Source organism: Thermobia domestica, chromosome 5 (assembly GCF_964235325.1).
Source record: "Thermobia domestica chromosome 5, izTheDome1.hap1.1, whole genome shotgun sequence".
In the NCBI taxonomy this organism is placed as follows: Eukaryota; Metazoa; Arthropoda; class Insecta; order Zygentoma; family Lepismatidae; genus Thermobia; species Thermobia domestica.
In genome coordinates, this window is record NC_137458.1 from 59,834,021 (window position 1) to 60,122,378 (window position 288,358).

General features: G+C 36.8%; 2 protein-coding genes across 2 annotated transcripts; one reads left to right on the forward strand and one right to left on the reverse strand.

The window, feature by feature from the left end:
• Positions 1 to 2,875: 2,875 nt before the first annotated feature.
• On the reverse strand, positions 2,876 to 142,809 carry LOC145685928 (acetylcholine receptor subunit alpha-type acr-16-like). Its single transcript, XM_081758702.1, has 9 exons — positions 142,689 to 142,809; positions 92,629 to 92,774; positions 77,702 to 77,746; positions 66,199 to 66,308; positions 51,945 to 52,161; positions 44,151 to 44,322; positions 17,538 to 17,690; positions 13,532 to 13,701; positions 2,876 to 8,602 (listed from the first exon to the last, which is right to left on the reverse strand). Exons 1-9 carry the CDS (start codon positions 142,747 to 142,749, stop codon positions 8,402 to 8,404), a joined length of 1,275 nt encoding a protein of 424 aa, XP_081614828.1. The 5' UTR covers positions 142,750 to 142,809; the 3' UTR covers positions 2,876 to 8,401.
• Positions 142,810 to 243,704: 100,895 nt separating this feature from the next.
• On the forward strand, positions 243,705 to 244,052 carry LOC145685103 (protein GVQW3-like). Its single transcript, XM_081757449.1, has one exon. It carries the CDS (start codon positions 243,705 to 243,707, stop codon positions 244,050 to 244,052), a length of 348 nt encoding a protein of 115 aa, XP_081613575.1.
• Positions 244,053 to 288,358: the final 44,306 nt, after the last annotated feature.

Genomic DNA, 288,358 nt, shown 5'->3' on the forward strand with positions numbered 1-288,358 from the left:
GGGAAAAGAACTGAAGAATACGTTGTGGACTTATATGAGAGTAGGAATAGACCGTGTGCTCTAGATGATGAAGTATGCGAGGATGATAGAGGGTTTAGTATTATATGGGATGAATTTGAAAAACGGTATTCCGAGATTAGGAATGGGAAAGTAACTGGTGTAGACAATATACGTATCGAATTCGTTAAAAATATGGGAGACAAGGGCAAAAAAGAATTATTGCTACTCTGCACTGAAATATATGAAACAGGAGAGTGGCCAAAGGCGCCGAAATAAAGCACCGAAATGTTTCCAGTATTTTGTAGGATGATAGGATCGATAGGTTATTGTAGATTTTGTAGCATGTTCTATAGGTTATTATAGGTTTTAACCCTACACTGGAGTTTATACACTTAGATGTTGTTGCACACTCCTCGTTGCTATTGCTGATGACGCAAGGCTTCAGTGTTTCTGGAGCGAAGGCAATCTGTGAAGACATGATGCGAGCAGGATATCAGTCAGAAATTGTGGTGGTAGGCACGGTTGGCATATTTTCGTTTATATTTATTTATTTATTTATTTATTTAATCGGGCTATGACTCCAATGATAAAGTGACCATATCACCTTTTTTCTCTTATATTCTTAGCAGGTGTTTAAATACTTGTATATGTCATGAAAAGAAATCCGGCGAGATTTTTTCTGTTCCTTCTCAGAGTGAATTGGTTCCTTCTCCGTATCTATACCCATTTGTGTTATTAATGCTGTTATTTATGTAAGGAGTGTCATCAAGAAAGTAGCATGAAATGCTTTTAGTAACGTATTCTTTATATTGAATTAATTAATACATACAATTTACATTGTTCATTAAAAATGCCTTCAGTGTGTCTTATGACAATGATAGATGGTCACAAATCAGCGTATACCCTCTGAACATTTTAGGACTACAGCACTGTTGTAATCAATGAAGCTAATGGGTAATTCTTTAGGGGGCCTTTGTTGCTGATGTTGAAGTACGTGATGAGAAGAATATTCGGACCCAAGAGGAACGAGAATGGGGAATGGCGGAAGCTTCATAACGAGGAACTACATAGTTTATACGGTTTACCCAACATTGTTAGGGTCGTCAAGTCTAGGAGGCTTAGGTGGGCAGGTCATGTAGCTAGAATGGAAGAAAGTAGAAACGCTGTCAAAGTCTTGACTGGTAGACCCATAGAAAAACGACCATTAGGAAGACCTAGGCGCAGATGGGAGGATAATATTAAGATGGATCTCGCACAGATAGGAATACAAAGTAGAAACTGGATCCAATTAGCTAAGGATAGAAGTCAGTGGAGAGCTTTTGTGAACGCGGCACTGAACCTCCGGGTTCCATAGGCCATAGAGTTAGTTAGTTTAGTTGTTGCTGATGTGGCTGATGACTGATACGCTTGAGCTCCGTCTCGCCAACATCCACTAATGTACCAACACTTGTTGCATTTTAGGCAGGCTGTTCATTTTACACCACCTCACGACAACTCACTAACATCCAACAAGATCTTCACGATTGTTACGTGTTGAAGTACAAGAGTGTTTGAATAACTTTCCGCTACAAGCTTCGGTTTCACTATTGGACATATTTGTTTTCAAACAAGTCTTTCATAGGAGGCCATACGATCACTTAACATCTAAAGAAAAATCATTTTTCTCGCAAGAACAAATTACCCGTTTGTCCTCAACTCTTCTGTGAAAGAACTGTTATACAGGGTGTTTGAAAACAACACCGACAACCTTTGGGAGGTAATTCTTCACACAAAAATAAGATTAAAAGTAAAGACCAACTTAGGTGCATAAATGCTTCCATTCGGAGATATAGGCTGCCGAAAACATGAAAAACTGAAGTTTAAATAAAGACCCATAGCGCCAAAACTATTCGACTTACCGTAGTCGGATCAAGACTTCGCTTAGGAACTAGTAAGTGTCCTATCCAAATATTCGAGCTTCAGAATCTTGCGGTACATCCGCAACAATTTTTATAGAGGTAGTTGGTGAGTACTTCAAATTAAATACCCATAGCCAAATTCCCTATATAAAAATTCTTGCGTTAGTACCGCAGGATTCTGAAACATGTATTTTTGGATAAGGCACATACTAGTTTGTAAGTGAAATGTTGACCCGACTACGGTAGGTCCCATAGTTTAGGAGCTATGGACTTTTAATGTTCAGTTTTTCGTTCTTTCGGCAGTCTATAACTCCGAAAGGAAGCATTTGTGCACCCAGGTTGGTCTATACTTTTTGTCTTATCTTGGTGTCAGGAATTACCTCCCAAATGTTTTCAATGTTGTTTTGAAATACCCTGTATATTAATATTACACTTTCTAAGTTGTTCTACATTTCAAACTTTAAAAAAAAATCCTTTCGGTCGTGGAGAAGCGGGTTCGATTCTGATGTGGGAGCTCATGTGGTTCGGATCTCATGTTTAGCTATAGGCCCATGTCTCATATAGCCTCAATACTGAGAGACACAAAATTCTAATCCACTCAAACAACCAATCTTTCCTAAGTTCTGTTTCGAGTAAACTTTCATGTTTTTTTTTTTCTTTTTTGTATCTGGCAAATCTGGAAATAAGAATATCAATAACATTATTCATCGGCAATAATTCGCAACTGCCTCGTATCTCAAGGAGTTTCATTTTCACTTATTAAAAAATTATAAAATAGAATTTAAAAAGGTATGCCTACATTAAACCTTCAGTTGTTTCTCAATAACTAATAGCGAGAGAGATAGAGAGGAAAAAAATAATTTGTAACTTAAAATTAATCAATGTTGCAGCTAATTATTTCCAATTACGTTTAAACTGGTATATAGATTTCTATCATGTTATGAAGGGGAGATTATACGTATAAAAACATTTTAAAGTTCGTTTATACTTATAGTTATTTATTATCTAAAATATCAATTATGTTGTAATAAACGTTACAGGTTTACGTTGAATAGTAACAAAAAATTTGCTTTAAATTATTTCTGGGTGTAGTTCATGTCATTATACACCTCTGTTAAAAAATGTCATAGTATAGTACGGTATTGATTTACAAAATTGGATGTATACCTAAGGACATTTTATTTACATCGTGCACATTTTTGACAATATAAAAATAAGAGATAAGAATGCATCTATGAACAAAACTTTACAAAATATAAACTATAGAGTAAAAATAGACAACTGTTCTTTTTCAAAAATTTATTTTGAATTCATTGTCCAATGATCTTTCTCCAAGGAATTTGTGTTCGTGTGTAAGTTACACAACACTACGGGATAGGTAAATTAATTCTTTAACAGTGTTCAGTTCTTAGTCCTTATGACGTGTTTGTTTTATCTCATTCAGTTATAAGGGAAACTAATTTTTCTGGTTTCTTGGAAATCGAACACAAATTTTAATAATTTCTTCTTCAATTTTAGTTAAATATCCTGTGCATTTTATATAAATTTGATATCACTTAAATTAAATTAAATTTTTAGTATTAAAATGAAATATAACGAAATACAGTATGCAGCTAAGCAAACAATATTGAAATCACATCGTTGACATTTATTTATTTATTTATTTGTTGTACACATAATAATACCTAAGAAATGTGTCAAAGGGCTGCCAATTAAATGTTACTCAATACATATTGTAAATTTAAGTGGAATCTCGCCTGTACATCATGTGTTCAAAATAACCATTACGCCGCACACATTCTTAATAGCAGTCTTGTAGGCCGATAAACATGTTAGTGAGCATAGGTTGGTGGAACGACAAAACAAATGACCGAATCTTCTCTCTATTAACTCCGGTATGGTGGTAGGTTATTATCTATTCGGATAATTGTTTCCTTCAGTACAGCCCATATGTAGGCATCTGAAACCGTGAAGGCAAGGGAGTACCCTAACAGCACAATTACATAGTAGGCATATGCCTATCATGTTCCCTCAGATACATGGTAATATGCACAGTATGTGCCTTATGTAAATATGAGAGAGAAATCACATGGATGGCAAGTGATAGTCACAGTCTATGTCCACCCCTAGGCACATGCCTGACATGTACCTGGGGAACTTACCTAGTGTGTTCTAGGTATGTTCTTCCCTATACCGTAAGCGTCGGCGTACCTACGATATGCAACTAGAGACCATCTCGCCGAAAATTAGCAGCCCCTCAGCGACGATCCTCGGTGGCCCCACTTCTGTTTTGAAAATTATACCACCAGCGGCAGGGACGCGACGAAATGCCAATGAACTACAAAATTGCTCCCCCAAAATATATTAAATCGCCTTTATGCGTAATTTGTTTACATTAAGGTAAGTCTAAAAAAACACTAAAAGTTTTAAAAATAGTACCCATATGGGGCTCAGACCACGAACCCTTTGATTACTAGGCGCATACACTTGGCCACGGAGGCGATGAAGAAAGCGTCGTCTATAGAGGGATAAATCCTTGGGATCTTTTTAATTTGGCTAATCAGAGTGCTTTTGTAACCGTGTATATTCGATTATAACCGTTTGGGATCAGATAAAATCCGCTCGCTATGTAATTTTATAACAAAATGACCCGCGTCTATTTACTTTATTTCATGGTTCTCCCATATTCACTTTCAAATGATCGGCGACAGTTGGCATCTAAAAAATTACAATTATACGCTCATCTAAAGATTTTTCACTTCATGATTAAGAGGTAGGGGTCACTCTTGACCCCTGGAGCTCACTTTAGGAACAATTTGTCAGGAAGATATATATACGACGCGACTAATAGAAGGAGCGCGCTCCAAAATGAAGATCTCACTGCTAGGCGGAGGTAACTTCAACACCTCAACTCTAGATATCTCTTTCGACTCGACGAAGAACTGCCGCCAGTGGCACACTAGCGGCAATCCTTCGACGCGTCGCTATAGCGACGATCGACATTTACCGGCAAGTGGGCCACTAGGTGTTGGCGACGTTTATGGCATGGGATTGGCAGAAGCGAATATCGTCCACGATACATTAGATACATTTCAGTCACGTACAGAGCATATGTTTGGGCTACTTAGTACATGCTGTGCATGTGCCTGGGATGTACCTTATGTACCTCAAGTATCTCAAAGGGATTTGCCTGGCACTTGTCCAATGTATTCCTGCATATGGTACCCCCTCAAATGAGCAGTGCTCTTGCTGTACTTGATAATTTTGAGTACGTTCTTATTCTTTATCCCTAACTACATAAATAATTAACTGTTCACATATGTATGAAAGATTCATTTCAATTTTTATTCATCAGTTACGTCATCTGTTCTAAATTCATCTCCAAAATTTGATGCATTTGATGCTTCTTTTTTCTAAGGAATTGTAGATTAGAAAGACAGGAAGTGGAGCAGAAAGCGCGAGAAACCGTTGCATGTTACTGCGCATGAGCAAATGCAAACAGCTGACTATCATTCGTGCGTCGCTGGAGATATCAATTATGTGTTATAAGTATCTGAAAAAGTATGCATTTAAAGAATGTAACTCGAACATGAAAGATATATGTCCCAAGTGACGACATAAAAACAAATTACTATCACAGTGCGAAACTGAGCCTGATATATAAATGTTACATTTGTGGTACATAGTCTCAAATATCAATTAGGTGCAACAATCACCTAAAACTTAAGTAGCTGAAGTACATACTTAGCACATGAATAGTCGGGTACCTATGTGCCTAGTGTCGGGTACCTAAAAAGTAGCTGGGACACCTGAATTTCACATGCCTAGCACATATTGTGCTGTTAGGGTGGGAAGGATATGGAAAATCCATTTTACGGGAAAACAACCTATGACCAAACTCTCGTGAGCAGAAGCACAAGTGACTCCCTTGCAGTGTGGGCAATAGCTCCATTATGCTACATCCATTGTTGTTTTAATGATAGATTTTTGGGGCGGCAAAAACTGGCAAATCATGGAAGAATGGGTCAATAATCAACTGTCGGTTGATGTAGCGATGGAGGTACACATGGCTTTCATCACTTAATCAAATGTTGCTGATGAAATCTTAATCTTCATATGCCACAGCTGCAGAGCAATAAAGTAGTCGTGCACGTTCATCTCCTGTAGTGAGATGCTGTCCTACACCATCTGAGCAGAAATAGTGCTCGACAATATACACTTTTTCCTCTGTTGTGAGTAATAATATATTTGCGCCAACTGCGCACTACGATGGTCCATACACAACTAAGCACACATGTGGCGCTCACAGCTCATCCATATTGCACCTGCGCGCAATTCGTACGCGAATTTCAGTGTCGTTTGTTTTTCCGCACACTGTATTATTTTCACGAGGAAAGTTATATTTAAAAAAGATTTGAAAATGAATTCTAAAAAGTAAACCAATTAAAATCTTTAATTTAAGAGAAAACAAAAATAATTCACCACCGGTTAAAAAGAATGATAGCCGAGAAATTCAACACGCATAATTTATAGTAATTGAGACACGATGTTGTTTTGTAGGAAGACTAACAGACTAACTAATTATGCAAGAAAATTGATAGGAACATAAATACGTGGATACTAAGTAAGCACTTGCAATTGGAATTCTTTAGCATTGCGGAAGGCTTTCGACAGAAACCAAAATATTTGTTTTGAGTAAATCTGTACATAGAACGTGCTTCTAATTAAATTTATACAAGTTATACAAATTGAAGAAAGCGTGCCCTTATTCTTAATCTACGATAACGGATATGATGTAAGATTTGGCTAATTATTATTTGCTATACCAACTATGCATTATTAAAGTCCATTGTTTGAAGTACTTCCAGCATCTTGCACTGCATCTTAACAGAAATGTTTTATTAATCAAACAGAATACTTCTTTCTTCTAACATTTCTGGATCAGGAGTCATATCCAATAAATGTTTCAAAGCCATGCATTTCACAATAATATCATCTCCAAGTTTCTATATAGTATTTTCATATTATTAGTGATGATAGGTAATACAAATATCGATTATTTTAACAATTTCTTTTTTGATTAAATAGAATTTTGGCTATCAGTGCTAAAATGTGGTGGAAGGACAGGATGGTAAGAAATGTCGGATATTCCTGAGTTTTATAATAAGTGACTTCCTGCCCCACTCATAACATTAAAATCACATTTTTGATACCAAAACCCACTGTTATTCACATATTTCCACCCATCAGTAACTATAAATGTTTCTTATGTAATGTACTGCACTTTTCTAAAAAGTTTTATTGCAGAAGAAAAAAACAAATTCAAGAACAAATATATTGTGTACATTTTAAGATAAATTTTATAGTGTCTAACTAAACGGCAGGAAACATAAAATGGTGTACACTGTACCTCCATACAATTTTATGTAAATATTTAAATAGTTTCTAATCACAAAAAACTAAGTCTTTTACTTTCGGCGCATTACTTTATATTTAATGACATCCAAAATATAAAAAATTAAATATGATGAAATGATTATGCACATAACATGATATTTACAATAGCAGGAAAGTTTGGTTTTCACATTCTAACTGCATTTTTTCTTTGGTCATAGCTGAGGCACAATAGAGGCAAGTACTTGAAGCAGAGACGGAGTACCCTCATTGTTACAAGGTTTTCATCTCAGATATGGGAGATCCGAGTCAGGTTCGGGTAGAGGTATATGTAGTTCGTATCTCGTGTTACATTATTGCTCTAGTATTTCATATAACTTTGGTTCAAAAAAGGGATGTGAAACACAAACAAACCAAGGTCGAAGTGGAATTCTAAGACCAGCGTATGGTATGCACGAAGTTGAGCAAATTCACATCAAGCGTACCCTTTTCGTTTAACATAATAAAATATTACGTACATTATTAAATAGACAGTAGTATTAGTATATTACCTGCCTTAACTTGAAGAATATTTCTTCCCAAAATTATCTATTTCGAACAGTGACTGAGGATTATAAATTAACAGGGCATGGTGGGACAATATTTCTGTTATTAAAGTACTAGTTTGTACGAGCGTTATCTCTTCAACAGATGCCTGGAAATAAAATAGTTAACTATTTGTGATGATGGAGAACTTACAACCATCACCACTAAAGTTTTGTCTTAAAGTTATTTCTTCTTTAAAATTACAGTTACTGGAATTACGATTGCTGCTTGTTCAATGCTATTGTCTTAAGCTAAGGATTTCTTCTCAAAATAACCACTTCGAGCAATGATCGAGAAGGATTATACAATTATATGGCATAGTTGCACAAAATTTACACAATTAAAATACTTGTTTGAAAGAGTGGGACTTATTTAACACACACACATTTCAGAATAAAGCGGTTTATGGTAAACTAATGGTTTATGAAAGACTTGTAACTTGCAGCACTAAGATTCTTGTCTTAAAATTATTTCTTCTTTGGAAACAAAAATAAAAGATATTGCTGCTCCTCCATTTATCTCCTTCATATATACACTGCTGCTAAGATTATGAACACGAAGCAGTACACAAGAAATATTATTCTATCAACTGCTGCAGCAAACAACACCCATTCATATTGACTTGCAGCGTTATTTTCACTAATCATCCTTTGGTCATCATTGTTTATGTTGTCATCCATTTCATCTTTTAGCTCAACTCCTCCGGAAGAATTTTTTGATGTTGCCTGTGGAGCAAACAAATATACGATACAACATTTTACTTTTAAAAAATGTACAGTTTGAAGAATAACATGCACATTTACGTAAATTGAGTTTAATTTTTATGTGCGTACAAGCTTGTAGTTTCTAAGATTCTACAATAGCATTATCATATGTCAACTATTTGGACCGAAATCCAGACGCTGACATACATGCTTTTAGTTATACGTAGCTCAGGAAATAATAAACATATCTAGTATAGGGGCTAATAGCCACATTTATAACAATCTCAATCATTAAACTCAGATTATTACAGACAAATGACTCAGTTGGAATTGACTTAATTTATTAAATAAAACTCGAGACATCAGGTTTTTGTTACTTACCCAAAACTGGTGCTTTGGCCTTTTGCTACTTAATGGATAATGACTAATAATACTCCAATTAAGAAATAAATTTTGACGAAAGAAAAGATTGGCAATTTTGAGTCAAATATAAGCAATGTGTTATTATGTTATGAGCCAGCTCTGTACACACCAGCGCTCTTTCGACAAGGATGATGGAGTAGCTCTTTCCTCTTCTATGGACAAAAGAACACTCTTTCGAGTTCTCTAACAAAATAGTCCACCTACCTTCTATCCCTAGATTTTCGGCGGCGTCATTACTCTTTCGCTTACATTAACATTGCAAGAATTTCCTGATTGCTCGAAGTAGGAAGTGTTATCGATTTAAAACCAAATATTGCTACTACACAACCATCGGTTTCGTTTCTTATAGAAGAAATGTTCTGTCTACACATAAGATTGCTACATGACTTGCTTAATTGTTCTAAAGATGTGAACGACCGATCAGCACCAGGCTGGGAGATGATTTTTTTTTATTTAAAATATGAGTAGTTTACAAAGTATTGAGATAATAGTTAATTAAATGTATTTTCCTTTTTACCAATTGATTTCTGTCATATTACAGTACTATCTGAATATACCAATTCTTCGCATGGGGTCTGTATTTGGAAGTCAACGCCTGCGGGAGCATCACTATTCATTTCAGCTTCCGCGAAAATTATGGATTTGACACTAATATCGGTCATTCTGGGCTATGTTTACATGTCTCGGTATCTTAAACCCGGATGACCCCCGGCCCGCATTCAATGATAGCTGAATTTGGAAGTCATCACTAAGAGAAGTGTCACAATAATTATTGATCTATGCGACCGCGAAAACTATGTATTCGACACTAATATCGATCATTTTCTACTACATTTACATGTCCCGGTAAACGCCCCCCTGGGACGCCCTGGTTCGAATTTTGACAAAAACGCTTCTCTTGGTCTGGGGCCTGGACCAAGGTATCCGTGACCGAAATTTGGTAACTCTCGATCAAATTGTCTCGTCCCCAGGCCGGTCCCGGAAAATGCTTCCCCTGAGACCCCCCTCTGGTTCGATATTTGAAAAAAAATGCTTCATCTTGATCTGGGGCCTGGACCAAGGTACCTGTGACCAATTTTGGTAACTCTCGGTGCATTCGTCTGGTCCCCAGGCCGCACACAAGCCGACAAACACACAAACAAACTCTTTATTTGATTATATTAGATTATACCACTAGATCTGATTGAGATGATCAAAATGAATGATGCGCTTTTGGCTAAGGGAGATGAATGATGAAGGTAACTGAATGGTGATGGAAGAATCAATGAATGATGCGCTTTTGGCTAAGGGAGATGAATGATGAAAGTAAGTGAATGGTGATGGAAGAATCAATGAATGATGCGCTTTTGGCTAAGGGAGATGAATGATGAAGGTAACTGAATGGTGATAAAAGAATCAATGAATGATGTGCTTTCGGCTAAGTGAGATAATGATGAAGGTAAGTGAATGGTGATGGAAGAATCCATGAATAATGCGCTTTGGGCTAAGGGAGATGAATAATGAAGGTAAGTGAATGGTGACGGAAGAATCAATGAATGATGCGCTTTTGGCTAAGGGAGATGAATGATGAAGGTAAGTGAATGGTGATGGAAGAATCAATGAATGATGCGCTTTTGGCTAAGGGAGATGAATGATGAAGGTAAGTGAATGGTGATGGAAGGATCAATGAATGATGCGCTTTTGGCTAAGGGAGATGAATGACGAAGGTAAGTGAATGGTGACGGAAGAATCAATGAATGATGCGCTTTCGGCTAAGTTACATAATGATGAAGGAAAGTGAATGGTGATGGAAGAATCAATGAATGATGCGCTTTCGGCTAAGTGACATAATGATGAAGGAAAGTGAATGGTGATGGAAGAATCAATGAATGATGCGCTTTCGGCTAAGTGACATAATGATGAAGGAAAGTGAATGGTGATGGAAGAATCAATGAATGATGCGCTTTCGGCTAAGTGACATAATGATGAAGGAAATTGAATGGTGATGGAAGAATCAATGAATGATGCGCTTTTGGCTAAGGGAGATGAATGATGAAGGAAAGTGAATGGTGATAGAAGAATCAATGAATGATGCGCTTTTGGCTAAGGGAGATGAATGATGAAGGTAACTGAATGGTGACGGAAGAATCAATGAATGATGCGCTTTTGGCTAAGGGAGATGAATGATGAAGGTAACTGAATGGTGACGGAAGAATCAATGAATGATGCGCTTTTGGCTAAGGGAGATGAATGATGAAGGTAACTGAATGGTGATGGAAGAATCAATGAATGATGCGCTTTTGGCTAAGGGAGATGAATGATGAAGGTAAGTGAATGGTGATGGAAAAATCAATGAATGATGCGCTTTTGGCTAAGGGAGATGAATGATGAAGGTAAGTGAATGGTGATGGAAGAATCAATGAATGATGCGCTTTTGGCTAAGGGAGATGAATGATGAAAGTAAGTGAATGGTGATGGAAGAATCAATGAATGATGCGCTTTTGGCTAAGGGAGATGAATGATGAAGGTAAGTGAATGGTGACGGAAGAATCAATGAATGATGCGCTTTTGGCTAAGGGAGATGAATGATGAAAGTAAGTGAATGGTGATGGAAGGATCAATGAATGATGCGCTTTTGGCTAAGGGAGATGAATGATGAAGGTAAGTGAATGGTGATGGAAGAATCAATGAATGATGCGCTTTTGGCTAAGGGAAATGAGTGATGAAGGTAAGTGAATGGTGACGGAAGAATCAATGAATGATGTGCTTTCGGCTAAGTGACATAATGATGAAGGAAAGTGAATGGTGATGGAAGAATCAATGAATGATGCGCTTTCGGCTAAGTGACATAATGATGAAGGAAAGTGAATGGTGATGGAAGAATCAGTAGAATAAAAATGTGGTAGGAAATGGGAGAACTCCGCGAAAAGCCACAGACACGATGTTGTGCACCCCTAACTTACTCGGAGTAGGATCAATCCAGGGATCCAATCCACCAAACGTAAGCGCTCTGCCACTGAGCCAAGTGTATTTAGCCTATCAATATTGAAAAATACGCCAATCACTACACAATATCCCCAATAATAAATATAGTTTAATTGTCGTTACATAACATCCGTGGACTACTTGTGACATGGAAGGGTTCTTATAATTTCTAAATGAAATTAAGAAAAACTTCATAGCATAAAGTTGCTTTGCTGTGCTTAGCTGTGTTGTGACGACTGATGTTAGTGTCCAATCCATGAATTGAATAGTGACACTGCCGATGCAGTTTGAATCCAAATCCTTTCTCAGGCGGAGGAATGGAGTCAAACACCTTACCTAAGGCTATTCTTCCCATGTGAAGAACGGGCATTTCAGATAGTTTTTAGAATGGAAACAAATTCTGATACTGGTCATCTATATCTTGGATCCAGGTAAAGGAACAGTTAGCATAGATAATGTAAATGTTTGGCTCTCTTTACTTATGTCGAGCTCCTCCGTGGCTAAGCGGTTAGCGTACGCGCCTTTGGCGTGGGAGACCCGGGTTCGATTCTCGGCGGGAGCTCATGTGGTTCGGATTCCACGTTAATCAGTAGGTCCACGTCTCATATAGCCTCGCTGCTAAAAGGGACGCTAAAACTAAAATCAAAATCAACTCTTTACTTATGTCATATATTCTCCAGGTAACAAAGCAAGATTAAGAGAAAGAATTTGGGCTCCCTATCTTAAATAAGGACACATATATATCAGCGTTTTTTAAGTGGTTTTCCATCGCACTTTGCGATGCAAAAACATGGAAATGTGATACAAATTGAAAAATGTATTCCAATTTGCGATGCAAGTTAAAATAAGGATCAAGCTGAAATAATATTATTATTATTTCAAGAAACCTTTTTGAAGGGTTCTTTGCTGCAAGAAAAAATGCCTCTACTTTGGGTTAGAAAACAGTTTTTCTCTCTGTCTTTCCTTCCCTTTGTCGTTTGTTCCTAGTGGGTCATCCTATATATATCTATCCATAATTGTGAAGTACTTTCGTATTTATTGGACTTCTTTTATGAATCAATAATTACTCATTATAGTACAGAAAATGCGATCCAAAATTTACAAATTGTGACACAAATTGAAATTCGCAAAATGTAAATTGTGAGAAAACGCATATATATATATATATATATATATATATATATATATATATATATATATATATATATATATATATATATATATATATATATATATATATATATATATATACTGTCTACATGCTCACTATTTCATGAGCCAAAAGCTAGCATTATCAATTACCATTCTTTTAAACATTTGAACTTTTAAAATTAACAGAGAATTAGGATTACGTAATTATACGACGTACACAAATATTCAAATATACTTTTCAATATTTCTCTGATATATAAGTTTGTGACTTCATTTATTGAAAGTAACTCCTTGTCAATAAGATTTTACTTTGTTGTCATTCTAACAGTTTTTAAGAACTATTGGATTTGAATTACATGAGCAACAAGTGGAAGTTAACTCTGGCAAGGAAACAAAGAACTGATTACCTACCAACGATATAAGATGACCAAGCCCCAGAAGACGCCCAGGGCAACCAATGAGAAGATTAAGAATTGGCCATGGAACATGTGTTGGTCTCCGAGTTGATGAGAGGTTTATAACAATTACAGAGATGATAATACTGACAGCCACCAATATCAGACTGCTACTGTAGAACACAGCTACAAAGAAAAATCGGTAATCATCATTAAATATGTTGCTCTCACTATCAGGTCACTTCTGTAAATATAAATGCGTACATGTACAGTAAGAGACACTTCTGGATGATACATTTTTGCCGCAAGTTTCCATTTGGGTGTACCATCCAGAAGTGTCCCTTACTACACAACAGTTCTCTAATAATAACCTTCCTTTTGTAAGAATCTCTCTATTTAATCTATTCATCAACTGTAATATCCTTGTCCTCTCTTCACAATCTATCAATCTTAATATAACAGTTCTTTTCGACCTAACCTCTTTCATCACTTTTCATTATGTTCTCTATTGTTACTCTGTCTCCTGCTTTGATTGCTACTCGACATTAAATCTATCCGCTGGTCTAGTACTAGCCAACGCACCTTTTGTGCTCAAATTCTTCCTGGTGGGAGAGCATTGAACAGATTATACACATATGCAGACATATTTCTTAATTTAATGGAAGCAAGTAAGTTGAAACATATCAGATGTGGCAACTTCCACTTGGCGACCGCAGAGATGTACAATTGATGATGGAGTTTTAGAGTAAACTCCTTACTATGCACGGGCGTTTCTGGCGGGGGAACAAGGGGAAACGCGTCCCCCAATATTTTGAAGTACAAAATATTGAATAGTTTATTCTAATTTAATTTATATACTAACGACAGAATAGCATATAAATAATAATTATATTTATTTGGAATATAATATTCAGGCTGTGAAACGATTATAACAGAGTTGTTGATATACCTCAGGAGGTTCGTGAAAGTAAGCAGAAAGGTAACAAATAGAATCGAAGATAATAAACTGGTTATGCAAGGTAGTACCATTTAAATCACTTCTTTGATGTCCCCTCCAAATTTTACATGCTAGAGACGCCAGTGGTACTATGTAAGAAGCAGCAAAACGACAGTGTACAGTGAACTAAGCAGGCGATAACAGTGTGCAATGGTCGACCTGATTTTAATTTTTTTCTGATTTTCAGACTGTTGGTGCTCACTTATGTGGTGCGAAAGTGACAAAAGTAGCAAATGTGTTGAGTGTGTCGTGACGGACAGTGTCCGAGATGATTATGTCCTGCAAAACTCACGGCAAAACCACATCGCCAAATAGGAATAGTAATAGAAAGTAAATACTCAGTGACAGGTCCCGACAAGCATTAAAGCGAAGTCATTCAGAACTGTCGTCCGACCGCGGTGCAGGTGACGGAGGAAATCAAGCAGCACCATTTACAAACTGTGTTAACAATTACAGAAAGCCACGAGTTATTTGAAATGGATATATGGGGGTCAGGTTACACGGGTGGAACGGCTGACAGAGGACCATAACACTTCAGCATGCCTTCAATGGTTCTACGTACATGCATCATGGACCACTGATGACAAAACATGTGATATATTCGGATCAGTCATCGTTCATCTTCTTGCAGACAACGGGCCATGCTATATATGATGGACGTCCAAAGAAGGGTATAATTTATAGTATCTCCGCTTAAACGTGAAACATTGCGGCATTTGTAATGCTGTAGGCCGCAATATCCTTGTTTTCGTTGAGTCCTGTATTCATGCTTATCGCTCACGTCACTGCCCTCGATTATGTCGCCATTTTAGGGGACATGTGCATCCTATGATTCAGGTATTGTTTTCGGGTAATGACGCCATATACCAATATGATAATCAGCCGATTCACACTCACACAGCTGAAGCTGTTGCAGCTCAGTTGAGGGATATCAGGATGAAGTTGAACATCTCTGCCCTCCCCAATCCCCGAATATGAACATAACTGAACATTTGTAGTCCATTTTGGAGACACAAACATCGTGTATATTACCCTCTCCATCCTTTCTCACGGAACTGAGTGATACACTGCATACGGAACAGTGTATCCTTACAACCTACCACCCACGACCTTTATGATGCATTCCATATATTTTACGTCCAAACGTGCGAGCAAGAAAAGAAGAAATACCTGTCGTTCCGGAAAACACGTGGCTAGAAATTGTCCTGCTGAGATATGATAAATGAAGTTATCTGAACGAAAGATATAACATTATTTTCTGGAAATTCCGTCGTATAGCGGTCGCTGATTGTCCTCAATGCATATCAGCCAAGATTGTGTATTCTATCCAATGGCCTCACACAAAACCACAGTTGTCATTCAGACACTATTGGCTTTGACAATACATACTTTAGGCACGTTAATGAGACAAGAGTTGAATCTATCTCGTTTCTGAAAGGATGGTCGTCAAAATGATGTCTTGTCTCAGAAAGTGTGTGTGTTTCTATTGAAAGAGATCTCTCTCGTCTCGGGAAGTGTGTTTCTATTGAAACATATCTGTCTCGTCTTGGAAAGTGTGAGTGTGTGTCTGTGTGTGTTCCTATTGAAACAGATTCCTCTCGTCTTGGAAACTGTGTGTTTCTATTGAAACAGTTCTGTCTCGTCTAGTATCTCGTCATGAAAATCCTGTCTCATCTCGTCTTGTTGGGAACTCTAGTATATTGGTACATTTCGTTCACTATGACATTTAGTAAGACTTGTAGTCACAATAGTGGGACTTGCAATACTATAATGCTAGTACGTCCATACGTCCGTCCGAAAGAACGTATGTCCGTTAGTCCACACGAGATTTTGAATGAAAGTAAAGTTTTGAATTTCATTTATCTTAACTTTCCTTCTTTTCTTTCTTTTCAGTAATAGATAGCTAGAAAGATTATCTTGTCTGAGTTCATTAAGAGAGTCAATTCGCTAACATCTTCAGTGTTAAAGATGAGTTTAACGGTTTCTATCCATGTACCATTTTATCCTATGGAAACAAAATTGAATAATTCGAAAATGATAGCAATTATAGACTGGGCCGTTAGATGGCAGCAAACATTCTGCAGCGGTTGCCATCTGCCGGACGAAATTGAAACTTCCAACCATGATCCTCTATACTGCCTTCAACAGAATTTATTGATCTTCTAACCAATTTTCAGCAGTGAGCGATTATAATACCCGAATAGCGCACCAAACACAGATAGCATGAACAATAGTATATAACCTTAAATTGATGCAGTGGAGCTTTTACTTGTTTGAGAATGGGTTTGTATATTATTAACATATAATAATGGTGCAGTGCAATATCGTGAAGAACTCGTTTCCCATCACAAGTTGACATTCTTGAGAAACCATTCCTTTTTTAGACATAGACATATAATCATATTGCTTTTTGCGCAACACTTAATTCATATGCGTCCCTAGTGCCAATTTATACCGCTTTTTAAGCTGTTATAGGTATTGGCAAATTGTTCCTGCGCTCCAATCGAATGCTCCTCCGAATGCCATCAAAGCAAATTTACGATTATCGATTACAAAGCTATCTTCAAAGACACGTTTTCTGTGGCCTGAACAAGCCCTGTAAGTGATGGGTCGTGGAAAGAGAGATTCGTCCTCGTCCTTAGGTAGTTAAATAACCGTTGCAATGCCTGATGCTTCTTTACCACACATTATTGTATTCCTGTAATAGTTTCCTTTCCGTTTCACTAGTTCCTTCCTATTTTGAATTTTTAAACCATAGGCCGATATTACACTATTGAAGATTTCCACACTACTTTCTTTCTTTCACGTCCCAATTTAAGTGTGGTTGCTGCAATCAGCAACCTACAAGGGGATATAATTATTAAACACGTCACTTTGTTTTCGATTAGAAATTTGTAGAGATCAACTGCAGCGTTACCACGTAGAAATCCGACAAAACATCTTGGGTACCTGAAAATTATACCTATATTAATATATACTGTTGTATATTTATGTAAAGCAGAGAAAGTGAACATACTGTACTTACCTACAAGAGGTACACTGCTTGCAAGTGCTGGCAACCTGGATCCGAAAAATATAAGGAAGATACATATGATTATTGCCGTGCATCCACCTAATATTATCTTTTCCTTGGCTTGAGGAGGTAGCCAGAATATTAACAAAATCATCACCACAATAACTGAAACGAAACGATCAAGGATTAGTTTTAAATGGAAAACCAGTCTTGTAGGGATAGAGAAATATCAATTAGTGTCGTAGAGGGAATAACAATGTTACAAGATTCTTGGAAAAGAAAAAAATATGGATGGCATAATGAAAACTATCAACTGGATTTTTGTTTTGAGTTGGAGCGTCGCTTCTCGTTCTTAATCTGCTTTTCCCCTAAAATAAATAAATAAATAAATAAAAATAAAAAAATCAAGGACACTTCGTATACATCGTATGCATTCAGCCGAATTTATTAAAATCTGGATCAAACTTGACACGATGATAAAACTGGACCTGTTAAAATATTATGTGCAATATTATGTTGTGCAGGCTGTCGGATCCCGAGTTGTGAGCGGCCAAATTTTGAGTTGTATTTTCGAAAATATGAACTCATACGCTGCATTCATCCTATTAGAATCAAACTTGATATTACTTATTTATTTAATTATTTAACAATCACCAGATACAGCTCAGATTTTATACTGGATATCTAACAACACAACAATGGAAAGGATTAGGGAAGGTATCGGCCAAGCCCTGTTTAGTAGGTACCATCCCGGCACTTGCCTGGTAGGACTGGGGGATTGCATGGGATGGACAACACGTAGAACATGTGTTGTAGCATTCAGTATCAAGGTAATTTCCCACCTTTGAACATTAATAACTTCTAAACTGTACAAGATAGAAAAAAACAAATTACACCACTAAATTCCTTAGCTCAAGCTAGTGTTAATTAATGTGCCATGCACCTCCCTTCCCATTTAAAAAAATTGACTTGAATCCAAAATTGCGGATTTCAAGATGGCGGCCATGAACGGCATACATTCCAAAAGTTGCAGCCCCCCATCAAACCTCTGTTCCCATCAACACGTTTTACTTTTCCCGTCGATTTTCAAACTTATGCAGGTGTCCAAGGACTTTTGACTCACCCTGTACATACTGTTACTGGTGATAAAGAACCCGTTAAGAGTACAGTGCCCTGCGTACAGAGCGCCCTGTGAAACATCACATAGATAAGTAGTTTTAGTTGTTCCGTATTAGTGATGGGCAAAATGGTTCATTTCGGAGAATTGATTCATTTAGTCTGATTCACTGAAATGATTCGATCATTTAATTCGTTCATATGAATTGGTTGTCAGTAGAGATGCAAGGGCTCGGAAAAAAACCGGCTTTTTTGGAAAAAAACTCGGTTTTTCTGCTTTGCTTTTTTGCTTCGGAAATTTTGGGCTTTTTTCAAAATACTGCTTTAAATTGATAAAACAGACTTTGTATCGCTTCTCTATAACACAAAAAATCATTTAATTAGTGGTTGATACTGATAATAATATAAAACATCGAAAATAAAATATGAATTTCGAAAAAATATTTCAAACAATTTTTCTTCAACATATTTACATTATGAATTCCACAGGATTAACCAATGTATATAATAAGAATTTTTTAACCTCCTATATACAAAAGTAAGCAGAGTTGGCAAGAACCGTGGCTGTTTTTGAAAATGCCAAAAACCCGTTTTTGGGGGGATGTTTAAACCAGGCTTTTTTGGTTTAAACCAGGCTTTTTTTGGTTTAAACCAGGCTTTTTTGACTTAGATTTTTTGCTTTATGTATTTATATTACATATTCACAGAAATAGCCTAAGTTTGTTTCGCCTTGATGTTATTTTGCAACAGCGGGGTTATGCCGGAAGAACTCCCATAAGCTTAAAGAAGCGCGGTCAGTAAATTTCTTAAGTTGAGAATCTCCCGCCCTAGCCATTGGGAAAATCCCGTCATTACTTGAAATGTAAGACAATAACGGGAAAATCCTGTTATTGCTTTGCATGTAAAATTTAAAGGTCAACGTACCATAATCAGTACGCTAAAACTGAGGTATTAAATTACAAGTTTAGTACCGGTACGTAGATATCATTGAAAGTTCAATCCAAGCTATTGTTGGAAGCTACGTAGGTAATCGATAAATTTTGCCAATTTCTATCAATATATTTAAGCAATATTGGCTTCTTTATAAAACAACACGCATTTAGGCATGTAGAAATATACAATTTGGTTTGTTTCGTATATTTAGGCTTAACATCCTTACCGAGGTTATCAAGAAGAAGACTTTCGCTTAAACTGACATCCGAACCGCTACTTGCGTTACGCATGAAAGAAGGATTTTGGTTCGACCGAGAATTGAACATGGGACACCTTGATTAAAAGGTGAAAGGGAAATAAAACTATTGCAGGTAGTTTGATATCTGGAAACGTTACCATGAAGTTCACACGATTCGCATTTTTCATTCTTTTTATTTTTGTGGTTTAAACCAGTTATTAAAAAAAAAAAAGTTGGTGTAAATCAGCCAGCCCTAAAAGTAAACACTTCTTTTTAAAGAATACACAAATAACTAGCAAAATAGTATGTAGTATTTTTACTTCAAAATATTCCATACCCTCTTTTTGAAACAAAATAAAATTAAAATAAAACATAAGAGAAATACTTAGATTTATATGATACACTTAAAGGCTGCACATCTAGAGCTTTTGGTTCTGTATATTCTTGAAATTCTACAGTTAAGTTTTATAGAACCACCATCACAGTTTACCCAATCCTCAAGTTTTCTGAATTTTTAACAAGAGGGATTCAACATATCATTACGGAACTCCCCCCCCCCCCAAAAAAAAAAAAAAGACTACGGAATATATTTAAGTTAAGCTAAATACAACTGCACAACAAACATGACTGAGTGATTAGCTTTTGCGCTTCTATCGGGAAGTCCGGGATTCAACCAGCATTCGACCATTCTGACAAAGCTTTTCTTCATTCCATCTGTGAATGTAGAAATAGTGCGTGTACTGTGAGTTGGGCGACTTCCTTTCTTATTGTTTTTAAATCGTTATTATTACTAATTACCAGCAGTGACGGTTTTGCGAAGGTTAGGGGGGCGGTCTTTCGGACTGAAGCCCGTTCCCCAAAGTTACGGAATGTCTGCAACAAACGAAATATCTATTATTTATGCCTTTACTCATAAACTTTAAGCTCCCGTCAAATAAAAATTACGAATGTTTAAAAAAACTAAATATTAGTAAGAAACCCTTCCCAAAATACTTTTCTAAATCCGCCACTGATTCTCAGTATAAAATGATTTTTAAAGTTGTATCCGGAAGATTATTGCTAAACATATAAACGAAACGAAATATTAGTTATGCATGTACTCATAAACTTCAAGCACTTCCCAAATAAAATTACGACTTTTTAGGAAACGAAACAATCAGAAAAAACCCTCCTAAAGTACTTTTCTAAATCCGCTACTGATTATTTGTATAAATTGGTATTCAAGGTTGTGTCCGGAAAATTATTACTAAATCACTTCACAGCTACAGTATAACAGAAATGTGGAAGTACGGTTTCACGGATATATTGAAAAACGTACGCTTTGACGGATAAATAGAAAAACGGGCAAGTTTAACTTTTGCGCTAGAAGCTAGAGTACTAAAAGCTCTTAGAAATGAAACACGGATGACAAACTAGAGAAGAAAAAAGATGTCGATAACTCAAAAGTTAAAATAAAGTTAACTAGCCTCTAAAATTACCCTCAAATACTACATTCTTCATGTTAGCTTTAATTCTTAAAACATGTGCTCTATCCATCTTGATGGTGAATTTCAGAGCGAAATATCACATTCAGGTCATGGAATTTTTATCTAACTATAGAATATACTATAAGAAAGCTATTTAGATAGAAAAATCATGAAGTTGAAAAAAGCCAAAATTTCCAAAATTCTCGTTTTTTTTTTTCAAAAAAGCCGGCTTTTTATGTGAAAAAAACCATCGATTCAAAAAAGCCGGCTTTTTTGCATCTCTAGTTGTCAGCGCATTCCCTTCGCGCAAGTGAATTGATTGGGAATGATTCGCTCATTGAATCAGTTAGGTTTCCGCGCATCTATTTTGCGCAGATGAATTATTCGATCATATGAATTGGTTGTGAATGATTCACTCATTGAATCAGTTAGGTTTCCGCGCATCTATTTTGCGCAGATGAATTATTCGATCATATGAATTGAGTGGGAATTATTCGATTATATGAAACGCTTGGGTTACTGCACTTCTTTTCTGCGCAACTTAATAAATTCCTCGTGAGGCGAGGAAGTACAACACATGTCACGGCCAGCGTTGCATTGGGGTGAGTGGCGGCTCAGTGCTATTATGAAGTTTCAATAATATGGTGTTGCTCTGCTCCCATTGTTGTTATTTTTGCATCTTGTTTTGATATTAGGGCTTGAGGCAAAAACTAACACTGTTGCAATCTCCACGTTTTTTCTGCCAATTTCAGTTCTCGAGGAAGTACTTTGTTAAAATATACTCCATAAAATTTTCACGGGATACTAGCAGTTTTAAGAATTTATTTGTAACTTCTTATTGTCATACATATTAATCTGGGGGAAAATATAGAGTCCTTGGTGCAATGTATAGGCTACATTCATGTTTTTGGTTTTAAATACAAAAATTCTATGCAATGAGTCCGTAGTAGTATATTCATTTCTGATGCGTATTATTTCCCCAGGTACACTTTGTAAAGTACACATTATGTTAATGAATTTTATTCTGTTGTTACGTCTTACAGTTTTGCACTATAGGCTAAAGAAGAGTCGGGTGATTAATTAAGTAAATTGTTATCTCGCAATCCATTCTATTCTATCCTGAAGTCACCGTGGCTCACTGATAAAGCTGTTACCTCCGGTATGTGGGGTTCTTCGTTTGATCCACTGCTAAATAAGTTTGTGGTGTACATCATGATGTCGGTGGGTTTTGTCGGGTACTCCCGTTTCCTTCCACACTCTTATTCCACCTATTCTTCCATAATTATTTACTTGCCTTAATCATTCGTTTTCCTTAGATTAATGGACATAAACGTGGAATGTTAAACTGCAAAATTTGTATTTTATCCTATTACATTCTAAAATATGTTCTATTTTATTCTTGACTGGCAAAAAATAATGATCTTTTTGAATTCTTTTGAGCTAGAGAAGAAAGGGAGTTAACACATCAACATATACTTAATATTATTGTGATAATTTTATAAGGTTCCCCTCTGGGAGACATTGAGTAAACGCGGAATGAAGTGAAATGTTAAAAAGTTTTACGTTCCATGGTTATCTTCGTCGAGACTAAAGGAAACTATGATGATGAGGATGAATGAAATGGTGAAATGAAGGAAGTTAGCGAAAACGAGAAAATTTAGAGAAAACCCACACATATGGCGTTTGTCCACCATAAAGCCCATTTGGCGTAAATAGGAGAAAATCAGGGACCGCATCCACCAGAGGTGAACGCTTTAAGACTGAGCCAATACTACTTCAATAAACAAGAGATGAACTTATATTTACGAAAATACTGGTAACCCCACTTGAACCCAATCTGAGAAATGCCCCAGGGGATAATTCTTAGTATCGGGGTATTTTCTCCTCGCCTACTCCTGAAATCATCACTGTTCATCTATATTCTTAAGAGAAAACCATTAGCTAGTTAAATTTGAGTTGAGTTGATTTTGAGCTTAACGTCCCATTCAGCAGCAAAGCTATATGAGACGTGGACCTACTGGTTAACATGGAATCCGAACCACATGAGCTCTTGCCGGGAATCGATCCCGGGTCTCCCACATCCTCTTGTTTACATGGAAGCTCAGAAAATCATTTGTATCTCTAAGTCCATTTCAATAGTAGTAAAGCGAAAAATATGTACGACTAAACAAGGGCACCGATTTCTCTGTAACTTGGGGAGGGGGGCGCATTAAGGTGTGTTTGGTTGCAGACAAGGGTCTAAAGGATTTTAAGACTAATTCAAGTTATGCAAAATATTGAATATTCATAAAAATGCATTTAAGCATTCAAGGGTCCGGTCCCGCCAGAATCGGCGCCCTTGCCACTAACTTTTTTGCATGTGGACAAGTGTTTCTACTGAAAGATGCAATGCATTACCTTCCCAGAAAGAATCTGCGTCTTTCTATACATGTATATACATTTGTGAAATCCATTATGTACAGTACAACTAGTTTACAGTGCACTTTTTCTGTGTAAATACTGTATTTAGATTGAATATAATATAGTACTTTGAGCTGATTGTGAAACATTAACATTGATCTTTTTGGCTAGCGCAGTTGAAAGTGATGGTAATATATTTATCCAATGCAGCGTTGCCAGATCTAGCATAATGATGCTAGATCTAGCATAATTTGCATGTCTTTAGCATCTAGCATCTTGCTTTTAGCATCCTGCCCAAATCTAGCATAATTTCAGCAAGTTTATCAAAAAGCCGCAAAACCTGGAGATGAGAAAGAAGTTGGTCGTGGAAAGAAAAGGAACGGCACAAATATATCCTCTTCCATTGATTCATACAGTTGGTAAACCATACAGCCGTTTTATTTTCCGAAGTAAGTTAGAAACGGCTTTGGTCTTTGTGTGTGTGTGTGTGTGTGTGTGTGTGTGTGTGTGTGTGTGTGTGTGTGTGTGTGTGTGTGTGTGTGTGTGTGTGTGTTCCACCCAGGGTTTTCTAATCCTCTAACTACGAGGCATGGGCGGAGCTATGGGGCCCATTCTCCCCCCAACTTTTATTTCTGAAAGGAAAGGTCCGAGACCGACCAAAAATCTGCCTCCCAGCAGACAATTCCCAACTCCGCTTATGCTGCGAGGTAATTTTCTTTCAAAATATGTAAACAAACATTTTGCATTCATTTATACGATACATTTATACGATTGAGTCTGGCAACGACTGCACTAGTTTAGTTGAGTTAAACCTTTGGTGCGTGAAGTATTGAGTTCTATGCACGCATTCTTGCGCTCTGCGTATTTTAAGTTACGTTATCGTACCTCAACTTCGTTTTTTTTTTAACCCCTGAATTAGTAATTATGAGGATCTGGCATAATTTGACCAAATCTAGCATAATTTCGATCAAGTTTTGGAATAATTCCGAGCTGTGAGTCTGGCAACGCTGATCCAATGTACGTATAGTATCTTGATAAAATAGATAAGCGATCATCAAGAGTATGTTGAAACTACTACGAAATCGTATTAATATCTAATTGAGCAACACTGTCCTACTTCACGACGAGAAGCAAGCAACAGAAAAGTTTATTTTGAAAGTAATCTGCTTCTAACAACGCGGCTTCCTCTATTTGCAAGAAACAACCCTACCACGCAGGAAGAAAAAAAAAACGCACGCCACCTACGAAAGAAGGAAGAAAAAACGCGCGTACTGTTTTCTTTCTTTTACCATTCACCGTGAACTGCAAGCGCATTTGCAGAAGCAACCCTACCAATTCTCTCACACAAGCTGGCACTTTGTGATTCTCAATTCATTTCGATCAAGGCAAGCAATTCAGTGGAAAGTAAAATGATTCATTAGAAGAATCGATTCATTTCTAACGAGAATCATAATTCATTTGATTCACGCCATGATTCGTTCATAATGATCGAATCGTTCATGATCGACACAACACTATTCCGTATACCAGTTTGTATAGTAAATTCATATAGCGGCTGTTGGTAAAGAACCTGTGAAGGGTAAAGTGCGCCCTTATAAAAGGCGGACTGCGAAATATCACTTTATAATTATTTTTTTAAAAAAAATTCTTCTGTATACCAGTTTTGTATTATATGTTCATACATTTGCTATTGGCAGAGAAAAGGTAAAAAGTACAACCACTTTTCAAAAGAAGAAACATGTATAAAGTCAGTAAAACAATCAACATGTAGGTCTATTTGGTAATATAATATAGTAGTTTTTCGTGCTGCTACTTATTTATTGCCAAAGACTTTTAGAAGGTAAGCCCAATCGATATAGCGTAGTTTAAACAATTCATTTTTTTAAAAAAAACGTTTTATTTACAAATTTGATTGTTCGTGTGTGTTTTAAAGCAGTGTTCGAATACAGTGTACATTGTATTTCTAAAATATAACTATATCGATATATTGATATATATTTAGCTTCATTTTGTTTGACAAAGAATTATTACAAGAACTAGAAAATGTTTCTCAAGTAGAGACGTTTTCACAGTTTAGCTTTTTAATGGCGCCCGTGTATATACACAGGGTGTAACTTAATATAACAAACGTCGGGAGGTAATTCCTGACATCGAGATAAAACGAAAAGTATACACAACCTGGGTGCAAAAATGCCTCGTTTCGGAGCCTTGGTCACCCGAAAATTTGTCGGAAAAATGTAACAACAGCCATAACTCAAACACAAAATATCAGATCGAAGCCGGGTTAAAGAGACTGCCCATTATTTTTAGTCATAGATTTCATTACTGCACAATCAGATATAGTGCAGTGGCGGCGCAAGAATGACTCCCAAAGAAAGTGGCATATTCCTTTGAGTATTTTATCAAACATTGAGTGAGAGAAATGAACAACAATCAAGTACAAGATTTCAACAAAGATAATAGCACATCGTTCAGGTTACAAGAATACTTAGAATTCAAGAGAAAGAGAGATACACATGTGTGATTGATCTATTTTGTCTCAGTACAAAATAAACTGTCGGAGGAAGAATTTAAATGAAACGAAGTTTTTAACGTATCACAATTATATCTTCTAGGCTAATGATGATGGATGATAAATGAGCGGATTCCTGTCCAGTTACGAGTGTGTAAAAATGGAAAAAAAATAACTCTGATCCGGATTAGGTTTATAACAATTGTGCATAGGACAGTCAGGAGGTATGTAAAGAAACATAATATGCAGTATCCAAAAATGCAAAGATAACACTGTGTAACACGAAATCTGTCCTTTACATGAAAATATGTTTTTCTTATATGAAAATATGTTTTCCTTACATGAAAATATGTATTTTTGCATGAGAAAATCGAATCTATAATTACTTTTTGTGAATCATATAACAATTTTGTGAAAAATTGAGAAGTTTGCAATTTTGTACTGTGAAATAGCGTATTTTTACGAGTGGTAATGAAGTATGATTAATGATTGGTTTGGTAACTGAAATTTAGCGAACTTTTTCAGCAGCGATTCTATATGAGACATGATCCTAGAGTTTAGAGTGGAATCCGAGCAATCGTTCGTTCAATGTTCTCCTACAGGGAATCGAACCCGAGATCCCATGAACCGAAGACTCACGTGCTACCCACCTAGACCAGCGGGGAGGGCAAGAATGTGCTTAAGATAAAAGTTGTTGCAAATGTAATATACTTTAAAATATACTCTAATTGAAAAATCATCTAAGCAACAATTTTTCTTCGTTACAGAAGGAATACGCTGTTTAAAGAGGGGTTCTCCTCATTCCCCAGTTTTCTCCTACCGCATACAAGTCTTTTTCTGTTATAATAGCGAACGCTAGTTTCTCCTATTTCTCCTCACTCTTTATCTTCATTTCAGGTAGTAGCCCATTAATATCTAATAACAAACGACTTCAGATTTGTGTTGTCTACAACTGGTGCCGTTCCAGCATTTGAGTAATTTTTGGTTCGATTGTGTTGTTATTTGCTGAGTGGTGTTTCGGTAGGAGTGGTCGGATTTGCCGCGTTGTGTATTTTTGTGGTAGTGTGTGTTGTGCATCTGGGTTTCAAGAAAATGTTGAATAAATGTACTTCTTTAGTTAAAAAGGCTTATGAACTGTACTTTAGCTGTAGGGTTGAAGACTAGGGTAAGTCTGGGCCCCTGCACATATCTTGCATTACGTGTTCCAGGAATTTGAGAAAACGTAGTTCCATGAAATTTGCCGCGCGAATAAATAGATCGTATACTGACTGTTACTTTTGCTTGACAGATATGAAGGACTTTTCTTCTTAACATCAAATTCAGTACTCTAATTTTAAGTCGGCTCTTCGACCACTTCCCCACTGTGAAGATCTTCCAGTACCTAAAGCACCAGAAGATTACACTATTGATTCAGAAGATGATACCTCAGACGTCCCAAGCAACGGGGAAAGTGTAGACTTCCACCCAACTGCATCCCAGTCAACGTCACCTTACTTGATCACACAAGAAGAGATTAACCATGTTATACGAGACTTAAATCTTCCTAAACGAAAAGCGAAAGAGTTGGACTCGAGGCTTCAAGATTGGAATCTCTTAACCCGCGATATTAAAATTAGTTTGATTATAAAACGATAAAGTCATTTTGAGGGCTAGTTTGTTGAAAACGGATGCATTGTTTATTGCAAAGATGTAGATGGCTTATTTCAGTTTTGGGGACATGAACTTAACCCCACCGAGTGGCACTTATTGACAGCTCGAAACTAAGTCTGAAGGCAGTGCTTCTCCATATTGGAAATGTTAATCCATCTGTTTCTGTAGCATACGCATCTCATACGAAGGACATATGAAGTTATGTGTGCTATATTGCCGTATAAAAAATTCAAATGGCATGTGTGGGGGGACTTGAAAGTTATTTGTATTCTCACAGGAATGCAACAAGGACACCCAAGTATTGTTGTTGTCCTTTTTATGTGATTGGGACACCGTGACAAAGTAAACCACTACGTCCTTAAATGCTGACCTCAAAGACAAGATTTCATTCCTTGCACCAGGAACATATCTCGTAAACCAATTGTGAACTCTCAAGATGTATTTTTGCCACCATTACATATAAAACTTGGGTTGATGACGATTATTGTTAATTCACTAAATAGAGAAGGTATTGCTTTCACGCACCTTAAGAAGAAATCCCCGAACTTAAAGATAAGTATTGGTTGGTCCACAAATTAAAACAGTCAGGCACGATGAAGATTTTGAAACAAAGTTTCTGAAATTGAGAAATTAGCTTGGCTGTTATCTAAACCGGCATGTTGAAGATTTCTTGGAAATGTAAAACTGAAAATTATGAAGCTATTATTAGTAGTGATGTGAGGTGGAAAATTTTCCGCGCAAAATTTTCTATTTCGGAAATTTTTCCGCTATATTTTTCCGGAAAATTTTCCGTTCTAAGAAAATATCAGTAATGAAGTAACAATGCCTTAGTAATCATGAAATTGATTGAATTCATGTACAGGAATGTTAAAAAGTGAAAGATCGTTTAAAGAATCTGAAAATTTTCATGCTTCAGACAATTTTCAGTAGTATGTAGGAAGAAGTTAAACAATTTCTCATGAATCGAAATATTTTCTGTCTTATATGGAAAAATTGAAGAACTTTTTATGAGTCGGAAAATTTTCATCATTTTGAGGCAAAAAAGTAAAACAACTTTTTGTAAATCGGAAAGTTTTATTGCTCTATAGAAACAAGTGAAAGGAATTTTCATAGATCGGAAAATTCTCATTACAATGTAGAAACAATAGTAGGGGAGCTTAGGGAAAGTATCCTGCACTTTGTGTTAAAAAGGTGCCACTCGGATATGTTGTTCCCCTGATCCAACTAAGCAGGAATCGAAGTGGCCCCACTCCGACAGGTGGCCAGAATCCAATATGGCGGCTATCAAAGATGGCCGCCTCTACGAATTCATAGTGTTGGTTTTAGAGGCTTATATCCTTAACTAATAGTCCAATCTTCACGATTCAAAAACTAAACGACGTAGAAGATAACAGGGTCTAATAAATTAGCAAAAGGTTTTACCTAACACTAAAATTAACACCTACAGAAATTATTTAATTTAAAACTTTACATTTCTTATGATGGAGTTTAATAATATTTTTTTAAAATAACAAGTAAACGGCTGGGATTATCGAAAACGATGTCGTATAACTTTTTAAAGAGTGTTAAATTATCTTTCGTTTGGTGTATATTTCATTCAGATTGGTTAATAAACAACGAAGTTATGACAATTTAAAGATTCACGTTGAGTCGATTGATTTTCCCAAATGTCGAACGAGAGTTCATTTACCGTAATAAAACCACTGATGGATGCTGCATTGTACGAAACAAATCATTCTCTTGTGATGTATTCTTCATAAGTTCCACTTTCATCAGAAGCACAAAGTAGCTTGACCAACAGGCCCGTATCCACGGGGGTCTAGGGGGCCGGCTCCCCCTAAATTTTTGCTGGCCTCTAAAATTTTCACGGTAGCTTGCAAATGAACTATAATATGGTGATGAACTATAATATGGTTTGATCACCCCCCCCCCCTACATTTTTGGACTGGCTACGGGCCTGCTGACCAAGCCCGGTTATGAATCCAATATGGCGGTCATTAATTATGATTCATAAAAATTAGTTTATTTCGAGATATTGACCCGAGTATCTAGATTTGTAAACGAATACGGACAAAGTAATATCACCTATTCTACTACTATTCACTTTTACACATGAATCAAGTTTAAGAATAGCCTATCTTAAGAAATTAGGTGCGTAGCGTCACGATAGAAAAGTTTTATGGTTTCTTCTGAATTGAAAGAGAACTGCACAGGAAGACTAAGAAGTAAATTAATGTCTTTAAACCATTGACATTGGCTTTATATCCTTTACGATATTATAAGGAAATTACATAAAGCAATATATTGTTATAAATTAGAAAGTAAATAATTTATTTCGTATTGTAAGAACAGAAATACAACACAAACACTTGGTTTGATAATTTGAAATTCACAATATATCTTTTGGATTTTCTATGTGTACAAAGAGTTTTATGATTTCGACGAACAGTTAATATTACTTTGTGTACAAGCTATTCTATAAAGGATCACACATTTAAGTTTATCTATTTATTGGTACGTTTCCAACGTGGTGTAAATTTACTGAATTTTCAAAAATAATGAGTGCTACTTACATGAAAGTTTTATCGGTCTAGATCTTTGTTTTCAGTTTCCATCACCTTTCCACATGTTCCCCTACACATAGAACTAAAAAGCAGCACGGGACGCTTGTATTTCTACAACATCTTGTGGTACATGTCTTGCAAGCACATTTCAAAGAGAGTTCCTTACATGCTTCGTATACAACTGGAATGGAAGTCCGTGTTGGAGAAAGTTCACTCCCATTGTAAGTCCATCCCCAGTTTACTGGTGAAGGAATATGTGATGTCTTCTTTATTGCCTGACCCCAGATTTTTCCAGCTTGGTATGTTGCACGCTTGGTGTGAAGAAGCAAGGCATCACAAGTTGGAGGATGCGCAGTGAGAGATTCTGCCCTTTTCCAAAAAGAATTCTCGCCGGGCTTCACTAACTTTAAATTTTTCACTTGTTTTTGAATATAATAGGACAACATATTGTTGCAGTGAATTAAAACAATCTTCGCCTATGTTGATTACAGGGTGTGAAATTGTTAGAAAAGCTGTGGTCACCTCTGGATACAAAAGCCATGTTTTCCATGCTTATAATTTTCCATGTCCGAGAAAGTATGATACTGTATCACATTCTGTAAACGCGTGGAGGCCTCGTAATGCAGTTAATTTTTCTTTTTCTAATGCTTTTGAAATATGATGAACTGGGAGAAATCAGTGATGTTTCTTGGTGCCCAAAGATATCCATAATTCTTCTAAACCGTGTCGCTCAAAGTCGTAGAAAAACGATACAGCAAGTATTACAACATCTGTGTCTACTGTGCGGATAACTATCTTCTTGTGTCCATTTCATGCTGCATCAAAGCAATGTAACATGATCCTACTATCACCTTCTTCTAAATGATTTCCTGATTATTTGTTTGAAAATGTTGGAAGATTTCTTGAAGTTTCTATGTAATATCCATTGCTCGTTGCTACCTTTAAGTTACTTCCTTCCTTTTCACACACATACTGCCCAAGAGAAAGGAACAGTTCTTATTTATTTTTGTCATTACGAAGGAAATCGTTTCACCTCCTAGGAATTGGTGTAGTTGATTTACTTTTGTCTTTATTCCTACATCCCTACTTTTTCTTGTGGAAGATTTTATGCTCTTTGAAGAGTAACATCCCATATCAGATCCACTCGCTTTGCATGGAATGTGTCTGCTTCTCTTTGAACATATTCGAAGAAATTACACTGGAAATAATCACAAAATGTTTCTACTGATGATGGTTGCAAAATGTGAACCAAAACTGCTCCATCAAATAATAAAATATCACAAGAATTAGGAAAGTGATCTTCTTTGATGTTGGCTTCACTGTCTAGAAGCATAACTAAGTCGGACTTTTTTTGAGGATTGTGAATTATGGCAGAGAGACTGTGGAAGTGGTTGACTCTCGTGCTGAAAGAATTCATCCAAGTCAAGTCGTCTTGTTTGACTGACGCGTAGTAAGCGAGAGAATAGCTCAACGTCCATCTTAAGTAATTTTATTTCATTCCTGTTTGTTTTATTCTTTTGAAGGGAAGAATGAAGCACTAGAGATTTTTTCATGGGCGAAATGAATGGCTTGGTACATTCTACTAATCTTTCTTGCACAAATTCCTTGTACATATTAGACCCTTTTTCTTCTGCTGAATATAGGGATTCAATTATATCACCGTTATAGATGATTCTGGAAGCAACATTAACAAATCCATCATTTTCTTCAAACGGATTCCCCAATTCGATGAAAACTTCTTTCATCTTTTCAACAGACAATTTAAATTTTTCTTGCATCAACTAGTAATCTTCATGGTGCTTATTATCAGGATCACATTCATTATATGACATTTTGAATTCATTAATTAGTCTACTAATTTCTGGTCCCGTTGTCATCTATTTGACAAGAGCATTGTCATGTAAAAGGCCAATCGCCCCGCCATCACCTTTTATAATTTTGTTATTCTGTTCGTGAGCCTGATCTATAGCTATTGCAGAGAAAGGTTTTGATTTTTTTTTTTTATCACAAAGTAATCCATTTCCAAAGCATTCATCATCTCAGGATATGTTTCTTCCAACTTCTTCAAATCTAAAATGCGAACGGGAAGCCAACGAGCAAAGCTAAGGTGGTCTATTGCGAAATACAATTCTGCCATTAGTTTTGGTGTTTTAACGTAGATCTTAAAATTTCCTTGACGTATAGCTCTGATGTAAATTAAGAGTTACATCACGAGACGGTAATATATTATCCAAAACTTAAACGTTGGACACGAAGATTCCTTTTCAGTGCACCAGTCATTGAAAAATTGCCCTGATGAAGAATTCTGATATGCATCACACGGCAAATGATGTAAAACTGTCAAAGTAATCTGATGAGCAAAGCGAGTTTTTGTAATGTGAGTTACTTTCAATATACTGTCAGCGGTTCCTGGTGTTGCTACATCTGACTTGTATATAATTTCTACCCAACCACTTCCATCTAACCATTTGCCTATAAGATGCAGGAAGGCTTGTTCGATGTGTAATCCTCCCAGCATCAGAATTTGATTATCTTCGCCATATAACTCTGGCCAATTCCATTGAATTCGTTTCCGCAAGGCAAATAGTGGTTGATCCATTACAAGAACCGGAACTTGTCCTTTGTTGAGTTTGTCTGTAAGTTCTCGTACAACATTCATTTCGTGCCGTATCATAGCAACAGATTTAGAGTCTTCCTTAAACAACGGAAGCAGGCAGCATATACGTGGCATTTGCAGAGTTTCAGTTTTCGAGGCATGGTGTACAGACCAAGTGCAAGTAGTGTCATTTTTTAAGCATGCTTCAAGCCAACACTCCTAGATTTTTTTCTTCTGCGAAAAATCCAGTTTGTGAAAGAACTTTCTCTACAAACTGCGCGTTCTGTTGAGGTAAAACGTTCCTTATTAGTGATATCAGCAGGAGGTACTAGAGCATAATTATCGGGGAGAGCAGGAACAGTTCTCATTTTTATATTCACATTATCCAATGAGACATAGTCACGTCGAATGCCAGGGTTATCCTTAGAAGGATGCTGGAAAATAGAAATGCTCGTACCGTAAAAGGAATCCTTTGATGTTGTGCTAGAAAGATTGTCAATATTATCTAATGCTGCAACGGTTAAAATACCTCGACGAAGAGTGGAAGGACACACCATTTCGTCACTTTGATTTATCAAGCACTGAGAAAGACTTGAAGATATTTCCTGTACACGTGTAAACGAATTGCCTTGTGAATGCAGTTCATTTATGAGAGATTTTTACGAGATTTAGCATACACGCTCAGCGCAACATAGAGAGGAAGAGGTGGCTCGCGATTGCGTTTATGACTTGCTGCTTCTGTTTGAATATCACCTGCTTCCAGATGGAAGTTATAAAATATAAGTTGACTAATAGTTGAAGTTGCTTGACTTGCGTTGCTATCAGGGGTGACAGATGAACCAAAAGTAACATATTAAAAGCAGCTATTAGTGAAGGAGAAACAGAATCTTCCTGGCAGTGATTGTCAAATTTTCCTGCAAAATGACTCTTGTGGTTTGCCATATCCTTTCGAAGCATCGTAACAACACGACTTAGTGCCATAGCATCTTCATCAATGTCTTTCTCCAGCTCACTTATTATGTCAGATCCTTCTGAAAGTAAAACATATTCCCTGCCAGACAGATGAGCTGTTAGCTCAGGCCTGTGACGAAAAATCCTTTCACGAAATCTTGTACTATGAACTTCTATTTCTTCTGATTCAGGCTTCTTCATAATCGTCATTAACCGTGTTTTGTACAATTTAAGAAGACCGATTATTTTGAATCGATGATTTCTTGGTAACAGAAGAATTGCGTAGTCGCCTCAAACTTTGCCTTTTTGTGTGATTCCGAACTATTCCCGCCGAAACATTACACGGGATTTACGCCATTGTTACTTTCAATGGAAATACTTCGAGAATAGTGCAGTTGTTATTACTCCAAGTTTTTAAACACTCAATTCTATCCGATTCTTTTGACGTATTTCGAAACATTCCTTCCCATACTCACTCTGTGGGACAGATGGATGGGGGAGAGAAAAATGTTTGTCATTACTTTGTCGTACTTGTTTATAAATCTAGTGCAATAAATATTTCGAAAAAGACTTATCTTTATGGATGATAATTAATGACCGCCATATTGGGTTCACGTAACCGGGCTCGGTCAAGCTGTCTTGTGCTCTGGTGAAAATGGGACTTATGCAGATCACATCACAAGAGAATGATTCGTTTCGTATAATGCAGCATCCATCAGTGATGTTTTATTACGGTAAATGAACTTTCGTTCAAAATTTAGGAAAATCAATCGACTCAAGTGAATCTTTAAATTGTCATCATAACTTCGTTGTTTATTAACCAATCTGAATGAAATATACACCAAACGAAAGATAATTTAACACTCTTTAAAAAGTTATACGACATCTTTTTCGATAATCCCAGCCGTTTACTTGTTATTTTAAAAAATATTATTAAACTCCATCATAAGAAATGTAAAGTTTTAAATTAAATAATTTCTATAGGTGTTAATTTTAGTGTTAGGTAAAACCTTTCGCTAATTTGTTACACCCTGTTATCGTCTACGTCGTTTAGTTTTTGAATCGTGAAGATTGGACTATTAGTTAAGGAGATATAAGCCTCTAAAACCAACACTATGAATTCGTAGAGGCGGCCATCTTTGATAGCCGCCATATTGGATTCTGGCCACCTGTCGGAGTGGGGCCACTTTGATTCCTGCTTAGTTGGAACAGGGGAACAACATATCCGAGTGGCACCTTTTTAACACAAAGTGCAGGGTTTGGCCATTTTTTTGCCTTAAGCTCCCCTACTACAAGTGGAAACAAACTTTTCATAAGCCGGACAATTTTGGATATTATGTATAATGATATTAGGTGGAAAATTTTCCACTATATTTAACCATCGATATTCAATAATGTGATTTTCATTTCTCCACGAGACAATTTTATTTGTTCTTAGTGAAAATTTTAACGTATCAGTGACAAGTTAGTGACAAAGTTTTTCCATTGCGTAAAATTATTTAGTGGTTCATTCGTCCCAAAAGTAAGTGCCTTTTATTTAAATAAATATTTTTTATGTTTATATGTTCAATAATGTGATTTTTTACTTTCTTGATACATATTTTCATTTGTTTCTTCTGAAAATTTGTACGTATCTGTAGGAAGTTATTTACACTTATTAAGCTTTTATTACATAAATATGTTACAGTATATTAATTAGCTAAGAAAATAGCACAGACACGAAAAAATATTTTTACATATTTCCATATTTTTAACATATTTCTTACATATTTCATTGATTTTTGTTACATATTTATGTACATATTTCGGTACTTTGGACTACATAAAAATCCGGGCCTTAGTAATAACACACCTGTGCTTCTTTTTAAAAAAAACGGCCCCTAAATATTATGATAATTTCCCGTAAAATATATGTTACTAAATTTGTTTGTAAACACGGTCAATATTATTTTGCTTTTAAATATACGGTCTGTCGTTTTTGCGGACCACGGAAAAAACAGTGGTCCGTAAAATTTAGGGTAATCGGTTCGCAGTGAGAGTTGGCGGTGATCAATCAGTAAATTTAAGGTGAATTTTTTTACAGTGTAATACGCGCAACAGCTTGTGTTTCGTCGAAGTTTCATTCCTTCTGTACTCTGAATTATTTCTTCCACGGAATTATGTATTACGAGGAGGAAATCTTTTAATGCACCTTACTTTCGCTTAAATTGTATTCACATGATTTGTGGAAATCACTGTTGTCATTTAAGGCTGCTTTTTGAAAAAACTAATAATTTTTTTTTATTTTGTAATGACTTATTTATTTTGTAAGAATTTATGTAAGGTTTATAAAATAAATAGAAATATTACTTAAAAAGTAGTAAACAAGAAGGATAGACAGCATGATAAGTCATCAATTACCGTTGAGTTTATTTTTCTAGTCGCTGCCTTTAGGGGAAGGTAGTCGAATTCTGCGCGGTGGATAATTCTGCGCACACGTGTTTCTTCAACTTGGAGATTCTTTACGACACATTAGTTGTTGCTGCCATGAAGCTACCGTTACTAGTAACTAACATTAAAGGAGGGAAACCATTATGTCAAATGTTCAGGCTGTAAGTGGCAGTTGAATTATTTCTTCTCTGTTGATGTTAAATTCACTTAAAAAAAATAAGAGATATGTTCTATATTTTATATATTTTTAGATCGTTACTTTTATGTTCCATTTATATTGTACAGTGGACATTATAATAACGGCAATTCGTAGTTCTAATCAATTTTTAATATGTCGTAGTTTTGTGATTTTTATTAAATGGCGGAGTGGGGTTATTCTGCGCAAAATCGATGGGAATTTCTGCGCAGTGCGTAGAATTGTACCTCAAGAAGTTTTATGTTAATAACAAGCGTACGTAATAGATTTGCAAAATATCGTCACTCTCTGATTTAAGATGTCGGGAAGAATAGAAAGAGCAACTACGAGAGGTAGTTATGCAGAGGAACAACTAAGAGAAGCTATCAGTGCTGTTAAAAGTGAGAGTGAGATTCGAGAAGTTGGAAGATTGTACGGAATAGCAGAATCTACTATTCGTCTACGGATGAAAACTGGAAAGATGGAACATCCTACTCTCGGAAGTGTTCTCGCGAGTACAAAACACGAATTGATGGAGTATGTGATAAGCTTTGCAAATTTATTTTTTTGGTATCACACCTATAGACCATCGGAGTTTGGCATACGAATTTGCTGAAGCAAGTCGAATTGCCCATAATTTTGATTGAACTACCAAACTTGCTGGAAGGGACTGGTTGAGACTATTTCTTTAAAGAAATTTAAGAACAAGCCTAAAGAAACCTGAGGGAGTAAGTTTGAATAGGATAAATTGATTCAATGAAAAAGCGGTGACACTATTCTTCAATAACTTGGAAACAGTAATGAAAAAGCACCATTTTCCCCTAAGTAGAATTTTCAACGTGGACGAAAGAGGTATTTCGAACGTACAAAAACTTGTGAGGATTTTAGCACCTAAAGGTCAGAAACAGGTAGGAACTGCTATGTTGTGCGAGCGTGGAAAGACAGTCACTGTTGTGTGTGCTTGTAGTGCATTTGGAATCTTCGTCCCTTCCATGTTTATATTCCCACGGCGTCGCATGTACGATCTCGCCAGTATTTTCGACGAAGCATACGTCAAAGTTACCACTATAGAAAAAGCCATAGCTGGATTTAGGGCTGTGGGAATAATACCATAAAACCCTGACAAATATTCAGAATCAGACCTTCACAATGTCATTATGGAGGCACCTAACATAGTCATTACTTCTGGAGATGATGAGGACAGGTTGGTACAAAACGTCGAGGAAACTAGCCGTGATTGTGGAATCCATACTTCAACAAAACATAGTTTAGATGTCACATCTCAGAATGACATTGTTCTCCCTTATCATCGCACGCTTATGTTTTCAATACACTCAAAAATGTGTAATATTTTTGTTCATTTATAAAACAAGTAGAGAATAAAGCATATAGTAAAACTTGTAGCCCACATTGTCGTTCGTTTCCTGAACCCATTCCATCTATATATATAAATATGTTATATGTTATGAAAATGTTTCCTTGCTTTAAACATATATATTTGCTTCGCGCAGAATTAACCCATATTATGCGCAGAATTGCCCACCCAGTTGGGTAATTCTGCGCAAATGTATAGTTCAGGTTTTTTGTCTATTATCGAGTACTGGTGACAGCTTTTACTCAAACTACGTCTTTACCTTGTCTACTACACAGCAAACAATGGCTCTGCAAAGTTACTTCGTGATACGTACAAAAACAGCGGATAAATAACGATTTTTCCTTAAGTGCGCAGAATTCGACCACTTTCCTCTACCTAGATTTTTGAGTAATTCAAATTCTGGTCACACTGTTATTTCTATGGATGGCAACACTGAAAATTCTTTCGATCCGTATTTTCGGGTGTAAAATAGCATTATCTATTATTGTGGTAAGTTACATTTTATTACCTCTTTCCACTTACGAAAAACGGGCAAAAGAAACATTATATTTCTATTAGTTTTTCAAAAATATTCAGTAGTCTGCCCCCTTAAAGAATCCTTTGTACTCTCATTCATCATACATGATATTTGCCGCCTGTCTTATGCGCAGTTGATATAAACCTAATCTGGATCAAAATTATTTTTCAATTTCACACACTCTTACCTTGGACAGGAAGTCGTTACCGTCCGTTACTATTAGCCAGAAGATATAACTGTGATATGTTATAAAGACTTCTTTTCATTTAAATTCTTCTTCCGAGAGTTTATTCTTTGCTGAGACAAAATAGATCAATCACACATGTATATCTTTGTCTTTTTTAAATTCTAAGTGTTCTAATTTGAACGATGTACTATTACTTTTGATTATTGAAATTTTGTACATCATCATTGTTCATTTTCCTCATTCAACGTTTGATAAAATACTCGAAGAAATACTCCAAATTCTTTGGAAGTCATCCTTCTACCGCACATGTACTACATCCGGTTGTACACGAATGGAATCACGACTGAAAATAATGGACATTCAGTTTTGCCCGATTTAGATCTGACATTTTATTCTGGAGTATGGCTGTTTTTACATTTTTCCGACAATGTTCGTATATAGAGGGTGTCAATGAACTATACCGATAAACTGTAAGAGGTGATCCCTTACATCAAAATAAGAGAAAAAGTTGATATGGCCCTTTTGGGAAAACTGCATAGTTTCCGAGCTAGTGCTGCCCAAAATCGCGCAAAAGCCAAATTTAAATAGTTCCTATTTCGAATACCAGAAACTGTGGATGGTGGTCCTTATTAGCGTAAAGGAAGTCACGCATATGCAATCAAAAATGCATATTTAATTAATTTTCAGTGGGTGTATAGGGTATTCCATACAAGGTGAAATTCCAATACATCCTATCAACCGAATTTTGAGATATGCTTTACTTTATGATTGGTCCAAAGTAGGCGAACCATAAACCTTGGTTACGGTGAACACAGAATCCTTTGGTGCGATGTCGGAAGTGTTAAGGATCGTCAGCAGCACGGTTTTTCGTACTATGTAAACGCATACTGCAATGCTTTCTTTCACGCTTAAAATTGAAGAAAGCGTGAAATATATCATGACGAAATACATCCCATCACACATTATTCCGAACACAAGAAAACATGGAGCTGCCGGTTCCTAACACTTCCAACTTCCCTCCAAAGCAATGGATGTCCATTATTGTCAAGGCTTACCTTCTGCCTAATTTGGATCCTCCTTGAAATCAGCGTATATCTGAGAACTCTATTTAGAGCGTATCTGAGAATTACACCCTATAGGGGATACCCTGTACCCCTATTGAAAATTGACGAAATGTACACTTTTGGATTGTGTATGGATGGCTGATAAGGAACATCATCCACAGTTTCTGGAATTCGAAATAGGGCCTGTTGAAAGTTGATATTTTCGCGATTTTGGACAACCCTAGCTCTGAAACTATGCACTTTTCGCCATAGGTCATATGAGCTTTTTCTCTTATTTTGATGTGAGGAATCACCTCTTAAAGTTTGTCGGTATAGTTCATTAACACCCTATATATATGGGAGTCAGAAGCTTAAACTCCGCCATCTTTGGCTTCTGACAGTATTCGTGCTGGCCAAAATATTTATGACGTAGCGCGGGTTACATATCTTTCAGGCGTGTCGGATTTTTTTTAAAAAATTATTTTACAGCAAGTTGCACCACGAATATCAAACCATGGTTAAGATATGTTATAGATGGGTTAGCGCTGCTTCTATGGTGGAAATTAGAAGGTAGCCACTCGAACATAAAGCAAAAATATTTGAATTCGAATATTTTCGACGCGCTTTTCGCTAGAAATTTGAAATGCGTAATAGATTGTTTCTAGATTTCGGTAAGGTCCTTGAAGCAAAATATATATTCATATTTTGTTTCTCCCTCGTAACTTAAGTCGTTTTCGAGATATGAACATTTTTTTTTTATTTTCGAATTTTCAACAATAACTTCGAAATTCGAAGGAGCTTGAAGTTGATTTTCCGGCCAAAGTTATCTTTGGATATGAGTTACCTTTGGTATATATATCACAGCAATCCGTGTAAGGGCACTTTTCACCGTCTTACCCGGCTACAGCCTTTCAACGAAGGACATAGGAAGAAGTATATATGTATACTACTTGTCTGTCTTCAGTGGAAGCCTTTACCCTTCGAGACACCCCCTTAAATGTAAAGTTACTTGAAAATTGTGATCATTCCACCGGAAAGCATTGACTAATTAAGATCTCTTCCTGTTTGAGTGGAAATTAGATGAAGCTGGAAGGACAATGTGATACTGTTTTCTCATTATAGAAATGTGAAACCTCTGGAATAGTTCCGCGTGTGTACTTTTTTTCTCCGAATGTTTTATGTAACTTCCTCAATGATCACTGATAATGTCATTGGCTCATACATCAGGGATGTGAGTGGCATTTTAGTTCGAATATTATGCAACTGCTACTAAGCCTTATCCACTGCTGATCTTAATTTATAGATACAAGTAATTACAAAAATAAAATTTTAATCTCGGTAAAGTAAGGATATGGTTATACCGAAATTCTCCAATTTCATTCTTTCCTTTTCCTCCTTCAGCGGGATGGAAAACGAAAAAAAGTTTTATATCGAACTTGGTTTACCGCATCCTGAATCAAGCTTTATATCTACTTCTCTTTTTCAAGAAAGAAACGTGCTTGTTTTTTTTCCAGCGGACTATCAACTAGATAACGCGCTGATTGGCTACCCACAGGCACATACACACACACATATATATATCAGTTCTGCTTGCTCAGTGACGTTTAAGAAAACAGGGTTGAAGGTTTTCTTTACTGTAAGTTACTCAAGGTAATTTGTTCTGATTTTTTCACTTGTGAATTGAACGTAAATATTGCTGTCAGAAAATTAACGATGTAAGAAAAATTAATAGGCCTATATTCCTATATTTGTGCCCCTATAATATGGGATAAGAAGCATAAAAATCACTATCACTACAATAGGACGATGCTAAGGAACGCATGAAAGAAAATAGGCTGTAAACTAGGAAAGTCCGATAAATGCAAATTTATGTAACTATGTCGGAAACAAAGATAGATGTAGATTGAGAATAGATCGTCATAAAACTGGCATTTTTACGCTAAAATGAGTAACTTTATAGCAAACTGTGCTCTATTAGATATTAACTTCCACCGGCTAAACATTTTCCCGAATTGTAGTAAGGTTGTATTTTATGTTTACAAGCATAGGGTTACTAATTTCAAACCATGACAACTACTACAGCCCGATTAAAATCAGTGAGTGTATATAAAAGAGGGCTGTGTTACATATTGATTTCTGTTGGTAGGTTATTTCTTCACAGTAAAAGGAAGCTGTATTTTAGATTTACAAGGGTAGCGTTACTTGTATCAAATCATTACAAGTGAAATAGGAACTTGTATCACTCTGAAGACTATATTAAGGTACTTCTAAATACAACATACAAGTAATAATTTAACCTAGCATGCTCTATTAACCTAACCTATTCTATCCTACTCTACTGAACTAACCTAATCTAACAGAACATACCCTACTAGCCTAACCTAATCCTAACCTAACATAATTTACTCTACTAACCTAATATAACGTATTCTACTATTCCAATCTAACTACTGTATCCTACTACCTAATCTACTAACAACCTAACCTTCTCTCTACTAAGTAACTTTCTCTACTAACCTAAAGTTATCTACCCTACTAACCCAACCTATCCTACCCTACTAATATAACCTAACCTAAACTTACCTACCATATTAACCTAATATTCTACTCTCTAATCCAACCTACCCTAACCTTAAGCCATAAAAGTAAAAAACAAAAAAAAACTTGTAATTTGGCAACCTATATTCTCATTCGGTACTCAAAGATATTACAGGAGAGTGGAGACACAAGGGTCTGGAACTCTAAGTAGGTAAAGATAGTGGCGTACTTAAGACTTTTTTTCTCGGATTTGTACTAAGGTCTTAGGATTTCATTTTTGGAAATAATTTGTATCGTATAATTTTTTTTATCTAAATTTAACTACAATGTTTTTACTGCGAACCCTGATTTGCCTTTGAGTGAGGAAAATTGATCGTTAGATTTGACATAAACACGCTATGGATAAACAATGATTCCAGATAGAAAAATTAAAAAGGGAAGATGAAATAAGAAACTTTCGGTATAACCGTACTGTAATACAGTAGCATACCAAATAATAATACAAGGTTGTCCCAAAAGTTCGTAAACACATACAAAAACTTACAATTTTATGCAATTGTTAAGTGTTTTGTGTGTTTATATCATGATAGTGATGCTCTTCATTTGTGTATTCCATATGGCAATTGATAAAATGGAGCTGCGAGTTTTGATTCGCTACTACTGGAAGCAAGGACTCTCAATCAGAAAAGCTGCAGAAGAGATTTGTGCTGGCGAAGGTGAAGGAACAATTGCATATGCTGCGATCTCAAAGTGGTACAAGCGTTTCGAATCAGGCAACATGAGTCTTGAAGATAAGCCTCGTTCCGGACGACCGTTAAAGTTGGATGATGGAGACTTGCAAACCGGGTTAGACATTGCGCCTTCAGCGACCACTCGGGAATTGGCTGCTGAGCTTCGAGTTGGCAATCGACAATTCACCGACAGTTGAAGCAACTTGATTTTGTTCACAGAAAGCCCCGCCAAGACCCGCACGAACTCACCGAAGAACAAGCCAGCAAACGAGTTGAAATTTGTCGTCAATTGCTCAGTAATCCATTGGACGACCGTTTATGGAAGCATATTGTGACATCGGACTACAAATGGGTATATCTGGTCCAGCACAATCGAGACAAGCGATGGGTTAAGAAAGGGCAAGAAACACCACCATCAGTTCCAAAACAAGATCGCTTCGACAAGAAAGTCATGTGCTTGTGGTGGAACTTTGAAGGAATCGTGCATTTTGAATTGGTTCCGAATGGTCGTGCCGTCAATGCCGAACTTTACTGTCAGCAACTGGAGCGGGTCTACGACAAGTTGAAGAAAATGTACCCGACTCTGATCAACCGAAAGCGCGCGTTAATGCAGCAGGACAATGCAAAGCCACACACCGCCAGGAAGACCAAAGACAAGTTTGCAGAGGTGGACGGCGTTGAAGTTTTGCCACATCCTGCATACAGTCCGGACTGTGCTCCATCAGATTACGTCCTTTTTCGCTCAATGTAACACTTTCTGAAGGGCCGCCGATTCGAATCGTTTGATGAAGTCGCAGAAGCGTGTCAAGAATTCTTTAATTCGAAGCCGGCTGAATGGTACTTTGACCAGATCCGAATGCTAGCAGTTCCATGGCAGAAAGTCTTAGAACATGATGGTCTTTATTTTGAGGAATAATGTTTGGTATGTAAATACTTGGCGAATAAACTGTCAATTGTTAGCAAGTGTTTACGAACTTTTGGGACAACCTTGTAAGTTATAATGATGTTGCAACTAATTATTTCAAAAATAAAAGGGAAATACAGATGTGATTTCAAGTGTAGCTCTAAAGTCGCGTCACTACATAATGAGCTAAATTTTAAGCGTATTTATCTCAAAATTAACATTTGACACATACGAATATTGAATGCCCATGAAATATCTAAAGTCTTACCATAGAATATTATATATACAACAAAACTTACCAGAAGCAGGAGTTATTACAAGTGCCTTATACACAGGAGCGTTTCTCGTCAACTGGACGGTGAACGTAATAGACGGATACGGCTCCTTGCAACAAGGGTAATATTTATTTTCAAAAAATCCTTCAAATTTAGTTACGGCCCATTCTGTGTTGTATATTAATAGTTCAGAATACTGAAGAAAAAGAAAACAAACATTTAAAATAATATAAATCACAACCAAATTATCTCCTTGTCGATACAAGGTACGACCACCCAAAAGTTTAACAACTTAACGTAAGTTTTGCTTGAAAGTAGGTTTTATATATATATATATATATATATATATATATATATATATATATATATATATATATATATATATATATATATATATATATATATATATATATATATATATATAGTATGATTTTAATTTTGCTATACGGGGCACCGCACTAACATTCTCGGGACAATAGACCTAATTTATAGTCAAAACGAAGTGCCCGAGATAATTCCGGATTTTTAAACCGTAGGTGAGTTGTTTTAAAATAATATTGTGTGTTACATCAAGTGTTAACACGTAACTAGGCTTCAGTACTTTTGGGTAATATACTCTTGACACGAACTTATTTTGCAAGTGAAGTTCTCTTTCTTCCTGTCATCAGCTTGATTGAAGAATAGAGAGAAACCGGTAAAAGTTCTGTAGAAATGAGTAAACTGATTAATAAGTTTTATTGAACACTTGTAGGTGCCAACTGATTTGTGTTCCCCAAATTAAAATATCCTTTAAAAAATCAGCATTTGCAAACTTAAAAAGAAAATTAGCATACAGGTAATAGAAAGCTTAACAACATTTCAAGAGCTACGTACTTTTCTGTTAAGTAAGAAGTTGAATGCAAATAAATGTATTGGCAAAGGAGTAATGTATTTTGGAGAATAAAAAAGCAAATTATGTCCATATAAGCATTTATCTGTGTTGTATGAAAATTGTGTTAAAACTTTTGAGTCTTATCTTCTACATTTTAACAGAAAAGCTAGCTTTTAACAGCGTTTGGTCTTATCTTCTAACTTAAAAGAAGAAAGAAAAACTCTGAACACTAATGTTACATTGTCCCGCTTAGTTATTCTTTAAGTATTTAGTCTTCACCATCTTGCTTTTTGGCTTATTGATTTATGTGAGGAAAGATTTTTTTAAAAAAAGCTGTTTGAAATGGACTGAAATTTTGATGGTTTTATTTCACTAACATTTTTTGCAAATCTCTTTAAATGTCCTTTTCCTCGAAAAAAAAATTAATGCTGTGAGATATGCAGGGTGTTTCAAAAAACACCAAAAAAGTTTGAGAGGTGATTTCTGATACCAAGGTAAGACAAAACGTATAATCCAACCTTGGAGCACAAATGCTTCCTTTCCGAGATATAGGCTGCCGAAAACATGAAAAAATGAACTTTAAAAGTCCATAATTCCAAAACTGTGGAACTTGCCGTATTCGGGTCAAAACTTCACTTAGGAACTAATATGCGCCGTGTCTCAATATCCAAGTTTCAGAATCCTGCGGTACTTTCGCAACCATTTTTATATGGGTAGTTAGTGAGTACTTCAAATTAAATGCCCGTAGCCAAACTCCCTTTATAAAAATTGTTGCATGAGTACCACAGGATTCTGAAACATGTATTTTTCGATAGCGCACATATTAGCTCCTAAGTGAAGTCTTGACCCGACTATGGTAGGTCCCATAGTTTTGGAGCTATCGATCTTTAAAGTTCATTTTTTTCATGTTTTCGGCAGTCTGTAACTCCGGAAAGAAGCATTTGTGCACCCAGGTTGGTCTATACTTTTTATCTTATCTTAGTTTAAGGACTCACCTCCCAAACTTCGTTGGTGTTGTTTTGAAACACTCTGTATGTTTTTAGTCTTTATTAATCACAGGGGTTTTAAAACTTTGCGGCGCAAAAGGTTGTCAGGGAAGGCGCGAGGACTTTTAAAAAAGGATCCTACAAAGTAACATATTTATAATGCAAGACGCATGCTTCAGTCTGCACTCTTCTTCTCTACTAATACATACACATAGTGGACTTAGCCTTTGTATCATCTCTGTTCCACATACGATCAGGGATGACCCTTTTACCTTTGGCTTAAACGTGTATAATGCTTGTTAATTGGCCACTAACGATCTTCAATTTATCTCTGTAGAATAGTTGGTCTTCTTAAATGTCTTTGGAATTTCGCAGGAAGTCATGTTAGCTGAATGTTTCTTTCTCTTAATTTTCTGTTTTATTTTTGGGACGATTCTGGAGTTTTAATCTTTTCTAAAGTACTACCGCCATTCACGTATAGACTAATTTGTTTTATTTTTAATGGTCGAAGCCATTTTTCAGATGTTTCAGTTCCATTGGTTCTTCCTACTTTCGTTGCCATAGCTTGTATTTGCTTTTTGTATTTTACTACTCTGAGAAGAAAGTTACATCAAGATTTATGTTGTTTTGACAATGAATAGTAAGAACGTAGCTGCAAGTGTTTTATATGCAGGCCTTTTTTGTTAATTACATTAAGTGTAATAGGACGTTTTTTAGTTGATTGATTCGCAATGGATAAGTTTATAATGAAGAAGTGAATTAAATAATGCAGAACTTAGTGGCTCAGAGAAACCAAAACAGAAGTATAGGAAATATGGTGAACGTTATTTGGACTTTGGTTTTATCAGTACTATTGTTAGTAATGAAGGAAAACCTCAGTGCGTAATTTGTTTGGAAGTGTTGGGTGGAGATAGCATGGTACCCAATAAGTTGAAGCGACGTTTAGAAGCTCTGCACCCAATTTACAAAGTAAGGGCCTGGAATATGTTTCCCTTAATGCAACTGAAGTGAAACGTTATAAAGGTGCATTTTCTCAGTAAATGTCTGTGTCCGGGAAAGCCCTTCTAGCATCGTACAAAGTAGCATATCGTGTGGCACAATGCAACAAATCCCGCACTATAGCTGGAATGTTTTTGCCGGCAGCAATCGATGTGATCTCGATTATGGTTGGTGAATCTGCTGTCAAGCAAGTGAAAAGTAGCTTTGCCTGACAACACAATTAGTCGTTGAATGTCCTTATCGATGATGTAAATGAACAATTAATCTAGGAACTAAGGTGAGGCAAATAGGTGAGGCAACTGATAGTAACAGCGATACGAACTTGATCTTCTATGTGAGATTCATAGCTGAAAATCATAAATTCGTGGAAGATATTTTTTTTTGTGAGAATTTGCACTTGGAACAACAGCAAACGAGTTGTTCAAAATTGAGGACAAGTTCATGGAAGGAAACAAACTGGCCTGGACAAAATGTATGGGAATATGCAGAGATGGTACTCACTCCATGTCAGGATGTTATTATGAATTACAAGTTCTCATAGGTAAGAAAGCCCCTAATGCACTCTGGACTCACTGCATTATACACAGGGAATTCCTTGCTTTCAAGAATCTCAGTAGTGACAAACAACATATTGTCACTACTAGAGCCCAGATTTCTGTGCACAAACCAACCCCGAAATATGCATGCAGATATACAAGAAAAATATAAAATATATGCACTAAAATATGCATTAAAAATTTAACATATGCATTGAAATATACACTAAGAAAATAAAATCTCAATTTCGTACAAAAATGTCTTACTTTATGACACATGTTGCAATGAACTGTGAACGCCTTTCTAACGTTTTCTTCTGTAAACCCTCTGCGATTCAGTAAGGAACGTTTTGTATATCGAACAGTTCCTTTCTATATCAGCAGAAGTCACTGGTGCATGTGAAAAACACCAAATGTCTTCGTGTGTTTGGTCCTCTTCCAATTTCTTAGAGCTTGTTTTCTATCAGAGATTTTTGTCTAACGTTTGGGAAAGTTTATAACAGGATATTTTCGCACCGTGAGTTTCACTGGACAGTCTGCGATAATTCGTCCAACAAGGAGAGTGAATGATGCAAAGTATTGTTACGGGATTCCAATTGTCTGATAATTCCAGGTAGTCTCGAGAAGTGGTTGTGTTGCCACTTGTAGAGAAACATTTTTGTGGCACATAAATAGCGGCTGCATTATTGGCCTTTAGTTAGCCTACAACTGTCTTCACTTGATTTAAGTTATTTGCGTAATACGACACAGCTTCTAGCCACGAGCCCCATTGGATTAAAACTGATAGTAGAGGTAGCGGAACATTTTTCGCAACTTCGCGAAAGATACGTTCGCGCGATGGAGCTTTCACGAGTACTTTCTTTACATTTGGTACAAGTGCGTCTACTTCCGGATATTGGCATCTGAGTGTTTCTGTTACGCGATGAAGACCGTATGCAAGACAACTCAGGTGAACTAATTTAGGATACAACACTTTATTCTATTATTCTATACAACATTTTATTCTACATTTGCCTTTACACAGCGATTCAGATCACTTTAAATAGAACCTACTTTCTTGTGATACGCTCTCAAATATGCTAGTATGCAGCAATAAAATTTCGAAATATGCACTATCCTGCAAAGTTCTTGAAATATGCATGCACATCGAAATTCACTCAGAATATGTACTTAAATGTGCTATCATATGCGTCTCTAATGAATCCCTACAAGCCTGTCGGAAAGAAAGATTTACTTTCCATATGTTTCTGCATGTTACTATAAACATGTATTTTGCATATAAATCCGGGCTGAAGTCATTACTAATAGACGTTGTGAACTACGACAAAAGTTGCTCCAGAAAAACTAGATTAAAAAAAAAATGTGTGCTGACACAGGAGCTGAGCATACTTCTCTTTTGCTTTATTGCACCTCACGTTGGTTCTCCGTAAGTTTCCGTATTTTTGAACTGAAACAGGAACTGTAATCATATCTTGTGGAAGAAAATCATCCAAGTGCTGAAAATTTCATCGATTCTGACTTTCTTCAGAAGTTGGCATAACTTTGTGATAAGCTAAATATTTTAAATGTGTCTTTACAAGGGAATGATACACACATTTTGCAGTTGTCAACAAAGTTATCAAGCTTCAAAAGGAAGTAGCATTGGAAGAGGAGCATTGAAGACGGGAACATTAGTTACTGCTTTCCTACACTAACATAAGCAAATTGTTAGAAAAACCGGAGACCAGCTAAATGAAGAAATCAAATCAGTGTTTGAGGAATACTTAACACATCTTTATGTCCAATTCGAGAAGTACTTTCCAGAGGACACACAGCACAACTGGGTCGTAAATCCATTCAACGCAAAGAATCCACCAAATTTCACCATCGAAGAAGAGGAACAGCTTATTGGTCTTTCCTCCAACAGCACATTGAAGACCAAGCTTCTCTCTGCATCGTTGCCTGAATTTTGGAGCTCAGTACAGAATTAATATCCGGAATTAAATAATAAGGGCCTTGTGTGTTCCCTAATGTTTCAGCTTCCTATCTTTGCGAAACCGGATTTTCAGCCATAGTTGTTATCAAATTCAAATATATGTCAAAAATAAATCCACAGAAAGAGATGCGTCTCACCATTTCAAAATATGTCGAGATTTAATAAATTGTGTGGCTCAAAACAAGCTTATAGGCCTACATTCCATTGACTTCGTTCAGCATTTAAACGTGCTGGTTTTAATTATGTAAATTCCCTCTCTTCTCGTATTTTTCAGTTTTAACATGAATATCCGACTTACCACAATTTATAATTATTAACACCGGCTAATAACATTAAAAGCCGTAGTCAGTGTGTAGATTACCTGTGTTAATGAGATTAATAAATGAAACATAGTTTATCATAGTAATATCTTTCTTTTAGGGACACATGTATTTATGCTGTTGACACATTTCATTTTTGACAGGAGAGGCGCGTTCAGATTTTGGTGGTTGAGGGAGCCTCAACTGCAAAAAGTTTGAAAACGACTAATTAATCAAATTTAACTTAAGCAACATTAAATTAGTGATTTTTTTCAGATCAAGATATATTAAACTAGACTTGAAGAAAAAATCACTAAAATCAATCCAATAAAATCTCTGTTTATTTCGAAGAAAAGACAAAATTCTATATATCAGAGTTCTTCAAAAGAAAAGATGTGACATGAATTTTCCCCAATGTGAGAAATTAATTGTCGGTTTATTATTATTATTATTATTATTATTATTATTATTATTATTATTATTATTATTATTATTATTATTATTATTATTATTATTATTATTATTATTATTATTATTTATGTAAATTTTTAAATACGCTTGTACACTATTTCATTCTCTGCCATATTTTATACTCTGAGAGTATTTTGGCGCTAGTTAAACAAGAAAAGGAAAAAGAAAACACTCATAATTTCTACAGCACATAAAAAGTGCGGTGAGCTAATTACAAGGTAGCTGAAGTTTTTTTAGAGGCAAAGGAATCATATAACTAGCTATCGTACATAAACTGAAACTGTTAATGCTACTTGTAAAGAGATAGTGACAATAGTTCTACGTAGGTTCAGGTACTAGTGAATTTTTTTTAAAAAAAAAAAAAACCTCTCTCTTTTGACACAATAATTCGGTATTTATTTCCAACTGTTAATCTGGCTTTTGGCTTTTCGGCAATCACTGAAATTAAAACATCAAAGAAAGGAAGATTCAAATCCACTACTAAAGAAATGAAACATGCATTGTCAAGATTTCTACGCAGATCAGTTGTATGCGTGCAGTTAAGTTTGTCAAATTTAAGATATGAGTAACTTATAATTCTAGACTGCCCGGGAGAAACAGTATAAGTAAATAAACACAGATTTTTATTATTTTACCAGGCACAAGTATGAATCACTTATACTAACAGTACCAAGACCCAATTATTCAACTTACCTTTAGAATTGACTTATACCAAGTTAACCGGAGGTGGAACATGACACATAGGTCTCCAATTTTGATTTATCTCATTTTGGCAAATTTCTGACATACTGTTTCTCCCGCGGTCTAGAATTATTTATTTTAATAAGAATAGAAAATTAAATTTTCTACAGTAAAATAACTTCATATATGCAACTTAAATCTATTACAATTATCTCCTCTAATAAATGTTAATTCATCTACATAAATTATTATGAATAAAAGACGATTCGATTTGTGTAATAATAATATTAATAATAATAACAATAAGTTGACTACAAAAAGTATTTATGATAATAGTGTCGTGTAATATGTTTCTGAGGAGAATAATATTTTTATGTGCCGTGTCGAGTCATAGATAATTTATACTGTGCTGGCAGTAGAGAAAGGTACGAAACACTGCCCTGCATAAATCAATAGGCTAGAAGAACGAAGACAACTAGGGTACTCAACGTCCTTAATAGAATGTAAAACTGAGTACAATGGATTCATCGTTCTGTATCCAACCCAGCTGTTTATATGCATCCTTATGAAATGCAAGTACACAAAGTGCTTCAAGAATTTCAAGAACTATTGTATCAAATGACATGATTCTAGTTTTGCTACAGATTTTAACTTCTAAACAATTTAAAATGATGTTACAAATATCTCGAAAGGAAGTCATGCCTGAAGGAAAGATAAGATATATATATTTGTCATCGTCCTAGAAAGATCATGGCTATGGTCCTAAATCCAGTATGTAGTACTGAAGCATATTTGTTGAACGTGCATGGGAATATACCGTACCTTTACTTCGTATGAGAATTTATTTTAATGAAATTCTGCAATGTATGAATAACAGTGCATACTATTACACTCCCATTACCATTATTTTTGGCTTCTTTGTCCAAATACCCAGAGGAAAATGTCACTAGTAAAACTTGACTGTTCATAAACATCACTAAATTAGGTAATACATACGTACTCCTGTTCCATTCTCATCATATTGAAGATCTACTTCGAATCCACTATGAGTCCATGAACCAAGCTTAAGAAAACACGTTTGGTCGTCAAATGGCCAAAGTCGTAAGTCTAAATTGCAGAAGACTTTAAAGGATGCAGGCGGGACCCATAACACTTCCCCCGAACTGTAGATAAGAGCATGTGTATTTCCATATGGATCTATATCCGCTCCGTGAGCACTGGAAAAATTATATATATTGTTAATATTTTTAGCTATATATAGTCTGTATATGTTTCTCCAAGAGGGAGACAAAAACTAGACACACGGTAAATAAATGAGTTGTGTTTTCATAGTTTCTCAACTGAAAACATTATTCTGATATGTGTAGATCTACTATTGATATAAAAGTCTAGGGAAATAGTAGAGGAAGTTCGGGTATTATGGAATAGTCGGATAATATGGAATACCTCATTATCTCACCTGTGATGCATTGCTTCCAAGCAGAGAGGATAGAAACTACTACCTCATGTTCCTATGATGCTCTATAGTCAGTCTCCTTGTGATTGTGACATTCGTTGTGTTGATAGACGTGAAAATCTGATTTCTTATTCCTGAAAACTTTTACAGGTAAGTGTTTTACAAGCTGTATTTTCCTATTGGAATGTAATAGAACAACAATTCTTTGTTTACTATGACGTTGGATACACAGAATGGTAGTTTGATAAACGCCATTGTCCTATACGCTTTCGAATGTATTTAACAGCTCTTTCGTTTCCAAGTTGGCGCGGAGGGCAATATGGAATACACTCAAGAAAAGCTTGGTATTCCGTATTCCGTATGGTATTCCGATTACAAAAATATCTATCGGTATTTGTCAATACATTTGTGATGTCAACAATGCTACGCGTATTTTTATTACAGCAAATTTTCTGATGATACAAAGGGTGAGCTTTTGGTCCAGTATTTATCATGTTTAATGTGAGCACACAATGACTGTGCCGATCCTGAAGCAGAGTATTATATTTGTGACTTTTGCAAGTAATCACATTCAGTGATGGCTTGGCATTCAGAATTTTCATATATTGTCACTATATTCTTTGTATGTTCAACAGAAAACTCATTTCTTTTCTATATAGCATTTGTATTCCATATTACCCGACCATTTCATATTACCCTCCAAAGTGGTTTCTTTACAAATTATAAGTTTTGCCCCCCCCCCCTGTACCGAAACTTCTTTATCAAAATACGCATAAATAAAGCCAAATATGTGGGGCGTATATGTGTTTTCCTTTTTGTTTCAATGTGCATTTCTTAACTGAGTTACAAGCGAAACAAATAATGGTATTCCATAATACCCGAACTTCCTCTATACGTAAGAGTTTCTGTTATACATATTTAATTCAAAAACCAGATCGTTTCAATGTTCTTCATTCTATCTTCTCACAACGTCTAGTGTCTTCATATTGGATACTCTAAACGGTTATAAATACATTAGATTCTAGGAAAGTCACAAATAGCATAAAAGATGGCGAAGAGTCTGTCAAAAATTGAATATTAATAATAATACTTTTAGTGTACGTTTTAAATCTTTTGATTATCCAAGTATTTGAATCAAATTAGGTGTATCACTGTTTTCAGGTGCAAGAAAACAATTTAAATAGGCCTCTGGGAAAATTAATTTCTCAACGGGAAACTAAAGATGTTCAAGAAATTGAGAAAAATCTGCCGCTTTCGGTTATGAAAGAGAAATTATGCTCACTGACCGACTTCAGTAAAAGACATTTACGATCGACTTCGGAAAAACTCATTATTGTGAAGAGTACTTTCCACAGATGGAAGATCCAAGATTTCTGCAAAGCAAAGAGTGAAAAGCATTTTTTAAAAAATCCTGCGAATAATGACACCATAGAGACATGTACAAAAGATTCTAATAATAAACTGCAATGTCTCTGTGTACGTCACGCTAATCTTAGTAATAAGGAATCACGTTAATAGATGTATCTACCCACGCTGTTGCTTGCCTGCCTGCCGTTAATAGCTATCACTAGCTGTGCCATCCGATGTTAATACTTTCCACAAGAGCGACGGGCTGAGGCCATCATGCAACTAATATCCAGTAGAACGGACAATGGGCATAGCCTTCCTTTGTTTTACACTTTTATTGCGAATGAACTATAGGTTACATTCGTAGCATGTCTCTTGTACACATTCATTGATGCACGTCCTTCACATTTGTACCACAAGATTTCACAGTTATCGTCACACAAGAAGCTTAATGGAACATGTGTCGAAAACAACTATGTTGAGTTAAAAATTGAGTTTAACAATTTAGATGCTGATCACATTTTGGAACTTCTTTACGAAAATTAATGTTCTGATTTTAAAATTAGTGACAGTTTTGATTCTGAAAAGGTGATAGAAGACGCACAAGGTACGTTTTGATTGATTATTTTCATTGCGTACTTAACGGAAACGAGAAGTGTTGCAAATTTTCAAAAATTATAAATATGTACTGTAATTGTTTTCCCTGAATCAGGAAGCAAGTATGAATATATTAAAGTTTGAAAACTAAGAATTATATAAAATAGTGAGTAATTTATTATTTTTTCACAATAATAAGTTCATTTGTATACAAGTTTATTTTCTGTTCCTTATGTTCACAACACATGCTAGTAAAATATTTGTTCAATTCAGTTTCTGCAAATATAAACTTTTGTCTTTTGCTTTTATATGCTACTATTTGAGTATTTTTTTAATAAAGTGTAAGATATTTTCCATCAATTATTTCTGTATTGATTATTGTTAATACGTGAGTAGTAAGGACCCCACTTGATCTGACTTTGGACTTTGACCCCGAGCTGTGTGACGTCATAGATCATTGGTCAATACTTAAGTCTTAGATCTCGATATACCTAAGTCTTAGATTATTATTAGTGAAAAGAGTGAAAGACAAACATTTCCTGACGTAAGAACAATTATTAGAAATATAGCAAATTACATATCCATTTTAAAAAAGCAAACTTTGTGGTTTTCAGAAATGTCTCTAAAATGAAAATAAACAAATTTTTGAAAGACACTGAAAAGTTAACTCCACCTACTGAAAAAAAGTATTTTTAAAGTAGCTCTGCTAGAAGAACTACGAAGAGTAATCCGAGAGCGCTGAAAGAAATGGATAAATGTCAATAACTGAGCGGTTCAGTGGAAGACAATGCTATGTCACATTTTCTAACTAAACTGGAAAAAAAGTATGACATCCCCATCCAATGGAATCCTGTGACACATACCAATCAAGGTTCCGCTCCCATCTAAAGGTATATTGCAGGAATTACTGTATACTACCTACATATTGTTCTGTGATCCTATGTCACTCATTTCACCTAATAGTTCAATTTCACCGTAAGTAGCGCTTACCATTGTCTTACTCCGAGCCGCTCAATTAAATGCTATCGCACATACCCTTCAAAAAATATTACATTTCTTTAGCGTCTTAGCTCTTAAACAATCTGGTATACCAAGTAAAGAATTAACAGAAATTTCCTAACTATGGATGCACATAATACGTGATTATATGGAAACTATATTCGGTAATGAGAAAGGAAGTGAAAATGAGGATGAAATCACCGCTAAAGTGGCCGCAACGGAAAACTTTAAATGGAAAATTATTAGCTGAGTTTAGTGTCAATCTTGCTACCGCTACGCAGCAAAGGCAGAGAGCTGTCATATCACATGAATCATAAGTGCATAGCTGAAGCTTTTTGCTATGCATGCACATGTCGGTTTGCTTCCACGATGCAATTGATGGAATGTTTTATGTATGACGTTTTTTCTTTAGGTGCTGTATTTTTCGTGCTTGATTTAGTGTTCACGTCTTAGGTACTGGTGAAGAAAAGACTTGTGCCTTGATGTTCTTAGAGCAAGGTATCTGCAATTCCTGTAGCTATTGAGTTAAAAGTGTCAAGCTATACTATTTACAATCTGATGAAAGCCGTAGCAGTATTAGCACGACGTATATAGAACATTCCCATTGAATGCTGGGAGCAGACTGACATCCTCTGCGCGCATAACTGAAAGCTACAACCATGCTCTCGTAACTATCGTAAAATGATCGTTCTACGCCTTTGTTAGGTAGTTGCAACGCGGGAACAAGATTTGATACTACACGGTTATAGAAGGATTTTTTGTGGACACTCTGTATATTTCGTGAAGACAGTGATTATTATTTTCGATTTATACTTTATTCTACAACGCACATAAGTTCTTTCTTCGGTGGGAATTGCTTCTTTCCCACAAAATTTGACAAAAAAGTCTTTCATCGTTTTCTCATATATATATTTAAAACATTGCTTTTGCTGAGAACATTTCAGTTAGTGACTAACCATTTCAGTGTTTCTCCCTGACTCATTATATACACAGTATATATTCTGCAGTTATTGGGAACTGAATTAAGTGCTTTCTTTAATCACTTATGGAAACATTACAATAGATTAGAGAAATACGGGCTGACCAGATGTCCCAGTAGCCAAAGTGGCACCAGCCTCACAATTTTTGCAGTCCGTTATCTGTACTTTCTCACGCCAGTGTTATCGCCGTGTCTAGTGCATTATAGGCAGTTGACTAAAATTAACATAAATTGTTTTCCGTATTCTGTTTGTATGTGCATACAGGTGAGTTAACTGAGTGATTTTTGAAATGAACTGCCAACACTTTTCTGTTGACCATTGCAACCCATAGCTTGAGCTTGGATGCTCGAGGAGTTCGACTCCGGTGTTGTACGCAGCCACCACGCACGTTGCGTGGGTTAAGTTTTGTGAAGGGGCACAAGCTATTTAGCCGGTGAAGGACGATTTCTTACGGCTAGCCCCAATTAGTGAAATCCCAGGTCCGCAGACCTTGTGCGTTTAAAAAGTTATATACGCGCCCTCCAATATCAGTATTCCACTGTGGAGATCTTCTTTTCGTTTATTCGCCGAAGATTCACCTCTACGCTGCAGGACTGTTCAGCGTAACAACTGGATTCATCGTGGGACGATCCAGACAACTTTTCCCCAGTGCTAATCCCCCAAGTGTGTCAATGGTGTGAGAGAAGAATTTGTAGTGATATCTGAATCGTAATCATATATATATAAAGGGCTATATTGCCCGAAAAGGGCAAAGCGTGATTTCAGCGACTAAAATTGTTATACATCCTCAGTGTTCAGTGTTGTGTCCATTCCTCTTCGCTATTTTTTTAAAATAGTGTTCTAATAAATAAGTATAGTGTTATTTAATCCAGTGTGTTTTCGTTGTTTGTATGAGTGATGTTTGTGTGCGTTATGGTCTGGATGACCGTCTGATCGTCCGTGAGGTTTTCGAGACGAGACGCCCGAACCTCTCGGCGCCTAATGCTCATTTCATTATTGAGACCGACGAGCGATTTGGAAACAGTTTGTAACCTTTCTTGGAGAGGTTCTTCATCGTCCTGTCCAGGTAAGTTAAAGTATCAGGAAGATACTTATTGGTAGTACCACGAGCCACGGACAGCGAACAGAACTACAGGCGGTTACAAATAAATGGCCGCCCGAATAGCGACTTGAACTCCTGTTGGTTACAAATAAATTCCGCCCGAACAGAGACCACGAACTCCAGTCGATTACAAATAAATGACGCCCGAACTACCGACCCGAATCGAGACCGTTGGTGCTCGAATATACTTTTAAGATCTATATTTTAATATACCATTTCTCTTTCAGTTTAGTACAAGGAATTTGAAAAAAAAAAAGTTTCTCTTTCAGGTAATTCTAATCATATGTTTTTTCAAGTTTATTTTTGTTCAAGATGGCATACAACGAAGCAGATTTGTTTACTAAGATAATTTTGCTTTTTAAAGAGAATATTGATAGATTAGAGAAAGAAATTAAAGAGAGCCGTGCTGAGTTTAAAGAGAATGTTGATAGATATATAAATCGAAATAAAGAGAATATTGACAGATTAGAGAAAGAGGCAAAGAGCGAATTAGGGCAGAAGATAGATGCTTCACGGGACGTGTTTCGTGAAAATTGTCAGCAAACGGAAACTGCTGAAAACAAAACACCGGAATGTGAACCCCAGTTACAGTCAGATGTTCCTACTGGATACGAAACATCGGAATTTGAACCTCAATTAGTGACTGATATTCCTAGTGTAAACAAAACATTGGAATTGGAACCTGAGCTAAAAACTAACACTCCTAATGAAAAGGAAACGCAGGAATCTGAACTCCAACCAGAGACAGGTATTCTAAACCAACCTTGTAACAAATCTGGCAACGATTTTATCTATTCAGAATTTAGTGACGCCACTTGTAGTAGAAGTAGTGAAATCCACGAACATATGATTGTAGACGACAGAGGTCGTAAGCGCACAACAACGGCTGTCACAAACCACAGAGTAAAAAAGCGCAAACGAGGTTACAGTTATAGCAATAGGCAAAGATACGCAGACCGGAGCGTAAACAATACGAAATTTAAAGGAAATCAGAACCAAGACCGCAATCGAAAAGGCAGTAACAGAAACAGAAGGAGTCGTAAATCACGGCCACGTAACCTGAGTTATCACAAGCGAGACAGGAACCGTAACTTGTGTGATAACATCAAGAATAGGTTTGTAAATAGAGGTAACCTCTGTAGGAATAGACGAACAAACCGTAATTATCAAAGTAAGAATAGTAATCATAGGAAAAGAAAAAAAGTAACCAAGACTTTGTGTGTTGATACAAATTTTTCTCCTAGGAGAGCGACGCATTTCTAAGCGATAAATATGTATTCATTTTTTTTTCCTTCTTGCTTTTAGTTTTGGTGATGCATGGAAAAAATAGCGAAGAGGAATGGACACAACACTGAACACTGAGGATGTATAACAATTTTAGTCGCTGAAATCACGCTTTGCCCTTTTCGGGCAATATAGCCCTTTATATATATATGATTACGATTCAGATATCAATACAAATTCTTCTCTCACACCATTGACACACTTGGGGGATTAGCACTGGGGAAAAGTTGTCTGGATCGTCCCACGATGAATCCAGTTGTTACGCTGAACAGTCCTGCAGCGTAAAGGTGAATCTTCGGCGAATAAACGAAAAGAAGATCTCCACAGTGGAATACTGATATTGGAGGGCGCGTATATAACTTTTTAAACGCACAAGGTCTGCGGACCTGGGATTTCACTAATTGGGGCTAGCCGTAAGAAATCGTCCTTCACCGGCTAAATAGCTTGTGCCCCTTCACAAAACTTAACCCACGCAACGTGCGTGGTGGCTGCGTACAACACCGGAGTCGAACTCCTCGAGCATCCAAGCTCAAGCTACGGGTTGCAATGGTCAACAGAAAAGTGTTGGCAGTTCATTTCAAAAATCACTCAGTTAACTCACCTGTATGCACATACAAACAGAATACGGAAAACAATTTATGTTAATTTTAGTCAACTGCCTATAATGCACTAGACACGGCGATAACACTGGCGTGAGAAAGTACAGATAACGGACTGCAAAAATTGTGAGGCTGGTGCCACTTTGGCTACTGGGACATCTGGTCAGCCCGTATTTCTCTAATCTATTGTAATGTTTCCATAAGTGATTAAAGAAAGCACTTAATTCAGTTCCCAATAACTGCAGAATATATACTGTGTATATAATGAGTCAGGGAGAAACACTGAAATGGTTAGTCACTAACTGAAATGTTCTCAGCAAAAGCAATGTTTTAAATATATATATGAGAAAACGATGAAAGACTTTTTTGTCAAATTTTGTGGGAAAGAAGCAATTCCCACCGAAGAAAGAACTTATGTGCGTTGTAGAATAAAGTATAAATCGAAAATAATAATCACTGTCTTCACGAAATATACAGAGTGTCCACAAAAAATCCTTCTATAACCTGGTAGCGGTTATACAACGCGGGAACAAGATTTGATACTACATTCAGGTAATGATTTGCCCATGTAAAGATTTCCATTTTGACCACTGTATGTTCACATTTATTAAAGAAATATTATTATCAGAGTAAACTACAAGCTATCTCATGTTCTACCGTGTGGAATAGTTAGTTTCATGAGAATCAAATATGAACTTCCAGCAAGGACAGATTCAGTTTAGCGAGAACAAGAGAAAAAATACAGAGATTAATAAGTGTGGCGTATAAATGAAAAGGGGGTTGCTGATAAGACAAATCAAATTTACTTAGTATTTTGAGTTTGTTTGGATACCATTGCCTACTCCGGTCCTTTTGCAAGCCGGCGAGTGGCGATGTTTTAAAGAAACAATAGTTTCGTAGATATTGTTATTGTGGAAAGTGGAGGTGGAGCCGGAACGCTTTTGAACTGCATTGTCCTCAGACCAAGCTTCGAAGAAAGAAATCGGATCAGGCTTCGTTGTTTTTTTTGTTTGTTTGTTTGTTTTTCAGTGCGGTAAAGCGAAAAGAAATTAGTCGCCACTATCAACGATTGTTTTATACAAACTTCAAACAATTACTATGAAGTTGCTACCCTCAGCTTGTGTTTTATTTGTATATTACATCGAAGAGCAAATCCGATAGCAGCAATTCAATTATTGGAACACCAGTTACGTGTCGTTTGTCGTGGAAGACAGATCTGGTTGTGTCAGTATGGATGGTAGGAGTGATTGTAAGATTACTGTAAAGAAAAAAGTGGTGCTAAAAAGCGAGAACACAAACGAAGATGTGATTTACAGAAAGCTGCATCTGACCCAAAACAACGTAGGCTATTTGAATCTGTGAAGCCCCAAGAAACAAATGAGCGTGATGTGACTCATTCGAGTACTGCAGGACAGTTGCCAGGTATTTTTTTTGTTTTTCTGTCTTAGGTGTTTATAAATTATAATGTATACATCATGTCTTTGGATGATTTCAGTCAATTGTAGCTTATCTTTTATGGCTATTTTTGCTTGAAATTACACAACTTTAACAGGCGAGCACGAAATTAACTGAACTGTTTGCTGCCGCGTAGTGCTTTCAAACGGGTCAGATCAGGCTTTCTTGGGTCAGGGGTCAAGTCAAGCCTGCTTAAGACACGGGTCGGGTCAGGTCACCTACATTAGGGTCAATGCTGCTCTAGCCACGGGTCGGCTCGGGTCAACTTTCTTATGCGCCGTTTCGGCTAAATCCTTCTCGGGTCGAGAGGGTCGGGTAGAGTTGAAGCTCGACCCGACCCGACTCATGACCCGAATAGGTTTTAGCCGAAACGACGCATAAGAAAGTTGACCTGAGCCGACCCGTGGCTAGAGCAGCCCTGATCCGACCTGTGACCCAAGGAGGTTCGATTCGAGCCCTGACCCGATGAAGCCTGACCTGACCCGTTTGAGAGCACTAGCTGCCGGCACTGGGCTCAGTAAGCGTTGGTGTAACTTCTAAAAGTGCTGAACACTTATGCTGTCAGTCAAATCAGTGTGTATATCGTGTAAATGTTAACTTCCCTTTAGTTATTTAAAGTTAATTTAAAATAAAAGTGTAGTAAAATGTGAAAATTATTTGTGATCTGCAAAGTAGGTATTCATATGAAAAGAGAAGTTGGGGCCAGCCGAGGAATGGGCGGACTACAGTAGACGGTAGACCAGGCCTGCCCATGAATTGGCTCCCGGAGCCGAAGCGTGAGCGACAACGAGCGGAGATAAGAACAGGTGAGCACAGGTGTTGGTAGCTCCGCCCCTTCCACTGCATCCGATAAGTGTTGCCAACCACACATGATGGTAAAAAACCTACGGCCAAGCCTGGTCACAAATTCGCACGATGTTGAAGCATTGAGCAGACGCAAGCGTGAAATGTGCAGGTGTGCTCTCCCCCTCCCTCTCCCCCGAAAGCAGTGACGCGAAAACACTGCAGGAAATAAAATTGGTACGTTTTTTGATTCAGGAAGACGCATGATAGAGGTTACAGTTAGCGTTGAAGTAACTAACAAATGGAAAAGAAAGAAAGAAAGAAAGAAACTAATATTAAACATGTCAGCTTACAGACGTAAAAACGACTGCAAAAATCGAAAACGAATTGTTTCAGACCTTTTTTAGCTTGCTTACACAATTCGTGACATTGTTTTACATTAGCACTCGGTCTGTAACTTGTCACTCGCTTCACGTTTGCTAAGTTGTGAACGCCTTTCGTTGCTAGATTGATAGCAGAACGACGGGAGGTTGAAAATAATAATAATAATAATAATAATAATAATAATAATAATAATAATAATAATAATAATAATAATAATAATAATAATAATGCGTATTATTATTATTATTATTATTATTATTAGTAGTAGTAGTAGTAGTAGTAGTAGTAGTAGTAGTAGTAGTATTCGGACCAAAGACGGATGTAAATGGGGATTGGAGGAAATTCATAACGAGGAATTGCATAGTTTATACCGCTCACTTAACATTGTTAGGGTCATTAAGTGTAGAAGGCTCAGGTGGCCATTCCGTGTAGCCAGAATGGAAGAAATTAGAAACGCTTTCATAATTTTAACTGAAAACCCAATTGGAAGAAGACCACTAGGAAGACCTAGACGTAGATGGGAAGACAATATTAAGATGGATCTTGCAGAAATAAGAGTACAGAGTAGAAACTGGATCCAGTTGGCTAAGGACAGAAGTTAGTGGAAATATGTTGTAAACGCCGCATTGAACCTTCGGGTTCCATAGGCCATAGAGTTAGTTAGATATTATTATCTAAAAGAAATGTTCAAATGTTGTTAAGAGACAATTACACAGAAGAACTGAGTTCCGACCAAACACTAATTTGCCGGAAGGAAATTCCAGTGCAGTCCAGCCCACTTTAAGCGTTATCCGTGCAATCCACGTTTCATGTTCAAGACATTGGGAATAATTGTTCGTATCATTCAGTTGGAACGTTCCCTTCCAAGTTTACGCTGTGACAGTAGGCCTACAACATCGTGACTTTCAAAACCAGTCAGTAACTATCGAAGAAAGACAAGCGTGTAGCTTCAGTCGTTGATATGATTTAACATTCTTTTTCACTTTTAACAAGCTACCGGCAAGCAACCAGCCAGGGACAATATATTTTTCCTTATTAAAGAGACACTTTTTGTTAAAAAAAAAAAAAAAAAAAACTAATGGTACCCACTAATGGTCACTCTTAAAAATGGAAAATCTCTTTGGCTCTCTTAATATTTTGTTTGATTCTTTGCGATCAAAGTAACATTAAAAGTGGAAAAAATGAAATGAAATCTTTGGGTTTTATGTCCCACGATTATACCGGTTAGGCTAAAGGAGACGATGATGATGAGTAATGAATGAAATGATAGAATGAAGAAAGTGGGAGGAAATGGGAGAACCCCGAGAAAACCCACGCACACGGTGTTTGTCCACCGCAAAGTTCACTTGGCGGGGGCTGGGATCGAACCCGGGACCCCAAGCACCAGATGTGAACGTTCTACCACTGAGCCACCGCGGCCCCACTTTAAAAGTGGAGTAAGAAATACTATTCTTCCTATTGATAGTGGCTTCTAATCTCCACAACCAACCCCTTGCTAAGCCTATTCGTACACACATACATGCATAAGCTAATTTTCTGGAGATAATACTTAGATAATTACAAACAAGTGCTACAGTATTTTTTTTTTCGTATCAACAGATTATCTGTTTTCCTAAAAAGCGAAACAACATACCCACACTCGGATTAATTGAGTTGATTTTAGTTTAGCGTCCCTTTCAGCAGCGAGGCTATATGAGACGTGGACCTACTGATTAACTTGGAATCCGAACCACATGAGCTCCCGCCGGGAATCGAACCCGGGTCTCCCACGCCAAAGGCGCGTAACACTCGGATTAAGAACTTGATAATATATATATATATATATATATATATATATATATATATATATATATATATATATATATATATTGAAAACTGGTTTTCCATTGGGCAAACTGGCAAATTTTTATAAATGTAAGCGATGGTTTGGTTCCACCACATCCTTCTTTAACAAAAGGAAAGAAAAAAGAAGAAAAGGAACGTACATAGTTTATCATTTGATTGCTGTTACCAGTTTGTGTTGTCTATAGTTAACGGTTACCACATTGTAAAAAACACTATACACTAAATGGCAATCAGTTACTATACATACGTTTTTTTTATTATTTATTTGGTAAGCTAGTGATTACCGCCAAGGTTGACAACACCCGCTCCTCTAAGGACAAAACCCGAAGATTCACGAAGCACGAACAACGGTATTTGCTCGTAGAATGCTCGTGAGCGTTCACGAGGAGAGTTTCCACTATCTGCTCGCCGTGGCCAGGGCTGCGGTAGACGATATCTAATCTTTCTGCGACATAAAGATATATTATGACTTACTTATGTCAAGGAAAATCTTGCGTTTAGAAATTTATCGTAAATTTACCTGCAATCGCATTCTTTGTGTTGCATTGAGGCCACAAAGTTAAGCTTGTTCAAGTTTCCAACACTGACGCCATGTCTATTGTCTCACCTGACACGCTTAAGGGGGGGGGGGAGTTGTCTGCTAAGAGCAGGGCGTACTTCCTCGAGATTATATAGCAATATTTAGACGAGTTTGTGTATGTCGATTACATTTTCTTCTCGCCAAATAAACAGGTACAGAGAGAGATTGCGGCACATTCGCGAGCAGACTCCCGACTGAAGTAAGTGGAATGCCAAGTACATTTTTTACATTTTTATACAGTGGGCCCTCATTTCAGTTTAGCAGGGTGGGCCCTATGGTTGCCAGTCCGCCCCTGCTTCCAGAAGTTGTAAATCATATGGTAAGTGAGGTTAAAACAACAACTACAGTATACTCTATACATGAAGCAACACTAGAAACGAATTGACACTTTAGAACCTTGTGAATCTGTCATAGGATTATTAAAGTAATCGAGAGAGAGGTCAATCATCGAGAGAGGGATCAATGTGGTAGTTGCAAATGGAGATTTTCTGTAAAAAGGGACAACGTTACAATGTTACTGCATTGTATCACATGTCCAAAAAAGTATTTGGCAACCGAGATGGAAGAAACATTGCGGACTACTCACGGGCTGGCAATAGGGCAGCACGTGCTCTTCCAAATATCAATTCGGTTTTCATTTTGCTTCGAGTATAATGATTAGCTTTCCTTTTCTGAAAGAGAGAAGGTTGCTGAATAGAAATCATTGCAATAGTACTACATAAGAAAGAATAACAATGTTGATGAATGTGTACAGGGGGAGCAGAGCATATATCAAACAGTAAGAATCTGAAAAAAATTCCACGCCATAAGAAAATGCAAAGGAAGAAAAATATACTACATACTCGTCCATTTCTACATCTACTCGGAGAAGTGTTTCTTACAGACTTCCAACACTGGAGGATTAAGCAACCCCGAAGTACAGCAAACATTCAAAACAAATCAGTAGTATGAATCTCTTTTGACAGTTGAGTCGACCAAATAGTTTATGTCACCTAGGCATGCAAATCTAATGAAGCAGATGAAGCTAGGGAAATAGTGGTAGTTTAATCACGGAGAATAGAGGACAGTTCACTGGAACAGTTTCTACAGGGAGAATAAGAGATGGTAAAGACGGAACATGTGTAGAGAAACCGGACAAAGTTTATACAAAAAGCAAGAAGAAGAATAACGCGTAACGTAATACAATGAAACAACAATAACTGACAATTAAGTAATGATTTTCTTTTTCTGATATGTTATATTTGTTAAAACACTCCCACTCCATTATTTTTTTCTCAAATGAAGAAGAAAATTAAAGAAAATAAGAAACACCCGAGAAAATCCAGGGATTGTTCGTGAAAATATTGAATCCAGGGGCTGAGTTTAGAACAGAAGGATGTGTATTTTTTCTTCCTAAATATTCATATTAGTCATTCCAAATTGGCTGCTCTATCAGGTTACAATTTGTTACTTCCCTTTTCAGTAAATTACATGGATGAAAGAAGTAACGGGCAGAAAACCTTATGATCAGGAAAACAGTGGTGAGAAGAAAATAACGAAATCGAAGATATTACATTCATACATCATGACTTTTTTAACATCACCAAGAGATGCTTATTTCATTCTCCTACTTCATGCTTTCACCTCTTTTGCTCTAATGTTTTTCTGTGCTATTTCTCTGATCGTAAAATGATTACCTACTGCAACTATGATTTTATCTAACATTTCATATTTATTTTTCGTACCTATAAATTTTAACATACTTAATGATTATGGAATTTTATTGACATGTTAAAAGAAAAGTGATTGCGATCATTTATCAAATAAATTAGTGTGCATTAAATTTATAAGCATTGATACATACGTGTTATAAGGAACAATATCAGGTTTCCAAATTTCATGTTCTCCCACACGTAAAACTGACAAGCCACCATAGTCATCTGGATTCCACTTCAAGTGAAGATCCTCCCATCTCTTTTAAAGAAAATATCAAATAAATAATAGAACAAAAGCAAATTAGTATCGAGAAACATTTTTGATAATTAACATTTATAGAAGGGTTTATAATACAAATAATTGGACCGCTTGGATGCCAAATGGTCTAACTCCAAAATTGACTTTTTTAAAAGGAGAAAACTTTGAAGTTCAATATATATAATTCTTTTACGGTTGCAACCAAAAACTTAACGATAAAGGTAATTTTTCAATGCTGATAGTGATTAACATTCTTTTGATGCGATTAACATGACATGTTGGAGTGTAAAGTTGTCTCTCAGAAAATATCAATCCAAGCAGTTCATTCAATCGTAATGCTTGAAAAAAAAAGAAAATAGCTCAACATGCCTGTAGCCTTTCAAATTTGGCGAAAAGTTTGAATAACCAAAGGAAAGCTGATTTTTACATCTGTTTTAATACTGCTTTGTATATGTCTCCTCTGAAAAGTCCCCACGAATCCGAGTGTCAGAACACACTCAAAATTTCGACCAAACACGGCGGGTAACATAATTGTTAAAAATGAAGTTTCTCCCTTACCATCAGTCGTAGCTGCACGAAATAGAAAGAGATATGCGTGAAACTGAAAGTTGTGAAGGATATTTATTTTCCGATCCATATATATTTTAGTTTTTGCGAAAGTGGTAGAAGTTAATTATATTTTTAGTAGCAAGACTGTATTTATATAAAACAAATAAACCAGCATATTTCAATTTTTTCAGGTAACCGTGGCATAGAAGCTTAGTTTTCAATTCCCGTTAATGCATTAACTATTTGTTGAAAATAGTTTAAACCACAATGAATGTAAAAAAAAAAAAATAGTGTCTCACCTGTAGTGAACTTATCTCTAGTGACAGTGAATGCAGTTTGCTTGGATCGAAAGGACTAGAAACATTGATGAAGTGTAGGAAAGATCGCGAGGATAATACGTGCAAAACTTGGAAGTTACTTACTGCAGAGTTTGTTCATAAAACATGTCGAAAAGAATATACACGGAAGTCAACAATTATGGCTGTAAAAAGAAAGTTCAGTGATTAGCCAAGTGCCGAAATTTCTGAATCTTCCAGATTAACAAAAAATAAATCACAGTTGTTTAATTTTAAATTACACTGTTTGTTTTACAGGGTGTCCGAGAAGTCCTTCCCTGATTACAGAAATTGATAACTCAGGCTAGAAATAAGATAGAAATATGAAACTGGTGTTGAATTGTTTACAAACTATAAAAGTTTTTATCTGTATTAGGTTTGTTCTGTTTTACCAAGTCTCAATTTTGTTTGTTTTAGGTTTGTAGTACGTAAGTAAGAAGCCCAAGAAGCCATGCCAACCAACCAGGAGAAGGCACAGTGTGTCCTGTGGTACCATGAGACACGATCACCAACCACGGTGCAGAGACAGTTCCAGACAACATTTGGGAGGACTCCACCTGATGTCAAGAGCATTAAAGCCTGGTATGAGAAGTTCAAGAACACAGGGTCGGTTGCTGACCTTCCGAGGTCTGGTCGACCAAGAACCTCAGCAGACACGGTGTAGGCTGTGCGGCAGTCTTTTCTGAGAAGTCCTAAGAAATCGGTGCGCAGGGCCTCACGTGAATTACAGATGCCAAAAAGCTCTATCCATGACATTTTATACAAACGTTTATTGTTTCGTGCTTACAAAGTGCAACTCGTTCAGGCATTGTTGCCCGACGACGGTACACGTCGATATGACTTTGCGGTCGAAATGCTATCACGTATTGCGGACGATAATGGTTATCTCAGACGAATTGCCTTTTCCGACGAAGCGACATTCTTTGTCAGTGGAGTAGTGAATCGCCATAATGTACGCATTTGGGGTTCAGAACCCTCAGGGAGGTCACGGAGTTCGATCCCTCCAGTGATGTTGGCTAATGTGTGGATGGAAATTGAATATCGCCTAGATGTGCTACGTGCTACCAAGGGTGCTCATGTGGAAGTGTACTGATGTGACCAAAGCTTTTATAGTTTGTAAACAATTCAACACCAGTTTCATATTTCTATCTTATTTCTAGCCTGAGTTATCAATTTCTGTAATCAGGGAAGGATTTCTCGGACACCCTGTACAATGATCCAACGGTTAGTGCAAATGGAAATTCAGCAAAGAAAAGGAAAGGCGAATATGTTAGTGAAGTCCGTACCCTCAATATTCATAAGACAATAACAGATCAGTGTAAGAAGAGAAATGATGGTTGAGCATCTTAAGTTCTAACTCGAATAAGTGGAATTGGTAATTTAGTAGCAGCCGAGAAAAGGTATCACAGACTGTTACAAAGCTTTCTTTAAGGCTACCAGTGACCAAGAAAAACGAGGTCGACCTCTTGATTCAGAGTGTGAACAAGCATTTCTAGAAGTTTGCTCCTATATTGCGTAAAATGCAGAGCGGTCTTAATTATGGAGGTGAATGACTTAATGGGAAGAAAACTTTAGAATAAAGAGAAAAAGTGGTCTGTGAAGTATATGAAAACTAGATTACAGAAACATTTTGGAGACAAAAATTTGTACAGTGAATCCCAAGGTGCACGAAATGTGTTTTGCTTCAAAGGATGTGCAAAAAAGCTAATTAATGATTCATGGTATGCTAATAGATATGATAAGAAAGAGATGAGAGACAAAGAATTTTAGATGCTGCAGCTCTGATATTGCAAGAAGACATTTCGTCACAAATTTACTGTCTTGAGCATTTTCCCTGCAATGATGAAATCCTGGCTGGAGGCTAAAATACTATTCCGGAATCTCTTCTTTTAATAACACTTTTATAAAAGACTCCAAACAGAAAAACTATCCCAGAAGATGTGAACCGAAAAATGTTGGCAATCAGCAATATGATTATTAAACTGATGCGACCAAAAACTTACACATCCTCTGTGATGTTTGTATTAATTGTATACCTACATCGGAAGCACGAATCTCGAGGACTTGTCAATGTAATTAATACTTTATTTTTCTGTGAATCTTACAAAAACAAAAGCATTGAAATTTGAAGATACGGCCACTATGACTTCAACTGTTGGATTATTCAAATGTCATCAAGTGTTGACATCGAAAACAAACTGAGAACGTCGTCGGAATCCATTACCAGTTTACTTTCTGAAAGTGTGCCATACCTAATTTTCAAGCGATCAAAAGATGGAGATCACAAAATTCAAATGCAACACGTTTCAAATCTTACTATGAGTGAGCCAGAAGCAATGAACATCATTCGGTTTTTAAATGTTCCCGTTCCTTTGTGCACACTCATCATGAAGTCCAGAAAATATTCCATCCTGTCAAGGATTTATGAAATAATAATAATAATAATAATAATAATAATAATAATAATAATAATAATAATAATAATAATAATAATAAAACATCAGCAACGAAAAGTTGTGTTTCTTACTTCACAAGTGAAATATCTTATAATTCCGTTACCCTCATACATGGAGGAGCTACATACGTGAATACAATTTCCACTTGTTTTGTAGTTTAAGGCGTTCGCCGAAACAAGAATCAGTCGAACAGGAAGACATACTTTATTTCTTATCCTTTCTCGTAGATAAAAGAATGTGTATGTCTCTCCGCCATTATATTTTCGTACAGAAGGAGTCATCTAGAGCCAAGACATTTTCTACATAGATAGATCTTCACCAGATACGAAGCTGCCTCTTTTTCGATTTTCGATTCGAGGGGAGGGGAGACTGGAGGTCACAATTTAAAATACTACATACGAGTAGCACACGTATATAGTCCGTGGATTTTCTCGGAATTTTCTCGTTTCCTTCCCCATCCTCATTTCATCAACTCTTTCCGTAGTCGTTTATTTTGGATTGAGATTTGATTTAAGTTTAGGGTCTGTTTCAGCAGCCAACTGCTAGTGGAAATCAACTCGGGTCTCTTGCGCCGAAGACAATCGTTTATTTTCATTAGTCATCTGCCTTCTCCACCCTAAAGGAAATACGCATAGGACATTATATTAAGGATTTTATTTTATTTCATTGATGTAGCCTAGCAACCGATATCACTAAGTTCGTAGAGCAGTGTAGGATTGACAGTTCAAGAGCAGAGAAAGGTATAAATAATCACATACAGCAAGTTTTTTTTCTAACACTTAAGCCCCGCATAGGTCCCATGGTACCTACTTGTCTACCTAGTGTCGTTACTTGCTTAGGCTGTCCATACACGGAGAAAGCAAATGGGTGGAAACATGCGCTGTCGTCATTTTCTCTTCACTGAGGTTTGTCAGAAACTAAGGTCTGCCGAACACTGAGCGAGCGTCTGCGTCAAGGTCACTTGCAGAACCATCCAGCACATGGTATTGGACGCCTACCTCATTCCTTTGTTACACGGGAAAATTGCTGGAGCATTTCGATCGGCGCATGTGTAGCCCGAGACCTCACATTCAAGACAAGAATACTAACTACGAATACCGTAAGACGGCGTTACTTTGCGCATCAGGGGTTGCTTTGCACAAAATATGGAAAGAGTCCTTTGTCGGCACCGTATTGTATTTTGGCTATAATGTTGGGAGTTAACATCAGTTCTAAATACCGTCGTTTTTGTTGTTGCAGAGATATGGAAAGCAGTCACTGTAAAGGCCTCCAAAATTTGAAAGATATCACGTACAAGAATTCAGGTCAAAGTTAAGTCAGTTTCATAGAATACTACTGTGTATAATGGGACTTGTGTTTTAAGATCATAACAAACTAAAACTGGGAGAAAGCGGTTTTAGCCTCTACTCGGGGTTACTTTGCAACGGTCCAAAATACCGCTTAGAAAGGAAGTTTTACTACTGGAACCCCCTGCATTCTAAATTTAGGTAAATTACCGATTTAGGTAGATTCTGGAATGTATTTCTTGTTGGAAAATAAATTATGAACAGTGGCAGATCCAGAAAAATAGTTTGAGAAGGTTTCAGTCACAAAGGCTTCGTTTTTTTAGAAGTCACTAGACTTTTCTGGGGGCATGAAGCTTAGGAATGACAAACATTAGATTCTTTAAAAAAAAAGAAATAATGTATTTTGGGTGGGATTCAGCCTGAAAGTCCCAAACCTCGTACATTTTCCACTGATTACGGTTGAGATGATATTTAGGACATAAGGAATAACCGAGGTAAATCAGTTCACGAGGATTTTTTTTCTGTTCCTGAGTTGGCATTTTTGTGGGCCATATGCTAAATTATCAGAATGCGGTTCCTGTGCCGGTACCAGAAAATACATAAATTTATTTACAAATATTGATAATCCATACTAGCAAGGGACGTCACCCAAGTATCCGGCTCCGATTTCAATGATTTTTTTCTGATAGAGGGTATGTATACATTATTTGTGATGACAGAAATTTTTATCATCGTGCATGTTTTCTATTTTTTTATAATTTTTAATAGTTGTGATATGGTTATTAGAGATTACTGCAGAGGTCCCTTACTACCCTTTGAAAACGGAGTGTTAATGAAACAACAACCGTATAGATACACATAAGAACTGGGGGAAGTCGTATAGTAGATATGACCCTGACCACAGCCATCTTGAGATTCGCCATTTTGAATTAAGATCAAGTTTTTAAATAAAAATAGACCAATACGATAAATAATTTCAGGCTAGAATTTAATCAGGAAAACAATGGTGAAGTTAGTTTTAAGATACACACATTTGGGGAAAAGTTACAGGCATATTAATTGTTTATAGATCCTACTTGCTATGCGCATAAGTCCCTTACCTCCGCTTCTAACCCGCGTATTAATGATAGTAAGTGGATAAAAGCTTCGGTAATACGTATTATGCCTAGAGGCAAGTAGTACGGTAAGGGTAACCTTGACGGCAGCGATCTTGAAATCTGCCATTTGAAATTAAAGTGAAGTTTTGAAAAATGAAAACCTAGCATGTGACATCTCATTTTAATAGCAAATTTTCCCCAAAAGCCAATGGTATACTTATGTTTGTTCTATAGTTAACTAGCATTAATTTAGAACTGCTTCTAATGTGCACCAAATGTCCATTATTCGATCTTTTAAATTGGCAATACTCCTTATTTTCTCCGCGTGCTTTAAGATTCCAACTGGCACTTCGCAATTGTTGCCATAGCTTATGTTTTCTAAATTTATTACATTTTTTAAGAGTTGCGATTTGTCAGTTCATGAATAGTATTGGCATAAGCATCCAACAATCTTTCTGAATTTTTGAGTCTTGCAATGCAATTATTTATTTCCTATACCTGCCCTTCAAAACTCGTTTACTGACATGAATCAACGCACAACAAAACAACTACAACTTTGCATTCACGTAATACCGAAGACGTAGCTAGTAATGGATAGTAGATGAGACGAGTAATCAAATGAAAATTCATTTCAAAAACAAAAACGAAATATGATTGTTGTGTAAATCAATGGTATTTTGTTTTATTTATATTCATTTCTTTATTTTTTTTTTAAGTAGCAATTATTAACATTCAGAAAATGTTTATATTTATTTTAGATAAAAAATTTCGTCTAGCTTGGGTGAAGATGGGAAGGAGTTTAATATGCTAATGGCATTGCCTCTTTGTATGGCTAGGCTTATCCTTTGTGTCAAAAAGTAACCACTTCTAGGATCTCCTGATTTATTAATTAATTTTGATCCTAATTCCTTTAAAAACATTCTGGCAATTCTTTATTGTTTGTTTATTTACTTATTTTCTATGGCAATTTTTTAGCTAGTCAGACAAAAATGTCATTCGTTTTCTAGCGATTGTTGCTGAAAGTTCATATTTGTAAGATTTATAATCAGTTTTGATCGTGAACTCGATTGAGTTACACCTCTTTATAAACAAGTTACCTGTTTTTATAGTATGTACAATTGTACATGGTACAAACAGCGTGTTCGGAACAGTCATATTATGCCTCTTTGATATCTTCTGTTCCTTTAAAGTTGTATTTATTAAAAATATTTTGTTTGTCGTTTGCGCAACATGTTGGCTACATTTCCTCATAATTTTGTGTTCATATAACAACAATTTGTTATAATTTCATTTGTATTTCTTCCCGTCACATAGGTCCATAGGCTTCTCATGTATTCTGATTTGAAATAAATAATTCCATTGCAAATCTTAGAAATTTAGAAAGATTGCTGGATGCTTATCCCAATACTATTCATGAACTGACAAATCGCAACTCTTAAAAAATGTAATAAATTTAGAAAACATAAGCTATGGCAACAATTGCGAAGTGCCAGTTGGAATCTTAAAACATGCGGAGAAAATTAGGAGTATTGCCAATTTGAAAGATCGAATAATGGACGTTTGGTGCACATTAAAAACAGTTCTGGTGATGGTTCTGGTTATGCTAGTTAACTATAGAACAAAAATAAGTATACCATTGGCTTTTGGGGAAAATTTGCTATTAAAATTAGATGTCACATGCTATGGTTTTCATTTTTCAAAACTTCACTTTAATTTCAAATGGTGGATTTCAAGATCGTTGCCGTCAAGGTTACCCTTACCGTACTACTTGCCTCTAGGCATAATACGTATTACCGAAGCTTTTATCCACTTACTATCATTAATACGCGGGTTAGAAGCGGAGGTAAGGGACTTATGCGCATAGCAAGTAGGATCTATAAACAATTAATATGCCTGTAACTTTTCCCCAAATGTGTGTATCTTAAAACTAACTTCACCATTGTTTTCCTGATTAAATTCTAGCCTGAAATTATTTATCATATTGGTCTATTTTCATTTAAAAAAGCATAATCTTAATTCAAAATGGCGAATTTCAAGATGGCTGTCGTCAAGGTCATATCTACCATACGACTTCCCCCTAGTCCTTATGTGTATCTACATGGTTGTTCTTTCATTAACACTCCGTTTTCAAAGGGTAGTAAGGGACTTCTGCAGTAATCTCTAATAACCACATCACAACTATTAAAAATTATTTTTAAAAAATAGAAAACATGCATGATGGCAAAAATTTCTGTCATCACAAATAATGTATACATACCCTCTATCGGAAAAAAACAATCATTGAAATCGGAGCGTGACACTTGGGTGATGTCTCTTGTAATTATCGATATCGCTACCCTCATTCTAATATCAATATTTGTAGACTGCATGGAGTTTTGTGTGAAAAGTAAAATGAATAAATACTGAAGGGAAACCGTTGCACAGAAATGTTATGTTCGTAAGTTGAACATACTTTTTTGTATGCTGTGCAAAGTAACTCCATATATAGGGTTACTTTGCACCGAAGTTTATATTTCAATAACTATGGCCATACTGAATGTTTACTAATGAACTAACACTAAGGTTTACTAGTATATTTAGCTATTATATGTTTAAAATACAGTGTTGTACACAATTACGTTTGTAAGTTACATCCAATTTTCTTTAAAATTCCCTAAACATTGTGCAAAGTGATGTAAAACGATACTCAAAGTGATGTGATAACAATCTACTTCATTTGGGTCAAAGTACGTCATTGATATGATGCTACTGCGCACACTAAGGGAGCAAAGAGCTAAATTGCGCCTAATAACTTATTTGAGACACTTGTTTCTGCCCTTTGCTCCTTTAGGGGGTCTGATATTGGTAAGAGTTTCTCACTAGAATGGACCGGAGGAGTTTTCCGATAATGGTCCAGGAGTTTTCCGATAATGGTCCAGTAATATTGCATTTTTATTTTTTCCTTCATTTACAAAAATATTAGCGGGCTGGTGGGAATAATCACAAAATTCACCACGGCGCTGTAACGTGTTTTAAACCTTCTACTAGTAATTTTTCTTACTTCGTCCATATATACACACATTAAGAATGAAAAGAGAATAAAGTTAGTGAATATATTCTGTTATGTAAATCACAGTACATGATAGGATAATTTAATTTAGCGGAGCCAATATATAAGTAGGGGAAAGTGGGGGAATACCACGCAACGAGGGAATACCACGCACCCTATTTTCTCAGTTATAATGCTTCGAAACTTATTCAGATTAGTGCTACTATCTAGTTTAGACTATGAAAGACATATTGCATGAGCGAGGCGCCAGTTGCTGCTAGGTGTGGTTCATGGCATGGCGAAATGTTGTTTTGCTGTAATTTCTTCTAATTTACTTCGTTTGCAGATTTAGAGGTATGTGTTGAAATACTTAGTTGATTTTCATAATGTGTATACAATGTTTTAGCGTAGTGCGTTAGTAGTAATTTCATGCTGAATCTGTTTATATGAAACGACGTGAAACTTCTGAAGGTTCAATTTTCTTTCTCGGCTTGGAATGGGGTAATTGCACGCATGTCGTCCATTGTGCGTGGTATTGCCCCTTCACGAAGCAGTTATCAAAAAGGCTTATGCTGCGTTTCTTTTCCTTTTTTATGCATATTGCAGATGGCATGATACTATATTAGGCAAACAGAGAAGTGCAAATGGACATTAGAACAACTACCAAAGGCCATAGGAGCAATAAATGGCGGAAGAAAAATTAGGGAAGTAGCAAATGATTTTGGGATATATGAGGCTACATTAAGAACAAAAGTGAAAGCTGGGACTGTCTATTCTAAGAAAATGGGAAGAAAGGCTGTATTGAGCTCTACACAAAAAGCGGAACTTTCTGGTCACGCTTTACATTTAGCCAAGTTGTCTTACGGAATGTCTCCAATTGAAATACGCAGAGTAGCTTATAAATACGCAGAAGCTAATAATATCAAACACAATTTGAATAAAGAAGGTCGACTTGCTGGGAATGATTGGTTGGAATTGCTTTTAAAGAAAAATTCCACAATAAGGTTAAGGGAATCTGAAGCAATTAGTATTTACAGGGTCGACGAATTCAATGAAGAAAAGGTGAAAGGGTTTTTAAGAACCTGACAGAAGTTACCGAAAAATATAATTTCTGCGAAGATTAGATCTTTAACGTTGACGAAACAGGTATATTCATAGTATAGACACCAGGGCGTATTTTGGATCCAAAGGGAGTGAAACAGCTCGGAGCACTAATATCATGGGAAAGGGGTAAAACCGTTACAAACCTGCCAGGTCTTACATCCCCCTATGTTTATCTACCCAAGAAAACGCATGTCACCTCAGCTGAGGAAAGGAGAATCTACTGGATCTATATATTCTTGGGTGGAGCAATGAATCTAGTGGCTGCAACATTTTGCTCTTATTGCGAAACCGATAACAAATGATCCAGTCCTACCTATTTTGGATCACACGAGCCATATTTCATTAGAAATTTACAATTTTTGTAAGGAGAAAGGAATTGTTATGGTTACAATACCGCCGCATACGTCACATAAACTTCAGCCGCTAGATCTCACCTTTTTTGGTCTCCACAAAACATATTTCAACCAAGAATGCACACTGTTTGCGAAGCGCTATGTTAATAAAAAATTTCTCCATATGACTTAGTCGATATCTTTAATAGAACTTATCTGAAAGCAGCAAATATGGACAAAGCTGTTAATGGTTTTAAACAAGCGGGTATTTGTCCTTTGGAGCTGGACACTTTTAGAAAAGAAGATTTTGAAGCTGTTCAGCAATTCCAGGCCGTAGAACTTGAAGATGAAAGAGAGACTTCTGAAGAAGTGAAATCCCCAATTGCTTTCCGATGCTCAAACTATTATAGGCCTACGCCAAAATGAACAACCATCTTCGACGAGAATAGGGCTAAATCGAGAAGAACATCAACTACTCGGAACATCATCACAGCAGTTACCATTGCTTGTCCAACCGTCTTCTTTACAAAATGAGGCTGTGAAAGTCTCACAGATTTCTCCTATCTCCAGGTCTGCCAAGTCAACTCCTCGAAATAACAAAAACCGTTCAGAAATCTTAACTTCTACTCCAACCAAACGAATATTGGAAGATACTAAATTCAGAAAGAGCACTAACCGAAGAAAGCACCAAGAAAGCAAAGTTGAGAAGAAAACTCGAAAATTCGATGTTGGTGGAAAACGTGAAGACAACCTGAGGAAACAAACTGGAAGTTGACCTAAACGTACAGTCAAGAAACGACTTAAGTTTATGAAAAGAGATTCTGATGCTTCACGTTAAGGAATTAGTGCGTGCCAATACCCGATGTAATGCGTGTGATTACCCGATGTGGTGGGGAATACCACGCATTTCTCGTTTTCCACAAACTTTATTTTTACAGAATCTATGAAAATCAAGGAGGACTACCAACGATCGAATATGAAACTAGAATGATTAAGTTACAGCATACATTTTCCTTATGTTAATTTGTTTGATTTGTAGTGAGATATAGGAAAATGTACCTTAAGTGCGTGGTATTCCCCCACTTTCCCCTACACTCCCAAAACAATGGCAGTAAATATTATTGTAGGAATATCTTACTTATGTACGGAGTAGAACAAACACTGGTTATATGTTTATGTTACTGTATCAATTTAATTAATACTTACCATTCTAACCCAAGATTCCATTGTGACTACTGATTGCATTTCGTCCTATAAAAAAACGAAACAGATTTGTACATTTAAATATCATTTGCCAGGTATAGATTTGTTTATTTTATAAATTAATCAAATACTTAATGTTTATAGCTACAGACTTGAATACATACTGTTTAGTTGTGAAATTAAAATAAAATTTTCAACTTACCATAATTACCATACCATTTGAACTTACCATAATAACTTTTAAAATTACCAAAACTTCTCTGAACTTGAATTTATGAAATTGAAACCTAACACCGTTAGCAAAGTTCTGTCGACTACAACAAGAATTGGTATACTATTATAGCTAAAACAAACATATGTGGTTTTGGAGTGGATAAAGTCTTCGCAGGGATTCTGAGAACAGGCTTGGTTGTTGAAGACGAGTCCCTACAAGAAATGAAAGGTTGTGGAAAACATGTACTGCTAGTAGAAGTCTGCAAGGGCTCGAGCCGAGCCCGCGGGTTGGACTCGGGCTACAAAGCGCGAGGGCAGATCGGAAAGTAATGAACAATATTTTTTCTCTTCAGGTATTACAGCTGGAATGATGAAACTGCACGACGAGGATATTTTGTTATCCTGTGCACCTTTATCGAGAGAAGCCTCAACTACGAAACAAACATGGCGTGCATGTTACTGTCGTCTACGTGTGAAGAGCAGCGAGGTGTGGTTAGATCTTTGTGGACCAAAGTGCATGCATCGAGTGAAATTCATAGGGATATACGTGGCGTGTATGGAGACGGTTGTATGGACCGTAGCAATGTCTCCAAGTAGTGTGCATTCTTTGAAGACGGTCGTGAGAACCTTAGTGATGCACCACGCTCCGGGCGGCCGGTAACAGCTTCAACACCGCAGAATATCCGCGCCATCGAGGCAGCAACTTTGAACGACCGGCTTGTGCACCTGCGAACCTTATCACAGAAATTCAATATTTCCTATGGTGTGGTGCACGACATTGTTCATGACACATTGCAATTTCGTAAAGTAAGTGTTCGCTGGGTGCCTAAGAACCTGACAGACAACCACAAGGGGCAGTGAATGATGGCAAGCTTGAACCACCTAACGCGTTACGACACAGAAGGGCATGACTTTCTGAAAGGAATCGTCACTAGTGATGAGTCGTAGGCGTACCACTACACGCCCGAAACCACGCAGGCCTCTATGGAGTGGAAACATGCTGGTTTCCCAGTAAGAAAAAAATAAGGTGACTCAATCTGCGAGGAAAGTGCTTGTTACAATATTCTGGGACATGTTTGGTGTATTATTGGTGGACTTTACTGAATACGGGACTACTGTAAATGCTGCAGCCTACATTAAAACTTCAGTTAAGTTGCGTCGTGCTCTTCGTGACAAACGCCGCAACAATAATGTTTACAGTATCAAACTTCTTCATGACAATGCCCGTCCACACGTTGCTGCTTCTGTCCATGAGAAACTCAACAAATTAATGTGTGAAGTGCTCGAGCATTCTTCGTACAGTCTGGACTTGGTATCGTCGGACTTTCATCTCTTTGGTCCAGGAAGAAATTCCTGGCCAGCCAACACTTTGCGACAGATGTGAAAGTGAAATCACCAGTTTGCATATTTCCATACTCCAACCAAACGGACTTCTACGAACAGGGCATCTTGAAACTGGTACCACACTGGAAGAAATGTGTTGGGAATCTTGGTGACTATGTAGAAAAGTAGGTCGAAGATGTAAGTTCCTTTGTGCTTTTGTCTTAGTAGATATTAAACTTTCTTGGAAAAAAATATTGTGCGTTACTTTCCGATCTGCCCTCGTATATATTACTTCAGGTCCGGCCCGTAAATTTTCAAATTTACGCGGTGGCTCAGTGGTAGAGCGTTCACCTCTGGTGCTAGGGGTCTCGGGTTCGATCCCAGCCCCCGCCAAGTGAACTTTGTGGTGGACAAACACCGTGTGCGTGGGTTTTCTCGGGGTTCTCCCGTTTCCTCCCAGTTTCTTCATTCCACCATTTCATTCATTACTCATCATCACCGTCTCCTTTAGCCTGGCCGGCATAACCGTGGGACGTAAAACTCAAAGATTTCATTTCATTTTTTTTGGATGTATTGGTGGAAAGTCCTACGAAGAGAGTGCGACATCTATCAAGTGAACATAATGTTACAGTGAAAAGTGTTCAAAGAATATTAAAAAAGGGAAAAGTGGCATCCTTATAAATTACAGTTGAAACAAAAACTGTCAGAGGATGATTTCTGATAGACCAGTGGAGTTTTGCGAGTAGGCGTTGGCCCAGACAGCTCGTGACCCAGTTTTTCCTCATAATATTGTGTTTAGTGATGAGGTAAATTTCAGGTGAGGTTAACAACCAAAATGTCCGGTACTGGGCTAATACAAATCTTAATTGGATAGATGCATCAAAGATGCAAGATGCAGCTAATGTAATGGTGTGGTGTGGAATATGGGGCGAAAAACTTATTGGATCTGTTTTCATTGATGGGACCTTGGATGCTGCACAATATGGAGATATGCTTGAAAACACTGTTATGCTATTTTCTTGAACGAGGAAGGGTGATTTCATCAATATTGGCAACAAAATGGGGCACCGACGAATTATAGCCGTAATATAATCGATTGCTGAATGAACATTTTCCCGGTTGCTGGATAGGTCGACATGCACCAGCTGAGTAGCCAGCAAGATCCCCCGACCTAACTCCGTTGGATTTCTATCTTTGGGGCCAATTTAAAACTATTGTCTACCAATGTAAAATTAATGACATTGGCTACCTGAAAAGGAGAATCATTACGCCCTATGAACAAATAGCAGCAACTTTGCTTCGCAGAGTGTACAAGCACTGGGTCGTACGGTTAAGGATATGCACAGAACAGAACGGCGCGCATGTTGAACATGTCATGTGATTATATTTGTCTTTTGAGTGTTAGCTCTCTGTTTTCTTGGTTATTAAAGAATATGTAATGTGAGATGTTACAAAGATTGTTTTTTACTTTATCTTTATAATTCAATTCGAAACGTAGCACAGAATATTTCACAGCATTTCACACATATCCTAAATTTATTCACAACTTCTAAACTGTTGCAGGTTTTGGAAAAAATAATCTTACCGTTGGGTTTCTCTTCGAACGAGGATGTTGTTTAACATGTCACACGACCATGTTCTTATTCAAAATAAACAAGTTGGTTTCAAGATGGCAGACGACAACCTTAAACAAGTCATAGTGTTTCATTCCTTTTACCAGCATTGATCCCAATTGACTTCGGATCGACCGCATTTACAGTTTCTCAAATATTTAGCCCAGTCCAGATTTTGTATTTCACTTAACAAAATATTATCTTTCAATTATTTCGGATATTTGGACATTTTCCAATATGGTGAACGAAGAAGTTGTGGATTTTAGTACGTCATTTAAATAATCTTTACAAACATCTATGTCAAATTCTAACTTGTTAATAATTACTTAGTAAGTTCAATAAAATTGTAAATCAGTTTGACGATAAATTTCGGAATTTTAGAACTTAGAGCCAAATATTTTTAAAAGTATGCGTTTTATGAAAAATTGTTTCTCTATAAAAATATTGTTTATCTATGTTCTATAAAACGACACTAAGTTTGTCTCTTTATGCTCAACCATAGCGAAGATATTGCTATTTTATCTGGATATTGTTCATTTGTCACTTCCGGCGGCCATTTTCCAATATGGCGGCGAAGGTCACGTGGGATTTCAGGGGACTTTTAATATGTTGTTTAGAACATCATTCCCAACATCTGTGCCAATTTTCAGCTTGTTACTAATTTGTCCCTTTCTTCATTAAAATTTGAGCTTCATTTACTGCACTAAAAAGAGGTATTAAGAAAATTGAAACTTAAATATTACACATACGCAGAAAAGGATTATTTTAAGATGTATGAAGTCAATACATATTTGCATATTTGGGCACGTTTCTGTTCTATGAGGTTCAGAACGAAAAAGTCATGTTGTTCTGCTGTGTGAACTTAGCCGTTGGGTGTGAATTGTAAGTTTGGCATCGTTCGGATCTTATTGGAAATGGTTGTGGAGTATGAGATGGTTTGACTCGATGTTTTTCTTGTATGTAAAGGCCCCGTGCACAAGAAGATCGTCCATCGTTTCCTGTGAGTTCGTGGACACGAACTACTTATGTGGTCTGAAGATGATTTTTCATCCTAATGCATTTAAACGCCGAAAACCCCTCAGTATTTAGCCCTTTCATGATTTCATTGTCAGTATAAGTAGAATCTACAAATCGAATAACTGCTTATAAAGCTGGGGCTTGCGTGGTGGTACAGCCTGTTTCATACGGGGAGAGTCTAGTCGTGTCATATTCGTGGAATTCCAGAATTGCCAGATCTACGTAAAATCTCATCGACTCATTCACGTTGGACATATTGTGCAGCTGCAAAAGCAAATACTTCGGATTTCTAAACTTCATATAGTAGTAGTGGTCCGCGTATATGCAACTGAGTCAGCAAAAATTTTAGTGACGTCATAGGTCAAAGGTCAATGACCTTGGCCCGGGGTCAATGACCTAGGGGTACCTAGGACCACCCCCTATAAATTTTGGCAGGGGTACCTTGGCCCACCCCCTAAATTTTGGCAGGGGTGCCTAGGACCACCCCCCTTAAATTTTGGAAATTGCCAAATTTAAAAATTGGGTATGGTAGCCTAGGACCATAGTATGTACCTCTATCAGTATTGGGTGTCTATGTCGTTCCCTTTCATGGGTAAAAAATTGCCAAAAATTCAAATTTCGGGGGTTTTTGACCTAATTTATCCCCTTTGATGAGGTGTTATTACCCTATATAGTTATATGGGCGTATACAGGGGTTCATTACCTTTCATAAGACATGGGTATATTAATGCACCCCTTGAAAAATTTGGGAGGGGTACGTTGGCCCACCCCTTAAATTTTGGAAATTGACCAATTTCAACATTGGGTATTATAGTACCGGACCCTAATATGTATCATGATAAATTTGGGTGGTCCACCTCGTTCCCTTCTAGGGGTACAAAATTGCCAAATATATAAACGTAAGCAATACGTTATACCACGTGTTTGGTTTTTGACCTAATTTATCCCCTTTGATGAGGTGTTATTACCCTATATAGTTATATGGGCGTATACAGGGGTCCATTACCTTTCATAAGACATGGGTATATTAATGCACCCCTTGAAAAATTTGGGAAGGGTACCTTGGCCCACCCCTTAAATTTTGGAAATTGACCAATTTCAACATTGGGTATTATAGTACAGGCCCCTAATATGTATTATAATAAATTTGGGTGGTCCACCTCATTTCCTTCTAGGGGTACAAAATTGCCAAAAATATAAACGTAAGCAATACGTTATACCACGTGTTTGGTTTTTGGCTCAATTTATCCCCTTTGATGAGGTGTTATTACCTTATATGGTTATATGGTCATGTATAGGGGTCCATTCCCTTTCATAAGATATGGGTATATTTGTGCACCCCTTGAAAATTTGGGAGGGGCACCTTGGCCCACCCCTTAAATTTTGGAAATTGACCAATTTAAACATTTGGTATTATAGTACTGCACCCTAACATGTATTATGATAAATTTGGGTGGTCCACCTTGTTCCCTTCTAGGGGTACAAATTTGCCAAAATATAAACGTAAGCAATACGTTGTACCACGTGTTTGGTATTTTGGCCCAATTTATTTCCTTGGATGAAGTCCTATTACCTTATATGGTTATGTATAGGGGTCTATTCCCTATCATAAGACATAGGTACATTTGTGCACCCCGGGAGGGGTACTTTGGCCCACCCCTTAAATTTTGGAAATTGCCCAATTTAAACATTTGGTATTATAGTACAAGACCCTAATATGTATTATGATAAATTTGGGTGGTCCACATCGTTCTCTTTTAGGGGTACAAAATTGCTAAAATATAAACATAAGCAATATGTTGTACCATGTGTTTGGTTTTTGGCCCAATTTCTTCCCTTTGATGAGGTTTTATTACCTTATATGGTCATGTATATAGGTTCATTTCATATCATAAGACATGAGTACATTGATGCATCCTTTAAAAATTTGGGAGGGGTATCTTGGCTCATCCACTCGGTTTTAGAAATTGTTTAATATAAGCATTTGGTATCATAGTACAGGTCTCCAATATGCACCACTATAAATTTGGATGGTCCACATCGTTCCCTTTTCATAGGTAAAGAACTACCAAAAATCAAATTTCGGAGGTTATTGACCCCAATTTAGCATGTTATATGGTTTATTACCTTTATATGTTTATGTTCCCTTTTAAATTTGGGAATTATCAAATAACAAAGTTCGGTAAACGTTTTTTAGGGCCCATTGTAGATGTTGATGTTCCTCTTATGGCCAAATATTCAAAATTTAAATGTTATTGACCGGCTTTATTATTGAATAAGTACAGGATTTATTACTTTTTTCATAAGACACAGGTGTATTTGTGTACCAATCTTAAATTTTGGAAGGGATACATTTCTTATTGTCGTATCAATAATTGGTAATTGGATAGTATCTCATTCATTGGTTAAATCATTATGATCACGTGATCGGTTATTGACCTATGATGGGATTAGGAGTTCAGGACATTGGTACATTGAAACTTTGTAGGATAATTTGATAATGCGTCATTGGTTTTGATTATTCCCGCCAAATATAAACGTAAGCAAGACTTGTACCACGTGATTGTCCTTGATGAGGTAGTGTACAGGGATTCATTTCCTTTGTTGTGGTACTTCTTAAGTTTGAGTACACACACACTTCTAGAAAACAGTTGGTTCTACTCAGGTAAACAATTGACGGACATTATTGACATTATTGAACATATAATGATATGATTAACTCTAAGACTTAGGTATATCAAGAGAAGTATTCTTTAAATTTGGGAATGGTGATAAACAGAATTTTAACATAAGGTGCGAAATTTGAAACAATACATTGAACTTTAGTCACAGCTCATAGTCTAAGATCATTGGTGGTGATTGATTTGAAATCTGATAGCTAACCTTATTGAATCTTATGACTCATAGACGAAAGGCAATACATGCTACAACACTGGCAAAGTTATTGTTAATGCAATTTGATTGGTTGATCACTATCTGTCGTGCAATCTGATTGGTTGATCACTTTCTTTCGTGCAATCTGAGTGGTTGATGATTTTCAAATCTTTGCTGTATTCAGTTTTAAGTTTTGTTTAACATTTAAAAATTATGGTTTCGTTCAACATTTTGCACTCACTGATAAATATGATCAAAACCGTTTATTTGTTAATCGAATAGTTAAAAACCGGATAAAGTTTGACGGTTAACCGTGAAACGTAAAATTTTTTTAGTTTGAAATTTTTTTGCTTGAAAATTTTGTTTAAAATTTTTGTTTAAAATTTTTCGTTTCCAAATTTTTTCGTTTGAAATTTTTTGTTTGAAAATTTTTGTTCGAAAATTTTGTTTAAAATTTTTTGTTTAAAATTTTTCGTTTCCAAATTTTTTGTTTGAAATTTTTTGTTTCAAAATTTTTTCGTTTGAAATTTTTTGTTTGAATTTTTTTTCGTTTCAAAATTTTGTTTCAAAGATTTTTTGTTCTAAATTTTTGTTTCAAAGTTTGGTTTGACATTTTTAAAAGTTTGTGCACTCATTAGTAAAGAACCGGAACTGTTTAGAGCAAAAACCTCTGGCAACATGTGGTGCAATAGTACACGTCAGAACATGATAATGCAACGTCATCAGTTTTGCATCATATATAAGTATCGTTCGAGTTAGTATTCATGATAACATCATCATGGCTACTTGTCTGCAGTTTCTAAACACACGTGATGTGATGAAATCATTTACCAAGATTACTGATTTACAACAGAATGTACCTTATAGAATCTTAGCTAGCCAAATGATCCCTACAAAGTTTGGATTAAGAATCGTAGTGAAGCTTGAAAATGATAAGAATATAATTTTACCAGCAAGATATTTACCCATGGAAGCATCAAAACAAGAAGAACTGCTGCGTTTCTTAAATACTGGATCTGTATCTTTATGTTACAAAGGGTTCTTGGGTCGAAGTCATCAACTTGAATTTAGTACACAGCCAGATTCGTCAGCCATTGTGATGAAATCATGAATCAGCACATTCCAATGACGTCAGCTGTAGTTGTATGAATTTGGTTGGTCGGCATGACGTCAGCAACTGTGATGAAATCATGAATTCAAACGTCAGCACATTCCTTACCAATGACGTCAGCAATAACTATAAACCAGCAAATACAGTGTCATCCCACGAAATCATTTGAGCAAGTGCTTTTCAGGAGGAAAGATGTGTACTTCTAACGATAAAGAGTTCATCTTCGCAAGCTATTATCCAATAAATATATTTCAAACAAAACATGTGATGATTGGTATCAGTGCTAGAACATTTGAACCTGTGATTCGATTGGGCAAAGCAGAACAATTTGGTGTACAACTGACCTGTGAAGAATGGCAAATATTATGTTCACGAATCGACCAAATGAACGATTATTTTCATGATGAGCTAAATGTGACCATAGTCAAATCATTAGGCTCAAATCATGAAGTGGTGCTGCGTACAGTCCTCGAAGAGAAGATGGTGCTGTTACGTAAAAAGAGTACATTCCATGTCCCTCGCAACATGGTGTATCTAACACAAACTGAATGGAACAAATTCATCAGCGTATTTCAGTGTGTGAAACATGCAGTGGAAGTGTGCAACAAAACTAGTATATTCCTGAAAAAGTACTATTTTGAAAAATGTGTTATGCATATTGTACAACATGTATCTAGATATTGTGATGGTTGTCAACATCGTTCGTGGGTGCATACCTGTATTGATAAACAGTTTATTTGTGATCAAATGGACATTGAGTTTCCACCAATTGATATCGCAATAGACCTTAAAAGACTTCAATTGGAATTAAAATTATACGCTAAAGACAAACTAGTGCAAGAAGTTCAAAATACATTGTATCGACAATATCCAGATAATTTATCTGGTATGGATGTATGTGGAGTGTAATAAAATGATCCATTTCAATGAATTGTGTTTTTTCATTTCAAGTACAACCCCAGGTTCTGACGTGTACTATTGCACCACATGTTGTCAAAGGTTTTTGTTCTAAACAGTTCCAGTTCTTTACTAATGAGCGCACAAACTTTTAAAAATGTCAACTCAAACTTTGAAACAAAAATTTAGAACAAAAAATCTTTGAAACAAAATTTTGAAACGAAAAAAAAATTCAAACAAAAAAATTTCAAACGAAAAAATTTTGAAACAAAAAATTTCAAACAAAAAATTTGGAAACGAAAAATTTTAAACAAAAAAATTTAAACAAAATTTTCGAACAAAAATTTTCAAACAAAAAATTTCAAACGAGAAAAAATTTCAAACAAAAATTTCAAACGAAAATTTTAAACAAAATTTTCAAGCAAAAAAATTTCAAACTAAAAAAATTTTACGTTTCACGGTTAACCGTCAAACTTTATCCGGTTTTTAACTATTCGATTAACAAATAAACGGTTTTGATCATATTTATCAGTGAGTGTAAAATGTTGAACGAAACCAAGATTTTTAAATGTTAAACAAAACTTAAAACTGAATACAGCAAAGATTTGAAAATCATCAACCAATCAGATTGCACGAAAGATAGTGATCAACCAATCAGATTGCACGACAGATAGTGATCAACCAATCAAATTGCATTAACAATAACTTTGCCAATGTTGTAGCATGTATTGCCTTTCGTCTATGAGTCATAAGATTCAATAAGGTTAGCTATCAGATTTCAAATCAATCACCACCAATGATCTTAGACTATGAGCTGTGACTAAAGTTCAATGTATTGTTTCAAATTTCGCACCTTATGTTAAAATTCTGTTTATCACCATTCCCAAATTTAAAGAATACTTCTCTTGATATACCTAAGTCTTAGAGTTAATCATATCATTATATGTTCAATAATGTCAATAATGTCCGTCAATTGTTTACCTGAGTAGAACCAACTGTTTTCTAGAAGTGTGTGTGTACTCAAACTTAAGAAGTACCACAACAAAGGAAATGAATCCCTGTACACTACCTCATCAAGGACAATCACGTGGTACAAGTCTTGCTTACGTTTATATTTGGCGGGAATAATCAAAACCAATGACGCATTATCAAATTATCCTACAAAGTTTCAATGTACCAATGTCCTGAACTCCTAATCCCATCATAGGTCAATAACCGATCACGTGATCATAATGATTTAACCAATGAATGAGATACTATCCAATTACCAATTATTGATACGACAATAAGAAATGTATCCCTTCCAAAATTTAAGATTGGTACACAAATACACCTGTGTCTTATGAAAAAAGTAATAAATCCTGTACTTATTCAATAATAAAGCCGGTCAATAACATTTAAATTTTGAATATTTGGCCATAAGAGGAACATCAACATCTACAATGGGCCCTAAAAAACGTTTACCGAATTTTGTTATTTGATAATTCCCAAATTTAAAAGGGAACATAAACATATAAAGGTAATAAACCATATAACATGCTAAATTGGGGTCAATAACCTCCGAAATTTGATTTTTGGTAGTTCTTTACCTATGAAAAGGGAACGATGTGGACCATCCAAATTTATAGTGGTGCATATTGGAGACCTGTACTATGATACCAAATGCTTATATTAAACAATTTCTAAAACCGAGTGGATGAGCCAAGATACCCCTCCCAAATTTTTAAAGGATGCATCAATGTACTCATGTCTTATGATATGAAATGAACCTATATACATGACCATGTAAGGTAATAAAACCTCATCAAAGGGAAGAAATTGGGCCAAAAACCAAACACATGGTACAACATATTGCTTATGTTTATATTTTAGCAATTTTGTACCCCTAAAAGAGAACGATGTGGACCACCCAAATTTATCATGATACATGTTGAGTCATGTACTATGATACCGAATCCCCTCCCGGGGTGCATCAATGTACCTATGTCTTATGATAGGGAATGAACACCTATACATTACCATATAAGGTAATAGGACCTCATCCAAAGGAATAAATTAGGTCAAAAACCAAACACGTGGTACAACGTAATGCTTACGTTTATATTTTTGGCAATTTTGTACCCTAAAAGGGAACGAGGTGAACCACCCAAATTTATCATAATACATATTAGGGTCTTGTACTATAATACCAAATGTTTAAATTGGGCAATTTCCAAAATTTAAGGGGTGGGCCAAAGTACCCTTCCCAAGTTTCTAAAGGAGTGCACAAATATACCCATGTCTTATGAAAGGTAATGGACCCCTATACATGACCATATAACTAAATAGGATAATAACACCTCATCAAAGGGGATAAAATCGACCAAAAACCAAACATATGGTATAACGTATTGCTTACGTTTATATTTTGGCAATTTTGTACCCCTAGAAGGAAACGAGGTGGACCACCCAAATTTATCATAATACATGTTAGCGTCCAGTACTATAATACCAAATATATAAAATGATCAATTTCCAAAATTTAAGGGGTGGGCCAAGGTACCCCTCCCGGGGTGCACAAATGTACCTATGTCTTATGATAGGGAATAGACCCCTATACATAACCATATAAGGTAATAGGACTTCATCCAAGGAAATAAATTGGGCCAAAATACCAAACACGTGGTACAACGTATTGCTTACGTTTATATTTTGGCAAATTTGTACCCCTAGAAGGGAACAAGGTGGACCACCCAAATTTATCATAATACATGTTAGGGTGCAGTACTATAATACCAAATGTTTAAATTGGTCAATTTCCAAAATTTAAGGGGTGGGCCAAGGTGCCCCTCCCAAATTTTTCAAGGGGTGCACAAATATACCCATATCTTATGAAAGGGAATGGACCCCTATACATGACCATATAATCATATAAGGTAATAACACCTCATCAAAGGGGATAAATTGAGCCAAAAACCAAACACGTGGTATAAAGTATTGCTTACGTTTATATTTTTGGCAATTTTGTACCCCTAGAAGGAAATGAGGTGGACCACCCAAATTTATTATAATACATATTAGGGGCCTGTATTATAATACCCAATGTTGAAATTGGTCAATTTCCAAAATTTAAGGGGTGGGCCAAGGTACCCTTCCCAAATTTTTCAAGGGGTGCATTAATATACCCATGTCTTATGAAAGGTAATGGACCCCTGTATACGCCCATATAACTATATAGGGTAATAACACCTCATCAAAGGGGATAAATTAGGTCAAAAACCAAACACGTGGTATAACGTATTGCTTACGTTTATATATTTGGCAATTTTGTACCCCTAGAAGGGAACGAGGTGGACCACCCAAATTTATCATGATACATATTAGGGTCCGGTACTATAATACCCAATGTTGAAATTGGTCAATTTCCAAAATTTAAGGGGTGGGCCAACGTACCCCTCCCAAATTTTTCAAGGGGTGCATTAATATATCCATGTCTTATGAAAGGTAATGAACCCCTGTATACGCCCATATAACTATATAGGGTAATAACACCTCATCAAAGGGGATAAATTAGGTCAAAAACCCCCGAAATTTGAATTTTTGGCAATTTTTTACCCATGAAAGGGAACAACATAGACACCCAATACTGATAGAGGTACATACTATGGTCCTAGGCTACCATACCCAATTTTTAAATTTGGCAATTTCCAAAATTTAAGGGGGGTGGTCCTAGGCACCCCTGCCAAAATTTAGGGGGTGGGCCAAGGTACCCCTGCCAAAATTTATAGGGGGTGGTCCTAGGTACCCCTAGGTCATTGACCCCGGGCCAAGGTCATTGACCTTTGACCTATGACGTCACTAAAATTTTTGCTGACTCAGTTGCATATACGCGGACCACTACTACTCATATCGTAATTTCTGAGGAGAATGGACAAAATTTTGAAGTTTTGTCTTAGTATGCAATGGCGGTATCTGATTGTCGTCGTTGACTTCCAAAGAATGTACGGGAAGGAGCTGGTTCACTAGCATTATGAAACCGCTTAGATAGTGGCTGCGAGAAGACGCTATGAGATTTAGGTCGGTTTCCAGATAAAGCTTTCGGTTGTTGATCAAGTATGTGAATCGAAGCTACTGCGTCATAATCAAGTATGCTCTCGTGTTGTCCGGCTGAAGTGGCCATGACAATTAGAAGATTAATAGTTAGTAAATTTTATGTAGCTAACTCGCTAAGCACGGGAACGTTGCTGCTTCGCCACTTAAAGCAGACTGACTCCTGTCAATGCAAGAAAACAAGGCAAGGAGCAGGTGAAGTATACCGCGAACGCAGTCACAAGATTACAAGAAGTTATCAGTGTAATTTCTCAAAAAAAAAAAAACACTTATTGTTAGATATTACCCTGCAAAAGATGACTTTTTGTCTGATCCTTAAGTAGCGCTTTTACACTTTCTCACAAATGCGCATACTATACTTGATCCTCGAGTAATGTAACAACTAACCAGTAGAAAGACTAAGCGTAAAGTTGCCAGCTGGTGGGTATTTTAGCGGCAGACCGGTATATTTGTAGGCTTAATTACATGTTTCATGGTTTCAAATATAATTACTTTTAACCTATTTTGAGAATTATGAGCTTGTTGCGGTAATTTAATTTTTCATAGTTGGTAACCATAGCTAGGCGTAATGTCATTTATCTTTAAGCATGCCATGTAGAGTATTTTGCAGTGATATTTCACAACAGCATTACCAGGAATACGTTTCCTATTATTGAAAAACGTGGATTTTCACTAATTATATAATTGATTTTTTTTATACCTTTGTATCAATATTTCTCTCGTTCTATGGCGGTGTGTAGACTGTTCATTAACACTGACAAATGATGCAATCAATTACATAAACATGTACTGTATAACCGAAACTTTGCATCTTTATTTGATTACTAACCTTCAGCCACCTGAGAACTTCGTCCCTAGATCCCTTCATTTGCTCAGCCTACGGTCTCATATCCCTAACATATATCTAATCTTGAGGAATTTCAAAATATAGTTATCTTTAACAATTGCAACCCCTTACGTTTTATCTTCCCTTATAACGGAAATTAGCATATATCTACTCTTAAATGATTCGAGATCATCTTATTTTAAAAATTACAACCCCGCCAATTTTTCTTCTGGCCTTTTTTCTTCCCCTTCTAACTGCAAGGGAAACATTAAAAAGCGCTGAAACACGTCGTTATCATTTTAAATTAAAAAAAAAGTCTAAATACCAAATTTCATGTCCCTAACCATAACGAATTTCGAAATATGGACTTTCAATTATAACAATTGAAACTCCACCCCTTTTCCTTCCAATCTCTCTTCCTTCCGTTCTAGGTCAAATATCAAAGAAACGCTGAAACACATATTTGTTTAAAATGAGAAGTCATATACAAAATTTCATATTAAGAGATTCCAAGACATAGCCATTTTAAGATAATAAGTGCCTTCTCCGTCGAATTTCCAAAAATCCTTCATTAGTGGGACCTTACATCGCAAGTCCTGTCTCCTGTCCAAACTTGAATTTACTTGCTTAAACGGTTTGGCCTGAGCTTGATCAACCAATCAGCCAGTCAGGACATCGTCTTTTATGCATAGTTTTTTTTTCAACTCTGGCAACATGTATTAACAATTATTATTAAACCTTGAATACAATTTAATACGTTATTTAAAGGAAGAGTTTTTAAATTATATAGGGCTTAGTCTGCCCTGTTAATAGGGCTGAATTACACAAGTTTCCTGTTATTCAAGGTAATTTCTGAATTACTTGCTTCTATCCTCATGGATACGTGGGTTTTATCAACACTCCACCTATGCTCTCAGTGCAGAATAATGGTTGACCTCCAAAAAAGAAAAGAAGATACAGTTCTTACCACTTGAATGTGTTTTAGCTCAAAACCCACGTCAACAGTAGTAGCATTGTAATGTTGCGATGGTCTCGCCAGTTTATCGTATGTTAAAAATAAATCCTTCCTTAATAGGTCGTGCCACGTTTTATTAGGTGGCGCCTGTGTTTGACCTGAAAATAAAACAAGTACATATAAATTACATGTTATATATAAGTAAAATCATAAAATATAGAGTGTGGCTCAAAAATTTTCAACCATTCGTAAGGCAGACGATTATTCTAAGAGAAACCTTAAAATGAAATTTATTTGTGATCAGTGATAATTTCAGATTTCCTCTGTGGGGGACGTTCAACACAGAGGTTTAAAGTACAAGGTCATCAAAAACAAAGTTCTTGCCGTTTTTGACGTCCCAGTAACTATGTGCTCACAGAGAGGAAATGAAATGATGCACGTGCCTGCTAAGCGATCGGAAGTTAATCTGAACATAAACCTTCAGCAATATAAGCACGCTGCACACATACTAGAGTCATAGCTCGTCCAGTATCGAAGAGAAAAGAGACATTGAAGCATCTTGTTCTCACGTGTTTGCTGTATGGCTTTAAAGTGGACCTGTCAGCTGCCACATATGCCAGGTATTTCGGGAGAATGCGTGAACGAACGTACCGCCAGGCATTGATTCCAGAAAGTCTATTCGGGAGATGTGTGGCTTTTGGATGAACCTTGTTGTGGATGACTACATGCAGTGGATGACAAGGCCCTGAAAGCAACCATCGAGGAGGACAGTGATCTAACGTGTGATGAACTTACAGAAAGGTTTCATGTTTTCCCTCAAACAGTAACAGTGCACCTGCACGGCATAGGGAAGTTTTATAAGTTAAGCAAGTGGGTACCCCTACATTGTCGGCAACCAACAAGAAATAACGAACACATGAACACGTTCATCTTTGATCGCTTGCTCACTGGTGACGAAAAGAGGGTCCTCTATGACACTCCCAAGCGTACCAGACATTGGTTGTCGCCGCGTAACCCTGTTCCTCACATATCAAGACCACCACTGCACCCACGATAGGTTATGCTCTCTCTATGGTGGAATTATCGGCAAATGGTGCTTTACGAGCTCCTTCTACCTGTTGAGACCATCATTACCGACTTCTGCTCTCAACAGTTGCAAAGCGTGCATCGTGCATTGAGGCAGATGGAGCCGGCATTGGTGAATCGCAAGAGTGTTCTGTTCGTGCATAACAAACCCAAGCTACATGTGGCAAAGAGGACACGAGAGACCCTTCAGTTACTTGGCTGTGAGACAATGTGCCATACATCATATTCATCAAACCTTGCACTAACAAATGGTAATCTGTTTCATTCCCTCGACAACCACCTCCGTAGATCCTTCACAAATTAGGGAGACCAGTGGAATTGACTTACGGACTTCATTGCATCCACGACCGCCGAGTTTTGTCATGAGGGTATTGTGCAGATGCAAGGAATTTTGTCACAATGTATTGGATGCTGATGGAGATTACTTCGAAACTTAAAGGTACCATACGTATGTTTTACTCGTCGTTTATCACTGCTCTAGAACGGCAAAAACGTTTTTTAGTTACCTTGTAGTAGCCTACTATAAAAGTACTGGTATTGTACAGTGAGCAATACCACAGATATGACCTGAAAGAAAAATTTCCCCCGACACACTTACTCTAATCATCACTGCTCGTGATCGAGTAGCGACTAATTAATTCACCTGTACGTTGGTCCCGAATTAAGCAGATATATTAAGCTATATTAAGCAGATTACGCTATATTAAGCAGATTACGTGAGACCATTGACGACTGTTGAGGGTATTCACGACACTAAAAATTAAATTTATCGCTACAAACGAAGGAAAGAACAGTTACCCAATGTTCTCATTCTTGTATACAATAATTAGAAGAACAGGTAAGTTTTCCTCCATTTATCCTGTATCGATAAAAGTTTTACTGATGTGATTTCCCTTAGGGGCGTACAATATTATTAGGAATGTATGTTACTGAATACTGTCGTAGACTTATTTTGAACTTAGTTTAGTTAGGGTAGGGGAACAATAGCCCCTCTGAGTTTTTGAGAAAAACGTACATATATTTTAATCACTTGTACACAAATACGGTATATTAATGAATATCGTGAAAGTCTTGTGTCTATGGATAACTTTGATCTCTCCCACCCCACCCCCTCCAAGCAAAATAAAAAATGACGCTGGAGGCCGCGGTAGCTCAGTGGTAGAGCGTTCACCTCTGGTGGTTGGGGTCCCGGGTTCGATCCCAGCCACCGCCAAGTAAACTTTGTGATGGACAAACACCGTGTGCGTGGATTTTTCTCGGGGATCTCCCGTTTCCTCCCACTTTCGTAATTCACCATTTTATTCATTACTCATCATCACCGTCTCCTTTAGCCTAACCGGCATAACCGTAAGACGTAAATTCAAAGATTTCATTTCATTTTTTCTAAAATGACGCTACTATTTGAAGTTATTTACAGAATGAAATATACAGTATTTATGCTGACAATTCCAATAAGTGATGGTTTGTAAAAAGAAAAAAAAGTAACGAAGAAACATGTGCATCACTTCATACTCTGTAGACTACAAATTCTTCTTATGAAAACGTTAGTAGTGGTTAAAACTATTGTTCAAATTCAAACAATTCTACAGGGTAATTCATTTAAAATTTGCCACCCCTATATCTTCGAAACGATTGCGAATATCAGAAAACGGAGAAACACGTCCATCATTATTTCAAGGGACTTGAATGTTGAGCTATAAAAGGTACACCCCAGACACCCCTATATACGAGTACGTGGGGTCAACTTGAAAATTTTAAATAGCAAAATGAGTCGATTGATGTATCGTTGGAAAGGTCTCGATAAGAGAAATATTTTCCAGAAAGTTTCGAGTCCCTATGTTAACCCCATCTAAAATGGCGGGGGTTCACATTTCGTGTCCATAAAGTCCGTTGCCACCCCGTCTATCTTCGAAACGACTGCGAATATGATAAAACGTAAAAGAAATAAAAACATATTCGTCATTATTTCAAGGGATTGGAATTATGTGCTATAAAACTGCGATACAATTCATTAAATCTTCTAGTGGTCGCACGATAGTTTTGCCCACATTTTACGAAAAGAAAAATAAGTTCGAATATACCTTCAGCAGAACGTGCTCCTTTGATACGATTCATTATGAATGTCGTCAGAAAATCTTCAGCAAAACTCGAACACTCACACACAAGCTCAAACTATCCTCGATAAAATGTCTTAAAACAACACAGCGTTCACTACTTCGTTTCAGTACTGATTGGAAGACTGCACCCAATTACATTCGTTTGTATGAAGATTGGATTCGACGCGAAGACAGGCAGAACTATAACAATGTTAAAATTTATGAACACTGTAAAGTATGACTCACCATCGTATGTGAGAAGTGTAGAAGTTGCTAAGCAAAAAAACATCCAAATGTCCAAATAGAATAGGCAATTGTACTTTTAATTGCTTCCGTGAGCCTAATTTCTCTTGGTCTTAAGCCTGTCTCTGTCAAATGGATGCGCGCCATTTTGCGTAGAAGACCCGGGTTCGATTCCTGGCGGGAGCTCAAGTGGTTCGGATTCTACGTTTGTCAGCAGGTCCCGTCTCATGTAGCTGCTGATAGGGACGCTAACCTCAAAATCAACTCAACTCTGCCAAATAGATAACTTGCCTGGCCGAACACTCAACCAGTGTAGTCATCTCTGCTTCGACTAGTGCGCCTAGAGGCAAATCTCAGAACGAACAAGTGACACATTAAGATGTTTATGCAAAGGTTGATTCACGCCAATGTAACTAATTTGAAGGTAATTTGGGACTGTGTATGCAGATTGTTTAATTTTCAATCAGCAAAACTACCTAGTCCTACATGTCTAAAACCTGTAGTGGTAATCGGGTCCTTCTCTACACTCTGGTAGTACTGATCCCTCTTTCTGATGCTCATATTTTTGCATCTCTTTAGTCCTACTTTTGAAATAACCATTTCTTAAAACTTACTCTAATGGTAATACAGTATAACACCAACATGCGCCTCCGTTTACAACAGCTGGGGCAAGATGCACAGAAACAAAGTCTCAACCCAATAAATTTTCATTCTCTGAGTTTACAAAAGTTTTTACGATACTTACACCCTGCCTAAAAATAAATTAAGAAATAAAAACAAAAACGTAGAAACACCACATTCACAAACCATAGATAACTAAAAGACATTAAAGGCCTTCAATCCGAAATTTGATTTCATCGACATTTTAGATTTCGGCAAACTATTAAATTCAGAAATTACACCAAAAAGTTCATTTGTCGAGCCCGTTCAAACTATTCGATCCCCTTTGCCATTTGAAATCTTCAAGTTTAGTCACGCACCCCTATTTGGGAGTTGTGGGGTGGACCTTTTATAGCACATAATTTCAATCCTTTAAAATAATAAGGAATGTGTTTTTGTTTTTCTCATATTAGCAGTCGTTTCGCAGAAACACGGGGTGCCAACAATCTTTGTGGATACGAAATGTGAACCCCTGCCATTTAGGATGGGGTCGACATATGGACTTGAAACTTTCTGCAAAATATTTATCTTATCGAGACCTTTCCAACGATATATCACTCGACTCATTTTGCTATTTAAAATTTTCAAGTTGACCCCACATACCCCTATATGAGCATGTCTCAGGTGGATCTTTTATAGCTCAAAATTCAAGTCCCTTAAAATAATGATGCCTGTGTTTTTGCGTTTTCTCATATTCGTAGTCGTTTCGAAGATACACTCGGTGGCAACGGACTTCATGAATACGAAATGGGAACCCTTGCCATTTTAGATAGGGTCAACATAGGGACTTCAAACTTTCTGCAAAATATTTCTCTTATCGAGACCTTTCCAACGATATATCACTCGATCCCGTTTGCCATTTAAAATTTTCAAGTTGATCCCACGTACCCCTATATGGAGGTGTCTAAGGTGTACCTTTTATAGCTCAAAATTCAACAGAAAAAAGCGTGTATGAGTCGAATAAAATTTGTACCACAGCTTTGTTGTACATGTTCAAAAGTCCTTTCTGCCTTGATATGTTTTAACGTTTTCATCGATTGCTTTTACTTTCTTCGATTTGAACGTTTTATGATACAGCTTGTAATAATTTCATGATTTCGAAGTTGATAAATAATTAATTTCAAATGCATTTTTGTCAAATGAGTTGTGGTCAATCCTGTGTTGTATGCAGAGTAATGCTTTTAGTGCATCTATATTAAAAGCAAATATATGCATAATGTCAATTGGTACGTATGATAAAATTAGTTGGTGAGATAAAAGGAATAGAGGGAAGAGTGTCTGCTCCTGGGGCCAGGAAGGCTTCCTTGATAAAATGTTATCTGTTGAAATACGCCCTTCTCTATTTCAACTTCAACTGCAGTAACTGCATTAACAAGTTGGTAGAATATTAACGAAATTAGTTGCTAGTGAGACGTGCTTACACAGTATATCTTCTTGAATAATTCACATGCCTGAATTTTGGCACGAAAAAAAAACATAAACTAAAGCACATAATATGAAAAAATGTGTTATACCACGCTTTACTCCTTATAGCCTAAGGAACCGAATGAAAAGCAAAAGTGAAACATTGTGAAGGTTTTGGTAGAACGAAATTAATAGGAAAGAACTGGATATCCAAAAAAAAAAAAATCCATACAAAATTAAACACTACAGGCTCTCATCGTCTGGGATTACATACACCCGAGGTGAGGTTCTGCCACTGTGTCGTCATGCCCTTATCGTAAACTATGGGGCTTGTTAGTTCATACCACGATAGTCACTCCATAATTACACACTAAATGAGTGCTTTTTAATGTTCTGTCACGATCGGACACATCTGATTTTGTCAAAAGGATTTGCACGCGCTGCCTGTTAATTCACCACTTGAACCCCAGACAACAACTCCTCTAGTTTTACTAAAATAATATACATATATCCGGGGACGCGGTGGCTCAGTGATAGAGCGTTTAACTCCGGTGCTTGGGGTCCCTGGTTCGATCCCAGCTCACCCCGTGTGGACTTTGTGGTGGACAAACACCGTGCTTGTGGGTTTCCTCGGGGTTCTCCCGTTTCCTCCCACTTTCTTCATTCCACCATTTCACTCATCTCTGATCATCACCGTCTCCTTTAGCCTAACCGGTATAACCGTGGGACGTAAAACTTAAAGATTTCATTTCATTTTCATTTTTCAATATATATCCGGTGATTTTTTCAGGTGGGTGTTTTCTAGTTGGACCCACCTGAAGAAACCTACCAGGGTATTTGAATTTTTTTATTAGCATATTATTGGAATAACAAAGCTGTATAACACTGATTTCTTTTTAACGAGATTTTGAAATTTTGTTGGATGAATTAGATTAGATAGGTATTTTCACAGGGGCGTACCCATGGGGGAATAATGGGTTCAGGCCCCCCCAAGTGGAGTTCGACTGTTAAGTGTTTATTTAAACATGTTTATTAAAGCAAATGACGAATACTTATAATAGAACAAATGGAAGCATCCATTCATCACAGGTGAAGAATAAGGTTTAAATGAATATAAAACCGGAAATTTGATTATTGTAAAAAATGTCAGTCTTTTCCATTTTAGAAATGGAATTGTCGAAAATGTTGCACCACAAGTTTGCTTATTTGTTATTATTTGTTTATACGTTGAACGTCACGCCTCCGACTTAAAGCGTATACTCACATTAAACATTTTCTGAATAAATTTTACTGGAAATTGTACCCTTTAGGAGTCGAAGTTTTGAAAAGGCTGAAACACGTTTCCGATTAATTGCAATTAGAAGTTTATGTTTCAGACTTCTTACCTCCAGCTTTTAACAAGTACTCACATAAAGGTTTGTGTGTAAAGAATCGGAAATTTGAATGTTATAGAAAAGGTTCTCTTCCCTATTAGAAGCTGAATTGTCGAAACATGTATTCTCTGATTTTCAACTAGCATATATTACCCGCTTCGCTGGGTTGAAATAAATAATTTAAATGCACATCTTTGCATCTCATGTATTTTATTGCCATTAATTTATTATTGTTTATTGTAGCAACCATGTTTACACAGTTTTTGTTAATGTTTGGGAACGTTATGATATAGTAACAATCTGCGGGCCATGTAATCGAAAGTGTCACCGTTCATCTCACCCTACTGCAATTCACGGGAACAGGTACTGTATATTTAATAATAATAATAAAAAAAAACGGCATAAACAAGTTCTGTTGTGCGTAAGTATTTGTTTTTGTACGTAAAACAGTAGAATCGCTTTTAACACTATATAACTTACATGTATTTTATTTCTTTTACCCTCAATGACAATCGTTTATTCTGTCTATAGAAATAGAATTGTAACTCCTCGAAAACACTGAACTCGGATCAGGAGTGCAGAAAACTTTTGAAAAGAGAAAAAATCCTCGCCGACGCTCACTACTTATGTGGAAAATTAAAATGATAGTTCTCATAGTCATGTTTCATTTATTGTGTAATGAAAACATTTTTGCACAAATTTCGATTCACGAAACTTCCCAGACATCGAACAATCTGAGCTCAATGTTCATTAGTGTGCGAAATATTTCAAGCAAAAATTATATATATATATATATATATACTTCCACAACCTAAAGGGAGGATAAGTTTATTTGGTAAAGTTCACATTTAAAAAAAGAGTGGAAGCCACAAGTAACTTACAATAGATATATACACAGGGATAACCGGGGAGAAGAATGACGAGCTGGCCCTCCAAACCATATCCTGCCAAATGGGGTTCGCTTGTTATGTTAATTAAACTTGTTTAATACTTACAGCCAGAGACGTGAGCAGGAATTCAGTTGGGGGCGGGAAAGTGTCCAAATTCATTATGAGGACAAATTGTACTAAAATCTGTAATATCGCCCCTAAAATTAGACAAAATTTAGGGAAAAGTCGGGATTTCGGGGAGGGGGTTTCGGACCCCTCAGAACCAACCTCATGTTTATAGCAAATGAAAAATGCAGTATAAAATGAAGTATTTTTTAAATGAACAATGCTAATACGTTAAAATAATTTCAAAAAATGATTTGCTGGTAGCCAGGTAGACAAGGCAAGTCCGCTCTTGTCAGTGGGATAAATTATTGAAGAGCCATAAGAATTAATGTTTATATTCACGTAGTTAGACTATTTCTATGCACTTGCAAGGGTAGAGCAGGGGGAGGGAAGGGATTTTGGAATTTTTGTGTAACTTCGTTTTCTGTAGAATGATTGATCGTTAGGAGTCAATCAGTGAACAGGTTTCCGATTAAATGTCTCATTTAAAGATCTGTATGTTGCTCAAGTAGTTTCATACTGAATCTCATGAGTAAAAGTTTCTGATCAGTACTAAGTTCGTCACTCGAAAGTGTGTAAATGCAAGTATGGTTAAGTGTGTAAAATGGCTGTATTTTTCATTGCATCGAAACGAAGGGGAAGGTTACTGTGTTAGAAGAACGTATTTATCGGATAAACTATCGTCGCGAGTCAAAATAATATTGCAATTGTAGTGAAGAGTGTAAGGTAACTGTTGTTCTAATTTGAGATGAATCTGAATCTTCCTCTGGTGAATACACGTATTCCCCAAGAAATGAGCAGATTGAAAGTTTTCTCATACGAAATGAAATGATCCCACAGTATGCCGGCTAAGCTAAAGGAGACGGTGATGATGAGAAATAAATGAAATGGTGGAATGAAGAAAGTGGGAGGAAACGGGAGAACACCGAGAAAACCCACGCACACGGCGTTTGTCCACCACAAAGCTCACTTGGCGCGAGCTGGGATTGAACCAAGGATCCCATGCACCAGAGGTGAATGCTCTACCACTGAACCATCGCGGTCCCCGAAGACTAGCCGAATAGCAGTAAATAGAAGAGAAACACTTACATACTATAAGTCTTTGCGGTCCCTGAGAAAGGATAAGGTACAAAAGCTCTTCATTTTTTTTATGTGTTATTAGCATCAATTACTCGCTTCGATGGGTTAAATTAAGAAAAAAAGTAATATGTTCCGTTAGTTAGTCAATTTTTACTATTACTAAAGCGCTCATTCATATCGGTTATTTTCGATGATTTTTATATATCCCTGATGTTGTATGAAGGGGTGATATGTTTATGTACTTTATTTACAAACACGCATATCACATCCAGAGCTAATGAACTGTATAATTAAACCCATATTACTGATTCACCCAGATATCATGAAGGAACGAGAAATAAGACTTGACGAATATTTTAGATGTTACTTGCTTCAATTCTTATTTAAAGGTACATGTGTTAATATAATAAACATGACATGCTTTGTTCGTATGTTAACATAATGATTGATATAATACTTAAAGGTTAGTACAATGAATTACTTATCTTAACTTGTTTCTGCAGTAATTGTTGCTTGCTTGCTGCTAAACCACATGGTTGCTTGCTAACCATTATACTTTGTCTTCGGTCACACATAAACTGAGTACCACTCTAAAACACTGTTAACAACATGTAAATCTTGTCTATTAATGAACATGAGTGCTTCTCTAAAAACTATGAATAAATATGTTTTTCTCAACTATTAATGAATATGCTTGCCTAGTTGCACTTCGCAGCACATTGTCGAATGCACAGACACACTTGAATAGCACACTGAAGGCACTGTTGCCAGCCAATACAAAACACAACTCACTAAAAACTCACCAAAAAATCACTAAAAGAAACACAAAGAATTCACTAAACCACTAAACTATATACAAAAAATGAAACTAATATGAATAAAAATAATGCACATATGCAAGCTTATCCATCCTCCCCCTCCTTGATTGGACACAATCAATTAATATTCTAGGGGCAAAGGAATTAATTTAGCAACACTGCGCCGAAAAATGCCACTTTTACACTTCACAGTTGCCACTCGCACTAAATTATCACTGCCCGGATGAACTTCTTCAATCACACCTAACTTCCACACTTGAGGAGGAACATTGTCTTCTTTTAACAATACGACCATGCCCGGTTGTAGATTAGGCTGAGTTGACTTCCATTTTCTTCTTTGTTGTAACTGGTTGAGGTAATCCCTTGACCAACGTTTCCAAATATGCTGCTTCATTTGTTGAATCCGTTGCCATCTGCCTAGTCTGCTGATAGGTACGTCCAGTAGATCTGGTTCCGGAAGGCTGAGAAGTGTAGCTCCCATCAAAAAATGTCCTGGACTGAGATACATTGGATCTGTAGGATCGTTGGAAATGGCTGTCAATGGTCTTGAATTTAGAATGGCTTCAATTTGAATAAGTAACGTGTTCAACTCTTCGTATGTCAGACTTGCTGTTCCTGCTACACGCCGTAGGTGGTACTTCATGGATTTTATTGAACTTTCCCATGAGCCCATGTGAGGAGATCTGGCAGGAATGAATTTCCATTCTAAACCTTCTTGAGCTGAGTATTCCAGGATGTCCTTTCTGTTAGTCTTGGATTCAAAAAATTGTTGCAATTCTCGATTGGCGCCAACAAAGTTTGAACCATTGTCGCTACAGATAGATAAGCATTTTCCTCGCCTAGCAATAAATCTCTTCAATGCTGCGATGAAGGCTTGAGAACTTAAGTCTGAAACTAATTCTATGTGAACTGCTCTAGTGGCTAAACAGATGAACAACGCTGCATAGACTTTCATTTGAATTTTGCTGCGAATCGTGGGCTTGACATAAAAGAATCCTGCATAGTCCACTCCCACGTGTACAAATGGTCTTGCTTCATTTACTCTCTCCTTGGGTAAGTGTCCCATTAACTGTGATGAACTTGTTGATCTCCACTTGAAACAAACCAAACAATTGTGTACTATTGCCTTGACCATCTTCTTAGCTCTTGGAATCCAATATCTGGTACGCAAAGATGCAATAAGAAGCTGTGGTCCTGCATGAAGCAACCTTTTATGTTCTTCTTTGACTATCAGGTGGGTGAAATGATGACCTGCAGGTAGGATGAATTGGTGCTTGTTGTCGTACTCCAAGTTTGAATGTTCCAATCTTCCTCCTACTCTTAGCATTCCTTCCGTGTCCAGAAATGGAAAAAGATCCTTGATTGGGCTCTTTGTTGAAACTTCCATTTGTTGCTGCAAGTTCAATATTTCTTGATGATAGGTAGTATGTTGTACTATCTTGATACATCTGTGTAACGCTAAACGAAGTTCCGAAGCGTCAAGACTATCGGTTTTTCTTTCTGATTTCTTGGAAAGACAATTATGTTTGAATCGCAAACAATATGCTACTACTCTCAACATTTTGTTTAACGATGAATACCTTTTCATAAAGCTTGTTTCATGAACTGCCACCAAACTTATCATGACTTTCTTCTCTTCTGGAATATTAGCCGGCTCATTTTGTTCTTGACATGGCCATTCTGCTGTGTGAAGAAACTCTGGACCATGCCACCATTCTCGAGACTGAATAAGAGTATTGGGATCCGCTCCTCGACTAACTATGTCTGCCGCATTTTCTTTACTAGGCACGTGGTGCCATTGATTGATTGATGTGATTCTCTGAATTTGAGCCACCCTGTTGGATACAAATGTCTTCCAACGATTGGGAGGTGATTTGATCCATGACAAAACTATCGTCGAGTCTGTCCACAGGTGTATACCACTGACCTCTATATTCAATATGGATAGCGTTTTGTCTATTAGCTTCGAAAGTAACAGTGCTCCACATAATTCCAATCTAGGCAAAGTTTGTTTCTTCAGTGGTGCAACCTTCGACTTTGAACAAAGTAAATTGACTTCAATGTTTCCTTGATCGTCTGTAGCCCTGATGTACACTACTGCTCCAAAATTTTCTTCACTTGCATCGCAAAAACCATGTAATTGTATTTCCTTAACGTTCTCCGAAGACATTACGTTTCTTGTAATTTGTATCTTCGCCATCGCAGGTAACCAAGACATTAATTGATTCCACTCAACTTGTAGGACTGTGTCTAATGGGTCATTCCAATCCATCCCTGTCTTCCACAACTTCTGTAAGAAATTCTTGTATTTGATGACAATTGGAGCGATTAGACCTAATGGATCGAAGATAGATGACACTATACTGACGACTTGTCTTTTTGTCATTGCAACATTACTTTCTACTGCAGTTTCATTTTTACAAATTTTGTTCGAAATTATAAGTTTGTCTGTTAATGGAATCCATGCTATTCCTAAAGTCTTAACACCGTCTTGCTGACCAAGTATGATTGGCTGTTGTTTTTCCCTAAAGTCCTCAGGAACTCCTTGAAGTACTTCTTCTTTGTTAGAACTCCATTTACAAAGCTTGAAACCTGCTCTGCTTAAAATATTAATAAGATCCTTCTGTAGTTCTAAGGCCTTTGACACGTTTGGTACTGATTTTAACACATCATCAATGTAGAAATTGTGTTTTATTACTTCTGCTGCTTCTGGAAATTCCTTGGAATTTTCCTCCGCTATTTGCTTCAGACATCTTGTTGCCAAGAAGGACGCTGACGAAGTCCCGTACGTCACTGTTTGTAACTCATACGACTGGATCGGTTCTTCTACTGAATATCTCCAAAGGATGCGTTGTAAACACTTGTCCTCATCATGAATTAATATTTGGCGGTACATTTTCTCTAAGTCTGCTGTAAATGCAACTGTATACAACCGAAACCTTAAAATAATGGAGTACAAGTCATCTTGAACAATTGGCCCAACTTGAAGAATGTCATTCAATGATTTGCCATTAGACGTTTTTGCACTTGCATCAAAAACCACTCTTAATTTAGTTGTTGTACTGTCCATCTTGAATACAGGATGATGTGGAAGATAACAACTGCTGCTGCTGTTCACGTCTTCTTCTGTAACTTTTCGCATGTGACCCAAACTTAAATACTCATCCATGAAGGCGGCATATTGTTTATGAAACTCAGGATTTTGTAGCAATCTTCTTTCAAGCTGCTTAAATCTTTGTAGTGCCATGGTGTAAGACTCTCCTAAAACTGCATTCTCTTCCTTCTTTGGTAATTTGACAATAAATCTTCCGTCTCCATTTCTGGTTGTATTTTGTAAAAAATGCTTCTCACAATTTTCTTCTTCCGGCGTGTAAATCTTAGTCTGAAGATCTTCGAGTTCCCAAAATTTTCTCAATTGTGTATCCAAGTCTGTCTCCATCTGAGCAAAACATGAAATTACCGACTGGTTGGCTTCTTCGGGTATTGAAGGCATATTTCCGACGACAACGTATCCTAGCTTCGTTTCCTGCAAAACTGGATAATGTCCTTTTCTAGTCTTCTGGCCTGGCTCGAGGAGACTGTAGAATAACCCCGCACCAATAAGCATGTCCACTGACGACGAGCGATTAAAATTTGGATCGGCTAAGCAAATATCCTTTGGCAAGTTCCAATTACTGTAATCGATATCCTTAGAAGGTATGCAACCTGTAATGCTTGGCAATACTAAACAATCGACCACTGCATTAAAATCACATGTTCTTGAATAAATATGAACTTCAACACTGTACTGAGCTTCGGAGGTTACAGAATTGATACCTCTAATGGGAACACGATTTTTCGTTTTCTTGAGACCTAATCTATGAACTAAAGCTTCGCTTACAAAATTCGATTGAGACGCTGCATCTAATAACACTCTGCATTGTTGAAAACGACCTTTAGTGTCTGTTACGTTAACTAACGCTGTTGCTAATAAGACTTGCTGACCATAATTAATCTTAAATGAGCAATAAGAGTCCTGTGGTTGAACTTTAACCTGGTTCTGTTCCTTAACTTTAGGTACATTAGTATTATTGTTATTTGTTTTGCTTGAACTTGTTTTGTTAGTAGCCTCCTGAGCAGTATCTTCATGCAACAGTGTATTATGCTTAAAATTACATTTCTTACAAGTACTTGATTTGCATGCCTTTACTTGATGTTTATTACCTAAGCAATTAAAACATAATTTATTTTGTTTCACGAGCTCCTTTCTTTGATTAATGTTAGCACTCAGAAATTCTGGGCAGCGAAAAACAGCATGCGTTTCTTTGCTACGGCAAATATTACATGCATTTGGAAGCACAGTAACAAACGCATTCACTTGACTGTTATTCTTTCTTTTTGCTTTGGACTCTACACTTTTGTTGTCATAAGTACTTTCAGATTGAGTAGGGCAAATGTTTTCTAACATTTGACAACGACCTTCTAAAAATGAAAATAATTCCGATAACGATGGAAAGGAGTCACTACTTTGTTCAGCTTCCCATTCCCTTTTGCTTGTCGAATCAAGTTTTTCTACTAAATGCTGTGTTAGTAGTACGTCATGCAAAGGTTTGTCCAAATTCAATGCTTCAAGGGCTTGAAAATTACTGCGAGCAGTATTTACAAATTGTCTAATGTCTTTAGCGTTTTCTTTCGTTACTGGCTTGATATTGAGCAACCCTCGTACATATGTCGAAGCTATCAACCGTTTGTTTTCGTAGCGTTCAACAAGAAGCTTCCATGCAATTTCGTAATTTACTTCTACCGTTGGCAGATTTGCTATTAATGTAAACGCTTCTCCCTTGAGTGATGTGCGCAAATATTGAAACTTACAAACTGTACTTAATGATTCGTTATTGTGAATAAGGGAAATGAAAATGTCCTTAAAGGGCGACCACTCCTCGTATTTACCGCAAAATGTGGGCAAGGAAATTTTAGGCAATTGTACTGAACTACTACTAGAATTTCCAGCTTTGTTATTTGCTGTCCCTGAATCCGTTTTTTGTTCAAAACTATCAATAAATTCTTGTAACTTAACCTTTGAATCATAATACAGTTCCTCGAATGTAATTCTGTGCGATTCTTGTTCACCCGTCTCATCCAAGAGCTCTATTTCTGACTGTATCTCATCAAACTTAATAAAAACCCCTTCAAGTGCAACTAGCCTTGTTCTTGCTTCTTGTATGCTAGGTTTATTTTCATTCTGTAGCTTTTGAAGAAATGTCTGTATTCTTGTTGCCTGACCTTTTACCGAAGCACGTTTCTTAATTAATTGACCCAACTGCACTTCTGCCATTGTTTCAGTCCTTCTTTTTTAACTACACAAACCGCTGACAATATATTTTTCTTTTTTTTTTCTTTTTTTTTCTGAGTGACCTACAAACGTGTAACCTTGAATTCAGCTGGGTTGAATGCACACACACCACTATACTGATATGAACAGCTCTGTCCTGCCTATGACAGCCAGCACCCACACAAACACACGCGAGAACAAAGAATGCAGTCACGTTTCTCGTTCTGAGATCCGGCCCGGAGGACCAAAAAAATGATGTTGTATGAAGGGGTGATATGTTTATGTACTTTATTTACAAACACGCATATCACATCCAGAGCTAATGAACTGTATAATTAAACCCATATTACTGATTCACCCAGATATCATGAAGGAACGAGAAATAAGACTTGACGAATATTTTAGATGTTACTTGCTTCAATTCTTATTTAAAGGTACATGTGTTAATATAATAAACATGACATGCTTTGTTCGTATGTTAACATAATGATTGATATAATACTTAAAGGTTAGTACAATGAATTACTTATCTTAACTTGTTTCTGCAGTAATTGTTGCTTGCTTGCTGCTAAACCACATGGTTGCTTGCTAACCATTATACTTTGTCTTCGGTCACACATAAACTGAGTACCACTCTAAAACACTGTTAACAACATGTAAATCTTGTCTATTAATGAACATGAGTGCTTCTCTAAAAACTATGAATAAATATGTTTTTCTCAACTATTAATGAATATGCTTGCCTAGTTGCACTTCGCAGCACATTGTCGAATGCACAGACACACTTGAATAGCACACTGAAGGCACTGTTGCCAGCCAATACAAAACACAACTCACTAAAAACTCACCAAAAAATCACTAAAAGAAACACAAAGAATTCACTAAACCACTAAACTATATACAAAAAATGAAACTAATATGAATAAAAATAATGCACATATGCAAGCTTATCCAATCCCCCTCCCCATGTTGCGGAGCCATTGTATCGTAAGTGCCATTATTCACCTCAGCGATCCCGAAAACTATCAATTCAACACTGATGCTTTCCATTTCGATCATTTTATATATCTCCCCCTCCCCCAAGTTGCGAAGCTGAATTTGGATTTAAACACCATCAGAAATGTTACTGTTCATCTTAGCAACCCCGAAAACTGGATTCGTCACTAATATCGGTCATTTTCGATCATTTTTAAATTTCTCTCCCCTCCCCCACCTTTAAGTTACACCGTCAAAGTGATATAACAGAAACCACCTCAGGTTTAAACTTCATCTAGGTTGTAAATTTGATCGAGATCGGTCCGGTGGAACAACAGTTGTTAAGTTTTATTTATTTTTACATATCTCCCCTCCTATCCCCCTCCCCTAAGTTTTACCGTCAAAGTGAAATGATAAAAAAAACATCTCAGACCCGAACTTCATCTATGTTAAAAATGTGGTAAAGATTGATCGTTTGGCTCAAGAGTTATTAAGTTTTATTTATTTAATTTTTACCCCTCCCTCCCCTAAGTTCTATCGTCAAAGTGAATAGATAAATACCATCCCAGGGCCAAAACTCATCTATGTTGAAGATTTGATTGAGATCGATCGAGTGGTTCAAGAGTGATGAAGTCACAAAGACAGTCACTTTCATTTTTATTTTTTTACATATATCTCCTCCACCCTCTCCCCTACATTGCACCGTCAAAGTTAAATGAAAAAAATATCCGAGGTCAAACGTCATCTATGTTGAAAATTTGATCAAGATGGTTAGGTGGTTCAAGAGTTAAGTCCTATTTATTTATATATTTAAATCTCTCCTCTCCTCCCCCTTCCCTAGTTTCGGTCGGGTGGTTCAAGAGTTATTAAGTTTTATTTATTTTTGTAGATCTCTCCCTCCCCCTCCCCTTAGATCTGCCGTAAAAGTGATATGACAAAAACCACCCGAGGTCTGAACCTCATCTATGTTGAAAATTTGGTTAAAATCGGTCGGGTGGTTTAACCATGATGAAGTCACAAAGACAGCCACTTTTATTTTTTAACATATATCTCCCCCTCCCCTTCCCCTACGTTGCACCGTCAAACTTAAATGACGAAAACATCCCATACTCGAACCGTAGCTATGTTGAAAATTTGATCGAGATTGGTCAGGTGGTTCAAGAGTTATTAATTTTTATTCATTTTCATACATTTCCCCTCCACCCTAAGATCTACCGTCAAAATGAAATAGGGCTAATAAGAAACTTCGCAGGTCAGAACCTCATCTATATTGAAAATTTGATTGAGATTGATCGGGTGGTTCAAGAGTTATTCACTTACGAACTTAATCTTTTTTATTGTATATATTGATATTAGTTTATCTCCTCCTTCGCCTCCTTCTCGACGTTGTTCCACCAAAGTGAAATGATAAGAAAATCCTAGGCCTGAACCTTAGCTACGTTGAAAGTTTGATCGAGATCGGTCGTTTAGTTCAAGAGTTATTCAGTTTTATTTATTTTTTTACAATTCCCCCTCCTCCCCCTCCCCTAAGATCTACCATCGAAGTGAAAGCTAAAAACACTCCTAGGCCAGAACCTCATCTACATAGAAGATTTGAGAGAGATCGGTCGGGAGGTTGAAGAGATTAAGTGTCACAAACATAGTCACTTTCAATTTTATAATATAGATTGCTAATTTATTTATTCACAAAGCTGTGATGTTTAATAAATCTAAGAAATGATATCTTTAAGTTTTACGTCCCACGATTATGGCGGTAGGCTAAAAGATACGTCTAATATAGACTTACAATAAGGGTGGGGGACTTGCTGCAAGTCTGGAGCTCTGCTTTGCAAGCTTGGCTCAAATATATGTTATGCTTTTATGCTGTTAGGGAGTTAATATACACTGCTTCACGCTCTTAAAAAGCAGCTTCTGATTCAATTTGCAATGGTCTTTATTACATAAGCTCATTACGTTTATAATTCAATTATTCTATTGGTAATTACTAGATTGAGAATTCTTGAAGCGACTTATTTACTTCATTTCTGGAAGCATTTTAATAACCATTTATTTCGAACCATTTTCGACAAATTTGTAACCATTTTGATAATGTAGAAGATAGGACCACAAATCGAGCAAAAGGTCGGCACTCAAAATTAAATACAAGTGCTCGGAATCCTCACCTCAATATATATCGGCTAATTGAGTTACTGAAGCAGACCAATCAGAAAATGAATGTTCGATGGCCATGTTTTTAACAAGGCATGTTGCAACTCAACAGAAAATATATAAGTGGAGACAAACCTTCGCCTGCGTACTTTGAAATGTAGACTGAGCAGTAAACAGATTTCTCTAATGCAATATTTAGATACTCTTGGCCATTGTATATACATGGAAGATAAATGGCGTCTTGTATAGATGTTCTGTACTTCTTGTAGTTACTGTACTTATATTGTTATATGAATAAACAAATTAAATTATATCTATGAATGCATTTGCAAGTGTACCAACATAAAGTTCGTAAGGCGAAATGGGAAAATGCACATTTCTCGTTCCACCTTACATCAAGATGGAAAGTGATAACAGATTTTACATGCAAATTATATTGCTAGAGGTCATAAGGCGAAACGGGAAAAGGCAAACAGTACTGGAATCTTCATCATTAATTTCTTATTAAGATGCCACTATTGTCGTTTCGAACTTTTCATGTTGACTCGCAACACTGACTGAGAAGAATCCTGTAGATAATCACGTGACGCGTAGCGCGTAGCTACGGATGACTGTGTAAGCACACACGCGTAGTGCGGAGGGCGGAAGATGGAGCGCGAAGCGCGGAGTCCCGCGTGGCAAGATTGTTCCATTGATTCTTATGGGGGCTCCGCGAGGCAGATAGGGCCATTGAGCAAATGGGTGCTTACACAGTCAAGCGGAACTCCGCGCGCGGAGCAGCCACTTCTCTTTAAAATTTAAAAAGAAACGTGCATGGTAGCAAAAGCAAAATGAAAATTTATCCATATTTCTTTTCTTATTTTTAATAGTGAGTTGCTGAATAATATTTTGTACTGTTCTATAATACTATTTTCATATTTTTATTAGCTATAATGTCTTCGTTTAATTGGAACTTCCAATATTAATACCTTTGCTTAATTGGAACTGTACATGTGGTGCCTCTAATGTACCATTGTTAACAGTACGTGACTATTGTAATTTTTCGACTTTCTTTCAACTAATTTCAGTTTCAGTTTCAATTATCACGGAGGTTAAATTAACACCATGTTAATGGGATTCCTCTTGTGAGGAACACAAAAAGCGTGACATTTGTGAACAGGATGGAACAAGATATGCAAAAGATTTTTTTTTTTTTTTTTTGTAAAAATGAAGGTATGGACAATGAAAAAAGATAAATTGAGGCAAATAATTTATCTCTATTATTAAATAGTTGATTGGATGAAAAGTCATTGGATGTGAAGTTCTAACCAAATGTACAAACATGCGTTATTTTCATTTGTTAAAAAACAGTATCTGTTAAGTTTTTTAACACTTTTTTTGAAAAAACAAGTTTCTTTTCTTTAAAGAAAAGTGCTGTATGTTAAGGCGTGCATATGGATCCTATTTAAACTGCATTTTTATAATTTCGATGGAATTTTTTCAATTAGGTCATCGAACGACTGAATTGACGTACGGAAATTATTGAAGTACTTCTCGTCTTCTCGCAAATCTATGTACCAAATTTCACAAAATTAAATCCCCACGTTAAGCGGGTTTGCATATCCAAGCTCCTAACTATGAAAACATTTACGCTCAGTCCAACCTCAATCATTTCACGAATTCAACCTGTTTTACGTATGTTATTAGGACATAATATCGATTGCAATTTATTCTAAAAACACTTTTATACATTGCAAGAGCTGTAACGTCCAAATATTTACCGAGAACTCATAGACGTATCGGAATAAACAAAAGCGAGTATGGAACAGTAAACTGCTTTCACAAAAGGCAAAAGAAGATGTGCAAAGGCATACAAAACGGTCGAGTGGTTTGGGTCGATACACTATCAATCACATGTTTGTGTGTTCAAACCCGGTAGCAAGTTGTTTCTTTTTTAAGTGTCTTCCTATTTTCATCCGGAGGCTGAAAATATTTCTTTGAGTAACTCATTGAAAACTTCTTTTGTTTCAAATTCGATTAGAACGGAACATTATATGAATTGCGAATCTTAAATCCATAGCTAAAAAAAAAATGAAGTATACTCACTACTCTATTATCCTCTGATTTGTAACGAAAAACTATTTATAAACAGTGGTGACTTCAGAAAATTATCCTCGGGGGGAATTTCAAAATGCGGGTGGAGGGCAAACATTGGTAGTTCACATTGAGCACGATCGAATATATGGTCCTGAAGGCGGAAATTTCTTAGCTCGAGAGGGGTCCCAAATTCTCCCTCAGATCACGTCCTGAAAGCATCATTGCTTAAAAGCTTTTCGTAACAAATATAATATTACACTTGTTTCTCGTTCTACATTTAGAATTGGTAAAATCATAACTTATAGAGGATTATAATAAAAGCATAAAAATTACAATACCAATCATGTATAAACTATCCTGTAAGATACCAACTTTGGGTCAGATTAAAACTCAAATATTTGTTTTCGGATGCACTTAGAAGTAAGTCATCTCTATATAATCCTGATTGGAAAGCCATGTTTAACACTAATTAATTAATCAATATTTATACGAATTTTTTTTTTATTTTACTATTTTTACTATTCAATAGTATATACACTTCATTTCCAAAATCAAAATCTCGAAAATGTATATTGTATGTGTGCAGACTCGCAAATAAATGATTATTTATCATATATATTGGTCTCTATTCGAAATTCTATTTAATCGAATCCGACAGGAACACAGATAGAAATATCGAGAACAGGTGAAAAAAAAAGAGAGAGAAAAGCGTTGTATCCGGCGAGGACTCGAAGTAAGTTCGAATGGTGTTTTACAAGCCGAACGCCTTAGACCACTCGGCTATGATAACAACTAGTGATTGCAGCAAAGACTTCGAGTAGTAGTTCTTATTACAGAATAACATTTTCTATTGCCTAAAATTTAAACCTAATTTACTTTGATATAATATATCTATTAATTTGTTTCATGAACGTTTTCGTTACTTTGATGAATGATGTATGTTGTTGATATAAATTCTATTACACGTTCTTTCCTAAATAATATAGAAAGTATCAGGGTTATTTATGATCTTTCACGGAAGTTAACTGGCGCTTGCGCAGTACACAGACAGTTCAATTGGAAGGCGAGGAAGGAAACCCTAACACACTGTTAGAATGTATCCCTCGCTAGCAGTAGTTCTCAACTGAGGGACGGCGGGACGTACTTTGTCCTCCTGGGGTGGCGTGAAGGGTTTACGAAGGCCCTTCGTTGTCTTATATTTTTTGAATGATTATACACAATATCCAGTCACATCTTCTACACATTTGGAAGTGATAAATCGTAGTATAAATAAACCGTCCTCCACACATAGTAATTGTTGCTTTTCGAAGATTATAAACTGAAATACTTTTTATTTCAATAGAATATAAAAGTTTCAATGGAAGGGGTTACAACCCTCTCAACCCCCTGGGTCTTCGATATGTCACCGCCTAAACTGTAACTTTCAAGTTAGAATCGAAAAATGGAGACATGTGACCTACTAAATATATTTTTAGTTCATTATACATTTTCATAAATAAAATATTCACAATGACAATGACAGTAAAAGCTAAGTAATTATTGTAAATCTTTGTACTTTCATTTTCCCTCTTTCTTCTCAATTGAGCTTGAAAAATGTAAAAATGGGAGGTTAAGAACTTCAAATATTACGTATATTTTAGCGTATTACGGAATTATATTTAATAGAATTCGGCAGGATCACAAACAGAAACGTCAAGAAGAGGTTAGACCAAATTGTACTGGGGTGGGATTCGAACTACTCTTGAATGGTGCCTCAGAATCTCTAGCCGAATGCCTTAGTCCACTCGACTAATGTGACAAGTTGAAAATATAGTAAGCGTGTTTCATGTTCAATCTTTTGTTACAGTATGAAATTTATTTTGTATTCTCTGAAGTTGAAGCCTATTTTGGCCTGATGTAATAGTCTGTTGAAATTGTTTTATGTTTACGGTATTCTTTACTTTAACGAATGATGTTGTTAATATAGGTTCTATTACGTATTCGTTCATAAATATTACAGCAATTGTCAGGATTATTTATGATCTTTCATGAAAATTGACTGATGCATGCGCAGTAGAAACAGAAAGATGCACTTTACCGACATTTGTCATACACGCCAGAACGCAAATTTCTAACAGGTTCTCAAAATGCCTCGTTCTAAAGGTTGTGGAGGACTCTCTGTTGCTCTGAGAGGAGAAATCATAGGCCGAGCAAAAATGGGACAAACTGTGCCTCAGATTGCTAGAGATCTGGGATGTGACAAGAAAACGGTCAAGAAATGGGTTCAGCGACATGAAGAAGGTGGTGAATGGTTCAGGTCTCGGTCAAGAAGTGGAAGGCCAAAAGTGACAACTGTAGCTCAAGATCAAGCTTTAGTTACAGAAGTAATCAACAGACCTCTACGCCACACGTCAATCCTCTTGGACAAAGCCAGAGAATATAGTTGTTCTCACGAAACAATAAGAAGAAGATTATTGGGGGCTGGTCTACACTGTTCAAGACCCGCTAGGAAGACTCTCCTGACTGAAACTCACAAGGCCAGACGAATGGAATGGGCACAGAATAACATAACCTAACCTCAGTCATATTGGGACTTAGTCATCTGGACCGACGAGAAGGTTTCCAAGTCTAACCAACAAGCCAGAGTTATATTGTATAGACCGCGCGGAACCAGGTATGCTGAACAAAATATTATCATAACTTCTTGTTCAGGACGAATATCAGCACATTTTTGGGGATACATGACGGCTGCTGGTCCTGGAGATTTGGTTGCGGTGCCTGAGAGAATGAACAGCAGTGTTTACATTAATATCCTCGAAAATACGTTGTTACCATCCTTAGAAAGAAACTTCCCCGAACAGGAAGAATATATATTTATGCATGACAACAGTGCTGTTCACATTTCCCGGCAAACACGAGAGTGGCTAAGTGAACATCCAGAGTTAATTTGTATTGAGTGGCCCCCTCTATCCCCAGATTTGAACCCAATTGAACATCTGTTTGCCTACATGGTGCAAGAATGGGAAGAGAGACGTGAAGACAGAGACCAAACGTTTCTTCAAAATCATGTTATGGAACTGTGGCAACATTTTCGTGACACACCGTCGTATTGCTCGAGACTTGTACCTAGTATCTCCTCCAGACTTCAAGAAGTTACTGACTCTGGAGGTGACTACACGAAGTACTAGTGTGTTATTTTTTGTGTAAACATTTATTTAAGTTTCATTTATTTATTATATTTTTTCAAGAGCAATACTTTCGTTCTTCGTTCTTTTCCTTTGTTTGTTTACTTATTAGTTCGTTAAAACGTAAAGGAAGAGTAGTATATCTTCAAAAAGTATTTGTGAATTTTCTTTGAACGTTTCTAAGAATACATTTACTATTTTTTCTTACTCTATATCATGCCCAATATTACTTTCATTTCAGTTAATTAATAACTTTATTTCACATCTCGGATAAAAGTATTATTGTCTTTTTAACGATATTTTTCCTTTTGATTGTGTAATTTCTAGTTTCATTGAATTATCTCAATTCGAATGAATAAATCACATTTTGTTTATTAACCCTTCCTTAGCTAAGTTCGAATTCGAGAACAATGTGGTGTAATATACGTTCTTTATTCTTCATATTGTGCAGTAATGACAATATTAATTATTTTTCATGAGTCCAGTTGATTAGTGAGAACTTGGACAAACATTGACCTGGTGATTCTTTACGCAATGACAAGCGTAAAATACATTTTAGCTGTTCTGTATACTTCACAGCGATGAAACATTCTAACAGTGTGTTAGCGTTTCCTTCCTCGCCTTCCAATTGAACTGTCTGGGTACTGCGCATGCGCCAGTCAATTTCCATGAAAGATCATAAATAACCCTGATACTTTCTATAATATTTACGAAAGAATGTGTAATAGAATCTATATCAACAACATACATCATTCATCAAAGTAACGAAAACGTTCATGAAACAAATTAATAGATATATTATATCAAAGTAAATTAGGTTTAAATTTTAGGCAATAGAAAATGTTATTCTGTAATAAGAACTACTACTCGAAGCCTTTGCTACAATCACTAGTTGTTACCATAGCCGAGTGGTCTAAGGCGTTCGGCTTGTAAAGCACCATTCGAACTTACTTCGAGTCCCCGCCGGGTACAACGCCTTTTTCTCTCTTTTTTTTCACCTGTTCTCGATGTTTCTATCTGTGTTCTTGTCGGATTCGATTAAATAGAATTTCGAATAGAGACCAATATATATGATAAATAATCATTTATTTGCGAGTCTGCACACGTACAATATACATTTTCGAGATTTTGATTTTGGAAATGAAGTGTATATACTATTGAATAGTAAAAATGGTAAAATAAAAAAATATTCGTATAAATATTGATTAATTAATTAGTGTTAAACATGGCTTTCCAATCAGGATTATATAGAGAGGACTTACTTCTAAGTGCATCCGAAAACAAATATTTGAGTTTTAATCTGACCCAAAGTTGGTATCTTACAGGATAGTTTATACATGATTGGTATTGTAATTTTTATGCTTTTATTATAATCCTCTATAAGTTATGATTTTACCAATTCTAAATGTAGAACGAGAAACAAGTGTAATATTATATTTATTACGAAAAGCTTTTAAGCAATGATGCTTTCAGGACGTGATCGGAGGGAGAATTTGAGACCAATCTCGAGCTAATAAATTTCCGCCTTCAGGACCATATACTCGATCGTGCTCAATGTGGACTACCAATGTTTGCCCTCCACCCGCATTTTGAAATTCCCCCCGAGGATAATTTTCTGAAGTCACCACTGTTTATAAATAATTTTTCGTCACAAATCAGAGGATAATAGAGTAGTGAGTATACTTCATTTTTTTTTTAGCTATGGATTTAAGAGTCGCAATTCATATAATGTTCCGTTCTAATCGAATTTGAAACAAAAGAAGTTTTCAATGAGTTACTCAAAGAAATATTTTCAGCTTCCGGATGAAAATAGGAAGACACTTAAAAAAAGAAGCAACTTGCTACCGGGTTTGAACTCACAAACATGTGATTGATAGTGTATCGACCCAAACCACTCGACCGTTTTGTATGCCTTTGCACATCTTCTTTTGCCTTTTGTGAAAGCAGTTTACTGTTCCATACTCGCTTTTGTTTATTCCGATACGACTATGAGTTCTCAGTAAATATTTGGACGTTACAGCTCTTGCAATGTATAAAAGTGTTTTTAGAATAAATCACAATCGATATTATGTCCTAATAACATACGTAAAACAGGTTGAATTCGTGAAATGATTGAGGTTGGACTGAGCGTAAATGTTTTCATAGTTAGGAGCCTGGATATGCAAACCCGCTTAACGTGGGGATTTAATTTTGTGAAATTTAGTACACAGACACAAAAGCTCCCTTCAGACTTCTTTGAGAAACTAAGGGATGAATCTTGAGACATTTATTTATTTTTCTGTGTTTTTCGTTTTCTCTTCTTACAGAAATATTAAGATGCCACTATTGTCGTTTCGAACTTTTCATGTTGACTCGCAACACTGACTGAGAAGAATCCTGTATATAATCACGTGATGCGTAGCTACGGATGACTGTGTAAGCACACACGCATAGTGCGGAGGGCGGAAGACGGAGCGCGGAGCTCCGCTTGACTGTGTAACGGGCCTAAGGGCTCCGGGGGACAGTGCCCTCCAAAAACATGTCTGGAAGAATCACTGCTTCACACAACACTACGTAATCACTGCTCTCTCTACTTTTTTTATACCAGTGCTGTACGAAAAACAACTAACAAAAACGTCTCTCAAAATTTCAACACAAAGTAAGACTGCTAACGAACCCAAAGCAATCTATTAAATCCACTGCACTATTAAAGGATTATCAGCTACGCACAAGGGAGTGGTTGCTGACTCACATTGAATTCCTCGCTAGCCCACAGGTGATGTCAGCATTCGTGATTCATTAGAAATAAACGCATATAGAAGATGAACGAGATGGACTATCAAGATTTTTTTTTTTTAAACATGTCTTACTTTTTAAAACTCTTTCTATTGCACCAAAATTGTTTTAACTCGAACTGCTCCTTTAAGATGCTTATTTGGATATATTTAGCTTTATCTTTTAAAAAATCATTGTTGGGACAAATGATTCGCAGATCATTTATTACACCCTAACTTTATTATTCCTAGTGATTGACAGCTTTAATTTTGGGAAATGTCGAAGAAGGCTAAGAAAACTATTTTATGGGATTTCTAAACGTTCTTTACAGTTCGATAGCATTCATTGTGAAAATTGTGAAAAATTATTATCATTATTATTATTATTATTATTATTATTATTATTATTATTATTATTATTATTATTATTATTATTATTATTATTATTATTATTATTATTATTATTATTATTATAGCTGCTTCGTGGCTAAGCGGTTAGCGTACGCGCCTTTGGCGTAGGAGATCCGGGTTCGATTCCCTGCGGAAGATCATGTGGTTTGGATTCCACGTTAATCAGTAGGTCCCGTCTCATATAGCCTCGCTGCTGTAAAGGACATACAACTCAAAATCAACTCAAATTATTATTATCATTAATTTTGGGGGAGATATTGTTCTAGTGTGGTGGCTCAGTGGTAGAGCGTTTACTTCTGGTGTGTAGGGTCCCCGGTCCGACAACAGTTCGCCGTAAGTGTGTTTTGTGGTTAACAAATCCCGTGTGTGTGTATGATTTCAGAGGGTTCTCCCGTTCTCTTCTCGTTCTTTCTCCCACTACTTCGTTCATTCTCATCATCACCTTCTTCTTTATTCTACACGACCTATACCTAATCAACCACGGGATGTAAAACTGAAAGATTTCATTTCATTTTTCAAATGATCCTATCAGATTTATAATAAATGTAATTTTTTGTGGCTTTTTAAATTTAACTTGAGAAATAAATGTTAAAAAAGGAAAATCTAAAAGAACAAATTCACTCAGGTCCACTCAGAAAATAGACCGAAAAGAACTCACCTCCAGTGAATATTTGTCAGAGTAATAAGTTATAGGTATACTATAGAATAAGCAGCAATAGAATAGCTAGTTTATAAGCTAAACAAGCTATAGCTTAGGGCCCCACTCATTTAGGGGCCCAAAAAATTTAAAGAAAAAAAAACAGATTGTAATGTAATTTCCAAATAACAATAAAAAGCAAATAATAATAAACGCACATACAACAATGGTGTTTTATTTTGTTATGTACACCGAAGCAAGTAATATAGTTCTATTTCTCAGTCCCACTTGTAATGGAGCCCCCGTTTCACAGCCCTCCTTGTAATGGACCTTTGTTTTCATTTAGATATCAATTAGGTCCATAAATTAGCATATATCATATATTCAAACCTTTAAAAAAAAGAAAGAAGAAACTTGACGTATAAAGGGCCCCAATAGCTTACAGCTTACAGCCCCATCATTCCTAAATCCGGCACTGAGAATAAGGTTTTAATGATATATTGGCGCATGAAATATGAACGAAGACGTTATTATTATTATTATTATTATTATTATTATTATTATTATTATTATTATTATTATTATTATTATTATTATTATTATTATTATTAATAATAATAATAATAATAATAATAATAATAATAATAATAATAATAATAATAATAATAATAATAATTTTCGAGTTTGGTGGTTCTTCGAGTTTCATCCTCTACTAAAATATTTTCCTACAATTCAAGGAAGGAAATTCAAAAACCATCCAAGGAAAGCTCTTTGGTGCGGATGGCGCGGCGGGGCAGTGTGGTCTGTAGGCAAGTGTATATACTAGATCAGGACGAGCGGGTTTTTAAAAGTCCGTTTTTCGACTTTTAAGGACCAGGAAGCTTGTAAATCCGTTATTTAATTACTTACAGAAATGAACGGATCGAAAGAATTTGAAAGCTTTACTTTCGTTGTATCATAGTATATTTCCTTTCTTACTTACACACATTGGAATTTAATTTCAAATTAAATATTCATATAACAAGAACCAATTTACGTACACACACACGTTATATATATATATATATATATATATATATATATATATATATATATATATATATATATATATATATATATATATATATATTGTTTTACAAACTTCCTTGGCAATGAATTCCAACTACATCTGGCGAGAGAGAAACAAACTTCTTCCTCTTTGAGTATTTGAAGATGACCAACACGTTCCTTTGTTGTCTTCTTCCGGATGCTCAATATTCCTGTCATGTTTCATGCAGCAACGCTTATTTTGATGAAAGGCAGCTGGGAATCAACGCTTGTAGAACAGTGCTGTTCAACAAGACAGTTTGAAACTTTATGCGATAAGCCTACTATCTCTTAATAGACTGTAACAAGGTCTCGGACACATTCAGCAGATTTTCTTCTATGATCATATTGTTGGCTGCTATGTGTCACTGATAGAATAATGAGGACTCTTTTTTTAAGATTATGTTCTAAGGTCATCCCATTCCACGCTCCCAATTTAGATATCGACACACAAATAGCATACTAAGGTCAAATTGTATTCTTGATTTCGTCTAGTAGCAAATCAAGTAAAATTTTCATTCATTCTATTCTTCATGACAAATGATCAACATGCAACTTTCTACTTTAAAAAAAAAAAATATTAATATTCTCCTATCATTTTTAGATCGGTTGCAGTAAATTAGCAAACTTTCATTCACTATAGTATTTTACTAATCTTTAGTATGAGATACAGCGTTTCCATAAAACTACTACTGTATCATACTCTAGTGATATTACGTCGCTTTTGGCAATCGTATTTAAATGAAATTGGTTCTATTTGAAAGAAAATCACAAATATTTTTTTACTGTACCTCATAGACATTGAATGTGGGCCCCATGAGTGGCGATGCAGACATCAAGACGATATTCCCATTGACGCCACACACGCTCCAACATATCTGATGAAATGCACTGAATGGTATCACGACCCACAAAATCAGGGTACCACTTCAAAACTGACGTGGCTGTACTTAGGAACCTGATGTTGAAACCTTCGCGTAAAAGCACACTAAACCTGAACCAGACTCTGCGTGCTGTGATCTTCCAAAACACATTAACTTCGTTCTTGTGGGGTCGCCATAACTCCTTAAATATTATTCTTTAACAACAACACGAAAGGAAATACAGAACCTGTGACACATCCATAAGGTGTCTGGGCCACAACAACCGATTTTGATAAAACTTGGTTGACTAATAGGACACCTTGCAAAACTAATGTAACTAGCAGGGATTTGTCGAAAAAGCTGTAGTTTCTGAGATACAGTCGATTCATTAAAGATGGCATTTGTCGTAATATCTCGGGAACGACTCCACCGAAAATAAGCAAACTTTGCAATCCATAGTAGATACATGATAGTTTTAAAACGAAATTAAAACCAATTGTCTGCACCTGCGCAGGACTGTGTATAATGTAAATTATGAAACTCGCGGTATTCGAGTTTTAATGCCACCCTTTAAGAACAAACAAAGTCAGCTGTCTTGTAAAGATGCGAATTCATTGCGAATTGTCACAAAGCTACGATGGAAAGTGGAAGCCATTCACGGGGTGCTCAAAATGAAATTCAAGATATTGCAGACATAGTACGACAACAAAGAGGTACGTAGCGTAAGAAATTACTTTCGACACGCTGCTGTCATTCATAACATGTTTGGAACACGCATACTTTCTGATCAAGGGAAATAAACCGCAATAGTTGAGAACATGAAGTCTATTACTTTTGAGGAAATCCCATTATTTGAATACATAAAGACAGTGGCGGCGGTTGGACGTCAAAAGTGGGGGGGCAAGACATGATCTCAATATTTGTATATCAATATTAGTTTTTTGGTTGCTTCTAACATTTTGTTTGACGAAAGGTTGTATAACTATTAGGATACTGTATTTTCCAGTTAAAATACCGTATATCTTGTTTCATATTTTACTAAGTAAATTGACAAGAGCGACGCAAGTAGATACTAGCACTTTGTACTCTTAAACAACGAAGGTGTAGGAAAAGATTTGATTCCTTGCTCATGAACATCTTAAAATTCTGTCTGGAAAATTAATTCGTGTGGTCAGATTAGGGGCTTATTTGATAACAAACTCGCAAAACAAACAGAAATGATAATATTAACCGAATAGTAATGAAAAATGAGGCTTGTTTCGCAAAAGTTATATTGAAACTGGGAATTAATGAACAACTTATATTTTTAATTCCATGCATGTTATTACATGTTATTACTCTTAGAAAAACAGTAAATACTACAAGCCTATCCTGCGACATTTAAAGAACTACTTTTGCAGCTTCCCGAAAAATAATCGTTGCCATTAGGTACAGTTTTCACTTTCTTGGAATACATCAAAACCCAACAATACTCAGAATCATTCCACACTCCAGTTATGCAAAATAATCCTAAAACCTAGAATTATGTTGAATTCACTAAATTTATTTGTATATACAAAATTGTATACAGTATGTATACTCCTAAATTCATATATTACACTGCAAAACAATGCCGCGCCTTTGCGTGGGAGACCCGGGTTCGATTCCTAGCGGGAGCTCATGTGGTTTGTATTCCACGTTAATTAGTAGGTCCACGTCTCATATAGCCTCACTGCTGAACGGGATGTTAAACTCAGAAAAATCAAATCAAAATATTCCTTACCATTAGAAAGAAGAAAAGACATTTTAGGAACTGTCGATTTTTGTGCAATTAAAGAATAATTTGTGAACAGTGTTTCTTCCAGACATGCTTTTGGGAGGCACTGCCCCCCGAAGCTCTGAGAGTATCCCACCCCCTCGAAGGAGACCAAAATAATACGTCTCTAATATAATAATAAATAGAGTAGTACCTGCAGTGCTCCCTCCAGAATACTAAGTGTACGCCCCGGAACATTGTTTCTGAAAGAAACACTGCTTGTGAAGAACTTTTTTTTGCGAAATGTTATCTCAATTAGTTCTAAAGCGACTGACTAACATATCGAGCCCTTGTAAGAAGAAATGAAAGTACGCTCTAATTGTGGCACTCCAATAGGTTAATTTTTGGGTCATTTTTCGTGTCAATTAAAACGCAATTCATGTAGCTATCTTCACTGTACGGGAAGACAACCAATACGTACTCACGGAACGGCAAATATTTTATGGCACCATTTTTATTCTATGAACCATTAATACATACAAAAACTTTATATTTCCAAAATAAAATGGTGAAATTATGAAATTATAGGCCCTATACATTAATGGGTCATTTCAAAAAAGTGGGGGGGGGCAACTGCCTCCCTTTGCCCCCCCTAATCGCCGCTTATGCATAAAGAGAACAATCTGTTGGCAATACGATCAGGTAACTGAATTTTACGTGACACAAACTTCCCAGAATTTCCGGTTTTCTCAATCGAAGACCTTCTAATACCAGTAACTATCAGCTCGCTACCTATCAGCTACACACATCCAAAATGTCGTCGTTCGTATAAATGATTTCCAATTACAACGTGGTCTCTTTCGTGTCAAGATACATTCTCGTTTCCAATCAAACAAAACATACACAGTTTTCATTAAGTACGATGCCGCGGAATCGGGTTTAACTGCAATAGAAGGACACGTGTGTAATTGTGTAAATGGACTTCGCACACTTGCATGTTCACATGTGGCTACTCTTATTTACTATTTCAGTCACGCTAGATATGAATCTGTATTAGCGGATCCAGCAAAATCTTTCTCTTAGTTGTTTACTTTCACGCCACCAATAATGGCTGAATATAGTTAGGGCGATGATACATAAACAGTACGTATCCGTTCCATTAACAAACATATTTCTCGCCTGTGATCAGGATATATTCCAGCCGGTTTCAACATTCCCAATGACCGTGAACGAAGGGCATCTTGGGTTACCGACCGCCTACGTCCACGACTGACACTTAGCAGTTACTTTCAGTAGTGTTGTTGGAGTCCTTTTCCATGTCTCGTCTCGTCTTGACAACGAGCAAACACTTCGAAACGAGACCCGTCTATTATTTAGGAGACGAGACACGCGACAGTGTTGTAAGGAGACGAGATGCGACAGCCCCAATATCCTGTCTCGTCTTGTAGCAATACTACCCAATTGTATATAGCTAAGGCTAACGTAAAAAATCAGCGACGGTAGTTACCCAGGCTTGTTCGGGTCTCGACTAGCATATAGTCGGTTTTCCCTTCATTTTATCACGACTTTCGTCTCGTAATGTTCTACGAGACGACACGACAACCTACACCAGGCACAGGCTTCGAGACAAAGACACGAGACGACACCAGGCTATACTTTTTGCGACGAGACTTTTCACGCGACGAGTTGAGATAACCCCAAAGGTCTTGTCTCTTGGTCACACTACCTGTATATAAGTAACCCTATGGCCTATGATTTTGGTAAGTTTCTTTGAAGCATAGATGCGTGCATCACACTGATGTAATCCAATAGACCGCGACAATAGGCCTGATGGTTTATTTTTACACTCTCTTAATACTGCGTTACTGTTGTGCAACATTGATGACTTACAGTACTTGATATCAATATGACCCGAATATGGCGACTAGTAACGTTAATTATATGACTTCTACACAGGTGCAATGGAAATGTATGACTGAGACGCCAGAGAGAGTGCCGTAACTAGAGGGGGGTATGCGGAGGCAAACCACCTCCAATTTCTTCTTACCTCAAATGCTTGAAAACGCTCACCTTTGAGTCTAGTTTCTTTCTTGCACTACGTTATACTCGTCATGCAGTTCAAACCAAGCAAGAGAAAATATACCGCAGTCTTCACATTTTCGAGATATGCGCATGCGCATAATTATTTGCTCATTATGCGCAGTTCTGCGCAGGTGCAGACAATTGGTTTTAATTTCGTTATAAAGCTATCATGTATCTACTATGGATTGCAAAATTTGCTTATTTTCGGTGGAGCCGTTCCCGAGATATCACGACAAATGTAACCTTTAATGAATCGACTGTATCTCAGAAACTACAGCTTTTTCGACAAATCCCTGCTAGTTACATTAGTTTTGCAAGGTGTCCTATTAGTCAACCAAGTTTTATCAAAATCGGTTGTTGTGGCCCAGACACATTATGGATGTGTCACAGGCCCTGTACGTTAGCACATTACGACATAACAGTACAGAAGCATATAAGCTGCCCAAGTGATTTCTAGCAGAAGCAGCAACTGCCTGCTAAATGTCCAACAATGAACCCATATTGACTAATCACAAAGTAAACATGCGTGAATTTGCTTTTTCTGTGTTTGATCTCGTAGAGTATTGACATTGTATGTCCGTTGTTGTTCATTGTTGGCATGTACAAAAATATTTTCATTTTTCTTTCAAATGTGACCAATTTCATTTAAATACGATTTTCCAAAGCAACGTATCAGTTTAAGTATTATAGTATTTTTATGGACACACTGTGTTGTTATTGTCTATATATTGTAGTATTATTCCTCTTAACCGTCTTTTATTTCCCACCATTGTTCAAATTAACGGTGGAATAGGGAATTGGAAACTTCAACCTGTGATCAAGTAGATCAAGTAGTTTCTCTGGCTCGGCAAAGAAGTATTTCTTCCTTACCAGGCAAATATTATCCCCATTTTACACCTGGCTGAAAATGACTTACAAGATCGTGGAGCCCTCCTTCAGTACTGCTGGAATTCAGTATGGTATTGGCCCACCCTTAGCCTTGATGACAGCTTCCACTCTCGCAGGCATACTTTCAATCAGGTTCTGAAAGGTTTCTTGGGGAATGGCAGCCCATTCTTCACGGAGTGCTGAACTCAGGAGAGGTGTCAATGTAGGTCGGTGAGGCCTGGCACGAAGTCGGAGTTCCAAAACATCCCAAAGGTGTCCTATAGGATTCAAGTCAGGACTCTGTGCAGGCCAGCCCATTACAGGGATGTTATGGTCGTGTAATCACTACGCCACAGACCGTGCAGTATGAACAAGTGCTCGATCGTGTTGAAAGATGCAATCACCATCCCCGAATTGCTCTTCAACAGTGGGAAGCAAGAAGGTGCTTAAAACATCAATGTAGACATGCGCTGTGGGAGTGCCACGCAAAATAACAAAGGGTGCAAGCCCCTTCCCAGAAATACACGACCACACCATAACCCAACCACCTCCGAATTTTACTGTTGGCACTACACACGCTGACAGATGACGTTTATCTGGCATTCGCCATACCCATACCCTGCCATCGGATCGCCACATTGTGTAAAATGATTCGTCACTCCACACAACGTTTTTCCACTGTTCAATCGTCCAACGTTTACGCTCCTTACACCAAGCGAGGCGTCGTTTGGTATTTACCTGCGTGATGTGTGGCTTATGAGCAGCCGCTCGACCATGAAATCCCAATTTTCTCACCTTACGCCTGTCATAGTACTTGGAGTGGATCCTGATGCAGTTTGGAATTCCAGTGTGATGCTCTGGATAGATGTCTGCCTATTACACTTTACGACCCTCTTCAACTGTCAGCGGTCTCTGTCAGTCAACAGATGAGGTCGGACTGTACGCTTTTGTGCTGTACATGTCCCTTCACGTTTCCACTTCACTATCACATCAGACATAGTGGACCTAGGAATATTTTGGAGTGTGGAAATCTCGCGTACAGACTTCTGTACAAGTCACACCCAATCACCTGACCGCGTTCGAAGTCCGTGAGTTCTGCGGAGCGCCCCATTCTGCTTTCTCACGATGTTTAATGACTACTGAGATGGCTGATAATGAGTACCTGGCAGTAGATGGCAGCACAATGCACCTAATATGAAAAACGTATAGAGAGTATACTTTTGATATATATATATATATATATATATATATATATATATATATATATATATATATATATATATATATATATATATATATATATATATATATATACGAGGAAATGCGGAAAAGTATTTAAGAACTAAAATTGAAATAAATTCAAATAGTGTTGTCGTATTAAAATTGCCCTCTAGTAGTGAAAGTCATAACTGCGAGGCTCCACGTTTGTTTCTTTGAAAATTAGAGTTTGAAAGTGCAGGTTAGTGAGTTTGAAAGTGCAGGCATGTGCACTGGGTATAAGATACGAATTGCTGGAAGTATTTTCCTATATTTTGAGTACGTCATATGTCCCAGAAGACGTGCGACATTATACAAGTTTGTTATTTTCACGCTCTATCAGAAATTGAACCATGGATTAAGAGATTTATTTTCATATGTGTCGACTGTGGGACAATGTCCCAAACAAAGAGAGACATTGATACAATCGTGTTCTAGTTACGTTCTACCAAAAAGTGCACCAGATGTAATAGCAGAATGTACAACGTTATTTTCCTAGTTTTCGCACGTGAGACGGTGTCCCAGCAGTAGTGGGACATGTTGACATTTGTCCATTAACTACATGTCGATATAAACACACACATTGGCCACACTTCAATATCGATCATGCGATCCCACTAGTGACATTCCTTTAGTTTACCCAGTTTCTTTGTGAGTCCCCTTGCACAATTTCAACTTGGCCTCAGTTGTTGCATCCTTATTGGTATGCAACCGTGCAGATCATATTGCATCGGTTTAAGGGAATATTATTGGTTAATTGGCAATGGCTTTCATGTTCTTGACGCTAATCCTTACATTTCCGACGATTTGAACTCACGTTTACTTAGTATGAGTGCATTTTTTCTGAGCATTTTTCGTTACGTGTTTCCACACATGTGAATCACCCTGCTTCATCAGTTGTGCTCTATCGACACTCCAGATGTCTTTCTAGACCATTTGAGTACAAATTCGATACACTTAATACTCAGAACGTCACTGTTGGCCAGCATCCGTACCTGGCGATTATGCAACCACACACAACGGGAAAGAAGGTGTCCGCCATTTTGTATTTGTTCCAGATATCGACTTAATACAAACGAATTATTGTTACCTGGTAGAAACCCTATCAATTCATATCCATTTAGAACAATTTTCATTTGGCGGATTATCCGGGATTCCCTACGTTACTTTAGGGAATCCCTTGCGCGTGCATGATAGGATTGTGAAACATGCAAAATTCAATACAGCAGGTATGACTTCTTCAGTGAATTTTTTACCAGCCCTATTTATGTTGGATAGTTTCTGAACTATTGGCGTCCGAAACTCATTTTCCCACGCTTTCGGCACCTTGTAGATCCGAAACTATGTCCGATAGCCGAAAGTTCAAGAGAACTTTTTTCTTGTCTCAGTGGCAGGAGTCACCTCCCAAGCGTTGTAACACTTATTTTGCAACACCCGATATATATATATATATATATATATATATATATATATATATATATATATATATATATATATATATACGGGGGGTGTTTGTGTGTGTTTGTGATTCCTCACATCAAAATAAGAGAAAAAGTTCATATGGAGCTATGACGAAAAGTGCATGACGAAAAGGGCTGTCCAAAATCGTGAAAAAGCTAAATTTCAATAGGCCCTATTTCGAATTCCAGAAATTATGGATGGTGGTTTTTATCAGGGTAAAGGAAGCCACGTATACACAAGCCAAAACTGCATATCTCATCAATTGTCAATAGTTGTAGAGGGTATCCCCTACAGGATGTAATTCTCAGATACGTTTTCAATAGAGTTTTCAGATATACCCTGATTTCAAGAAGGGTCCAGAGTAGGCAGGAGGTAAAACTTGACGGAACAGGCTAGTGATGAGCGCAAGAGTCTTGGTCTTGCAGTTTTTGCAAGAGTCTTGCATGCAAGACCAAGACCAAGACCAAGACCAAGACCAGGAATCCCGATGCAAGACCAAGACCAAGACCAAGGGATGCAAGACCAAGACCAAGACCAAGACCATACCTGCAAGACCAAGACCAAGACCAAGACTCTTGCGCAAGAGTCTTGCACAAGTACCAACACTACTTGAATTTTTTATAGAATGTAAAAAGGAAGAAGAAAAATCATTACATCTTTCACGTGAATTTCTTGGCTCCAGTAAAAATACCGCCGGAAATCGGTTGTTCACGAGACGTCCGACAGCATAATTCTATGAATTGTTACAAGCTATAATAACTTCAGTGTCTGATTTACTTTGGTCATCATTTGATCATTCACGACGGCCCATGATTGGATTTTGGGAAATCATATGAAGAATAGTTGTGTCCATAAGAAGTGGATAAGCAAAAATAAACTAGAGCATGTTATAGACACGGTAGCTCAGTGGCAGAGCGTTCACCTCTGGTACATGAGGCCCTGGTTCGATCGCAGCTTGCGCTATGTGAGCTTTTTTGCTGAACAAACACCCTGTGCGTGGGTTTCCCCGTTTCCTCGTACTTTCTTCATTCCACCATTTCTCATCATCACTGTTTCCCTTTATAATCGTGGGACGTTAAAGTAGATATTTAATTTCATTTCAAAAACATATGAATGGTGTTCTTCTTCCAAAACTAACGGGAAATGTAGCATTGAACATCGGCAATTCCGTACACCATAGGTGCCGACTACATGGATATGGCCTTGGCTCTGAGGTTCAAGCATCCGTTGGAAATTTTTAATGTGTACTTATAAAATTAATATTGAAATAACATTTTCATGGCATTGACAAAAACTTAGCGCATGTGACCGCAAGTTTGATTTCATAGGTGGATGCTTATACGTTGAATAATTGTTTATCAATATAACTTATAGCCCCCTTAAGTATACGGCATATCTAGGATTCAACGATATAACATTATACAACAATAAATAATCTATATTCACAACTGAGAGTGATTTCGTACTTATTTCAAATAACTTGAAGTTTGATGCCGTTGTTATGTATTTCTAATGTAGGTCAAAAGTATTTATATAAATTGAGTATATATATATATATATATATATATATATATATAAAGACAGACAGTTGAGTCGTTTTCAGTTTTCACTCAAATTATTCTAAAATATTGGGGCCGCGGTGGCTCAGTGGTAGAGCGTTCAGCTCTGGTGTTTGGTGTCCCGCGTTCGATCCCAGCCCCCGCCAAGTGAATTTTGTGGTGGACTACACCATGTGCGTGGGTTTCCTCGTGGTTCTCCCGTTTCCTCCCACTTTCTTCTTTCCACCATTTTCATTCATTTTTCATCATCACTGTCTCCTTTAGCCTAGCCGGCATAATCGTAGGACGTAAAACTCACAAATTTAATTTCATTTCATATTCTAAAATATTAAGAGGTTTAATTATTATTATTATTTTAATTTGTTCTCTCTTTTTTGGTCAATATTGCAAAACTTATCATCATCGAATAATAATAGCTATTCTGCCATTATTGGCAGGTCACTTGCTGCAGCTGAGAAGCTTCGATGACTGTGGTCCTCAGCTAGTCTCTTCGTCTTAACGTAGCAATTTTCTGTCTTAATATCTTTCTTCAACTACGATCTCCTTCGCCCCCTCCCTCTAGCACGTCCCTCATAATGCAGTTCCTCCTCAGCCAATGTCCTCCTTTTCATTACATCTAAAATTTTTCTTTTCTCCCCTACTGCTACTATGTCTAAAACCTTCGCATTCGTTTTCCGTTCAACCCAGCTGATTCTCTCCTTTTTTCTCCATGCCCACATTTCGAAAGTCTAACTGTTTCATCGTTTTTGCGTATGTTCTTATTTCTGCCCCATACAGTACATATTAGAATCAGTAAAACAAAATTTCAATATTTAATTGGTAGTTTGTTTAATACAAAGATGAGCTAATCGTGGTAGGAAAGAAAAAAATCTGACGCCTTTAGAGTGTAAAAATAAATTTGCAATTTATGGTATTTCAGTAATTTGTGCCGTCTTGGTTTTCTTTCATGCGTCTCACTGTCAGGGATAGCCTCCCCAGTTTGGGAACCAGTGGAGTATTGGATCTGTTAAAACATAAAAATATTACGAAATGTTGTGATTTATCTTATAAGTAGTGAAGCGTGATCACCCATTGAAAAAAAAGTAAAGGTCGTCGCCTATGTTGTACAGTATCATCACACTTACACGAAGGAAAAATAGGCCCTATATTACATTTAGAAACATACATTGTATTTCCCTCACTATTGACGCAATGTAGGATTTATTATCCCTTATATCCAGAGTAAAATTTACTTATGAAAATCATAGATTTCTTAAAAGCAAAACTTGCAAGACTCTTGCAAGCAAGACCAAGACTGGGTGTGCAAGAACAAGACCAAGACCAAGACTAGGTGTGCAAGACCAAGACCAAGACCAAGACCAAAGGTTCCACTGCAAGACCAAGACCAAGACCGCATGTGCAAGACCAAGACCAAGACCAAGACCACCCGGGTCTTGGTCTTGGTCTTGCATTTGCTCATCACTAGAACAGGCATTTCCACGTTTCTTTGTATTCAGAATAACGTGTGGTGATATGTATTTCGTCACGGTATAGTTTACGTTTTCTTCATTTATAAGCGTGAAAGAAAACATTGCACCATGCGTTTTCCCGAGTACGAGATACCGTGCTGCTAACGATTCTTAACACTTCCGACTTCCCGCCAAAGGATTCCGTGTTCACTGCTATCAAGGCTTTTCGTTTGCCTGTTTTGGACCAATCATAAAGTCAGAGCACATCTGAAAATTCGGTTAATGGCATATCTGGGAATTTCCCTCTGCAGGAAATAATCTGTACACTCATTGAACATTAATGAAATATGCATTTTTGGAATGCGTGTTGATGACTTCTTTTACGCTGAGAAGAACCATCATTCACAGTCTCTCGAGTTGGAATTAGGGCCTCTTGAAATTTGGATTTCTCGCGATTTTGGACAGCCCTACCTCTGAAACTATGCACATTTCGCCATAGGTCCATATGAACTTTTTCTCTTACGGTGTATTTTGATGTGAGGAATCACCTTTTACAATTTGTCGGTATTGTTCATTAACACCCTATATATATATATATATATATATATATATATATATATATATATATATATATATATATATATGTGTGTGTGTGTGTGTGTGTGTGTATACAGGGTGTAAAGAGAAAGGTTGTTTACAACGCTTGGGAAGTGATTCTACAGATGAAAACAAGTAAAAATGAGTATGTAACACAATGTCCATCTCGGCCTCCTAACCGAGTTAGGGACGTCCAAAAGGGTGGGAAAATTAACTTTAAAGGCTAATTCTGGAAAAACGACAAGAGATAGAAGGGTGCTGTTAGGCGGCCCACACTGATTCTCAACATGGACTATCCAAAGATACTAAGATTAGATGTGTACAAGGCGACCGCAAGGGATTCCCTAAACGATGCGAAGCATGAACGTTATGAGGGCAAAGTGAGGCATCCTTTGGGGAATCTCTTGTGCGGTGGCTCAGTGGTAGAGCGTTCACCTCCGGTGCTTGGGGTCCCTGGTTCGATCCCAGCTCGCGCCGTGTAGACTTCCAGGTGGACAAACACCGCGCTCGTAAGTTTTCTTGGGGTTCTCCCGTTTCCTCCCACTTTCTTCATTCCACCATTTCACTCATCTCTCATCATCATCGTCTCCTTTAGCCTAACCAGCATAATCGTGGGACGTAAAACTTAAGGATTTCATTTCATTCTCAAGGTGGAATTTTTCAACGTTTTTTCAGCGACAATCGAACCTAGAACCATGTCTTCCAAATGCGAGCGCGATAACCATCAGATCAGCGTGTAGGGCGGTGCTAGTCTTATCTCACTACAAGTGTACTGCACTGCAATAATAGTAGGCTATAAAGACGTAAAGTTTAGTACAGGTTGGTAGTTCATCACCTCTAAAGATACTGGATCTTTGTTAGAAATGAATTAGAAATAATGAACTCGTTACTTTTTGTGAAGAGCGTTTCTTTCTTCCTATGGCGCAAGGCCTAGGGCAACTGCCCCATTTGTCCTATCCACGCGGCAAGGCTGGTCCTGGGAAGGCTTTTTAACTCCCGGGAGTTTAACTAACTCTACAGCTTAAAAAATCCCGAAGTTCACTGCGGCAGAAACGTAAGCTCATTAATTGAGTCACTCCTATGGCAGGATTATTAATACCCACGTTCTTAAGATTTAACTTCATATTATTATTTCACCTTCTTCACAGTCCACTCAAAAAGTTTTTCTAGAGCTTCCCAAGCTGCAAGTTCTTGGACAGATCGGTAATGATTTTCCGTGGCTTTTTACTGATCAAGAAGTACTTTTTTTCGATTCTCTACTAGTTTTCGCCGTTGCATGCTGCTATTCCAGGCGGACTTAGACCGGGATCTTCACTGTGAGGATACAGATCAAAGTATCGTTGCTCCGAACTCGCTCTTAAGAGACATGTGCTGTATTCTAACACACCCAACCCAAATGTGTAGCATAAATAGAACGTTAATTCTTAAATCTGTTATGTGTCATTTTATTTGTGTTTTCCAGTTAATTCCAATGAGGTAACTAGGACATCATTTGGAACTGATTACCACACGGGAAACGTGGAAAACGGATGTTCATAAAGATGATGCAAGTGGACAGGGACGGCGCTAAGGGTGGGCGGGGGTGGGCAACCGCCCACCCGATGGATGGCCTCGCCCACCCATCCGCCCACCCCAACAGAACAGGGGTGTCATTAAAGGGGGACAGGAGGGGGCAATTGCCACCCGCAAGATTTTGAGGAATACATATACTTTATCGATTGTCTACTAATATACTAGTGCAAACTGTGAAAGTCTTATGTTGTTGGTGTTCTTGCCCCCTCAAGCGAAGTCTGAAATGACACCCCTGCAACAGAAGAAGAAGAATAAAGGTGACCAGTGCCGGATTTCGGTTTGATGGGACCCTAAGCTATTGATGATAATGGGGCCAATTTATTTCTAGCATTCTTTTTCAGCGACAAAATTTCCCCTTTTCTGTTTGAATATATGCTATATGGTAATTTATGGACCTAATACATATCTATTAAGTAAATACGTTTTCGTGTATATTTCGTTAACTTAACTTACTGTTTTGAATACATTACAAAAAAACTGTAAAATTTGTAAAATTAGCGGTAGTTTAATTTTGTACCAATATAGTCCCTTGCCGATCTTTTTGCACCAACTATGATCCACGCTCCACGCCATGCTTCTACAATATGTGGAGACCGCATCATTTCTCATTTCAAGTTGTTTCTATTCGGTTTGGTAAAGTTTGAAACGTTTCCAGGGATCCGTGTAAGTAAATACAGTCTAAATATCATCCAGGGTTGGTAATTACTGCCTGAAGCTCAACTAATCGTGTGAGCTTTTTCCAGGTCAGGTTACTGGAGTAACTCAAAATGGAATGCAACCCTCGAAGATTACTCAAGGTGTAATACGACACAAATTCGCTGGAACCAGAGGCGAACTTAGAAGGTTTAAACTGGAGAAGGGGCAACTAAAACTCAGAGATATATCGTGAGTTTACTCTAAACTTTCAAAAATATGTAAGTAATGGCTTCAATTATTTTTGTCACTCAAAAAACTGGGATCGTAGACCTCTCCGCACCTGGATCCGCCCCTGCCTTTAGTGATCCATTATCGCACTCTATAGATCACTATATGAGCTCCTCCGTGGCTAAGCGGTTAGCGTACGCACCTTTGGCGTGGGAGACCCGGGTTCGATTCCCGGTGGGAGCTCATGTGGTTTGGATTCCACGTTAATCAGTAGGTCCCGTCTCATGTAGCCTCGCTGCTGAAAGGGACGTTAAACTCAAAATCAACTCAACTCTATAGATCACTATGAAAATCAGTGCCAAGTTCTGAAAGTTATGAAAATACTTCTGCAAACTACTTTTCATACTTACGTACAGCGAAATAAAATAGCTATAATTTCGCGATGTAAAGATTATTGCCCCTTAGGGCTGTAATTCCTTTATATTTTACTATTATTTCGCGAGCTTGTCGTTTTATGCCTTCTTCTTAAGCATCCACTGTTACCAGACTCAATTTCTTGTCGAATTCCAAATAGTACAAGAAAGGGTAGCACTAGAGTTCTATCCGCTTACAAGATACTGTATCACTTATGCTGTGAAGTCTTATTAAAGTAGCTAAGTGTAATGGCTGGAAAACAGGGTCCCGATTACAAATGGGGCTCTGAAACAAAATCCCCATTACAAGCGGAGCTGGGAAACGAGGGTTCCATTATAAGCGGGACTGGGCAACAGAAATCCCATTGCAGGCGCGTTGGAAAACAGGGCCCTATTACTTGCTTCATGAGAGCTTAATACATAACAGTACAGAACACCGTTGTTGTATGTGCGTTTTATCTTATTTGCTTTTTCTTATTATTTGGAAATGACATTACAGCCACTTTTTCTTTAAAATTTTTGGAGCCCCCAAGAGAGCTATAGCTTGTTTAGCTTATACGCAAATCCGGCACTGAAGGTGACATCCTGTACTTCACAAGCAATAGGTATTACTTTCGATTGTAATGTAATAGGTTCTATGACTCTGTTTGACTCTGCAATGGACAATGATTTTAAGACAGATACTTGTAGTAATATAATGAATGCCAAAAGTCGTGATTAATGAATTGAAGTTTAACACACACGCACAATCGTGCTATAGAAACGCCAGTGTTTGTATGTGCTGCACTGAAAAAAAAAAAAGTGCTTTCTAAAAAGCCAACTAAATAATGGACAGAGCTGGCCAGTATTATCTATTGTCTCATTTTGAGAAAGAGAGGGAGGACAGTAGTGCTTTGTGTCAAGGGCGCCGATCCTGTGGACCCAAGGGGGCCCGGGCTCCCCCAAAGCCCATGTGCGCCCCCGCATTTTATTTATGAATATACAATATTTGGCATAATTTGAATTCAATTTGTCTTAAAATCCTCATGCATGCCTTCTGCATCTGAATGCCCCCCCCCCCAATTTACAGAGAAATCGGCGCCCTTGCTTTGTGTTGGCGCGATAGCTTCTTATAAGAGGGTTCCAACTTGCAATTGTTTACAGCAATGTACCACATGTCTTACCCGTTTGGCATTAAACAGATTTGTAAAAACCCTTATTATAGCATTGTTGAGTTGATCTCTGTTGCGTTCAGAAGTCTTGGCGGTCGGTGCTTGTTCAGCTAATATGTCGAAAAAATTTAGCGATTTCTTCTCAGGCTCGGTGTCTTTCTCGTGTTCAAAGAAGCGCGATTTTCAATCCGTTGATGTTAGTGATAATCCTTCTTCTTCAATGGGGAAAAAGACAAAAAATACAAATACATGTGACAACCAGGATTCGCAATTTGAAGTGTTCGATTTCGAGGAAAGTGAAAATGAACTAGATGTTGGAGAGAGCGAAGACGACAGCATTGCTTCTGAAGTTACTCATTTATATTTTTTGCCTCTTGCTTTCTTGTAATAAATACTTCAAAGATAAAAATGTTTGCAGCAGCCTATTTTATCCTTGTTTTACTTTACCTACTTATTGTGTATTTTATGTTATTAACGAAAAGTAGAGTATTATCTGTTAGTCTGCGTTGTTTGAACCTTCTTTTATTTCTATGCATTCATGTGCATTCTTGGAGGGAGAGGAGTTAAAGCAGTCTTGAACTTCTTCGACTACACAGAACACACCGTTATTATTATTTAAAAAGCTGAAAGTAGAGGTAGTGTGTGTGCCACGCGGAATTCGGTAGGTCGAGCATATTGCCACGAACTCCCGCAGCCCATCCTAAGTCCTGCATTTCTTCAGTCTTACCAAGTGAATGCTGGAATGGCACCACAGCCAACACAGATGTTCCACATCCTTGTTTCTCCCCTATTTCGGTCTGAGACTTAGCTAACTAAAGAGTATAAAAATTGAAATTTAATTATTTTTAAAAAATGTCCACATTGCCCAGTTCTCATTTTCGTTGTCCGCCCACCCAGCAACTAGGTCCGCCTCTTTCCGCCCACCCCATCAAGCGTTCCTGGCGCTGTCCCTGCAAGTGGAATATCTGTGATATGCTTCGTGGAACAAATGGTGTGCTTGGTAATCTTTGGTGAATTATGTTTAAAAAATAGTTGAGCTGATTTTGAGTTTAACGTCCCTTTTAACAGCGAGGCTATATGCGACGGGACCTACTGATTAATGTGGTATCCGAAGCACATGAGCTCCCGCCGGGAATTGAACCCGGGTCTTCCACACCAAAGGCGCGTACGCTAACCGCTTAGCCACGAAGCACCTCGTGAAAAAAAAAATAAAATTACCTTCAAACTCATTACTTCACCTATTGGAAACAAAATATTTTCACGAATTTTTTTTCTTATGCTTCCTGAAGAGCACGTCGATTTGTCGGTAGAGCTCTGAGCTCTGGTGCAACGGGTTCCTGATCCCTTTCCAGGCCATGTGATTTATGGTGGACAACATTATGTCAGTGTTTTTTTCGGAGGTTTTCCCGTTTTTTACCACATTCTCTTCCTACTATTATTTCTAATCATTTACTTTCGTTCAGCTTAAACGACATAAGTGTGGGACGTTCGAGATTTCTTTTTATTTTCCCCTACAATTGCACATAACTTGTTATAGTACGAGGGAGGATCATAAACTAAGGTTACAACGACGATATTTCTCGAGTTTCATCTGTTATAGAGGATGAGAAGTATGCGGTAATATTAATACATAGAGTTGGCAACTGTGCAGAGTTTCATCCACTTGCCACCCATGGCACTAGTTGTATCTAAACACAAATGGCAACTCGTTTGAAAAACTGGTCTTGTGAAGAAGTCCGCTCAGTTATTCGATTTCTGTGGACGAAACATGTAACCGCGACTGAAATTCACTGGCAGCTGGTAGAGGTTTACAGAGAGAGAGTTACGTCTCGTCAGCGATAACGCGCGCCTGCATACGACCCAGAAGACGACCACACTGTTGAAGGAGTTTCGCTGTGGCATTTTCGATCACATCCTCTACAGCCCGGACCTCGCTCCAAGCGAATTTCACCTCTTCCTGCACTTGAAGAAGCACCTAGGAGGCCGTCGCTTTGCTTCAGACGAGGAGGTGAAACTCTTCGTAACAACGTAGCTGAACATGGAAGGACAAGATATTCATCAGAAGAGAATTTTTTCAAACTCATCCCACGATGCGGCAAATGCTTCAATCGGCATGGAAGCTATGTCTAAATAATCTGATGTACTATCTATTGGCTCTATTGATTATATGAAATAATATAGATATATACACGTTTCACAACAAGCTTTGTAACCTTATTTTCTGACCACTTCTCGTATTCTATAAATCTCAGTATATCTTGTTGAATCATACTTTGTATTGTCCGTTTACTGTAGCTTGGAGGTGTGTTTTGACACAAAACCTGGCTAGCGAATCTTAGCAGTCCTTCCCCTTCTTTCCCCTTATCGCAGTGGTAACAGTGGCACTAACTCATCAACTTTAGCACTAGTAGGGTTTGGTATTTGCAAGTTGCGTAAATTTCGAAACAGTTTACTCCTTCTCTAATCAGGGCCCGTAACATGTGTGGGGCAGGGGAGGGGCAACTGCCCCCAGGGAGGTTCCCCGCCGTTCGAAGGGGCCCATTTTGAGGCAAAATTTTCTTAATCCATATACAATACGAACATGAAATTATAAATGAAGCATCAAACAGTTTCACTACATTACATAAAGCAGCGCACAAAAGGTAAATAAAACAAAAGTGAGTCGTGGGCCCACTTCAGTAAAAAAAACGTGTACTATTAGGGGCCCTAGAAATAACATTTATTCGTATGGTTTTGAGATTTGTCAATATTGTCCCCTGAATTAATTTGTCATGTATGGAAGGGGCCCAGGAGCGTAAGTAACGGCCCCGCAAACCTTGCCGTGAGGGAGGGCCACAGGCTCCGGGGGGACATAAATAGTAAGAGAAAGATAGAAAGAGGAGGGCCCTAGAATGAGAAAAAACTTTTTCTAGGAGGCCCAAATACACGTACTAATGCTTGCCCCCAGAAAAAATCTAAGTTACGGCGCTGTCTCTAATGTGAATTTATTGGTACAGTTCTGCTAATACTTAACTATATCAGATTGGTCTCTTTAAACCTTGGGTCGTGCTGGAGAGAAACAATCTTACAGGAGGATAGTATTTAGATTTTATGAAGGTGGGGAAAAGAGAGCGAGGATGAGAAAGATGAGAAGAAAGAAAGAAAGAGAATGAAAGAAACAATTCTACACTTACTTCATAATGAATTTAAACACATATAAACGAAAAAGGGATATCGGAACCCACCACCATATTTGTGGAAGTTTTGGCAACATTCTGGCGTAATATATTTCCCGCCAATTCTGGGGCCTCAGTGTTTGGCCCATTTCTGGCCTTACAGCAGTGGCGGATCTAGGGGACGATCGCCCCCCCCCCCCCGGAGAGAAAACTTTCTTATTTTATATATTTAAATAAAACCCATCCCAGAGTTTGGAGCTCAGCAGTACTAAAACCCACCGCCCCCCAGAAGTCCGTCCTGAATCCGCCCCGGCCTTACAGAAGCTATCGTTTAGGCATTCACCTTGTGGGACTGAGAAAAACCTTAATAAGGAATAGCAGCCAGAGCTGAGTTCATGCCCACGCTCGATCTACCTATTTTAATGCGTTTTTTGTGTTGGACAGTGTCTGGTAAGGGCACCCAAACAGGGTAAATGCGTACTGCTTTAAAATATTTACATGTTAAAATTCGCTTTATACCGTACTTTGAACACTGAACACGTAATACTATGTGTATTATATTCTTCTTACAGCAGCATGCTTTATTTCCTAATACTTTAGGTCTATGGTTGTTTGTATTTATAATTATTACATCATACTAATTCTTCTCAAAGCTCGTTCAATTAGTATGAAATTCTAGACTTGGCAGTTTGCAACATTGCAAACCTTCACAAACAGGCAATAATGTGGGGAGAATATTTCCACCTAAACTCGCATCGAAATTCCTAGCCTCTGTTTACAATCAGTACAAGATGTTTCTGTCGCCTTATCATGAAAACAACGCTGTCCAGCGAACCTAACGGTCTTCGCGATCCCTGTTTATTGTTTACAATACAAACTGCATGATTCCAATATTGCCAGGTGTACAAGGTTTCGGCACACTTTCCAACAAGAACACTTGTACAAAATTGAGTGTGTATTATATGTAAGATTGTATTACATAATAACTAACTCGATTTGTCATAACGTTAATGTCTCAGTCATCCGAAAAGCAGCAATTTATATAGTAATAATAATTGTTCTATGACTGTGCAGAAGTAGGTACATTCGGTTCGGCGATTTATGTGCCTGGCAACCATGAATTAACCATGTAGGGGTGAGAAGCAAGGTGTTGACGCTCGCTCTACAATTGTTGTTTGTAAACAATTTTCCATCCTAGAGTGAACGGACAATACTTCCTTTTTTCACCAGTCTGTTTCTTTTTGTTCTTTTTATCGAAAAGTGTGCCTTGATACAATATGGTGGGGCGCGAGATCTTAAATGGGAAGCTATGGTTATATGGTTCGCGTAGGCGTACCTAACACGGGATTCTTGGATTCGATCCCAGTGGGAATTCATGGGGTTAGGAACCCACGTTAAGTTGGAAGCTCACTTCTTACATAGCCTCGCTGCTGAATGGAACGCGACCCTCTAATTAGCCAACAAATGAAACGGAGAGCTCTCACCTGAGGTGTAAATGACTTCTGGTTGGACCCTAGGTCATGTTCGTTGTTAGTATAGAGTCCGTGAGTTTTCGCAGTTCTGCTTTTCCATCACAATTAGCGTTTGTCCATGAGACGAGACGAGACAGACGAAGCAGCTACACTAGATCTTTTCAAGACGAAACGGCCTCAAATTTAGTCCCGTGGGCAACACTATTTAAAATCTTTATACCACTAATAATTTCGATCCTCCCAGCTGGTCTAGTAGGTAGGGAGGCGCGGTGGCTCAGTGGTAGAGCGCTTACCTCTCGTGTGAGCGGTCCCTGATTCGATTCCGGCCAAGTAAGTTTGTGATGTACAACATCGTGTTCGTGCGTTTTCTCCGAGTACTCCCGTTTCCTCCCACATTCAAAGCCCACCAGTTCTTCTACCATCATTCATTTCCTTTAATCATCCGACTCCCTTAGCCTAACGGGCATAATCGTGGGACGTTAAACTGAAAGATTTCATTTCATTTCAGTTTGGTCTAGTGGCTAGTGCAAGCGTCTATTGAAGAACGTGATATCGGATTCGACTTCTGGTCGAAGAAATTTGAGCAGAATACGATGGTTCGGAAATGAAAGTTTTACGTTCCACGTTTATACCGGCGAAGCTAAAGGATAGATGGTGATGATTAGAAATGAATTAATTGGTGGAATGAAGAAAGTGGGAGAAACGGGAGAACCCATTAAACTTGTTTGTCTACCACGAAGTTCACTTGGCGCGAGCTGAATACGAAGCTTCTTCGTGGCTAAGCGGTTAGCGTACGTGCCTTTGGAGTGGGAGACCCGGGTTCGATTCCCGGTGGGAGCTTCTTTGGTTCGGATTCCACGTTAATCAGTAGATCCCTTATCATATGGTCTTGCAACTGAAAGGGGTGTAAAACTCAAAATCAACAACTCAGCTTAATACCATGGTTCGGATCCTACCTTAAACTGTGGGTCCATGTCTCATATGGCCTTGGTGCTTAACGAACGCTAAAACTTCAATTCACAAACCAAAAATTTCACAATGTTTCATTTCCATTCAACACCCGTCCGCTTTAGCATCTGTGCATGATTGTGCAAGGTTAAACTAAACTGTTCCGTTTCGTTTAGTTCAATATTGTCAATTAAATAAATTTAAAAGAAACAAACACTCATAAAAAAAAAAAAGGCTCTAAGTTCACACGCATATTATGTCTCTTAAGCATATCCTGTTGAACAACCCCCAGAAGAGCCCACTTAAACTTACTTGATACAGGAGCCGCTGCTAATGCAACGAAGATAATTGATGGCACCAAAGAAGCAATCATCGTTGAATGGATGGATGACTCTCCCTACAAGAGCTTTCCAATCAACTGATAGCAGTCACACACTGTGAGGAGCACCAACAGATAGGAGAAATCACGTGATTCAGTCTCTCTCTCTAGGATAAAACCACAAAAGAGAGCATCCAACACAATGTTGCTTATTATAGGTCTATGGGAGTTTTATATATTATTCGTTTTATTCTTAAATGGTAATAAACAGTAAGCTATATAAATTGAAGATTAAATAAATGCAATCCTTATGTGTTTTTTTTTCAAATTTCCTTTTATGTTACTAAATTATTCATAAATAAATTTACGTAATAAATAATTGGTTTGTATTGTAAGTAATTCTGAGCCCTTAACAATTCCGAAGATTCATAGCCACAGAAACGAAACTAGACAGTGGATTCCATTCTACGATAATCCAGTCTTAGTCGCTTTTCTATGATTAATTGTCATAAGAGGGGTCACAACCAGTCCCGTAGAAAAGGAGAGGCCAGGAAAAGTCTTAGCCCCCCTGAATGTTTCAGTTATTTGTCTGTATGTTCAAAAAAATTACTCAAGCAATTTTTGTAGTTTATTTCGTTTCAAGCAAGGAGGGGAAAAGTTGTGATTTAGTTATGGAGCAAATAGAGAACCAAATTTGAAATTTTAGTATTTTGGGTCATTAGTTTTCTGGAAGAAGGCGAGAAACAAATAGTTTTTTTTTTTTTTGTTTGTTTGTTTACTTAACACCCTGCAAAATTTCTGTTTTTATTGCATTACGTCATTGAATCAAAAATAGATTGAGTCATTTCTTGTTTCTAAAAATGCAAATGTTTTTTTCGGAACCAACCTTTCATTTGTTAGCTAGTATTTACTTCCATGAAATTACATATTTATTTTCTTAATCAATTTTCACGAAGTGTTAAAATGACATTAAACTGTGCTAGGTACTCAGTGATCTTCAAACGCTGTTGTCGCTACGTGGGTCATTAAGGAAAATCGTATTTCATAATAATAACATTTATGAACTAAGAAACTACGAATGTAAGGTGAACTGAATGAAGAAGAGGTAAAACCCCAAAATATTATCTCGCCCCTCTCTCCCCTTATTGTCTTAGTTTTTTGGGTATAGATCTGTATACACTACTACAGTGTAGGTAATTATCTTTGGTTTGAAGTCTTCCTGATTCGATTTTAAGTTATGGGGGGGGGGGGATAATACTGTCTATGGATTTACCTGTTTTACTTTGCACAATATTCCATCCTCATCTACTTCCTCTAGCCATCCGCCTCTTTTAACTGATATAATAAAGATTTTACTTTAATTCATGACACATTCCTACTCTCACTCGGGAGAGATATGACTTTTTTTATTATTTCAGTACAAAGCCTGCTGGATAAGTTTCCGCAAACTACTGCTTACTTTAGTGCTAGCGTTCCGATATAAAATTCGGAAGAATAGACCTTTCTATGTTTAAATTAACTTTGCTTTTATAAGTCTATTCGTTTGTTTGTGACAGCAGCTCGAAAACGTAGTTTCGAGTGAGCAATGGAAACGTTTGGGAAATGATTTCTTATGGCTACACCGAAATAATGCATCGAGCCACTTTATTTAGCTTTTGAAAATGAAGCACCTTTGAATAAAACTGTGTACAATTGGTTTTCCTAATTCCAGAGTGATTTCAAATTTCTTAGTTATGATATTCGTGATAGTCGTTCACAATTCGAGGGTGGGGCAAGCCATTAGGAGCTCCTAAATCGTAAAAGGTAAATCGAGTCGAATAAGTTTTTAATAAAGTATTTACTAATGAATGCCAGCACTACCTGAAGTAATATACTAAATATTAATACCATTGCTGACATTTTAGATTTGATTCATGAACTGTTCCATCAATTACTCTTCTTTAGAAGACGTGTGAGTGCAGATATTAAAAGAAAAGAACTTGTATGAGTAAAAGACCTCGCACGATTTCTGTTTGTTGAAAACACCTGCTTAGCAAATAATCTGCTTGACTCAAGTACTTCTCTTCAGCTGTATTTAACTACATCAGCAACTACAGAGAGGCCTTTCTCAAAGCTGAAATTAATTAAAACATCTTAAATTATTACGGCTCAATGTAGGTTAAGTGCGCTAGTATAGCTAAGTTTTGAAAATGAAGAATGTCACAAATTAGATCTGGACTGTGTAGTGAATAGATCTCTAACCGTGAAACAAAGGAAATTTGGAAAATGTTGAAATTGTGATTGTGAAAGCTCTACTGGGTTGGCAAACTTTTTCAACTGCAGAAGAAAGGCCGAGTTTCTTAACTGAAAATTAATTTTAAAATATTTGTTAATTTCAAGAAACAGTTTAACAACTTTTAGTGCTTCTAGTGCATTTGGCATTCTGGTCTACGTATGTGTGTTCTATATTTCTGTCTCTCACACACAGAATGACGCTTATGTTTATGGTGTTTGATGTCTTACAATCAATAATATAGTATGAAAATTATATATATTGTAGTTCAGTTCTGTATTCAAAAGTAGATTATACCCAGAAATTGTGAAAAAGTGTGCATGCCTGAGCACGTATTAGTATTTTCTTTAATTGACTATTTATATTCTTTCTATTTGTATGACCAAAATAAGCGTTTCCTGTGTTTGAGCCGTCCAATTCCAGACTGGATTTCGTCCATTTACAGCAAATCCCGAAAAACTGAGGAAAACTATGGGATCGATATGTTTTGTAAAACTGGAAATATTTGGGGTCGTTCAAGTGATACACATAAACATACACAATTATTTTTAGTTCTACCAAACAACAGTTTCTACAGTTTTTCTCAGCTTTCCAAGATTTGCTGTAAATGGACAAAAGCCGTTTTGGAATTGAAGACTCATATAAGTATGTGTAAATAAAAAAAGAAGAGAAAACACTTAGATTTGTAACCTATAGTGATGAATTTCACAAGACATTGTAGCATCAGTAGTTCCTCCTTGAAAATTGCAATAATCGATAAATGCTACGTCTTATCTTTTCGATAGACATATGGAGAAGGGGCTCCACTCCCGCTGTTTGCCACTGGTCGTCTATCCACGTCTGTAGTTGCCAGTAATATTGATGCTGTGCGTGAAATCATTGAGAGAGATAGGTATGTGGCATACAGGCCCGTAGCCAGCCCGAAAATATAGAGGGGGCCCGGTAGAAGTTAGGGGGGGGCGAGCCAACCATACTATAGTTCATCAAATAGTAACATCAGCAATTCATCATATCTGCCCTTCAATGTTTAAGTATTTTGCTTCTACTTAATTCTATTTTCCTCCCTCTACACACACACACATATTAACATTCTGTAATATACATGAGAAAACTAAATTTTAATAAATGGGTATTACTAACTACACGAATTAGAATTAAAACATAAATGTTTTAATAGTCCCACATGTGTGCTAACATTAAGGTCAAGAACGAGAGATGATCTACTGTGAAATAAGGAAACTCAACTTTATTTAGGCTCTTGTATACGGTTAACTTGCGAAGTTGCCCTTCCGTTTTTATCAAAATTTTGAAAATTTACCTAGAAGAAATTGATAATTTGATTGCTTGTGTGCTTGATAATACGTAAATGAAGTGTAATTTATGTGCAATATCTTTATAAAGACGGTTATAAAGACGGGAGTAATTCGCAAGTGGAGGAAACTACTTGTCTCTAGGTTCAGGACGGTTGGATCGTGGATAATATTCGAGTAAACATGCCTGCAAGTGCATTATCTTTGCAGGTCTTTGCGCTGGATGTGAAATGACAGTGCTAACATTTGTGAATGTTGATGATGAGGTTAATCTTTTGAATATTCATGGTTAATGAATGAAAGGACAAAGACCACGAACAATCGTTCACGAGTTTCTGCTTGAGATAGGAGAGCTCAACAAACCTAAGTACGTACTAAGGTAAGTGCGAAGTAGACATAACCTAACCTAAAACCTAGTAGTGCATTATCCCACCTTACTTCGGCTTCTCGCTTCGCTCGTTCTTCCCTCTCAGCTCCGCACTCCCCTTAACTACCCGCAACCGTGCTCCGCGCGGCCCGCCAGTCTCCCCTTTAGGTTAATAATGAATTTTCATATGTAATTGTGGTTCCTCCTCCGTACTCGAGATAACGTAACAGAACATAAAATGAGAAAAGTTTAAGTAGAAATTGATGATTGTAGATTTTATTATGGTTTTTGTTGAAAATTAGGTGGACGGGAAACTTTTAAGTAATTTCCTTGTTTACAATTACAGTTGTGTGTGTGTGTGTTTTTTTAAATATATATTTATACTAAGTTCTTGTTTAAAATCTGAAATTAAATTCGTTTTATATAAATAAACCACCTGCACACTATACCAAGAAGACACATACCAAAACAGCTAAAAAATACTATAATGTACTAGAAAAATACTACAAAGCTACACTGAGAAAAAAATGTATGCGGCATACATAATATCGTATGTTACATTTATAAACCCTATAGTTTTTGGACTTAACGTACAGCAAACGTATAACTGAAAACGTATGTTTTATAATACTTTCTGTATAAGCGTTCCATCTATACATACTTTCCGTATGAAACAATATAGGCAGTCAGGATCTCACATACAAATGGACGTATATAACATATAGCTGACGAAGGTATAATACATATATGTATAATATAAGGAAGACTGTTCGACATCAGACATCCTGCAACTGCGTGATGTAATACCTAAGGGCAGTGCCTATGTAGCATACGGATAACGTATGCTCCGTTCTGATATTTGTAGTAAGCAAGACGATTCCGTATATTTGCACAATATACCACTGTCCGGAGAACGGATTTTTCTCAATGTAAGTAAAACACTACACGCATCTAGTATCGAGTTGAGTTGATTTTGAGTTTAACGTCCCGTTGAGCAGCGAGGCTATATGAGACGTGGACCTACTGATTAACGTGGAATCCGAACCACATGAGCTCCCACCGGGCCATCTAGTATCGAGTAAAAGGATCACTGATTCTTTCATATTGAATTACAACATTATTACGCGTACGCAACTAAGAAATAGTTCCAAATTACAACGTTTTTATATGAAAACTAGCTACTTACACGGGATCCCCCACCCCAAGTACAATAAAAACATTTTGCTACTTAACTTCTCCTCTAAATCTTGCAAATTTTTACTAGTCCTGGCTTCACAATCCGTAATTTAATCCTTAACTTAAACGTTAAATATGTTCACTTGCTCAGTTACTCATCTAATTAAGGTAATTTAGCTTAACTTTATTCTTCTACGAGAACAAACATACGAAAGTCTTTGTAACCAATACTTTTTCGGTGAATGTTCCACCACAGTTCTTGTTTCACGTATCACACCACAATAATTTGGACCCTGCTAGAATCAATCTCTTTTAACTGAACTCGGAGATCTTAATTCAATTCACAACTAATTGTTCCACAGTTAATCTAAGGTTTGCTGTTGACGAGGATTTTGCAATGTATGTATGTACTACAACTACACAATAGAATAACAATGACCTACCCAAGGATGTTATAAATAGAGGATCTGCCCATATGTATCTTCATCCTATTAAATCGGTGAAGCCAAAAAGCAACCGAGCATCGGCACGTCTGATTGGCTACTCTCGTTTCTACAATCGCCTGATTGGCTACTTTCGTTTCCGCCATGATTGTTGCCTCAAAACATTGCGATTCTATTGGGCGGAGTGGGCAGAGTAGGGGTGGCGAAACTGTGATGTATGGCTTCAAGATTTTGTTGTAAGTGCACATCCTCTATTTTATAAGATCCTTGGACCTACCGTTGTTACTGCAATCGACAAAAGATAAACGCTTTGTTCCTGTTCCTGTTCCTGTTTTTATGATTAGGCTTGCAGTAAGCACTTCACACTTCGTCTCCTACCTTCCAGATCGCTACAACTGTAGCATGAAGTATTATGAACGTATTCCTTCTTTTCGTAAAAACTTGCTTCAATATGTATTGTGTCATCTCATATCGAGATTCGAGAAGACTGATAAACTTTACTTTAACTCCTTTAAAATATGTTTAGAAGTGTTCGTCTCTTGGAATAATTTCTTTCATATTGCATTTTATTCTTAGTGTTTACACCTAGAATTAATCGAGATTTTTTGCAGGCCTTCCATGACAATTTTAGGGGGCCAAGAAAAATTTAGGGGTGCCCGGCCCCTCTTGCCCCCAGCGGATACGGGCCTGGTGGCATACCGTGAGATTCTGCATCTTTGGACATTGACATGAAAGCAAAAGGTATGATTTTGCATGGTAGGCTTAACGTATGAAAACTTTCAAACGGTTTGGTCCCACACAACAAGACCGAAACTCAAAACCAGGGTTATATGAACTGGGGTAAATAAATTCTCAAAAAATTCAACCAAGTAAGTCAAATTTGGTGTACTACATTGCTGCATGTGACGAACTTTGATATATTCATACGAACTTGAAACTAAACAGCAATCTACAGTTTGTTGATTCAAAAAGAACCGAACCAACAATAGATGTTCGTTCAAGAAGTATTCCCAAGCAAACGATTGCTTGTTTCTTGGATTACACTGGACATGATTCAACCATAACTTTAGAAGATCAAAGGACTGTAAATTATGAACGATATACAGTAATTTGTTTGCGAAAGGCTATCAAAAATTGCGTAAAGCAAACCAAAACTGTCGCATCGTTCCTCACCGTCACAAGCCAGTTCTCAACCAGCTATCAGTTGACTTATCCCTGAAAAATGTGCAATTAAAAACTGATTGTCCGTGTTCACCTGATTTAGCACCTAATCACTTCCTTTTTGTTCTTAAGCATGGAAACTAAGATGCGAGGTGAATGATTTGTGTCGCCTGAAGTAGCTGTTGATATATTCTGAACAGCAGTTTCTGAGTACTTTCTCACACTGTTGAGAGAAGTAGACGAATAGGCTTAAGTAAACAAGCAAAGATAATTTAAACATAGAAACGTCAATTGTTCCGAATTGTATAATACCGGAACACTAGCACCACTGTAAGTAGTAATTTGCAGAAACTTTTCCAACAACCTTCGTATGTTATGACAAGAGGACTTCTAAGCTTTTTCGTAGTAGTAGCTGTTGTTGTAGTAGTTTGTAGTGGCGGTTTTGAGTGAATGAAGTTCCGGGCATGTGCCCTTGCCTTCCATTTGTTTTGAATTGTTTTTATTGACCTTTGTTTTCACTCGTATTATCGTTGGAGAACCGCAACTGTCGCAGGCTCTCTTGTTTTATTGGTTTTGTTGTTGTTTTACGGCGGGCGCGGCATTCTGTAGACTCGTCGTCGTGGGTCTCCAGTACCTATGTTTGTCACTAGCTGGTTGTCGTGCTGTTTTACTGTTTGCCAGAATCGTCTGGATAGTATGTCCCTTGTTTCGCTGAGAAGTGGTAGATCCAGGTCTTCATGGATTTGGGCTACCCGTAATAGCCCTTGCTGCTCGGTTTTGGATTGTCTGGAGTGTTCGATGGTGAATTGCGGCCACCTGCTCCCATGAGGGGTGTGCATACAGTAGCGTCGGTCTTATGAAGGTGGAGTAGATGTTTCTTCTTTTGTTGAGTTCGAACTGCGGGCTCAGGAAAATTGGTAGTAGCCATCAGACTTTTCTGTCGGCGGTGTTGTAGATGTGCTTGGCGAACGTGAGTTTGTAGTCCAGAGTTACTCCCAGGTATTTTGCTTCATTCTGGAGAGTAAGTGGTGTGCCTGACCAGGTGAGCCTGTAGGTCTTCTTCTTTGTTTTCCTCGGGAAGTCCACAAGTGTTGTCTTTGTGGGGTTTATCTTGGTTTTCCATCGGCGTGTCCACTCCTCCAGCTGATTGATGTGACGTTGCAACGCGACTTCTGCGTAGCGATGGTTGTGGTTGCTAGCAAAAATCGCCGTGTCATCCGCAAAGGTGGCCACCATTGTGGAGTGCGTAGTTGGTATATCAGCTGTGAAGAGTGAGTACAACAGTGGCGATAAGCATGATCCTTGCGGCACTCCTGCTTCAATCGGTCGTGAGTCAGATGTGTGTCCCAGGTGCGAGACTCTGAATCTTCTCCCAGTTAGGTAACTCTGTATGAGTTTGACTCGGTAGGTTGGGAAGCCCGCCTGATGAAGCTTGTGTAGAAGTCCCTGGTGCCACACCCTGTCGAAGGCCTTCTCGATGTCGAGGAAGGGTCCTAGGGTGTGACCTCCTTCGTTGAATTGATGTGTGATGCGGTCCACGACTCGGACTAGCTGAAGTGTCGTGCTATGTCCTGATCGGAAACCGAATTGGTGAGATGGCAGGAGATCTTGGTTCTTCACATGTGGCAGGAGTCTACGTTGGATTACTCTCTCTACCACCTTGCTGAGGTGAGAGAGGAGACTGATCGGACGATAGTTTTTCAACTCCGTTCTGGTTCCTTTTGCCTTTGGGATCATCGTTAGGCGGGCTTCCTTCCATTCTGCTGGGAAGTGACTATGTTTTAGTATAGCGTTGGTGATCCGGGTCAGGAGGACGATGCCTCTTCTTGGTGCTTTTTTTAGGGTTAGTGGTGGTATCCTGTATGGGCCTGCAGCTCGATAGTTGTGCAGGTTCCGGATGATTTGGTGGATCTCTCTTGTAGTTGCCAAGTCTTCAGGTGGAAAAGGTGCATCTTCTTGGAGGGTGCGTATACTCTGCTGTACTGCTGCTTCCGTTATAGCGTCCGGTGGGGTGGTATTCTTGGAGGTGGTCGGCGAAGAACGTGGCTTGGGCTTCTGGTTCGTGTAGCAAGCCGTGTGGGCTGCGGAGTGGTTGGATGCGTGGTGGTGCTTGCGGTCGGGCCACGTTGCGTAGCAACTTCCAGTATTCTGGTGATGGCACATCCATTGCGAGGAGTTTGGCGTTCCATTCGTTGGCTGTTATGCAATTCAATCTATTTTTGACTTTTGTGTTCAGAAAGTTTCACAGAGTCTTATACTGGGGATGTCTTGTTGTTTGCCACTTTCGCCTATCCCATCGCTTTATTTGTATCAATGCGGCAGTGCGTAGGTCTTCTGGCTTCTTCGTTTCCGTGGTCTGCTGCTCCATTGTTGCACGGCGGTATGCTACCTTGATGGCTGTGATGAGATGTTGGACAGCTGCGTCGATGTCCTCCGGGCTGTTGAGTGGTAGTCTTAGATCGACCAACTCGGCTGCTTGGCGTGTGTACTCGTTCCAATCCGTTTCTAACCTTCCTGGTAATCGGCGAACCGGAACGTGATGTCTTGTCGCCACATCTTGGGAAAAACGTTGGTTCCGTTTCTTGGGGAAAACGTTGGTTCCGGCGGCGCAGCAGGTAGGAAATCAATCTGTCGTAGTGCAGTGTGGAGTATGCGCCCATTTACATTGGAGGTTCTGAAATTCCAGGCCGGGTGCTTGCAGTTGAGGTCTCCTCCTACAAGTACACGGTGTCCCAGTCTTCGGAGTAGTTGAAGGTCAGGCGGGTAAAGTCTGGCGTTTGGTGGTTTGTATGCTGCTACTATGTGTAGTGGCCCGTCTGGAGAGTAGATCGTGATGGCCGTCCCCTCCATGGACTGCATTGCTGGTAGTGGCAGTCTGTCATGGGCGATCTGGCTTTTCACTAGGATCGCCGTGCCTCCCTTTCTTCTGTCGCGATGGGTGGTGTAGTTCCTGATTCGGAAGCTGTGCTGGGGTTTTCAGGAAGGCTTCGCTTAGTAGGGTCACATCCACATTTTTACTCTGAAGAAAATCGGTAAGTTCTGCTTGTTGCCTGCTCACGCCTTTGCAGTTCCAACAGGCTGCTTTATTCCGAGACTTATTTTATTTACTCTACAACATTATCAGCGTGCAATAAGGGTTAAAAATGTTCAAAAATAAAATATATGGAAGAATTGATAGATCAAATTGAGTTTCATAAAATGATTGAGTAAGTATAATTCCTCATAAGCAGTTTTCGAGAAAACCGCCAAAAATATTTTGTAAAAATAAAAATTGATGTTGTACGTTAACTATGCCATCTATAAAGATGAAACCGATAACGAAACAGCTTTTTCAGAGAAATATTTTAAAGTTTTATTCATTATGATACTAGGAAAATGACAGTAGGTATTAGGCTTATAAAAATATAGTTCAATACTATCATTAACTCTTAAACTTTATTTGGCATTAGTGGTGTATCGCCGAACCAATTTGAAAATCGAAAAGTAGCAAAATGTACTGCACTCGGTTATATTTGGTTCGATTAGATTAAGTTACGTTACATTAGGTTAAAGGCATAAAAATTACAGTGCAAAAAACACAAACCAACCTCTGCTAGGTGGCCATTGAAAAATCACGATCGCTATCTAACCCAGTGAGGGTAGGGCGAATCTGGTGTGCCGGGACGCGCGGTAGCGCGGGTTGTATCCAAAGGGAGCAGGCGCGTCAGCGACGATCGGTATACGCGCAAACGAGGGTAATGGAAACATGTGGGTTTTGGCAACAATACAAATTTCAATAGCATGGTTTCGTACTAGAAATGCTTCACTTGAAAACATAAAATACAGCTTCTGTACACTGTGCAGAAATACATTGCCGTTGAGTTAGAAGTCACCTTCAAAACTGAAGCTTGTAAGCTTTTACAATTTCAATAAGAAAATCATGTACAACAGTTTCTTAACTGTGGCTCCTTATTTTTGAATAATTGTATATAGGCCTAACTCACACATGATGTATCAGATCCTTGACATACACTCATTTCCACACTGCCTTTCGCACCACTATATCATTACAAGTGTACCTCTCCGCGAAATAGTACATCCGCCTCCACATTCAGTGCCGCTTACAACATCAAAAACAACCACCTTCTTAACTCTTATTATTCCCCTTACCTGACATTCACTCATTCGTCCTCATAAACTTAAATAAATTCACCAATTAACCCGGTAAATTTCCTAAAATTGGTCCGCGATACAGCACTTAACCCCTTTATTTTTTAATTTTCCTATAATATATTCCGAAGACAATACTTGTATCAATCGATAGACCAGATTAAGTTGAACAAAATAACGTGGTGAAGGGTAAATTCTTATGCACCGAGTTATTTTTAAGACTAAATTAGGTGTTATGGCACTAGAAAACCAGTTTTTCCTTGCTAATTACAAATGTACAGCTTTTATTCTTCTTCAACAGGTTATTTATTTATTTATGTGCTGTGAACTAGCAGCGTGTATCTATTATTGTTTGTCTTCTAATGGTCTAAAAGTGAGACTCACACTGTTTTCTTCTAATGGTCTAAAGGAGACACACACTGTCTTCTTGCAATGGTCTAAAAAAGACATATATTGTATTCTTCTAATGATCTAAAGCACAACTGCCTTCTTCTAATGGTCAAAAGGAGACACACACTGTCTTCTTCTAATGGTCTAAAGGAGACACACATTGTCTTCAAATGGTCTAAAGAAGACACACACTCGTAACAACGATGCACTTTGTATTCATTAGATTTTCTAATCGTACGAAAAATCCCGTGTCTCAACGCGGATCCAGACGTGAGGACTGATATTTATAAGTTCACCGATTTTCCCCGCACTTGCGGCGTCTGTGGAACCAACAATATCGTGCAATTTTTTCTAATATTTCTAATTTAATTCCTTAACGAGAACATTTACGTATTCACATTTATTATTACGACCAGTATTGTTACTAAATGGTTACCATTTTTCACCTGTAGTGCAGCAAACTTAGGTTCGAACCCGGTGAGAGTATCCATTGTGTATAGATATTTTAAGATTAAATTTCACGTTTTACGTTGCCTCCGTGTTAGACAGCAACGTTAAATCTCAAAAATAATACAAAAACATTTTCATACTGTATTTTGAACGTCATCGCAATACAGTTGCATACAAACAAAAAGCTTAAGCTGTCTTCTCTCCGAAAGCTGTATTGAAAGTGATATTTCGTCTCGTCTCGGTATACGAAGAGCTAAGTGGGGTCCCAAATGTCGCCATGAAAATTCTGTCTCGCCTCATCTCTACAGCATTTCTACATCCAGAAATAACGTTATACAATTTAGATGAACTTTAATTCAATATTGTCAAATAGCTAAGTGATTAGCAGTGCTATGCTTGTTTTTAGGCTCGCTTCTCGCTGGAAACTCATTGCATCCTGATCGCACGTTAAACTCCGAAATTGTATCTCATACGGCCTCATTCATGAATATTAAATGTAAATATTTTTTAATTAGCACTGTCCAGTGTACACAACATGAAGGAGATCGGTTTGAATAACGTATTTTTTTAATTAATATTAAAACCGGAAGTGGGAAAGCATTTCTACTACTTCCGATTTGAAAAATAAAATGAAATTAAATATTTCAGTTTAACGGGCCCACGATAATGCTATTTGGGCTAAGGGACACGATGACGAATGCAAGTGAATGATGATGGAATTATTGATGGAATGATATATGGAAAGAAACAGGTGTACCCTAAGAAAACCCAAGGACACGATGTTGTCCACCACAAGCTTACTTCGGCAAGGATCGAACCAAGGACCACATGCACTAGCGTAAGCGATCTACCACTGAGCCACCGTACCCCAGTAGTTCAGGTTTCAGTAGAGAAATCACAGTGAGGAACAAATATATTATTGGGATAATTAATTAATTTAGGAAATCGTGTCTCGCTATCTATTGCCGTTTTAACTCCATAGCAAACAACATTAAAACCGGAAATGGTTGATTTCTGCTACTTCCGATTTGAAATAAAATGAAATGAAATCTTTGAGTTTTACTTCCCACGGTTATGCCTGTTAGGCTAAAGAAGACAGTGATGATGAAAAATTACTGAGATGGTGGAATGAAGAAAGTGGGAGGAAATGGGAGAACTCCAAGGAAACCCATGTACAGTGTTTGGCCACCACAAAGTTCACTTGACCTGAGCTGGGATCGAACCAGGGACCTCATGCACCAGAGATACTTGCAATTTGAATAGAAGGTTGATCGAGAAGATAGTACCCGGTTTGAATATAGGGTTGTGAGAAGATATTATCTATACTCAGGATGCTAAATCAATTTAAAAATAGCTTCTTGCTGTCTCATGTAGTTTTCTGCTCTGTGTAGATCAGTGGTTCCCAACCAGTGGGCGTCACCTGGAAGGGCATGAACAAGAGCAACAGGGGCATAAACTACTGACAGAAATAAACTACATTCGTCGGTATGCTTCACAATATTATGAATGTTGCAGCAAACGGGCGTTAAATTAAATACTGTACACACACAAAATAACTATTGAGTAAGAACTGTAGTTCCATTAAGAACAAAGCTGGTATAAAAATGAAACTGTACAACAATGATATGCAGAAGTTTTGCTGTAAATAAATATAAATTATTATTATTATTATTATTATTATTATTATTATTATTATTATTATTATTATTATTATTATTATTATTATTATTATTATTATTATTATTATTATTATTATTGAAGATATCAGATTTCAGTTCTGCATCTGAAATCGAAAAAACATCCAGAGTAACGAGCGACAAGAAGGGGATAGTCCTACGTAGAGTATGCAAGGTTCATGTAGGGGGACGCGAGTTCAGCAAGACTAGGAATCACTGACGTAGATCAATAGGCCTACTGAAACCAGAAGTTGTAGCGTGGTATCTATTACTTTTGGTTTGAATAAAGAGATAAGGATGGAGATATAACTTGTTCTTGCAACCTTTAATCGATTGCAGAACGACGTTTCTCTTTACCTTATTATGGCTTGCTGCTTTTACTCTATAGTGATCAACGTTAAAGTTGCAAATGGTTGATTTCTTCCAGTTCCCGAAGATGGATCTTCTACATAAACGAACGCTGTTCCCAACTTCCCAACTTATGACTCTCTACATTCTGGCCAAACTGATGATGATTTATCAAATAGTTCTTGATATTATTGTCCCCCGGACAGGCAGGATCAATATATAAAGGAAATTTGCTTGGTGGATTAAAGTCCTTAAAATGTACAGGTTTAAAATTAGAACCAGGAACAGGGGGCATGGTGGCTCAGTGCTAGAGCGCGTGAAATTCTCTGGTTCGATTCCTGTCCAAATAAGTTTGGGGTGGACAACATTGTTGTTGGGAATGAGGCTATGGAGTATGGATAACAAAGGTTATAGAAGTTAGCACATGCCTAGATATGGAATGTTAGTTGCTAGGGATGACACTGTGAAAACAAATTATCATATCAAGATGGATTTCAATAAGAGTACAATGTATATGAGTATTTAGGAATCTTTGATGCTATTTCAATAAGTATATATATAAGTATATAAGTATATATATAAGTATAAGGAAATAGATGTATGGAAAGTTAATGGAATCTGGATTTATATTGGATACTCTCGTGGGCACATGGCATTTAGTGGAATAAATATATAAATGGTAATCTGTGCATTTATGTTTGTTGGTGTAAAAGCATTTTGGCATAACAAGTTAGATAAGGTGTTCTATTGGATTTGAAACGTTGGAAGATAGCACAGATCCAGTTTTGACACTCCAGTATATTTAATAAACCATTTAATCATATCTTACAATTGTGTCCGTGGGCTTTCTTAGGGTTCTCCCGTTTCCTCCCATATTCTCATTCCACTTATTCTTCTACCATCATTCATTTGCCTTCTGTCACCCTTAGCTTAAAGGACGTTAAACTGAAAGATTTCATTTAGTACCAGATTTTAAAACCTTATTATTCTCTTTGCTTTTCCAATTCAAATATTCCGATAGATTATGATAAATTCATGTATTATTGTTTGCTAAATTTTCTTTATTGTGTGTGTTCAAAAGGACGTTAATACTATATGAACTTAATGATAAGCAAAGTACAAATATATATGTTACCGTGCCATTTGGCAATCAGTCTAAAAAAAGTAATCAGAAACAAGAAAATTTCACTCGCGATAACATCTAACCTTATTAGACTATGATCAAAAGCAATAAAAAAAAATTCTTCGAACATGTGTTAGTCGGAAAAGTACTTTGACTACTGTTTTGCGAAATTGCCAACGAAAGTTTTCAAAGATAAAAATATATTCTTATGATGTCAATTGTTAATGTTTTGACGTCTGATACGCATTGAAAGTAGTAATTTCGCCATTGTATCAAGCCAGAAATTGGCATTTAATGCAAGTCTTGCTCTGATCGTAAATCAGCAAGCTGTGCTAATAAAGCAGAGCGAACAATTTTGTTTTTAATTGGAGTTCATATCGTTTATCTTTTATTAATTACATTGTGTTTCTAAAAAATCGAAAAATCTTTACGAAATTTTCGTGGAACATTGTTTTTAATCGGGGCGAAAGGGGTAACTCATGATTGACGCATTTGAACAGCAAGCAATTGGGACTGTGGGAAAACGTCATAGAATATACACACGAAATTATATCAATATCCAGTAGTTTCTACGAAATTGACCTTGGAACATATTTACTCACTCATTTTTGACATTTTAAATGGTAGAGGTTACAGAAACATGTTGTATTCACATTTTCTAAAACACATTTATTGTGGAACATGTTTTTCTGTTTATTCCTGGCTAATTCAACCGCTTGACCATTTCCTAAACTTAAATTTATCGTAAATCATGTTTCTCCTCTTATTCTTGAATGATTCAAGCCCGTACAGTAGGGATCATAATGGGAAGGATTAAAAATAGACCCATTTTGGAGAAAGTTATCGAGAAAATTATTTTTTTTTTTTATCATACTATTTATAGGTTGACAAGTTAGTAAACTACCCCCAACAGTGCAGGTGCGAGTGTCAGAAGGCGTTTATTTATTTATTTATTTATTTACAACACACTATTATCATTACACTCGGAATGTCTACACTCGGTGTCAATCTGACGTTGTTGTTTCAGAACAATACATTCCTACCCAGCCTATTCATTAGCATTCTCATCTGTCTATTAAAAAAAAAACAAGATTCGATAAAATTTATAATTTCAAGTGCCTCGTCAAATACTTTCTTCAAAGATTGTGTCATCTCTTTTATAGCGAAGACTTCTCGATAAACATGGAAATGGCTTCAAGTCATGTTAGACACAATGGGCCTTATATAGAGTCGTTTTGACCTATGATTAGCGTCATACTAAAGTACTGACAACTGCAGGAAACATATGTATGTCGAACTCTAGTATGGCACTAATCACGCGTCAGAACGACTCTGCATAAGCCCAATGTTTTTCACTCGAGAAATAAGTTCAATATTTATGCTTAAATGTGTTCAAATATGCAGAAAAGTCTGTTAAGTAGGATTCCATACGCAGCGAAAAAAAATTATTTACCCAATCACATGGAACTTTAGTAACATTCGATAAAATTTTGATTTTGCAAAATTGACTGAGTTATAAATTATAAAATGTAAATAATGCCATAGAGCGAGTATATTCGTTCCACAGACCCTCATAAGTCCACTGACCACAAAATCGAAAAAAAAGAATGCAATAGAAGGAAAGTTTAAAATAAATGGGAAAGTTAAAAGTGTATGAATAGGGAGTACATTTTGCTAATGTGAAATAGCAGAAGGTAGAACACGCTAGAGCCAGATGAAAAGTGAAGAAGTTCTGTACTTTTGTCTTCGGTTGAAAGCGGTGTTGGACTGCAAAATTAACCCTTTAATGCGCATTGTTTTGCATACAGACTGATTTTTTTTTTTTTTGAATGGTTTCGGTGTAGGAAACACGGGAATCGTTTTTAAAAATTTAATGCAAATATTATAGGGTCTATGAGACATTTTATGGTGTTTGCATATAGGGTCTATGTAAAGTTGCGCCTTGACATCTGGAAATTCCGCTAAAAACAGATAAAACCAATAAAAATGCGACAAATTGTCAGCGTACTTGCACTTTTGCACTCATTACACTTCTGTCCAACGCAGAAAAATCAACAGTTCAAAACCTGTCCACCTAAACGAGCAAAGAAAGTTCAAAGATGACAAGATGACAACTCCGCGTGCAGCAAGTAAGACAAAGAGACCAACACTGGTTTACTATAAAATCTGGCGGGAAATTTACAACGTCATTAGTAGAAGCGCATCTTAGCTGATGCGCAAAGATGCTTTAAATGTCCGAACTAGAAATTACATGCTGAAATACAAATTCAAAGTAAAAATTGCATACCTGCAAAGATGCGCACTAAAGGGTTAAAAAGGGAGATTAAGTCAGGGATGTTAATGAAGCTGATGACTGCTTGTATAAGTGGTTCCTTCAAAAATGATGTTCTGTTATGTTAATAAAATGTTATATTGATATGCTGATAGTTCATTTTAACCATTATATAACAGGGGCGTCATTTGGATTTTTAACGGGGAAAATGATCCTTACTCCCAACTTTGGTACTATATAATACTCAAAGGCATAATAATGTAAATTACTAATGAGAAACGTAAAGCTCTGCTTGTATCAAAGAGTCTTGTACCTCCCCTCAAGCAAATCCTGGTATTATAGAATATTAAGCTTCCTTATGTCGCGGTAAGTAGGAAACGAATGCATGGGGTGGGTCCTGGGGATCCCTATCCGCCTGAAATCCCGACTGTTCTGTAAATTTAGTCTCATTTTACGGGTGATTTTTTAAATGTTAATATAATTTATCGTCACATTAAATTTGGACCCCTCCCCGAAATACATTCCTGTGTAGGATCCAGGCAGTAAGGTTACAACGCGGCTGTAAAGCATGCTACCCAATACCTGCGATATGACGGATTTCTATTGTAATTAAATTGAAATCATACAGTTACAAATCGTCACAATATGTTACTGTAGAAAGACACAAATGTTAGTATCCAATCTAAATATGAATATTTTCTTGACCTACTTTGAAATGAATTAAATTGAAACAATGCTATTTTAAAGGTACAAGTAAATCGTTACAATAATTTTAAATCTGCAAATTGCCTGCACACTAATGGTCAAACAGACAGGCACATCAGGCTTGCCAATGATACGATACTTTATCAAGATAGGGCCTATACGATTATTTAAGTCTTAATACTACAGGGTATTTTCTTTTTAAACTCACGGTTTTCATTTGGGTCTAGAATTTCTAACTGAAGTCCGATTTTTATGCAGTTTGTAGCAAATGATTAAGGAAGGATGGGAGATTTGTGAGTCTGTTTTAAATTCATCCGAGGTAATATCGACCACGCCTTTAAAGAAAATAAAAAATAAAAAAGCAAATATTCACCAATGTACAGTACCTTACAATTGGAATGAGGTGTTGGATATTGAAAGCAACATTGCAGAATACAAATTAAGTGTTAGTGGTCACACCCATAAATCACATGTTGAATAGCTATAGATGGTTTCTTGCGACAAACGACAAACGACAAACATTTTCCACAACACTCCATTTTCTTCCAATTTATTCACTAGTGACCATATTATGTTTCTGTATAGGGCAGACAGTGAGGCAAATTTGTTTCTAAATGCCCTTTGCGTACCAACGACAGATTCCGTTCTCCGAACTATTTTATCAATATACTCATGTTGCTCCAAAGAGTATACTTTTCTCACTGTGTTCTGATCAGACTCACACATTAGCACAGAACAGTACAGCACAATTCCTAACAGGCCCGCAACTAGAGGGGGCCAGGCCCCCCTAAACTTTTCATGGTCCCTCCAGACCTCAATACAAAATGCTGTTATTAATACAAAAATCACAATTTAGATATCTGTAAGTTATTTTTTAATGACTTGACCCCCCTATCTTATTCATGTCACCCCCAAACTTCTGTGTCTGGTTGCGGGCCTGATTTCTAATACCAAAGTCCATTTTTCTGTTTCTTAATCACCTTGGTGAGGTTGCCAACTAACGAAGAAAACTCAAGTCTTCACACCGCACCTCATTCCAGTTGTATGGTGCACTAGTGAATATTTGCTGTTTTTCTTGAGACTTGGCCACTATTACCCCGGATGAATTTAAACCAGTAAACATAGTTCCATAAATCTCCCATCCTTCCTTGATCATTTACCACAAATTGCATGAAAATCGGACTTAAGTTAGAAATACTAGGTAAAAATGAAATACTTGAGTTTTAAAAAATCACCCTGTGTATACGACAATGCCCTTGCGATAATAAGTGAATATATGATAATTTTAAAACGCATACTTTTTTTTTTTTAGTTTTTGAATAAGCAAATAAAGTGTAGATGTGCATTACACACTGAAGTTTTTGACAGTCATTCGCGCTAAAATAAATCAATAATGATTTGAGAATTGGTATATGGCAACCCTACCCTTTAAATTCAAGGGGTGAAAAAATGTCGTTGTTCAAAGTAGTGTTAATAAGGATTTTAAAAAAAATAGTGAGAACAGTGACACTGATTTGAACTTCTAAACTGAAGATTACTAAAGTTTATTATATATTATGCTATTATTACTAGTATTATACTTGTTTACAAAATTATCACGCGTATAACGAAAACACGATACTTTTTGTAATATACGATAATTTTAAAGACGAGAATCTATAATTTTGTTCTATGATGTTGGCAACTCTTTTGCAAGTAGCGAAGCGGTGAGTGTTAACTATTACGTAAGAATCAATGTTACTCCTACAGATGAGACGTTTTTCTACAACAATAAGGATTGCCATCTTCGGAGTTTAAACACTTTTTCAGTTATTTTTTAAAAAGTTTCTTTTTAGGTGTATAATATTTTCCGTAAGTAGGCTCTTTGCTTTGTATATAATTAAACACAAACAAACTATTTGTTGAGCAAAACAATATATTCACATTAAAACACTACATACGTATGACAGTTTCGCCAACTAACATTTTGGTTTCATCAGACACTATCAAGCCTGAGATAGTGTCTTATAAAGCCAAAGTGTTAGTTGGCGAAACTGTCACACGTATGTAGGTTTTTCTTTTTTAATGTGAGCATATTGTTTTGCTCAGCAAATAGTTTATTTGTGTTTAATTTATAGGTCTATACCGACTTTAATTTTTCTATCCAACTATAGGAACTCATGAGATATAGCGTTGTTGACACTAAACAAATAAATAATTTTACTCCTGTCTTGGGATACGTATCTTCAATAATCCTTGCTTTCGTGACAAAATTAATTTTCTACCCAAAATGAACGTTCCTGCCCAGAGTTGGCGTGGGTCAATGAAAACTTGACCCACGACCCACTGACCACCACCCACCGTGACCCATGACCCACCATGACCCACTCTGACCCACGACCCATCGTGACCCACTCTGACCCACCATGACCCACCACCCACGGTGACCCACTCTGACCCACCATGACCCACCACCCACCATGAACCACTCTCATCCACTTTGACTCACCAAAATCCATCGCCATCAACTCTGAACACGATCCACGGCCTCTTCTGAACTGACTAAAGAGTTTACACTTGTAATAAAACAATACTGTGAAATTGTCACTAATCGGAGTTTGAATTTCTCGTCAATCGCTCAAGCACCACTTTGTTACAATAACGGTGGATCTGACCTTTACGATATAAAATGGTAAAGTGTTTGTCAGTGAGGAAATTGAAACAGTTCGAGGTGGGGGGAAATTAGTGTGTGCCTAAAATATACTTGTACTAAGAGAGTATTCTTGCAAGTATTAATTTCTGAACGCACTCCAAAAGAAACTTCTATTCGCAGGAAAATACCCCTGTGCAACATGGAAAAGGTTATGGTTTCTCAGTTCACAGTATTTTTCTCACAAAAGACTTGAAAAATCAGTTGTTCATAGGGTATAAAGGTGCTCGGGTACCCTATGTGAGAGCATCTCCATAAAGTATGCTCATAATTGTAATTTGTGTAATCACTAAAACACCACGTTAAATTTAAGTTACAAATATGCACAATTGCAATTAGACCTATTATGAATATTTATTCAAAAGTAGTTTACCTAAAGCAAAGAAGAGAGCTACTAAAAACTAGGTACAAAGTTGAATAACACAAATAAGCCATTACTAATACAAGTATACATTTTCCGTAACTCGTAATTTTCCACCTTAAAGCAAATCTGAAATCGGATTTATTTCCTGTTGGTAACTTTTTGGCGGTAAATCATCCGTAGTGGAATGATGTCCATCCTTCGCCAAGAAATAACTAGCTCGTGTACTTTGAGCTTGTCTAGCGGTGGGTAATTAACATTAATGAGCAACAAGTTAGACAATGTTTGAGCACTTAATCTATTTCTAATATCTGTTATTTGTAAATTCATAAGGGGAAATCCCCGTTCGCACTCTGTCGTGGAAATTGCTTCTACCCGATTTCTGCAACTTCTCATCGATAATCTACTTGTTAGACTTAAGTCTGATAACGATTTTTCTCGGTCAGTTTTGAAATACTCAGCAAGAAGTATCATCTCTCTATCACCATACAACATCTTTTCCATATCGACCATGTCAGTTGGCAATGTCGACCCACGTAGAACAGAAACTTCATTTACCACGCCTTTGATAGGGAATCTTGTGAATAAATTATCAATTAAAGCCTGATAAACTGATGATTTCTTATTTGTTTATAAATTTAATTTTTGTAATTACACATGAAGGTTTGATACCATTACCAAGTTCCCTCCCCCGTCTAGAAAGCGAAAGGGAACGAGGTTTCTGGAAAGTATTCAGAGGTGAATGGGAATTTCCCTCCTTCTTCAACTTCAATTACCACACTGCTGTTTGCCATGTGCCAAATTACGATGAATTTCAATTAAATTATCATAGTATAATTTTTTCCTTGTTGAATTATCGATACTTTCCAGTGGAAAAAAGGATGAAATTTCAAAGTTCCAAATTAAAGTAAGTAGACCAACGTAAAGGGAAAAAAGTGTAAAATTTTCCATATAATTATGCGTACAATCCAAACTTCAAACTTCCGTGTAATTAAGCTTACAGTACAAATTTTATACCTATTTTTCGCACAACTTTATGGGTTGATTACCCTGTGCTGTGAGCGCTCCATATAATAAACATAAACTTCAGCAATTATTATAGCAGAAAGCAATGGATATATGAAGCCAAGCACTGTATTTTGTTTCTGATTTTTTTTCTGAAATAACATCGATCGTTTTCGATCATTTTTACAAACCAACTCACTACCAATTTTCCATATATAGAAAGTGTCCCTCCCCCCCTCCCCCCACATAAAGGAGAATTTTAAAAATGCTAGGACACATTCTGTTTATTTTCAGTAAAGAATTAATACACTGAATTTCAGCTCCGTAAGTCTAACGGCTTGCCAGATACTCTTTTTTTTTCACAAAAATTCGGATCCTCACTACCTCCTTAGGATATTATGCATTATAATAAAAGCAATATAACATCCCAATTTGGATTAAGGCCTAACTATATACCAAAAGTAATTTCATTTGACTTTTCAATTTGACCGTGATGATCAGGGACACATAGTTACATTCATTTTTTTTATAAATAATTTATATATCACAGTGATACAAAAATGTATTTTTTCCAGTAGTTATCTCTAAAAACCCACAGGTCTCGAAAGCCAAGTTGTAGTGTAAGTCCTATTTCTATTATTACTATTAAAAATATAAATATCCAAAAGTGCCCGAAGTTCTTTTTTTTTTACTTGGTTAGATATACTCATCTCAGGTAAGTAGACAGAAACAAGCGGAAAGGAAACGGAAATGAAGGTCTTGAAAGTAAAACGAAGACAAATTTACCAGTCTTCAGAAAATACTCCCTACAATGCAGTGAGCAGAGAGGGTCGGTAGATCATACTGAGTCGGTGGGTCGCAGTGGGTTACGGTGGGTGGTGGGTCACAGAGGGTCATGGTGGGTGGTGGGTCGCAGTGGGTTACGGTGAGTGGTGGGTCACAGTGGGTCACATGTTGTTGACCCACGACTCACTGACCCATTCAGAAAACTTGACCCACTGACCTATTCCATCTCTGTTCCTGCCTACAGTAGTACGATCAGGATGGTAATGATTCATTCACTTCCATGGACAACATCTGTGGCTCCTTAAAAATTGAAATGAATCAATATATATATATATATATATATATATATATATATATATATATATATAGAGAGAGAGAGAGAGAGAGAGAGAGAGAGAGAGAGAGTCTGGATTCTGGCTGCCCCCTCTCCCCAAGTTTTCACTTTCTAGACTCGACTCTGGAAGACACTTGTACTCTTTTGTATAAATTTACCCCGTTATACTGTAGACCTGCACAAAACATACTTAATAACTATTAAAATGGATATTGGTTTTTTAATTTAAAATACTTTCTACGAAAATGATTTTCACTGCCCAAACAATGCAATTTCATTCTCTTTCCGTAGTGCCAAGAAGGTTGACCCAGTTACTGAAATTCCAGCGCGGTCGTTGAAATGACAAATCACATATCGTGACGTATTAATTAATAAGTAGCAGTGTCACGTGTATACCTGAAAGATTTTGGCTTGTATGGCGTGATATTTTCTTAACTAATATTGAAACCGGAAGTGGTAGTACATTTCCACCACTTCCGGTTGTATTAGAGAAACTAGAGTGAAGATGAAATGTATTGCTTCCTCGCTCTCCCTTATTGTCTTTGCTCTGTGTAAATCAATATTGAAACCGGAAGTTGTACTGGATTTCTATCATTTCCGGTTTAGTAGTGAATTAATAAAATGTATTCTTCTGACGCTTAATCGATTGCAAGAAATCGCTTCCCGTTACCTATTACCATTTTTGCTCTATATTGATCAATGTTAAAACCGGAAAGGGCATATTGCTACCACTTCCATTGGATGGATTACATCTATGAACGAGCTTGATTCCTTAACCTTTGACCCTTTACACCCTGGACAATACTGAAATTCATCCATCATGTAGTTGTTGAGATTTCATGCCTTCCAGACTGACACCGGAGAGACATCATCATCATACTCGGTAGGTATTTTGCCATTATTGGTAGGTCTGTTTTCGCAACTGAGAAGGTTCCATGCTCCACGGTCTTCAGCGAAGCAATTCGTCTTCACGTACGATTTTTCTGTTTTAATATCGTCAATTAATTATAACCTCCTTCGTCCCCTCCTTCTCTTTCCTGCCACCATACCCTCTAGCACGTTCCTCTTGATACAGTTCCTTCGTAGCCAATGTCTCAACCAGTTTCTCTTCCTCTTCTTAACAATATCTAAATTTATTTTTTTCTGTCTCCCACCATTTCTAACATCCTATCATTTGCTCTTCACTTGACCCAACTAATTCTCTCCGTTTTTCTCTACAACCTTACTTCGAAAGCTTCCAGTCGCTTTTCACCCCTCAGTTTTGCGTAATGTCTATGTATCCTAATACTCCACACGAAGCATTTTATGAGTCTTTTCCTCAACTCTTATTCAAGCCCTCACAAAATATACCTTTTTTCTTGAGAGTTTCATTCAGCATTCCTATCCTTGTTTTCATTTTATGTTCGTTCTTCATACCATCACTTATAATACTACCCAAGTATTGAAAACTAATCACCTGTTCTATTTTCCCTCTTCCTATTTCTAGAGTAAATATACAAAAGTTTTTGGTAACCAAACTCCTCAAAAAGTGCATATGGGAACAGTTTTACAATGTGATTTCTCTGGCACAAAATGGTAGAGGATTTATTCTTTCATGTTTTAATTTTTACTCTTTTACCATGTTGAGATTTTTTTTTAAAAAAGTTAAATATAATAAAAAAAAGAACTACTTAAACTTACCTACTGATACTCCCCAAGGTATTGTTATCACTGCGAATATTACAAAACACGTCATAGTTTTGTGTTTAAAATAAACTGCAGTGTCTACGTTCTCCAGCTGCTAAGATTTTTGCGATATGAGTTTAATTGGGAAGGATTCACACAAGGAAAAGATAATTTTTCCATTGCACTACCTACATCTGCTTTGTCTCAGACACAAGAAACCGCATTTCCGTCTGATAAGATTTTGTTGCTAGTGGCTCGGTTTTAAAAACAACAGTGTATTTTTCCTTGTATTTTTTACGTTGAAATCATTTGGAACGTGGGAGGGGGAATTACAGGAATTTTGCAGGGATTTAGGAGAGGATTTCCCCTCAGTACTATTAGCCTAAATATCTTACTCTCAAATATTTAAAACTAATCCATCGAGGATATGAATATTTTATATTTATCAATAATACGTTGCATTCAGCAAGTAATTTCGCCTTTCAACTTTATATAAATAACAGTAAGAAACGCTGTCTCTCTCATAATTCTGCAATCACGCTCAGGGTTAGAAATCTTACGCTGTATTTATACAGAGAAGAATTTTAGTACGATCATTCGATTTTTTGGAGATGGAGACAGTGTTCGAAGTGGAAAAAAAAGCAGAGGCGGTATGTTTTATTATGATTTTGACTCAACTTACCGGCTATTTTGATATTGTCTTGATCACTGAAAAACCAGAGACGGTATGTCCTCATTACAGAAAAACCAGAGGCGGTATGGCATAGCACCGCATACCGTCCCACTTCAACCACTGGATGCAGACGTTAAACATTGATGTTAGTGGGATGAATAAATGAAGCAAAAGTGAATGTACATAGAGTGCCACGAGAAAGCCTCTACGCAGTGGATATAGCTACGTACAGTCTTGTCTTGTTCAAAAAGACTTGCCCACCCATCTTTCTTAAAAGGTTATATTATGGCAACCGTATACAGGATGCTCTTTAGTTCTGAATAACAACCTCAATTAAATTAAGGAAAGGAACACCTGTTTGATTTAATTCTTAATGTGCGTTAGAGTTATGGCTTTTTAAAGAGAGGTGGGTGGCCAGATTTTCTAGAACAACCCTGTACTTCTTATTATGCGAAAAATATTGAAGTGTACGCTTTTCTCCTTTTGTAACTAATTTTATGAAATTCAAATGTCGGACACAGACTTGAACGAGGATAACACAACAGAATCTCATATTGTGCAGCAAAGACTCATCTTTTACTATACTGTCTGGAGTGTTTGTATGTATTTCTTTCCATAATCCGGGACATACGCAGAGGATGGGTCTGGAGGGTCCAGACTCCCCCCAAATTCCCTATTTTTCTGCTAATTTAATCTAATTTCAGGGGGGGTGACTTTATAAGTTCTAATGCAATTTATCCTTATATTGAATTTGGACTACCCCATAATTCGGACCCCTCCCGAAACAAACTCCTGCGTACATACCTGATCATAATCCATAAAGGATTTTTCGAACACGTTAGATAAGAGATAAATTGACATTGATACGTTTACTGTTTACGGCTTCCCAAACTTAAAAAATATGAGTAGTAGGGAGGAGACAGGACTTGGACGTCATCCCTTGGTACCAAGGTCGTATTTAACATTCGTACAGCTTCGGACCATTGAAACAATACCTCCTCCTAATGTCAATGATTACAGATGTTTAAAATTTGAGTTTAGTGAATAATTAATATTTAAGAGGAAGTGGGATAAAATAAAATATGTTCGATAAATAAAATAATATACAGTGTGTTTGAAAAACTACTCCCTAGTTTTAATGTGTCCTAGAATCTGTATAAAGTGACATACAATAATCTAGTTTGTGGTGTTTCATTCATCAACTCTCCAATTTTGGCTCCCCTGCAGTTGGCAGGTCTGCTTGACCTTGAGACGGCACCAATGCTGTTTTTTCCCCTCTGTTTCCTTAGTTCAGTCCAGGCAGGCGTGCAGTGCAGAGCAACTCAGCAACACTGTGTACTCCGCAACAAAATGCGTAGTGTGTTGTTTGGCTTGTGAAAACTGAGTCAGTTATAACAGTGCAACGTAATTTTATAAGTCAGTATGGTGGTGAACCACCTTCACCAAAAACTATCCATCATTGGCTAAAGTCTTTCAACGAAACCGGTAGTGTTTTAAAAGTAAAATCACCAGGTAGACCGAGAACTTCTGAAGATGTTGTTCAACAGATCCGTGTTTCTTGTGTTCGGAGCCCGAAGAAGTCATTGGCCAGACGTAGTCTACAATTAGGAGTGCCTAAAGGTACTGTGTATGATGTTGTGCGTAAAAGACTTAAGGTGCGTACCTACAAATTGGAACTGTTTCGTGAAATTAAACCTACTGATAAAATCGAAAGGTATGATTTTGCTGCTGACTTTCTACACAGAATTGATGATGATGTCAATTTTTTAAAAAAGATTCTCTTTTCTGATGAGGCTACATTTCATGTCAGTGGAGCAGTTAATCGTCATAACTGCAGAATTTGGGGGGCAGAGCATCTACATGAAGTTATTCAGCATCAACGTGACTCTCCCAAACTCAATGTCTGGTGCGGTTTGATGGAAGATCATGTGATTGGTCCTTTCATTTTTGTAGAAAAACAATAAACGGGGACGTTTACTATGACATGCTGACAGAGTATGTCTTTCCCCAAATGGACGATATTAAGGTGGAAAAGGGGCTTGTGTTTTCCAACAAGATAGCGCCCCACCTCATTACAGTAACCATGTGCGTGCGGCTCTTGACACTCGCTTTCCAGGAAGGTGGATAGGCAGGGCTGGCCCAATACCTTGGCCACCACGAAGCCCAGACTTAACCCCACTGGACTTTTTCTTTTGGGGCCACATAAAAAATGTTGTGTACAGTGAAAAGATCAGAGACGGCAATCATTTACCGGAAAGAATCGTCGCTGCGGTTGAGACAGTCACACCTGAAATGTTGGTGAATACGTGGCGAGAAGTGGAATATCGTCTCGACGTGTGCAGGGCCACAAATGGATCCCACGTCAAAGTCTACCAACATTAAATAAAACTTGAAGGAATTCTCTTTCATGATATGTACTCATTGATGTAAGTTTTCATTCATTTCCCAATTAAATTTATACTTAAAACTAGGGAGTTCGTTTTCAAACACCCTGTATAACTTCCAATTAATAAAATTGTGATTGATTTGTGGAATTTTCCAAGACTGGAGCAAGAGCAAAAACCCTGGTCCGAGAAAATCTATCGCCCGGCCATGGCCCATGCTAAAATACAATCGTAGTTAGTATGGTTCTTTTATCCAGACTTATGTGGGGGAAGAACCCATCGGAGTGAAGAAGAGGGTTCAAAGCTTCTGTTGCAACAAATGTTTTCCATCGTTATTATGGATCTCAGGTGGAAATTTTTAAATGAGAAGCTCTCGAAGTTTGGAGAGTTTCCGTATTAAATGTACTTGTATTACCAAGTGACTTTTTCCCCCTTTGGAACCAAAGGTATAAAGTCTACCTGCTAACTAGGCGACACGGATTCGATCCTCTGGGAATGGGAGGTTTTCTGGTTATACCCTCATTCTTTGAGGTTTACAATTACAAGCAAAAACAGAGAGAGAAAATAAAGAAAAAGGAGACAAAACTACCCAATGCAAATTAGGCATCCAAATTTCCAAGACTTTATATTTGTTTATTTTATAAAGAAAATTGGTTAATCCAAGTGGTCATATAACATATTGACACATATTGAAGATATGAAAAATAAATAAACAGACTGTAGCAAGGAGCACAAGCGCACATTACAGAGACTAAATATTTTCTATCTTACTATATTTTCCGTATTTTTGTGTTCATGTTTCTACGCCCTAGTTTTCCGTTTCTGTATCTTATTGTGTGCTTTAGTCAACATGATTATTTCAAACTTTTTTTTAAAAAAAACTATTTTTAAATAGTGGGATAGATATTATATCCTTTATGTTCTGAGCAGACTAATGTAAATTTTAGTGATATGTATACCATAAATATACACAGGGTGTTTCAAAACAACACCGACAACGTTTGGGAGGTGATTCCTGACATCAAGATAAGACAAAAAGTATATACCAACTTGGGTGCACAAATACTTCCTTTCGGAGTTACAGGCCTGCCGAAAACATGAAAAAATGGAACTTTAAAGGTCAATAGCTCCAAAACTATGGGACCTACCGTAGTCGCGTCAAGACTTCACTTGGAACCAACATGTGTCCCACCCGAAAATACATGTTTCAGAATCCGAAGGTACTCAAACAACAATTTTTATAGAGGGAGTTTGGCTACGGGCCTTTAATTTGAAGTACTCACCAACCACCTCTATAAAAATTGTTGGGGAAGTACCGCAAGATTCTGAAACTTGGATATTTGGATAGGGCACAAAGTAGTTTCTAAGTGAAGTCTTGACCCGACTACGGCGAGTCTCATAGTTTTGGAGCTATGAACGTTTAAATTAACTTTTTCATGTTTTTGGCAGTCTATAACTCCGAAAGAAAGCATTTGTGCACCCAAGTTGGTCTATACTTTTTGTCTTATCTTGGTGTAGGAATCACCTAAACGTTGTCGGTGTTGTTTTGAAATACCCTGTATATGGTACACCATAACTTATTAAATTAACATTTTCTAGTTCAATTTCATTCTTTTTTTTCTCATATTGTGACTATGGACATCTTTCCTCTTTATTGGAAGTAATTTACTGTTTATTATGTTTAACTGCATTATGCACACACAATACAATTAATTTTAATAGTGAATCGAATGGCAGTATAGTTGATACCATAAATACACTCTTGCTTTGATAGTACATTATGACGATTAACATACCTCTTATATTTATTTATTTATTTGTACTATTAAGATCGATTGTAGTTTTGATTTATTAATATGTTCCCAAATATTACACAAATATATTAAATAGCTTTGTATGTACACATTGTACACCGCTCATCTAAATTTGCCGTTAGGACTGTTCTAAAACGATTCGTTATATTTACTATAGGAGCTGTTTTCTTTTCTAGGCCTTTCATATGCAATTCCCAAGTCAGATGTTATTTTGGGCAACGGCGCTTAAAAGTGCACAATTTTTTGATAATAATAAGAAGAAAAAACTTGAAGAAAGAAAAAGCATAGAATGTATGTTGATTTTATATAAATAAACATGGAATGTCAGTTGTTAAAAAGAAGATAGGTATTGAAGGATAAGAGATGGCGCTATAAACACTAAGTATTAGGAAGCTTTGCTCTCAGTTTTTTTCAGTTTTTACTATTTACATTTCAATATTATTGACAATTTTGTTATTTGTTACAATTTTAATAGACTGTGCTTCAATTTCGATATGTTCATGCGCCGTTTATCCTTCCTTATTAAATCTGCACCGCATCGCCAATTGGTAACATTACGCAAACACGACAGTCAACTACTAAAATAAACTTTACTTTATAAAGATGACCATATTTATGTACACCAGTGCTACTTTCTGGAATGAAGTATAACCAACTGGAGGCGCAAATGTAAACTTAAACTTTTTTTTCAGCGGAACTGGCGAGGCGATGTAGATGTAAATCTATATCAAAATTTGGATTTTAAAAAGGTGGTCCGAACAGAGTCGTGGGGGGCGAGACGGGTATATATAACCTCATTGTTGATGTCCCCATTATCCCCCCACTCATAATCATATAACTATTAAATACAGTGTGATGGTGAGACACGGCAATATGATGAGTTAATTAACCTAACCTTTCCTACTCTGCCCTACACTTCAAAATAATGGCCTAAAGATTGATTGTAAGGTAACCTAACGTAACGTAACCTAACTTACTCTACCCTACATTTGGAGCGCTTACCTCTGGTGCGTGGGGTCCCTTGTTCGATTGCAGGCCAAGTAAATTTGTTTTGGAGAAGATCGTGTCCGTGGGTTTTCTCAGGGTACTCCTGTTTCCTCCAATTCTCATTCCACCAATTTTTCTATCATTCACTTGTCTTCCTTAAACTGGGACGTGGGACGTTAAACTTAAAGATTTCATTTCATTTTTCTGCCCTACATTTTGAAATAGTGGTTAAACATTGAGCTAACGTAACCTAACCTACTCTAACCTACACTACATTTGAAAAAAATTGGCAAAGCATTGAGCTAACGTAATCTAACTTACCCTACACTACTCTACCCTACGCTACCGTATTCTACCCTAATATTCTCTACTTCTCCCTATCCTATCCTATACTTCAGTGCAAATACCGAACGTTGGATTTTAAACAAGACGGTATTTGTGTAAAGCTTAGCGTAGTTTGTAGTCAAAAATTATTTAAGAAAAATGGACTACCCACCCTTACTTGAAAATGTCTCTGTCCTAGCAGATGAAACTCCTTTATCCGGCTGTTAAAAGCTATTCTTCTATTTTTATCCAAAAAAAAGCGCTCGTATATATATATATATATATATATATATATATATATATATATATATATATATATTGGAATATCAGAAACAGCTTCTTTTTAGTATTTGATATGACTTTTATTATTATTATTATTATTTGTTAAAGGATGTTTGTCCAAATTCATTAAAACATATTTGCCTTCCCGAGCAGTCAACTTCACCCGCTTTCTTCCCATATCTAGTACAAAAGTTACCACATGCTACGCGAATCAGTTTTCAGTTGTTGCAGCACTGTTTTAGCCAATCAAATGCATGATATCGCATGACGTCATGTCATAAACGTCATAGTTTTATACAGCTTCCGATTACTCGTGGATAAGTTAATCCTTTCTCACAAACTGTTGGTGCAACGATGTAAGATTCTTATCCAAAGATAAAAATAATCAATGGATTATCTTATCCTATCTTAATCTTCGGTTGGTGCAACCGGGCATAAGAGTGTGAAAAACAATTATAATACATAATCTTATTTCAAACGATTTTCATTTAAAACAAAATTAGTGAAACAGTTCACAGGGCTCTAAGGCCGGGACTTCCTTTATATAAATCTTCCGTAAGGGAGGTAACTGGAACTGGAAGGTAGGTATTTGTCTGTTGTTGCTATGGCAAGTAGAAGAATAAAAGTTAGTTGAAAACAATTTGGGTGTTTAATCGTATTTATCAATTTTTCTGATTCGAACTGTGGGCTATAAATGTAACAAATTAAAATATAAAAAAATAACGTTACATTTTAGATGGTGGTTTACCGACCAGGAACACCTTGAGATTAGTTTGAAATTAAGTAAAGCAGTCTCATCATAGCGTTCAACACGGAGTATACTTTACTCAGGAGTAAGAAAAGAATTTATAGAAACATTAAAATGAGTGTTTCTAGGAACGAAAATATAAATGAAGAAGCTAGTGGAACATCAGGTATGGAGACATCAACAAATGTAGCTGACCTTATAAAACAGTTAGGTCAATCTTTTTCGCAGCAAATGCAACAAATGGACACTAAATTTGAACAGATGTTTCAGCAAATGGACACAAGTTTTCAGCAAATAGATACTAAATTTGAACAAATTACACATGCTATGACTCAGTGAATGGATAACAAATTAGAGCAAATAACACAGCAAATAAATACTAAATTAGAACGAACTGACAGTATGATGTAACAAATGTTACACAGATTTACAATTGCGCAAAGTGCAGTGGGTGTTGTTGAAACTCAGGTTAGTGAACATAGTAATCAAATTAAAGTGTTACGGGAGGAAATAGACACTATAAAGGAAAAGATCGTCATCATGAATGTTAATCATGATTCAATCCTCAACAGGCACCATATATCCAATGAACCTAGATTACCACTAGAAGAAAGTGATATGACAGAAAGCTCTTCGGAGAAGGATAAAAGTGCCTGTAGTATGGGGAAAGAGGAAAGGAGATGACATTCAGTACATCACCGAAAACCCAGACACGTAAGATCTACTCCTTCGAAATAACCTCATAATAATCATCCTCCCTTCAGATTTACTGAAATACGATCATTAACGAAATTTAGCAGAAGGTCAGAAGACATACCTGCCAGTGTATTTATGGAGAAATTCGAAGAGAAATGTGACCTAATCGGTATAGACAAAACTAAATTCCTTAAAATATTACAACATACTTTATTACCACCCTGCACTGTTTGGTTCAAAGCGATTAGTGGAAGTACACACAATTATCTAGATTTTAAGAACACTTCGCTTTCCAATTTTGAGAATGATTTCATGTTGGCAAACCGAGACGCCTTGGTTCGAAACAGATGGTTTGATCCCAAAATTGATAAGAATTTAACTGATTTTGTGAATTCTGTATACAATGAGTTGAAATTAATTAATCCGTACCAACAAGAATCACGAATTATAGCTTCTATACGGATACTATTACTTTTTAGGATGCAGCAAATACTGATTTCTGCACAATGCATTAATTTCAATCACTTGATTATGATAGTGCAGAATTTTGAAAATCAATCCATGGTGCAAAGTAATAATAATCGAAATCAAACTAATAATAACCGAAGTCAAGGAAATCATATTCCCTTCCGAAATATCAGTGTGCATGAAGAATGTAACCCTAATGTAAGAAGTAATGATAGACTCAATTATACCGGTAATACAACTGAATCTAATTACAGAGATAACAGGAATAGTAAATATACAGCGTTTAGAAATCAGGCAAACAGTAACTTAATTTTTCTCGATATAGGTTTCGTAACAATTTTATTGGTGGCAGAGTTTATCCAAATAGAAATCAAAGATTTGGAGGAATTCATAATATAGAGAACTAAAACTGTAGCGTAAAATACAACTTAACCGAATCCTTTGGCAATGTAACTTAAGCTAAAGTTGTGACGTCTGTCAAGGCATATTTAATTAATTCTTGTTTATTTCACTTTGAATACAATTATGATTTTATTTATAATTCGTACTTTGAATTCTGTACAAATAATAAAAATGATGGATACTAGATTTCAGCACGTTGTAGCATGAACACGAATATCACTTATTAAAAGTTATGATAAATATGCTCAATACATTCTGTTATTTATGGTATTATTATTATATATACAGAAGAATGTTATATTGTATTCTAACCCATATAAACTTTACTGATTCTTAATATGACAATGTCTTTATTGGTATTACATGATATTGTTTAATTTGTGTTTTGTTTTACTTTGTGTATTATTCTTATTTATTTATAATTCGCTCCACTTATCAATATTGTGCTTTTCAATTCTTTTCTAACCATCTTGATTATGCTCAAATGGAAGGAATAAGTTGTGTAATATGTCAATGTACTTTGGTTTAATGATTTAATGAGCTCCGAAGATATTGAATTAAAGATGTATTTTAGGACCTAAATAATCAGCAAAAGGATCGTATTTTTGAGTGCCCTCTTCAACGATGATTGATAGAATTAAAATATAATTGATTATTAAATAAATGTAAGCTTATTATTGATATAAAATGAAATTAATATGTGTTGTAATTTATATATAGGAGGGCTATTCGGAAAGTAAGGTAAACATGTGTGTAAGAATATGTAACGGTCCAGGATTCTTTCTTAAATTGTAATCAGTTTAAGAAGTCCTCGTCAGGAGCCATATATACAACGAGATTGTATATCTAACTTAAAAATTACTTCCATTTTCTTGTAGTTATTTTGGGCAACGGTGCTTAAAAGTGCACAATTTGTTGATAAGAAGAAGAAAAAATTGCAGAATATATATGTTGATTTTATATAAATAACCATGGAATGTCAGTTGTTAAAAAGAAGATAGGTATTTGTCTGTTGCTATGGCAACAGAATAAATATACACAAAATAAGAAGAATAAAAGTCAGTTGAAAACAATTTAGGTGTTTAATCGTATTTATCAATTTTTCTGATTCGAACTGTGGGCTATGAATGTAACAAATTAAAATATAAAAATATAACGTTACACATTATTATCCCTAAATATGTTGTATATTCGACTCTTTTCACCTGAAAATTCTAAATATAAATTTTATTGACAAAAGTTATCTTTGACAGCGGCTTGTGAAAAATTATATAATTTGACTTTTGTTGATTTAAAAACAAAGAGTTTATATAACAAATTATATAGTGTAGACATGTTTTCCTTAATGTATAGTATCAATTGCTCTATAGTGTTTGCTTTATAAAATATAGCATTTTCATCAGCAAATAAAGTTATTTAACCTCTTAGTTTAAGTAGCTGTAGGTTATTCACATACGTAGATTAAGAAAAGTAACGGTCCCAATATGGGCTCTTGAGGAACACTATAGACAATAATTTACTATGAGAATAATTCAACTTGAAAATTCATGGGAAACAACCATGCTATATTTTTCTTTCTTTCGTTACTTCAAGTCAAGAAGTTGAATTTGTTTCACATATCGACACTAGATGTCAGTAGCGACTTCACAGTGAGACGTTTGCTGTTCTTCCACCTGGTAGTTACAGTGCGAACTAGATGGTTAGCAGAACTCGACAAGACAAACAGGTTACCTGCGGGCTTTTATTCTCCCTTTCTTTGTTTCCTATAAAATTTGGTAATTTCGTGGACAGTAGAAATGATTCTTCCTACTAAAGGAGATGAAATGTGATCCTATTTCTCCACTGGAAATAGTTATTCCCAGTCAAGATCGCACCAACAGGGGTCCACCGGGTTCGAACCCCCCTAAGTCTTCCTAACTCAACATTAGACCCTATTAACCGATAATATCCCGAAATTCTAAAAAATCGAATTCACTCACATTTTTTTATATATATATTCAGTGTCTATTTGTTACCAAATATATAAGAATTAATTTTAAAAAGTGGAATGTGTCCCATTTTTGGAACAGTTTAGGGTCATATGATAAATCATACGATGGGATAAGAGAGGAAAACACACTTCGTAACATGACTTTTTTATTCTAAAAGATAACCTAACCTAACCTTTTCCTGTGCACGCTTCATTACAAACTAAGCTTTAGTTTTCTTATCTGAACAGTTATAACAAATTTACTATAATGGATCTTGTTTTCTCAGTACATGCTTGAAATAAAAGGAACACTTTTTTGAATTCAATCAAATGTTGCACTTTACGTATCGACACTTTTAACATCCACATTTTACTTCTTGTGGTATAAAAGGAAGCACTTTTTTGGGTGTAATTCAATGTTGTACTGTAAAAATCAGAATTTAGTACACTTTTCACACCTTCGCCGTGTTTCCTTTTTATCAACGAGGTGGTCTATTTTGTCATACCGAATTTCTGTTGGAACGTTCCCAGATGATTTTAGACGAACACCTCTTGGTCTATGTTGAGTGAAGACGGAAAAGCAAGCTGGAAATATTTGGTCTAGGAATTAATTCGTGCGGGTGGACAAGAGATGGCGCAACGAACGGAGCGTCCCACAGTTCCGTGTATCCACACATGTGTTGCAAACCCCTGTCATCGCGTATCGTTCGTAGTATAGGGCAGTGGATTAAAGCGTTAACAACACCAGTTTGTAGTTAAGTGAACATGGCGCAATTTGTGCCTGATAAAGTGTTTTTGCGGGGTGTCCTGCTGCATTACTTTAACATGCAGAAAAGTGCGACTGAAAGTCATCGTATTTTGGTGGAAGTGTATGGTGACCATGCTCTAGCTGAGCGAACGTGTCAGAAGTGGTTTGCACGGTTTAGAAGTGGTGATTTCGGCTTGGCAGACCAAGAGCGAGCTGGACAGCCAAAAAAATTTCAAGACGAAGAATCCTGCTTGCTCGAGCAGGATTCGTGTCAAACGCAGGAACAACTTGCAGCAGCATTAGGCGTTGATCAAACAACAGTCTCCAAACGCTTGAAAGCCATGGGAATGATTCAAAAGATGTCACATTGGGTTCCACATGAATTGAAAGACAGAGACGTTGAAAGACGAAAAACCATTTGCGAATTGCTGCTTCAACGACAGAGCAGAAAGGGGTTTCTGCATCGAATTATTACGGGTGATGAGAAGTGGATCCATTACGAGAACCCTAAACGAAAAAAGGCCTGGGTGAAACCAGGTGAACCAGGTCCATCACAACCAAAACGAGATATTCACTGTGCAAAGGTTATGCTGTGCATATGGTGGGATATGAAAGGTGTGGTGTACTATGAGCTGCTGCAACCGGGTGAAACTATGAATGGAAAACGTTATCGACGACAATTAATGCGTTTGAAGCAAGCTCTGGCCAGAACACGACCAGAATGGGAGAACAGACATGATAAACTTATTGTTCAACATGATAACGCTCGCCCACATGTCGCAAAACCGGTCAAAACCTATTTAGAAAATGTCGGATGGGAAGTTTTACCCCACCCGCCGTATTCACCAGACGTTGCTCCTTCGGACTACTACTTGTTCGATTGCATGAACAACGATTTGATTGGACAGCGGTTTACTTCTTCAGAAGATATCGAAACATGGGTCTCTGACTGGATCGCTTCCAAGGATGAGGACTTCTTTCGCCACGGAATCCGTACATTGCCTGACAGATGGGCGAAAGTGGTGGCTAGCGATGGACAATATTTTTCTTAAGGTATTTATGTATTTTGTGTTTGTACTACAGCTTCAATGTGTGCGTACCAACCGCACGAATTAATTTCTAGACCAAATATATAGGCTGAATTCTCCCAGAGGTAAATTTTTATTAATGTCTGTAGAGTATCCGCAAGTTGACAACAGCAGAGTTGATATACAATCTGACAAACAGCCAATCTGATTCGAATTCTATACAACGAATGAAGTTTATCAAACAGGTCGATTCCGCCCATGTTCCGGGTATATTATTCAATGATAGATGGACGAGGAACAGCAACTTTCTTCTTGTCTTTTCTGCTATATCTGTAGCAGGTGCCTTTCTCAAGAACACCTTCATTGGTGACATTGCTTATTACTGTAACTTGGTTATTGGCATTCCACCTAACAAGAGTAAGACCACCAGACATATCCTGGATAACATCAGAAGATCCCCTAGGCTGACTATGGAGTTCACGAAGTGGTGTCTTCTGTTCGGTTTTTACTAATTGTATATACAAATAGAAATTACAGAGGTGAGGTTACAAAATTATCAATACCAACAAAATTAATTATGCAATGTTTAGAAATCTACCTTTATAGTTTTTCAAATTTATCTGTTAACAGGTATATTCCTCGATTCTTAAGTCACCCCCCAGATAAATGTTAATGGCTGGCAGTGTCGTTATTGTCTGCTTTAGTATATGCCAGGGCGTGTCGGTATTTGAAAGAAGAACATGCCCACATACTATACAAGAACGCTCTGTATTCGTTGGATGAAGTTGCAGTGGAGCCTTTTCTCCCGTATTCGGACCTCTGTAGCTATTTTGCTTATTAACAATAGAATAATTTCTCACCAGAGATGGAGTGGTTCAGTGGGTCGGTGGTTCAGTTGGTCAAGTGGGTCAAGTTTTCTGGGTGGGTCAGTGGGTCGTGGGTCAACAGCATGTGACCCACTGTGACCCACCACCCACCGTGACCCACTGCGACCCACCGACTCAGTATGATCTACCGACCTTCTCTGCTCACTGCATTGTAGACAGTATCTTCTGAGGACTGGTAAATTTGTCTCCGTTTTACTTTCAAGACCTTCATTTCCCTTTCTTTTCCACTTGTTTCTGTCTACTTACCTGAGGTGAGTATACCTAACCAAGTGAAAAAAGAACTTCAGGCACTTTTGGATATTGATATCTTTAATAGTAATAATAGCAATAGGACTTACACTACTACTTGGCTTTCGAGACCTGCGAGTTTTTAGAGCTAACTACTGGAAAAAATACATTTTTGAATCACTGTAATATATAAATTATTATATAAAAAAATTGAATGTAACTATGTGTGCCTGATCATCACGGTCAAATTGCAAAGTCAAATGAAATTACTTTTGGTATATAGTTAGGCCTTAATCCAAATTGGGATGTTATATTGCTTTTATTATAATGCATAATATCCTAAGGAGGTAGTGAGGATCCGAATTTTTGCGGGAAAAAAATGAGTATCTCGCAAGCCGTTAAACTTACGGAGCTGAAATTCAGTGTATTAACTCTTTATTGAACATAAACAGTGTGTGTCCTATCATTTTTTAAAATTCTCCTTTATGTGGCGGGGGGGGGGACTTTCTATATATGGAAAATTGGTAGTGAGTTGGTTTGTAAAAATGATCGAAAACGATCGATGTTATTTCAGAAAAAAATCAGAAACAAAAAATACAGTGCTTGGCTTCATACATCCATTGCTTTCTTCTATAATAATTGCTGAAGCTTATGTTTATTATATGGAGCGCTTACAGCACAGGGCAATCAACCCATAAAGTTGTGAGAAAAATAGGCATAAAATTTGTACTGTAAGTTTAATTACACGGAAATTTTAAGTTTGGATTGTACACATAATTGTATGGAAAATTTTACACTTTTTTCCCTTTACGTTGGTCTACTTACTTTGATTTGGAACTTTGAAATTTCATCCTTTTTTCCACTGAAAAGTATTGATAATTCAACAAGGAAATAATTATACTATGATAATTTAATTGAAATTCATCGTAATTTGGCACGTGGCAAACAGCAGTGTAGTAATTGAAGTTGAAGAAGGAGGAAAATTCCCATTCAACTCTGAACACTTTCCAGGAACCTCGTTCCCTTTCGCTTTCCAGACGGGGGAGGGAACTTAGTAATGGTATCAAACCTTCATGCGTAATTACAAAAAATAAATTTATTAAAAAAAATAGAAATCATCAGTTTATCAGGCTTTAATTGATAATTTATTCACAAGATTTCCTATCAGAGGCGTGGTAGATGAAGTTTCTGTTCTCCATGAGTCGACACTGCCAACTGATATGGTCGATATGGAAAAGATGTTGTATGATGATAGAGAGATGATACTTCTTGCTGAGTATTTCAAACCTGACCAAGAAAAATCGTTATCAGACTTAAGTCTAACAAGTAGATTGTCGATGAGAAGTTGCAGAAATCGGGTAGAAATATTATCAATTTATACGACAGAGTGCGAACGGGGATTTTCCCTTATGAATTTACAGATGACTAATATTAGAAATACACTAAGTGCTCAAACATTGTCTAACTTGTTGCTCATCAATGTTAATGGCCCACCGCTAGACAAGCTCAAAGTAGACGAGCTAGTTATTTCTTGGCTGAAGGATGGACATCATTCCACTGCGGATGATTTACCGCCAAAAAGTTACCAACAGGAAATAAATCCGATTTCAGATTTGTTTTAAGGTGGAAGATTACGAGTTACGGAAAATGTATACTTGTATTAGTAATGGCTTATTTGTGTTATTCAACTTTGTACCTAATTTTTAGTAAGTTTCTTCTTTGCTTTAGGTAAACTACTTTGAATAAATATTCATAATAATTGCAATTATGCATATTTGTAACTTAAATTTAACGCGGTGCTTTAGTGATTACACAAATTACAATTATGAGCATACTTTATGGAGATGCTCTCACAGAGGGTACCCGAGCACCTTTATACCCTATGAACAACTGATTTTTCAAGTCTTTTGTGAGAAAAATACTGTGAACTGAGAAACCATTACCTTTTCCATATTGTACAGGGGTATTTTCTAGGGATGGCCGGATCCGGATCTGGGTCCGGATCTCGGATTTCGGATCTTGATCCGGATCTCGAATCTCGGATCTGGATCCGGATTTCGGATTTCGAATCTGGATCCGGATCTCGGATTTCGGATCTGAATTCGGTTCTCAAATCTCGTATCTGGATCCGGATCTCGGATCTGGGTTCGAAATTCGGATCTGCATCCGAAATCCGGATCTCAGATCTTGATTCTTATCCAAACCCACATCCCACCCAAATTGTGATAAACTTGAATATCAAAAATTCGCCGAAAGTAATTTCACGAAGTCCTGACAGTGAAGAAGAAACAGAAAATTAAGACGGATATTGACAGTCTATTTGTCTCCTCCATTCTACACTAAAGATCAAATGCTTGCCTTACTAAAAAAAAAAAAAAAAAAAAAAAAAAAATCTGATTTGACCCGGATAAGAATTCGAATGTCAAATCTATGTCCACCCGGTTGCAGGACCGAGATGAAATACACACATATTTATATTTGAAACCGGAGTACAGAACTCGAATATTTAAAATTCCTCAATACATCTATTTCGTTGGTAGTTAAGAAAACAAACAGTTGAGACAAATATTGACTAGTTTTTAAGTATATTTATCTTGCTCAGTCTGCTCTAAATATCAAATGTATACCTTACAATTAGATTTAATAATTATTTAGTAAATCACAATATGAGCACCGAGAATAAACTATGAATTTTGGTGCTCCTTATCTAGATTGAAATTTCGGATTCATACATAGAATCAGGCTGAAAGATAAATATTTGAGATCTGGACACCGAAACAAGTGCTAGTACCAAGATCGTAGCCGTTCGTACCTAGGTAATGCGAGCGGAAGGCGAGCACTAATTCCGCATGTACCGGTACTTTGGGGAACACGAGAAACTAAAAACAGATCAATATTCTTTTTCAGGGGCAAGTCGCGCTTTAACATGACTTTTCATGAGTGTTGTGTTCAAATACGAAAATTGTAATGGCGACTGGTTTGAAATAAATGCCTTTTCTTTTTTAGCAATAAAGTTAGGTACTTTCACATTGAATAAAAATTAGCAAAGTACATTTCACTGATTAGAGTGCTGGTTTTTATGGAAGCTTTCACACTGAACCGAAGATTTCCTCATGTGGGTATCGGATTGCCACAATTCACCTTGCTGAAAGACGTGGTTTATCAGGAGGTCGGCCAAGATTATTTTGGACTTGCCTGTAGACTGCTTCTAGTCTCAATTATTCCCATAGAACAAGACTAACCATATATAAAGTTGGTTCGAAATGATTTAAAATATCACTAATTGACCTTAAGGGGATAATCGCGATTTAAATATTCGTAAATCAGAAGAAATGTAAAAGTTAAGCGTTAAAATAAATCCGATAATTCCTAATGCAACCTAATGATAGCAATAAAACTCCTTATGTAACACTTTCAAAGCTAAGATTAACAGTTTTGTTCCTGAAGAGGGTTTATGGCAACATAGAATATTATAAATCCAATTATCATAAGTAGTAACTCTGACAGCCCCGCATTTCACATCACCATCGCCCTTCATCCTGACAAGTGAGCAGTTCACTTACCCACAATGACTTTTCAGGCATTCCAGTGACATCAATATCTCAGTTTGGATTTGGGATCATGCTTCGGTGAACCTTGACTATCACCATCAGCAGCTATTAGAGAATCAGAACTTATTTCTGTATTAGACAATGTGGGTAACTATAGCTTTTCGTCTATAGAAGACAGAGAGCGTGCCTTAGGTGCCCGTGGTCATGGGTTCAATTCCCAGAGAGGCACTCAACAATTTCGATGTTGACCCAGCATCGTGAGCATAATTGGGGAGTTATCTTAAGTAAGAGGTAGTGGTCTCCAGTCTAGAAAGCCGGCATTAGGGACTTCGGGTGTCGATGCGTTGACTACACATCCCCACCTTCAACGTAAGCCCACCAAAGGTAGGAACCAAAGGACTGTCGTGCCAAGAATTTAGTTTGTTCTAATTATCATAAATGCCTTCTTTATTATTAAATTTTATCCAATATTTTCTTTTCAACTAGTTTGCGGAACTCAGAGCTAGCTACTTGTTTTCTTTTTAATTCATGTTCATAGTTAGCACAACTAATCACTAAGGAAAAACAATCTTTTCAATAAAATTCGCCCCGCGTCTTTCGTAACTCTAAGTTTAGTTATTTTTAGTTTTCTTTTTTTTTTTTTTTTCAAGTTGAAGGGCGGTTTATCATTTTCCCCTCGCTTACCCTATTATTTTTTCTAGTTTTACCTATGTTTCTTTGCACGGACATTGCGCCTATACGCACGTGCTTAATGTGTTCGTTTACAAAAGCGGGCCACTTTCCTGCCACTATAGAAAGTAAGAGTGCACTGTATCAGAGAAATATTAATTGACGTATGTAAGCGAATATATCTGTGACGAAGTCATAATTACTCAGTTTTTGCATCGTACATAGTTTCCTCATCCTTATTAATGTCTCCACCCCCGCTTCCTGAATTCCAGTTCTAGTATTATTTCTAGATGGGGGACTGGTGTCTCATGTAGGCTTATTAACTATAACATCAGCAATAAAGAAAGTACGGTTTAATTTGCACTAATTTTAAAACATTATGTTAATTAAATAATAATAATAATAATGATACGGAGCGAGCTCAGGCTACTTGTTAGGATTCTTGCTTCGCAATTGGATATACCGGGTTCGAATTTGGAGACCAGCCATCCTGACTGAGGATTTTCCAGGGTTGTTCCTCAGTTATACTGGGCAAATGCTAGGTTGATCTAAGGCTCTGGAGACCTTCCTTTCATTCATTTTCCAATGTTTTCATCTGTTGATTACTACAGTGTAAAATGGCCTCTGAGGATGTATCTGGTAGCTTATAGTAAATAACAATAACGACGTAATATATCTTCACGAAACGTGTGGGTTAATTTAACTACAGCCTTATAGTCCCAATAGATAGCTAAAGCTTTAAGATCAGTTTCCAGACTTATATACTATTTTCATATTGTTTCAGCTTTCAATTTACTCATGTATGATCCCACCGAGAATTGAACCTGAGATCACATGAACAAATGCGAATATGTTAAATATTTTTGAACACTTTAATATACAAAACACAAAACGCTTCAATGATACTATGCATGGATATGTTTTAGTTACGTCCTGCAATGTATGATTAAAGAAGCCAGGACGGTGAAAAAAAAATAACAGAAATCTCTTTTATATTTACTCCTTCAACAAACTCCCGACCTCAGAATGGCAAGCCATAAGTTAGGTAATAAAGTCATACAACGAACACAACCATATCGCTCTCCTGAAATTCTCGTGTGTATGTTTAAAAATCTACTGTTGTTCCACGCCACCCAGTCTATATTTTTTGTTGTATATACAGATGGTGATCAGAAAAATGGAAACACCTGAACAAATTGCAACTTACCAGATTAATATGGTGTCGGGCCACCTTTTGCCTTCAGAACAGCTTTGATGCGACGTGGGATGGACGCATAGAGGTCGTGAATGGTAGCAAGTGGAATTTTACACCATTCCTCGTGCAGGGCATCGGCCAGTTCTGTGAGAGAGGATGGAGGTGGAAATCGTCGCCGGAGTCGTGTTTCAAAGACGGACCACAGATGTTCAATTATGTTGAGATCTGGGGATTGGGCGGGCCAGGGGAGGTGTTGAACTTCATCCCGATGTTCCTCAAACCACGCTGCAACAACGTGAATGGGTGCATTATCATCCTGGAAGATGGCATCATTGTCCGGGAACAACATCCGGACCATAGGATGCAAGTGGTCTCCTAAAATTGAGACATAATCGTTGGCAGTGATTCGTCCGCTAAGTATGACCACAGGACCCAATGAAAACCATGATATAGCATCCCACAGCATCACCAAGCCGCCGCCATGTTTCACAGTTCGGCGGAGACACTGGAGATCATAAGCTTCTTTGGGCGTTCTCCACATATAAACACGGTCCGTGGTTGGGAATAGGGTGAAGGATGACTCATCCGACCATATCACACGTTTCCAGTCCTCAACGGTCCAAGTGGCATGGTCGCGGCGTGCGAAAGCGTTATGGTTCCTGATGAGCGGTTTGGCCCGTGCAACACGACCCCGTAAGTTCATGTCATGTAATTCGCGGCGGACTGTGATTGTCGAAACAGGGTGGGGGAGGTGCTGATTGAGTTCCTCCGTCACTTGCTCCGCAGTGGCACGACGGTTCTGTGTGACAATGCGCTTTAATACCCGGCGTGACCTGTCACTCATGATTTTCTTCCGCCCACTGTTCCGCTTCTCCGATGTGGTTTTCCCGTGTGTTGTGTAGGCCGTCATCATCTTCGACACTGTCCCACGCGACACACCTAACACAGTAGCCACTGCCGTCACACTCACTCCACATAACCGCGCACCAACAATTTGCCCTCTTTGAAAATCTGAGAGGTCTCCCATTTTACACTATTTCCGTATGCTGCAGCCACTAAACACTGCTGTTCCGCTGCGTCTGACGTAGTATGGAGACCGACGTAACACACCACCACCAGCGGTCTGGCGCTGCGGGCGCCATGACACCGCTGCCAACCCATACATCTGACGTGTTGCCAACTACAGGTGTTTCCATTTTTCTGATCACCATCTGTACCTTCGAAGTGAAAGATATTCATTATTACATTTGTTGGTGGTTGGACTCGTGAGTCAGAAACTACTATTAATAAAGAGATTGTTTTGTCTAGTATTCCTGCGATTAGAAGGGCCTTATCTAAAAGATATTTCATTTGTATATGAGAAAAGAAGAAAGTTTATTTTCTAAGAATAAAATAAATATTTTCAATGTGAAGCTAACATTAAGTTTCGAAGAGGAGCTAAACAGAAGAATTTGTTACAATTTACATCAGTTTTCAGACAGTTCACTATACTCTGAAATGGGAAGAAATCAAACTGGGAAACATTTTACTAAAGAGACTTCGACAGAAAGTGCAACATGTAAATATTGCAAGGTTAAAATAAAATAAAGAACAAAGGTAACACAAACGTGTTATGGAAACATTTAAAAGCACAGCAACATACTATATCAGTGAATCGTAAAAAAAAGTTTTAACGAATTTTAGATATTCAATTTTATCATCACAATTTCAGATGTAGGTTTGTATACGAATCAAGATCTGAGATTCGAATTTCGGATCCAGATCCGAGATCCGGATCTGAGATTCGGATCCGAGATCCGGATCTAGGTCCGGATCCGGCAAGATACGGATCCGGATCTCACTGGATCCGGGATATCCGGATCCGAAAATTTTTGGCCATCCATAGTATTTTCCTGCGAATAGAAGTTTCTTGGGGAATGCGTTCAGAAATTAACACTTGAAAGAATACTCTCTTACTACAAGTATATTTTAGGCACACACTAATTTCCCCCCACCTCGGACTGTTTCAATTTCCTCACTGACAAACACTTTACTATATTATACCGTAAGGTTCAGATCCACCGTTATTGTAACAGAGTGGTACTTGAGCGATTGACTAGAAATTCAAACTCCGATTAGTGACAATTTCACAGTCTTGTTTTATTTCAAGTGTAAACTCTTTAGTCAGTTCAGAAGAGGCCGTTGATCGTGTTTAGAGTTGATGACGATGGATTTTGGTGAGTCAGAGTAGGTCAAAGTGGATGAGAGTGGTTCATGGTGGGTGGAGGGTCAGAGTAGGTCACCGTGGGTGATGGGTCATGGTGGGTCACAGTGGGTCATGGTGGGTGGTGGGTCAGAGTGTGTCACGGTGGGTGGTGGGTCAGTGGGTCGTTGGTCACGGTGAGTGGTGGGTCAGTGGGTCGTGGGTCAAGTTTTCATTGACCCACGCCAACTCTGTTTCTCACTGGGAAGCGGATTGCAACAGGCAAAACCAGGCCCGTAGCCAGCCTGATTTATTAGGGGGGCAGAAAGGAAGACTGAGGGGGCAATGACAAAGACATCAAAGAACACCACAAAATTGTATATTTATTTATATTTACAGAATCTGTATTTATTTTTTAATTATAGATATTGTAAATTTTTGTTTGTTTTTTGTGTGCTTAATAAAAGCTCTCTGCGAGCCCTATTAATAATTAAAATTGAAGTATTTATTTTTTTAAACATTAGAAGAAAATTATATTACAGAAACTTTAGATTATATCAATACAAAATAGAAGTATATGTTTTATTCAACGTTTGCACTCAATTGTCAAACTTCCAATATAAACGAGACACTACAGTTTATTAATATTCAGAACTAACGTTGTAGACTATGATGTTGTTTGGAAGTGCACCTTGTATCCTTGTATGTTTGTCATGGTTGCGATAATAGGGTACGATTTGAAATGGGCAAAGGCACTGGAAGATGTTTGGGCAACTAGACAGAAACATAGTTTTGCACAAAAATGAGTAGAATTCGCAAAGTTCAATTTAATTTGGTAAATATAATTGGAAGAATTTCACTGGTTTTGAGTCAGTTTGAAAATTCTCTTCAGCGTTATTTTTAGATGGAGCAAAAAATAATTTAGGGGCTGTATCCCCTCTAGCCCCTTCCTGGCTACGGGCCTGGACCAAACAAAGTAATCTCCACATCACTTTAACTCAACAACGAATATGCGACAACGTCTGTCACTGCTCAAAATAAGTTTTATAAATTGAGTTTAACGTTCCGTTCAACAGTGAGTCCTCACATAGCCTCGCTGCTGAACAGGACGTTAAACTCATCTGTAAAACTTATTTTGTGCAGTGACAGACGTTGTCGCATATTAGTTGTTGAGTTTAAGTAATCTTGGCGCGCTTGAGTATCGGACTACTCATCCCATACATTCCCATTTTTTGCGTGAAGTTAACTGTCCATATTATGAAGAATGTAGCCTATAGTTTGCTAAGTATTCAGACATTTTCGTATATGTCCGGAACACTCAGATCTCACAGAACAATTAGCACTGTCCAATGGTTTTGGGTTTTAAAAATATTTCAAAAGACCTAATTCGCGCATTTATTCTTATGATTGAAGTGTAACATTCTCTGAAGCTTTACTTTTTAGTTTTTATCTGTTTTATTACTATTTATTATTCTTGTTTAACGCTCTAGCCGCAGTGGAAAACCGTTTCTTCTGAAATTAGTGAAGTCAAGCAGTGCCGGATCCGGTCGGAGAAAAGGTGACTGACTGTTTGCATTCACAATGTGTTGTTGGCACTGCGGCATCTCTCCAGTGTCGTGGGGACAATCGGGGAACCATTTCAAACAAAGAAGTCGAACCTGGTCTCGAAAGCCAACATTAATGACATCACCCAAAGGCATGAGTAGCGCAAACTCCCTAAGCGGCATGTTGCACCAAGGTATATAAATTATAGTAATTATACATGCTTTTTAATTCATTGTTTTGCCTTTCTCACGCAATGTGTTATTATTTTTCCCTTCATTTTTACTTTCGAGCGACGATAGGAGAAAATAAATGATAATCGTGACAAAAATAGAATTGAAGCGTTTCATGGCCCTATATGACGAAAAAGTATTCCGTTGGACCATTCGTCAGTACATCTGTCCGTTTATCCGTTCATTTATCCCATGTGAATGTGTTCAGCGCTGTTCAACGTATTCGCACCCAATTTTAAACTTAGGTTCTTTACTAAGTTCACTCGCACTGTTTTGAATTTTAGTGAATAACGTAAAAACTACGGAGAATATCCAACAAAGTTAGCCAGGTAGTATCTTTAAGACGCTATTATACGTATGAACAGTGGCGGCGATTGGACGTTAAAATTAAGGAGGTAAGACGATCTGAATATTTGTATATCAATGTTAATTTCCCTGCTGCTTCTAACACTTTGTTTGACGAAAGGTTATATAACTAATAGGATACTATTTTTTCAGTTAAAATACCGTATATCGCATTTCAAATTTTATTAAATAAATTGACAAGAGCAACGCAAATAGGTACTTGCCCTTTGTACTCTTAAACGAAGATGTAAGATTTGATTCCTTGCTCATGAATATCTTAAAATTCTGTCTGAAAAATTGTGTGATCAAATTATTTAATAACAAATTTGTAAAACATATAAATAGAAAGGAAAATATTAATCCAGTAATGAATAATGAGACTTGTTTTGCAAAAGTTATATTGAAAGTGGAGCTTTGAACCATGACCCTAGGACAAATAGGGAATAGCCATGCTGTAGCCGCTTGACTGAAAGTCTATAACTTACCTTTAAAATACGGAATTTAAAAGGGTTAATGAACAACTTATATGTTTAACACTTTAAAGATAGATGTGTTATTCTGTCTTCGCTGGGTAAATTACCGCTATGGTGATTTCTTGTATTCCTGCAACTCGTCGTCATGTGCCTATTGCTGCTGTGGTATCCTGAATATTCCACAGACATATTTTCGTAATTTTCTCTCCAATTAATTGCAAAAAAAAAAAAAAAAAAAAAAAAGCCGATAAAGGGTTAATTCCACGCATGCTATTTGGCCTATATGTGTGTTATTACTCTTAGAAAGACAGAAAATACCACAAGCATATGCTATGACGTTTAAAGAAATCCCGAAAAATGTTCGTTCTCGTACACCCCTAAACACACCACTTCGCTCGTTTATTACGCTGCAAAACAATGGAAAAGGTAGAAATTGTTTCTTATTACTCTCTTTTTAATTAATATTCCTTACTGAGCTCCTTCGTGGCTAAGCGGTTAGTGTACGCGCCTTTGGTGTGGAAGATACCCGGGTTCGATTCCCGACGGAAGCTCATCGAATTCCACGTTAATCAGTAGGTCTACGTCTCCTATAGTTTTGCTGCTGAACGGGATGTTAAACTAAAAAAATCAAATCAAAATATTCCTTACTATTAGAAAGAAGAAAAGACATTTTACGAACAGTCAATATTTGTGCAATTAAAGAATGACTTGTGAAAGTTTTTTTTTTTTTTTTTTTGTGCGAAATGTTATCTCAATTAGTTTCAAAGCGGCTGATTAAGTCATATCGGACTTATATAGAGCTCTTGTAAGAAGAAATGAAAGTACGCTCGAAATGTTGCGCTCCAATAGGTACATTTTGGACCCTTTTTTTGAGGCAATTAAAACGCAATTCTTGTAGCTTTCTTAACTCCACGGGAAGACAACCAATGCAACGGCAAATATTATAGAGACTACGGCACCATTTTTTCAAAATACATACAAAAACTTTACATTACCAAATGAAACTATATACATTAATAAGCCATTTCAGAAAAGTGGGGGCAACTATCCCCCTTTGCTCCCCTAATCGCCGCCCATGCTTATGAACTTATAATTGTTTTCAAGACCCTTTTTACAGCGTATAAGTAGTTGTGCAAAGCAATTGTAATATCATAAACCGCTTACCCAAACTTATGGTCTATAAGAAAACGTTTAACTGTTAAAATAAGTACCGAATTCTTCTTGGTGACCTGATGAATACAGTTGTTTTCGGGCAATCAGCCAGGTGAATTCTACGTCGTCCATCGTTTCGAGAACTGACAACATTGTACTCGTCTTCAGGGTAAACTACGAGCAGTGATGCCAGTCTGAAACGGTATAAAATCCAATCTCGAGAGGCAAGAAATCCCATTTTGCGTTTTAAGTTCTCACGTTGTATTATTATTATTATTATTATTATTATTATTATTATTATTATTATTATTATTATTATTATTATTATTATTATTATTATTAAAATATGAAAATGGAACTTATGTATGTTGTGTGTTACTTCTTTCAATTTCTGGGTGAATTGTCAATAAATTTCGATCTTCCACATGTTGTGCTCCTCTCTCCCAGAAACACATAATAACTCAGAAACTGCTTTTCCTTAATCCAGAACAAATGCATTTTGTTAGGTTGTCAGAAATACAGTCCAAACCTTTGTACCATCATGTTACACGGAGTTTAATAATACAGAAAAGTTTCATTCACCACACATTTCGTGTGGTACGTTTGGAAATTGATTGTTTCTCATTTGATATTTACTTTCTTTCTTTCATGTGTTCATTGTTTTGTTTTCTTCATTCATTCAATACCAGAACACACAAATTTCGTTTCTTGATACTTGATTTTTAAGAAGTCACTCCTGACTAGCATGGACTTTGCTGATAACAAAGAAAAGATTTCAGACTGAAAGTTAACAACATTTACACATTATTGATTTCTCATTATATCTAGTACCCATTCATAGAGAATTTTGTTGGTATGGACTATATATATATATATACAGTATATAGTGGCGGATCCAGGATATGTTCAAAGGGGGACTAAACCACAGTTTCCAGCTTTATCCAGTATAAAGCAGAATTGAAGCCCATTTTATCCAGTGTATACCTGAGCGTCAAGGGGGGCTATAGCCCCCTTGGATCCGGCTCTGTGTATATATATATATAGTGAAAAATCCCATATATGTTTCCATTTCTTACGAAAATCCCCTTTATACAATTCCGAATAGTTAATGTCAAAAAATCCCATAAAATTGGATTTTTCCCACGGGTTGGCATCGTTGAGTACAGAGCCCCAAGACAGAACCTTTATAAAGGTGTTGGTAGGAAGTGGTCAGAGTTTGATTGGCAATCCAAGTTGTTCAAGAGAAAGAGATGTTGTGTCCCTCAGTTATGCTATGCTTTGCCAATCTTGATTTTTCTGCTTGCTGTCGTTTGATGTAATCGGAATATTCTTTCCGTTGAATTTCGATTCTACAGTACGTCCAGTCTGTCCAATATAGGCTTTCCCATATTGACGTGGAATTTTGAGTCCTAAATCATCTTTCACTGGACTCTACAGTTGGTTAATGATTTATATAATAGCATTTTGTAGATACTGACTAGCTCACCTTCTACTTTTCTTATTGTCTGTACGTTAATCACTAAAGTTTAGAAAATGAAAAAGAAAGAACTATTAGAGCCTTAAGGGTTTTTAAGATTGTTTAGAGGAAGTGTTGGAATTTTCTTTATATTCCCAAAAATAATTGTAGTTTACTGGAGTGAACAAGAATTTTAGGAATGATCCAAAAATGCATCAAAAGATTGCGATCTTGGTCAATAATTAGTTTTAGGATCAGGGTCCACAAAATTTTTGAACGGTGCCTAAATAGAGTTTTCGTATTTTCTACTTAATAAGCCCATCATACCGAGTTAAGTGATAGTTTGGGTTTGGCTACACTGTATGTGGTTCTTTAGATATAAGAAGTAGAAGAAAATTTTTGGTTGAAATATATTGGATTTTTTCACCCCAAAACTTAAAACTGTTATTTCCTCGAAAACGCTTTAACAATTTTGTTTAAATCTCATACATGAATATTATATTAACAATCCTATAGTGTGATATAAATTATTTTTCTAGGAAACATCCAGAAGGGATAGTTTTCTCTTCGGGGTGGGTTCTTTTTCAATAATTTTCTCATTTTAAAAAAAACGAAATTTTGTTTCTATTTCATAAATAAATATTTCATCGCCAACTTGATAATATGTATTAGCTCATTTGTCCTGTAAAAAATTATAAGGAGTAATTTACTCTCGGGGTAGCTCTTTCTTGAGATGAGTTTTTGAAAAATCACTCATGTAATTCTATTTATATTTCTTTACTAACCTGATAATATGGCGTAACTAGTTTGTTCTGAAAAAGTTCAGTAGGGAATTATTTTTTCGGTTTATTTTATTTATACTTTACAAATAATTGATTCATTAGTAACCTGACAATATGGCATAATTCATTTGTCCTCAAAGATTCACAAAAGGTACTTTCGTCTTGGAGTGAGTTTTTCAGCTGATTTTCTATAAAACATCTCAGTCAATTTTGTTCATATTTCATAAATAAATATTTAATTAATAACCCCACAACACGTGATAAGTCCTTTCTTACTAAACAATCCAGAAAGGGTAGTTTACTGTTGAAAATAAATTTCTTCTAGGATGTTCTTTTCAAAATGACAAGTGATTTTCTTCATATTCCGTTTTTTTTTTTTTTTTTTTTTTAATTCTTAATAATTTATAATGTTGCATAAATTAGCTGTAATGAAAATATCTACAAGCAATAGTTTATTTTTAGAGGTAAGTTGTCTTCGGACGAAGTTTCCTGCAAACGTCTTATGTATGATTTTGTTCATATTTAACAAATAAATGCATTAGTAATAGCTGTAGCATAACGTGATTTACTTTACGAAAGTGGAGCAAGGAAGTTTATTGCGGTGACCCGTATCTTTTGTATTCTCTATTTCGTCCAGTTGAAATTCCATTTGCACTCAAGGTGTCATATTTTAATTATTGCTGTTAACTTGACATTTTTTGTGAGCACCATGTTGACCATTAGCATTTTCGTAATGCGGCGAATAGCCTCGCTGTTAACATTCCCAGTAAACCCCCCAGTCATTATATTTATGCTACATTGTACCTACACTTTAAGATTACAAACGTATTAGAAAAGTCTGCAAATATCAAACAAACAGATTCTTTTTTTTTCCCTGAGCCAGATTTCTGAAATGTTACTTCTAATTTAAGACTGAACTGTTTAGCTTTGTTACAAACAATGAACGTTTCGACTTTTTTTCTCCAACGCCCTCGTGTTTACTACGGAAGTTCTTGTTTTACGACCAAATTCTTCTTCCTCGTGGTGAAACTGACATCGTTTTCGTTCTGTATTTTTCTGTCTCTGCCAAAGAATGCTGTCATTCTTCTTTTCGTAAAATATATCACCCAAGTACAAACAATATGATTTATTGCAATAAGTCTGGATATTCATTGAATAAAGTAATTCAAAAATTCTTACTTTCATTTAAATACTAGTATTTAGGAAAAAGATAATAGTTATTATTATTATCATCATTTATTAGTTGCCTGCTGAAGCCTTCGTCTCATTACGCTATACGTTAAAATTGTGATTAATAGATAGTTCTAATTATATACCGTATATATATTTGCAAACTAACTTGCTGTTATACAAATACTTGCTGTTCAATAGGCCTACTATATCAAATATCAATACAAGCATCATACTGATTGATCGAGTGAGATCCCTATCATCATCGGGTAAGTGGTTCTGCTGTGTCCCGTTCCTTTTCGTCAGCCATACGACTTCGTTCAAAAAATAGAGATGATCACAATGCTTTTGCTACTCAGTATATATCATATGTTCTTAACCTCATAATGACCACAACAAGACAGAGTCAAGGTCATTTCTGGAGCTCAGTCTATCTCAATTTTACTTGCTGAGTTTCCACGTATATCTCGGCCCCAATGATACGTGTTAGTCTTCCTTTGATAAATGGGACCTACATCTACCCCCCCCCCCCAGTAAGGTCGGCAGAGTTCAATCCATTTCTGGATAGCACTGCCTGTATCAATTTTAATTGCTGAGGTTTCATATACCCCAGTGCTGTAGTATACTAAAATTTTCATAGGGTAGAGTGGTTCGGGGGAAGATGCACTACAGGGGAAGACGCATTTTTCGCTCTCACAGCGTAACCTTGAATGCAGTTGGCAACACGGTGCATCGATTGCAGTCTGAAGAAAATAGGCTAGATGGCCTTCACAAATATGCATTTTTTACGCAAAAATGGCTAGATTTTGAACTGCTAACCTATGACCTACATCAGGGCGCAAACATTTCAAAGTCAGACGCTCTTGCCAATCCAAAAACGATAGTCGCCAGTATATCTCTCACATACAAATTATGTATAAGAGGTCCACCACCACTATGGCCTTTGATTTGACGAAGAAAGAGGTTACATCAGGGCATAAAATTTCAAAACCAGACAATTAGATTCAGGATAATCAATTTTGAATTGAACAATTCATATATGTTAAAAAAATATCTAACCTTAAGACTTCACGTTTGTGTAACGCTCTCTCTCTCTCTGCACAGAAGTAACAGTTGTCAATTGTAGTTTTCGGATCAAAGTCCTTAAGTGAAGGGTTATTAATGGAAATTGTCAGCAAATCATCCATCCAGTGTGTCAGTCTTCAGTGAATTCCTGTAGGTAATCTTAACTCTGTTGAGAGTGCTGAAACCTCGCCCACACGAAGCAGTACTCACAGATAAAACTGCACATTCGATTGAGGGTGGGAAAGGAGGGGCGTATTACAACGTTGTGAAGACTTCACTTTTCATGTCCGTTGTGAAGACTTCACATTCCGTGTTTTCTCTCACTAGGTGATCATTTTCGTTCGAAACAGAAACTGTGCAGCCTTGTGAGTCTCGGCAGAAACCATTGCTACTGAACACTGAACGCCACCTCTAAATTTCTAGTAGCCAATGGCGACCTGACGACCGGAAATTTTGCTCCCTGACCTACATTGTATATTTTAAACCCCTGTTTTGTGTGTAGGATTATAAGTGAGTGATAGTAAAATTTGAAATGTTAAATTTTATTCGCTGAAGACTAACAAGCAACATACATGACTTCAAATCACAATTCATCAACAACTCATCTGATTTGTGAAAGTCAACAGCCATATTATCAGTTGAATTGAAATAAATCATCATCGATGACATCGCAGCCAGCCGAGGGGCTGGAATTATTTGCACCATCGTTAGATTGTGTATTAGTTGTGTTTGTGTAGACTGCCATTGTCCCAATTTTTAGTAATATTTCTTTCGGCTAGTCATAGTCCTCACGAACACTTCTTATTTCTCCACACACCCACATGAATCATCATGATTGCATTGAGAGTTTTCAAGCTAATTAGATATCCTATTCGTTTTCTTTAATCTCTGTGACTTGGAGAACCGAACAGTATACTAAATTTATATGAGAAACGTTCATTGTTTCAATGAAATAAAATTAAAACAATTAAAAAGTAGCAAAGGGGCCGTTACCGGAGAAACATTAAAATTCTTTCTGAATTGGTAAGTATTGGTAAGTAGTTGTAAATCTGTAGGTGAGGTGAGAGAAGAAGAATGAAAAACAACTGTTTGTTGCGTAACAAAATACCCTGGGCCTTATGCAGAGTCGCTCTGACGCGTCATTAGTGTCGTACTAAAGTTCGACTAACATGTTTCCTGCAGTAGTCAGGCCTTTAGTATGGCACTAATCATACGTCAAAACGACTCTTCATAAGGCCCCCTATGTCTAGAGAAATTAATACGATAGTAAATAATGACAAATAGACTAATTTTAAGAAGTTATCCTTTATTTAAAAGAAGTATTTTTAGGATTAATTTAACGGTTAATAAAAAAGTCAAAAGTGGCAAAAGGGTAAAATAAGCTACATTTATGATTATAAGCAATTCATAGATTAGTCTGGCTAATGCCCCTCCAAATAAGCTAGATTTAACCAAAAATAAGCTAGATCGGCAACACTGATCGATTGTGTATGGAGGTGACTTGAGAAGAAAAGTTGGACGATATATTCGCTGGTAAGTAAAAACTTATGGTTTTATTCGGTTAAAAGTAACCTTCACTCTCTTTCAAAGACGCAAAAATGAAATTTGGTGTTAATAATTAGCACAGAAATATATAACATATCGGAATGTGAAGTAATAATACTGTATGTAAATACGTGAAAGGTAGAAGGGTAATTTTCTTTTCTGCGCTAAGCTTCCTTGATTTCCACGCGTGCTTTGTTCAATAGGCGGTACTGGCATGTTCCCCCGACTGTTGGTGGGAAAAATGCAACAAATTTCTCGGGGCAAGACGCCACTGATCTGCTTCGGAAAAAAAAAATGCCTTTCTGATTCTTTCCGACGAGATAATCGTAGGTATCTGTATTTTCTGTACTCACGAAATATATTATATTGAATGTAATTATTAGTAAAATACAAAATCATTTAAACTTCACTTAAAATGGATCATTTAAAATTCAAAATCATTTAAAATTAATAATGTATGTATAGCAGACGTCCATTTTATAGTTATATCCAGGCCTGTATTTATGTATTGTGCGTCCCTGTGCTCCAAATAATTTACCGCTCCCGCACAAAACTCCTCCCCTTCCCCGAAAACGACCAACAAAAAATTTAGAGTTGAATTCATAGTTTTTGGGGTCGCTTAGGTGAATTGTGACAGTTTTAATCCAATTCAACTTCAAGGCCATACTTCATTCTCCAGGGAGGGGCTAGATCTTAAAAGTAATCGAAAACGACAGATATTAGTGATGAATTAATAGTTTTTGAGGTGACTGAGTTTAACGGTACCAGTTTTCATGATGTTCAAGTTCATCCGCACCCCATTGGGTGGGGATGGAAGAGGATGACTTTAAAAATAATCAGATAAACTAGGTAATTAGTAACTACTGTAACTAGAGCGAATTAAACACATTAACATATTTTCTCGCGCTTGCGCGGGACTCTGCGAGTTGTTAGTTGTAAATATTACTTTATTGTGAATCTTTAAAAAGTTTTGAAGGACGTGGTGGCTCAGTGGTAGAGCGTTCCCCTCTGGTGCATGGGGTCCTTGGTTGGAGTCCAGCTCGGGCCAAGTGAGCTTTGTGGCGACAAACATCGTGTACGTGGGTTTTCTCGGGGTCTTCATTTCACCATTTCATTCATCCTCATCATCACTGTCTCCTTTAGCCTCGCCGGCATAACCGCGGGACGTAAGATTTCATTTCATTTCATTTTTAAAAATCCGAAGTTTGGCCGCCTCCTAAATTCTGCCGCCCTGTGCTCGAGCACAGAATAGCACTTACCTAAACACGGGCCTGGTTATATCTGTTTATTACAGATTATTCTCGAGTCCACAATGCCCAGCAACTGCGAAAGAGTATCCAATCGTGACCAGTTTAGTGAACTGAGTCTTCAGATGACCGCAAAGCAAGTTGCTACAGAAGGAATGACTGCGTTTCAGGCCACCAATTTCTACGGCATTCCATATCGAACATTTAAAAGACGTCTGGAGAAAGATGATTTCAGAAAGCATGGATTGCTGTCAATGAAAAAATTATCCATTACCTGATCCTGAGTTGTCAGTGTATACAGTCTTTAATTTCCACCTCATCTTTCATTACAGGTATCCTTGCACGTTCAAATGACGAACTCTTACGCGCACACATCAAGACGTTGCAAACAGCTGGTTTTGCGCTAACAGGGAAAGAGGTAAGAATGCTTGCATTCAATTTTGCAGAAAGGAGTCAGATACCAAATAGATTCAATCAATGAGAAAGGTATGGCTGATTGGGATTGTTAGACTTATTTCTGAAGAGGTATTCTCTTCACAAGGACTCTCGACAAGCAGAACAAAAGGTATGAATCGGAAACATGTTGGGAAATATTTTGGGCAATTGTTGAATGTTCTTACAAAATTGTTGGAATGTGCTGGACATATTAAAAACTGCGACAAAATGGGCTTACAGTTAAACTCCAGACCAGAAACAGCAATTGGTGCGTAGTTTGAAATGAATAAATGAGGTAACTTTAATGGAAAAAAGTGAAACTAGCTCGTTGGTTGCGTGTTGTTATGCAGCAGGTCATTTTCTACCAATGCAATGTTGTGTATTTTGGAGTGGAAGATATAACCCTGAATGGGAAGATGGTCTTAACAACGGTACACAAATCGTTATGAATCAGAAATCAGCTTATGTTAGCTCTGACATATTTATGCATTGGTTTCAAACACATTTCTTCTTCAGAAAACCTCCCAGACCAGTGATTTTCGTGTTGGATGGAAACTCATCACATTGTACTGATCCAATCATGCGTCAAATAGCGTCAGACAATGATGTAATATTATTGTGTCATCCGAGTCATAGTACGCATTGGTTACAATAACTTGATGGGTCCTTTTTCAAACGTCTGAAGCATTTTAACAAGTTTTTGCAAAACTGGCAACGTACTCATCCCAACCGGAAAGCCACTCGACCGCAGTTTCCTTCACTTTTGATAAAAGCATTTGTGTGAGAGCCAGTTGAACACAGATTTCTACAGAAAGCGACAGAACTTTCTGGGTTATCTTTATACATTAGTCCTAAATTTAAAAGAAATTCTGGACTCGCGAGTCTTTTCCTCAAACTTTGAAATGTTGCTTTCATGTTTGGGCCTATTGTGCTATCCTGCAATGAGTTAGTGGGTTGAAGATAAAGTGCTCGAATGATGTTCCCGCAGCCTGTATGATCGTGTGTATGCTTGCAACCCATCGCATCTCAAGAACTCGTCCTACTTCCAGAAACTGCAACTTTGACTTTAAACCTTGTGACAACTGCAGAACGTATTCCAAGCATTACACTTGCACCATCAGTAACAGTCGCAATGCAATTTTCTTTCAGATATTGTTCATGAAGGCCATGCATTTTAAGAGTTCAACAGCTTGGATTCAATGTATTCAGCATCCTGGGTATCTAACTTGATTAAGTCAAAGAATACATAATTTGGAGCTTTACTTCCTGAAAATACTATTACATACACCACAAGTGCACATTTATTTCCTAAGCTAGATGATTCGTCTATATGAACACTAAATTTAATCCTGTAGTGATCATTGACGGAACGAATATATTCCTCATTTTTTCCAGCAATATGAGATATAATGTTGGTGGCAGTGTAGCGGGAATGTAAAATGGAACCCGTATTTATTCCATTCATCTCCCGAAGACGAATCAAGTCCTCTTGATCTGAAAAAGGTCGATTTTTCTTTGCCAGGTAGTAAGCTGCTCGGAATATTTTGATGCTGATATCCTCAGCAGTTGAAGTAAGTTTCATAATGTCTTCTTCGATGCTCTTTGCCTGCCATTTTTGCTGTGTTTTGGAAGCAATTTTATGGTCTTCTGATTCATTTTGTTTATGTCGAAAGCTAGATAGCTGGGATGCTTGATTATTACCAGAGTCCTCAATCATGTAATGCCTCCACTCTTCTGAAATACGAATTCTTTCGTCTTTGCATACAATTAATCTCCTAACAGGTGAACAAATAATACATCGAAGTTTACCATTTTCACCAACACTAAGCCAAATACGAGGGTTGGGGCAAAAGTTATGGCAACTATTTTTTTTTCTTGAAGATACCAGTCCGGTTGGAAAATGTGACATATACAGACGAAAGGACAAGGTATTAACTACATGTGTGGACAATAAATGGCACTGAAATATCGTAATACACTAATTTATTACGGTAATATACAGAGCAATATGGCCTTCACGGTGCAAAAGAATGTCACCACAGTACGCATACAGTTGGCATGACAAACCTGGGCCTAAACACCCCTAAAGTAGTCCCCTGCTACTTGCGCCGCACGCTGCCAACGATATGGGAGGCGCTGAATACCATCCGCCTCAGCATTTGCCGCACCATGTGTGAATCGGGTCACCAGTTTGCGCACAGCATTAGCAATGTCCTCGCGTGTTGCAAGCCGCCTACCACGTAGTGGTTCCTTAATCTTTCGAATGAGATCAAAGTCACAGGGCGAAATGTCAGGAGAGTACGGTGGGTGCTCCAATTCTTCCCATCCCAAACGTCGCAGTAGTTGCCCTACACACTCTGCTTTATGTGGTTTTGCATTGTCGTGCACGATTATTGCACTGTCCACAAGATCCGGACACCACGTCGTACCTATCGTACCAGGAAGTCCCTGTAGTACTGAGCGGTCACTGTTGTGCCATGTGGACACCATTCTGCCCATCGCGATGCGATTTTGCGTAGTTGCAGCCCATTACGCAACATCCTGTGGACGGTGCGTTTCTCGATGCCACTTGCTTCCGCCAACTCCAGTAGCGTCCATCCTCTGTCTTCGTCCAGGAGCTGCTCGATGACGGCACGTGCCATGCGTCGGTCCGCACACTGACAGGTCGTCCCGAACGTTCCTCATCACTGGTTGACACACGTGCCTATAAAAGTTCTTTCATCAGTCACCGAAAAATCATACAAAGTTACAAGCTATCATGAATGATTCCAATCTGGAGCTTGCAAGGGTAGGAAACAGTCAATTGGACGTCTCACTTTCTAGTTGTCAAGGCCCTTGTTGACTGTTTGGCACCAATCGTAGTAACTCTGCAAGAAATACATACAGATGGCGGGGATTTGTCATCAAAGGCAGGGGGATTGTTGTTAGTAGTCCAGAACAAAAAATTAACGGTCTTATTGTATGCTATATTTTAAGTGTTGAAACCAATTAATTCCTTAACTCTAGTTTTACTCATAGTGATTTACCGATGAAAATGTCAGTAGCAATCTTTCGTTTGAAGGATATTATGAGTGTATCATCGACTTATTTGGAAACATTTCACAAATATCACAAGAAAGTGATGGAAGAAAGTCTGTACGCATTTCTGAAGGAAGATTTTAAAGACTATGATACGCTCCATAATGATGTTGTGCGGCCATGTGTGATAGCATTATTAGAAAATTTTGATAGATTTGGGGATACCGTTGATAAGATTTCTTTATCGTCCCAAGTGTTCAACTGTGGTGACGTTACGCCTATGGGTAATGCGATACAAGAACTCCAAGCTTTGTGTGATTTTTTCTTTGAGTTTTGAAGAATGCATATCTGAATCTAAGTGTTTTCATTCAATTTTAAAGAAGTATGTAGAGTTGGCTGATATGTAAAATTCAAGTGTGTGATATTGGGGGTGGTTTTCCTACACTACGACATCTAGGCGTCATATTAAGTGTGTGTAACATAGGTATCTGGAAAGTTGAAAGATCAGTCTCAGTATGACACGAATTTGTATTAAATTAAAACAAAAAATTACACCACATTACTTAAGTTCACTTGTGTTAATATCTTTGGAAGGTCCTTGTGAACTGGAACTTTTCCATGTAAGAAATATAAAAATCTGGTATAATGCATCCCCAAGAAGAATTGCACTGCCTTCTTTTAAAAATTAAAATGTAAAATATGTTATTAAAATGTGTATTTAAATATTTAGTTCATGAAAAGGTAAGAACCTTCTAGATTAGTCTTAATATTTTAATAATTGAATAAATATGAATCTTTATCTGACGAAAATATTATTAGTAATAATTCTTGTATATGGAGAAGCTTTATATTTCAATACTTAAAAGTTAATGTGTGCCAGTGAAAAACAAAGATACAGTCCTCTAAAAGTAAATAGACGGTTTATTTGCACACAGCATATAAAGAATGGGTTGCGTAAGGTACATGATTATTTTCCACATTTTTAATGGGTTCCCCCCCTAGAACTTCAGATTCCCCCCCAAAAAAACCGAGGGAACTGGATAAAACACTGCGCATATTAGTCCCCCATTTTGAACATGGAACACGCCTTTCCGACGCCGGTATGGCCCCAACATTCTTACATCTGGATATTTCCGGACTTGTATCCTTTGTTTTATTCTAATTGTATGTTGCTATATCTTTTAATCTAATTGTATGTTACTATATCTGTATGTTGCTATAGGATATACGTATTAACAACACGAATTGTTAATCCTAAGCTTTTATTATTGAAATAATGATGTAAACCTACGTCTTATGTTTTAAAAAGATTAATAAATAGTGACAAATGTAAGATGATGTATACATATGAAGTTAATGTTTTAGAAAATATACAATTAAAATTTCTTTTTTTTTTTCATATTTTGGATTTCTGACTTTCATATTTTCTTTTTATTCTTCGTACTTCATCCCTCTTTAGCCATAACAATGACTATTCCTAGCAGGTGGGTTGACAAATCGTGGCAGTTCGCCAAGTATCTCGTATTTATTTATTTATCTTTTTTCGTAATCTACTCATTCCGAACTGTACACAATTTAAGTTCCTATTCTTCGAAATGTGACTGTACAGTTGTAATTTTTGTTCTTGTAAATGTTCAGATTATGTAATACTTCATTTGTCCGCTCAGTCTTCATTATAAAGAAATTCAAAACTATTCTTCAACCTTGAACAAAAGTTCGTGATTGTTACTGCTGACGGAAGAATGATGGAGCACAAAATATTCAACTTCATTGAATTCTCATGCTTAAATGCACACTGATTTTAAAAGCAAACCACGAATTGAGTTCTTTTCATCTACCTACATACATGAAAGAAACTTATTTAATGATGTCATTTACTCATATTTATTGTTCTTTTATCAGTATTATTCTCCATACAGTGGATCCATGGTTCACGAACTTAATCCGTTCCGTGACATTGTTCGTGAACCATTTTATTTTTCATTGAAATTAATCCCTAATAATAAATAATACCAATAAATAAAATTATCCCTTCTAGCTACAGGAGCATGATATTGTACTTCTGTTTTTTTTTTTTTTTCTCATGAAGAATGGATAATAAAAATACCATTATCCTTTTGAAAGATAAATAATAACACCAAATTTTAAAAGAGCTAAAGAACATAGAAAGTACAAAAAAGAACAAAGTAACTTTTGAACACTCTGACAGATAGATTAATGCTTACGGTAAACGCGCCAAAGAACGACTGGGCGCGTGGAATTGTGATTACAAGCATGTGTGCGCGTTCGTGCCTTGAAATGTACAAACTTATTATTATTATTATTATTATTATTATTATTATTATTATTATTATTATTATTATTATTATTATTATTATTATTATTATTCGTTAAACCAATAACCAATAACGTTAAACCGAACTTTTGCATCCAATTGGTCTAAAAGGTTTGAGTAATACCCCTCTGTTATTGTTTTACCAGATTCAAGGTAATCAAGTAACAAAATTTCTTCTACATCCCAAAACATTGATCTCATAACCTTCTTTGACGACTTTGACCATTTTGGCTGCTTTAGAATTGCTCAACTGAACTCAGTCCAGAGCTCCTTCGAGGCCTTTGGCGTGGGAGACCCGGCGGGAGCTAGTGTGGTTCGGATTCCACGTTAATCATATACCCTCGATACTGAAAGAGACGTTAAACTCAAGATCGACAAACTCAGTCTACTCTACAATTCAGGATCATAGTGGTAAACGCCAAGTCTCATCCATAGTAACAAATTGACGAGCAAAGTCAGTTTTATTCCTTAGAAAGCAATGCAGATGTTGAGAAAGTTCCATTTGAATGCATTTTTATCCAAATTTAATTATTGCAGCACTCATCTGCTCAATAACTTTCTCATACTTAATTCATTAATTAAGGTTTCATATACTGATCCAGTTGAGATACCTGTAGCTTCAGCTAAATCAACTACAGTTAATCGACGGTTTTTCAAAACGAAATTCTGAGCACAATCATAATTTTTGCAGTGTTTGCAGTTCTTGGATGTCCTGAACGTGGATCATCATTAATGTATGTACGACCAAGTTTAAATAGAGCAACCCATTTTATTACCATTGCATATGAAGAAGCACACTGTTCCCTAACACATTCACCATATCATCACAAATGTCCCTTCTTGCTTAATCTTTTTTTTTTTTTTTTAATTAATACTCAGTCACCACACGATTTTTCAAGTTTTCCATTTTTAAAATAACAAAACACGTTTATTTAATCAGCTGTCTAAACTAACCGATTTGACAGATCGATTTGGAGTTTATGGTGTGCTCACATAAAAGTTTTCAACAACCATATATTTTTGTTGCTAGCAATGACACCTATCTATCAGGCTACGAGGTTTCCTAATGACCTGTTATTCTCTTTCCTCTAGACATGTATGCAATAAAGAAAGTGCCATAAAATATATTTGACACCACCAAGTGTGTGAGCTTTTTATCCTATAAATTCAAAACACATATTCAAAATTAATACTTCCATTGGTAGTAGCATAAACTTGGAAACATATACAGTAGTTTGATTACCTGTATGTATTTCACTACACGAAAAAATATTTGCACAAAATTTACAGGGAATAATATTCTCTACAAATTGATCAATAGTTGGATTTGATCCTATTGCTGACTAGTCAGATAATATTCAGTAAAACAGTTTAAGGAGCCATTTTCAAGATGGAAGTAAGGTGATTCAAAACTATACTATTTTAATACGCGTACTAAAATAACTAAATATACCTAGGTAAAATACGTCCCTCTCCGCGAACAATATCAACACTGTCTGATATTTTGTAAGGAAAGGCCGTTTTGTTTTTGTTCCCTGCTACTGAACTTGAGTGCATAATTAAATTATCATGTAGGAAGCGGAAGTATCCTTTTATTTCTTTTTTCTTTTCTTTTTCTTTTTTATTTTTACTTTTATTAATTGTATGAGGAAATAATACATATAACTGCAGTTATTATTAAAAGAATGCTTCCTCTTTTTTATCTCTTTTTCCAAACTAAAAGAAAAAAGTTACACAATTTAAATATCAACAGCGGGAGTCGTTTGCCATACTCTTCAATGCCAAAAAGGGTAACAATGTTGTCAGTTCAATATAAAATTGTATTTTTCGGAACGACATTGTGTTGGAGGATTATACATTTCAAATCTCCATGTTAGATACAATATCAACTATTCAGTCTTAAAAAATAAGAACGCTATCATGGCACCGTCAAATTATCATTTGTTTTGTTCTTTGAAGAACTCCTTGAATGACGCTAAGTAGTTTTAAAAGAAGCCTATAAAAACCACGTGTTACATTTCTTTGGCCAGAAGCCACAGAAGTTCTATTAGCAGCGGTTGGTGTTATCAGACAAAAGACAGGAAGTCACTGTACAAAATAGTGAATATGTAGTCCACAAAATTATTTTCAAATAACAATAAATTTATTCTCAATTTTGACATCCAAAGGCTCAATACTTTTTGAAACAACCTGCCATATCTTCAGACATGTTCAGGTGCGGCTCTATAATGTAGTCATAAAATCACGTCCCTTCCCAATCAATACAAAGAAGAGTGTTTTTAAAAAGGCACAAACGATTATGAACTTTATTCTTGTATGTGAATAAAAAAACAACTCAACAAAAATTGTAATTTTAATATGGACTCTGCAACCATGATTGATATCCATGAGCAGAAGTGGACTGGCCATAATCAAGTACCGGCCCGATGGCCTCTGCGCCCTCCTCACATCAGTGCCTTTGTGCCGTCCGCGGGAGGGGCTAAGACCCGTCTTAGTCTCGGGAAGGCGCACAGTTTCCTCTCTGAATACAATTAAAAAAAAACAAAGCTACATAATTATTTTATAAATTTGCTACCCTTTGGCCAGCCAGGACTCCACCCCAGAGTCCGGTATTTGCTCGGCCTGCGGCCTCGCTCTTTCTCTTTCTGGGAATGCTATTAATGATATTAGATTTACTCCTAAATATATAGATATGACTCTAATATCGGTCATTTTGGATTATTTTTATATATCAACCCTCCCACCCCACTGCTCCGCCCCCAGTTCCCGTATTTACTCGGCCTACGTCCTTGCCCTTTAGCCGAGTTTGGGTGTTTGTATATCTTTCTTTGGGCTTCTCCAGGAAATTCAGATATTTTTGGAAGAATCCCAGAAACGACTTGAGGTGTACTTGGAACAAAACCCAAGCGTCCGTCTTGAAGCTATTGGGATAACTCGATGGAGAAGTAAAAGCAACGCTGCTGTAAAAATATTTGAACACTTTCATTACTGAGCACCCGACCAAGGATGCCAGACCAAGAAAATCAAAACCAGTATATGTGGAACTCGTAGCAGCTTTAAGTGTGATTGGCAACTCGCAAGAATTCAATTTCAAAGTCAGACATGATGCAATGTCTCTCATTCAAAAGTTGTGCTCCTTTGACACTATCATTGCGGCTATGATTTTTTTTATTGATTTTTCAGCATACCACACCTTTATCAGACTACTTGCAAACAAAAAATTTAGACTATGTCCAAGGATGGCGCCTGATATCCTCAGCTCAAAATAAGTTGAAAGAAGCTACGGATCAATTTGACAAAGTCTACAAAGCAGCAGAACACTTTGCAACAGAAATGTCAAATAGTATTGAGGGACTCATTACAGATGTTCCTAGTCTAGAACAAGTTATTATAGAAACAGAATTGCCTGAGGTAAGATGTAGAAAAAGAAAGAAAATGGCACGGGAATCAGCTTCTGATGAAGTAATTGAAGATTGTAAATACAGATTTGAAGTAACCGTTTTCAACTGTGTTCTAGACCAAATTTCTAACAGCATGCAGGAACGATTTGCTGAAAATCAAAGCTTATGCTTAGATTTAGAGTGCTTTGATCCTAAGAAGTTCAAGAGTTTAAGTCTGGCTTCGTTGTCACTGAAAAGAATCACATAATTAATTCCTAATTGTGAAGAGGGAAAACTTAAAGAAGAGCTTTTTTCATTTTCATCAATGTGGGAAGAGTTTTCAAAATTCCTTTATGAGAACCAAGAAAATAATCAAGAAGCTGTTGAGGTTCGTACGATTGAAGATTTGATTGAAGAGGGCAAGTTTTTGAAGATTTCATGGAGGATGAGAAGTAATATTTGGGGCTGACTGACGATATTGTAGACTTAAGGACTATAAAATGTGATGGAGTGAAGTGCAATTCTTGCTTTAAGTGCGCCTTCGATGTGATTCTGCAGTACAATATGTACTCAAGACTCTACACAGAATTATTCAAAGTTTATCAGTATCTCCTTACATTACCGACAACATAAGTGTCCTGTGAGCGAACATTTTCAAAGCTCAGATACATAAAAACAAGACTCTGTTCAAGACTTACATATGAACATCTGAAATCATTGTTCTTGATGAACTCAGAAAGAAACCTTCTGACCAAAATAGACAACAATCTTATTATTGACAAAATGTGTGAGAAAAGCAAGGAGATGCGAAGGCTCCTTCAAGCATAAAGCAGTGACTTTACTTTCATTTTCCAGTTTTGTTTTTGAATTTCTTTTTTCGCTAGGTAGGTATATAATTCTAAATTTACTTTTGTTAATTTGTAATAAATGTTTCATGTATACTTTATATCAATGATTTTAAAAATAGATGAAAAATAAGTTAATGTTATGATGAACATAGCTTTAAAAGGACAGAAGTATGAAAAATAGCATAAGCCCCAAACTTAACTCAAATCTTCAGTTATAATTAGGCTGTTAACAAACGTAGCCGAAAAATTTAAAAACAACTGGTGTGATTTTTATAGTCTCAGTTAAAGTGTGCAGATTTATATAGACCTAATATATTTAGTACTCAAAGTCTCTGTGTTTGTTTATGAAAATATTTAATTTGTATAATTCTATCGTGATTAACTGCAATAGCTACTTAATCTTTTGTTGTTTTTTGTATGCTAATTTTCCGGGAAAAGCCCCCGGCACTTCCTTTTATTAGGAAGACTTGTTCCATATAAGCGAAAGCCTCGGATGGACAGCGCCCTCCCAGAGTATGTGACCGCGCCCTTTTTACATAGCCAGTCCACCCCTGTGAATGAGAGATATGGCAAAGTAAGTCATAATGCTTAATGTTACCTTCTGTTCACATCTTCTTGTTTATTTTTTTTTCTAGCATACACTACTGTCACAGAACAGCCCACAAGGTAATCAAACACTTTTCGTGACTGGAAAACTTTTCCTAACTTCTTGTGGCAGAGAAGAGAGAAGGAAATAGGGCGAAGCCTCCGTCTAAGCTCTTAGTTCGTTGCATGGAAGTAAGAAAGGCACTTGAACGAGGAATTCGTTGTGCTTCTTACGGGAAAAAGTGAATCATATTGCTTCAAAGGCGAGAGAGCTATGCAGTAGGATTTTGATGAAGGATTGTGTTAACTTTACCTAATTTATATAGAAATATATAAATTATTATGGATGCCTCGATGGCTGGGTGCCCCGCCAAGTGAACTTTGTGGTGGACAAACATCGTGCTCGTGGGTTTTCTCGGGGTTCTCCCGTTTCCTCCCACTTTCTTCATTCCACCATTTCACTCATCTCTCATAATCACCGTCTCCTTTAGCCTAACCGGCATAACCGTGGGACGTAAAACTCAAAGATTTCATTTTTCGATGGCTGGGTGGTAGGACGTTCAACCCTGGAGCGTAAAATACCTGGTTCAATTTTTCAAGCGCTTAAGAAATGAATGAATATAGTTAAAGTACATTTTAGACAGATATAGTCTGAAATGTTATTATAAAGCATGCACAGGAAGACACAGACAAATATGTAAGTGTTGCAGTTGTAATTCAAATAAATTACTATAAAGTATCAATAAGCAGAAAGGGAAAATACTGTTTATCAGTCTGAGGCTTCTGTGGATGTTTGTGAACAAGTACCTTTTATTTACAGGATGAGGTTGTTAACCTGATGCCAAACCTCCAAACTGGAGGACTACCCCTTGTCGTCCGGCCGCGACTGCTTTTTTAGTATATTCGCAGCTAACCTCCATATCTAGAGGCCTTCTCCTCGGTCCGCAACCTCAGTACGCGCCATGCCGTAGTGACAGAAATCCACATTACACGGGTTCTTCAATTATTGAGCATCCAGTTTCGGATTTGACTCAAAGTCCATTCACAACTTTAATGGTAAATAACTCAAGAACCAAATACCAATACACCATAATATTTCATATGCATGGAAACTAAATGAAAACCTGCACAGTGCAAAAACTGGTCAATATATGACAGCGGTGCTAAAACGGCATTCCGATGGACGACTTTTCTCGGACATTCCCGAGCACTAAGACCGGCTCCGAGGATTGTGGAGCGGGAAGGGACGTATGTAAACAAAAGTTAAAATGGCTCTTTTCTTTTTCTGGCTTCATCAAGTATTTTATGTCGAGGGAGTTCCGGAACACATTGAATGCACTGTGCATACTAATATTCTTCCACGAAGTCCCAACTCAACTTTGATGGCCAATAAGTCAGGAACGAAAGGTCTACGCACTTCGTCAAAGTCTATTGAGTAGGGATGCGCACGAGTCGAGTCGAGTCGAGATTTAAGCCTGTCTCGACTCGTCTCGAGAAAATGTTGTCTCGACTCGAGTCTCGACTCGAAAATATGTTTCTGTCTCGACTCGTGTCTCGACTCGACAGTCTCTGTCTCGACTCGACTCGAATTCGAGTCGAGACGTCTCGAAATTCGAGTCGAGACAAAATGCACGAGTTAAAATATACGCACACATCAGCCAGACCATTATGACTACCTAGCTAATTATCAGTATGTCGACCTTTGGAACAGATAACAACGGCGACGTGTCTTGGCGTGGACGCAATGATCCTTGGTAGGTCGCCGGAGAGAGTTACACCACATATGCACACACAGGTCACCTAATTCCCGTAAATTCCGGGGAGAGGGCGATGCGCCGTGACGTCACGTTCAATCACATTCCAGATGTGTTCGACTGGGGTCATATCCGGCGAGTCGGGGGACCAGCACATCACTTGGAACTCGCTCCTGTGTTCCTAGAACCACTCCATCACATTCCTGGCCTTGTAACATGGTGCATTATCTTGTCGAAAAATCCTACTACCGTTGGGAAACGATCATCATGAAGGGGTGTCCGTAGTCTGCAAGCAGTGTGCGATACGCTTCGGCCGTCATGGTGCCTTGCTCGAGCTCCACTAGACACATGGATGCTCACGTGAATGTTCCCCAGATAATAATTAACCTGCAGCCTGCTTGTCTCCGTCTCGCAGTACAAGCGTCAAGGAGCTGTTCCGTTGGAATACGACGGATTCCCATCCTTCCATCGTGATGAAGAAGGTATCGGAACTCATCAGACAATGCAACGCTCTGCCACTGTGCCAAGGTTCAGTGGCGATGGTCACGTGTTCATTTCAGTCGTAGTTGGCGATGTCGTGGTGTTAACATTCGCACATGAATGGGTCATCGACTGCGGACGTCCATCGTTAGGAGTGTTCGGTGCAATGTATGTTCAGACTAGTGTAATGAAGGCCTGGGAAAAAACGGAAATTTTGAGTTTAAAAGAACATTTTTTTTACGGTTCTCCCGAGCTTGGAAAAATCGGAAAATTTGGGTAAAATTGAAATTTTCGAATATTTTATATTATATTATGCTTTCACAATTAAGTGTGTTTTGTATTTACTAGTTTTTAGTTAATATGTTAAATCAGACATATTTTATAGAGATATGTTCTATGTAAAATTTCCGGAAATTTTGAATCCATTAGAAAAAAATGTTCGGAAATATTAGCAAAAACAGGGAAATATAGTTTAAAACTATTTTTTGACCTGATGCTAGTAATCTTAATGCTGTAACATGTCTGCAGCATATACAGTAGGAAGTCGAAAATCCGAACTAATTGGGACCACAGGTAGTTCGCATTTTCTAAAATGACAAAAAATGCCATTTAGGCTTACATATACTGTACGGTATGTTCTTCTATCGATACAGTGGTTATTCAGTACATACAGTAATTACAATACAGTACGAAAGGCTACTTACATTTAATGTTTCTGAGATCGAGTTCGGATTTTTGACTTTTCGGATTTTTGACGTTCGGATTATCAACGTCCTACTGTATATACAATGTATTTCGCTAACGGAAAAATACTTAAAGCAACAGGTTTTAATTCTACTTTTTAGTTTTCTGATTTCTGGTAAAATCCCTCTTTCTTCTTTGTATATTTTTTCCAAAAACTCAAAAAGAGGAGGATCTTATTTACACATACACACATATACCGCACAAGTGAGTGAATTTGAGGAACAAGAAATATATTAAAGGGTTGAGTATGTGAAACTTCCGTTCGTTATTATTACAGACTAGCAGAATACCCGTTCTTCTCACGGGAAGAATACGTTTCATGTTGGACACAAAGGGCACAAAACTGTCACCAATGAACTTATGGAGCCCCAAAACTATGAATTCGACATTAATATCCGTAATTTTCAATTATCTTTACAGGTCACCATCCCCCCTTAGAGTACTAATGGGACTGAATTTCTATTTAAACGGCCGGAAGTGTCACTGTTCATCTCAGCGACCCCGAAAACTATGGATTCGACGGTCATTTCCCCCCTCCCTTTCCCTTAAGTTGCATCTTCAAAGTACAATAATAAAAAGTATCCCGAACCTCATTTATATTGAACATTTTATCAAGGTCGGTAAAATTTCCAAAAAATTTGAACCCATTAATTAAAAAAATGTTCGGGAATATTAGCAAAAACCGGAAAATATAATTTAAAAACTATTTCTTCGTCTGATGCTAGTAATCTTATTTGCTGTTACATGTTTGCAGCATATATACAATGTATTTTGCTAACAGGAAAAATACGTAAAGCAACAGGTTTTAATTTTACTTTTTAGTTTCCTAATTTCTGGTAAAATCTTCCCTCTTTATTATTTGTATGTTTTTCGAATAACTTAAAAAAAGAAATAAACTTATTTACACATATACACATATACCGCACAAGTGAGTAAATTTGAGCAGCGACAAATATATTAAAGGATTGAATATGTGACACTTCCGATCGTTATTATTGCAGACTATCCGAATACCTTGCATGGGGAGAATACGTTTCATTTTAGACATAAAGGGCACCAAAACTGTCACCAATGAACTTATAGAGCCCCAAAATTATGAATTCGACACTATTGTCGGTAATTTTCAATTACCTATACATGTTCCCGTTCGCCCTTAGGAGTACTAATGGGGCTGAATTTGTGGATTTAAACGGCATCTTCTGTTCATCTCAGGGACCCCGAAAAGTATGGATTCGACGGTCATTTCTCTCTATATATATATATCTATATCTATATCTATATCTATCTATCTATCTATCTATCTATCTATATATATATATATATATATATATATATATATATATATATATATATATATATATATATATATATATATATATATATATAAATTTGGATTTAAACGGCCGGAAGAGTCACTGTTCATCTCTGCGACCCCGAAAACTATGGATTCGACACTAATATCGGTCATTTTCAATAATTTTATATATCTTCTTCCTCTTCCAAGTTGTGGGGCCAAATTTTGATTTAAACGGCATCGGAAGTGTCATTGTTCATTTCAGCGACCCCGAAAATTATGGATTCGACCCTAATATCTGCCATTTTCCCCTCTCCCCTTCCCTCAAGTTGCACCTTCAAAGTGAAATGATAAAAGTCATCCCGAACATCATCTATGTTGAAAATTTTATCGAGGTCGGTCTGATGATTCAGGAGTTATTAAGTTAGAAACATAGTCACTTTCATTTTGATTGTAATAGATAATCTGTCGCACTAGAAAACGTGTTTGTTTACATACAGGTTGAGGTCTGCGCGGATACAAAATATCGCATCTGCATCCGTACCGTATCTGCAGCATCTCTATCCGCATCCGCAGTTAATGAGATGACAAATATATACAACTTACATATTCTATAATACACGTAGTTTTCTGAATCAAACGAAACAATATATTATATCAGTTTCCTCGTGATCAAATACCAACTACGATAAATAAAATGCAATATAAACCGTGCAGCTAGAATTTAGAAATTAATGAACAATTTATGTACTTACCCAAGATCTTTAAATGCAGATATCGGACCAAAATAATGCCACGTAGGTAATATCCCCTCAATCGACTAATTTTAGAGCACGTCACTAAGTTTTTAAACTTGATCATTACTCATAAAAAAGGGACATTTGTTCTAAACACAAATGCGAGATAGAAATAATCGTTATTAAGAAATAAAAATTAATCACAGGACTGCAAACACATCCACATATCCCGAACTGACACTGGCACCAGTAATTGCACTAAATTAAAAAATAATAATAATAATAAGTGACGAAACTAACAACGCAATATAATGCATGTTTTCACGACCAAGCTCCTTCGTGGCTAAGCGGTTAGCGTACACGCCTTTGGCGTGGGAGACCCGGGTTCAATTCGCGGCGGGAGCTCATATGGTTCGGATTCCACGTTAATCGGTAGGTCCACGTATCATATTGCCTCGCTGCTGAACGGGACGTTAAACTCAAAATCAACTCAAGCTTTCACGACCAAGCTTTTACTGAAACTAGAAGTGAAAATAACTTCGAATACAAATAGGAAGTCTATAGGCAATAGAGGAAGTTTAGAATTTACTGCTTTTCTTTGCAGCAATCACTCATTGTTGGACACATTTAGGGTAGGAGAAACAACGCATTGGTTGTTCTTTCTTTCTTTACCAGAGGCCCAGAACATACATACATATACACATACACACAAGAAGAAAGAGAGAGAGAGAGAAAACAATTGCTGTTATAAAACTCCAATCCCTCGGAATGTTCAATGAGGTCCGTGGCACCTCTCCGAAGAGAGAAATCTGTGGGATCGCAAACGTGCATTCAGTATCTGCTGTACTTCAAAGGAAGAGTATGATGTGATTTGTTTACTATTTCGGTGATCTATGCGCTTCTCCAGTTTGTCACAAAAGGCAAAGATAATTCTGCTGACCATTTTTAGTTTATGGAAGGGGATGAGGTGTTTTAAATTAGGGTTTTGGTTCCTCACCTCTCAGGCTAGAAAAACTTTATTTGAAGACATTTCTTCCTCTTCAAGGCGAATGGTCTGAAAATTTTCAGCTTTATCAGAGGGGCTTTGGCGGCAATTATTTTTCTTGTTTACAGTAAATAGCGGTACTTGAGGATTAGCGATGGGGCCTGTCGCTTCTTTCTGTTTAGGTCAGAGATGTCATTCTCCTACAAAACGGCTGCTAAAAATATTGAAAACAGCAATAAAAGGACAACTCTCTCGTGTCATTTTTTTATCCTTTTGCTATCACTGAGTCACAAGCTTCAAACACACATTTTTTTTAAATTTTAGTATTTTCAACTGGTTTTAAAACTTTTAATTCAAAACGAACGTTTCTAATGCTCTTTCCACATTATCAGAAAATTCACAGCATTTTTTTTGTACAAAAAATGTGGGAAACATTATCCGCAATTTTATCCGCTATCCGAACAGAAAAGAGATATATATCCGCAAATACCTATTTTAATGCGGATATATCCGCGGATATCCGCATCCGCTCAGACCTCTACATACAGGATTTTGTACATAAAGTTTATATAAGTGTCTATATTAAAATATTAAGTAATAGTAATTATATGTTTTAGTGCATGAGTATTAGTGAAGTTTGCCTACTGCTCTTTCTCTTCAGAAGTGATTTGGTTAAAATTAACAAAACTTCACTAGATCAAAGAGCATATTAAGAACTCAGTTTCATTCAAGAGACCTATTTGTTGCAACAGAAGCACTTCATGTTGGTAGGCTTGTATGTAACTGTAAAAGTTCTGTAATTAATGCACATCCACGAATAAATGGCATAAAGAAATAAGTGCAGACTATTAATTTTCAACTAGCTGAACCTGCGCTCTCTACACAGCGCATCATTCACATATGAGCATGACTCTCCTTGTCAATCCTCATATCTATACATGTCCCTTTACAGATACAAGTGAAGTACGCCTTCATAAAAATCGGCAAGGGGTATCATAAACGAGAAATTTTTTCGATTTTTTTCAATATTTCGCACCGTTTGCAAGATTTGAGCCCACTTGTAGTTGGATTTTCTAATTCATATATGACCAGTGTTTCCTTCCTTTTTGCATGCATTATGTAATAAATATATAAATTACACATATAATTAATTATGTCAGAGATATACGGAGTTCATTGTGAAAAAAACTCCCCAAACAATGAAGATTCATCTTAGACTGGAGAAATGGTTATCCTTCGTTTTCTTATACTTTGGCCATTAAACAAACCCCTGAGAGATATACAACTATGCGAAGTTGGAATAACTCATAGAGTATGATGCTTTACTTTTACAAAAAATTCAGTACTTCCACTGTACCCCTAAAAATGTAATAAAGAACTAATGGCCATGTTGTTTTTATTTTTAAATATTCAATTAGAACTGGACAATTTACACAAAATTTTGGAGTCGACCAATGAAAACGGCACGTTTCTAGCATTTGTGGGTTCAAGATCTCATTGTCGAAAGGACTGGAGACAAACATATAAACTTTTCTGTGGGGACAAACATATACGCGTAAATCTAGTATTTTAATATATAGATAATGATTGGAATAGTTTTATTTTCGAGTGCTATTTTTTAATATTGGCAATATTGAAATTTTTGAACTTACGCGTTTGAAGAAAAAAGATATGATTACTAGTAAAATTAATCTAATACAAATATTTTTATTTTTTCAATTTTTCCAATTTTTCAAGAAAGAAATAAAAAAAAGTTTTTTTTTTACCAACATGTTCAAAATTTCCGGAAATATTACAACACTAGTTCAGACACACTTGTACTTTGCCCAGCATTAATTAAACTCAGATGTTGGTTCCGACGCAGTTCGCTGCCTGTTCTGTTTTACCAGTCTGCCCAGCCTACGACGTCGGACAAATGTAATGAAGTGGGGGGGCGCGCCCAACCCCTTGACGTTTGGACGTCGTTTCCCCATAGTTTCGCCACTTGTTGAAGACACTCACCACAACACTCCTCGAACACCTGACAAGTCCTGCAGTTTCCGAAATTCTCGTGCCGAGTGTTTCTGAATGAGTACTTTCTTCATTCGAGTCGAGTCGAGATTTTTAGGAGCTGTCTCGACTCGACTCGTGACTCGACTCGAAAATTCGAGTCGAGAAATACGTTTGCCTCGACTCGTCTCGAATTTTACAGAGTGTTTCTCGACTCGAATCTCGACTCGAATTCGAGTCGAGTCGAGTCGAGATTCGAGACATGTCTCGACTCGAGCGCATCCCTACTATTGAGCTCCTTCGTGGCTAAGTGGTTAGCGTACGCGCCTATGGCGTGGGAGACCTGGGTTCGATTCCCGGCGGGAGCCCATGTGGTTCGGATTCCACGTTAATCAGTAGGTCTGTCTCATATAGCCTTGCTGCTGAAAGGGAGGATAAACCAAAAACCAACTCAACTCAACTCAACTCGTCAAAATCTATCGTTGTACTAATGCTCATCACAATCGGATGATTTCCATCGATCGCATAGGGCCTACGATATATGTCTTAGCATATTATCCTTCTCAGTGGTGTATTTAGGAGATGGCTATCGCGCTCAAGCGCCCTCCTCCCAAATAAATTTATTATATGCACAACTTCATTAAAATTTGTCGGCATTCGAAAGGAAAAATAAGTGCTTATTCGCGTATTGTGCATAACCCCCTGAAACGAAACTGTAAATATGTCACTGATCTTTGTAATGTTTCTTCTTTTTCTCTTTCTTTCTTTCTTAGATAAAAACAAATGAAGAACGAACATATATCGTAGGCCCTATGCGAACGAACATATATCGTAGGGGGAACGAAGATATAGAAGAATAAATGCACGAGCAGAAGAAACAAGTAGTAAAGATAAAGCACATGAAAAATTTAGCCCACATATCCAATATCCAAGATTACAAACAATACTGGGTTTCCTCCTATGAACATAAAAGTAAACCGGGTATATAGTGGTAGACTAGCGTCAAGTACTCTAGTAATATATTCAGTTAGTCAATCTTTTTTACTATTACTGATGCGCTTTCCGATATCGGTCATTTTGGATCATTTATATATCTTTCCTTTCCTCAAGTTGCAGGGCTAAATGTGGATTTAAACGGTATCAGACGTTTCACTCTTCATCTCAGCGACCCCGAAAACTATGGATTCGAGGCTAATATCTGTCATTTTCGATCATTTATATATATATATATATATTTCCCTGTCATCTTCCCTTAAGTTACACCGTCAAATTAAAATGACAAAAACCATCCCAGGCCCAAACTTTATCTATGTTGAAAATTTGATCGAGATAGGTCGTGTAATTCAAGATTATCGAGTCGTCAAACAAAGCCACTTTCATTTTTATTAATATAGATTGTAACGGGTAACGCAAAATTTATTACTTTAATTACTTGATTACTTTCCAAGTTCTTAGTTTCTCTTCTAACTAACTTATAAATAATCATAATACTGTATATCAAATCATATGTATCTTAGAGAAAGCTATTTGTCAACTTGTCAGCGAAACAAGAGAAAGCATGGTTCGAAAAAGAAAGAAAAAAATCACTTTTTAATCTATTGGACAAATACTTAAAAATACACATGTTTCAAAATAATTAACTCAAGATAAGAATTTCACTTCTATTTGTCAGAAATTCCATTAACTAACTACATTGAAGGAAAATAAGGTTTGATAATTAAAAAAAATATATCCACATTTATTCAGCTCGTATCACTAAATATTGAAGCAACTACTCGTATTTCACTTTTCAGATAATAGCAATGTCATGTCTTGGCAATTGAAGTTAAATTGAACAGTTAGCTATTTCAAATTACAATAATACAAATCTTAACAAGGTAAGATTGTGTTGGAAATGCTACGATTTTATTAGCGTTTAACGGGAAGAAAAAAGTTGTTCAAAAGCGGGACATATGCCAATCAATAGATACCATTACACTGAGCAAAATGATACAGAATATTGATATAAAAGCTTATGTATAGTTTTTGAGAAAATGGAAGGAAGAAAAGTTTTTTATAAACCTAAAGATTGATGCTGAAGAAGAACTATGATACTGATACTAAAGTATACTGTAATATCATACACGTAGTCTGTATTTGTCAATAACAACACATGCTTCTTATTCATAAACAAACCCATGTGATCTCTTACAATAACTACTACAAGCAAGCAGACGACAGACATCCTTATCATCATCAGGTCATGTGACAGAAAGGGAACATCAGCGCCACCGCTGTCCAGAAGAAGGTATAAACATCATGTAAGGATTTGAGTGACATCGGTTTCGACTGGTCAAATTCAAATTCCTTCTCTTTAGTTTGCCTGGAGCTCTGAGAGATCTTAATTGCAACCATCTAGCTTGCCTGGAGCTTTATGGTTTCTCTGCTTGCTTAGTTTGCTTGGACACCAATCTCTCTTTGCTTGTCTGAAGCACTGAGAATTCCCAAACTACTTCACTTAGCTTGCCTGAAACTCTATGACTTCACTGCTTGCTTAGAGCACAATGGGACACCAACCTCTCTTTGTTTGCCTGGAGCACTGAGAACTCCTAAACCAGTTCCACTTAGCTTGCCTAGAGCTTTGTGGAATACTTCCCTTGGCTACCAACTTACCCAAGGGACACCAACTTACCCAAGTTACATACAGAAATTTGTATTGGTCTTAGGACCGCACTTATAGTGACTTTGTGTTATGTATTGTATATAACATGAATTTTATAATACAAAGGTTGTAGGAGAAAACTGACTTCCGTATGATAAACTGTTCTACCTACTACTTATCAAGGTAATTTTACAATGCCCTCATGAGCTTCTTCATTATGACCTTAGCAAAGTGGTAGTATTTAATGAGGTTAATTGTGATATAGATTAACATTATCATTAACTCTTAAATTTGAATTTCTCTTGAATTTAAATATTGTACAAAGATGACAAATATATGGCAACGTAGATCACATCGATCAAAGTAGATCAAATATTCAGACTTGGGAATGAACTCTTATGCGCAGGTTTCGAGAAAATGTGAGAAAATGAATTTTTTATGCTGCTAGAGAGTATGTCGATCGTTGCAACCTGATGAACTTGAAGTTTTTATTGTTCTTTAGCATATTATTTTTGTAGTGTGAAAAGTACACCGTAATAGATTATACCTTTTGTTTGAATTCTCCGAACGCTGACGGACATACTATTTGTAAAATAATGTTATTCTTATCGAATTTCTGAATCAATGATGAAATCGGTTAATATGCTACTGTAGTTTATTTGTATTCAGAATATTATATAACAAAGTACAACATAAAACGGAGAAAACCATCGATCATCTGTTAAATGATATCATAAATATAACTGTACAAGGAACCAATCTCATACAATTTATACTTTATCCACAAAATCATATTTTTTCGCTTTAAGATTCCGAAATAAAATTAATTAACAGATTTAATTTAAACAAACTCATGAATTATTACAACTCATGAATTGTTTTATTTCTTATTTTATCTTTATACTTATTAAACTATTATATTGAGAGCATTTACTTCTAGAAATATTATTTTCTCAGTAACAACAGAAAACAGTCTACCAATGCACTTTTTGGAATATATTTGGTGCACTCGGCCGCTCTGGCTAGATATGGTTTAATCTGTTAAGATATACATTACAGAGAAATATGGACTAACTGAACATGTCTGTTGTGAAATGTGTAGCAAGTAGTGTACCAGACGTTATATTGCCTGTGTTACTGGAACGCAAATAGTACGACAGTATGGCAGAAAGGTGCTTATCAATCAATCTAGCTCTGATGCTGGATAAGTTAAGTTAAATACATTTAACGAAATATGGTCAGTTTCCATCGCCATACGTTTGTCAGGTTTATCTGGAACTGAACAGCACTTTCATTTTTCTCTGTGATGTTATCTCCAAGATCAATGGCTTTTCCTGTTACTCTACTGGGTAGCGCGTGAGCCTTTAGTGCATTTGATGCCTAGTTCGAATTCCGGTGGGAGACCACAAAAAATAATTTCATAATCATTCACTTTCTTCAATCATCAGTCTCCTTTGGCCTATAGGACACAATCGTGAGACATTAAACTTTTTAAAAAGAAAATCATCTCCCAGGGTCAATCATCCTTCTCATATCGGGAGTTGGAATGTTCAACATTAAATATTACAGCCCATTACGTGCTTAAATACAGTTTGGTACTATAAAATCGAATTAACATACACACATCCATTTCTCCTCACTAAATTTAAGCACAAAATTAATAAAACATATATTATTCTCTTTTAAAAAAGAGGTACTTCCTTCGTAATCTGTTCTCTTTACGAGCATGCGTAATTAAATTAGGCAAGACCAACGCGACGATTTACTTGGCAACAGACGACAAGGGGAGCAAATGCATCCAGCGAAGCAGTTTCCCCACCGACAAGACAATATATTCAAACTGCACTGTGTGAAACTGATCAGCAGTGGGTAGTTCTGCTTACTCTTCTTGATCTAAACAAGGCTTTTGATACTGTACATAATCCTCTACTGCTAGCTAAGCTAAAATACTATTGCTTTTCACACATCACGAGAAAGTGCTTCAGGTCATACTTACATAACAGAAGTCAGCGACTTGTACTTCCTAGTAATAGTTCTCTTCTATCGCAAAAGATGTTTCTAAATGCTGGTGTCCCACAAGGTTCTATATTGGAACCATTGTTATTTGCCTCAAGGTGGCCAAAAAGTAAGTATACTGCACCGTACAACATTTTATATAATTTCTTATTGTTATCCATAAGGTAGGTTAGTTTCTTTATTATTTGTTCTTAATGTGTTTTTACTTACATCTTAAGCTCGGAAGAGCCGAAGCAAATAAACCCATAAACTAGAATGTTATACTTGATCAATGTGGGGGCGTATACCTACTTTTGGCCATTATATATTGCTGATTTACAAAAAGTTATTCAGTTCTGTACATCTCACTTTTATGCAGATAACACCCAACTTTACTTGTCTACAAGTCTTCAGACTCTTGAAAGGGATGCCTCACTGATGGATAGTGATCTAGCGGCAATCAGCCTTTGATATGCTTCAAACGATCTCGAAATAAATCCTGGTAAATTCGTGTATATGGCAATTGGCTCGCGATCAATGTTAAAGTTAGTTGTGCACAGCAACATAAAACTGGCGGTGAATGACTCCCTTATTCCGCGTGTATCCGTTACCAAAATTTAGGGCTAATATTTAATGAATTTCTCAACTGGGATGGCCATATTCAGCCACGATGCAGAAAAGTATTTAGAATATTAAGCAACCTGTACAGATTTCGCGAAGTTTTCACATCTACTTGTAAATTACGAAACACTACAACTAGTTTAAAATTCTAGTTAAGATACACTTTTTGTACTAAGGAAAGATTCCTGGTTCCTTCCTGTTTTAAATGAGCACAATATTCTTACAATGTTTCATAGAAGATATTTGCATTATGTTTGCTTTATATACAGGAACTTAACAACTGAGAAACCAGCTTATTTGTTCAATAAGTTGACTAAACGTTCTAATGTACACAATCATTCCACACATAATAAATTCAAACTTGATTTTTCCCATTATAAAAACAAATATACGTCGTGCATCCTTTTCAGTGTCAGCGTCAAGAATTTTTTCTCTGTTTCTAACTTTGTAAAATTCAAAAATGCTGTGCAACATTTACTGATACAGAAGCAGAAGTAAATTATTCACATTAGCTTTGGAAAATTCAGATTACTAATAAAACTCCTCAGTGAGAATGGCTGAGGAAGGCTATGTTACATAGCCAAAACTGTAACACAAATATATAATCTTAAAATATATATACTACTTTGGTCAACTGGAGTTTTATTAGAAGCAGAAGCTTCAAAACGGAGCACATGATCAATAAATTGAATTGTTTAGCCTTCTTTCCTAATTTTTCGGTCTCTTTCCTTATTACTATCTTTTATAATATGGTTTTTGGTTGTATTTGTTATCATTTATTAATTTGTATTCTGTCACTATGTATATTTTCATTATTCATAGGGTTAGGTGGTAGAGCAGCCTTGGCTGAACCTAGCCCTCAATAAAGAGTTATTATTATTATTATTATTATTATTATTATTATTATTATTATTATTATTATTATTATTATTATTATTATTATTATAAAATCTGTCAAAACATAAGTCGTAACACTCAAACATCGATACATATTCATCACAGATAAACCATTGAAGATAAATAACACTAAATAACAAAAAGCATGCACTTTTAAAACTCGCAAACTATCATGAGAGTTAGATTTTTAAATACGCACAATATAGAATTGCCCAATAGCCAAAATAACGGTAATTCTTAACAATAATAATAATAATAATAATATTAATAATAATAATAATAATAATAAAACTTACGAACTTTTTACACTAATGCAGATAATGTTGTTCTACTCAGAACTTTTGACACTTTTTTTTAAACGTTTAACACTAACAATATTATAGAATATTAACTTACATTTTCGTTTGGTCAATTTCGAATATTTTGCATCGCTGCTAACTATACTAATAACTAACTAACTCTATGGTCTATGGAGACTGGATGTTCAATACCGCATTGATTTGGGTCCTTAGCCAATTGGATCCTGTTTTTACTTTGTACTCCTATTTCTGCAAGATCCATCATAATATTGTCCTCTCATCTGCGCCTAGTTCTACCTAATGGTCGTTCTCCGCCTAGACTTCCAGTTAAAACTTTGAAAGCGTTCCTATTTTCTTCCATTGCCTGGCTACATGTCCTATTTTGGTTGAGCTTCTTACACTTGATGATCCAAACAATGTTTGGTATGCAATTCCTCCTTTTGAAGTATCCGCCATTCCTCATTTCCGTTGCTCTTCATATATATATATATATATATATATATATATATATATATATATATATATATATATATATATATATATATATATATATATATATATATATATATATATATATGTATATGTATCGGGTGTTGCAAAATAAGTGTTACAACTCTTGGGAGGTGACTCCTACCACTGAGACAAGAAAAAAAGTTCTCTTGAACTTTCGCCTATCGGACATAGTTTCAGATCTACAAGGTGCCGAAAGCGTGGGAAAATGACTTTCGGACGCCAATAGTTCGGAAACTATGCAACATAAAGAGGGCGGGTAAAAAATTCACTGAAGAAGTCATACCTGCTCTATTGAATTTTGCATGTTTCACAATCCTACCGTGCACGCGCAAGGGATTCCCCAAAGGAACGTAGGGAGTCCCGGATACTCTGCCAAATGAAAATTGGTCTAAATGGATATAAATTGATAGTGTTTCCACCAGGTAACAATAATTCGTTTGTATTAAGTCGATATCTGGAACAAATACAAAATGGCGGACACCTTCATGCACGTTGTGTGTGGTTGCATAATCGCCAGGTATGGATGCTGGCCAACAGTGACGTTCTGAGTATTAAGTGTAGCGAATTTGTTCTCAAATGCTCTAGAAAGACATCTGGAGTGTCGGTAGAGAACAACAGATAAAGCAGGGTGATTCACATGTGTGGAAACATGTAACGAAAAATGCCCAGAAATGAACTCGTACTTAGTAAACGTGAGTTCAAAGCGTCGGAAATGTAAGGATTAGCGCCAAGAACATAAAAGCCAATTCACCAATAATATTCCCTCAAACAGAAGCAATATGATGTGCACGGTTGCATACCAATAAGGATGCAAGAACTGAGACCAAGTTGAAATTGTGCAAGGGGACTCATAAAACTGAGTAAACTAAATGAATGTCTCTAGTGGGATCGCATGATTGATATTGAAATGTGGTTAATGTGTGTGTTGATATCGACATGTAGCTAATGGACAAATGTGAACATGCTCCACTACTGCTGGGGCACCGTCTCACGTGCGAAAACTAGGAAAATAACGTTCTACATTCTGCTATTACATCTGGTGCACTTTTTGGTAGAACGTAACTACAACACGATTGTATTAATTTCCCTCTTTGTTTGGGACATTTTCCCACAGTCGAGACACATATGAAAAGAAATCTCTTAATCCATGGTTCAAATTCTGAAAGAGCGTAAAAATAACAAACTTGTATCATGTCCCGCGTCTTCTGGGGCATATGACGTACTCGAAATATACGAAAATACCTCCAGAAATATGTATCTTACACACAGTGCACATGCCAAGACAAAGACGAAAATGAACCAATTTGGCGCATGTAACACTACAGCTGGAACACCATACATATGGAAAATAATACGACATGAGAAATAGGAAGAAACGTCTTAAACCTCTGATTGTTTACAACTGTGCAGTAGGAGTAACAAAATGAAACACACAAGCATGTCGGGAGGCTGTACAATAGCGCTTGCCAAACAAAGTGTGTACTCCTTAAAGAAATGAATACAGAGAAAGTTAGGCTCCCTCGAGCCTCAGAGTTAGAGTGCTCGCTTTCGCTCGCGTGGTCGCAGTTTCCAATCCTACTGGGAGCCCACAGCCTCAGCATCAAGACCCGAGTAGTTATTTTCCTAATTTTTGCACGTTCACATTTGACCATTAGCTACATGTCGATATCAACACACACATTAACCACATTTCAATATCGATCATGCGATCCCACTAGAGACATTCATTTAGTTTACTCAGTTTCTTATGAGTCCCCTTGCACAATTTCAATTTGGTCTCAGTTCTTGCAACCGTGCACATCATATTGCTTCTGTTTGAGGGAATATTATTGGTGAATTGGCTTTTATGTTCTTGGCGCTAATCCTTACATTTCCGACGCTTTGAACTCACGTTTACTAAGTACGAGTTCATTTCTGGGCATTTTTCGTTACATGTTTCCACACATGTGAATCACCCTGCTTCATCTGTTGTGCTCTACCGACACTCCAGAAGTCTTTCTAGAGCATTTGAGTACAAATTCGCTATACTTAATACTCAGAACGTCACTGTTGGCCAGCATCCGTACCTGGCGATTATGCAACCACACACAACGTGCATGAAGGTGTCCGCCATTTTGTATTTGTTTCAGATATCGACTTAATACAAACGAATTATTGTTACCTGATAGAAACACTATCAATTCATATCCATTTAGACCAATTTTCATTTGGCAGATTATCCGGGATTCCCTACGTTCCTTTGGGGAATCCCTTGCGCGTGCATGGTAGGATTGTGAAACATGCAAAATTCAATAGAGCAGGTATGACTTCTTCAGTGAATTTTTTACCCGCCCTCTTTATGTTGCATAGTTTCCAATAGTGCTCTAAAACGGGTCGGGTTAAGGGTCGGGTCGGGTCAGGTCAACTCGGGTTGGGTTATCGGGTCGGTCAGTCGGGTCAGCTCGGGTCGGGTTGTCGGGTCGGGTCAGTTGGGTCAGCTCGGGTCGGGTTGTCGGGTCGGGTTATTCGGGTCGGGTTGTCGGGTCGGGTCAATCGGGTCAGCTCGGGTCGGGTTGTCGGGTCGGGTTATTCGGGTCGGGTTGTCGGGTCGGGTCAATCGGGTCAGCTCGGGTCGGGTTACTCGGGTCGGGTTATCGGGTCGGGTTATCGGGTCGGGTCAGTCGGGTCAGTTCGGGTCGGGTTGTCGGGTCGGGTCAGTCGAGTCAGTTCACTTTGGTCAACTGAGTTTAGGTTGAGTTTAAATTCGGCTGGAGTCGAAAGCTGCTGTTTATCACTAGCTGCCTAATTAAAAATAGCAATTTTCCATTGATTTTATAGAAACCATAAATCTATTTTGAACACTTGCAGCTAGTGTTTTTATGATAAATGCTTATTTTTCTACTTGTGTGTACTTTAATTTTTAAATGTGGAAGATTGATTTTACCAATCGACTGTAATATTAATATCTACGCCAACATGGAGTCTGGATTTAGAACAAAACTAGAAGTTGTTTAAGCAACGCCAAAAGAGATATTGGATATGGACGACCAAGCCCAAGCAAAGCCGCGGTGGCTCAGTGGTAGAGAATTCATCTCTGGTGCATGGTGTCCAGTAGCGTAGCTAGAGTTTTTTCAGGGGGACAATGAGGGGCCCAAGAGGATTTTGAGGGGGACATCTCCAATATATATATATATATATATGTGTGTGTGTGTGTATTCAAGGTGAATGTACAACGACTCACCAAAGGTAGTCATCAACCCTGGTTCGGCTAATAATATAAGTAAATCTTTAGTGGCAATAATTGTTTACACCTTAAAATATCTTCCGTAATTATATTCACTAGTATTATCACCTTTTCTATTGAAATTACAAGTCCATGATAAGTATTAGATAATTTATTCGTTGATTCTCTTTTAACGTATATTCACACAAACTGACTTGCAATCATAACATGTCCATTGAGTATCTATAAACAACTACATAGCAACCAACTATACAATAATAATGTATATTTCTTACATATTAAAAACATTCTTCTTTTGTTATTTTTTTAAGTAACATTATATCAGGTATAGTGCTTGTGTAGAAGCACTTTCTGCCCTTTATACAAGTAATTATCAACCGATACAAAGTATCTCGTATAAAATGTCGCCCGATGATGGGACTAGATATAAAAGTTACAAGCGAGCTTGGCTTTTATATGTAAGAACCACTGGTCCGTTTATGATAATGGTATTCTATTAATTGTGTCCTTTACATTTTGATCGCCCCTCGTATATAACTTTATTAAGTTTCCTTCATATACATACATTTATAATAAGTCTTTTATTTCATTAATATTTATCTTTTATTATAAAAACGTCGTCGCTTACTAATATAATCAACGAAGGGTGCGAAGTCAAAAAATGTAAGAGATAATTACATTTTAAAACACATTACAATGATCAACAGTTTCAATCATTATTAAAAACGGTGATGATAACAATGTTTGATCTTTCTAGGGCGCATTATATAGTAATTACTTTAGATGGTATTTTAAAATATACATTGTATCAATAAGGCGTCATGATACAAAAGGATCTTATTCGAGTAACATATAAGGTGGTGCATGAAGACAGTCGTCGAATAACTAGCTTAATAGAATGAACCTTATACTTAACATAATCCTTGATAATTAGGTTTCAACACAAATCAATATAATATAAATAACCTTTGCTTTTAATCAATTATGAATCGAATTATAATTCTTCACATTAACAAGAAAGAATTAAAATCATTTGAAAATTATCATTTATTGAAACAAACGTGATAAAGTATCTAAAAGTCATAAGGGTTGTTTTCATTATTGACATTAACACATAAATTTGAAGATAAATGTTCATAAGAATCTATAACTGATATGGGTTTAACCCTTACTACATCAACTGCAGTCAGTTTAAATTCGTACTTGCATATGATTCTAATAAAGTACATTGTACTGCACAATCGTGATTATGTTCCGCATTATTTTGTACATGAATTGCGTCATTGTTTTGATTCTGATACGAAGTGTCATCTCTTGAATTACGATTACGTCTATCCATGTAGTTTACTGTATTTCTGGAATTTCGCCATGTATTTCGACTGTTTTTGAGTCTACTTCGATTAAGTGATCTGACATAATTATTGTCACGATTGGTTAGGTTAGGTGGATTCGCAACATATCTTTGCCTATTTTGCTCGTTCTGATTGTTTAAATTTGCTCGAATTAGGTTATGTTCCGTATTGTCTGCATTACGGATATTTAGATTCCGAACAGGTACAAGGTGATCTGAATTGTTTTTAATTTTACCTACTCCTGCTTGATGATTCAGTGCCTGGTATTGAGTTTCATAACATTGGACAAGCATTAATAGGTGATTAAAACTCATGCACTGCGTAGAAAACAGGATCTGTTGTAATTTAAACGGTAGTAGATTTCGAATAGATGCAATCACTCTAGATTCCGATTGCAGTGGATTTACGACTTTTAATTCGTTATACGTATTTACAACAAAATCAACAACAGATTTGTGCAAGCGAGGATTAAAAGGTTGGTTTCTAATCGTGGCATCTCTGTTTGCAAGTAAAAAGTCGTTTTCGTAATTTGCAATCAGCGCGGCTTTGAATTCCTCATATGTATTGACATGATCCCGTACTGCTTTAAACCATAAAGAACATGGTGGGAGTAATAAATGAGGGATTAGTTTCATATATTGCGATTTATCTATACACATTATACTACATTCATCCTGAAATTTTTCTAGGAAAGAAGTAGCATTTTCATTACATTTACCACTAAACTTACTCATAGCACGTATTTCGCTCATCTTTACACTTAACTTTACATTCCTTTCACCATTTCGTGTTCGCGTTGAGTGACAATTTCTACCTACTGCGTTATGCGTGGTTCCACCATCTCTTTTCCGCCCATCTGTATTCCTTGGATGGATTCTTTCCAAAATAATGTCCTCATCGGATGGATTACTTGAAGAAGAGATAACGTAAGGTCCACGTTGATCTGCTGCGGGTGAATGCGAGGTCATCTCTTGTGAACAAGGGAACTCCAAACGATAATTAACCATGTTGTTGTGATATGCGTTGTCCTTAGTCTGTAACGTCCTAATTTCCTCTTGTAAGGTAGATATCAATTGAGTATTTGCACGTATTTGGTTAGAATTATCAGTGACCTGAATCTTTTGCTGACGAACAGAAGATTCTATTACTTCCAAATCCTTTTTTACACAATTGACTTCTTGGATTACATGGTTGTAATTATCCTGGCAATCTTCAGATAATCTTTTTAGCTTTTCATCAAACTGTAATGTGATGTCTCTCACCGCCTGGATAACAGATTGTTTCGTCTCTTCTGATTTTTGATCTATTTGCTCTAATCCTCTACTCAATTCTTCTGACTTTTGATCTATATGCTCTAATCTTCTACTCAATTCTTCTGACTTTTGATCTATGTGCTCCAATCGTCTACTTAATTCTTCATATTGTCTACTTGATTCTTCGGATTTTTGCTGGACCGTTTGTTTTAATTCGTTAGACATCTGAGTTAAATTTTGTTCCAGTCGTTGTTCTTGTCGCTGTAATGCCATTAAAATTTTGTCTTCTAATGTCAACATTTCGGGTGTAATGGGAGCTATATTTTGCTCGTTGTTAACACTGTCAACAGTTTCATTTTCTACTATCTCACCGATCATAATTTTTCTTGTGATTTCTCTGCCACTTCTGAGAATAGTTGGGTTCGTATTCATGAACCTTCTTACTGAGGTAAATTCACCCTTACTTTAGACTTCGGGATATGAATTTACAAGAATCCCGGGTGAGGTAAACCAAAAATTTTACAACGACTCACCAAAGGTAGTCATCAACCCTGGTTCGGCTAATAATATAAGTAAATCTTTAGTGGCAATAATTGTTTACACCTTAAAATATCTTCCGTAATTATATTCACTAGTATTATCACCTTTTCTATTGAAATTATAAGTCCATGATAAGTATTAGATAATTTATTCGTTGATTCTCTTTTAACGTATATTCACACAAACTGACTTGCAATCATAACATGTCCATTGAGTATCTATAAACAACTACATAGCAACCAACTATACAATAATAATGTATATTTCTTACATATTAAAAACATTCTTCTTTTGTTATTTTTTTAAGTAACATTATATCAGGTATAGTGCTTGTGTAGAAGCACTTTCTGCCCTTTATACAAGTAATTATCAACCGATACAAAGTATCTCGTTGTAAATGTTTCCATCTTTATTGTTCATGATTTTACTCTTTGGAAAACAGTGAAAATTTAAGAATTTAGTACCTCAAACAACTACGATTCATTAATGCAATTGATTTCTAATATAAGTAAATAGTTATTTAATCATGGCGTTTAAAATATGTGTAGCTGGTTGACTTAAGTGGAAGCAAATATACTTTTACAGGTAAAGAAAATAACTTATACACGGTGTAGGTTCATGCCTCTACTTGAAGAGGATCTTTCTATTCGTGTGGGCAGCAGCAAACATATCCACAACTTGTTAAAGATCTAACGATTTAGCAATTTTCTTCTCAATATAAAGTAACACTAAGTTTTTCAACCTATCATGAGTCATTGAATTGCGTATACAAGTCTTTAATCTTTTCAAAGAAGAGAATGACCTTTCACATGTAGCACTAGAAACTGATATAATCACAGAGATGATACCTAACTTGTAGGTTTCTAGGAATGCGTTTTTGTAGACAAAGAAGATCAACGAAATTCGTTAAGGAATCAGCTTTCGTTTTCTTCTCGTCTTCATACAACTTAATTGTTAGAGCAATCCACATTATGCTTTATTTCTTGTTTAATTATGCTTTTTTAAATTATGCTTTATTGTTAATTTCAATGATTATTTTATATTAATCCTGTATAATGTATATTTATTATACATTAAATATTCTAAATATCTTGATCTATTTATTGATATTTCTTTGCAACTAGTTTCTCTCATATTTAATGAACTTTCTACTTAATTCTGTAAAGAGATGTGCTTTGCTCGAATATTTTTTTTCTATCATTTGTGTGCGCCTTACAGGTACATATATACAGAAAGGGAAAGTAAAAGATGCCACCAAAAAGTACAGAAAGTGCTTAAGTTCAAAAAGTAAACATAACAATACAGTGATGACGCCAGAGGGGGGCGAGGGGGGGGGCGAGCGCCCCCCTAGTAGCTACTTCTGCCCCCTGACTGCCACCTAGACTGCCCCCCCCAGACTCGTACAATCTTTAAACATTCTTCATGTAGTATTTTATATCAGTATCATAACCAATCTCATTGACAAATTGTAGTCTACTTTCCATGAATTTACTATGTGGCAGATTAATCCTCAAGCTTTCTTCTTTGAGCGTCTGGGTATGCACGTATATTTCTGTTTTCTAATTTAGCCCCTTTTGAGGTAAATTTTAGTTATACTTCTTTCTTATGATTTTTAATAATTGTGCCTAGCGAACAATAGTAGATTTGGTCGACTTGTTTTCTTCTCATTGGATCAACTTCGATTGGGAACAAAAGAAAGGTAAAACCAATTACGTAACTTGTGTGTATTTATCCAGGTTTGAAGTTTTCAGTTTCATATTTTGTTTTATTTAAAACTTCTTTTTTCTGAAACATTATTCTCGGCTTCCAATATTCAGAGGATGTCTTATAACAGCTTAGTTTGCAACTACCAGGGCTTGATTTTTTGAAGGAGATAAAAAGAGTTGTGTTTTCCCTTCCTGCAAATGATAATAATAAAATTATGGAATGAAATTGATTCCCAATAAAATGTATTGTCAGAGTGCTGATCTTTAGTTAGTAATTGGTTTATACTAGTGCTCCTTTACTTATTTTGTTTTAAAGTACTGACGTGACGTCTACCATATTGACTAGGAACTGCTGAAAAATTCGTAGCCCAACCCAGAAGGAGTGCACGTGGATTGGTGAAGTTTTACTTCTTCTTCTCTTCCCCCGAGAGTTAATATACTACCTTGTACAGTGCTCCAGCTTTTGCAGAAAAGTTTTAAAAAATCTAGATTTCCTCGCACCACTGTTCGTAGCACTACCCCTATCAGATCTAAAATGGCGTCTTTCAAGTGTTATTTAAGTTTGGGAAATAAGTACACGTAATAGTTAGACGGAGCTAAATCTGCGGAATAAGAATGATGATCTAGACATTGAAATCCTAGATTATGCAATGTCAGTTATGTTCGCAGGGGCTTGATGGACAGGTGTATTCTCCTGAAGGAACAGATTTCCTTTCTTTTCATTTTCCGCAGCGTTGAACTTTGAATTTTTCTTTCAGTTTTGTAAGTAATGTAGAGATTCTGGATTAAATATCTGACCATTGACGAGGTAGTCTACCACTCCATACTTATACCAGAAGAATGTTCCAAACAGTTTCTCAACCTACTTCTGTGTCTTGAACTTCTTGGGGCGATGGAGAAATGAGTGCTACTACTCCATTGACTGTTGTTCCGATTCAGGATCATAGTGGTACAACCATATTTCATCTATGGTTACTATTCGTCAGCGAAATTGATCAGCATTACGGTCAAATTGGAAGAATACTTCTCTTAATGCCGTTACCCTTTTATTCTCCTGACATATATTTTGGGAACCCATTATGCCGAGAACTTGCGCATACCCAAGCCATTCTGAATTATGCTACCGACGAGTTCCAAAGAAATGCCCAGAATCTCTGACACAAGTTTTGCTGAGAAGGTAAAAACTGAGAAAGCGGGGTGCAGACCTCAGACTATAATAAATATAAATAGCTTAAATTATTTTTGTCACACAAAAACTGGGATGGTCTAGGCCCTCCGGCCCCGGGCTATTCCACCACTGGCTGAAATGCTGCAATTTTCAAGAATAATATCACAAATTGCATCCATGATTCCAGGAAGAGTCATTGCTTTTAATCATCCTGAATGTAAAGCATAATTTGTTGAGAAATTGCTACGTTTATACTAAGCCACTTACTTCTTCACCACTATATATAACGGAGGAGAGTCCCGTGGTGTTTCACTGATTTCCTAATTAATTTACTTCGGTGACTTTCCTTGGTGGAACAAAAATGTTATAACAGTAAGGATCTGGATGTTCGTGAAATTATCTGTTTGGGCACACATAATCACCTCAGAGGCCTGAGAAACAATAAGAATTTCATTATTAATATGAAAATTTATATTTGTACATACAGAGATATGTTTTTCTAAACTACGGTTTCATTTTTCTACCTAGTACCTACACTCCTTCTGGATTGGACTATGACATTTTCAGCAGCTTCTCGTAAATTCTCTCTCTGGCTATATCTATATCTATATCTATATCTATATCTATATCTATATCTATCTATCTATCTATCTATCTATCTATATATATATATATATATATATATATATATATATATATATATATATATATATATATATATATATAGAGAGAGAGAGAGAGAGAGAGAGAGAGAGAGAGAGAGACGTAGCATATAGACGAATGTGTTACTTGTAGCATACGCGAAAGTAATTCAATTTATGTTTAGGCTTCAAAAGTTTCATTGAAAAATATTTCATGTGCAGACGTTACTTATTTGTTAGTTACAAATTTTATTTGAAATAAGTTCAATTTATAATCATATAAATCTAACATAAAAACAGCAACGAAATACACAATGTAATGTAAAATAAGTCAAACGTAATAAATATGTCATTTTTGGTATGGCAAATAGCCGCCCCCGAAAATGTATCTGCCCCTCCTTTGCCCCCCTAAGAACTTAAAGCTGGCGTCGTCACTGTAACAATATAGTATGGAGTTCTTGCATACTATTCATTGTTGGCGGAAAAAATTCTTCTTTTACTTTTTTCTTTTCTCCACATCAAAGGATTACACCGAAAAGTTTACAGAAACGAAAATAAGCTTTTCATTGTTGCATTGTTATGTTCTCAATGATTTTGCATTGTAAATATTGGCTTTAAAAAAATATTAACACAGTATGTTAAACTTTCAGTTAAAGAGAATTTCCCAAGAATTGTGCTATATATTTTAAATTATGCTTTGTGCTTTATTTTCTAAAATTATGCTTTTAAAACTAGTTTTCCAATGTGAGTGCATTTTGGCGTTCACCCAGTATCGTTACCATAGTTCTCTCAAACGGGTCGGGTTGACCCGACCCGACCCGTGACCCGACTCGGATCGGGTCAGTTCGGGTCGGGTCAACTCGGGTCGGGTTGTCGGGTCGGGTCAGTCGGGTCAGTTCGGGTCGGGTTGTCGGGTCGGGTCAATCGGGTCAGCTCGGGTCGGGTTGTCGGGTCGGTTTATTCGGGTCGGTTGTCGGGTCGGGTCAATCGGGTCAGCTCGGGTCGGGTTGTCGGGTCGGGTTATTCGGGTCGGGTTGTCGGGTCGGGTCAACCGGGTCAGATCGGGTCGGGTTGTCGGGTCGGGTTATTCGGGTCGGGTTGTCGGGTCGGGTCAACCGGGTCAGCTCGGGTCGGGTTATCGGGTCAGGTCAATCAGATCGGATCACGGTTCGGGTCAGTCAGGTCGGGTCGGGTCATCGGGTCGGGTCAGTCAATTCGGGTCACGGGTCGGGTCGGGTCGGGTCGGTCTTCAACCCGACCCGACCCGACCCGTTGAGAGCACTAGTTTCCGAACTATTGGTGTCCGAAAGTCATTTTCCCACGCTTTCGGCACCTTGTAGATCTGAAACTATGTCCGATAGGCGAAAGTTCAAGAGAACTTTTTTTCTTGTCTCAGTGGTAGGAGTCACCTCCCAAGAGTTGTAACACTTATTTTGCATCACCCGATATATATATATGTATAGATAGATAGATAGATAGATAGATATAGATATAGATAGATAGATTATAATATATATTTTATATATATATATATATATATATATATAAGCTAAGCTTCACTTTATTATTTTAAAGTTATCTGTCACACAAAAATATGCAAAAATGGCCAAACGATTATGTAAGCTAAATAAAGATACATGCAGAAATATTGCATAATGGTTCGGCATTTTTATGCAAGTGAGTTCCGTTTCAGATTGCGAAACTATGGTAGATTTCCAAACTATAGAGGTCTAGTATTCTAAGCAGAGGAGATAGACAATTAATTCTGGTTTCAAAACGCGGATAAAGGGTAAAGATAATCATGCTCTTCGTTTCTCGGGGCAAAAATAAGCATATTCTTCGTTTCTCGGGGAAAAGATAAGTATACTCTTCGTTTCTCTGGGGAAAGATAAGCATATTCTTCGTTTTTCAGGGCAAAGATAGCATACCCTTCGTTTCTCGAGGAAAAGATAAGCATACTCTTTCTTTCTCAGGAGAAAGATAAGCATACCTTTGTTTCTTTGGGGAAAGATAAACATATTCTTCGTTTCTCGGGGCAAAGATAAGCATACTCTTCGTTTCTCGGGAGAAAGATAAGCGTACTCCTCGTTTCTTGGTAGACGGGAGAACGATAAGCAGACTCTTCGTTTCTCGGGAGAAAGATAAGCATACTCTTCGTTTCTTGAGGGAAAGACACGAATACTCTTCGTTTCTCGGGAAAAAGATAAGCATACTCTTCATTTCTCAAGGGAAAGATAATCATAGTCTTCGTTTCTCGGGAGAAAGATAAACATACTCTTCGTTTCTCGGGAGAAAGATAAGCATACTCTTCGTTTCTTGGGGGAAAGACACGAATACTCTTCGTTTCTCGGGAAAAAGATAAGCATACTCTTCATTTCTCAAGGGAAAGATAATCATAGTCTTCGTTTCTCGGGAGAAAGATAAACATACTCTTCGTTTCTCGGGAGAAAGATAAGCATACTCTTCGTTTCTCGGGACAAAGATAAATATACTCCTCGTTTCTCGGGAGAAAGATAAGCATACTCTTCATTTCTTGGGGGAAATATAAGCATACTTTTCGGTTCTCGCTATATTTCACCGTTTTTGCTCCGATATCTGTCAGCAGATAGACAGACAGACATGGCTCCTTTTACAAGACTGACATTATTTCTTCATAGTTTGGAAGTCTAAAAAACACAATTGTATGTGCGGAAAATTCCATCAACATTTTTATTAGAAGAATTGTATAAGGTAACTAAAATAAAGAAGAAATACGATATTCATATTTACCTTCAGGCTTTCGTTATAGTGTCAATATAACCTACATATTCATTCCTCTTCCGTTGCAGTTGATTTTTGCAGATTTGATGCTGATAGAGGAAAAATTACTCCATTCCAAACTCAATCGTTTTATCATTTTTTTCTTTCTTTTATGTGCTCGACTGTAACAAGTAGTTAATGGAAAAGGTAATGGGTTTCAAGATTAGTCTTTCCGTGTCACAAAAATGCTATTTGGTGATCTAACATTTCTGGCTGGTGTTGTAATCCTGCTAATTAGCCTTAAAGGTTGTTTCCTACGTGAATGGGAAACAACGGATGGGCATTTAAACAGGAAGAAATGGAGCTTCAGTTGGTCGTTGAAGCTATGAAGCAATGATAACGATAATGACCCTACGTGTGTTAGGATAATAATTTAAAAAAAAAAGAAACTTTGCGTTTTATTGAATTCGAGAAAGGGGATGAGTTTAGTTTTTGAGTAGCAATACAGCAAAAATACACGTCTTTTACACAAGTCAATCATATTCGATGTATCCTTGTGTATATATATATATATATATGGTTCCTGCTTAGTGAAATGGTTAGTGTTCCCGGTAACAATCGATCTGGATACCCAATAACCATAACCGATTCTCGGTTCTAAAACCACATATACCCGATTCTAAGTTTTAGATTCGACTATTCGACTCACGGTTCTAGAACTGGGTACACGATTCCCGATTCTGGAAAATTAAGTGCTTCAGGGCTCCCAGTGTAGCCCCATGGACCAACTTGAAAATTTCAAATAGTATATCTCTACAAAAAGTTGTTTTCGAATTTTACAGTAAAAAATAAGCAACTTTCGTCGCTATCACTTTCTTGAGAAAATATAAAATTTTCAAGTTAAGATTAACGGTATGTGGTTATTAGATATGTAATACTAACAGGTTTCATGAAAGTATCTACAACATGAAGCATCTGAGGTAAAAATGGACTAGAACAAAGTTAAATAGTTTCGAACGAGGTTTGCAGTTCTGCGAAAACCAAGTGACCCGACTGCCACATCATAAAGCCCCTCGGATCAACTTCAAAATTTCAAATGGTACCCCTGCAAAAATGCTTTCGGAATTCAGACTCCACAGGAAAATAATAATAATAATAATAATAATAATAATAATAATAATAATAATAATAATAATAATAATAATAATAATAATAATAATAATAATAATAATATGTAATACAAACTTTTAACTCCCTCACTTAAAAAAAATCATTTTAACTGTAGCTTAGGATATTACCCAGAGAAAATAAAGGATTTGTGACAAGATTCAGTCTAGGGTTCTTGTAGGTATATCAGGTCCATAGCTAGTGAATAGCTACTGTGACTGAGTCCCCCTACAATGATGTTCAATCCCTTTCAATTCTTCCATTGTTTGTTGGAATGCAATCCCTATGCATGAGAAGTGAACTTAAGTCAATTCCTCCCTCCAAAAAATGACTTCGTCTCCCCCTGCCTTAGTGCTTTGGATACTGACCTGATATAAATGTTTGTTTCTATGCGGTTTTGTCCGTTAACTGTCTATTTCAAGGTTGTCTTTTTGGTCGCACAGTTTATAATTGTTTTCAAAGTACCGAAATTAAGAAATAGTATTATACAATAGCATACGACTGTTGGCTGTCAGTTTTGTCATGTTCTTAAAACATGTATTTCACCTACCCATGGCCGCGACCTTCCCTACTTCTGTACCAGAGATCGCGAAAATTAGGGGTTTTGGAAAATAAATATTACCAAGAGTACATTCACATTCAACAATGATTACGGGTCTGTTTTGTGCACAATGTACCCAAATACATGCAGTGTCATTTCTTAACATATTGCTTCAACATAGGGGGCGCGGTGGCTCAGTGGTAGAGCGTTCACCTCTGGTGCTTGGGGTCCCGGGTTCGATCCCAGCCCCCGCCAAGTGAACTTTGTGATGGACAAACACCGTGCTCGTGGGTTTTCTCGGGGTTCTCCCGTTTCCTCCCACTTTCTTCATTCCACCATTTCATTCATTACTCATCATCACCGTCTCCTTTAGCCTAACCGGCATAACCGCGGGACGTAAAACTCAAAGATTTCATTTCATTTTTTTGCTTCAACATAGACTATTTTATGTAAGTTTGTTGAATTGTACGCATCAGGGAAGTTATGAGTTTCCACATACAATATTATTGTCCTATTTTAAGTGAAGTAGAATGTATACTGGTATTGTTATTACTTTCTAAAGTATTGAATTTTCAATATTGTATACTTTAATTTCTTCTGATTTCAAAGATTCAGGCGTTAAAAACCGCTTGAAAAACTTTTGAAACGGCTATTATTAAGACACCAAGCTTGTGAGCCCTCGAAATTTTTCGGTGTATTTTTGAAATCACCCTGTATATGGCTACATACTTCGTTTCGTGTATCACTGAAATCATTAACATGTTAAATGAAGTTTCTGTTTCATCTAAAGGTTTCGATAGTTTTGGAGGTCCACCGAAATCAATAATTTAACAAAGTACACCATCTCACATTAAAAATGTATACTGTTTTTGGTAATTTGGAAACTAACAAATAATGTGATTATACGAAGTCCCATCTTGTGCATAGAAATCTCTGTAATCAAATAACGAAATGAAAAATATCTTACTTATGTTGTTTACAGTTCAGATGACAAATTTATAATTAATATTACAAAGAAACGTCATAAGTAAGGTCCGGATTTTTATGTAAGAACATTTTTTTTTCAAACACGTACATATCCACAACAAAGTTTATTATTCCGATTAAGAGTCTGCAAGTGTAAATTACAATACATCTTTTCTAAAAAAAGTTATGTAAATAAATATTTTGGACATTTTTGTTATAAATACATATTTTTAACAATTTTCCGCTATTTTATTCTAAATTTCACAACGATTTTTTCTTTTGCTCGAAATAAATTACATCGGGAAAAGAATAGGTTAATCTATCGTATTTACAAGAAATTTTCTACCTGTAGAAGCAGCGTCGTTATAAATTCTGCTTATGAGCGCTGGGGTAACTTGTGCCAAAGAAAGAGCTTCTAAAGAAGAACTTTGTACTTTGAAGCCTAAACTGAGGGTAGGACGAGTGACCGTAGGTGAAGGAGAAGTAATCGTAGACACAGCATTGCTTTCATTTACGAATCACGTAACAATTGCCAGGCTGTTCGATGAATCTTTGCACATTTTGTAGCCGAATGGTGTTAAATACGACAATGTTTTGCTTTTTTCTGACTCATGGTGCTCCTTACGCCCTACATCGATTATGTTAAAAATCCGAACCGTTTATCCTAAAGTGGACATGTTAGTGTCAAATGGAAAACATTTTCGCAAAACCGCAAACTACAGTAGAATTGAGCTTTTTAAAGAAACAAAACCCGATCTTTCACTTCCTATAACACCCTAATCACGGGCTTACCTGGCTTAGTGCAGCACTATATTATGCGGATCATTTTGAAGCATGTGTATGTGTAGTAACTAAACTAAACCCAGACGATGGTTCATCCTTTTAGTAAGTGACAGTAGCTTGAAATGTGACTTGGCTTTCATATCTCCCAATTTCAGTTTCTTCACTCACTCTATAAAGAAACTAGAAACTACGGGGGATTATTGAGTACTTCGGGTAAAGAAGTAGAGTGCGTTAAAAGAAAGCTGAATGTTTTTTCTGCTTCGAAACCTGAAGTTGTAAGAAAAAGAATTTAAGGATTTGTTTGAGAAAAACATAGGATAAAAACCTATGTATAATATCTGAATTATGGGAAGGCCTAAATACAAGTGAAGTTGGTGCGAAGTGATGTACCCCTTTTCAAATACGCTAGGTTAACATCGTGTGATGTAGAACGTTCCTTTTCTCAATATAAGGCATTATTCAGTGACAATTGGCATGGATTTACGATGGACAATTTGTTAGTTATTCACTGCAATGCCTATGGAATCTCGACATTTGATGATTAGGAACTATTGGTAAGTAGCAGTATTTATTTTTCTTATGTTGAGCGTTTTCCAATACTTTTTCTTATTTTTTGTTAAATATTTTTTTTATTTTTAGCAAATATTTTTCTCTTTTTAGCGCATAAAAATAAATATTTTACAGTTTTTAGCACATAAAAATCCGGGCCCTAGTCATAAGTCTTGCAATATTTTTACACTTCAAACAGCAGACGCGTGTATACGTCGTGCTCAACCATAAGTACAAGTTCAAACTGCCCCAAAAAGTAGTGTAGTAAGCAGATTATTTAACACGGAGGCTGCAACTCCGTTAGTGTCTTCGGTCAGTTTTTAGTGGTAGTGGCGATAAGTGCTCAACAGTGCTTTATACATGAACTATTATGTATGAGTACGAACTCAGGCATGATGCTGGGCAGCAACCCGAAACATATGTGAAAGGCGATGCAGTTAACCACAGAACAACAAGTCTTTGGTTCCAGAAATTTCGTGCAGGTTGTAAACGTATCAAAAATCAGGTAATGGCCGGCCACCCCAGGATAACAGATTCTGAGGACTATTGATACACCATTTTGGAACATCCGTTCATCAGCATACGACGATTGTTAAAGTAATTGGGTATATTCCAGTCTACTGTAGTGCATCACTCCACGAACTCAAGATCATCAGGAGCTGTGGATTGTGCCACGTGAGTTGACTTTAGCTCAGACCAAGAGGAGAATGGATGTGTGCCGAGAACTGCTACAAAATCCGTGTAATGTATTTTTCCTGAAATGAATTGTCACATTGCAATTTCGAACTCCGAATGTGCAAAAACAGTGGTTGAACAAAGCCCAACTTCTAGAACGAGTCAACAAACTTGAACGTTCCTAGCATAAAGTCATTCTCCGTCTGTGATGGAACTACGAGGGAGAAATTCCCTTTGAGTTCATTCCTAATGGTCGTACTATCACTGTCGTCCTTTATTCCGAACAATTTTATCAGAGATTATGCTCCATTACACCAAAAATACCGTGCATTGGTGAATCGAAAGCTCGTCCTACTGCAAATGGAGAACGCAAAACCACATTCGGCCAGTGCCGGATTGGCCACGTTCGCTACTTGGCAATCCCCAAGGGCCCCACGGGGATCACGAGACTCAGGAACTGTAGACCTTGGTCGAATTTTCGCGATCGCAAATGTTTCTTGAGTCTTCCTGCCAAAAGGTTAGTGGAAGCCTAAGTTAGTCTTTCCGAAAGAATCTTAAGGGGCCCCCCTTGCTCATATCAGTACGGCTCCGTGAGCCAGTAAAACTTGGTACTTGACAAAGACCCCTTCTCATCCGTAAGGTCTCTTGAACTTATTCGCTTTCACCTGTTGTTTCATGCGTACACCGTTCATATATACTACCCCTCTCCAGGCTCTTCTCTGGGAAATGGATGAGTCAACTGTGGGGGTGGGATCACGGACAAAACCTGTCAAGGTAACTGACGGAACTTCACGATTACATTTGATCGACTCAGTATTATTACAGCTTTTTTGTAGTCTGTTTTGTACTACATATTTGTTCAATACAGAAAACATGATGTTGTTGCTTACCATGTTTTGGAACTGACGTGTTAAGTTTATATATATATATACGAAGGTTGTGGCAAAAGTGATGGCAACTATTTTTTTTTTCTTGCAGATATCTGAGCGGATCACAAACTTCTATGTGTCGTGTGGAAGTTCTGCAGGCATAGTGTGTATGCAGCACAACAGATGGCTCGGTGATAGCTGTTAGTAGCAGAGCGAGGGTTGTGAAATCAGTCGGTTGGTGAGTGTCGTGCGAGATGGAAGTAATCCGTTTTGAGCAGCGGGCTTACATCAAAATAGCCGTTCTCCGAGGGAGAAATGTGATGGAATGTCACAGTGAGTTAGTGAAAGCCCTTGGGAATAATGCCCTACCATACCGTACGATGGGTAGGAAAGTTTCAGCAAGGACGTGTGTCAACCAGTGATGAGCAACATTCGGGACGACCTGTCAGTGTACGGATCGACGTGGCAAGTGCCGTCATCGAGCAGGTCCTGGATGAAGACAGACGATGGACGCTACTGGAGTTAGCGGAGGCAAGTAGTATCGACAAACGCACTGTCCACAGGACATTGCGTAATGAGCTGCAACTACCCAAAATCGCATCGTGCTGGGTACCGCATGCACTGACGGAAGTTCAAAGGTGGATGAGCTATGCAATATGCTCCGACCACCTTGGACGCTGGCAACAGAACGGCGATCAATTCTTGTAACAAATAATCGCCATCTATGAATTTTGGGCCAGGGCATACGAACCAGAACTGAAATGTCAATCCGCGGAGTGGCGACATGCTGGATCACCAAGGAGGCAGAAGTTCCGTCAGAATCCTTCCCCAGTCAAATTGATGGTGATCGCTGCGTATAACGTCAGGGGTGTCCTTGTTTGCCATTTTGTTCCACATGGCAGAACAGTGACAGCACAGTACTACAGGGACTTCCTGGTGCGACTGGTACGACGTGGCGTTCGAGAGAAACGTCCGGATCTTGTGGACAATGAAATTATCCTGCACGACAATGCAAAACCACATAAAGGAGAGTGTGTAGGGCAGCTACTGCAACATTGTGGATGGGAAGAATTGGAGCGCCCACCGTACTCTCCTGACACTTCGCCCTGTGACTTTGATCTCATTCGAAAGATTAAGGAACCACTACGTCGTAGGCGGTTTGCAACCCGTGAGGACATTGCTAATGCTGTGCGGGAACAGGTGACCCGATCGCACATGGTGCGGCAAATACAGAAGAGGATGGTATTCAGCGCCTCCCACATCGTTGGCAGCGTGTGATGCAAGTAGCAGGGGACTACTTTGAAGGTCTTTAGGTCCAGGTTGTCATGTCAACTGTATGCGTACTGTGTTGTCATTCTTTTGCACCGTGAAGGCCATATTGCCCTGTATACTACCGTAATAAATTAGTGTGTTACGATATTTCAGTGCTATTCATTGTCCACACATGTAGTTAACACCTTGTCGTTATCCTTTCCCATTTTGGCCAATTTCTGACTTATACTGTTTCTCCCACGCAGTCTAGACTTGTACACATTACTTGCTGAAGTTGTGGACTTGTTCAGACCACCAACTTTTTCCCAATGCGCAACAGACAAAACCGAAGTAACGTTAAACCTTTTCCAATTGCAAAATATATTTTTCCTGTATGGGATCCCAAGGTTATGACGATAGATCTCGAAACTGCTATGATAACGGCTGTTCAAGAAATATTTCTTGCATTCAAGTTATAAGTAACTTCCACTTTAAGCAGTGTTTGTGGGAAAAAAGTGCAAGATCACAATGGTAAAACTATACAGAGAAGGATGACTTAATAATGATATCATAGCTACCTGAAAATCTTGATAGATAGAACACCCATATTGTAATTTTAAGTGTGCACATTATATCATATATAGATAATAACTGACATTGAGAGTTTGTATTAGCTTTTATTTTTTGCTATGAGCACAGCTTTATGCAGTGTGTTTGACATGTAATCCAACTAACGAAAAATGTATTTGTATTTCCTGTAATCATCCACGAAAATAGTTCTGTGTATGAGCTTTCTGACAACATTTGCGTGAGTTGAAGTGCTGCTATTTGTCGTTCCTATGATTACTATATTCTCTTCTTCGACTACTATATTTTGTTCCTCGTAAGCACTTACAAATAATTTAATGTCACATCACACATTTTTATCCCTCATAACAGTTACGCGTCCGTTTAATAAAAATTTTTTTGTAAAGTATTTGTTTAGCAATTGTATATAAAACAACACCAATAGACTGTCACTAAAAGGACTCCTCATCACATCAAGTAGCTGAATGTACGACTACCATTGTAAGATTGCTTCAAAGTGCGATGAAACTGAAGTAGTACCAGGTTTATGTTAAAATTTAACACAACTAGAATGACACATAGCCGTTGTGTTGAAGTGAAAAAGACATATTTTTCACTATGCATATAGAGATGAGAATTAATGTCAGAAAGTAATAATAATCTTACCACCATAATCGTTATCATCTTCTCAAAAGTTATCGAGGGGGCCACGGTTTCTCATTGTTTACCTCTGCTGCGTGGGGTCCCTGGTTCAATCTCAGAAAAGTAAGTTTTTTTGTGGGCGACATCGTGTCTGTGGGTTTTATCGGGATACTCCCGTTCCCTCCCACATTCTCATTTTACTTAATATTCCAACATCATTCACTTCCCTTAATCAACTATCTCCCTTAGCCTAAAGGACATAATTGTGGGACGTTAAACAGAAAGATTTCATTTCAGTTCATTTTCAAAAGTTATTGAGTACTCCATTTTTTTTAATAGCACATGAAATAAGGTTTTTAATTACCTAGAATATCACATTCGTTAGTTAGTTTGATTTGAGTTTTAGCGTCCCTTTCAGTAGCAAGACCCTATTAAACGTGGACCTAAAGCTTAACGTGGAATCCGAATCACATGAGCTCCAGTCGGGAAGTTAAGCCGGGTCTCCCGTGCCAAGGAGCCTACGCTATTCACATAGCCACGAAGGAGCTCAGAATATAACATTTGTTGCTTACTATGTGGAAAAAGGAATTGGTACCGAGATAAATTGGTACAAGTTGGAGGAATTGGTACAAAAGAAGTCATAAAGACTCTACGATCATGGTCGCAGAAATTACAAACGATAACTGTGAAAAGATATGGACAAGGGTTCAAAGGTACCACAACATTCAAACCCAAATTAAGAAAAAAAAAGTTTTAGTGCACAGCGAAGTGTACAAAAGTTGCATAACTTAAACCATTACTTTGCAAAGCAATACACGGAAAATGAAACAAAATGGGGTCAAGTTACAGTCATCAAGTACGAATCCTTGACTGCATTCTTCCGGAACGTGTAAACTATAATAATAACAACGATAAGAAAATCCTACAGGTTTCGAAATTACTTTTACATACAGTATGATGGTTTATCAGTTTACTAAAATCACCATCGCCAAACACCTTTCGTGAAACAAGAAGGAGTACCACAGTGTTCAATGTGCTTTAAATATTTTCATTGTAAACCAATTTGTATAGACTGCTAGGAATATTTTTTTTATCGTTTTAAATCTACAGTGAGAATAATCATGAGTGTAAATGAAACATTATATAATGATTTGGCAAGGAACATCGAATACAGCCAGCTTGCTAGACAGGATGCTATTCTTATGCTCTGTTTCTTGTCGCAGTTGCAAGGTAAGAAATTTGATTTTACCTTGATGCCAGCAAGCTGACGAAATTTTGCTTTAGTTTATTAATAATGAAGGAGGAAAAAAAGACATGTAGATGTTTCATGGATTATTTACAATATTATGATGCTGACCACATTATATATGTGCTGAGATCACGGAAGGGTGGAGCCTTACCTACACAAACCTTCCGTGGGCCACAGTGTTTCTTCCAGGCATACGTCCAGGGAGGTATCCCACATCCCGGAATTGGCTGATCATCGCCACGTACCTAAGGTAAATTAAACAGCTGTATGCAATTTTTACACGAAGCATAGCAAATAATGTGCCAATGCAGCCCTTTCACATTTGGACCTTGCACCCGTTCTCGGATAAATTTTTCTGGGAAAAGTCTAGTGGCCCACATTGCGCTATCTTTATTGGGGTGACTACAAAAATCATTAAATATGTGAGTGGTGTAACATAGTTCTGCAAAGAAAGTAGGCCCAAAAATAATATAAACATGTTATTTAAAAAAAAAAAAAAAAAAACTTACTTGATGTTGCTTAAGCACAATCGTATTTTCATTCACATATTCCCAATGGTGCATATGGTGCAATATTAACAATATTGCACATATACGATGTTTAATTGTATGCAGTTTTGTGGTTGAATCTTTTATATGCAACATTTGATACTCGGCAAATATCGTGTATGTGCTTTTCGGGATTTTCCCGTTTCCTCCCGCATTCTTCATTCCAACATTCTTTCATTATCATCTTCGTCTCAATACAATATCATGGGACGCTAAAGTTTTAAAAAAAATGCAATGTTCTATTCCATTTCAACATTACTGCAAAAAGTGGCGCCGATTTCTGTAAAACTTGGGGAGGGGACATTCACGAGTCTCGCTATCCTCCTGGAAAGCCGCGAAGCCCAAACTAATTTCTCCATGCCGTAAACGTTGCCAACATCTAGTGGCCCACTTACCGGTAAATGTCGATCGTCAATATAGCGACGCGTCGAAGGATTGCCACTATTGTACCACTGGCGGCAGGGTTTTGTCGAGTCGAAATAGATATCTAGATTCGGGGTGTTGAAGTTACCACCGCGTAACAGCGAGGACTTGCGCTTCATTTTGGTCCGCACTCCTTCGATTCGTCGTGGAGAATCTCGAAGGGACCAACACTAGCTATCACCAGTCATGTGCGTACGGTTATTATTATTATTTCCTTACGAATTGTTCCTAAAATGAGCTCCAGGGGTCAAGAGTAAGCCCTGCCTCTACATCATGAAGTGACAAATCTTGAGATGAGTGTATATAATTGTATAAATTTAAGTCGCCCATCATTAGAAAGTGAAATGGAAGAACTATGAAATAAAATAAGTGGTAGTCATTTTGTAATAAAACTACATGGCGAACACATTTTATCTGATCCCAAACGGTTATCGTCGAACATACACGGTTAAAGGAGCACTCTGATTAGCCAAATTAAAAGGACTTCAACGATTTATCCCTTACAAGCGATGTTTTCTTGAGTGCCGCCTTAGCACTATATAGTAAGTATGTATGTCTTTAGTGCCACTTTTGAACCAAATTATCAACTCTCAACGTAAATCATACCAACATTAAATTATTCGAGTTATGGCTGACATTCAGTAACACTCACTTTAATGCTTCATTATGATACATATCAGAGATAGGTAAAGTTCTCTGTATGTATATATTTAAGTTTATAAAATTGCAACCATCGACTAAAGAAATGCAAGTGAAAAACTAATTATTATTGATATGGGTACTTAATATTTAATATGTGTAACATGTAGATCTATAGATGTTTCATTCTTGTCACTTCTAGTGTTGACCACAAGACCAGATAAAGGCGAAAAAAAAGGTTTTCGGATCTCTTAAGTTTTGTACAAGTGTTGCCTCGTCTCGTTTCTCTAAGAATCCTATCTCGGTTCGGCTCGTTTTATAAAGTTATGTAAAAAAAATGTATGACCTGATTTTTTTTAAAAAACTTTCATTTAGAAGTTATCAGAATCGTTCCGCACCATAAAAGAGGTCAACGCAGATTGTCATATGACAACATTTAAGCCACATTTATTATTGGAGAATATTGTGTAATAACTTGCAGATTTTTAAACGTTGATACATGTTCTTCACTCTGTTTGTATAACCACTTTATCGAGTTTATAGTTTTTACACTACGAATCATATAACGCTAAAACAATTGAGATCTAAGATTTGAGCGAACTAGTGTTGCTTAGGAAACTCATGAAATTTCTCGTTTTCCCGAGATTTTCGTTTTGAAAATGAAACAAGAATTATCATGATTCTCTACTCGTCTCGAATATAAAATTTCACTTCTCATATCGACTCCCGTCTCGTTTTCGAGACGAGAATCGAGACGATAAATATTTCTCGTATTGTAATCGCCACTTGTCACTCCAAAATTTCATGCAAGAAATATTAGCTGCAACATGTGACGAGAAAGTATGATCATCATAATCCTCGCCCTTATGGGGCGTTTACACTTAGTCGATTTAGTCGCACGACTAAATCGACTCGCTGCATTTGCCACTAAATCGAAGCAACTAGGCCGAATCAGATTGATGGATGTGTTCAATTATTTCAACCACAGAAAATAGAACGTCTTTTAATTCAGTTGCCAGTCGATTAGTCGCCTTCGATCAACAAGCGATTAAGTTGAAGTCCCGTTTACACGGTCGATTAAGTTGAAAGTGACGTCAATTCAACTGAATCGAACACAAATCGACTAAGTGTAAACGCCCCATTAGGTGAAAGCTCACTTCCGTGAAAATTGCTGCAGAAAATTATCAACTTTTAATAAAGAGGCATGTATTATTATTATTATTATTATTATTATTATTATTATTATTATTATTATTATTATTATTATTATTATTATTATTATTATTATTATTATTACTATTATTATATTGGTAATAAAGCACAGAAAAAATTGTACACAATATTACAATAAAGTCCTACTTACTTAACATCTTGAATTCCAGCCCTGTAGATAAGTGTGCAGAGCCTCACGACCATGCAAAGCGGAGAGTATTAGGCAATAAATAGTGCAAACAAATCATACCACATTGGTTGATAATACCGTAATTGTTTTTAAATTATTGCAATTAACATTTGTGTCTCCTGTGGTCTAGTGGTAGTCTACAGGGGCGGATTAAGGTTTTTATGGCCCTGGAGCCGACTATAGGGGCGCCCTATATTACGAATAATTCCACCGCATAAATTTTCTTTGTGCCTTCCACAGCCTCATACGCTCATCGAAACACCGAGAACTATGCTGTAATATTTTAATGTGCTCTAAGTTTACGATAATTAGTTTAATTACATTCATTATTAACAGTTAAATGCTCATATCCTGCAGTGTAACACACAAATGTCAAATACAAGCCAAATGGTTAACAGTCCCTGTAAAAACACTAATAGATTAAAAGGAAAAAAAAATCATATACAAGTAGGTAAAGCTGTACAAGGCTACATTGTTTAAAAAAAAAAGTTTTATTCCTACACTTTTACATGCAAAATAGAGGAAATCAGAATCACAATCAAAGAGGCAATTTTAGAAGTCGATTATGTGGTAATTTTAGAAATTTTAGAAGCCAGGCGAGAAATCAATTTTATCATAGAGGAAATTTTCACAATTATCAACAATTCTCAAACGAGTCACACAGGGCCGGCATTAGGTGGTGCGGAGCCCCAGGTTTACAACTAACTTGCACCAACGGCTGTAGAACTATATTATATATCGCTATTCCCGCTGGTCTAATGGTTATACCCATTTCCCTTTATAAGGTTTATCCATCTGCAAAATGTTCTCGTGAAAATACTCACCTTGTTAATTGCTTATAGCAGCTAATTTTTCTGAGAAATAACTCAAATGAAAATGCAGATAGTGAATGGATTTTAAAATACATATTTTACCCTTGTGCCTCGCAATTTTTCAAGATGGTTCTGTACCAGTATTTCATAGATTTACAAGTAAACCTATTGATTTCATAATCTAGGATCTTGACCAAACTTAGCAGAAACGTGTGGAATATCAAGAAACGAACGTAAGCAAAATTTTGAAGTGCTTCCGTCCATAAAGACGGCCGTACTGGTCAAAAACCTGATTGATCAGAATAAGCCATAGCAATAGGCCTATGTTTCAAGTTCGAAAATTTCATCTTATTTGTAAAACGTGTAAGGGGTTAAAAAACAAAAGCATATTAACGGATACCAGTAGAAAGCAGACATCTGTTTGAGGGTATGTTTAGCATTGCCGCCATCTTGAAGTCGGCCATCTTGTATCGCTCGATTTAAACAAAGAATTGGAAGGGGATCATGTAATATATCAAATTGGGCTAGAATTTTACGAGAAATATAATGTTGAAGTCTATGTTTCCAAAAGTTTATATTTGTAAGACATAATGAAATGCACATTGATATGACTTCGTTGGTTCAAAGATTTCTTAACAGTTGTTTCTTTTTGAAACGAATTCAAGTCAGGAAAACCTAATGTACACTAGTGAGAACATCGTAGGTACCTACTTATGAAAGGTATAACCAGTTTGAAATCGTTATCGACAACAGACAAAACGAAATAGTGAGGAGACGATGACAAATCTTAAGGAACTGATGGAAGATGGATGACATATTATCCATTAGATTATTCGAGTTAGAAGACAAACCTTCATAAGCAGCCACCTATTCATTATGCACTACTAAAAAAAATAGTATACATTCAGTTTTCCTGACGGATTTTTCGCAGGAGAGGGCAAAGTTTGTCCTCTGGTATTGTATTTTTAATATATCTACTACCTGAACCTGCGCTCTCTACACAGCACATCATTCACATACGAACATGAATCTCCTTGTCATTCCTCACAACATCTGTACATGTACCTTTACAGACATAAGCGAAAGACGTCTTGATAAAAATCAACAATGAGTATCATAAAGGGGAGATTTTTTTCATTTTTTTTTCAATATCTAGTACCGTTTGCAAGATTTGAGCCTACTGCCGGTTGGAGTTCTAATTCATGTATGGTCAACGTTTTATTTATTCTTGCATGAAGTATGTTATAAGCAAATACATTACACACACAATTAATTATGTCAATGATATATGGTGCTCATTGGGCAAAACACTCCAAACAATAAAGATTCATTTTAACCGGAGAAATGGTTATCCTTCGTTTTGCATATAATTAGGTCTTGAAACAAACTCCTGGGGGATATACAACCCATATAAACAATTATGTTGTGTTGGAATATATAACTCATAGGATATGTTGCTGCTTTAAAATTTGAACATTTCCAGTACACTCCTAAAACATGTGATAAAGAAATAACGGTTATGTTTTTCTAAAAATATTTAATTAGAACTGGACAATCTACACAAAATTTGGAGTCGACCAGCTAAAACGGCACGCTTCTAGCACTTGTGGTTTTCGAGATCTCATTGTCGAAAGGATTGGAGACAAACATGTAAACGTAGAATTTTAATATATAGACTAGCTGAACCTGCGCTCTCTACACAGCGCATCACTCACATATGAGCATGAATCTCCTTGTCATCTCCCACATCTGTCTGTATATGCCCCTTCACAGGAACAAGTGAAACACGTCTTGATAAAAAAAAAAAAAAATCGGCAAGGTCTATCATAAAGGGGAGACCTTTTTCGATTATTTTTTCAATATCTCGCACCGTTTGCAAGATTGAACCACTTCCGGTTGGAGTTTTTAATTCATGTATGATCAGTGTTTTCTTTCTTCTTGCATGCAGTACGTAATAAGCAAATACATTACACACACAACTAATTATAATGCCAGCGATATATGATGTTCATTGGGCAAAACACTCCAAACAATAAAGATGCATCTTAGACTGGGGATATGGTTATCCTTCGTTTTTCATCATTTGCCCATGAAACAAAAATCTGATAGATATACAATCGCTGTATACACCTATGTGGTGTTGGAATGTATAACTCATAGAATATGATTTTTTAAAATTTCAACATTTCCAGTGTATCTTTAAAAAATGTAATAAAGAAATAACGGCTATGTTTTTCTAAATATTCAATTAGAACTGGACAATCTACAAAAAAATTAGAATCGACCAGTGAAAACGGCATTTCTAGCACTTTTGCTTTTCGAGATCTCATTGTCGAAAGGACTGGAGACAAACATATAAACTTTTCTTTGGGGACAAACAGATAAACCTAGCAACCTAGGGTGTGTGTAAAAAAATTTGGGGGGTGTTAGGGATGTGGAATACTCCCTGCACATAATATCTATTTTTACAACAATAGTTGTAAATATAAAAAAATAAAGAAACTACTGCAGCATTAAATTCAGAAAATATTAGCTTATGCCCGGAAGTTAATACAAACTATTCATTTATTTGTTAGGGAAAGGCCATACTCTCCTTTATGGAGTCCATAGATGCACCTGTATTGCAATATGTTGTGTGTACTTGACAACAGAGCTATTTTAACGGTACCATAGCCACTTGGCCGGGGGGCCCGCGAGCAAAAGGTCATGTATTAATTATATGTATTATGAGTAAAATTTAGTTATAGGGACCAGAATACACTTGTTTGCTCTGGGGCATTTAAGGCCTGGAGAGCACTGTTGAAACGGCACTGAAGATTAGATGAGATTGGATAGTAGAGAAGACGGCACTAGCGCGGGGCTCCCTTATACGCAGGGCCCGATTAGGATCAATCGGTAGAATCGGCTTAAAGCCGGCCCTGGAGTTACAAACACATCCCATTTGCTTTTTTGTTGTCATGGTTTGCACACAGAAGATGCGTGTTTGTTGCGTAAACAGTCTTTAAACCCTTAATATCTGTAAATGTGGGAAATACATTTACAGATAATACTGTATTAGGAAATAAGGGTCATGTTGTAAAATCCTCTATTATTACATGAAATAATATGATCTTAACGCCATTATTGATTGAAGATAAGAATGCTGATGCTGTATTAGATTCTGCTTCGCAGATATCAATAATTAGAGAAGATTTAGTTTCACCTAAGGCTAAGATATTGAATATCGACACACGAGTAAAAGGAATTACTCAGAATTCTCTTTTGATAAACAAGATATCAATTGTACGTTTAAAAATTAATGAGAGAACATTTCATCGTGCTTTTCGCGTGTTAAGAATTTTTCCACAAGATATGTTGTTAGGGTATGACTTTTTAGTATCTCAGAGAGCTCCAATTGATTTGAATAGGAACGTTTTATTGATAAAAAGATTTGGAAAACCTCCTAGATTTGCCCTAAGTAGTGACAGAGATATTTCAAAGGAATTGTCACCACAGGCTAATAATGTGGTTTGTAATAGAAGTCCAAAATAGCTCACTTCCTCACAAAATAAGTATCGTGATTCTAGTGGAAGGAGACTAAGACAACTCTAGTGCGATACCACGAGCGTAGCGAGAGGAAAAAAATAGCATGGGTCTGAAACCTATAATATGCTATATTTTATACGATCCGCTCGGGACAGTACTGCTCCCGGAAGTACGTTTTCTTCTTGCGCTATTCTACCAACTGTTTTACTCGCTATCCTAGCCAGTTGTTTTAAGTTGGTCACAAAATTTGTATCAGGGGGGTCAAGGTGGAACAAAACGAGCCCACAGAGGCTTCTAACCCGTTCCTCCTACTACTACTTATCTGCACTTAAACTAAGTAAATCACTTTTTCAGTATTATTTTGATCTTATTTTAATAAAACAAGTGTATGAAAATTCAAAAAAAAAACTTTCCTTGGGTTGGGTTTGAACCTATGCCAAAAGCGACTTCCATTACTAGCTTGTAGCGCTAGCATGCTCGGCCACGCGGGCCGACAGCGACAAACGTTTGATTTCTGCTATTTGAATGCTACGTGGCAAGAAATGGATAACGCTAACCAATCAGAACTGCGTATTTCGTTCATACTTCCGGGAGCATTACTCTCCCGAGCTAGTCTTTATTTTAGTATTAAAGAGAGGAATATTTGGGGGCCTCTGAGCCTGAGGCCCTGGAGCATGGGCTCTGTTGGCTCCGCCCTTAATCCACTTCTGATAGTCTAGTAGTTAGAGCGTTGGAGTCATTGGAGCATAATCTGACGAACTATAACTCTAATGATCACTTTCTTTAATGATGTCACAGCAACACGTAAACTTCGGTCCTCGTCAACCAGAATCATTCGTACGTTTTCCTGTCCATTATAATGGACGAATATTTCCTCTTCAGGCGTACGTAATGGTAGACAAGCGGTCAAACCCTTACTTTACTCATTTCCATGAAATTTCTTGTTGGAAGTCACCTAAGAATTTACGAAAGATGTTCAAAGTTAGAAGTGAATAATGTACGTCTATATACTTCCCTAGCAGCACATTTAGTTGGCCCTACATAGGTTAATAGTGGCATAGTTGGGACTTGGTGATTTAAAAAAAAAAGTTTAGTTGAAAAATATGTTGATGCAACTAAATGGTACATATTGTCCAACCAACAATTTCCCCCCATAGATCCACCAGCTTCAACCTGGCACTGTCAATCGCAATTTTGTTTATTTCGTAGGAATTATGTTGGTTCGAAATTACTCAGCAAAACGACCAATTACATCGTAGGGCCAACATCGTCTATTGGCTAGCCTACCATTTACCAATGTTGAGCATACTGTCTGTGCTGCTAGCGTTAGCCATGTAATAGAACATGTTAAATATAAATAGTATATTTTATTCTAATATTTTGTAGAAACATTCTATTATTCTAAACGATCAGAGGCAGCTCGCGACCGAACTCATACAGGTAAAAATTACGTTTTCGCTTAAAACTAAAATAAAAACATTCTTAATGTACTAATTGTTGTATACAATCTATATATATAAAAGAGAACGTACAAAATTTTGTCCGCTCATCACGCTAATACGGCTGAACCAATTTCTTTCATTTTTGGGGGGTTATTAGGATTTGGACCCTAGATGGTTTTTATCATATCACTTTAATTTTTAATTAACAGTGTCTTGAGATAATTGACCATTCAAGTGTCCATAACGTACAAATCCTTTGTTATTAGTTCATCATAGGTAAAAATAAACTTTTTTATATGCAACCCGCATGACCGTGTCACTCGGCGGGTTAACATAAATGACAGGCGATATACAGCGGAAAATAGCGTGAATCTTCTGTTTAAAATTTTTTAATTGATTTGCTTATTTTTACAGACACTTTTACAATATGCCAGCACCGGGATGACCGCAGCGAAGCGGGGCGGGTTAACATAAATGACAGGCGATATAATGTTAAGATTTACTGCAATCTTCTATGGTTTTTATCATATCACTTGAAAGCGAAAAAGTAAAAATTATCTAAGTAACAAAGTTTATTGCGTTCCGGGGTGACCGCAGCGAAGCGGGGTGAACGCTGCTAGTAATTTATACGTTAGATAACCTTTATTTCCTTAGTTTCAAGTGATAAAACTTAAATTTTTACTAATATAACTTCTCTTACAAGGTGCTTCTGAAAATATGTAATTGTTCTGCTCCATATTAAAGTTCTAATATTTTCTCCTATAATTATCTCCCTTTGGCCTCGCGTAGCGTAGTCGCTAACACTCTCGCCTTTAGTGCGAGAGGTCCTGGGTTTGATTCCCAGTGAGGAGACTTGGAGGAATTTAATAAAATATAATACTGAAATATTTCGTACTTTTCATAGCTTCAAGTATGTACTAGCGAATTTTTTTTATCCAGTAAGGTTAATCAATTCATGTTGAATGTCACAATAGAAATAAGACAATGCTCTTTGTGCCTTCTTCGTGGTTAATGAGATATACTCTGTGTTCTGTTGTCAAAATAATCAAATCAGTGAGAGCACAATATAAAGTATCTGTATGTAAAAAAAGTTAGCAACACAAAGTGATGTAAAGATTACTGAATGTTTATATCCAGTTCTAATTTAACCAATTAATGCTTAGATTCAATATGTAATATTTAATATGATATTACAATAAAAGAAATACATAATCTTTCTATACTATTACAGTTCGTGGAAACGTGTGAAGAACGATATGTAATTATGATTTATTCACTTTAAAGTTCGTTGTTTTACCAAACTCTGTCTCTGTCAAGTTATTTCCACTTCCGCCTTCGACCTACAAAGCAACAAGTTCAGATAACTTACCGCGTGTCTCGTGATTATCATATCACGGCTATACAATATGGGACAAAAGCCGGGATCGTTCGGGGCCGCTAAGAGTGACTCGCTATGTAAAACGGACAGCTCCTCGCTCTGTCGCTGTAGTCTATGTATTAGGGATGGCCAGAAAGTTCCGGTTCCGGCGGAACCGGTTCCGCGAGGAACCGGTTCTCGGAGATCCGGTTTTCAGAACCGGTTCTGGAACCGGTTCCGGACCTGGATCCGAAAACCCGGTTCCAGAACCGGATCTTAGGAACCGGTTCCAGACCTGGATCCGAAAACCCGGTTCCAGAACCGGATCTTAAGAACCGGTTCCAGATCTGGATCTAAAAACCCGGTTCCAGAACCGGATCTTAGGAACCGGTTCCAGATCTGGACCTGAAAACCCGGTTCCAGAACCGGATCTTAGGAACCGGTTCCAGACCTGGATCTGAAAGCCCCCAAAGGAAGCACAAAGTTCACCTTCAAAAATAATGCAAAGAGGACCATGCACTTGTGCCTTCCCCGCCCAGACCCGCTTGTGCCCCCCCCCAAAAATTTGGTCCACCAGTGGGTGTTTAGCCAAATGAGTTGGCCAGTTTGCCTGTTTAGCCAATGATTTTGCCAGTTACTCACTTTATTTAACCAAATGAGACAAGCTGCCGCCGCCTGGGCGCCTGCCTGTCGCTTCCACCATTTCATCTAGCACACTGTTCACAGCTTGCCAGCAGCTCGCGTTTAGCGTAGGGATGGTAACAAAGTTTCGGTTCCAGCGGAACCGGTTCCGCGAGGAACCGGTTCTGTTTTCAGAACCGGTTCCAGACCTGGATCCGAAGAACCGGTTCTAGACCTGGATCCGAAGAACCGGTTCCAGACCTGGATCCGAAAAACCGGTTCCGGAACCAGATCTTCAAGAACCGGATCCGTTCAGACCCGAAAACCGGTTCCACCAGGAACCGGTTCTGGCCATCTCTACTATGTATGACTATGGCTGTTGAGATTATGGGGAGTCTTCCTTTCAACAAGTACAACCAAGCGCACAAGTAAGTCCTCAGACAAGCATACTTATGGCATCACCAATCACAATCGAGATGCTCCGTTGAGTAAGCAGTAATTGATCATTTGCGTCAACTACCGGCCGGGTCTCTTGAGAAAGCGAATATGTTGCACAATACGTATAGTAACATTTGAAGCAAATAAAATCTAAATTTTTGTTCTTGCTCTTAAAGCATGCTATAGGCACTGCGCCATAGTGGACGACTCATTAGAGTTGTTTTTACGACAAAATTAAAGTCAGAATGAAAACTTTAGCGAGCGATTTTCCACAGAATATTTAGGAATATATACTACTTGAGTAGTGAACCACGGTACATTGCATAGGATAAGGGGTTGGTAAAATAAACATGTCATCAAGTTAAATAAGTTAATACTCGTAAAATTGCGTTTTACGTTCTTATTATTAAAAAAAAAAAAAAAAAGTAAATTCATCCAGCTCTGAATAGAATAGAATAAATTAAATACAGTGACTCACATTAATATTCGGACACTTGCATTTTCTTAAAAGTAGGAAGGTTTATGAAATAAATGAGAGCCGTGTGAGTGAAAAAAATAGGTATTTATATATTCATATATTTACAGAAAGAAACGAAGCACAAATACAGTGTCTTGAACGAAAGAAGCAGAAAGAACTTACAGATACTGATGACACTGTGTATTTGCAACGTCACTTTAATATTCGGATACCTACTACATATATGTTTTGTGTGTGTTGTTTCTTGCTCACAAACGCTTCACTAGTACTTTGTGGGAAACCCACGACGTTTCATGACTTTCTGTAAACAGTTGGACATGCTTCCAACAAGTTTGTTAGTAGAATGGGGCGATATGTCATCCCATGCTGCGCGGAGAGCCCTTTTCAAATCGTCTCGTGACGTTACTTGTACCCGTTTGACCTTATGCTGTAGCTCATCCCAAATATGCTCTCTAGGGTTAAGGTCGAGACTCTGCGGTGGTGTTTCAAACACTTTCGGACAATTATACAGCAATCATTCGCGCACCACATGCGCTTCATGCTTCGAGTCATTCTCCTGGTAAAATTTAAACATCCCCATAATTCCTAATTTTTCAGAACTTTGGTGGAGATTTTGCCAGAGAATATTCAAATAAACCTCCTTTGTCATAATCCCTTCAACAAACACGAGTTCTGCCTCTCCCGATGCAAAAATATACCCCCATACCATCACACTTCCTCCTCCATGCTTTACGGTAGGTTGAAAATTTGCAGGATCTAACTCTGTATTTGGCTTCTGCCACACAATTACCTTGGCATCGGACTCATGGAGATTGAATTTTGATTCGTCCGTGAATAACATGCCATTCCATCAAGTTGCGGGCTTCTCAATATGAACTTTAACGAACTTAACTCTTTTATCTTTGTTAATTTTACTAATAAAAGTCCTTTTTTCTAGCTATTTTCCCATTAAACTCTTCACTTCACAACACTCGCCGCACAGTTTCAGGATGCGCGTCTTCCCTGTGTCTTCATACAGCTCTACAGTTCATTTCGGCGCACTTATTCTGGAATTTGTCTTCACTTTCTGAATCAATTTGCGTTTCTCTCCATCATTCAGTTTCACACGTCGACCCTTTCGAGGCTCTGACTCGATCTAATCATCTCTATTAAGTCTTTGCATAATGTCAAAACGGTGCTTTTGCAAATATTGAGTAGATCTGCAATTTCCCTGTACGATAGACCTTTCGCATGGTGAAAAATTACTAAATGCCGTCGCTTAAACGTTGTATTTGGTCCCTTCCGCCCCATTTTCCTTTTATGCTTTATCTTGGTCACACTAATCACTCGTAAACGAAGCAGATACACATGTCCTGTGTCGGGACAACTTAAACTGCAACTGGAACTTTTCCGCTGTCTCGCTTATTATTGATAAACAAACGTCAAAACAACTGTCCGAATATTAAAGTGGCGTCCAAAATACGATATATTGTAATTGCGTGCTCATAAAGTAGACTTAATTTGCATAATTTAATTAACTGATAGCATATTTGTTCGATCAAACCATTGCCTTTTTGCTTGTTTTCCGTTGGTTTCCCATTTATTATTTTTTCCATGTACAGCAAGCAAATTATGTGTAATATCTATGGTGTCCGAATATTAATGTGAGTCACTGTAGAATAGAATAAGATCTTCATAGTTCCACATGGCCCCAAATGACGTGTCTACGTTGGTTTTTTTTCTTTCTTTTAACAGATAACCATCAATAGCCGCATCTGACGCACTGACACAAGAACTTTTTTGTTGGTTGCACGAATATTCATAATAACAGGATGTTCTGTTCTAAAAGCTATTGACATGCTGGATTATAAACATCTAGATCTTAAGATATCTAGATCTAGAACATATAGATTAAATATAGTTGACCTTGTTGGTCTAGTGTTTACGTTGTGTGGCTCTTGCACGAGGACCTGCAGTCGATTCCTAGTGAGGGAACGTGGATCACAGAACAATGCTTCAGGTCCAGTATAAACTGTAGGTTATACCTTCAGTACTCACTGTTGACAAAAGAAGCAAAAAATCAATCAAAATGAATCGCTGATTTGAGAAATGTCATAAGTCCATAATGTCAATAATGCTGTAAATCAATGATTTGCGACGTTTCTCAACTCAGGGACACTTGTTGCAGCTCTATATTGCAGGAACTATTAACGTGACTTATGACGTATCACAACTCAACGGTGTAGCTATCCTTCAGGAATCAAAGCTACATGTAAACTCATTTTCGGCATATGACTGACTTTGGACGTTTCTTAAATCAGCGATTCAAATGTAGGTAGTATGTATGTAGATGCTCGTCTTTCTTCCTTACTCCCCAAATTCCTACTCGGGAATTCAGTGGAGCCAGTCCACCACTGTTTACACACACAGAATAGTATTTATATGTTGTTCTTCTGTGTTACAATATACAAATAGAGTACGATAGTATGTTTAACTTATCGTGCGTGGGGTCCTTGGTTCGATCCCAGCTCACGTCGAGTGAGCTTTGTGGTGGACAAACACGTGAGCGTGTGTTTCTCGGGGTTCTCTCGCTTCCTCATACTTTCTTCATTCCGCCATTTCATTCATTTCTCATCATCACCGTCTCCTTTAGCCTACATGGCATAAACGTGGGACGTAAAACTTCAAAGATATAGTATATAGATACAGTATAAAGATACAGTATAGTATATTTGGTATAGTTAATGAATTTATGCAATGTGCATAAATAATTTACATGAAGATACAATTCGACGTTATTCGGTTTATTTCTCTTAACGCAACGTTGAAAGAGTTGACACAAGAGATTAACTTACCATATATTGAACCTTAAAGCTTTCGTGTTTGTAATCTTAAAGGCATGCAATTATGAGAAATGCAGTAAAATTTTGAACAGGAAGTTAACGGCATATTTAAAGTAAAACAATACTGTTAACCTAGATATGAAACCTCGTCTATATATTGCAATGTCTTTGAGGTAGAGTCAATAACGGTCCGTGTGTTTGCCCTTCACCAATTTTATTACAAAATCTAAATACAGTTATCTTTGAATTTCCAAAGAGCATCTAATAATATTTCACCTTATGAGTGTCCAAGATGAAGGGAAAAGGTGGTTTGTACGGTGCCCCTTTTGCTCATAGCAAGCTCCAGAACATCTGTAGGGATTTAGGTGAATACTTGCAGAAAAACCTCCTCAGCCCAAAGCAGCTTCGAGAGGTTTAGTTGGGGTTAGGATCCCTAGTCCAAAGCGACCTCGGGTTTAGGAATAGGTGAACTCCTTAGTCCAAGGCGACCTCGGGAGCAGGTGTAGGTTATTTGATCAGCGATCAAACTGATAGCTGGTTCCTCTTCACGCTTCACTTTTATAGATGGTCTCTTGGTGGCTCGTTCCTTCTCGGGCTCCTTCGTCTTGGTTTCGTGTCTTCCTTGTTGTAGTTTCTTGTCTGCTAGTACTGTTTGTAAATAGTTTCATGTGTTGTGATAACATGTGCTTAGTTGAAGGTGGGGATCCTTACAACAAACGCGAGAACTGTTCAATAAGGAATGATCACTAGATTCTTATTCCTACATAAGTGTACTTATCTTGTATTTGGGATGTCTTTCTCAAGGTACGGTAGTCTCCATTTGATGCAATGTCCTTGTTTAAGTGTGTTTTACAGTTGTAAGAAATGTTGGAAGTCGTTTTTGGAAAAGTCTTCAGTGTTACCTTCGAAGCCTCGACTATTTGCTCTAATGATGAAAAATGTTACTACAAAGTGTTTCTTCAATGTAAGTAGTAGAGGGAAATCCAAAAGACCAAAACAAACTTTACTATAGCGCGTCTCATTACTTTCATTTTCCCCTAAATCAGCGCATGTGGCCAATCACATGTTAATTTTAGGTACAGTTCTAATATTAATTTTCATGGATGAAAAATAGCAACAGATAACTACAAACCGTTGTCTAATATATGTTCATAATTTCAAGGATAACTCTATTATTTCCGGTTTCAATGTTATTCATCGGAGAGCAAAATGCAATCCATTTACTGTATGACAGTGTACTTCCGAAGTGAGCTACATTTGCATCAGAAAACAGCATATCATTGAATTTTATTTGTGAACAACTTCCTTAAGATGTTACATATAGTAATAGTTCAGTGGTAAATATCCTCTCGAATATCAAATATTCCGTTTTAGATGCCTTTTAGGTTTTCGAAAACAGATGAATCAGCACATCGTATTACTGGAGACAGAGTTAAAATTAATGCCAAAGATACTTCGTGCACATTAATAGGTATTATATTACACTTAGAAATAAAGCACTTTAATTGGCTTCCGAGGTATAGGGTTCCAGCTTCCTTTTCAGAAATTAGAGCACTACCAAAATCAGTACTTGTTTTTCCTCCCCGATTGTATTTTGATAGTTGTCTCAAACTCTGGTAAGGAGTTCATAGATGTCACATCTAGTCAACGGCGCCAACTTTCCAAAATTTATGTGGGAGCATATCAATGGCAGGACGTGTTAGCCTATATGTCTTCAAATATGTCTCTATATTTGATTGATTTATTTTTAGTTAAAATCTTTTATGAACACTGTTATAAAAGGCTGTGCTGTGATGAAGTAAAATATGCCGGTACTATAAGGATAAGTTGAGGCTGCCCTAGCTCAGTTGGTAACACAGCTGAATTAAACGCAAGAGAAACGAGTTCAAACCCGGGTCCAAACTGAAGACGCACCCACAAGATTATTTGTGTGATGCCGGCGCCCCGAAACACTCACATAGTTGGCGCGCATGCATCTAGTTGTTTCATAGCGTTAGATCAGAAATATTATTTTTGTTACACTCTTTTGTTCCAGATTGAAATTGAACATTTGGAAACAAGAAAACAAACTGGATCAGAGTAGCATTTAGCTACAATATAAATTAGGAAATGAATTTTTGTGTGAAATTAAGTCATGTTTTTGTCATAAAAATGAAGATTCTCTTCATGAATTGTCTTACTTTTTTTTTCTCCGTCTTTATTCCTTGACGGATTCAACACTTTAACAGAAAGCTCTACATGGAGACAATCAAACACGGCTATTGAATATCTATAGAGCCCACCACCACGACCGTTCGCTCGGCCTACGGCCTCACACCGCATATTTCAGCCTTTGCTTCAGTTCTTAGCAGAGTAACAATACGTTTATGGCACCTTTTTCCCCTTAGAATACACCCGCAGACTCCCCCAATGGCTCCGCCTATGACCTCGAACTTCTCGTATCCCGAACATATCTCTAATCTTAAGGGATTTCGACGTATTGTGATTTCACATTAAGAATTACAACCTTATCCATTTTTTCCCTTTTAAGAAAAACATCTAAAACCGATGAACCGGTATTAAATTAGAGTGTCTCTACTTTTAAAAGATTTCGAGATATTGCCACCTTATTTTAAGAATTACAATCCAACCTTTTTTTTTCCTTCTAAGGAAAATATCTAAAAAAAAAAAAAATACTGAGACACGTCTTCAATTCTTTTAAATTAAAAGCCTAAATACCAACTTTCGAGATGTGGCCATGGTATTTTAATAATTCCAAACCTTACTCTTCTTTTCTTCAGTTGAAGGAGAAATAAAAAATACTGTAACATCTCTTTAATTATTTTAAATGAAAAGTCTAAATATTAACTTTCATGTCTCACACCTTAAAGAATTTCGAGGTATGGCCATTCAAACAATTATAACCCTACCTATTTTCTTCCCACCTTTTTTCCTTCTCTTCTAGAACAAATATCGAAAAATGGTGAAATTCAGTTTAAATACCGAATTTCGTGTCTCTAATTTTAAGAGATCCCGAAATTTAGCGTCCCAAGAATATGTTTCATCTGTGCTAATATCTATCTAATGAAACCAGTTTCAATATTAAATTCTCGTAGTTTGCAAGTCTACTGGGGTTTTATAATGCAGCCAATTATTTATTTTATAACATAAGGGGCAATTTTCCCAATTTCTTGAATTTCCTTTCTGAATTAACACATTTTTTCAACGGAACTACTTGGTTACTTCTTCTAGCTACATAATTTAAGATGGTGTGGGAAATGTACAAATATAAACTAATATATTTGCAATAATTAAAAGATAAAATAGTAGAATTAAACTGAATATCTTGTATTTTGCAGGAAACAACACTGCTTGTACAGAGGGCGCAGGGAGTCGTGAAGGCGGTAACCGAATACTTATCGCTGCGACAGGTGCTTTAATTGCCTTTGGGATATACGAGATTGCTAGAGCACCTAAACAGGCGAAATCAGCAGCTGATGAAGTTACGTTTCTACTGTACACAAGGTAACAAATAGTTTAATTAATTCATTTAAAATATTAATTCTTTTAATGTTTTATGCATCACGCTGAAAAAAAATCCGTTATCCTGGCAGCAATATATGGTACACATATACGGTATTCGTATGTTAACTACAGAAATCAGTACGAAACATACGTTATCCATATCCTACATATGTACTGAACTTAGATGTTACATCATGCCGTTATAGGATGTCTGGCATGTAACAGTTTTCCGTATATTGCATACATATACGTTTGTTACATTCGTCAGCTATATGTTACATCCATCCATCTGTATGTGAGATCCTGGCCACATATGTACAGCTTTGGCGTTCGTACGGAAAGTACCCTTATTCGGAACACTTATGCGGAAAGTACGTATAAAATATACTTTTTCAGTTAGTCGTTTGCTGTGCGTTAAGTCCAAAAACTACAGGATTTACGCAAGTAACCTACGTTTTTACATACGCCACATACGACTATTTTTCTCAGTGCATCTTACATTATTTTAGCTTAGCGTTTGCACACAATCCCCAAGTGTTTATCACTTGTCTGAATGAGAAGTTACTTGTCTTAATGTATTATTATTATTATTATTATTATTATTATTATTATTATTATTATTATTATTATTATTATTATTATTATTATTATTATTATATACAATCCACTATTTAATGTATTCGTTGGGAATCCGAAGTTTACAATTTCCTCTAAATATGAGAAGATAAAATGGACAAAGAGACCAACGAACGAAGATGTTTTAAAACGGATAGGAGAGAAGAGGACAATTCTAGACACCATCCTTCGTAGGAAGGTTAATTGAATTGAACACATCTTGCGAAGAAATTGTCTTCTTCACACCGCCATAGAAGGAAAGATTGAAGGGAAGCGAGGAATAGGAAGAAGAAGAAGATCACAACTGAACAATTATTTGAAAAATAGAAGAAAATACTGGGAGTTAAAAGAGGAAGCTGAAGATCGAGAAACGTAGAAGAAACATTTCCAAGCCCAAATCTTAAAAAAAAAAAGAAATCATTAGTCCCAGGAACTACCGAAAGGCAGATTACTTATTAATAATAATGAAGTAACACTGGGCCATTGGCTGTCATTAAACGAAAACAAACTCAATCCACAAACTTGATGATGCAGGTTTTTAAATCTACTTACAATGCTTTACCTCTTCGAATCTCTCAGCCAAATTTAATTGGTAAAAGTGGTTGACATTTCATATTCGCAGCAGAAAAATAGTTTTTATATACCGAATTCCAGGATTTTACCATTTTAGTTTTCCAGCAGTATGAGATATGTCTCAGTTTATCACACTTTCCGCTATTAGACATTGAATTAACCAAATTTCATCTGGAACAACCGTGTCTCAGATAACGACCAATCATCATTTAAAAAAAACTGGCGGTGATTCAATGTAGCTTTCGAGTCATAATGCAGTTTATAAAGTGACTTGCAGAATGCTCGTTCTTTGTAAGGCAGAATAGTGTTATATATATATATATGGTGTTTCAAAACAACACCGACAACGTTTGAGAGGTGATTCCTGACACCAAGATAAGACGAAAAAGGCTCTGGAACAACCTGGATGCACAAATGCTTCCTTTCGGAGTTATAAGCTGCCGAAAACATGAAAAAATGAAATATATACTATATTGTTTTGTTTTAGTTTGTTTCAAAATACTGGTTGATGCAAGTTCGATATGGGTGGGCGGTTGAAGTTCAGCGTCTTGTTTTAGCATCGAGGTTATATAATAAGGTAAAGCTACCTAACTGCGTAATAGATCTCACTTCGTGATACGAGACATGTCATTAATCACAGAGCAAATTACGTATTGAACATTCGTTAACTTGTACCGTTTCTCAAGAAGTGTTAAGGATGTGGCGATGCGGTGCAATACGGCAAGGAGATAGCAGATGGTCTGAGTTAGTGGAATGAGTAGATTACATTATCACGAAATTAGGTAAACACCCTCAAGAAATTAAATATGTTATCACAAAGTAGATAACCATTGTATATTTTCTGTTACTTTTAATTTTGTGTCGTTTGCACTTCTTTAACCATAGCAGCTTCGGTTTATGTACACCTTCCTACCGTATACAAAATACACCCTTCCTGCATACCTGTAAATGCGCGTTTTTTCCCAGTCATATTCGTTACTATCACGAAATTAGTATGTTTGCCCTATAAGATGTGGATCTATAGTTTCAGAGGGGATATAACCTATCGTAACGTTCAAATTTGAAGGCTCTTTCATCGGAAATCAAATAAGGGACTCCCTGCATTCATCGTAAAACTCCATCTTCTAGTAGAGGGGCACGGTGGATCAGTGGTAGAGCGTTCACCTTTGTCCCTGGTTCGATCCCGGCTCGCACCAAGTGGGCTTTGTGGTGGACAAATACCGTGTTAGTGGGTTTTGTTGGGGTTCTCTCTTTTCCTCTCACTTTCTTCATTCCACCATTTCATTCATTTCTTATCATCACCATGTCCTTTAGCCTAGCCGGCATAAACGTGGAACATAAAATGGGAAGGTTGTAGTTTCAGAGATAAAATTTTCTAGCTTTCCTTAACCCCCTCTTTAGGGATAACAGGCCATATTCATAAAGTTAAAGGATATCCTTCCAAGTATAAGGCTGAAATAAAAGGTTGTGCTTTAGAGTATAAGGTAGGGGTATAATCATGTCCTTTTTTCCGTATTCATAATGATTACCTTATACTTGCAAGGACACTCTTCATCGTTTAAAGTAAATGATGTCAAAATAATTGACCATCTAGATACACAAATTGCTCGCTTATTTAAAATACTACGAAAAAACTGAAAATGACACAGCGTAAGGAATCTTCGTTACAGACTGTAGTAACTGGTGAAAATAAATTGCTTGTGAAATTATAGTGTAAGGTGTATAAACTGTTTGTTAATAAATTTACTGTTTGTAAAGTTAAATTTCATGTGCACGTGTGATTAGTTACGCCACAGTAATCATTACAGGCTGTTTACAATAACACTCAAATTCCTTCTTATTTATTGTTCTTGAAGACGAAGGACAAGGTCATCATTATCATCGACTTGATGATGATCATCATCATCTACTGGTTCGAAATCCGGATCGCCTAAAGTTTTTGCAATATTATGGAGCACAAAACGTTCAATAATTATTTTTGAAACATTTTCCAATTTTGCACGGCAAACGTTCTGTAAGATCGGAAATCGACGTTTCACTTTTCCGAAACATCGTTCGATTAGTACAATCTTCTTTTTCAAAAGTTTGTTATGTTCCAGTTCAGCACCAGGAGCAGGATTTGTAAACGGAGTCATGAAGCATTGTTCCTCCCATACCCATTATTACCAAGTAGTACAACATTTACTTTGCTTCTTAATAGTAACCTAACCTGTGATTTTTTTTTTCATATTCTTGAATCATGCATAGATCCAGGCTAGCTAACATCAACACTCGTGAACATTTCTCTGGCATCACAAGTTGCTTGTACATTCAGATTAGGTAGGTTTATCTTTCCGGTTTATGTACTCATATCCATGGAAATTTGGTTTCAGTATTCCTACGTGGGTAAAGTCAACTACAGCAGTTGCTGTGGGAAACCTAAATTTGCTTTGCCATATCTGTTTAGCCTACATTATTTCACTGTCGGTAGATGGGAACTTTATCCATTCATGTGCTTGCGTAATGATGTTGCCAACCACTGTATTTACAGTCTGAGATACCGTAAACTTGACTAACATTAAGCTCCTCTCCGATTCCTTTTTAATAGCTTGGATCAGCAAGATAGCTTAAACATTTTTCATTTTATGTACAGAGGACAGCGCACCTCCCGAGTTTCTGGATTTCCACCAATAAATCTATCTGTAAGCCACAGTAAGTTGTTTTCTTCAAAACAATATAGTTGTTTAAAATCACGAACAAATGTACTGTAGGTAACTGGGGTTTGTAATGTTTAACATCTGTTAAGTGAACAACATCCACCATCGCACTCCAAAATATTTAAGCGCAATGGTGAGTTTGCTACTGACCACACTCATAATTTTTTAAGGATATGCTTTTTAATTAAAGTAAAAGGTAAAGGTTATGAATGCCCTTTTACTTCGATGTGAAGTACAAGAATCAATCTAATAGGATATGCGTATGCTCTAAAAGTAAAAGATTGTACTTCAGTCTTTATGAATACAGATTGAGGGATTTGCTTCATAGTTTACACGTATAAGGTTATCCTTCTTTTTATGAATACGGGCTAGCATCTCGCAAAATCCGACCTCATCTCTAGCCTAGGGTACAAGGAGATATACAGGAGTGTAATTTCAACGGTTCTCGGCTAATAGTTTCAGAAATTTAGTCATGAGTAAATCAGTGAGTGAGTCAACAGAGAGATTTCATTGTGTAGCTTGTAATTATCATTATTCCTTAATAACACATTTTGATTAATATTTATCATGCTATATAAACAGTAGGAAAAGCCCATATGTGTTAGAGTGGACAACATTTTGTGTTCTATCTTGCGCGTTTTTCATGTAATATCCATCTGAGGTCGAAGTCTTGCACGGGTTTTCGAATACCTCGCACTTAATTGTGGTGAAACGCGAGCATCTTTTTTACTTTATATGTAGGCTATTTTTTAAAAAACGCTGAAATGCCTATTTAATCATTTTAAATGAAAAGTCTAAATAGCAGATTTAATATAATCTTTAGGAAAATTCTGAGACATGTGCATATTATTATTATTATACTGAATGTAACCCCTATTTCCCGCTTTTTCAGGTGAAATTTCCCGAAATTTGTCCTTAATGATACGTTACGTTTAAAAATTTTACGTATTGTCCAAAATTACAAAAAAAGTAGTTTGGCGTAGGCGTAGATGATTCAATTAGTCAATCAGGACTTCTTTTGTATTCAGAAATCAATATTTCTGTTAGCTTGGTCTAGAGAAGTTATTTCAACGTTAGTTAGCTTAAGATCATGTCTTATGTAAGATGTTGATGTAGCTCGCTGCATGCACTGTGTGTTTTCGTCATACATCATGCATCTTTTTTTCTTCTTTTTTTAAAATCCCTTCCTTGTTATAACCAATAGATGGCTAGTCACTTTGTCATGTAATGTGTATATACAATGCATAGACAATTCCAAACTGAGGCACTTTAATTACCTGTTTGTATTCACTAAAGCATTCGCCAATATTTTTGCTTTCTCCTTCATTGGTACTCAGTACCTTGTTTGGCTACAGATTCTCTACGTGTCTCATGCTGAGTACAAAATCAACTACAACCAGCTGACAAGTGACCAATAAGAATATCTACTTCAGAGGAAGGATTCTTTTCTTGGCGATCATTGTGAATTGTATTTTGTGGTATTAGAAAGAATGTTTTGAAAGAGAACGATTAGTAATAAATACGTACAATCACTGTTAGATGAATGTGTGTTACAGTTAGGAGAGAAACAATAATAGGTACAATCAAGGATGGTCGCAGGATTTTTTTCTGAGGGAAGGGTAAAAGACGGATTCTAAGGGAGGTCAAAATGGGGGCACGGGGGCTCAATGATAAGAGAGCTTACCTCTGGTGCGTGAGGTCCCTCTGGTTCAATACCCTACCAAGTAAGTTTGTGGTGTACAACATCGTGTCCGTCAGTTTTCTCAGGGCATTCCCCTTTCCTCCCACTTTCTCATTCCACTATTTTTTCCATCATCATTCACTTGCATTAATCATCATCTTCTTTAGCCTAAAGGCCATGAACATGGGACGTTAAACTGAAAGATTTCATCTCATTTCATTTTTCCAAGGGGGTCAAACGACCAAGTCTAAGGGGGACAAAAGAAACACTCTACGGGGGCAAAATACTGACTTTGATGAGCGCCTGCCGATAATACATCGTATAAAACAATAATTATTTAATCTCAAATCCTTATTAACTACAGTAAATAAACTAAAGTGCTACAGTATTTAAGTACTATCGGTCTATTTACTATTACTTAATATAGTACTATATTAAGTACTATACGTCGTATTAATATATGAAATACTATAGTACGTGAGAGCAAATTCGTATGTTTTGACGTGCATTTCCAAGAACTCAACACCCTACAAAAATTCAGGGAGAAAGCACCTTCATCCCCCCTCCCCCCTCTGTGAACGTCTATGGATAAAAACTGTTAGTTAACAGCTTTGTTTTCTATGTACAGTAGTTCCTAAATAAATAAACAATCTGTTTCGGGCAGAATATAAAGTATCTACAGTGGAACCTCGAAAACTCGAAACTGAAAGGAATTGACAGAAATTCGAATTATCGAGTAATCAAGGTTTGAGTTATCAAGGTGGCCATTACAAAAATTCGAGATACCTAGATTCCAAGTACCTCATTAAAAGTTACTGTATACATAACCTTTATAACTCGAAGTTTTATTCGTTCAACCTCTATAAGAGGAAGTTGTGGAAGTTCCTTAAATTAAATAAGATCGTTAGTGAAAAATAAAATACTAGACATGAGTATAAACACAATCACAACATACATTAGCAACAACGACAATTAGGTAAAAGCATAGCTAAGGGCGGGGAGATTTGCTTAGTGGTTTTCAAATCCCCTGGGTTTTCTCATTTAGGTTTTTAAAGTTGGAGAGATTTGGATTGTGTGTGTCAAGAAAACCCGAGGTTTTTGCCCCCTTGGTTTTGGTAAAAAAAAAAAAAAAAAAAAAAAAACCAGCAAAACACCAGTGATTTTTCGTCTGGAGAGTTAAATATCTCTGGGTTTTTAAAAATGGAGATATTTGGTCTACAGTGAAAAAACCCAAGGTTTAAATACCTAGCACTTTACTGGGGGAAATTTATCCTACTGGTACAAGTGTTTTTAGAGACGGAATAATTTCCTGTAATCAACATGGACGAAATAGACCACATCGATTACGTGGGTGATGTTATTAAGAACCAGCCACACCAAAGAAATTATACAATACGTGGCAGAGTAAATCCTTTGGCAGTCTACAGTAATGACGAATTTGGAGACCTTTTGGCTATACCAAAGAAACTTTCCGAGTATTAATGCATTTGATTGAAGAAGATCTACACAAACCAGTACGTAAGCATGACTGCTCCGCAGATTTACAGGTATTGATTACATTATGCATTCTCCGCACAGGCACTTTTCAACGAGTTGGTAGTGATTTGGTAAATGTGCATCGCACAACTGCAGGAAAAATATTTCACAGTGTAGTTGGAATTATAGCTAGAAGAAGGCCCCAGTTCATAAAAATTCCTGCAGGAACAGAAGTGCCTGCAGTGAAACTGAAGTTCTATGAGGACTCACAATTCTCTGGTGCAATTGGAGCAATTGGTTGCGCGCATATTTCAGTTCTGTCACCCTCTGGTCCAACTGCAGAGTTGTACAGAAACAGGAAAGGGGTACATAGTATCAATACACAGCTAATTTGTGATTCTAATATGAAAATATTAAATATCGTTGCACGCTGGCCTGGCTCCACCCATGATTCAACAGTTTGGAGGAATTGTTCCCTGAGAGTCATAGCCGAAGAAAGAAACCTTCTTGGTTATTAATAGCTTACGGTGGTTATGCTTGTACAAGCTACATGTCAACGCCTATCCCAAATCCTAAAAGAAAGATATAACCATGCTTACAGGAAAGCAAGAAACGTTCGCTGGGTTTTACTCGATTAGACAGATAAGGAAAATAATACTTTTCAGTCACATGTACTGCAAGTCGGTGGATTTCAAGAAAAACCGTGGGTATTTCACCCCACGGTTCATAATGAGCAAATCTCTTCACTGAAAAACCCCGGGTTTTCGCAAAAACACCTCGGGGGCAAATACCTAGTGTTTTACTAAAAACCAGAGGTTAGTTTCCCCACAGCAAATCTCCCCGCCCAGAAATTCGAATTATATCATAAACTTCGATTTGTAGATATGCGCAGATACGAAAGTTCGAGCTATCGAGTTTTTTTTTATATATATATATATAAAATATGAATTATGAAACCCTTAAAACTCTACTTATCGAGATTGTAATTTTTAAACATCCGGTGTATAGAGGTTATTTTAACATAGAGTCTTATGAAGAGTTCAAATGAATGTGAAAAAATTCAAGTTATCAAGGAATTTGTATTGTCCAGGTTCGAGTTATCGACGCTCAACTGTATTCTTATTGGTAACGAACGGGCCGTACTGTTTAACGCCACAAATATTAGTTTTCACTCGATTTTGTTTAAAAAGCTACTTAGGAGAATTTACGATCTAGAATAGACATTCGTTCACCTCTATCGAATAACATAGTATGATTCATTTAATATATATATATATATATATATATATATATATATATATATATATATATATATATATATATATATATATATATATATTAACAGTTAAACAAAAACTAAATAGTTCACCATAATTTTGGGTTGTCTCATTAACAATATTCTGCACTTGAGTCTTGGTACTGTCACAGTGAAAAACTTTAGAAAAGTAGATCGAGCACTGTCTTTACGGGTACGGTTCAGTATGTTTCATCTAAATAGGTCTCAGTGGTATGGCGCTTACCTTGCTGCTTCAGATTCTTGGTTCGATCCCCGCCCAAGTAACTTGATGGTGGACAACATCGTTATCGTGGGTTTTATGTTTCTTCCCGCTTTCTGATTCCATCAATTCTTTCATCATTATTCACTTACCTTTAATCATCGTGTTCCTTAGCCTAAAGGGCATAATCGTGGGACGTTAAACTGAAAGATTTCATTTCGTTTTTACATTTACCTAAATAGGTGGCATGGCTAGTATACAGCATCAATTTTTAGATTTGGTAAATAATTCATTTCTGTAGATTTTATGAAAACTGTGAATTAGATCTTACTTTCTTTCATGCATATCACCAGCGGCGTAATTTGAAACCTTTCCTGGGGAAACAATCAGTAATATTTGGGGCCCTTAGAAAAATATGAAATTGGGTCCCACTAGAAAAATATAACATGAAGTTCGGGCCCTTCTAAAACCTAAAACTTTTAATACATATTTCTCTTACTTCTTGGAGTCCTAGTCAAAGGCGCCGACTTCTCTGTAAATTTTGGGACCCCATTCAGATGCAGAAGGTATATATGGTATGGTGGGCCCATTCCATGCCCCAGCAGTTAAATTGAAGCGACAATATTTGACATAACTTAAACCCTTAAGAAATATACATATTATTTCTGTTGGTTTAATAATAGACTGGGGGCACGGTGGCTCGGTGGTAGAGCGTTTACCTCCGGTGCGTGGGGTCCCTGGTTCGATCCCAGCTCGCGCCGTGTGGACTTTGTGGTGAACAAGCACCGTGCTCCTGGTTTTTCTCTGGTTCTCCCGTTTCCTCCCACTTTCTTCATTCCACCATTTCATTCATTTCTCATCATCGCCGTCTCCTTTAGCCTAACTGGCATAACCGTGGGACGTAAAACTAAAGATTTCATTTCATTTCTTCTAATAATAGACACTTTACTGAAATGAGCCCAGATCAGCATTTGTCCCCTCCCAGATGCATATCACATTTTTTTGTTCAATGAGAAGTGTTCAGTGCACCTCTCATGCTTGGACTTCTATTTTCGTTAATGTTTATAACATTGTAGAATTTCCTTTTAATGAAATTCTACTCTGAGATCCTCTATCACGAACAAATAAAAGAGTGGCAAGATTTTATTTGTGTTTAACAACCTAAAAAGTTGTATTCTGCATGCACTGAACGAATATTTTTTTCTTTCATTAAAGCACACTTGTAAAATGATTATTCCAGTTTCTATTCAACATCCAAATTTCTTCTGTATAGCGTTGACCTTAAAATATCAGCTCCCAATGGATGAAAGGAAGGGTCAAAAGAAACTGATACTTTACAGAGAATGATACGACCTGACATTTTCACGGTTTGTAAGCTTCGATACGATTATGTTCTAGCTCCAATTACCATCAGTTACTGAGACTGTGATGAGAGACGGTAAATACCAATCTGTTTCTTCCTTTAAATACATAGCGAAAAGAATTTTTTTTTAAATAATCACAATAACATAAATATTCTATAACATTGTTAGTACATTAACGCAAAGATGATACACAAACCAACTAATAGATCTCAAAATCTCAAATTGACATGAATAAAATGATATGAATGACTTTTAAGTCCTCGTGACCAGTTTTCTAGAAAATAGACAGACTTTTTTTCGTAAACTAAAAAAACAAAAAAAAACTGATACAGTACGATAGCCATGTGACTTTTTTTTTTATGAAACTGATTCTAAAGTATACTCTTATCTAACTTCTCATTATGACGCCAGCAAGATAACGGTTCGTGGGATAGTTAATGAGATATGGCCCAAAATTACGATATTAACTCCAAAGCTTTAAGTTTAGCTTAACTATAATGCTGTCAAAATATTATGAAATCAAACTCAATGAAATTACATTCTTATAGATACATTCTCGTGTGTAGTTTTGATTTTTTTAAATCGAAGAAAACCTCTTTTTATGGCGCTCAAAGATATGTTGTTCGTTGCCAATTTATATCTATCTATTAAAATGATACAATAGCAACAAAAGCGTTTTTTTAGGTGAGGGAGTAAAGGTATAAAATAGATATCTTTATTCATCATTTTATAGCATCCATTTTGAGGAAGAGATGTTTCACTCCCAGCCTTTAGAGGGTTATGCCCTCTCTTTGGCACATATGTTAAGACAAATTAATTGAATTTAAAGGATTGTAGTTGGTCTAAGTGCGACTATGAGTAGATTAATATTTAACACAAAATACATTAATCTTGATGAGAAATATAATAATAATAATAATAATAATAATAATAATAATAATAATAATAATAATAATAATAATAATAATAATAATAATAATAATAATGAGAAAACATAAGTGCAGGAAATACATTCAAGGTACTAAGGAGCTGGGTATGAAAAAGTATACATACTTAAAAGTGTAAATAAATATAATGTGGATATGAATAGATGAAATGAAGTGCATTCATGCCACAATCACAATGGGTAAGTTGGTGTAAACACATGAGGGTTATATCTTCTGTCTCGGAGCGACTCGAGACTGATGTAGACAGGATGGAAGCTCAATGTTAATTATGAATGAAAAACAAGTGCTAAGATGGTAGAATGTGAGGTAAATGTTCGTGAATCATGTAAATGGCAAAGGTATCTTTTTCTGCTGCGTCCAGATTTCATGTTGTTGTTAGGATGTTGAGTGGCGAGTGTAGAAATCTGTACGGTGCATCGGTAAGGGCATCAACTCGTAATGTATCGAGATATAAGGGATAAGAAGTAGTGATGCGAGAGCGTATATATCGTGCCCTAAAAGTAGAGAGATGGTCAATGATGTTGGGAAAATCAATGTTCATACGTGAGGTAATTTGGATATGGTAATTTAATACTATATGCAAGGCGAATAACATGTAATAAAAGCGTTTTTTTTTTTGCTAGCCGTAGGTCTAGCTAGCACCCACCCAAAGGGTTACGCCCTTTATTTGGGAAGCGGAGTTAATAGGAACTGCAGGTGTAGGTTGATTGTCGTGAGGCAAAAGAGGTTTTATTAACTTTATTATTCCAAGTTCATTCAAATGAAAGGACATTATGGCCGTTAACCATAATCATCGGGCCTGGTGAGCAATTCATCAGGAGAGCGTGAAAGCAGAACAGTGGTGAGAAATGAAACAATGAGGTGCACTTGACATCACAACACAATACAGAGAGGAGCGTTAGAGAGACGAATGAATGTTATCTTCTGTCCAGGGGCTACTCTGGACGTAATGGAGACGAGTGGAGCCCTGTTAGTGCGGTGAAATCACTGTGCAACATAAGATGGAATGATATATGGTGGGAAAATTGCAATGATGAAGTCTTCAAGAAGTTGAAAGTCGGGACTATTTGGTGGGAGAACGTAGTGGTACAGAGTAAACAGCAGAGAGAGTGGAAAATGCCGGAGAATAGTTGAAGGTTTGCGGAGAGTGGCTTCGTGGTGCATAGAATCAAAGAGCAATAGATGGTGAGTCTGGAATCGCTTCGTAACGTACCGGAGTCTGAGGTCTTCTAGGTGATAGAGGATTTGTGGAAAAAGTGTTCTCTCATATAAGTCGCGTGTAGGACTTGGTAATTTAATTCGAAAGGCAAGGCGTAGGGCATGTAATAAAAGCGGCTCAGCTCCAACCTGTAACTTTTGATTGCAACCCATTGATTTGCGGTTATTTTTGATTTCACGTTTAACAAAGACAAATATTTTAAAGTGTGTGTACTTTAAAAAATAATAATTTCAATAGATCTTTTTCATATTTTTTAAAATTATTGTTTATTGTATTTTCTTCTAATTATTGTTTATTGTGCATAAACCTTCTCCAAAATCAATGCAAATGAATTGTGCTGCCATCTTTGGAGTTCTTTTAAACTATACGTTTGTGGACGTTTATATGTTTGTGGCCAATCCTTTCAACATTGAGATGTCTAAAACTACAGGCTCTAGAAAGATGATTTTCACTGATCGATTGCAAATTTTATGTAGATTATCAAGTTCTAATTGAAAATTTAAAAAACATGGCCATTATTTCTTTATTGCATTTTTACGGGTACACTGGATGTGTTGAAATTAAAATAAAAACTAAAGCATCATATCCTACGCATTATACATTCCAACACAACATAATTGTATACATGGGTTGCCCCCTTTACGGTATCTCTTGCTAATTTTTATCAAGACGTGTTTCACTTGTGTTTGTAAAGGGACATGTAGAGATGTGAGGAATAGCAAGGAGATTCATGCTCATATGTGAATGATGCGCTGTGTAGAGAGCGCAGGTTCAGCTAGTCTATATATTAAAATGCCAGGTTTATATGTTCGTCCGCAATCCTTTCGACAATGAGATCTCAAAACCACAAGTGCTAAAAACGTGCCGTTTCCACTGATCGATTCCAAAGTTTGTGTAAATTGTCCAGTTCTCATTCAAATTTTCAAAAGTTTTCTATTCAACATTTTAAGGACCGTTTTGAGCTCGTAAGATTAACATTGTTGCAGGCCGAAACTAAGCTGTTAGGCAACCAGTAGAGAAGTTACGTATGGCAGGTTGACGGACTTTGCAGGAGCTTTGCTAACATTTGAATGGAAAAAACCTATTGGATGCTGGCAACTTCAAAGGCCTCAAGAGACGCAATGAGGCATCTCGGATGGATATGGATTTATTAGAAAAACAAATATTTCCACTAGATATGTTACTTCTACAAATTTGCTACAAACTGACTGCAACATCTATACATAGCAATTCACTTCCTTTGTGAGTGTGAGTAAGGAGACGTGCACAGTGGGAAAGAGATTCATGGACATAACAGAACGATGCGCTGAATAGACAGCGCAGGTTCAGCTAGTAAGAATTATTTTGCTGGAACATTTTTGTTTATTTATGCAGTGTATATTTAAACAAGGTACAGTTTTAAGTAGCAGATTATGAATGTAACGGTGACACACCTACTCCTAACAGTGACGTACACTGTTTGTGAAGAATAAAGGTAGGATTATTTATCACCTTTCGAGATCTATGGCCAATTTAGTGTTCTACGTTACTCTTTCCTTTTCCTTTCATTGTCAACCAGAATTGGAACAAGTAACGAAATTCTTGACATTTAACTCAGAAAGCAGTTAGGCCTGAACAGACTCATGACCCGAAGTGACCCTATTTGATTCGGACATATTTTTTATTTTGAGGCTGCCAATGTAGGTGTTACAAACACGAATCTATTATTTTTCCTTTATATTCTCACTAAATCTATTATTTTCTCTCTCTTGCTGTGTTCGTCTGTGTGAAGTGTGTTTGTGTCTAAGCATTTCACTGAAAGGTAACTACAGGATCTATCAAAATCACATGTCTCTCTCATGAGAAATTGTCAAAATTGAGGAATTGTCGAACGAGCCTGTAAAAGATGCCACCGAAGCCAAACAATGATTTGTTAAATCTTTAGTAGGCCCTATAGTCTATATTCAAAACCACCTTCTATTGTTTTCTCAGTATGGAAAGAAGAGTAATACGAAGAATAATTTAAAAGAGTCAAGATTTATACAGGCTAAACTTATAATGGTGCAAGTCACCTTTTTAAAAGAAATTAACGCAAAAGATATTTAATGAATTCAGGAACATCCCAGCTGTTTCCTTTATCCCTAGAACTTCCACTGTCATCTGTTGGAACTTGAATCAAGCATTGAATTACGTTTTCTTTAACAGATTGATTTATTTAGATCTGGTATCTAAGTTTCCTTTCTGAAAAGTGACTCACGCCGTTGTAATTTTAACCCTTCCTTGTGGTATCTGGATTAAGAAATGTCATACTGGGAATGAAAGATGTGAATTTTCGAGGTAGAAGAATATACAGTATTAATCCACTCTAAAATTCTGTAGTGAAACTGTAAAGCAGTGGTTCTCAACGGTTCTCAAATAAGTAAGTTCTCAACGGTTCTCAAATAAGTAAGTTCTCAACGGTTCTCAAATAAGTTCTCAACGGTTCTCAAATTAGTAATTGTTCTCAAATAAGCAGTTATGCTGTAGAGCAGCGGTTTTGAAATAAGTAATATATACAGAACATGCATAAAGAACCTATTCCAACACAATAGAAACTATTAGTTACTGTATTATTTGCGAAGAAGAATGTCTCTCTTAGTACCATAAAATTCCTAACAGTATACAGTACTATCAGATAAATCTAAATAGATACCGAGGTTATTGTAAAGGATAATTTGTTTCTTGTGTACAAAAAAAAAATCGTCTTTGTGGATCTTCTCGAAATCTACGCATATGAATTTACACTCGGCCCAATCAGTTTGTTCATCTCAACGAGGTATGTTGATTGGTATATGTCTCATCTTCGAATATTTATTGGGGGCGCGGTGGCTCAGTGGTAGAGCATTCACCTCCGGTGTGCTTGGGGTCCATGGTTCGATCCCAGCTCGCACCGTGTAGACTTTGTGGTGGACAAACACCATGCTCGTGGGTTTCCTCGGGGTTCTCCCGTTTCCTCCCACTTTCTTCATTCCACCATTTCACTCATTTCTCATCATCACCATCTCCTTTAACTTAACCGGCATAACCGTGAGATGTAAAACTCAAAGATTTTTCGAATATTTATTGTACGATTATACACTAATAATATTGCAGATTTTAATACACGTGCTTGATTTGATACATAAATGCACACATGCTTGCACTTCCACGCCTTGTTTAATCCAAATTAAATGTGTCATTGGAACCAGGAAGGGTGGTCCTGGTTTTGCTCTACCGCGCAGTATGTCAATTGGTCCTTATCATTTGCGTCAAATCGTTCTTTAATGTACTTTGTAGCTTGTACATGGGATCATGGTATTCGACTATTATGTAGAATCGTAAAAGACAATGTTAGAATTTGCTAGTGTTTCTTTATTAATATTATTACATTGTTTGGTTGAGATACTTACCGGGTAAGTTAGCTCCGAGGCTACTTGTTCCTATCATAGACATGCCAATGACCGGCATGTGCTTTTCACAAAAGAAGTCTTAAAATACAAACAATAGTTAAAAAAAGAAGAAGAAGAAGAAGATTTAAAAGCTGTAAGTTGAATAAGAACAGTAATGCAACGAAACAAAAGATCTGTAAATGAAACTAAAACAGGGGTCATGAAAAAACTTAAATAATAAACGGAGTAGAAAATATAAAACGAGGAAAGTGACTAAGAGACTAATAAAATAAAACTTGCCAAAACTGAAAAGGAAACCCTCAAAAAAGCGTTAAGGCTTCAACTTCGCGAATGAATGCAAGAATAAGTACTAGAGTCACAAGAAACAGGTTTACCTCTGAAAACCTGACTAATGTTGTTAGGTAGTCCCAAACATTCTCTGAGGTATGAGTATTCTCGGTATTCTCCTTGTACAAGAATGTGCTGAATATCCCATGGAATATATTGTATATAGAGGCCTACCCTTTCTCTTGGTTCTACTTAGTTCAAGATTTCCCGCGCTTCCAGTGGTGAACATTTACCAACTTCACGATATTAGCGTGAATAGCATCAGCAAGGGAAGTTCGGGAGAAAGCACTCACCTACACAGAAACTAAACATGCTATTTGAAGGACTAATCCATGCTGATTACAAGCTAAGAAAATTCCTGTGCGGTTGAGAACTCCTCAAGAGACTCAACTTGGAAGTTTATAGATAGAAGCTGAATATATACGCATTTAAACGCGTTAAGTACAACATTATTAGCAACGAATATTGACATACGAATTGAAATCTGTTGGAGGTAAACAAAAAAATTATTTTGCAATAACTAACGGGTTTGTTAGTTAGAATTGGTCATTCTACTGTTCACAATTATGATAGGTTAGAGATGAAAATTGATCACTATTCTTCTTTTGTTCTATGAAGAAATGACGCAGGTAAAAGACTTCCTTGCACCATGGATATTTTATATGTGTAATTGCGTTGCATCCTTCAAGGGAACAGTTCGCATAACCAACACGAAAAGCAAATTCGACAGGTGATTTAAAAGGTTTATAATTTGTTCGGTAACTTGCCTTGTGGAACACAAACTGAAACAATCCAATATATCGCGGTGATCGGAACTGATTCATTAGCATGAACATGAACTTTATTAGATTGTTTCGTTAGTACATCATACCGTCCGAATCAAGAAGTTTCATACTATTTACCTTCATGTCTAAAATTATTGTCGCATGTCTACAAATATGTTGTTGTAGGAATATAATTTGATAAAGACTTCTCCCAGTATTTCTTGCAATGTTAGTATGTGTATAATCGGCAAAGACATGTATGTGGCAAATTTCATGTCAAAAGAGCAGTAAATAAGAATAATAAAACTTTCTTGTTCATTTAGCAACATTTTGTTTTACTCATTCTAATTTTCGTATTTATAATTCTTTTCCTATGAAATTTACCAGAAACATACATGTTCTGATTCTACACATGGTATCAGTATTAAAAGTACCCTGCAAAATCCTTATCAAATTACATTCTTACATGAAAACAATTATAGATATGCGACAATCACTTTGGACATGCGTGAACATACAAATCTCCTACCATAATTTTTGATTGGTCGGAATCCTAACACATCAAATGGCTGTATAAATCATGTGCAAATCGTACATTTAACATTGAATCTCTCGAAAAGTTCTCTACCGTAGGGAAATTTTATTAGTTTGTTGTAATCAGCATGAATTGGTCTTTCAAATTGTATGATAAGTTTCTCGGGAGACGAGTGCTTTGTCCCGAATGTCCCTTGTAGGTTCAGTTCTCAGCTGTGTTCATAGGTTTCCGTGAGGAAATTTACCTCGAGTGACACAATCTCCCCTTTTCTTATCAATTTTTCCCTGTTTGTTAAGTGCCCAATACTTATGACTGAAGTTAAGTGATAATAATTCAGTTATATTAAAGCAAGTGTCTATCACATTCGTTTTGTTCATTTCCTTTTTTCTTTTTTTTTTTCTTTTTTTCCTTAACTTTTCTTTGCAAAAAGTGCACCCACACCTACACGACAAATACACCCAGCCAAGAATGAGTGCAAATTATGCTATTTTGAAGATATACACTATTCATATTGTATTGGTTTATTTCTAAAGAACAAAGAAAAAATTAAGGATTTGTATTTTAGTCAATTAGTCAGCTTGAGAATTTCCCTGGATTTCCATGTTTTACCGAAAAAAAAAAACCCTTTTCCCGTTTTGCTAAATTTCCCTACGAAGCTTTCCTAGATTAGGGAAATTTCCCTCAAACTACGAACACTGATTCTCAGGGCAACACATTTTTCTTTCTTTCTTTCTTTCTTTTTCTTTACTTTTTTTTAAGAAAGAAGCCTAAAAAATAAGTATAGGCCTACATACATAACAGAAGAATTGGTTCTTGTCAATGAAATGAAATTAACAAATTGTTTTTCTAATTCTGATAATCAAACGATTCATTAAACAGGTATTTTGTTAACAAAATGTGTTAGTGTTAAGCATATCATCGTCTGCTTTCATCGAATGTGATTTCTTTCCTTTCTTTTTTACTCAATAATGTTGTAGGAATTTTATCACTGTTATTTCCAAATTACATGAGTATTCACTCTTTCTCTGTATAGGGAGAATCCGGAAGAGGGTCAGATACTACGATTAGGTGATCCGAAATCCTTTCAAAATTCTAACTTCAACAAATCATGTCCTACAAAAATAATTGTCCATGGTTTCGGAGCTACAGGATACGAACCGTCTATCACGTATCTTCGGGATGGTATGTAAGTGCAAATTTTTATCTCTTTATGATATTGTTATATTATTGTTGTTTTGTATTTAGGTGCTTATAATTTTCCTTTCAAATTGACCCATTTTTCTCTTTGAAACGTTCGTTTAGTTTTGTTTTTCAGTAGCAAGTTACTTTACAATAATACATTGTTACAGTAAAACCTGTCTTCAATGGACTCTTTATTAAACGGAAACTGGTGTTAAATGGAAATATGTATTTCACGGTCCCATGAATTTACTGGCGAAAATCGTGTTAAATTCCCTTCGGAAGTTGTATTACGCGCAAAACGGAAATTAACAAACAAAAGAAACTCTTAACGGAAAATTTCAAGTTTCGGAGTGCAGCATTTAGAAATTTTTCAGGCATCTTATGAGAGGTTAGATATATTTTTAGCAAAACAGATAGTAATATGCAAACCGAAGCAGATATGACGGATATACATGCTTTAATTGAAAATCATACCGAAAGTCTGAAAGAAGAAGAGGAGATGGAGAAAGAAGAGAAATAAGGCATTGAGTTGGAAGAAGAGAGTAAACTACAGGTTTATCAACATTCTGCCAAAAGTTTAAAGGAACTGCAACGTTTCTCTTACGTCATAATGATACTATTACGCTTAGTGTGGTTTCTCAGGCTAAAATCTATGTGGAAAGTTGAGTAGACAAGCAGGGATGTTTACAGAAAACATTCCTTGATTATTGAAAAAATTAAGTTAACATACATACAGATTTTTTTCTGTTCATTGTAAGTTTTGCGTGTATTAATTCGCAGGAGAAATAAATACTGTAAATTAACTAAAGTACGTACAGCATCATATTTTATCTCAGTATCTTCATTATATACATGTAGTTTTTTTTTTTGCGTAGATCTACCTTCGTTAACCGGAAACTTATCTTTAAGGGAATTTTTTGCAAGTCCCGTTCGATTCCGCTAAAGACAGGTTTTACTGTATAAATAAATAATGGCATGTTTCCCATTCAAAGGTACGCTCGATAATATTAATTTGCTGCTGTAAATGTTTCAAGGATTTCGTTTATATTTTTCCGGAATGATTACTAGTTCATGAAAAAGTAGAGGGGGTTGTGCAGTTGTGCAGGCTTGTTTTCATGTGGCAGTGACAATGCCTGTAGACCATTTTTGACAGAGTAATTTTTACAATGACTATGGCTTCCTCAGACTATGGACCATAGATCACTAGATTTTACCCACTAAACTTTTCCTGTAGGATCATCCAAAATGGTGTGTCTCTATATGAACAAATCACACACACTGGATAAGTTATGATAGAACATTCAGCATGAGATCCATGAGATGATACCAGAAATTCTGGCAGACACCTTCAGGAACATAAAGCGTTGTGTTCAAATGTAATTGGACCCTCAGGGAGAATAGCTATTTCCAACAGTTCCTGTAACAACCTCATTTGTTATACATAGACTTACAGATATGACGTAAATATTTTTGGTACTTTTTTAAGACAACGTTTTCCAAAGTTACTTGCGATTTGGACATCTTATACTGTATAATAAAATGATTGATACGTTCATGTAAACTTGCTATTAAATAATTAGTAGCCATAGTAGAAAATTTAGTTGTTTATATTTGATTATTCATTTTGCAAAACATCTTGCTCTTTGTCACTGTACAAAGAAATCAAAAGAATGGATTACAAAGGAATAATTTGTAGTAGTTGAACATTTTAGCAGGATTTCAATAAATCAACAAAATACATGATGCTATATTTTACAGTGAAACATTATAAATGTATCTCTGTATGAAGAAAATTGAAGATATTTTCCAAATAATTTGTTGAAATATTTGAATTGGGAATCTGCTTAAATGTTTAATATGGACTAATTCCTCGTCGTAAATTAGAACTTCATTTACTTAATATACAAGAAATGCCTAATATATTTTCATTCCAGCATATCTTAACAGAAGCGAATGCAACGTAATATCTGTAGATTGGGGAAAGTTAGCTGCATTCCCATGGTACAATACCGCAGTGGATAATGTATACGTGGTAGGACCATATCTAGCCAAGTTCCTAGACTTCCTAGTAACTGAATTCAATCTTAATCCTCGTAAACTTCATGTGGTTGGACACAGTCTTGGTGCTCATGTATCGGGAATCGCTGCCAGTCAAATGCAGAGTGGGGCACTTGGACGTCTTACAGGTATGTGGTTAAACTTAGTCTATACATGTTGTTCTTAAAGTTCTTCTCAACTGAGGACAACTTCAACTAAATAATTAATTTTGCCCCTGTATGTTTTGTACTGTATCACTAGTTAATGTGTCGAGTCGACTAAAATAAATTAAACTTATGATTGAGTAAGGTAAAGGGGCGTCAGCGTCAAGGTTAATGTCCTCGTCATGGCAGAGACCAAGGACCTCAACTAAATTGATATACGAAGTGCTGCACTTAAAGCCTAAAGTTAAAAGGATAAATAAGTTTAAAGAAAATCGGTAAAGCTCTAATTATAAGGAGAAAGTCTTAGTCTGTGTGTCACGTTAATTTCTAATAATAAACTAAAAGATGTCACTACCTGTGCTACAATTGTGACGATGCAATGTAATCCGCATAGTTTCAATTTAATTATTTCAAATTGGATAGTGATGATAACAAACATGAACAGTTTGCTGTTTATTAAAACAAAGGCCATAACAATAGATAGATTTGAGGCACGCACATATTAGTTGGCGGGGCAAACTTAAAAAAAAAAAAGTACGGATTACCGCACTAAATTTTCTAGCCCCAAATCCTTAAACTACATCATGTAGTGCTGCAGTTATTAATGTAAAATTTTCTTGTGAAATGCAAACAAAATGATAAAATGTTTTCAGTAAACTTCACCGAAAGGAAACTCATCCTCAAAAATAAACTACCTCTTGCAGAGTTTTCATTAAAAAAATAATAACTTATGCCATATGTTAGAATTATTAATGAAATATGCATGCATGGGTAGTATTTTACAAAATTATCAAAAATAAATCACTCCAAGAGTAAACTACCCCTTGTGGATATTCTTATGGAAGTGACTTATGGAACATTATAAGAATAATTAAACATTTATTTATGAAATATTACCAAAATTGCCTGTCATTTTTGAGTAGTCTGAAAAGAAACTCATCCCCAAGAGCACTACATCTTTGTGATGTTTTTCCATAACTAACCACTTACATAATATTATAGAGTTACTAAAGAAATATGGACAAAATTTCTTGAGTCGTTTTTCAGGAAATCGCCGAAAAAAGAAAATTCACCCCAAGAAAAAAGTACCATTCGTAGACTCTTAAGAACAAATGAGTTACACAATGTTGTCAGAATATTAATTATATGTTTATTTATGAAATATGTAGTTTTCAGTTGTTTTCTGAGAAAATTATCCGAAAAAAACTTACATCCAAGAATAAACCAACCCTCTTAGATTTTTTGGATCAAATGAGTTATGCCATATTGTCAGATAATTAATTAAATATTTTTTTGTGAATTATGAACAAAATTACCAGAGTCGCTTAGGAGAAAGTCGTTTGAGAAAAAAACTCACCCCCAAGAATGAACTACTCCTCGTACATGTTTTCAGCATAAATGAGTTATAGCACATTGTCAGGTTAATAATAAAATGTTTATTTCTGAAATGAACAAAAACACATGAATCTTTTTTTTTTTTTTAGAAAATCTTCCGAAAAACGTCATCCCCAAAAATGAACTACCCCTCGTACATATTTTCAGGACAAATGAACTACGCCATATTGTCACGTTATTAATGAAATATTTATTTATGAACTATGGACAAAAATTGCCTGATCCACTTTTGAGAAAATTGTCCAAAAGAAGACTCACTTCACGAATAAACTTCGCCATCTAAATTTTCCCAGAGAAACGACTTGGTCCACATATTGGAGTTGTTTCTGGAAAATTGATAACCAAAATCGTTAGAGACTTTTATGAGAAAATCCTATTTTTTAATTTTTTTATTTTTTATTTATTTATTTATTTTTACATTTAAGTAAACTACTTTTATTTTTAGAGGTTGAAAGAAAGTGTTGAAAGCTTCGGGAAAAAAAATCGAGCAGACAAGGACAATTCTAAGCCAAAATTATTTCCCAAAAATGTACTTCTGGTTGATTTGTTTGTTTGTTGGAGTTTAACGTTTCTCTTCAGCGCCGAGACTATATAAGACGTAGACCATCAACAGTTTAAGGTGGAATCTGAACAACTGTAATGCGTTCAAAACTTTTAATACTCTCACTGGAAATTGAACCTCGTAACCTCAAAGACGCACGCGCTAGCCACTAGACTAGCAAGGAGAACAACTCTGCTTGATGTATCAGTTGTAACAACTAGGAACGAACTTGAAAAGAGAAAAAAAAAACATTTTCTTTATGACACGGAACTGCAACAGGAATAACCTTCGTTTTACGTATAACAAAACTGAGTTATCACCACACGATGCTGTAGTTTTCGAAGTTAATTATGCTTATCTGCAAACTTCGAGTTAGGAAGTATTTTTAAAATGCTTCTTAATTGTTGTCTTGTCAGCCAGTGATAAAATAACCTTGCTGAGGAACAGCACAAAAGCGCTGAAGACATTGAAACCACATGTTACAATTCTCAATTAGATTTTTTTTTTTTTTTTTTTTGCTTTTTTACAAAAGCAACATTTAGTATATACAGAAATATAAAATAATGTAATCATAGGCTCGTGTATGTTTCTTAGTATTTATTAAAATGAATACACATTTCCAAGACCAATACACGGAAGTTGAATTTGGCAGCAAATTAACATACCTATAACTTGACGAAAGAAAAATGAATCTCAAGCAATTTCCATTTACGCTCGTAGATTTAATGGCAAAACAATGTAATTTATTACAAGAGAACATAAGTTTATATTTAAATGTATTTCAGCGATGAATTCACAGTATGAAATTGGAAATTCCACATTATAGGCAAAAGTATGTTACAGTATGTCATTGTTATTATTATTGATTGGAAGAA

What these genes read in the sequence shown, in the direction of transcription:
- LOC145685928 (XM_081758702.1), bottom strand. Translation starts at nt 142,749, where the DNA reads ATGATTGCTTCTTTGGTGCCATCAATTATCTTCGTTGCATTAGCAGCG. An exon ending in AGCAGCGGCTCCTGTATCAA is followed by an intron (nt 92,775 to 142,688) that starts GTAAGTTTAAGT and finishes TTTTATTTTCAG; the next exon opens with GTCAAACACAGGCGCCACCT. An exon ending in ATGATGAGAATGGAACAGGA is followed by an intron (nt 44,323 to 51,944) that starts GTACGTATGTAT and finishes CTTTTTCTTCAG; the next exon opens with TATTCTGAACTATTAATATA.
- LOC145685103 (XM_081757449.1), top strand. Translation starts at nt 243,705, where the DNA reads ATGCCCTACCATACCGTACGATGGGTAGGAAAGTTTCAGCAAGGACGT.